Here is a 283,769-nt window from a genome sequence, read left to right on the forward strand (position 1 = left end):
ACCCCACCTAGGATCTGAGTATGATAATTGGAAGGGGTATTTCTCTATGGTTCTCCAGGCGCTTGTGGATCACCGTGGGCATTTCATTGACATTAACACAGGCTGGCCTGGAAAGGTGCATGATGCACGCATCTTTCGGAACACTTGGCTGTTCAGGAAGATGCAGGCCGGGACTTTTTTCCCAGAGCGGAAGATCACGGTAGGGGAAGTTGAAATGCCCATTGTGATCCTTGGAGATCCCGCTTACCCGTTAATGCCGTGGCTCAAGAAACCCTAAACAGGGAGCCTTGACAGCAGCAAGGAACGGTTCAACTACAGGCTGAGCCGGTGCCGAATGACTGTGGAGTGTGCCTTTGGCCATTTAAAGGGCCGCTGGCAATCTCTGTATGGGAAGCTGGACTTGGCCGAAAACAGCATCCCCGCGGTTATATCCACATGCTGTGCCCTCCATAATATTTGTGAAGGGAAGGGTGAAAGCTTCACTCAGGCATGGACCTCCGAGGTTGAACACCTGGAGGCTAAATTTGCACAGCCAGAGAGCAGGGCTATTACAGGGGCCCAGCCCAGGGCTGCAAGGATTAGGGATGCCTTGAGGGAGCAATTTGAGGCTGAAAACCAGCAGTGATATCTGGTGCCCTGCACGGGAGTGAAGTGCAGTAGTTCCAATCTTTAGGAATCAGTGTTTGCTAAGCAGACAAGCAGACTTGCAGTGCCTGTTTATTTCCTGGGCTAAGGAGTCTTTTACTTTATGCAATAATAAAGAATGTTTTCAAAGCCAAAAAATCCATTTATTGAAAAGAAACAAGGGGGTGGAGTGGGGAACAGAACAATCACAGATTCGCGTATGTCCTGTCTGGTGTGCTGTGCAGTGAGTGCTGCACTTCAGGATAACTATACTGCATGGTGATGGGGGTTGAGTGCAGAGGGTAAGGGTCGTGGTTTTCAGGGCAGGGTGGTGAAGATACTGGTGTTGGAGGCAGCTGGTGGTGTGAAGAACACGGAAGTTGGGGAAAGTGGGTTGGAAGTGACAGTGGGGCACAATGGAAAGAGTTTTGAGACAAGGGCTGTAGGGGAGGGTGGCGTTTGCACTTGCGGTACTGCTCCTCTTTCTGCATGGCTACCAGCTCCTGGATAGCGTCTGCTTGGCGCTCCTTGAGCCGATCCGTGCTTTGCTGCCGGTGCTCCGTGCTTTGCCGCCGGTGCGCTGCGTTTTCCTGGCGGATCCTGCTTTCTCTCTGCCTCCAGTTCTGTGCTTTCTCATTCTCTTTAATAGATTGCCGCATCACTTCTTGCAGCATGTCACGGGGAGGGATAGCTCAGTGGTTTGAGCATTGGCCTACTAAACCCAGGGTTGTGAGCTCAATCCTTGAGGGAGCCATTTAGGGATCTGGGGCAAAAATCTGTCTGGGGATTGGTCCTGCTTTGAGCAGGGGGTTGGACTAGATGACCTCCTGAGGTCCCTTCCAATCCTGATATTCTATGATTCTTTGCTTTTTCACGGTCTCTTCCTGAGTCTTTGCAGTATCGGAGCACGCAATAAGAGGGACGGCTGAGGTCTCAAGGTTGATGCAGCTGTATAGGCAAAATGCAACATTTAACAGAGGCAGCATTGTTTATAACAGACAGAGTAATGATTCCCCCCGCACTTAAGGAGTAGAAAACACACAGGGTCTACACAATAGCATAATTTTCCCATCCGAAACAGAGCACACATATCCCACAGGAGCCTCAAAATGGTGAGTAAGGGGGACTGATTGTTTCAGGGCTGCACTGTCCTCTGGGTTTCTGTGCCTTGGGGAGAGTCAACAGCTTCAGGGGGCACCTACACTGAACACTGTCCCAACATTTTCCACAGGAGTTCGTCCTGGACGATATCTCGCTGCTGAGGGTGACCTGGGAAGCAAGGGAGGTCTTCTATTGCAATGCGGCTTCCGCTCTGGCCCATATGCAGCTTGTCTGTGTGCAGCAATGGTCCCCCCGCCCCTCGCGGCACAGTGGCGTGGACACGTTAGCCTGGCTGGGACAAGGACCACGGTGGCTCTCCCGATAAACCTGCGCAAGCGCATTGCACATTCTGGATGAGACATTTGAGGAGATTACCGAGGCCGATTACCGCGATGTGATAAACTACATCAATGCACTATTCCGTATCTAGGCATGCATGCCTAACCCTCCTCTCCCAAAGAGCCCGCACCGAAAAAATTCCTTCCTGAAAAAAAACCCACTTACCGGGAACCTGCTCTTCTGTTTGTCCTCCACCAAGTACCGGCCGCTGCGACTGGCTACCTTCCTCCTGGCTCGAGAAGAGCTCCTGGCTGCATGGCTCCAGGGATTCCGGGGTGTCTCCATCCAGCCCACCACCCTCACTCCTGTTTTCCTTCTCCTCTTCCCCCCCCCCCCCCCCGCACCAGCTCTGAAGTGTCCATGGTGGTGCTCGGAGTGAAGGTGGGGTTAACTCCAAGTATCGCATCCAGCTCTTTGTAGAATCGGCAAGTCGTGGGGGGAGCACCCGAGCGGCCGTTTGCATCGCGGGCTTTGCGGTAGGCATTCCGCAGCAACTTCACTTTAATCCTGCACTGCAGGGCGTCCCGGTCATGGCCCCTTTCCATCATGTCCTTTGATACCTTCCCAAAGGTATCGGAATTCCTACGGCTGGAGCGCAGCTGGGACTGGACAGCTTCCTCCCCCCAAACACTGATGAGGTCCAGCAACTCGCCATTGCTCCATGCTGGGGCTCACTTGGCGCGTGGAGGCATGGTCACCTGGAAAGATTCACTCATAGCACTTCACGCCACACCAGGCTGAGCAAACAGGAAGGGGATTTTTAAAATTCCCGGGGAATGTAAAGGGTGGGTCACATGGTGGGTTACCTGAGGCCAGGGCAGTAGAGTATGAACTGATGACCAGAGTGGCTAGAACAGGCATTGTGGGATACTGCCAAATAATTCTGGAGGCCAGTCACAGCGCATTGGGCGGCCACACTGGCGCCGCAGCGCTGCAGCGGCAGCGCAATACACGCTATTCCTCTCAGAGACGTGGAGTACGTGCAGCGCTGCAATCACGGAGATACAGCGCTGCAAATGCCTTGCCAGTGTGGACGGGGAGCGAGTTACAGCGCTGGGGCGGCTTTACAGCGCTGCAACTCGCAAGTGTAGCCAAGGCCTAAATCTCACCCTGCCTAGTTAATCCGGAATAATTTTCCTATGTAGACAAGTCCTTAGCCAGCTCTGGAGGGAGGATGGGAGGGAAACCATACTCCACAACTGATAGTTTTGATTACCTGAATTTTATTGTCAATGCACAAGAAGATATTCTCTTTCTTGATCCATAAAAACTGCAGTAGAAAGTAGCATAAATAAGCTGCTAAAGGAGAAAATACATTCTTTGCAAATCAGAGTAACTCCAAGCTTGTCTTGAGGTTTGTAGAAAATAATGGATCAAGTGTCTACTATCTGCTTCATGCCCTCTGTGAGTTGGACTGTCTGCACCATGATTAAAGCACAACTGGAAACCAAAGATGAGATAATGGAAACTTTAGACAAAACAATCAAGGTATTTGTGCATGCCCCATTCCCAGAATTGGCAAAAGTCTCTGCCAAGTGAGCTGAAGTGATTCTGCTTTCAGGAATTTTTTTGTTTTTGTTGTTGATAAAAGCAGAGAAAGAACCAAAGGAAATCTCAGAAACTACTGTGATGGATATAAACAGACTCTCCACAGAGTATAAAAAGGGGCAATGAACATTTAACATTAATTGTATATTTCTCAATTGGCCTGAGAATTTAAAAGGCAAGGTCTTTTAAAAAAGACATTTCAGTGGAGTAACACATCAGACAACTTAAGCCTTCTTGCAGAGAGCTGAAGAAAAGATGATGAAGGACCTTATCATTTACGTGAATTTTTCCACTGCCTGTTTGAGAGGCAAAAAGTGGAATTTATGAAGACAATAATACAATTCCAAGAAATAAATATCTGCCAAGGTTATATCAGTCTTGGCCTGCACAGTGCTAGCCTTCAGTTTGCAGTAAAGTACAAGTCACCTGATCCAGCATACAGCTGTCTAAAATCCCATCATATGCAAACCTTAGCATGGGGAATACAAAACCAAACATTATCTGATGACATGGAATAAGTCTCTATGAGATCCTTCTCTCATATACTTCTATCTTTCTCTAAGGTAAATGACAGGGCCATGGCCCCTGTGTGTTTCCTACCTCACCAAAACCTAATCTGCTTCTGGCCTAATGTTAAGGCCCAGCATGCTGCAAGGTTCTTGTGTTACCAGATTTGCCCATTACTTTGGGGTGTGCTCATTTATTCGGGTTACTCTTCTGGGGAAGGGGATTCTGTAATTCTATCAATGTACTGCTTGTGTCACTTGTGTTTTCATATGGAGCTCTACTTCTCCCTTCTGCAAGTCCCCTCCCAGTAGAGCTATCCTGCAGGACCTAGGTTCCCTAGGGCTGGGTTTCTCCAGCCCCAAAACCGGATGAACACCCACACACCCACATACATTAACAGAGCAAGTCTGAGCGGACCGGGTCAATCAGCACTGTCAAGCTGACCCCTTATATGTCTCTGGACTCACTGGGCTGGATGAAGCAGCACTTTCAAGCTGACTCTCCTTCTATACCCCTGGGCTCCATGAACTGGGTCAAGCTGTTATCCTTATGCGTCCCAGATTCAGCACGTCCCTATCCCCACTCTCACATCACAATTGTACTGGCAGTAACCTACTTGATGTGCAAACCCCACAGTATTTTGGGCGCTGCAGGGATCTTTAGTTTAGGTAAAAGAAGTGTTGCTGTAGAGTGAATGGGGGAAGCTAAAAACACAGAAGAGTAAAGTTCAGCAAGAGTGAGAGAAGCAACCAACTTAACCATAAAAGTTATTTATTGAATAATAGTGATAACTACACAAGGAGGGCTAAACCAACATAACATACATTATTAAAGGTTAATACCTAAGGTAGAAAGGAAAACAGAGAGAGAGAAAGAGGGGGGATCTCACCCACTCCATGAGGCTTGAACTGGTTGGGGTTCCCAGGTGATGGTGGTAGCGGACAGGGCCGGCTTTAGGAAGGGCGGGGCCCAATTCAAACATTTTTGGCGGGGCCCCGGCAGGGATGACTAACAAAAAAAATAATGTAAAAAAAAGCCTTTCATTTCTTCCATGTATTATTTACTTTCCATAACTATATAAATAATAAAATTATATATTATGTACATTGCATCATATATGCTATTGATCGGTTATTAATGAGCTCCGTTTCACGTGTGTGGGGTCCCCGCCACTCCCTGGGGGTGTGCTAGGGTGACCAGCTGTCCTGATTTTTATAGGGACAGTCCCGATTTTTGGGTCTTTTTCTTATAGGATCCTATTATCCCCCACCCCCTGTCCCGATTTTTCACACTTGCTGTCTGGTCACCCTAGTGGTGTGCACATGTGTGGGTCCCAGCTGCTCCCTGCCCCCCTCATTGAAGCAGGTGTGCAGGGTTACTGCCCTGGGAACTGCAGGGCACCAGTGGACATGGGGCTGGCTGGAGGCAGGGCAGGGGGCTCACTGGAGGTAGGGTCTGGCTGCAGGCAGGGCAAGGGGTGCGGGGCTGGCTGGAGACAGGGGTGTGTGGGGCTGGCTGGCTTTGGGCAGGGCCGCAGGGGGGTGCGGCAGGGGTTGCCTGGAGACAGGGCAGGGGGTGCGGCAGAGGCTGGCTGTGGGCAGGGGGTGCAGGGCTGGCTGCAGGCAGGGCAGGGGGGCGGGGCTGGTGCGGGCAGAATAGGGGGGGCGGGACTGGTGGTAGGGCAGGGGTGCAGCAGGGGCTGGCTGCGGACAGGGGGTGCAGGGCTGGCTGGAGACGGGGCTGGCTGCGGGCAGGGCAGGGGGTGCGGGGCTGGTGCGGGGACGGGGTGCAGCAGAGGCAGCTGGAGCCCCAGCCCTTTAAATAGCCGTGGGAGCCCTGGGGAAGCAGCGGGGCTCCAGTGGTTTATTTAAAGGGGCCGGGGCGGTAGAGGCAGCGGGAGCCCCGGACTTTTTAAATAGCCCCCAGAGCCCCGCAGCCCTACCCCAGGGCTCCAGCAGTGGGGGTCTGGTGGCAATTTAAAGGGCCTGGGGCTCCGGCCCCTGCTGGGAGCCCTAGGTCCCTTCAAATTGCCCCCTGGGGAAGCCGGGCCACCCTGGTACTGCGCACCAGCTCTTGCCGGTACACCGTACCGGGGCTTGGGCCCGGGGGCCCGATTCCGGGGAATTGGTTGAATTGGCCTAAAGCCAGCCCTGGTGGGGGGATGTCCACAGAGCCGCAGGGAGGGGAACCCTGAGGTGTGGGGGCTGGGTGGGTACTGGGAGTTCCTCCTGAAGGGACGGGGGTTGGCCAAGGTCACTCAGCCCCGGGGTGTGGGAGGGGGACTGGCTGAGGGCACTCAGAGCCCCAGGAAGTGGGGGGGGGCTGAGGGGAGGGACTGGCCAGGGGCACTCAGAGCTCGGGGGGGGGGAGGGGCTGTCCGGGGGGCACTCACAGCCCCAGGAGGTGGGTGGGGGAGGGGCACACAGGATTTCAGGAATTCCCTGGCAGTGAAGAGCTGCTGGCGGCAGGGAGGAGCCAGCCGTGACAATCCCCACTTGGGATCCCTGGCTGGGCTAGTGGCTATGGGGGCCCGTGGCCAAGCTGCAGCGGAAGGTGACCTGAAGGAAATGCCTCGGCCTCCGGCTAGGAAGAGCCTGGGCCAGACAATGACCCACCGCGCAGTGTCCCAGCTCCCTGCCCCACACCTGCGGGGCACGGCCCCTCCTCTGTAGGGAGGTTGGCATGTACCTTAGTGCTGCTTCCTCCATCCCCAAAGGCCTCTCCCAGCCAGTCCTCTGGCAACCCCTGCCATTCAATACGCACATTACCCTGCTGTGACATACCGGGAGGGGGGAACCCCTCGGGGATGGGGGGGCTGTCACACAGCTGGGCAATTTAACCCGGCTGGGAGTACCTGGGAGCCTGCCTGGGTCGGGCGGGTCTGGTACAGCCTCCCCCAGATAAGGCTCTTCCCTGGACCTGCCACCCATTGGAATCTGGAACGATTCCCTCCGAGGTAACACCCGGGGCAGCCAGGGCAGGGCAGGGCACGGCCTGCTCCCCTGGAGCGTTAGGGCTTTCAGGAGTCAGAGGTGCCAGCAGAGCAGGTTGTACGTTAAAGCAGCGAAGGCAGTTGGGGGGCAGAGGAATTGGGTGCTTTGCCATTGCACTTGATCAGCTCAATTTGAAAATTCTTTCAAAGGAAATCCAGATGTATACATCTGACTGGGGTACGTGTACACACATACACACGCACACTCACATGTGCACACACTCATGTGCACATACACGTACACACATACATACACACATGTACACATACACATATGTACAGACGTACACATACACGCACACACGCTGTCCCTGGAGCGCCCCAGGATTCGACTGACAGGGTGGCTGGCTATTATGGAGGCACAAAGGGGTTGGGAGAAAATAATCAAGAAAAACTTTTGCTGAAAATGCAAACCTAAGCTGGAAGAAATCTGTGCAGGGGCTGGGCTCAGCGAAAATGATCTTTTTAGCTGTTCTTATTAACCGTGGTCTTTACTTCCTGGTTTGCGTCGGACCCAGGCAGGAGACTGGGCTGCTCTCAGCTGTAGAAGCCATTGGAATGGAGCCAGGTCGGAATGAGCCAGGCCCTCAGAGCCTTCTGCCACCAATCGCCCCAGCAGTCACTGATCCACACCAAACCACGTCCTTCCAGTCAGGCAGTTTCATATGCACACGTCAAACCCTTGGTTTGCCACTCAGACACCACGGTGATGGGCACAGTAAGGACCTAGAGAAGTTAAACAGGCAGACAGACAAGGAAATAGTGGCCCTGGCTACAGGTATGTGTGTGGTGCAAACGGATGAACACCAATTGCTGGCTGAAGGCACAACCTTAATTCCCGCATCTCCTGTCTGTCAGCTATCGTTCGCTTGGCAGCCTGAGCTCCGATTTCTAACGCAGCGTTTTGCTCTGGCCTATTGTGGTTCTCATGTCCACGGGTGCCTTGGCCCCTGGTATCAGGAGCGGTGCTAAGGAGGCTGCTTTTCAAAGGTCCTTAAGTAGGGTTGTCAACTTTCTACGTGCACAAAACCAAATGCCCTTGACCCAACCCCTTTCATGCCCTTCCCCAAGGCCCCACCCCCACTCACTGCAGCCCAGCCCACCTTCCTCAGTCGCTCGCTCTCACACCCTCACTCACTTTCACTGGGCTGGAGCTGGGGGGTTGGAGTGCAGGGAGGGGGGTGAGGGCTCTGGTGGGGATGCGGGCTCTGGGATTGGGCTGGAGATTAGGGGTTTGGGGTGCCAGAGGGGGATCCGGGCTGGGGCAGAGGGTTGGGGTGCGGACTCTGGGAGGGAGTTTGGGTGCGGGAGGGGGCTCAGGGCTAGGGTAGGGGATTGGGGTGTGGGTGGGGGTGTGGGGTCTGGGAGGGATTAGGGTACAGGAGGGGGTTCCGACCTGGGGCAGGGGTTTGGGGTGCCGGGTGTGAGGTCTGGGAGGGAATTTGGGTGTGGGAGGGGATTCCGACCTGGGGCAGGGTTTCTGGGTGCGAGCTCCGGTCAGGCGGCGCTTACCTCAGCCGGCTCCTGGTCAACGGCACACCGGCGCTAAGGCAGGCTCCCTGCCTGCCCTGGCCTCCGCAGGGCTCCCAGAAGCAGCCAGCACGTCCCTGCAGCCCCTAGGAGGAGGCATGGCCAGGCAGCATTGTGTGCTGCCTGCGCCCACAGGCGCTGCAGCTCCCATTGGCCATGGTTCCCGGCCAATGGGAGCTGCAGAGCCGGCACTCGGGATGAGGCCATCGCGTGGAGCTTCCTGATTGCCCCTGCGCCTAGGGGCTCCAGGGACGTGCCGGCCACTTCCGGGAGCCCCGCAGAGCCAGGTCAGGAAGGGAGCCTGCCTTAGCCCCGCTGTGCTGCCGAACAACCAGACTTTTAATGGCCCGGTGGGCGGTGCTGACCGGAGCTGCCAGGGTCCCTTTTCGAGCAGGCGTTCTGGTCGAAAACCCGACACCTGCCAACCCTGTGTCGAAGGCCCTGATTTGTGAGTGAGCTAAACCTCCAGCCTCCTGCACTGAATGAGCTCCCTTAACCTTTTCCTGCACCCCATCCCGACCCCACCCCCTTTACCTGCTTCATCTGCCCGGTGTGGAGTGTTGTGACCCTAGAGCGTGAGTTCCCTGCCACAGGGCCTGTCCTCTCGTCCCTGGGGGTGCAGTGTCCAGTCCTAGGCACCCTGCCTCCAGACTGGGTGTGACGAAGTGGGAATGGTCTTATGTTTTCTCTGAATAATGTGGGTGCCTCAGTTTCCCCTGTGCATTTCTTAAGTATCTCGGTGATGGATAAAGCTGTGATTGTTGCAGAGCCCGAGAGTGCAGGGATGTGCAGGGGTCTCCACAGAGAATGGCTGACACCCTCTCTCCTGGCAACTGATGGCCTGGGCCCCTCCCCTGCAATGCCAACTGAAGGTGTTGGAGAACAAAGAGATCAGGTGACCTCCTGGCCCAGGAAAGAGACAAAGGCTGGAGGGTTTCAGTTTGAAGCTGGCTGGGGAAACGGAGGGAGGCCCAGCACCGGGGTCTGGGCCACCTACCCCCAAGATGGACCTGACTGAGGGGTCCTGTTCTCTGTACCTACAAGCTCTGTTTTGGACTGTGTTCCTATCATCTAATAAACCGTCTGTTTTACTGGCTGGCTGAGAGTCCCGGTGAATTGCAGGAAGTCGGGGGTGCAGGGCCCTCACTCCCCATCCTCCGTGACAACTGGGGCCTCCGGGTAACGCTGCAGTAGGAAGATGTCACGGGTTGCTGTTATTACTGTCTGAGTCGTGTTATCATTATCTGTCCTCCGGCTTTGGGGTGGTCCATGCTGCGGATTTGCTTGTGTCCCACAGTGTCTAATGGGGTTGGAATCCCGCAGGTTTGTTATCCTGGGGGAGCTCAGCGTCCGTGTGACCAGTGCCAGGGACACATGCGTGTGTGATCTCCTGGCACATGGAGCCCACCCGGGCCGCCCTGTTCTGGGCACACCCTGGATCTGACTGTCAGCCAAGGGCCGAGCACTGGGCATATAACCAATGTTCTGACTTGACCCCAGCCTCATGGCCCGGCGATCCTGGCCTGTCCTCCCCCCCCACAGGGGACAGACCCCCACAAAGATGGTTGGCCTGGAGGGGGTTTGGCTCCTGTCAGTTTTCAGGAGATGCTGGCAGGGCCGGACCCCAAACCACAGGCCAAGGGGCCACTGAGCACAATCACACGGTGACCACAGCCACAAGCTACTCCCCATCCCTGCTGGATGAATGTCGGGTGAGACACAGAGACAGCGCTTGGGAGCCACAAACGCTCTGCCAGCTGGGCAAAGCTGGGAATGTGACAACAAGATAACACACCTGCCTTCAGGTGCTTTGAGTGGATGTTCCTGATTGCATGGGTGGGTCCTTTTAAGATGTTCAGGTTGTGTATTTCCAGGGTGAGAACTGGGGCTGACAGGGCCAGCAGGCCGGTGAGGAGCAGGAGACGAGGGCACCGGGCAGCTGCAAAAGGGAAGAGCCGGTGAGAAGCTGGGAACACAAACCCGTCCTTCAGGAGCCGCGACTTCCAGTTCCCTCTGCCAGGACAGTGCCCCTGGAGCAGCCAGCTAAGAGCACGCTCCGCTGCTCCGCGCTCACAGCAGCCCAGAGGGGAGGGGAGCTGGGGAGCCAGGCGGGGCGATTGGGAACGTGGGGGCAAGGTGGTGACCGGGATAAGGGGAATTATGGGAGAGAAGAGCATTGGGGGAGGAGTGTCTGGAGGACTGGACCAGGGTTGTGGGGGAACCTCTGGTTCTGGGGAGCCCCCTGCATGGTTGCTTGAAGCTGCAGCCTCTGTTCCCTGGCACAGCCCTATGGGAAGCCCTAGTTGCCTTGCTGTGGAGACAGTCACTGTTGCCCAGCCCAGATTCCCAGCTCAGGCCAGTCCCACAGTCAGGCTCCCCCGTCCATCCCCCTACGCACAGACATCCTCCCCACAGATTTCCAGAGCCCTGCTTAGCCCTGCCTGCCCCCACCCCTGCTCCTCCCATGGCCTGTCTCCCAGGGCCCAGCCCACGCCCCGTGCTGCCCAGCCAGCCTTCCTGGCTCACTGTGGCTCTGCAGGGCGCAGTGGGATCAGCCAAAGCTGCTGAAGAGGGAAGATGAACATGCCCCTTTTCTGTTGGCAGCTTGCGTGTAACCTCACGGCCTGGGAATGGGACTGGCATCAGTGCCAGGTGCGGCTCAGGAACAAAGAACAGGGATTTCGCTGGCCAGACCACTGTCTAACGTCCCAGGTCCCCATCCCCCCGTGTGCTCTGAGGGGAGTGTGAGAACCTGCCCGTGGCGACAGGCAGGGGCCGGCCAGGAGCCCCGGATTGGGAGGGAGCCGGGAGATTTCAAAGCATTTTCAAATGTTTCCTATGAAAGGATTGATCGGCACAAGCTGAATGATGGTGTCACACGGAGCAGCTCCACGGTGATGCCGAGGGAGGGGGCACTGATCCCTTCAGAGAACTGGGCCCTGCTGACTGCAGGGGCAGGACGGATGTAGAGATGAAGAGCCAGGCCCTGTGCCAGGTGGCATGGGAGCACCAGGGGCCTCTTTCCTCCCCTCCCCCTGTCTGTGCAGGAGTGGTGCAGGATTCCTACCTTGGGCCCAGACAGCACTAGGGAAAGGGACCAGTCCTTGCACCAGGCCTGCGGGCCACCATAGGGGCACTATCCTCTGCCAAGGGTGCGGCCAGACTCCTAACTAACTAGTGTGCAAGCTGCCATGGGAGCATGTGCTAGCTGGGAAAACAGGCTGCATCTTACCACACAAGCAGTGGGATGCATCCGCCCAGTGGTCTGGGGCCTCCCCACCCGGTCCCTGCTAGCACATGGCTCCAGCCAGCAGGGTCCTACCCCACGAAGATGCCTTCGGCCCCAGCCCCTGGGCACCATTCTTTAATTTAAACGAAGTGCTGCAGAATCCAGGGACCTGGCCGCAGCATTTAGGCCAGCGTGATACCCCATAGATGGGGGCTGCCACAGGATGCCCTGGTATGAGGCACTGCGCTCCTGCTCCAGGAGTCTGCACGTGGCCAGGCAGAGCTGCGGGCAGAGCCTTCAGTCTCAGGCGAGGAGCGGCTCCGCCTGCAGTGGGAGTGGGATGGATGCTATGTCTGCCCTACAGGCTCTCTGGATGTGGTCCGGAGGGCAGGGGGCCCAAGGACTCCTCTCTCCCAGCACTAAGGGCCCAAGTCTCTCCTCCCGCTCACATCCCCTCTTTCTCCTCCCCCAGAAAATCCCTCTGGCCCCAGTCTCTCCTCCCCCCGACCCCAAACGGAAGGGCTGGTGGCCTGGAGATTTACTCTGGCAGGGAGCAAAGGGCCCATCCCAGCAGCCCCGCATGCCCTGCCTGTGAACCTGGTAACGCCAGGCATGTTCTCCAGCAGCGTGGTGCCCATGGGAGCACCCGGAAAGAGAGTGACAGCAGGGCACAGAGTTACGAGCTGCAGACCTCACTGCTTAGAAGTGTGTGTTTATTCCAAACCTGGATCCCAAGGCAGGGCCATGCAGAGGGTGTTTGAGAAGCTCCCGCCATGCTTGGGATTTCACCTTTCCAGTGACCTCTAGGCCTGCTCATCGCATCGCCGAGCTAAAATGACGCGGAAGAGTCACTCCAGCCGAACGCTGGTGCACGGGAGTCAGCCCAGCGCAGAAAGGCCCAGGGGAGAAAAGCTCGGAAAATCTGCAGGGAGGGAGAGGAGAAGGAAAGTGGCCCCGTTTCCTGGGTAACCCTGATACTTCCCCCAGCAAGGCCTGTGAGAGCGGGCGGGAGGTTTGGCCATGACACACTCTGACCCTTTTCCCTCCCTTCGTGGAGCAGGGGTTGGCCTCACTGCAGACAGGAGGGTGGGGAAGGGGTGACTAACAGTAGGACGCTGGTTTGATGAGGATGGCGGAGGCTTGGCAGTTCCCACTACAGAAACTACCCCAAGTGATGCTCCCTTTGACGTTCAGTTGAACAGAATAACAAGCCGAGTACCACCAGCCCCCACCAGAGCTAGACGCACAGTTCCCACTGGAAGTGTCCTGATCCAGGTCTTTAGCAGAGAACTTCATGTTGTCATGCACGGTGCTAGGATTGTTTGAAGTCATGGCGTCCCCTGCAGTCCCAGTGTAAGAGCCCAGCCTCAGCCTGTAGCCTTTGAACTCGTCTTCCAGACTGAAGAGGTTGTAGTCTGCGTATTTCATGGTGCCGGATGAATCGTGGATGACAAACCTGACCTGGTAGACCTTCTGCTTGGCGATCCGATAGATGTACTCCGTCCCCAGCCAGTAGTCATCCTGCACGTTGCCAAAGCCGTACTTGTAGGTGCTCCAGGACTCAGCCCAGGTGATCTGTGTGTCGTGCCGGTTCCGCTGGAGGACCGTCCAGCCCTCACTGGTGCTGTTCAGCTCACAGTGGACCTCGAATTGATGGAGTCCTGTGGGCTGGATGACGAAGACGCCACTGACCCTGTTCCAGGTTATCTCGCTGCAGTCCTTGGGCCAGGCTGTGGGCAAAACGAAACAAGTTGTCAAGAACAAAACCTCATGGAACAAAACCCCGCTCAGAGTTACGATCACAGTGGAGTTTCCATAAAATCTTTCCTTGGCCTCCTTCCCAACTCCTCCACTGAGGAATAGCAGCTGCATCTTGGCCAGATCAGGCTGCGCTGAGGAGTCCTGGAGGTGAGCTCTGGTCTCTAGCCTCGCGCCAGACTGATGTCCCCATAGCTGTGCCGGAGGGAATTCTCACTGCTGGCACTCTGCTCCCAGATCTCTGCAGTGTGTATGTGTGTGTGTGTGTCACCCCTGTGAGGGGTGACAATGCAAGCGGGACACACTTACCACTTACCCTGGGCTACCCGCATGTCACTGGCTCTGCTGCGCCGGAGGCTCCCTTTCCCCTGATCTGTGTGGGGAGGAGAGAGCCGAGTGACGTGAGGGCTTTACAGAGGATATTCCCAGCTCCACAGCTGGGCGTATTCTCAGCACATTCGCCTCCCTGTCCCTCCGCTGGCCCAGCTGTAGGCCTCAGTTATCCGCTGGGCACTGGGGCGCCTCTCCCTGCTGGATTGCTCCAAACTCTGACACCCGTGGGGAGGCAGGAATTCACCCAGAATCCCTCCAGAGCAGAGACCCACCCTGGTACCCTCCTCAGCTTGGCCACAGCCCCGCGTCGCTACCAAGAACCATCAGCAGGAGGGGGCCGGAGGCCTGATAGGCTCTACCTGCATCGAGCACCAACAGGCTCCTTCCCTCTGGGCCAGGACCCGTTCGCACATGCGCAGGGCAGCTCCCTGGGCCCAGCTCCCAGCCCTGAGCTCAGGCTCCCCTGGGCCCTGCTGTGTCCCTGCAGGGGCAGCACATGTCTCTCCGACAGCCCCTTCTCGAAGGGTGGGAGAAGGGCTGGCAGCAGGCAGGAGAGGCAGGATTTCCTGCCAGCTCTCCAGCCAGCCAGGGCTCTGAGGGACGGGGCGGGAGGTCAGCTTCTCCTGTGTGCCCATCCCCAGCCAATCAGGGCTATGGAGGCAGGGCCAGTCCTCAAAGCACTGCTCCTCATCCATCCAGTGCGGGTGTCATGACTTCGACTAACCCAGACTCCCCTTAGCTGCTCTACCTGGCTCCTGGCCGCTCCCCTCCAGTCTGGCCCAAATGCAGCCACCAACCTCACCGCCCGCTCCCATGGCTCTGCCCACACCACCCAGAGGCCGATTAAGGATTATTGGGGTGCTGGGTACAAAGAACATTTGGTCTCCCCAGCTCCCCTCACCATGGGGTCCTGCCCCTTTGTCCTCCTCTTCCCCCCAAGGCTCCACTCCCAGGCCTGGCTTGAAGCTGGCCTGTGGTAAGAGCTGTCCAGGGACCCAAGTCAGAGTGGGGAGGCCCGGACTCTCCACCTACCCTGGGCGGCATTCCCTGGGGGTGGGGATACAGACTGTGGGCTGCTCTCGGGCTCCCTGGCCCCCCACCCTGGGCAGGTGGAGGGTCCAGGGCTCCCCACAACTGGCCCCGGCTCCCTGGGCGCCTCTTACCACAGCCAGGCTCCAGCTTCCAGCCTGGCAGGGGACAGAGCCACAGGGGAAGAGGACAAGCCGGGTCACAGTTCTGGAGCCAGTGGCACCCTCACTTCTGCACAGGTTCCGGCGCTCCTGCAGGGGCCCCCAAATTGGCTGGCGCCCCTGGGCACGGGCCCTGTGGGCCTGTGCATTAATCTCCCATTGGTTCTGCCACCCTTTACTCATACGGATAATAGCACTTCAGCACCCCTGCACTCAACACTATCGTGAACTGTACCCAACAGCACCCAAAACGGATCCCTTTGGCAAAACAGCTCCATCGGCTCATTACCTAGGCACAGTAGGCGTGTCTGTGCAAATACGGCCTGTTCCTGAACTCTCCCCCCCAGCTCACGGCTAGATGTTACGGGAGAGCTCATTCACCCCCTGCTTACGTAGCCGACAAGGGGCTTTAATAACACCTAAAGACGGTTAAGCCAGGGATTTCCCCTTCCAAAAAGACCCTTTAAGCCAAAAGAAGGAAAAGTGACCTGGAGCGGGGCAGTAACCCTGCTCCGAGGAGAAGAGGTTAAAGGCAGTTGAGGTCGGCTGCTTGAAGAGGCAGCCACAGCTTTGGCCCTGCTAGAAGGGCTAAGGGAGGAGCTGGCTCAGTCTCACTCCAGCTGGGAGTGGGAAGGGCCTGGCTGCCGGGGAGCACAGGGGACCTGAAGCAGAGCAGGGCTGGGGATGGGCAAGAGGAGCTGGGGAGCTCCAGCTTGGCAATTCCCCAGGCTGAGGCTTGGTAAGGCCCAGGGTGGTACTGGGGCTGCAGAGGTGCCGCCTGGGCATAGGCAGAAGTGGCTGATCCAACCCCCTTGCCAGTGATGAGTGGCCATGACAGATGCAGTCTTAGGGTTACCATATTTAAAAAATAAAAAAAGAGGACACTCCACGGGCCCTAGCCCCGCCCCTTTCCCACCCCGGCCCTGCCCCTTTCCCACCCCTGGCCCTGCCGCAACTCCGCCCCTTCCCCAAAGTCCCCGCCCTAACTCCCATTCCTCCCTCCCAGCCACGCGAAAAGGGCTGCCCGAGCGCTACCGGCTTTACGGTTTGCCGGGCAGCCTCCAGACCCTGCGCCCCCGGCCGGCGCTTCCCCAGCGCAGCTGGAGCCCAGGAGGGGAAGCGCCCAGCCGGGGGCGCAGGGTCTAGAGGCTGCCCGGCCAACCATGAAGCCGGTAGCGCTCAGGCTTTGGGCAGCCCCTATGCCTCCGGACCCTGCGCCCCCGGCCGGGCACTTCTCCTCCCGGGCTCCAGCTGCTCTGCTCCTCCCCGGACTCAGACTTTGGCTCTGTTTAAGAGCCAAGCTGCCCGAGCCAGCGCTACCGGCTTCGGGCAGCCCCATGCCTCTGGACCCCGAGCCGCCGGCTGGGCACTTCTCCTCCCCGGCTCCAGCTGCTCTGCTCCAGCGGCGCAGGGTCCAGAGGCAAGGGGGCTGCCCGAAGCCGGTAGCGCTGGCTCGGGCAGCTTGGCTCTTAAACAGAGCCGAAGTCTGAGTCCGGGGAGGAGCAGAGCAGCCGCGGGAGGGGAAGTGCCCGGCCGGTATTTTTCCTGGACATGTTCGGCTTTTTGGCAATTCCCCCCGGATGGGGGTTTGATTGCCAAAAAGCCGGACATGTCCGGGAAAAAACGGATGTATGGTAACCCTATGCAGTCTGCCCCAGAGAAAGGGGGCTAGATGACGACTGGCAGTACTGATGACCACTGAGGCAAGGTGGGCATAGGGGGAGGGGGTTCCCCTGGGAAGGGAGACCCAGAGTGCGGGGGCACTGCTTTGGGACAGCACCCCAAGGTAAGGGGCACTGGGGTCTGTGAGGGACATGGGGGCCTGAAGCAGGAGAGACACCGGCCAGCAGGAGGCGCTCCTAGTGCTGGAATTGAACTAATTCCTGGATGACCAGCAGGAGGCGCCGCGCCAGTGAGTCAGCGATCTGCTACATGGCCAAATAAACTAGTTCCTTTGAAGCAGTAAAACAAGAGTTCTGTGATTAAACCCCTCAGCCCCTTAGAAAGGCACAGCGGGGCGGGAGCCTGGAGGGACGAGGGGAGGGTAGTGCACGGAAGGAGGGGTCGTGTGGGCATCAATGCAGAACGGTCTAGTTAACGGCCCCTAAATGCACGTTCTGCACAGAACTACTGCAGCTTCCCAAGCCCCAAACTGTACAAAGTCTGGAAACAGACAATTCAGGGATTCAGCCAGTTCCCCCCGGTCACATCACCGGGGTCACTCCACAGGCTTAGCCTGGCTGCTCTGCCCCCTGGCCAGGCTGCCCTTTGGTCTGTGAACAGCCCTGGAAACGGGGTGGGATGCACGGCTGGACAAGGGACGCTTTTAGGAAGCTCTGCAGTGCAGGTTGCAGAGCAATGGGAGTTGAGGCAAGGAAACTAGTTGGACGTGTTGTCAGTTTCAGGGGATAAAGTTGAGTGGCCAGAGTCAGACGGTTGGAGTGGAAGGTCCTAGACCAGTGGGGCGGTGCTGGGTTCCTTTCATTGTCCGTCTCCAGACTTCCTGACGTTCGGTGTCCAAAGGCCTCATTGTTTTGTCCAGAAAATGTAGTCATTGCTTTGGACGGTAGATGGCCCCACTGACACACGTTCAGCATTAACTCTTCTTACGGGTTGTGGGGAGGGATTGCTGAACAGTTTGCATTCCCTTCTCTAGAGAACAAACAAAGCAATTCCCAGCCCGGAGCAGAGCAGATCCATTCTCCTGTATTTCTCTCTTGTGCTGTGTGTACACGAGCAAACGGCCTGTTCATCTCTCATGCTGCCCCCTCTCCTGCCGTATTTGCCATTTCAACAAAGTTGACTTTTTCCCACAGAAAATTTTGCTTTCCCCAAAACCACATAGGAATATTGGCTGTATACTTGCTTGATTTTAACTAGCCTAGTAGAGCATTTGGTCAGCTTCCTGAGAAAAGTGCAAATTAGGTGCCCAATCAAAAACCACTTCAGCCAACAATGAACTTGAAGATGCCAATCCACATCAGAGCCTTCCCAGGATTGTGGCTTGGCTAGTAAAAACTGACTCATGCATGGACATGTGACTTGCCCATGTGACTCCAGAACTCCATCTTGGAGCTGGACTTTGCATAGGAGAGAGGAGGGGGTCTCCACCCACAAGAGAAAGTTTATTTAACCCCCTGGGAGGCCCCTCCATTTTGTCTTCAGCTGGCTAAAGGGATAGCCTCTCCACCCCCAAGAATACCTGAAAGAGACTGGAACAAAGGACAGTAACTACAGGGAGTGTGAGTGATTGCTGGACCCAGACTACAAGGAGACTAGTCTGTAAAAAGGAGCATTCTGGAACTGGGGAGGTTTTTATCTGTACCCAGTTGTATTACTGTATTAGACTCAGACATGCGTGTTTTATTTTATTTTACTTGGTAATTCACTTTGTTCTGTCTGTTACTACGTGGAACCACTTCAATCCTACTTTCTGTATTTAATAAAATCACTTTTTCCTTATTAATTAACCCAGAGTATGTATTGATACCTGCGGGGGAGGGGGGGGGGCAAACAGCTGTGCATATCTCTCTATCAGTGTTATAGAGGGCAAACAATTTCTGAGTTTACCCTGTATAAGCAGGGGTGTGGAGAGGGGTCGAGGCAGGCAGGGACAGGGAGCGGGGTGGTTAGATGGGTCGGGGGTTCTGGGGGAGCTGTCAGGGGGGCAGGGGTGTGGAGAGGGGTCAAGGAGGCAGGGAGCAGAGGGGGTTGGATGGGTCAGGAGTTCTGGGGGTCCTGTCAGGGAGCAAGGAGCAGTTGGATAGGGCATGGGAGTCCCGGGGGTCTATCTGGGGGTAGGGGTGTGAATATGGGGTGGGGGTGTGGATAAGGGTCAGGGCAGTCAGGGGACAGGTACGGTCCTAGGGGGGCAGTTAGGGTGGGGAGTACTCAGGAGGGGACAGTCAGGGGACAAGAAGCAGGGAGGCTAGATGGCGGTGGGATCCTAGGGGGCAGTTAGTGGCAGGGGTCCCAGGATGGTGCAGTCAGGGGACAAGGAGTGGGGGGGTTGGGCGTTCTGAGCGGGGCAGTCAGGGGGTGGGAAGTGGGAGGGAGTGGATTGGGGCGGGGCAGGGCGGGGGCAGGGCTAGAGCGGGGCTCCCACCCGTCCTCTTTTTTGATTGTGGAAATATGGTAACCCTAGCAGACAGGCCCCAGGGTGTGGGGGGGATGAGCTCCCTATAGGGTCAGTGAGAAAGGGCCCGTCCAGTGTGCCACAGACAGCAGTGTCTGCACTGACACCCCGCATGCTTTGCCAGCCCATTGTCAAACAGGCTTCAACAATGGATGCAGACACTGAGCCCGAATCTGCTGGCACAGCCCTGGCATTAGGTCCTGTCACCCACTCCTGGGCAGTTTGTTCTCTAACTAGCTACTTTGCACGTGCACACGTAGGTTTCCCAGAAGACAAACAGGCCCCTGTTCATACTCTGCAGGGGTTTTCGGGGACGTGTTTAACACGGCAGACACGATGCGTGGGACACTGCAAGCTAACAGCACCGTGTGTCCTGTGGGGTGACTGTATCTTACAGCAGCGGGTTCTGCACCCCCTCAGCTCTCAGCAAACTCCTGTGCCAAGGGCTCTGCAACAGGGCGTGTGGAGTGCAGGGAGGGGGTGAGGGCTCCAGTGGGGATGCGGGCTCTGGGATTGGGCTGGAGATTAGGGGTTTGGAGTGCCAGAGGGGGATCCGGGCTGGGGCAGAGGGTTGGGGTGCGGACTCTGGGAGGGAGTTTGGGTGTGGGAGGGGGCTCAGGGCTGGGGTAGGGGATTGGGGTGCGGGTGGGGGCGTGGGGTCTGGGAGGGATTAGGGTACAGGAGGGGGTTCCGACCTGGGGCAGGAGGTTGGGGTGCCGGGTGTGAGGTCTGGGAGGGAATTTGGGTGTGGGAGGGGGTTCCGACCTGGGGCAGGGTTTCTGGGTGCGAGCTCCGGACAGGCGGCGCTTACCTCAGCCAGCTCCTGGTCAATGGCACACTGGTGCTAAGGCAGGCTCCTGACCCCTGGTCTCCCTCCGCTGGCAGGCTCTGAGCAAGGCCTGCCCAGAGAACATGGATGACGAGCTCTCGATCCTGCTGACAGCACCCCCCAGCACAGACAAACTCTAGCACATCTTGGAGGTGAGCAGAATGGGGAGGGGCAGCAGGGGTTTTACCTTAGCCCTGGGGACTCCTAGAAAGAAGAGACTGGAAAATCCATGTTTCTATTGGATCCTTCTGAGTATGCATTTGTGATATAAACTCACTGGGTGACCTTGGGGTAACTCACTTCCCCCTTACGGCATCAGTCTTCTCCACTATCAAATCTACACTGGGGAAGAAGGAGAGAAGCCCCGACAATCACCTTCACCTCTGGGTGTCTGGTCCTGGGAGCCAAAACCAACTGGACTATCTGCCCCATCTCCTAAACTGCCCTGTCTTTCCCTCCTAGGGCCTTGTCCTTAGTGCTCAGCCTGGCCCCTTCCCAGCTTGTCCCTGACCTTTAAAGGACTCTCCAAGCCCTTCCCATGCCTGCGTCCCTTGGGGTCTCTCTCCTGGCTGAGCACAGGCTGCCCTTCTATCTCTCAGCAGGCCTGGGTCCTAGTCACAGGCTGCGTCTTGTCACGTGACCCCCCACACTTATTCCCTTCACCCTAGGGAGCTGCATCACCTGGGCCAGGTGCAGTTGAGCTCCAACCCCTTTCCTGGCCATCTCACCCTGGGACAGGTTGAAACTGGTAACCTGTGGGTAACAGTAACTGGTTACTCGCAAAGGTGCTGAAGACACAATGGAAGAGGAAATCCTTTGGCCTGGATTGAAATTATTCCGACTGAAAGTGAATGAGAGAAAATAGGTTCAGAGTTCTCTTCCTAGCAGCAGAAAATGTAGCGATTGATAGAAGTTCAGGTCAGAAAGGACCATTCTGTGCATCTAGTCGCCCCTCCTGTATAACTCAGGGCCTAGAATGTGACCAAGTGGTTCCTTCAGCCAACCATAGCATGGGACTAAGCCAGAGCATGTCTTTTGGAACGACGTCCACATGCAGGAGAGCCAGCTGGCTACCAGAAAATCTCTCTTCTGCAGTGACGTGGGGTTAAGGGACACGGGGGAAAAGACATGGAGGCTGTGACTAAACTTAGAGCAGCAAGGCCAGGAAAACCAGGGTTAGGTCCCAGGCCTGGCTTTCAGATCTGCTGTTTTCTATTCCTGGCTTTGGGACCATGAGCGAGTCTCTGCACCGCTGGGTGCCTCGGTTTCCCCAGCTATCAAATGGAGCTAATCAAGGTTTTGTTTGTTCTCCCCATTTTACAGGGTGGGAAACCGAGACACAGTTGGGACCTGTCTACACTACAGGTCTGTCGTGCGTTTGTAATCTGCTGACCCCCACATGTTGTTCAGAGCCTATGGACAACACAGCTCCTAAAGGTATGTTTGTTCTGTGCTTATCCCCTATGTACCAGCAGGGCTGGACGGCATTTCTCACTGTGCTGTGGGGCGCAGGTCCTGGGTACTAAGGGTCTGAAGAAGCTCTCAAGGACTAATTTTTTAAAATAATTGTTATCAATGAATTGGGAGAAAACATACAATCACTGCGGATAAGATTGGGGGGTGACAAAATACAGGCAGAGTGGTAATTCCTGATGGGGAGAGGGCAGTGATACAGAGCGATCAGGCTCATTCGGCCAGCTGGACCCATTCTAAGAAAACAAGTTTGAGCAGAGCCCAATGCAAGGTCCTATACGTGGCAACAAGGCACGCCGGCCACACCTCCACAATGGGGCCGTGTATCCAGGAAAGCAGTGACTCTGAAAAGGATTTAGGGCCCAGAGTGGAGAAGCCACTCAACATGAGCTCCCAGTGTGATGCTGTGGTGAACAGGGCTAAAGCCATCATTAGTCGAAGGAGCAGAGCCGTGAGTAGGATAGGGAGGTGACACAGCAGCAGTGAGACTGCTATTGGAATACTGCCTCCAGTGTTGGTTTCCTCCTTTGAAAAAGATGGTCCTAGAAATTGGAGCTGGGGCAGCAAAGAGCCACCAAATGTTCTGAGGGCTGGAGAAAAATGCCTTCTAGTGAGCTATTGAAAGAGCTCAACCTGTTTAGCTTATCAAAAGAAGATTGAAGGGGACTTCACTGAAGTGTTGAAGTGCCTTAATGGAGAGAAAATACTGGGTATTAAAGGGCTCTCTAGTCTAGCAGAGAAAGGCAGAACAAGACCCAATGGCTGGAAGGTGAAAAGAGACAAATTCCTATGACAAATAAGGCACAAATATTCAACAGCGAGGATGATTGAACACAGGAAGAAGCTACCAAGGAAAGTGGTGGATTCTCCATCTCCTGATGTCATTAATAAAGACTAGATGCCTTTCCAGAATGTGTTTGCCCCAAAAGTAGCTATTGTGGTAGACAGGAGGCCTGTGATATGCAGGGGGTCAGATTAGATGCTTAACTGTCTCTTCTGCCCATAAAGTCTACTCATTTCTGAGAAACCGAGTGTAGCATTGGGAGCAGCTTGTGATGTTTTACTGTCTAGCCGCCTTGCTTCCTAGAATGAACACTCATTGAGCGGGGTGATCCACAGGGAGTAGCTCAAACCTCCAAAGTGTCTGGCCTGCGGCAGGACATTAACACTGCAGTGGAGGGGTGGGTGTGGCAGTGACATCACAAAGGCCTTTTGCAGGAACTCAGCCTATTGGCCAAAGGTGCAGGGGAGGTGGTGACCTCACAGAGGGATGCTGACATCAGCAAGGCAGGACAGGGGCGCAGGGCCAGGGAAACCTCAGAGACCCCTGTGGCTTTGCTTCAGCAAGTCTCCTTCTCGAGATCTCTCTTTGAGGTCTGAGAGAGTATTTGGGTTCATGTATGTGAGCACCAGGAGGAACCTCTTTTGAGTTTTCTCCTTTCTTTTTCCTGATTTCACTAGAAAACTGATGTCCCTGTTAAGAAGGTAAGAGGCTCCGAGAGGTTTGGAACCTGTTCAGTCTGATGCATCTGGCGCCAGCTGAATTTTAGGCATGGAAAACACTAGCTTAAGGTGGCCAAATTTTATTCCCCACCTGGGATTTTGTCCCTTAGAATCTCTGGGGACATTAAGGTTTGTCCTTTTTCTTTTACCTTTTCCTCCATCCCTCCCTCCTTTCTTTTCATCTCTTACTTCTTTTGTCCTTTCCCTGTTCCCCTCCCACCACCAGGAGGGGTGTGTGTGTGTCGTGGGGGGTGCTCTACAACTCCCATTGTGGGAGGTCCACCGAAAAATGTGGGGCTGAAATAGTGCTCAGACAGTGATCCCCAGCGGTGACCTGGGCCATCCTTTGGGCTCTCTGGTGAGAACCCTCATCCTCCCGTCCCTCGGTCTCTACCCTGATTGGCTGAGCAGGGGGTTATTGACAGGGAGGAGACTCAGGTCCCTGTTGTTTTCTTTTAAGACCAAGTAAATAGTCATAACCAGTCATATGTTCGACAAATGTTGCTGCTTCTCTGCAGTTCATTATTTTCTCTACCATTCCAGTTCTCCTAAAATACTTGCTGAATAATTACTATGAACTCTTGCTGGTCTGGAACTCACTTGAGAGCACTTTATTCAGTTCTTTTATATCAGGCAAGGAGTTCATAGCGCATCTGAAGTTTGCCTTCCATGTCTTTGGATCAGGTTTATCTACTCCTGGTTGAAATTTTCCTGTGTGAATTGCCCAGTTTCTAAATAAAGGAGCATCTTTTTCAACATCCCACCCATGTCGTGCAGCGTGCATCCAGGGAATCTGAAAAATCTTCTTCTCCTTATTTAGCCATTTTAAGCCTGGTATTGTGTTTGAATTTATTTGGTCTTCCAGCCATGGACGCATCCGCATTCTTTCCACAGGCATCGTTACCCCGGCTTCCCTGCCAGCAGCATCGAGCCCCGAACCGAGCGGGATCCCCCGCGGCTGGGGGGCGCTGATCACCTGCAGGAAATTTCCGCAGCCCCCCCACCCCCGCTCAGCTCCGCCACTCCATTAACTTTCCGTGTGCCGCAGTTACGGGGGGTCAGGCTCGCGCCGCGGGGGTGGAAGTTGCTGCTGGACTGCCGGGGGCTGCGGAAATTTCCTGCAGGTGATCAGCGCCCCCCGGCCGCGGGGGGATCCCGCTCGGTTCGGGGCTCGATGCTGCTGGCAGGGAAGCCGGGGTAACGATGCCAGTGGAAAGAATGCGGATGCGTCCATGGCTGGAAGACCAAATAAATTCAAACACAATACCAGGCTTAAAATGGCTAAATAAGGAGAAGAAGATTTTTCAGATTCCCTGGATGCACGCTGCACGACATGGGTGGGATGTTGAAAAAGATGCTCCTTTATTTAGAAACTGGGCAATTCACACAGGAAAATTTCAACCAGGAGTAGATAAACCTGATCCAAAGACATGGAAGGCAAACTTCAGATGCACTTTATTCAGGTCATTCAATGTCTGAAATTCAAGATCCGATGGTTAGTTTGAAAATCAGGGCTCTTGGGTCCTATTCCCAACTCTGCCACGGACTGGCTGTGTGACCTAAGACAAGTCAATTCTCCTTTCTCAGCCTTAGCTTCTCCCTCTTTCAAGTAGGGATAACAATCCGCTCCTACCTACCTCCCGGTGGGTGGAGGATGGGGATCTATTGGAGAGTGTCACTAGGAGCAGTGCATAAGATGAGGTGTCCTATCATGTTTACTCAGATCAGATTATGACATAATAGAATGGCTGAAATAGTCTATTTTATTTGTATTTTATTATGTTGCAATTGTTAAGAGCAGCAACTACTTAGCTCAGACTGAAACATCTCACCTAATTTTTGAGATCTAAGTATCTCCTCTTTGTGTAGCTCAAACCTCCAAAGTGTCTGCCCTGTGGCAGGACATTAGCACTGCAGGGGAGGGGTGGGTGTGGCAGTGACATCACAAAGGCCTTTTGCAGGACCTCAGCCTATTGGTCAAAGGTGCTGGGGAGGTGGTGACCTCACAGAGAGATGCTGACATCAGCCAGGCAGGACAGGGGCGCAGGGCCAGGGAAACCTCAGAGACCCCTGTAGCTTTCCTTCAGCAAGTCTCCTTCTCGAGGTCTCTCTTTGAGGACTGAGAGAGTATTTAGGTTCACGTACATGAGCGCCAGGAGGAACCTCTTTTGAGTTTTCTCTTTTCTTTTTCCTGATTTAACTAGAAAACAGACATCCCTGTTTAGAAGGTAAGAGCCTCCGAGAGGTTTGGAACCTGTTCAGTCTGATGCATCTGGCGTCAGCTGAATTCTAGGCATGGAAAACACTAGCTTAAGGTGGTCGAATTTTATTCCCCACCTGGGATTTTGTCCCTTAGAATCACTGGGGACATTAGGGTTTGTCCTTTTTGTTTTACCTTTTCCTCCATCCCTCCCTCCTTTCTCTTCATCTCTTACGTCTTCTGTCCTTTCTTCTGTTCCCCTCCCACCACCAGGAGGACTCTGTGTGTGTGTCGTGGGGGGTGCTCTGCAGTGGGAACAGGGACAATTCTCCAACTTTGGGCAGTTGAGAGCCTGGGTGAGATAAGGGGCGTTAAAGCCCTTTGTGAAGGAGAAAGGGGAGTTTCACGGTGTTGAGCACCAAGGAATTCTAAACTTTGCTAAAACATCTAGTCTGCAGAAAACAGAAATGGTTGGGGCCACATTGTAACCATTGTCTTTTTTAAAGCCCATTGAGGGATGTGAGTCCCATCCTTTTAGGTATCTGGGGTGCTGGGAGAAGAGAAGAGGTGCCTGTCTCCATTTTATGGCCTCAACAAACTAAGTGCTGTGCCCCAGTTCTCGTCAGAGATCCCTGAAAAAGAACGTCTTCCCATCCATTAACATACCTGGAAAGATACTGGAACTCCTTATTAAACAATCAGTTTGTCAGCACCTACAGGACAGTTTGGTTCTTAGGACTAGTGAGCATGGACTTGTCAAGAACAAATCATTCCAAACCAATCCTAGCTCCTTCTTTGGCAGGGTTACGGGCCTAGTGGAGGTGGGTAAACAGTAGATGTGATCCATCTTGGTGTTAATAAGGACATTCTCACAAACAAACTAGGGAGATGTGGTCTAGATGCAATTAGTATAATATGTGTGCACAGATGGTTGCAAGCCCGTACTCCAACAGCCCAGAACCAAACACTCCTTCTCCTGGGCAGTGCGCTCCGACCTCTAATGGTCAGATGCTGCTTAGCACTGTCAGAGCAGCTTTTGCTGGGGGATTCTCCCAGCACTTTCCAATAGTGGGAAAGTATGAAATCCCCATTTGACTGCTGGGGACAGAGCCTAGAGCGGGGAGCAACTTACCCCAAATCCCACAGGTCAATAGGAAACCAGCAATGGAACCCAGGAGTCCTGACTCCCAGTTTCCTGCTCCAATCACTCCAGCGGAGCACACTCCCTCTCAAAGCAGGGGGACCGGACATGAGGGCCTGGTTGTAATTGCCAGCTGTGGGAGGGAGTGTGCAGCAGTGGTTAGTGAAGGGGCCTGGAAATAAGGACTGCTGGGTCCAATCCCTGGCTCTGACACTTGGTGTGACCCTGAGCCAGTAGCTTCCCCGCCCCAGGCCTGGTTCTCATCAGTGGGGTTGGGGTTGCAGCCCCTACAGCCCAGGGGGGTTGGGAGGCTCCAGGAAGGTGTGTAAAGTGCCGGGATGTCAGGATCCCAGAGGCGCTGTCACCCCCGCACTAGGCCAGTGTTCTGCACCCCCTGCTGCTGGCCGAGTTTCTCTGTCCCTTGGCAATAAGACAGACTCTTGTTTTCACAGCCAGTCGATCACCCAGTGCTATCACATTGCCTGCTGGCTGGGCAGGGTAACTCCTCAGGTCACCACCACCCTCTCCAGCCTGCCTTGGCTTTGAGGAGTGAGGAGAAGGGCGAGGGATGACACTGAACATCCTCCATCCATCGCTCCGTCAGCAGAGCAAGTGAGTGGCATTAGGGTTCCCCGTTGGCGTCCCCTGTCTGTCTGGGGAGAGGCAGAAAAAGGGGGAAAGAATCTCTCCCAAAGGAGATTGGATTTGCAAACCGCCCCCAGGAACCCCTCGCTCTCAGACCGGGGAGGGGCTTCTCCAGAGCTGTCTCCAGTGTGTTTGGAAAGGTCCCAGCAATGGGGCTCCCAACCCTTCCCTTGTGGGAGACCGTTCCCCAGGCTGAGCGTCTCTGAGCTGGGCCAGACCCTGTGAGCTGCTGAGCATGTAAATCAAAGGGAAAGGCAGGGGTCCTGGCCTTGCTCTGCTTCGGGACTTTGACGTGGGGAATGGTTTCCCAGGAGAAGTCCAGACTCCTGGGTTCTGTTCCTTCTCTAGCCTGGGGGGGGAGTGTGGCCTGGGACGGCAGGAGGGAGCTGCTTGTCCAAAGTGACTGAATCCAGTGTTCGAAAAGGAGGAGACTCCCCGGGCATTGCAGCCCTAGGGGTGACGAGGGGGAACGCTGGGAGCAGATCATGCAATGAACTCCTGCCAGTGCGTGTAGATTGCATTACATGCACCCCTGTGCGGGAGGAGGAGCTGCTCTGGCTGGGGCAGGGATGGGGAGGGACCAAACAGGCTGGTTAGTGAGAGGCTGCCTTGACCCCAGACTCACGCCCGCTCCCCGCTCGGTTCCAGGATGGCCAGGCTCCTGAGGAGGTTCAGGAAGAAGGCTCTGCAGGTGGCTCCAGAGCCTGAGGGAAGCAGCTGCCATCTTCCCCCGGAGCAGAGCGGCTCCTCCGTCCCCACTGGCGGGGAAGGAGCTCCCGGCCAGGCCAGGAGGTGGAAGTGCCCAGCCTTCTGGCGGAGAAAACCCGCTCCCAGCGCAGGCGCCGAGGTGGGAGAGGTCAGGTCGAAATGGAGCTGGGCCAGGCTGCGGCTGGGCAGGCAGGACCCAGCGCAGGAGGGGAGCCGGGCAGGGTGACTCTGGGGCATGTTGTGTGGGCAACAGCGGCCCCAGGAGCCCAGCCCTGATTCCCAGCAGGAGGCATCGCCCTGCCCGGTCACTGAGGACCTTCCAGTCTCCCCAGGGCAGGAGGTGGAGGATCCCTGTCCCACCACCAGCAGCTCGGCCCACTCCCCAGGGGACAGCAGCAGTGCCTGGGACTCGGGCAGCAGCGAGGCCGATGGACGCCGCAGCTTTGTTCCAGGTGAGGAGTCAGGCTGGGCTCAGGGAGAGGTGAGGGCGGGACTGTGAACACCCTGGGCCCAGGCCCTCGATCAGTGCTATGGGGGCGGGTCCCCAGCCCAGGGGTCTGGCCTGAGCCACATGAACCCCACTGACACTAGATGCTGCCACTTTGGTCCTTGGTGCTCCAGTTGGGGGGAGGCACCTCTCAGGGAGTCCAAGACAGTCTGGGGGGGTCTCTTTGCTATGGGCTCCTGAAGGAGTTGGCTTTGGGGAGAGGCTCACTCCCAGGATCAGATACAGGAGGGGCAGCAGGGTCCAGGGAACAGGTGCTATTCCTGCCCTGCCACTGTCTGTCTGAGAAACCTTGGCCTTGTCATTCCGTGGCTCAGTGCCTCAGTTTCCCTTCTTGCCAGCCTGTGCCTATTTCCCTGCAGTTTCACCTGTGTGTTGGTACCAGTCCCATCCCCGTACTGCACAGTCTAATACCGGCTCCTCTCTCTTGCCAGCACCATGACACCTGCCGTGGAGCCAGAGCTGGAGACCCACCTCCTCCGAGCTGCCCTGCACGCCGTCTTCACCCTGGGCATGGAGAAGGACACCACCCAAGTGCAGGTAGATCATGCTAAAGTCATGGATTGAAGAGCCAGCTGTCATCCTGCCATGAATCCTTGCTAATTGCCTGCAGTGGGATGTGAATGAGAGAGGCCAGGATATGTGTTTGGGGGTCTCACCAGTGCTTCCCAGAGACCCCACTTCCCATCCTGTGGCAAGTTTAGCCCCAGTTTCCCTAACTCTGACCCATGGCTCTCCCTTGCTTTCAGGATCTGCCTAGGGTCTTGCCAGACCTCCTGGACGCCATGCTGGGGAACCTGCTGGCAGAGTCCCCAGACACCGACAGGCTCCAGTACATCTTGGAGGTGAACCTGACGAGAGGGGTGGGGGCAATTTTACCTTCACTCTTAGATCCATTTTCCAGTCAGTCCTCCTAGCCGGGCCCCCAGTGGGCATCCTTGGTCAGGGCAGTCAGTGCAATGCCTCCTTTCCCCACAGCAAATTAACTACTGGATTGTGTCCAGGGTGCCGCGAGAGAGAGCCAGGGCCGTTAAGAGCAGCATGGCCCTGCTCAGATCCACCATCACCCTCCCTGAGTTTGACGTAAGTGCCCTCTGACCCCAGCTTCCTGACTCCAGGGGTAGGTGGGCTGGCTCCGACGGGCTGTAGGATCTGCTGCTGCAGGGGCTGTGGGTTAGGAGTGTTCCTCTTGGGGAGGCAGAGTCAGAGCAGAGCGTGAGCCTGGCTTGAGTCAAGTTCTTCTTGTCCTAGTTAAGTGGTGACTCTGGGCTTTTAAGGGGACTGTGCTCCAGGTTCATGCCTCCCTGTCATCCTGGAGCAGCTGGGAGCTGACAGGAAAATGCTGATGGAGTCCCCTCTCCCTCTCCCGTCCATTAGAACTCAGCCGAATTCCCCAGGATGGGTCACCACATGGCACAGCTGGCTCTGTCCGTCAGTGACCCAGCCAAGGACATCAGCCGGCAGGCCAGGGAGGGGGTTTACCGGCTCTACCAGCTGCTGCTGCACCAGAGGGGTAAGGAACCCAGCTGGGAAATGGCACCCGCTAGAAGAGTGAGACTGGGACCCCAGCCAATTTCTCTCAGACTGACCCCGACTGGAGGATGAGTCTCTCTATCTCTTTCTGTGTTCCACACCACGCCCTGCAATTCTGTTGGGCCGGGCACGCAGCAAGGACTCTGCCCACTGTGCAGCCACCAATGGGATTGGAAGGACACAAGCCCTGCAACCAGAAGGACAAATGTGTGTGTGTCTCTCTCCCTGTTACCTACTCCCTCCTGGGGGAAACCCAACAGCTGATGGGGGACAAGGTGAGCAGCTGCATTAGACTCAGGAGATTGGGGCGGGGCCCAGGCCTCATTCCCATCCTGTGGCCATTCGCTGGCCTGGCACAAGGAGCCTGGTGGGGAATGAAAGGGAGAGCAGGTGCTCCTGGGAAGGGAGATGAATTCACCTCCATGAGCAGGAGCGAGCCAGCTTGTCCCCGGAGCAGCTCCACCCAGCTCTTTAGCCAGGCTAATTAATGACAAGCTTTGCCTCATCCCAGACTTATGTTCTCAGGACACGGTGCTATTGCTCTTGGGAAGGGCAGGAGAGTCCCCCAAGTGCCCTCTGCGAGACTCTCCTGTCCCACAGGGCCGCACCCAATTCCTAGTGGTCTGGTGTCTGTGTCACCCGAGCCACCACCCAGAGTTGCTCCCATCACTGGCAGCCTGGGAGGCCAAGGACTGACGGGTGATGGCGTCTGACCAGGCAGGGCTGAGGCACATGGGCAGGGGACGCTTGTCCTGCTGCTGGCAAGGCTGGACCCGTTCTGGAGAGAACAGGAGGATTCAGTCAGCAGTAGGGTTACCATGTCTAATAAATAAAAAAAGAGGACCCTACACGGGCCCTGGCCCCGCCCATTTCCCCACCCCTAGCCTCGCCCCAATTCCACCCCTTCCCCCGCCCTAACTCCGCCCCCTCCTCCCTCCCACTCCCAGCCATGGGGAAAGGGCTGCCCCAGCGCTACCGGCTTCACGGTTTGCCGGGCAGCCCCCAGACCCTGCACCCCCAGCCGGCGCTTCCCCCGAGCCGCCGGAGCAGAGCAGCTGGAACCGGGAAGGGAAGTGCCTGGCCCGTGGCTCGGGGTCCGGAGGCAATGGGGGCTGCCCAAAGCCAGTAGCGCTGGCTCGGGCAGCTCGGCTCTTAAAGTCTGAGAGGGGAGGAGCGGAGCAGAGCAGCCGCGGGAGGGGAAGTGCCCGGCCGGCATTTTCCCGGACATGTTTGGCTTTTCGGCAATTCCCCCCGGACGGAGGTTTGATTGCCGAAAAGCAGGACATGTCCGGGAAAAAACGGACGTATGGTAACCCTAGACAGCAGGGGCTGCCGATCCGTCCCATTCACCAGGGCTGCCATCCTGCGGGTTCAGCATTAGTGGCTGGGGTGACTTGGGGAAAGGTCTCAACCTCCCCACATCCCACTTCACTGCTGCCAGAATCCTTCCTGCCCCCCGGCTACAGTCCCCTCCCTACCCAACCTGGGTGGGGCTGGAGGAGAGGGGTCTGAGAACTTGAGCTGTGGATTGGAGGTGGAACAGCTGTGAGGGGCACTGACGGGGAAGTGGCAGGAGCTCCCTGTACAAGGAGGGGGGTTGCCACTGGAGGTCACTAGGAAGGACAACAAGACTCCATCCTGGGGGTCAGGAGGGGAAATCCATCCCTCAGAGGTGGGCAGGGGCTGGGTGGAAATGCTGCTGGTTCCAGGGGCCGTTAATCCCCCGATTCCTCGGAGGCGTCTGAGTCTCAGACAGGTTCTCCTTCACTTGCAGCAGGAAGACGTCACGGCCAATGTGATGCGCCAGCTCTGTATCATGCGGCACTTGCGCCAGGTGCCCGAGGCGCTGCAGGGCCTGTGCCTCTGAGGCCACCAGCAACTCCCGCTCTCTGCTGCAGGTACTGCTCTGGCTCTCTGTAAATGGGGAGCTAGTGGAAGGGGAAATGGAGCGCCCTGGCACTCACAGAAACCCTCTCCCCTCTCTGTGGAGCAGGGTCCTTTCCTCTGCCCCCAAATTCCTTCATCTGGGACAGGAGCTCTTTCCCTCACACCCATTCCCCTCCCACCTTTCCTTGATCTACCCCCATCCCATTCCCCCTGCGCCCAGGCAGAGCTCTGCCTGCCCCATATGGTGCAGAAAGGCCTGTGATATGCAGGGGGTCAGATTAGATGCTCTAACTGTCTCTTCTGCCCATAAAGTCTACTCATTTATGAGAAACCGAGTGTAGCATTGGGAGCAGCCTCTGCTGTTTTACTGTCTAGCCAGCTTGCTTCCTAGAATGAACACTCATTGAGCGGGGTGATCCACAGGGAGTAGCTCAAACCTCCAAATGGTCTGGCATGCGGCAGGACATTAGCACTGCAGGGGAGGGGTGGGTGTGACAGTGACATCACAAAGGCCTTTTGCAGGACCTCAGCCTATTGGTCAAAGGTGCTGGGGAGGTGGTGACCTCACAGAGAGATGCTGACATCAGCCAGGCAGGACAGGGGCACAGGGCCAGGGAAACCTCTGAGTCCCCTGTAGCTTTCCTTCAGCAAGTCTCCTTCTCGAGGTCTCTCTTTGAGGACTGAGAGAGTATTAGGGGTCACGTATGTGAGCGCCAGGAGGAACCTCTTTTGAGTTTTCTCCTTTCTTTTTCCTGATTTTACTAGAAAACAGACGTCCCTGTTTAGAAGGTAAGAGCCTTCGAGAGGTTTGGAACCTGTTCAGTCTGATCCATCTGTTCCACAAGTCCTTCAGTCCAATCCACTTCCCTAACTAATTTCCTTAATTTTTTAAAGTTAGCCCTTTTGAAAAAAAAAAAACCTAGTCACAGATCTATTTTTGTTTACCCTTCCATTTAGTTTAAACTGAATTAGCTCACGGTCGCTCAAACCAAGGCTGTCCCCTACAACCATTTCTTCTAAGAGATCCTCACTACTCACCAAAACCAAATCTAAAATGGCATCCCCTCTTGTTGGTTCAGCAACTACTTGGTGAAGGAATCCATCAGCTATCACATCTAGGAAAATCTGAGCCCCTATTATATTAATAGCACTTGTCCTCCAGTCTATATCTGGGAAGTTAAAGTCTCCCATGATCACACAATTCCCATTAGTATTTACTTCATTAAAAACATTGAAGAGGTCTCTATCCCTATTCAAATCAGACTCCTGTTCTAACAGACAGCAACCCCCCCCCCCACCCCCCCCGCCGAAAGGCAGAGATAGAGCCCAGGAATCGAGGTGGTGGGGAAATTTCATTGAAACCGTTTCTGACTGAAAATCCTATTCAAACTAAACCAGTTTGTTTCTTGAAATCATAACAAGTGGCAATGAAAATTCTTTGTCACAATGTGTTAAATTGTCTCATGGCACTCAAAGAGGAGACACTTAGATCTCAAAAATTAGATAAGATGCTTCAGTCTGAGCTAAGTAGTTGCTGCTCTTAACAATTGCAAAATAATACAATACAAATAAAATAAACTATTTCAGCCATTCTATTATGTCCTAATCTGATCTGAGTAAACATGATAGGACACCTCATCTTATGCACTGCTCCTAGTGACACTCTCCAATAGACCCAGCAGTCCTTATTTCCAGGCCCCTTCACTAACCACTGCTGCACACTCCCTCCCACAGCTGGCAATTACAACCAGGCCCTCATGTCCGGTCCCCCTGCTTTGAGAGGGAGTGTGCTCCGCTGGAGTGATTGGAGCAGGGAACTGGGAGTCAGGACTCCTGGGTTCCATTGCTGGTTTCCTATTGACCTGTGGGATTTGGGGTAAGTTGCTGCCCCCTCTAGGCTCTGTCCCCAGCAGTCAAATGGGGATTTCATACTTTCCCACTATTGGAAAGTGCTGGGAGAATCCCCCAGCAAAAGCTGCTCTGACAGTGCTAAGCAGCATCTGTTTGCTTGTGAGAATGTCCTATGGGACTGTGTCAAAAGCCTTATTAACACCAAGATAGATCACATCTACTGTTTACCCACCTCCACTAGGCCCCTAATCCTGCCAAAGAAGGAGCTAGGATTGGTCTGGAATGATTTGTTCTTGACAAGTCCATGCTCACTAGTCCTAAGAACCAAATAGTCCTGCAGGTGCTGACAAACTGATTGTTTAATAAACAGAGGCTGCTCCCAATGCTACACTCGGTTTCTCAGAAATGAGTAGACTTTATGGGCAGCAGAGACCGTTAGAGCATCTAATCTGACCCCCTGCATATCACAGGCCTCCTGTCTACCACAATAGCTACTTTTGGGGCAAACACATTCCGGAAAGGCATCTAGTCTTTATTAAATGACATCAAGAGATGGAGAATCCACCACTTTCCATGGTAGCTTCTTCCTGTGGTCAATCATCCTCGCTGTTGAATATTTGTGCCTTATTTGTCATAGGAATTTCTCTCTTTTCCCCTTCCAGCCATTGGGTCTTGCTCTGCCTTTCTCTGCTCGATTAAAGAGCCCTTTAATACCCAATATTTTCTCTCCATTAAGGCATTTCAACACTTCAGTGAAGTCACCTTTCAATCTTCTTTTGATAAGCTAAAGAGGTCGAGCTCTTTCAATAGTTCACTAGAAGGCATTTTTGTCCAGCCCTCAGAACATTTGGTGGCTCTTTGCTGCCCCAGCTCCAATTTCTAGGACCATCTTTTTCAAAGGAGGACACCAACACTGGAGGCAGTATTCCAATAGCAGTCTCACTGCTGCTGTGTCACCTCCCTATCCTACTCACGGCTCTGCTCCTTCGTCTAATGATGGCTTTAGCCCTGTTCACCACAGCATCACACTGGGAGCTCATGTTGAGTGGCTTCTCCACTCTGGGCCCTAAATCCTTTTCAGAGTCACTGCTTTCCTGGATACACGTCCCCATTCTGGAGGTGTGGCCAGCGTGCCTTGTGGCTACGTATAGGACCTTGCATTGGGCTCTGCTCAAACTTGTTTTCTTTGAATGGGTCCAGCTGGCCGAATGAGCCAGATCGCTCTGTATCACTGCCCTCTCCCCATCAGGAATTACCACTCTGCCTGTATTTTGTCACCCCCCAATCTTATCCGCAGTGATTGTATGTTTTCTCCCAATTCATTGATAACAATTATTTTAAAAAATTAGTCCTTGAGAGCTTCTTCAGACCCTTAGTACCCAGGACCTGCTCCCCACAGCACAGTGAGAAATGCCGTCCAGCCCTGCTGGTACATAGGGGATAAGCACAGAACAAACGTACCTTTAGGAGCTGTGTTGTCCATAGGCTCTGAACAACATGTGGGGGTCAGCAGATTACAAACGCACGACAGACCTGTAGTGTAGACAGGTCCCAACTGTGTCTCGGTTTCCCACCCTGTAAAATGGGGAGAACAAACAAAACCTTGATTAGCTCCATTTGATAGCTGGGGAAACCGAGGCACCCAGCGGTGCAGAGATTCACTCATGGTCCCAAAGCCAGGAATAGAGAACAGCAGATCTGATAGCCAGGCCTGGGACCTAACCCTGGTTTTCCTGGCCTTGCTGCTCTAAGTTTAGTCACAGCCTCTATGTCTTTTCCCCCGTGTCCCTTAACCCCACGTCACTGCAGAAGAGAGATTTTCTGGTAGCCAGCTGGCTCTCCTGCATGTGGATGTCGTTCCAAAAGACGTGCTCTGGCTCAGTCCCATGCTATGGTTGGCTGAAGGAACCACTTGGTCACATTCTAGGCCCTGAGTTATACAGGAGGGGCGACTAGATGCACATAATGGTCCTTTCTGACCTGAACCTCTATCAATCGCTACATTTTCTGCTGCTAGGAAGAGAACTCTGAACCTATTTTCTCTCATTCACTTTCAGTCGGAATAATTTCAATCCAGGCCAAAGGATTTCCTCTTCCATTGTGTCTTCAGCACCTTTGCGAGCAACCAGTTACTGTTACCCACAGGTTACCAGATTCAACCTGTCCCAGGGTGAGATGGCCAGGAAAGGGGTTGGAGCTCAACTGCACCTGGCCCAGGTGATGCAGCTCCCTAGGGTGAAGGGAATAAGTGTGGGGGTCACGTGACAAGACGCAGTCTGTGACTAGGACCCAGGCCTGCTGAGAGATAGAAGGGCAGCCTGTGCTCAGCCAGGAGAGAGACCCCAAGGGACGCAGGCATGGGAGGGGCTTGGAGCGTCCTTTAAAGGTCAGGGACAAGCTGGGAAGGGGCCAGGCTGAGCACTAAGGACAAGGCCCTAGGAGGGAAAGACAGGGCAGTTTAGGAGATGGGGCAGATAGTCCAGTTGGTTTCGGCTCCCAGGACCAGACACCCAGAGGTGAAGGTGGTTGTCGGGGCTTCTGTCCTTCTTCCCCAGTGTAGATTTGATAGTGGAGAAGACTGATGCCGTAAGGGGGAAGTGAGTTACCCCAAGGTCACCCAGTGAGTTTATATCACGAATGCATACTCGGAAGGATCCAATAGAAACATGGACTTTCCAGTCTCTTCTTTCTAGGAGTCCCCAGGGCTAAGGTAAAACCCCTGCTGCCCCTCCCCATTCTGCTCACCTCCAAGATGTGCTGGAGTTTGTCTGTGCTGGGGGGTGCTGTCAGCAGGATCGAGAGCTCGTCATCCATGTTCTCTGGGCAGGCCTTGCTCAGAGCCTGCCAGCAAAGGGAGACCAGGGGTCAGGATTATGGAACCTGGGGTGACACCTGCCAGAATGACAGCAGGCTCTGTAGTCCTTGCCCAGAGCAGCTCTCTGCAGAGGGCCTGGTGCACAGCAGGGTAGGGAACAGCCAAGCTGCTAGGGATGGGAGCTGGGCTTCCTGGCAGAGTCCAGCACCCAAAGCCCAGCATCTGCAAGGAAGGGATTCCCCACAGAGGGGCAACATCATCTCCCACACACAGGGAGTCTCCCCCTGACACTTGATTCATCCTATGGCCTGTTCCCATCTCTGCCCACCACACTCCCAACTCAGAAGCTCCAGCTACCGAAGGGATCACGAACCAGAGGCCTTCCTTCTCCTGGGACAGAGGAGTAGGTTGATGATCTACCTGGATGTGAGCGTTGGCCTTCCCCATGCCCAGGGTCTAGACTCCATTCAGGGCAGCGCACAGGAACTGTGATTCCTATTCTGGATCTAGTGGCAGCTTCAGTTTGCTGACAGGAGACTGTACATGAGACCTTGTAGTTGCGGGGGTGACACAGGCACTATCATGTGCATGGGAGTTTGAGCAACAGGGCAGAGGCCTGTGTGGGGCAAGGAGGGCAGGGATTTGGGAAGCAAGAGCAGAGGATCAAACCCTTTCTTAATGTGGGTCGGGATGAGCCCCATTTCAAAGACAGAGAAAGTGAGCCACCAGGTGGGAGAGTGACCTGGCCAGGATCACGTTACCGCTCAGTGGCAGGACTGCAAACAACCCGTTCCCTGATCTCCTCACTGGACCCTGCTGCCCCTCCTGTATGACCCCTCCAGCCATCCTCGCCCACAGGCCATCCCCACCACTCTCCAATACCAGGCTGTTTCCACAATGGAAGCAGCCTTGTAACAAAGTTCACTCACCAATAGGTGCCCATTCCTTCAAGGCCTGGGGTCACAGATTTCTTGGGCTAGCACGCCCGCCAGCAGGTTTTTGGTTGGGAACTCAGCCCTTCTGCCAGGCGACCATCTTTTAGTCCCACTCCTTCCTGGGTCGTGCTCATCCCAAACGAAAAGTCAAAAAATGTCTTTAACTGAAACAAGATCCTCTGTCCCTTGGGGGCTTTTCCTCAGCCTGACTTTGGCTCGGCCTGCCCTTGCTGGCCTTGGTAGCCCTTTCTATGGCCCTGTACATCCCCTTCCTTAGAGACCGTGGCAGAACCAGTCCTACCCTGGATTCTAGGTTCTGCCCCAAGGCCCTGTACCCAACAGCTAGGTCTGCTCCTGTACCTTTGTTGCGGTTTCCCCTGGTTTCCCCTCAGCTGGAGCTCACTCTGTAATCCATTTGGCCTAGCTCCAGGCTTTATAGCCCACAGGCCAAGCCCCCCGTTATATACCCTCCTCCTTAGAACCTGGCCCACGCGGGGGCAAGTTCTATTCTTCTCCAAGCTTCATCCCTCCTCATCTCATCGCTGTCACCGGCTGCGCGCTTGTACAGCCTGTGCGCAGTGTCTGCAGCTCCACTGCCAGCTCGCTCGGGGCAAACCTTCTCTTCTGCAGTATCCCGACGCTCTTCCTGCAGCCACTCAGTCTCATGAACAGCTGCTTGCAGAGCCTCTTCTGAAGCCTTTAGCGTCTTCTGTTGCCTTTTTGCTACTGCCGCTGCATATGCCAAAACCTTTTCGGTCAGGGTCTGAGAACCCACCATGGACTGCTCCACCCTTGTGTTTGTCCCTCCTCCAGTCTGCTTCATCTCTGGGCCAATCATTTCGTCCTTCATCTCCCTGCAGCACCCGACAGGGTGTGTTGGTGGAGGGTCTGCAAGGTCCATGGCCACCCCAGCCACCTCCACCTTGCCTGCCTCATGGGGGTTTGTGTCAGAGGACACCTTCTCCTTTCTTTCTAACTTCTTAGGGCCCTGGCCCCTTGTTCAGCCACTCAGCAATTTCCTAAGCAGGCCGTGTCTTTAGATATGGCCTGCTTCTCTGCCCCCAAAACAAAGAACTCTTGCTCCCATCTTGGCATTAGGCCACGCTTGTACCCTTTCTCATGCCCTTCTCCCTGGGCTAACCTTCTCAGCACTGCCCAGGCATGCTCTCCTTCTCTGCTCTTTTTGTCCATGGGCATAGCAGACCCTGGGTTGATTTCCCTTTGCAGGATCTCTCACAGTTATTGCTGCTGCTGCATCTGTAGCTCCACCTGCACTTCCTTCTGCGTCTGTTGGTTTTCTAGGAGCTGCTGGAGAGACCCCTAGATCTGCTTTGGCTGCTTAGCCAGTCCCTGGAACTGAAGTGGGAAATCCAGCGACCAGCTTGGTCCCTTGATACACCTGCTTGGGGGAGGGATAGCTCAGTGGTTTGAGCATTGGCCTGCTAAACCCGGGGTTGTGAGCTCAATCCTTGAGGGGGCCATTTAGAGATCAGGGCAAAAAACTGTCTGGGGATTGGTCCTGCTTTGAGCAGGGGGTTGGACTAGATGACCTCCGGAGGTCCCTTCCAACCCTGATATTCTATGATTCCTTCAGCAACCAAGACTTCCCTCACGGATCACAGGGGGAACTCAATCCTTCCAGCTATGCCAATCATAAATGAATCTACTCATCATTAGGTGCCCCCCGGCGGTCAGGCATGGCATCACAGCCCTCTCGCTGGGCTAGCGTCCCCCATCCATGGTCGCTCCAGCACCACGGCAGTTTCTCTGCCTGGTAACTCCGGCCAGGTCACCACCTTTAGTCCACCCTTCTGGGGCCCAGCTTGCCTCACACTAAAAGTCCAAAGAGGTCTTTCCACAGGCAGAAGTCCTTCTGCCATCGCTGGGGCACTTGCTCAGCCTGTAGCCCCCTTGCTGGGCTTGGGAACCCTCTCCAGGTGCATGTACGCCGCCTCCTCTGGGGCCGGTAGAGGAACCCAGTCCCACCCTGACTAGGGTTACCATATTTTGTGCCTCCAAATGGAGGACACTCCACAGCCCACGGCCCCGCCCCCAGCCCCGCCCAACCCCGCCCCCTCCCCAAAGTCTCCGCCCCCTCCCCTGCTTCCCGCGAATATTTGATTCGCGGGAAGCCTGAAGCAGGTAAGGAGGGTGTGGGGGGAGGAGGCGCGGCCCAGGCTGGCCCCCCGGCGTTTCCAGCCTGGGTCAGCTCGGGCCCTGGGGTGCCGGCCCCGGCCGACCACCCCCGGCCCGCCCAGCACTGCCGGCCCCCGGCGGCCCGGCGCACCCCCCGGCTCCCGGCCCCGCGGGCCCAGCTCCCCGCCGGCCCGGCTCCCCGCGGGCCCGGCTGACCTGGCTCCCCGCGGGCCCGGCTGACCCGGCTCCCCGCCGGCCCGGCTCCCCGCGGGCCCGGCTGACCCGGCTCCCCGCGGGCGGCTCCCCGCGGGCCCGGCTGACCCGGCTCCCCGCGGGCCCGGCTGACCAGCTCCCCGCGGGCCCGGCTGACCCGGCTCCCCGCCGGCCCGGCTGACCTGGCTCCCCGCCGACCCGGCTCCCCGCGGGCCCGGCTGACCCGGCTCCCCGCTGGCCCGGCTCCCCGCAGGCCCGGCTGACCTCCCGATTTTCCCGGACATGCCCGGCTTTTGGGGATTTCCCCCCGGACGGGGATTTGAGCCCCCAAAAGCCGGACATGTCCGGGAAAATCCGGACGTATGGTAACCCTAACCCTGACATTGATAGCAGCTCAGGGCCCTGGACCCAACAGCTAGGTCTGCACCTTTCTCTTTGCTGCACTTTTCCAACCTCTCTTCTCAAGTTCCCCTCCAGGCTTTCCTTGCTGCTCTGAACTTACTACTTCGTTCTCAATCCTGTTGCTACCCCAGCTGGGGTGTATCACCACTGAAGTCTGGCTCTTTACGGGGGCGGATATGGTGCCTCTCAGTTCGGGCTCATACTGTAATCAGCTTTCTGTGAGTGCCAGGGGGCTCCATTTCCCCTTCCACTAGCTCCCCATTTACAGAGAGCCAGAGCAGTACCTGCAGCAGGGAGCGGGAGTTGCTGGTGGCCTCAGAGGCACAGGCCCTGCAGCGCCTCGGACACCTGGCGCAAGTGCCGCATGATACGGAGCTGGCGCATCACATTGGCCGTGACGTCCTCCTGCTGCAAGTGAAGGAGAACCTGTCTGAGACTCAGACGCCTCCGAGGAATCAGGGGGGATTAACGGCCCCTGGAACCAGCAGCATTTCCACCCAGCCCCTGCCCACCTCTGAGGGATGGATTCCCCCTCCTGACCCCCAGGATGGAGTCTTGTTGTCCTTCCTAGTGACCTCCAGTGGCAACCCCCCTCCTTGTACGGGGAGCTCCTGCCACTTCCCCCTCAGTGCCCCTGACAGCTGGTCCACCTCCAATCCACAGCTCAAGTTCTCAGACCCCTCTCCTCCAGCCCCACCCAGTTTGGGTAGGGAGCGGACTGTAGCGGGGGGGCAGGAGGGATTCTGGCAGCAGTGAAGTGGGATGTGGGCAGGTTGAGACCTTTCCCCAAGTCACCCCAGCCACTAATGCTGAAGCCGCAGGATGGCAGCCCTGGTGAATGGGACGGATCGGCAGCCCCTGCTGACTGAATCCTCCTGTTCTCTCCAGTGCAGGGCCGGCTTTAGGAAGGGCGGGGCCCAATTCGAACATTTTTGGCGGGGCCCCGGCAGGGATGACTAACAAAAAAAAAATGTAAAAAAAAGCCTTTCATTTCTTCCATGTATTATTTACTTTCCATAACTATATAAATAATAAAATTATGTATTATGTACATTGCATCATATATGCTGTTGATCGGTTATTAATGAGCTCCATTTCACGTGTGTGGGTCCCCGCCACTCCCTGGGGGTGTGCTAGGGTGACCAGATGTCCTGATTTTATAGGGACAGTCCCGATTTTGGAGTCTTTTTCTTATAGGATCCTATTATCCCCCACCCCCTGTCCCGATTTTTCACACTTGCTGTCTGGTCACCCTAGTGGTGTGCACATGTGTGGGTCCCAGCTGCTCCCTGCCCCCCTCATTGGGGGGGGCTAAGGGGAGGGACTGGCTAGGGGCACTCAGAGCTCGGGGGAGGGGCTGTCCAGGGGGCACTCACAACCCAAGGAGGTGGGTGGGGGAGGGGCACACAGGATTTCAGGAATTCCCTGGCAGTGAAGAGCTGCTGGCGGCAGGGAGGAGCCAGCCGTGACAATCCCCACTTGGGATCCCTGGCTGGGCTAGTGGCTATGGGGGCCCGTGGCCAAGCTGCAGCGGAAGGTGACCTGAAGGAAATGCCTCGGCCTCGGCCTCCGGCTAGAAAGGGCCTGGGCCAGACAATGACCCACCGCGCAGTGTTCCAGCTCCCTGCCCCACACCTGCGGGGCACGGCCCCTCCTCTGTAGGGAGGTTGGCATGTACCTTAGTGCTGCTTCCTCCATCCCCAAAGGCCTCTCCCAGCCAGTCTCTGGCAACCCCTGCCGTTCAGTACGCACATTACCCTGCTGTGACATACCGGGGGGGGGACCCCTCGGGGATGGGGGGGCTGTCACACAGCTGGGCAATTTAACCCGGCTGGTCCGGGGTGACTGTCCCCCTGGAGCTGGGGTCTCAGCCCAGGTGTCTCTCTGCCCTTCCCCCCAGTCGCCCCCAGGCGAGGTGGGAGCGCCCCACGTTGCGTTCCAGCCCCACATTCGCACCCACAAGTGCTGGTGGGTTCCAATCCCAGCTGAACACGCCCACCCAGCCCTAGTGCGGAGCAGAAGGGCCCAGCGCTGCCCCACAGACCCTCTGGCTCTCCGAGCCCGCTCTTACCCATCACCGCAGCACGTATGGCCCAGGCTGAACGCTGCTGCTCTGTGCAGAGAGGCTGGCACTTCTCGCTCCTGCCATACGAGGGGCAGGTGCTGCTACGACTGCTCCCCCTAACCCCGCCCTGCTGCGCTCTGGGGATGCTGCCCTGCTGTGGAGCTCTCAGGTGTCTTGAACTGGAATATGTTTGGAGAGAAACTGCTAAGAAGCCTTATCAGCCCCGAGCAGAGAGTACCTGGGAGCCTGTCTGGGTCGGGCAGGTCTGGTACAGCCTCCCCCAGATAAGGCTCTTCCCTGGACCTGCCACCGATTGGAATCTGGAACGATTCCCTCCGAGGTAACACCCGGGGCAGCCAGGGCAGGGCAGGGCACGGCCTGCTCCCCTGGAGCGTTAGGGCTTTCAGGAGTCAGAGGTGTCAGCAGAGCAGGTTGTACGTTAAAGCAGCGAAGGCAGTTGGGGGGCAGAGGAATTGGGTGCTTTGCCATTGCACTTGATCAGCTCAATTTGAAAATTCTTTCAAAGGAAATCCAGATGTATACATCTGACTGGGGTACATGTACACACATACTCACGTGCACACACTCATGTGCACATACACGTACACACATACATGTACATATACACATATATACAGACGTACACATACACGCACACACGCTGTCCCTGGAGGGCCCCAGGATTCGACTGACAGGGTGGCTGGCTATTATGGAGGCACAAATGGGCTGGGAGAAAATAATCAAGAAGAACTTTTGCTGAAAATGCAAACCTAAGCTGGAAATCTGTGCAGGGCTGGGCTCAGCAAAAATGATCTTTTTAGTTGTTCTTATTAGCCGTGGTCTTTACTTCCTGGTTTGCGTCGGACCCAGGCAGGAGACTGGGCTGCTCTCAGCTGTAAAGCCATTGGAATGAGCCAGGTTGGAATGAGCCAGGCCCTCAGAGCCTTCTGCCACCAATCGCCCCAGCAGTCACTGATCCACACCAAACCACGTCCTTCCAGTCAGGCAGTTTCATATGCACACGTCAAACCCTTGGTTTGCCACTCAGACACCACGGTGATGGGCACAGTAAGGACCGAGAGACGCTAAACAGGCAGACAGACAAGGAAATAGTGGCCCTGCCTACAGGTGTGTGTGTGGTGCAAACGGATGAACACCAATTGCTGGCTGAAGGCACAACCTTAATTCCCGCATCTCCTGTCTGTCAGCTATCGTTCGCTTGGCAGCCTGAGCTCCGATTTCTAACGCAGCGTTTTGCTCTGGCCTATTGTGGTTCTCATGTCCGGGGGCGCCTTGGCCCCTGGTATCAGGAGCGGTGCTAAGGAGGCTGCTTTTCAAAGGTCCTTAAGTAGAGTTGCCAACTTTCTACTTGAACAAAACCAAACGCCCTTGACCCAACCCCTTTCATGCCCTTCCCCAAGGCCCCACCCCCACTCACTCCAGCCCAGCCCACCTTCCTCAGTCGCTCGCTCTCACACCCTCACTCACTTTCACTGGGTTGGAGCTGGGGGTTGGAGTGCAGGGAGGGGGTGAGGGCTCCGGTGGGGATGCGGGCTCTGGGATTGGGCTGGAGATTAGGGGTTTGGGGTGCCAGAGGGGGATCCGGGCTGGGGCAGAGGGTTGGGGTGCGGACTCTGGGAGGGAGTTTGGGTGCGGGAGGGGGCTCAGGGCTAGGGTAGGGGATTGGGGTGCGGGTGGGGGTGTGGGGTCTGGGAGGGATTAGGGTACAGGAGGGGGTTCCGACCTGGGGCAGGGGTTTGGGGTGCCGGGTGTGAGGTCTGGGAGGGAATTTGGGTGTGGGAGGGGGTTCCGACCTGGGGCAGGGTTTCTGGGTGCGAGCTCCGGTCAAGCGGCGCTTACCTCAGCCGGCTCCTGGTTAACGGCACACCGGTGCTAATGCAGGCTCCCTGCCTGCCCTGGCTCCGCAGGACTCCCAGAAGCGGCCAGCACGTCCCTGCAGCCCCTAGGAGGAGGCATGGCCAGGCAGCATTGTGTGCTGCCTGCGCCCACAGGCCCCGCAGCTCCCATTGGCTATGGTTCCCGGCCAATGGGAGCTGCAGAGCCGGCACTCGGGATGAGGCCATCTCCTGGAGCTTCCTGCTCGCCCCTGCGCCTAGGGGCTGCAGGGACGTGCTGGCCACTTCCGGGAGCCCCGCAGAGCCAGGGCAGAAAGGGAGCCTGCCTTAGCCCCGCTGTGCTGCCGACCAACCAGACTTTTAATGGCCCGGTGGGCAGTGCTGACTGGAGCTGCCAGGGTCCCTTTTCGAGCAGGCGTTCTGGTCGAAAACCCGACACCTGCCAACCCTGTGTCGAAGGCCCTGATTTGCGAGTGAGCTAAGCCTTCTGTGCTAAATGAGATCCCTTAACCTTTTCCTACACCCCATCCCCACCCCACCCCCTTTACCTGCTTCATCTGCCCGGTGTGGGGTGTTGTGACCCTAGAGCATGAGTTCCCTGCCACAGGGCCTGTCCTCTTGTCCCTGGGGGTGCAGTGTCCAGTCCCAGGCACCCTGCCTACAGACTGGGTGTGACAAAGTGGGAATGGTCTTAATGTTTTCTCTGAATACTGTGGGTGCCTCAGTTTCCCCTATGCATTTCTTAAGTATCTAGGTGATGGGATAAGGGTGTGATTGTTGCAGAGCCCGAGAGGGCAGGGGTGTGCAGGGGTCTCCACAGAGAATGGCCAACACCCTGTCTCCTGGCAACTGATGGCCTGGGCCCCTCCCCTGCAAGGTGCCAACTGAAGGTGTTGGAGAACAAAGAGATCAGGTGACCTCCTGGCCCAGGAAAGAGACAAAGGCTGGAGGGTTTCAGTTTGGAACTGGCTGGGGAAACGGAGGGAGGCCCAGCACCGGGGTCTGGGCTCCTTACCCCCAAGATGGACCTGACTGAGGGGTCCTGTTCTCTGTACCTACAAGCTCTGTTTTGGACTGTGTTCCTATCATCTAATAAACCGTCTGTTTTACTGGCTGGCTGAGAGTCCCGGTGAATTGCAGGAAGTGGGGGGTGCAGGGCCCTGATTCCCCCATTCTCCGTGACAACTGGGGCCTCCGGGTAACGCTGGAGTAGGAAGATGTCACGGGTTGCTGTTATTACTGTCTGAGTTGTGTTATCATTATCTGTCCTCCGGCTTTGGGTGGGTCCATGCTGCAGATTTGCTTGTGTCCCACAGTGTCTAATGGGGTTGGAATCCCGCAGGTTTGTTATCCTGGGGGAGCTCAGCGTCCGTGTGACCAGTGCCAGGGACACATGCGTGTGTGATCTCCTGGCCACATGGAGCCCACCCGGGCCGCCCTGTTCTGGGCACACCCTGGATCTGACTGTCAGCCGAGGGCCGAGCACTGGGCATATAACCAATGTTCTGACTTGACCCCAGCCTCATGGCCTGGCGATCCTGGTCTGTCATCCCCCCCCACAGGGGACAGACCCCCACAAAGATGGTTGGCCTGGAGGGGGTTTGGCTCCTGTCAGTTTTCAGGAGATGCTGGCAGGGCCGGACCCCACACCACAGGCCAAGGGGCCACTGAGCACAATCACACGGTGACCACAGCCACAAGCTACTCCCCATCCCTGCTGGATGAATGTCGGGTGAGACACAGAGACAGCGCTTGGGAGCCACAAACGCTCTGCCAGTTGGGCAAAGCTGGGAATGTGACAACAAGATAACACACCTGCCTTCAGGTGCTTTGAGTGGATGTTCCTGATTGCATGGGTGGGTCCCTTTAAGATGTTCAGGTTGTGTATTTCCAGGGTGAGAACTGGGGCTGACAGGGCCAGCAGGCCGGTGAGGAGCAGGAGACGAGGGCACCGGGCAGCTGCAAAAGGGAAGAGCCGGTGAGAAGCTGGGAACACAAACCCGTCCTTCAGGAGCCGCGACTCCCAGTTCCCTCTGCCAGGACAGTGCCCCTGGAGCAGCCAGCTAAGAGCACGCTCCGCTGCTCCGCGCTCACAGCAGCCCAGAGGGGAGGGGAGCTGGGGAGCCAGGCGGGGCGATTGGGAACGTGGGGGCAAGGTGGTGACCGGGATAAGGGGAATTATGGGAGAGAAGAGCATTGGGGGAGGAGTGTCTGGAGGACTGGACCAGGGTTGTGGGGGAACCTGTGGTTCTGGGGAGCCCCCTGCATGGTTGCTTGAAGCTGCAGCCTCTGTTCCCTGGCACAGCCCTATGGGAAGCCCTAGTTGCCTTGCTGTGGAGACAGTCACTGTTGCCCAGCCCAGATTCCCAGCTCAGGCCAGTCCCACAGTCAGGCTCCCCCGTCCATCCCCCTACGCACAGACATCCTCCCCACAGATTTCCAGAGCCCTGCTTAGCCCTGCCTGCCCCCACCCCTGCTCCTCCCATGGCCTGTCTCCCAGGGCCCAGCCCACGCCCCGTGCTGCCCAGCCAGCCTTCCTGGCTCACTGTGGCTCTGCAGGGCGCAGTGGGATCAGCCAATGACAATCTGGTGGAATCCTGTGGGCTGGATGACAAAGACGCCACTGACCCTGTTCCAGGTTATCTCGCTGCAGTCCTTGGGCCAGACTGTGCACAAGAGAGAGATCGCTTTCACTAAACCACGTGGAACAGAACCCTGCTCAGCTCTTCCCACCCTGGGTGAGTGAGAAAGGGCCCCTCCGGTGTGCCACAGACAGCAGTGTCTGCACTGACACCCCGCATGCTTTGCCAGCCCATTGTCAAAGAGGCTTCAACAATGGATGCAGACACTGAGCCTGAACCTGCTGGCACAGCCCTGGCATTAGGTCCTGTCACCCACTCCTGGGCAGTTTATTCTCTAACTAGCTACTTTGCACGTGCACACGTAGGTTTCCCAGAAGACAAACAGGCCCCTGTTCATACTCTGCAGGGGTTTTCGGGGAGGTGTTTAACACGGCAGACACGATGCGTGGGACACTGCGAGCTAACAGCACCGTGTGTCCTGTGGGGTGACTGTATCTTACAGCAGCGGGTTCTGCACCCCCTCAGCTCTCAGCAAACTCCTGTGCCAAGGGCTCTGCAACAGAGCGTGTGTGCTGAGGCCACCGATACCAGCTGCCAGGGAAAGGAGGAGTCTGTGGAGTCAAAGGATCTTGCCACTCATCCCAAATTTTGGCTGCAAACTCCCCACACCTGCAGTAGTGAGGGACACGGCCCAGTGGGTCACAGCCCTGGGTCCTGGATCCCACACAGTCTATCAGTGGTGCCACTTTCCCTGCAGAAAGATCATGACCCAAAGCTTCTCCTCTGCAGGACACGTTACAGTCTGTGTGTATCAAGCCCTTTCCCCCACACCCTCCCACCCTCTGCCATCAGAGTTCCTGCTCCCAGGGGCCTGTATAATCCCTGGGGATTCCCCTCTGGCTCAGTCAGACAATGCATCCCAATGCCTTGTTCTGCCCTGCAGGGAGAAGCTGTGTGAATAACTCTTGTTGTTCTTCATATCCGAGGGGTAGCCGTGTTAGTCTGAATCTGTAAAAAGCAACAGAGGGTCCTGTGGCACCTTTAAGACTAACAGAAGTATTGGAGCATAAGTTTTCGTGGGTGAATGCCTTGCGTCTGATGAAGTGGGCATTCACCCACGAAAGCTTATGCTCCAATACTTCTGTTAGTCTTAAAGGTGGCACAGGACTCTCTGTTCCTTCTTGTTGTTCTTGCATCTCATTTCTGCAGGGTGTGGATAGGTGAAGCGTGGGATACTCTTACCGTGGGCCTCTGGTAACTGCGGATCACTGGCTCTGCTGTGCCGCAGGCTCCCTTTCCCCTGATCTGTAGGGACAGGAATTGGGAGATCCGCGTGATATGAGGGGTTGGCAGAGACTGTCTCCCAAGCACCAGAGAGTGTTAGCAGTGCATTCGCCTCTCCTTCTCCGTGTCCCTGAAACCCTCATCCAGGACAAACCGTTCTTCTGCCCACACTTCTGCAAACCCCCCTCACTGCTCTACCTGGATTCCGTCTGCTCCCGTCCAGTCTGGCCCAAATGCAGCCACCAAACTCACCGCCCGCTCCCGTGGCTCTGCCCACACCACCTTGTGCCTTCCAGTCCCTTCCCTGGCTCTGCAGCTCCTCCTGCAGCAGCTTCCAGCCCCCGCGCCTCCCCTCGAGCTCTGCACAGCCCTGCCCTGCCTAGCTCGAGCTCTGTGTTAATTCTGCACCAGTCGCCCTGCTGCCTGCGCACCCCCATCTCATCCCGTCTGCCCCTGCCTGGCTCGGGCCCAGGCTGCACCAGTTCACTCCTCCACGCCCCCTCTGCTGCCCAAGGCAACCAGCACCTCCTGGCTTTGTCCCATGCTGCTCCCTGCACTGCAATGGGCCAGCCCCTGTGCCCCCCCGAACCTCCCTCCCTCCCTCCCCTCCCTCAAATCGCCAAAGAGCTCAGCGTGGTTTGAATAGAGAGCTACAGTTGGATTGTAATTTCTCCCAGTGGCTTCAGGCCTCCATAATCCCCAGGCAGCCAGTGAGTGACGTCCTGGGGCCCCAGGGCTGGCAGGGACCCCTAGGGCCAGAGGGGAGGGCTATAGAAGCAGACACATGACACACCTGCCTTCAGGTGCTTTGGGTGGATGTTCCTGATTGCATGGGTGGGTCCCTTTAAGATGTTCAGGTTGTGTATTTCCAGGGTGAGAACTGGGGCTGACAGGGCCAGCAGGCCGGTGAGGAGCAGGAGACGAGGGCACCGGGCAACTGCAAAAGGGAAGAGCCGGTGAGAAGCTGGGAACACAAACCCGCCCTTCAGGAGCCGCGACTCCCAGTTCCCTGTGCCCGGAAATGGCACAACCGAGAGCTGGGACTGCTGGACCCTCCCCCCTCGCCCAGCACAGCCTGGCACTGCTGTTAATCGGTTATTAATGAGCTCCGTTTCACGTGTGTGGGTCCCCGCCACTTCCTGGGGGTGTGCTAGGGTGACCAGATGTCCTGATTTTATAGGGACAGTCCCGATTTTTGGGTCTTTTTCTTATAGGATCCTATTACCCCCCACCCCGTCCCGATTTTTCACACTTGCTGTCTGGTCACCCTAGTGGTGTGCACATGTGTGGGTCCCAGCTGCTCCCTGCCCCCCTCATTGAAGCAGGTGTGCAGGGTTACTGCCCTGGGAACTGCAGGGCAGGGGCTCACTGGAGGTAGGGTCTGGCTGCAGGAAGGACAAGGGGTGCGGGGCTGGCTGGAGACAGGGGTGTGTGGGGCGGGCTGGCTGGCTTCAGGCACGGGGATGCCGCAGGGGTTGGCTGCAGGCAGGGCCGGCTTTAGGCCGATTCAGCCGATTCGGCTGAATTGGGCCCCGCGCCAACAGGGCCCCGCGCTGCAGCTATCAACCCCGCCCCGCCCCCAGCTCACTTCCCCGGCCCCTCCTCCCCTCCCCTGAACGATTCGCCGGAAGTCTGAGACGAAGCAGGGGCGGGCCAGCAGCACGAGGTAAGCTGGGGTGGGGGCGGGAGAAGGGCTCCGGGGAGGCGCGCCCATCCCGCAGGCCCCAGCGGCTCTGGCCCGGCTTGGCTCCAGCCCGGCCCAGTCCCCGCGGCTCGGGGCCCCCCGTCCCCCCTGCGGCGCGGCCCGGGTCTTCCCCCCCCCCCCGTGCGGCTTCCGCGGCGCGGCTGGGATTCCCCCCGGCGCGGCTCCCGTGGCGCGGCTCAGGTCCCCCCGTCCCCGGCCCCCCGGTGGCGTGGCTCGGGGCCCCCCGCCCCCCCCGCGGCGCGGCGCGGCTCGGGTCCCCCCCCAGCGCGGCTTCCGCGGCGCGGCTGGGATCCCCCCCACCCCGGCGCGGCTTCCGCGGCTGGGATTCCCCCCGGCGCGGCTCCCGCGGCGCGGCTCGGGTCCCCCCGTCCCCGGCCCCCCGGTGGCGCGGCTCGGGTCCCCCCGGCCTCCCGGCGGCGCGGTGCGGCTCGGGCCCCCCCCACCCCCGGCGCGGCCCCCGCGGCGCGGCTCGGGTCCCCCCGGCGCGGCCCCCGCGGCGCGGCTTGGGTCCCCCCCCCCGGCGCGGCTTCCGCGGCGCGGCTGGGATTCCCCCCAGCATGGCTCCTGGGGCACGGCTCGGGTCCCCCCAGCCCCGGCCCCCCGGCGGCACGGCGCGGCTCGGGTCCCCCCGGCCCCCCGGCGGCGCAGCGCGGCTCGGCCCCCCCCCACACCCCCGGCGCGGCTTCTGCGGCGCGGCTGGGACCCCCACCCCACCCCCGGTGCGGCTTCTGCGGCGCGGCTGGGACCCCCCCCACCCCCACCCCCGGCGCGGCTTCTGCGGCGCGGCTGGGACCCCCCCCACCCCCGGCGCGGCCCCCGCGGCGCGGCTCGGGTCCCCCTGGCGGCGCGGCTCGGGTCCTTGCAGCAAGCCCCGCCCCCAGGAATCGGGCCCCGCTCTTGGTAAAGCCGGCCCTGGCTGCAGGAGGTGCGGGGCTTGATGCAGGGAGGGCACGGGGTGCGGTGCTGGTGTGGGTAGGGGGGTGCAGGGCTGGTGCGGGCAGGGGTGTGTGTGGGGCTGGCTGGCTTTGGGCAGGGTTGCAGGGGGGTGCGGCAGGGGTTGGCTGGAGACAGGGCAGGGGGGTGCGGCAGGGGCTGGCTGGAGACAGGGCAGGGGGGTGCGGCAGGAGCTGGCTGTGGGCAGGGGGTGCAGGACTGGCTGCAGGCAGGGCAGGGGGGCGGGGCTGGTGCGGGCAGAACAGGGGGGGCGGGGCTGGAGGTAGGGCAGGGGTGCAGCAGGGGCTGGCTGCGGACAGGGGGTGCAGGGCTGGCTGGAGACGGGGCTGGCTGCGGGCAGGGCAGGGGGTGCGGGGCTGGTGCGGGGACAGGGTGCAGCAGAGGCAGCTGGAGCCCCAGCCCTTTAAATAGCCCCCGAGTCCCCCGCTATCCCAGGGCTCTGGTGGCTATTTAAAGGGCCCAGGGCTCCCCTGCTTTTACCGCCCCAGCCCTTTAAATAGCCGCGGGAGCCCTGGGGAAGCAGCGGGGCTCCAGTGGCTATTTAAAGGGCCGGGGCGGTAGAGGCAGCGGGAGCCCCGGACTTTTTAAATAGCCCCCAGAGCCCCGCAGCCCTACCCCAGGGCTCCAGCAGTGGGGGGCTGGTAGCAATTTAAAGGGCCTGGGGCTCCGGCCCCTGCTGGGAGCCCTAGGCCCTTTAAATTGCCCCCTGGGGAAGCCGGGCCACCCAGGTACAGCGCACCGGCTCTTGCCGGTACACCGTACCGGGGCTTGGGCCCGGGGCCCGATTCAGGGGAATTGGTTGAATTGGCCTAAAGCCGGCCCTGGTGGGGGGATGGCCACAGAGCCGCAGGGAGGGGAACCCTGAGGTGTGGGGGCTGGGTGGGTACTGGGAGTTCCTCCTGAAGGGACGGGGGTTGGCCAAGGTCACTCAGCCCCGGGGTGTGGGAGGGGGACTGGCTGAGGTCACTCAGAGCCCCAGGAAGTCGGGGGGGCTGAGGGGAGGGACTGGCCAGGGGCACTCAGAGCTCGGGGGAGGGGCTGTCCGGGGGGGGGCACTCACAGCCCAAGGAGGTGGGTGGGAGGGTGGGGGAGGGGCACACAGGATTTCAGGAATTCCCTGGCACTGAAGAGCTGCTGGTGGCAGGGAGGAGCCAGCCGTGACAATCCCCACTTGGGATCCCTGGCTGGGCTAGTGGCTATGGGGGCCCGTGGCCAAGCTGCAGCGGAAGGTGACCTGAAGGAAATGCCTCGGCCTCGGCCTCCGGCTAGGAAGGGCCTGGGCCAGACAATGACCCACTGCGCAGTGTCCCAGCTCCCTGCCCCACACCTGCGGGGCACGGCCCCTCCTCTGTAGGGAGGTTGGCATGTACCTTAGTGCTGCTTCCTCCATCCCCAAAGGCCTCTCCCAGCCAGTCTCTGGCAACCCCTGCCATTCAGTACGCACATTACCCTGCTGTGACATACTGGGGGGGTAAACCCCTCAGGGATGGGGGGGGTGTCACACAGCTGGGCAATTTAACCCGGCTGGGCCGGGGTGACTGTCTCCCTGGAGCTGGGGTCTCAGCCCAGGTGTCTCTCTGCCCTTCCCCCCAGTCGCCCCCGGGCGAGGTGGGAGCGCCCCACGTTGCGTTCCAGCCCCACATTCGCACCCACAAGTGCTGGTGGGTTCCAATCCCAGCTGAACACGCCCACCCGGCCCTAGTGCGGAGCAGAAGGGCCCAGCGCTGCCCCACAGACCCTCTGGCTCTCCGAGCCCGCTCTTACCCATCACTGCAGCACGTCTGGCCCAGGCTAAACACTGCTGCTCTGTGCAGAGAGGCTGGCACTTCTCGCTCCTGACGTACGAGGGGCAGGTGCTGCTACCGACTGCTCCCCCTAACCCCCGCCCTGCTGCGCTCTGGGGATGCTGCCCTGCTGTGGAGCTCTCAGGTGTCTTGAACTGGAATTTGTTTGGAGAGAAACTGCTAAGGAGCCTTATCAGCCCCGAGCAGAGAGTACCTGGGAGCCTGCCTGGGTCGGGCGGGTCTGGTACAGCCTCCCCCGAGATAAGGCTCTTCCCTGGACCTGCCACTCATTGGAATCCAGAACGATTCTCTCCGAGGTAACACCCGGGGCAGCCAGGGCAGGGCAGGGCACGGCCTGCTGCCCGGGAGCGTTAGGGCTTTCAGGAGTCAGAGGTGTCAGCGGAGCAGGTTGTACGTTAAAGCAGCGAAGGCAGTTGGGGGGCAGAGGAATTGGGTGCTTTGCCATTCCACTTGATCAGCTCAATTTGAAAATTCTTTCAAAGGAAATCCAGATGTATACATCTGACTGGGGTACATGTACACACATACACACGCACACTCACGTGCACACACTCATGTGCACATACACGTACACACATACATACACACATGTACGCATACACATATATACAGACGTACACATACACGCACACACGCTGTCCCTGGAGTGCCCCAGGATGCGACTGACGGGGTGGCTGGCTATTATGGAGGCACAAAGGGGTTGGGAGAAAATAATCAAGAAAAACTTTTGCTGAAAATGCAAACCTAAGCTGGAAATCTGTGCAGGGCTGGGCTCAGCGAAAATGATCTTTTGAGCTGCTCTTTTTAACCGTGGTCCTGTACTTCCTGGTTTGCGTCGGACCCAGGCAGGAGACTGGGCTGCTGTCAGCTGTAGAAGCCATTGTAATGAGCCAGGTCGGAATGAGCCAGGCCCTCAGAGCCTTCTGCCACCAATCGCCCCAGCAGTCACTGATCCACACCAAACCACGTCCTTCCAGTCAGGCAGTTTCATATGCACACGTCAAACCCTTGGTTTGCCACTCAGACACCACGGTGATGGGCACAGTAAGGACCGAGAGACGCTAAACAGGCAGGGAAGGAAATAGTGGCCCTGCCTACAGGTGTGTGTGTGGTGCAAACGGATGAACACCAGTTGCTGGCTGAAGGCACAACCTTAATTCCCGCATCTCCTGTCTGTCAGCTATCGTTCGCTTGGCAGCCTGAGCTCCGATTTCTAATGCAGCGTTTTGCTCTGGCCTATTGTGGTTCTCATGTCCAGGGGCGCCTTGGCCCCTGGTATCAGGAACGGTGCTAAGGAGGCTGCTTTTCAAAGGTCCTTAAGTAGAGTTGCCAACTTTCTACTTGCACAAAACCAAACGCCCTTGACCCAACCCCTTTCATGCCCCTTCCCCAAGGCCCCACCCCCACTCACTCCAGCCCAGCCCACTTCCCTCAGTGGCTCGCTCTCACACCCTCACTCACTTTCACTGGGCTGGAGCTGGGGGTTGGAGTGCAGGGAGGGGTGAGGGCTCCGGTGGGGATGCGGGCTCTGGGATTGGGCTGGAGATTAGGGATTAGGGTACAGGAGGGGGTTCCGACCTGGGGCAGGGGGTTGGGGTGCCAGGTGTGAGGTCTGGGAGGGAATTTGGGTGTGGGAGGGGGTTCCGACCTGGGGTAGGGTTTCTGGGTGCGAGCTCCGGCCAGGCGGCGCTTACCTCAGCCGGCTCCTGGTCATAGAATCATAGAATCATAGAATATCAGAGTTGGAAGGACCTCAAGAGGTCATCTAGTCCAACCCCCTGCTCAAAGCAGGACCAATTCCCAGCTAAATCATCCCAGCCAGGGCTTTGTCAAGCCGGGCCTTAAAAACCTCCAAGGAAGGAGACTCCACCACCTCCCTAGGTAACGCATTCCAGTGTTTCACCACCCTCCTAGTGAAATAGTTTTTCCTGATATCCAACCTGGACCTCCCCCACTGCAACTTGAGACCATTGCTCCTTGTTCTGTCATCCGTCACCACTGAGAACAGCCGAACTCCATCCTCTTTGGAATCCCCCTTCAGGTAGTTGAAGGCTGCTATCAAATCCCCCCTCATTCTTCTCTTCTGGAGACTAAACAATCCCAGTTCCCTCAGCCTCTCCTCATAAGTCATGTGCTCCAGACCCCTAATCATTTTTGTTGCCCTCCGCTGAACTCTTTGCAATTTTTCCACATCCTTCTTGTAGTGTGGGGCCCAAAACTGGACACAGTATTCCAGATGAGGCCTCACCAATGTCGAATAAAGGGGAACGATCACGTCCCTCGATCTGCTGGCAATGCCCCTACTTATACAGCCCAAAATGCCGTTAGCCTTCTTGGCAACAAGAGCACACTGTTGACTCATATCCAGCTTCTCGTCCACTGTGACCCCTAGGTCCTTTTCTGCAGAACTGCTACCTAGCCATTCGGACCCTAGTCTGTAGCAGTGCATGGGATTCTTCTGTCCTAAGTGCAGGACTCTGCACTTGTCCTTGTTGAACCTCATCAGGTTTTTTTTGGCCCAATCCTCTAATTTGTCTAGGTCCCTCTGTATCTGATCCCTACCCTCTAGTGTATCTACCACGCCTCCTAGTTTAGTGTCATCTGCAAACTTGCTGAGAGTGCAGTCCACACCATCCTCCAGATCATTAATAAAGATATTAAACAAAACTGGCCCCAGGACTGACCCTTGGGGCACTCCGCTTGAAACCGGCTGCCAACTAGACATGGAGCCATTGATCACTACCCGTTGAGCCCGACGATCTAGCAAGCTTTCTATCCACCTTACAGTCCATTCATCCAGCCCATACTTCTTTAACTTGGCGGCAAGAATACTGTGGGAGACCGTATCAAAAGCTTTGCTAAAGTCAAGGAATAACACATCCACTGCTTTCCCCTCATCCACAGAGCCAGTTATCTCATCATAGAAGGCAATTAGGTTAGTCAGGCACGACTTCCCCTTCGTGAATCCACGCTGACTGTTCCTGATCACTTTCCTCTCCTCTAAATGTTTCATAATTGATTCCTTGAGGACCTGCTCCATGATTTTTCCAGGGACTGAGGTGAGGCTGACTGGCCTGTAGTTCCCCGGATCCTCCTTCTCCCCTTTTTTAAAGATGGGTACTACATTAGCCTTTTTCCATTCATCCGGGACCTCCCCCGATCGCCATGAGTTTTCAAAAATAATGGCTAATGGCTCTGCAATCTCACCCGCCAACTCCTTTAGCACCCTCGGATGCAGCGCATCCGGCCCCATGGACTTGTGCACGTCCAGTTTTTCTAAATAGTCCCGAACCACTTCTTTCTCCACAGAGGGCTGGTCACCTTCTCCCCATGCTGTACTGCCCAGTGCAGCAGTCTGGGAGCTCACCTTGTGCGTGAAGACAGAGGCAAAAAAATCATTGAGTACATTAGCTTTTTCCACATCCTCGGTCACTAGGTTGCCTCCCTCATTCAGTAAGGGGCCCAAACTTTCCTTGACTTTCTTCTTCTTGCTAACATACCTGAAGAAACCCTTCTTGTTACTCTTAACATCTCTTGCTATCTGCAACTCCAAGTGTGATTTGGCCTTCCTGATTTCACTCCTGCATGCCTGAGCAATATTTTTATACTCCTCCCTGGTCATTTGTCCAATCTTCCACTTCTTCTAAGCTTCTTTTTTGCGTTTAAGATCGGCAAGGATTTCACTGTTTAGCCAAGCTGGTCGCCTGCCATATTTACTATTCTTTCTACGCATCGGGATGGTTTGTTCCTGCAACCTCAATAAGGATTCTTTAAAATACAGCCAGCTCTCCTGGACCCCTTTGCCCTTCATGTTATTCTCCCAGGGGATCCTGCCCATCTGTTCCCTGAGGGAGTCAAAGTCTGCTTTTCTGAAGTCCAGGGTCCGTATTCTGCTGATCTCCTTTCTTCCTTGTGTCAGGATCCTGAACTCGACCATCTCATGGTCACTGCCTCCCAGGTTCCCATCCACTTTTGCTCCCCCTACTAATTCTTCCCTGTTTGTGAGCAGCAGATCAAGAAAAGCTCTGCCCCTAGTTGATTCCTCCAGCACTTGCACCAGGAAATTGTCCCCTACACCTTCCAAAAATTTCCTAGATTGTCTGTGTACCGCTGTATTGCTCTCCCAGCAGATATCAGGGTGATTAAAGTCTCCCATGAGAACCAGGGCCTGCGATCTAGCAACTTCTGCTAGTTGCCAGAAGAAAGCCTCGTCCACCTCATCCCCCTGGTCTGGTGGTCTATAGCAGACTCCAACCACGACATCACCCTTGTTGCTCACACTTCTCAACTTTATCCAGAGACTCTCAGGTTTTTCTGCAGTTTCATACCGGAGCTCTGAGCAGTCATACTCCTCTCTTACATACAGCGCAACTCCCCCACCTTTTCTGCCCTGCCTGTCCTTCCTGAACAGTTTATATCCATCCATGACAGTACTCCAGTCATGTGAGTTATCCCACCAAGTCTCTGTTATTCCAATCACATCATAGTTCCCTGACTGTGCCAGGACTTCCAGTTCTCCCTGCTTGTTTCCCAGGCTTCTTGCATTTGTGTATAGGCACTTAAGATAACTCATCAATCGTCCCTCTTTCTCAGCATGAGACAGGAGTCCTCCCCCCTTGCGCTCTCCTGCTTGTGCTTCCTCCCAGGATCCCATTTCCCCACTTACCTCAGGGCTTTGGTCTCCTTCCCCCGGTGAACCTAGTTTAAAGCCCTCCTCACTAGGTTAGCCAGCCTGCTGGCGAAGATGCTCTTCCCTCTCTTCGTTAGGTGGAGCCCGTCTCTGCCTAGCACTCCTCCTTCTTGGAACACCATCCCATGGTCGAAGAATCCAAAGCCTTCTCTCCGACACCACCTGCGTAGCCACTCGTTGACTTCCACGATTCGACGGTCTCTACCCCGGCCTTTTCCTTGCACAGGGAGGATGGACGAGAACACCACTTGCGCCTCAAACTCCTTTATCCTTCTTCCCAGAGCCACGTAGTCTGCAGTGATCTGCTCAAGGTCATTCTTGGCAGTATCATTGGTGCCCACATGGAGAAGCAGGAAGGGGTAGCGATCCGAGGGCTTGATGAGTCTCGGCAGTCTCTCCGTCACATCGTGTATCCTAGCTCCTGGCAAGCAGCAGACCTCTCGGTTTTCCCGGTCAGGGCGGCAGATAGATGACTCAGTCCCCCTGAGGAGGGAGTCCCCGACCACCACCACCCTCCTCCTCCTCTTGGGAGTGGTGGTCGTGGAACCCCCATCCCTAGGACAGTGCATCTTTTGCCTTCCAATTGGTGGAGTCTCCTTCTGCTCCCTTCCCTCAGATGGGTCATCTAGTCCACTCTCCGCATTAGTACCTGTAGAGAGAACATGGAAACGATTGCTCACCTGTATCTCCATTGCTGGTGCATGGACGCTCCTCTTTCTCCTTCTGGAGGTCACATGCTGCCAAACCTCTTCACAATCCTTCTGTCCCTGCTGCGCCTGCTCTGAATCTTCAGAACATTGTGGCCGTAGAAGCATCTCCTGACGTCTGTCCAGGAAATCTTCATTTTCCCTTATGCAACGCAGAGTCGATACTCGTTTCTCCAGGCCTCGAACCTTCTCTTCCAATATGGAGACCAGCTTGCACTTTGTACAGACAAACTCGTTTCTGTCCTGTGGAAGAAAGACAAACATGGCACAACCTGTGCAGGTTACAACAGCTGATCGCTCACCTTCCATATCACCGTCCTCTTAAGAACTTCCTCAACTGTTGCAGGACCTACTCAGAGAAACCTGCAGATGAAAGCCTCAGTGCGCTCTCCCCACGCGAACTCCCAGGCAAACTCCCGCTGTTAGCCTCAATGGCACACCGGTGCTAATGCAGGCTCCTGACCCCTGGTCTCCCTCCGCTGGCAGGCTCTGAGCAAGGCCTGCCCAGAGAACATGGATGACGAGCTCTTGATCCTGCTGACAGCACCCCCCAGCACAGACAAACTCCAGCACATCTTGGAGGTGAGCAGAATGGGGAGGGGCAGCAGGGGTTTTACCTTAGCCCTGAGGACTCCTAGAAAGAAGAAACTGGAAAATCCATGTTTCTATTGGATCCTTCCGAGTATGCATTTGTGATATAAACTCACTAGGTGATGTGGAAGCAGAGAAAGAACTGACAGGAAGGGGATGCAATACATGACAGTTCGTTAGCAAGAGTCAGGCTAACTGTAACCCTGATAACGCGAGATTTGTAGAAGCGAGGATTGTGTGAGGCGGGTGAGAAAGAACTGTGTAAGAAGTCATTATGACCTGGTATAGATAAGGTGTAGAAGACCTTGTGTAGATAAGGTATAGAAAATATTGTATGTTGGCAAGAGTCAAAACAAGTGAGGAAATGAGATATCAAGATGGCCTATGTATAAACAAAATGCAACTGTTGCTCATTATTGTCTGTAACAAAAGGTATAAATGCTTGCTGTAATTGTTTACCTGTTGAGAGACCTGCTTAGCTCTCTCCCTCTGCGCAATTGTGAGAGTTAATAAAGCATCTGACTTGCTATACCTAAACAAATAGTGAGAACTCTGTTTTTCTCCGACAGTGACCTTGGGGTAACTCACTTCCCCCTTACGGCATCAGTCTTCTCCACTATCAAATCTACACTGGGGAAGAAGGACAGAATCCCCGACAATCACCTTCACCTCTGGGTGTCTGGTCCTGGGAGCCGAAACCAACTGGACTATCTGCCCCATCTCCTAAACTGCCCTGTCTTTCCTTCCTAGGGCCTTGTCCTTAGTGCTCAGCCTGGCCCCTTCCCAGCTTGTCCCTGACCTTTAAAGGACTCTCCAAGCCCCTCCCATGCCTGCTTCCCTTGGGGTCTCTCTCCTGGCTGAGCACAGGCTGCCCTTCTATCTCTCAGCAGGCCTGGGTCCTAGTCACAGGCTGGGTCTTGTCACGTGACCCCCACACTTATTCCCTTCACCCTAGGGAGCTGCATCACCTGGGCCAGGTGCAGTTGAGCTCCAACCCCTTTCCTGGCCATCTCACCCTGGGACAGGTTGAAACTGGTAACCTGTGGGTAACAGTAACTCTTTGCTCGCAAAGGTGCTGAAGACAGAATGGAAGAGGAAATCCTTTGGCCTGGATTGAAATTATTCCGACTGAAAGTGAATGAGAGAAAATAGGTTCAGAGTTCTCTTCCTAGCAGCAGAAAATGTAGCGATAGATAGAGGTTCAGGTCAGAAAGGACCATTATGTGCATCTAGTCGCCCCTCCTGTATAACTCAGGGCCTAGAATGTGACCAAGTGGTTCCTTCAGCCAACCATAGCATGGGACTGAGCCAGAGCACGTCTTTTGGAACGACATCCACATGCAGGAGAGCCAGCTGGCTACCAGAAAATCTCTCTTCTGCAGTGACGTGGGGTTAAGGGACACGGGGGAAAAGACATGGAGGCTGTGACTAAACTTAGAGCAGCAAGGCCAGGAAAACCAGGGTTAGGTCCCAGGCCTGGTTATCAGATCTGCTGTTTTCTATTACTGGCTTTGGGACCATGAGCGAGTCTCTGCACCGCTGGGTGCCTCGGTTTCCCCAGCTATCAAATGGAGCTAATCAAGGTTTTGTTTGTTCTCCCCATTTTACAGGGTGGGAAACCGAGACACAGTTGGGACCTGTCTACACTACAGGTCTGTCGTGCGTTTGTAATCTGCTGACCCCCACATGTTGTTCAGAGCCTATGGACAACACAGCTCCTAAAGGTACGTTTGTTCTGTGCTTATCCCCTATGTACCAGCAGGGCTGGACAGCATTTCTCACTGTGATGTGGGGATCAGGTCCTGCGTACTAAGGGTCTGAAGAAGCTCTCAAGGACTAATTTTTTAAAATAATTGTTATCAATGAATTGGGAGAAAACATACAATCACTGCGGATAAGATTGGGGGGGTGACAAAATACAGGCAGAGTGGTAATTCCTGATGGGGAGAGGGCAGTGATACAGAGCGATCTGGCTCATTCGGCCAGCTGGACCCATTCTAAGAAAACAAGTTTGAGCAGAGCCCAATGCAAGGTCCTATGCGTGGCAACAAGGCACGCCGGCCACACCTCCAGAATGGGGACGTGTATCCAGGAAAGCAGTGACTCTGAAAAGGATTTAGGGGCCATAGTGGAGAAGCCACTCAACATGAGCTCCCAGTGTGATGCTGTGGTGAACAGGGCTAAAGCCATCATTAGACGTAGGAGCAGAGCCGTGAGTAGGATAGGGAGGTGACACAGCAGCAGTGAGACTGCTATTGGAATACTGCCTCCAGTGTTGGTGTCCTCCTTTGAAAAAGATGGTCCTAGAAATTGGAGCTGGGGCAGCAAAGAGCCACCAAATGTTCTGAGGGCTGGAGAAAAATGCCTTCTAGTGAGCTATTGAAAGAGCTCAACTTGTTTAGCTTATCAAAAGAAGATTGAAGGGGACTTCATTGAAGTGTTGAAGTGCCTTAATGGAGAGAAAATACTGGGTATTAAAGGGCTCTCTAGTCTAGCAGAGAAAGGCAGAACAAGACCCAATGGCTGGAAGGGGAAAAGAGACAAATTCCTATGACAAATAAGGCACAAATATTCAACAGCGAGGATGATTGAACACAGGAAGAAGCTACCAAGGAAAGTGGTGGATTCTCCAGCTCTTGATGTCATTAATAAAGACTAGATGCTTTTCCGGAATGTGTTTGCCCCAAAACTAGCTATTGTGGTAGACAGGAGGCCTGTGATATGCAGGGGGTCAGATTAGATGCTCTAACTGTCTCTTCTGGCCATAAAATCTACTCATTTCTGAGAAACCGAGTGTAGCATTGGGAGCAGCTTGTGATGTTTTACTGTCTAGCCAGCTTGCTTCCTAGAATGAACACTCATTGAGCGGGGTGATCCACAGGGAGTAGCTCAAACCTCCAACGTGTCTGCCCTGTGGCAGGACATTAACACTGCAGGGGAGGGGTGGGTGTGGCAGTGACATCACAAAGGCGTTTTGCAGGACCTCAGCCTATTGGCCAAAGGTGCAGGGGAGGTGGTGACCTCACAGAGGGATGCTGACATCAGCAAGGCAGGACAGGGGCGCAGGGCCAGGGAAACCTCAGAGACCCCTGTGGCTTTGCTTCAGCAAGTCTCCTTCTCGAGATCTATCTTTGAGGTCTGAGAGAGTATTTGAGTTCATGTATGTGAGCACCAGGAGGAACCTCTTTTGAGTTTTCTCCTTTCTTTTTCCTGATTTCACTAGAAAACTGACGTCCCTGTTTTGAAGGTAAGAGCCTCCGAGAGGTTTGGAACCTGTTGAGTCTGATGCATCTGGCGCCAGCTGAATTCTAGGCATGGAAAACACTAGCTAAGGTGGCCAAATTTTATTCCCCACCTGGGATTTTGTCCCTTAGAATCTCTGGGGACATTAAGGGTTGTCCTTTTTCTTTTACCTTTTCCTCCATCCCTCCCTCCTTTCTTTTCATCTCTTACTTCTTTTGTCCTTTCCCCTCTTCCCCTCCCACCACCAGGAGGGGTGTGTGTGTGTCGTGGGGGGTGCTCTACAACTCCCACTGTGGGAGGTCCACTGAAAAATGTGGGGCTGAAATAGTGCTCAGACAGTGATCCCCAGCAGTGACCTGGGCCATCCTTTGGGCTCTCTGGTGAGAACCCTCATCCTCCCGCCCCTTGGTCTCTACCCTGATTGGCTGAGCAGGGGGTTATTGATCGATGAGTTATCTTAAGTGCCTATACACAAATGCAAGAAGCCTGGGAAACAAGCAGGGAGAACTGGAAGTCCTGGCACAGTCAGGGAACTATGATGTGATTGGAATAACAGAGACTTGGTGGGATAACTCACATGACTGGAGTACTGTCATGGATGGATATAAACTGTTCAGGAAGGACAGGCAGGGCAGAAAAGGTGGGGGAGTTGCATTGTATGTAAGAGAGGAGTATGACTGCTCAGAGCTCCGGTATGAAACTGCAGAAAAACCTGAGAGTCTCTGGATAAAGTTGAGAAGTGTGAGCAACAAGGGTGATGTCGTGGTTGGAGTCTGCTATAGACCACCAGACCAGGGGGATGAGGTGGACGAGGCTTTCTTCTGGCAACTAGCAGAAGTTGCTAGATCGCAGGCCCTGGTTCTCATGGGAGACTTTAATCACCCTGATATCTGCTGGGAGAGCAATACAGCGGTGCACAGGCAATCCAGGAAATTTTTGGATAGTGTAGGGGACAATTTCCTGGTGCAAGTGCTGGAGGAACCAACTAGGGGCAAAGCTTTTCTTGACCTGCTACTCACAAACAGAGAAGAACTAGTAGGGGAAGCAAAAGTGGATGGGAACCTGGGAGGCAGTGACCATGAGATGGTCGAGTTCAGGATCCTGACACAAGGAAGAAAGGAGATCAGCAGAATACGGACCCTGGACTTCAGAAAAGCAGACTTTGACTCCCTCAGGGAACAGATGGGCAGGATCCCCTGGGAGAATAACATGAAGGGCAAAGGGGTCCAGGAGAGCTGGCTGTATTTTAAAGAATCCTTATTGAGGTTGCAGGAACAAACCATCCCGATGTGTAGAAAGAATAGTAAATATGGCAGGCGACCAGCTTGGCTAAACAGTGAAATCCTTGCTGATCTTAAACGCAAAAAAGAAGCTTAGAAGAAGTGGAAGATTGGACAAATGACCAGGGAGGAGTATAAAAATATTGCTCAGGCGTGCAGGAGTGAAATCAGGAAGGCCAAATCACACTTGGAGTTGCAGATAGCAAGAGATGTTAAGAGTAACAAGAAGGGTTTCTTCAGGTATGTTAGCAACAAGAAGAAAATCAAGGAAAGTGTGGGCCCCTTACTGAATGAGGGAGGCAACCTAGTGACCGAGGATGTGGAAAAAGCTAAGGTACTCAATGATTTTTTTGCCTCTGTCTTCACGAACAAAGTCAGCTCCCAGACTGCTGCACTGGGCAGTACAGCATGGGGAGAAGGTGACCAACCCTCTGTGGAGAAAGAAGTGGTTCGGGACTATTTAGAAAAACTGGACGTGCACAAGTCCATGGGGCCGGATGCGCTGCATCCGAGGGTGCTAAAGGAGTTGGCGGGTGAGATTGCAAAGCCATTAGCCATTATTTTTGAAAACTCATGGCGATCGGGGGAGGTCCCAGATGACTGGAAAAAGGCTAATGTAGTGCCCATATTTAAAAAAGGGAAGAAGGAGGATCTGGGGAACTACAGGCCAGTCAGCCTCACCTCAGTCCCTGGAAAAATCATGGAGCAGGTCCTCAAGGAATCAATTATGAAACATTTAGAGGAGAGGAAAGTGATCAGGAACAGTCAGCATGGATTCACGAAGGGGAAGTCGTGCCTGACTAACCTAATTGCCTTCTATGATGAGATAACTGGCTCTGTGGATGAGGGGAAAGCAGTGGATGTGTTATTCCTTGACTTTAGCAAAGCTTTTGATACGGTCTCCCACAGTATTCTTGCCGCCAAGTTAAAGAAGTATGGGCTGGATTAATGGACTGTAAGGTGGATAGAAAGCTGGCTAGATCGTCGGGCTCAACGGGTAGTGATCAATGGCTCCATGTCTAGTTGGCAGCCGGTTTCAAGCGGAGTGCCCCAAGGGTCGGTCCTGGGGCCGGTTTTGTTTAATATCTTTATTAATGATCTGGAGGATGGTGTGGACTGCACTCTCAGCAAGTTTGCAGATGACACTAAACTAGGAGGCGTGGTAGATACACTAGAGGGTAGGGATCAGATACAGAGGGACCTAGACAAATTAGAAGATTGGGCCGAAAAAAACCTGATGAGGTTCAACAAGGACAAGTGCAGAGTCCTGCACTTAGGACGGAAGAATCCCATGCCCTGCTACAGACTAGGGACCGAATGGCTAGGTAGCAGTTCTGCAGAAAAGGACCTAGGGGTCACAGTGGACGAGAAGCTGGATATGAGTCAACAGTGTGCTCTTGTTGCCAAGAAGGCTAACGGCATTTTGGGCTGTATAAGTAGGGGCATTGCCAGCAGATCGAGGGACGTGATCGTTCCCCTTTATTCGACATTGGTGAGGCCTCATCTGGAATACTGTGTCCAGTTTTGGGCCCCACACTACAAGAAGGATGTGGAAAAATTGGAAAGAGTTCAGCGGAGGGCAACAAAAATGATTAGGGGTCTGGAGCACATGACTTATGAGGAGAGGCTGAGGGAACTGGGATTGTTTAGTCTCCAGAAGAGAAGAATGAGGGGGGATTTGATAGCAGCCTTCAACTACCTGAAGGGGGATTCCAAAGAGGATGGAGTTCGGCTGTTCTCAGTGGTGACAGACGACAGAACAAGGAGCAATGGTCTCAAGTTGCAGTGGGGGAGGTCCAGGTTGGATATCAGGAAAAACTATTTCACTAGGAGGGTGGTGAAACACTGGAATGCATTACCTAGGGAGGTGGTGGAGTCTCCTTCCTTGGAGGTTTTTAAGGCCCGGCTTGACAAAGCCCTGGCTGGGATGATTTAGCTGGGAATTGGTCCTGCTTTGAGCAGGGGGTTGGACTAGATGACCTCTTGAGCTCCCTTCCAACTCTGATATTCTATGATTCTATGATTCTATAATTGACAGGGAGGAGACTCAGGTTCCCTGTTGTTTTCTTTTAAGACCAAGTAAATAGTCATAACCAGTCATATGTTCGACAAATTTTGCTGCTTCTCTGCAGTTCATTATTTTCTCTACCATTCCAGTTGTCCTAAAATACTTACTGAATAATTACTATGAACTCTTGCTGGTCTGGAACTCACTTGAGAGCACTTTATTCAGGTCATTCAATGTCTGAAATTCAAGATCCGATGGTTAGTTTGAAAATCGGGGCTCTTGGGTCCTATTCCCAACTCTGCCATGGACTGGCTGTGTGACCTAAGACAAGTCAATTCTCCTTTCTCAGCCTTAGCTTCTCCCTCTTTCAAGTAGGGATAACAATCCGCTCCTACCTACCTCCCGGTGGGTGGAGGATGGGGATCTATTGGAGAGTGTCACTAGGAGCAGTGCATAAGATGAGGTGTCCTATCATGTTTACTCAGATCAGATTATGACATAATAGAATGGCTGAAATAGTCTATTTTATTTGTATTTTATTATGTTGCAATTGTTAAGAGCAGCAACTACTTAGCTCAGACTGAAACATCTCATCTAATTTTTGAGATCTAAGTGTCTCCTCTTTGTGTAGCTCAAACCTCCAAAGTGTCTGCCCTGTGGCAGGACATTAACACTGCAGGGGAGGGGTGGGCGTGGCAGTGACATCACAAAGGCCTTTTGCAGGAACTCAGCCTATTGGTCAAAGGTGCTGGGGAGGTGGTGACCTCACAGAGAGATGCTGACATCAGCCAGGCAGGACAGGGGCTCAGGGCCAGGGAAACCTCAGAGTCCCCTGTAGCTTTGCTTCAGCAAGTCTCCTTCTCGAGGTCTCTCTTTGAGGTCTGAGAGAGTGTTTAGGTTCACGTACATGAGCGCCAGGAGGAACCTCTTTCGAGTTTTCTCTTTTCTTTTTCCTGATTTAACTAGAAAACAGACGTCCCTGTTTAGAAGGTAAGAGCCTCTGAGAGGTTTGGAACCTGTTCAGTCTGATGCATCTGGCGCCAGCTGAATTCTAGGCATGGAAAACACTAGCTTAAGGTGGCCAAATTTTATTCCCCACCTGGGATTTTGTCCCTTAGAATCACTGGGGACATTAAGGTTTGTCCTTTTTGTTTTACCTTTTCCTCCATCCCTCCCTCCTTTCTCTTCAGCTCTTACGTCTTCTGTCCTTTCCTCTGTTCCCCTCCCACAACCAGGAGAACTCTGTGTGTGTGTCGTGGGGGGTGCTCTGCAGTGGGAACAGGGACAATTCTCCAACTTTGGGCAGTCGAGAGCCTGGGTGAGATAAGGGGCGTTAAAGCCCTTTGTGAAGGAGAAAGAGGAGTTTCACGGTGTTGAGCACCAAGGAATTCTAAACTTTGCTAAAACATCTAGTCTGCAGAAAACAGAAATGGTTGGGGCCACATTGTAACCATTGTCTTTTTTAAAGCCCATTGAGGGATGTGAGTCCCATCCTTTTAGGTATCTGGGGTGCTGGGAGAAGAGAAGAGGTGCCTGTCTCCATTTTATGGCCTCAACAAACTAAGTGCTGTGCCCCAGTTCTCGTCAGAGATCCCTGAAAAAAAACGTCTTCCCATCCATTAACATACCTGGAAAGATACTGGAACTCCTTATTAAACAATCAGTTTGTCAGCACCTACAGGACAATTTGGTTCTTAGGACTAGTGAGCATGGACTTGTCAAGAACAAATCATTCCAAACCAATCCTAGCTCCTTCTTTGGCAGGGTTACGGGCCTAGTGGAGGTGGGTAAACAGTAGATGTGATCCATCTTGGTGTTAATAAGGATATTCTCACAAACAAACTAGGGAGATGTGGTCTAGATGCAATTAGTATAATATGTGTGCACAGATGGTTGCAAGCCCGTACTCCAACAGCCCAGAACCAAACATTCCTCCTCCTGGGCAGTGCGCTCCGACCTCTAATGGTCAGATGCTGCTTAGCACTGTCAGAGCAGCTTTTGCTGGGGGATTCTCCCAGCACTTTCCAATAGTGGGAATGTATGAAATCCCCATTTGACTGCTGGGGACAGAGCCTAGAGGGGGCAGCAACTTACCCCAAGTCCCACAGGTCAATAGGAAACCAGCAATGGAACCCAGGAGTCCTGACTCCCAGTTCCCTGCTCCAATCACTCCAGCGGAGTACACTCCCACTCAAAGCTGGGGGACCGGACATGAGGGCCTGGTTGTAATTGCCAGCTGTGGGAGGGAGTGTGCAGCAGTGGTTAGTGAAGGGGCCTGGAAATAAGGACTGCTGGGTCCAATCCCTGGCTCTGACACTTGGTGTGACCCTGAGCCAGTAGCTTCCCCGCCCCAGGCCTGGTTCTCATCAGTGGGGTTGGGGTCGCAGCCCCTACAGCCCAGGGGGGTTGGGAGGCTCCAGGAAGTGTGTAAAGTGCTGGTATGGGAGGAGCTGGGAGGCGATGTCACCCCCGCACTAGGCCAGTGTTCTGCACCCCCTGCTGCTGGCCGAGTTTCTCTGTCCCTTGGCAATAAGACAGACTCTTGTTTTCACAGCCAGTCGATCGCCCAGTGCTATCACCCTGCCTGCTGGCTGGGCAGGGTAACTCCTCAGGTCACCACCACCCTCTCCAGCCTGCCTTGGCTTTGGGGAGTGAGGAGAAGGGCGAGGAATGACACTGAACATCCTCCATCCATCGCTCCGTCAGCAGAGCAAGTGAGTGGCATTAGGGTTCCCCGTTGGCGTCCCCTGTCTGTCTGGGGAGAGGCAGAAAGAGGGGGAAAGAATCTCTCCCAAAGGAGATTGGATTTGCAAACTGCCCCCAGGAGCCCCTCGCTCTCAGACCGGGGAGGGGCTTCTCCAGAGCCGTCTCCAGTGTGTTTGGAAAGGTCCCAGCAATGGGGCTCCCAACCCTTCCCTTGTGGGAGACCGTTCCCCAGGCTGAGCGTCTCTGAGCTGGGCCAGACCCTGTGAGCTGCTGAGCGTGGAAATCAATGGGAAAGGCAGGGGTCCTGGCCTTGCTCTGCCTCGGGACTTTGACGTGGGGAATGGTTTCCCAGGAGAAGTCCAGACTCCTGGGTTCTGTTCCTTCTCTAGCGTGGGGGGGAGTGTGGCCTGGGATGGCAGGAGGGAGCTGCTTGTCCAAAGTGACTGAATCCAGTGTTCGAAAAGGAGACTCCCCGGGGCATTGCAGCCCTAGGGGTGACGAGGGGGAACGCTGGGAGCAGATCATGCAATGAACTCCTGCCAGTGCATGTAGATTGCATTACATGCACCCCTGTGGGGGAGGAGGAGCTGCTCTGGCTGGGGCAGGGATGGGAGGGACCAAACAGGTTGGTTAGTGAGAGGCTGCCTTGACCCCAGACTCACGTCCGCTCCCCGCTGGGTTCCAGGATGGCCAGGCTCCTGAGGATGTTCAGGAAGAAGGCTCTGCAGGTGGCCCCAGAGCCTGAGGGAAGCAGCTGCCATCTTCCCCCGGAGCAGAGCGGCTCCTCCGTCCCCACTGGCGGGGAAGGAGCTCCCGGCCAGGCCAGGAGGTGGAAGTGCCCAGCCTTCTGGCGGAGAAAACCCGTTCCCAGCGCAGGCGCCGAGGTGGGAGAGGCCAGCTCGAAATGGAGCTGGGCCAGGCTGCGGCTGGGCAGGCAGGACCCACTGCAGGAGGGGAGCCGGGCAGGGTGACTCTGGGGCATGTTGTGTGGGCAGCAGCGGCCCCAGGAGCCCAGCCCTGATTCCCAGCAGGAGGCATCGCCCTGCCCGGTCAGTGAGGACCTTCCAGCCTCCCCAGGGCAGGAGGTGGAGGATCCCTGTCCCACCACCAGCAGCTCGGCCCGCTCCCCATGGGACAGCAGCAGTGCCTGGGACTCAGGCAGCAGCGAGGCCGATGGGCGCCGCAGCTTTGTTCCAGGTGAGGAGCCAGGCTGGGCTCAGGGAGGGGTGAGGAGGGGGCTGTGAACACCCTGGGCCCAGGCCCTCGATCAGTGCTATGGGGGCGGGTCCCCAGCCCAGGGGTCTGGCTTGAGCCACATGAACCCCACTGACACTAGATGCTGCCACTTTGGTCCTTGGTGCTCCAGTTGGGGGGAGGCACCTCTCAGGGAGTCCAGGACAGCGTGGGGGGGTCTCTTTGCTATGGGCTCCTGAAGGAGTTGGGGGCTGAAGGCATCACTGAGAGGGGGGAGTGTGGGGCCCGATCTGCCCTGGGTCCCGGAGGTGGGAAGGGGACACATTGCCCCACCGTGCCCCTGTCCTTCCCCCGAGTGGCAGCAGGCGTCACCCTGTCCCCTTCTCTCCCTGGTGCAGGGACCGCCAGGGACTCAGGGGATGAGGAGGAGGAATGGGTGGACGTGGCCACAGAGGAGGCTGCTCTCAATAACAGCCGAGAGCAGCTCCAAGGCGGAGAAAAGGTTCAAACGTACCCCAGCTGTGCTGGAACCGAGACTGTCCTGCCCCTTCCCAGCACCTGACCCCCTGCAGAGGGTCTTGTCCCTGATGATCCACCAGCCCTAATGGGGACCTTTCTCCTCCATGATCTGGGACCCCAGAGGTGGGGGTGTCTGTCACACACCAGCCGGGTCTCCTCCCCCCACAGGCACTGTCCCAGTTCCTGACCCTGCTTGTGGTGGAGTGGTGGGTGATTTGGACAATGGGCGGGTCCCCACTATTCCCCATTCAGGACTGAGTCCTGCAGCTGCTGTGTGGGGGCAGGGAGGTCCCTGGCTAACTGGCTCTCTCTCCCCTAACCCCACTCCTGGTGGGTGCAGGAGGAGGCCCAGCAGCTCGTGTTCCTGCACGCCATCCACCCCGCGTCTCGCTGCACAGCAGAGAGGGCAGGACACACTGGAGCCGCACTGCTGCAAGGCGGCTGTGGCGGAGAGGATTGTGGTGAGCGAGACACGGTGCCCAGCAGCTGGAGGAAAGACAGAGACATGGGAGGGGCAGGGGTCTCCCCAGGCCAATGGATGGGGGATTGTTGGTGCTGGAGGGGCAGCTGAGGGCAGGGATTGCTGGGGCTGAAGACTGGGGAGAAGAGACGGGAGAAATTCAGAGAGTGGTCACTATTGGGCAGGAATCGGAGGAGCGGGAGGTAGGTGGGGGGATCCTGCTGGCTGTGTGGGGCCCTGGCTGTGTAATCTCCTCACTGAGAAGTGTCAGTGAGGCCCGAATCTCACACGCTCCGTTGTCTCCTTTGGGTCTCACAGAAGCTCATTGAGGAGCTGCCTGATAACTCTCCACCCGGCGCCGTCCTCGCTAACTCCCTGATTGCTGTGGGCAACCTCAGGTACCGAGACCCTCCGGCCCGGTTCCCCTAACCCCAGTGCTGCTCAGGCCCAGGGCTGGGAGTCACTGCCCCTCCCACTCCCAGGTCACCGCCCAAGGGTGGTTCCTCTGGCAGAGGTGCGGGGAAGGTTCACTCTCTCCTGGCTGAGCTGTTCTTTTCACTCCAGTCTTTCACTCCAGTAACATTGCAACGGCTTTGGGGAGAGGCTCACACCCAGGATCAGATACAGGAGGGGCAGCAGGGTCCAGGGAACAGGGGCTATTCCTGCCCTGCCACTGTCTGTCTGAGAAACCTTGGCCTTATCATTCCCATGCTCGGTGCCTCAGTTTCCATTCTTGCCAGCCTGTGCCTATTTCGCTGCAGTTTCACCTGCGTGTTGGTGCCAGTCCCATCCCCATACTGCACAGTCTAATACCGGCTCCTCTCTCTTGCCAGCACCATGACACCTGCCCTGGAGCCAGCGCTGGAGACCCATAGACTCATAGACTCATAGACTTTAAGGTCAGAAGGGACCATTATGATCATCCTCCGAGCTGCCCTGCACGCCGTCTTCACCCTGGGCATGGAGAAGGACACCACCCAAGTGCAGGTAGATCATGCTAAAGTCATGGATTGAGGAGCCAGCTGTCATCCTGCCATGAATCCTGGCTAATTGCCTGCAGTGGGATGTGAATGAGAGAGGCCAGGATATGTGTTTGGGGTCTCACCAGTGCTTCCCAGAGACCCCTCTTCCCATCCTGTGGCAGGTGTAGCTCCAGTTTCCCTAACTCTGACCCATGGCTCTCCCTTGCTTTCAGGATCTGCCTAGGGTCTTGCCAGACCTCCTGGACGCCATGCTGGGGAACCTGCTGGCAGAGTCCCCAGACACCGACAGGCTCCAGTACATCTTGGAGGTGAGCCCGACGAGAGGGGTGGGGGCAATTTTACCTTCACTCTTAGATCCATTTTCCAGTCTGTCCTCCTAGCCGGGCCCCCCAGTGGGAATCCTTGGTCAGGGCAGTCAGTGCAATGCCTCCTTTCCCCACAGAACATTAACTACTGGATTGTGTCCAGGGTGCCGCGAGACAGAGCCAGGGCCGTTAAGAGCAGCACGGCCCTGCTCAGATCCACCATCACCCTCCCTGAGTTTGACGTAAGTGACCTCTGACCCCAGCTTCCTGACTCCAGGGGTAGGTGGGCTGGCTCCGACGGGCTGTAGGATCTGCTGCTGCAGGGGCTGTGGGTTAGGAGTGTTCCTCTTGGGGAGGCAGAGTCAGAGCAGAGAGTGAGCCTGGCTTGAGTCAAGTTCTTCTTGTCCTAGTTAAGTGGTGACTCTGGGCTTTTAAGGGGACTGTGCTCCAGGTTCATGCCTCCCTGTCATCCTGGAGCAGCTGGGGAAGCAAGTCCTCATGGAGGGCCCTGCCACAGCCCTGTGCTCCAGGCTTCCTCGGGGGCAGAGGAAATTAAGGGTCTGGCTCTAGCTCCTATCCTCTAGCATCTCCTGCAGAGGGGCTGAGGGGAAGGAGAGTCCTGGCCCAGGGGGGACTGGGAGCTGACAGGAAAATGCTGATAGAGTCCCCTCTCCCTCTCCCTTCCATTAGAACTCAGCCGAATTCCCCAGGATGGGTCACCACATGGCACAGCTGGCTCTGTCCGTCAGTGACCCAGCCAAGGACATCAGCCAGCTGGCTAGGGAGGAGGTTTACCGGCTCTACCAGCTGCTGCTGCACCAGAGGGGTAAGGAACCCAGCTGGGAAATGGCACCCGCTAGAAGAGTGAGACTGGGACCCCAGCCAATTTCTCTCAGACTGACCCCGGCTGGAGGATGAGTCTCTCTATCTCTTTCTGTGTTCCACACCACGCCCTGCAATTCTGTTGGGCCGGGCACGCAGCGAGGACTCTGCCCACTGTGCAGCCACCAATGGGATTGGAAGGACACAAGCCCTGCAACCAGAAGGACAAATGTGTGTGTGTCTCTCTCCCTGTCACCTACTCCCTCCTGGGGAAACCCAGCAGCTGATGGGGGACAAGGTGAGCAGCTGCATTAGACTCAGGAGATTGGGGCGGGGCCCAGGCCTCATTCCCATCCTGTGGCCATTCGCTGGCCTGGCACAAGGAGCCTGGTGGGGAATGAAAGGGAGAGCAGGTGCTCCTGGGAAGGGAGATGAATTCACCTCCATGAGCAGGAGCGAGCCAGCTTGTCCCCGGAGCAGCTCCACCCAGCTCTTTAGCCAGGCTAATTAATGACAAGCTTTGCCTCATCCCAGACTTATGTTCTCAGGACACGGTGCTATTGCTCTTGGGAAGGGCAGGAGAGTCCCCCAAGTGCCCTCTGCGAGACTCTCCTGTCCCACATTCCCAATTCCTAGTGGTCTAGTGTCTGTGTCACCCGAGCCACCACCCAGAGTTGCTCCCATCACTGGCAGCCTGGGAGGCCAAGGACTGACGGGTGATGGCGTCTGACCAGGCAGGGCTGAGGCACATGGGCAGGGGACGCTTGTCCTGCTGCTGGCAAGGCTGGACCCGTTCTGGAGAGAACAGGAGGATTCAGTCAGCAGTAGGGTTACCATGTCTAATAAATAAAAAAAGAGGACCCTCCACGGGCCCTGGCCCCGCCCATTTCCCCACCCCTAGCCCCGCCCCAACTCCGCTCCTTCCCCACCCTAACTCCGCCCCCTCCTCCCTCCCACTCCCAGCCATGGGTAAAGGGCTACCCCAGCGCTACCAGCTTCACGGTTTGCCGGGCAGCCCCCAGACCCTGCGCCCCCAGCCGGCACTTTCCCAGCGCAGCTGGAGCCTTAAAGTCTGAGAGGGGAGGAGCGTAGCAGCTCAGCTGGAGCCCGGGAAGGGAAGTGCCTGGCCCGTGGCTCGGGGTCCAGAGGCAAGGGGGGCTGCCCAAAGCCAGTAGCGCTGGTTCGGGCAGCTCGGCTCTTAAAGTCTGAGAGGGGCGGAGCGGAGCAGCTCAGCTGGAGCCCGGGAAGGGAAGTGCCTGGCCCGTGGCTCGGGGTCCGGAGGCAAGGGAGGCTGCCCAAAGCCAGTAGCGCTGGCTCGGGCAGCTCGGCTCTTAAAGTCTGAGAGGGGAGGAGCGGAGCAGAGCAGCCGCGGGAGGGGAAGTGCCCGGCCGGCATTTTCCCGGACATGTTTGGCTTTTCGGCAATTCCCCCCGGACGGGGGTTTGATTGCCGAAAAGCAGGACATGTCCGGGAAAAAACGGACGTATGGTAACCCTAGTCAGCAGGGGCTGCCGATCCGTCCCATTCACCAGGGCTGCCATCCTGCGGGTTCAGCATTAGTGGCTGGGGTGACTTGGGGAAAGGTCTCAACCTCCCCACATCCCACTTCACTGCTGCCAGAATTCCTCCTGCCCACCCCCCGCTACAGTCTCCTCCCTACCCAACCTGGGTGGGGCTGGAGGAGAGGGGTCTGAGAACTTGAGCTGTGGATTGGAGGTGGAACAGCAGTGAGGGGCACTGAGGGGGAAGTGGCAGGAGCTCCCCATACAAGGAGGGGGGTTGCCACTGGAGGTCACTAGGAAGGACAACAAGACTCCATCCTGGGGGTCAGGAGGGGGAATCCATCCCTCAGAGATGGCAGGGGCTGGGTGGAAATGCTGCTGGTTCCAGGGGCCGTTAACCCCCCCTGATTCCTCGGAGGCATCTGAGTCTCAGACAGGTTCTCGTTCCCTTGCAGCAGGAGGACGTCACGGCCAATGTGATGCGCCAGCTCTGTATCATGCGGCACTTGCGCCAGGTGCCCGAGGCACTGCAGGGCCTGTGCCTCTGAGGCCACCAGCAACTCCCGCTCCCTGCTGCAGGTACTGCTCTGGCTCTCTGTAAATGGGGAGCTAGTGGAAGGGGAAATGGAGCGCCCTGGTACTCACAGAAACCCTCTCCCCTCTCTGTGGAGCAGGGTCCTTTCCTCTGCTCCCAAATTCCTTCATCTGGGACAGGAGCTCTTTCCCTCTCACCCATTCCCCTTGATCTACCCCCATCCCATTCCCCCTGCGCCCAGGCAGAGCTCTGCCTGCCGCATATGGTGCAGAAAGGCCTGTGATATGCAGGGGGTCAGATTAGATGCTCTAACGGTCTCTTCTGCCCATAAAGTCTACTCATTTCTGAGAAACCGAGTGTAGCATTGGGAGCAGCATCTGCTGTTTTACTGTCTAGCCGGCTTGCTTCCTAGAATGAACACTCATTGAGCGGGGTGATCCACAGGGAGTAGCTCAAACCTCCAAAGGGTCTGGCCTGCGGCAGAACATTAGCACTGCAGGGGAGGGGTGGGTGTGGCAGTGACATCACAAAGGCCTTTTGCAGGACCTCAGCCTATTGGTCAAAGGTGCAGGGGAGGTGGTGACCTCACAGAGAGATGCTGACATTAGCCAGGCAGGACAGGGGCCCAGGGCCAGGGGAACCTCTGAGTCCCCTGTAGCTTTCCTTCAGCAAGTCTCCTTCTCGAGGTCTCTCTTTGAGGACTGAGAGAGTATTAGGGGTCACGTACGTGAGCGCCAGGAGGAACCTCTTTTGAGTTTTCTCCTTTCTTTTTCCTGATTTTACTAGAAAACAGACGTCCCTGTTTAGAAGGTAAGAGCCTCCGAGAGGTTTGGAACCTGTTCAGTCTGATCCATCTGTTCCACAAGTCCTTCAGTCCAATCCACTTCCCTAACTAATTTCCTTAATTTTTTAAAGTTAGCCCTTTTGAAAAAAAAAAACTCTAGTCACAGATCTATTTTTGTTTACCCTTCCATTTAGTTTAAACTGAATTAGCTCATGATCGCTCAAACCAAGGCTGTCCCCTACAACCATTTCTTCTAAGAGATCCTCACTACTCACCAAAACCAAATCTAAAATGGCATCCCCTCTTGTTGGTTCAGCAACTACTTGGTGAAGGAATCCATCAGCTATCACATCTAGGAAAATCTGAGCCCCTATTATATTAATAGCACTTGTCCTCCAGTCTATATCTGGGAAGTTAAAGTCTCCCATGATCACACAATTCCCATTAGTATTTACTTCATTAAAAGCATTGAAGAGGTCTCTATCCCTATCCAAATCAGACTCCTGTTCTAACAGACAGCAACCCCCCCCAGAAAGGCAGAGATAGAGCCCAGGAATCGAGATGGTGGGGAAATTTCATTGAAACCGTTTCTGACCGAAAATCCTATTCAAACTAAACCAGTTTGTTTCTTGAAATCATGACAAGTGGCAATGAAAATTCTTTGTCACAATGTGTTAAATTGTCTCGTGGCACTCAAAGAGGAGACACTTAGATCTCAAAAATTAGATAAGATGCTTCAGTCTGAGCTAAGTAGTTGCTGCTCTTAACAATTGCAAAATAATACAATACAAATAAAATAAACTATTTCAGCCATTCTATTATGTCCTAATCTGATCTGAGTAAACATGAAAGGACACCTCATCTTATGCACTGCTCCTAGTGACACTCTCCAATAGACCCAGCAGACCTTATTTTCAGGCCCCTTCACTAACCACTGCTGCACACTCCCTCCCACACTGGCAATTACAACCAGGCCCTCATGTCCGGTCCCCCTGCTTTGAGAGGGAGTGTGCTCCGTTGGAGTGATTGGAGCAGGGAACTGGGAGTCAGGACTCCTGGGTTCCATTGCTGGTTTCCTATTGACCTGTGGGACTTGGGGTAAGTTGCTGCCCCCTCTAGGCTCTGTCCCCAGCAGTCAAATGGGGATTTCATACTTTCCCGCTATTGGAAAGTGCTGGGAGAATCCCCCAGCAAAAGCTGCTCTGACAGTGCTAAGCAGCATCTGTTTGCTTGTGAGAATGTCCTATGGCCTTATTAACACCAAGATAGATCACATCTACTGTTTACCCACCTCCACTAGGCCCCTAACCCTGCCAAAGAAGGAGCTAGGATTGGTCTGGAATGATTTGTTTTTGACAAGTCCATGCTCACTAGTCCTAAGAACCAAATTGTCCTGCAGGTGCTGACAAACTGATTGTTTAATAAGCAGAGGCTGCTCCCAATGCTACACTCGGTTTCTCAGAAATGAGTAGACTTTATGGGCAGCAGAGACCGTTAGAGCATCTAATCTGACCCCCTGCATATCACAGGCCTCCTGTCTACCACAATAGCTATTTTTGGGGCAAACACATTCCGGAAAGGCATCTAGTCTTTATTAATGACATCAAGAGATGGAGAATCCAGCACTTTCCATGGTAGCTTCTTCCTGTGGTCAATCATCCTCGCTGTTGAATATTTGTGCCTTATTTGTCATAGGAATTTGTCTCTTTTCACCTTCCAGCCATTGGGTCTTGTTCTGCCTTTCTCTGCTCGATTAAAGAGCCCTTTAACACCCAATATTTTCTCTCCATTAAGGCATTTCAACACTTCAGTGAAGTCACCTTTCAATCTTCTTTTGATAAGCTAAACAGGTTGAGCTCTTTCAATAGTTCACAAGAAGGCATTTTTCTCCAGCCCTCAGAACATTTGGTGGCTCTTTGCTGCCCCAGCTCCAATTTCTAGGACCATCTTTTCCAAAGGAGGACACCAACACTGGAGGCAGTATTCCAATAGCAGTCTCACTGCTGCTGTGTCACCTCCCTATCCTACTCACGGCTCTGCTCCTACGTCTAATGATGGCTTTAGCCCTGTTCACCACAGCATCACACTGGGAGCTCATGTTGAGTGGCTTCTCCACTCTGGCCCCTAAATCCTTTTCAGAGTCACTGCTTTCCTGGATACACGTCCCCATTCTGGAGGTGTGGCCGGCGTGCCTTGTAGCTACGTATAGGACCTTGCATTGGGCTCTGCTCAAACTTGTTTTCTTTGAATGGGTCCAGCTGGCCGAATGAGCCACATCGCTGTATATCACTGCCCTCTCGCCATCAGGAATTACCACTCTGCCTGTATTTTGTCACCCCCCAATCTTATCCACAGTGATTGTATGTTTTCTCCCAATTCATTGATAACAATTATTTTAAAAAATTAGTCCTTGAGAGCTTCTTCAGACCCTTAGTACCCAGGACCTGCTCCCCACAGCACAGTGAGAAAGGCCGTCCAGCCCTGCTGGTACATACAGGATAAGCACAGAACAAACGTACCTTTAGGAGCTGTGTTGTCCATAGGCTCTGAACAACATGTGGGGGTCAGCAGATTACAAATGCACGACAGACCTGTAGTGTAGACAGGTCCCAACTGTGTCTCGGTTTCCCACCCTGCTCTAAGTTTAGTCACAGCCTCCATGTCTTTTCCCCCGTGTCCCTTAACCCCACGTCACTGCAGAAGAGAGATTTTCTGGTAGCCAGCTGGCTCTCCTGCATGTGGAAGTCGTTCCAAAAGACGTGCTCTGGCTCAGTCCCATGCTATGGTTAGCTGAAGGAACCACTTGGTCACATTCTAGGCCCTGAGTTATACAGGAGGGGCGACTAGATGCACATAATGGTCCTTTCTGACCTGAACCTCTATCTATCGCTACATTTTCTGCTGCTAGGAAGAGAACTCTGGACCTATTTTCTCTCATTCACTTTAAGTCGGAATAATTTCAATCCAGGCCAAAGGATTTCCTCTTCCATTCTGTCTTCAGCACCTTTGCGAGCAACCAGTTACTGTTACCCACAGGTTACCAGATTCAACCTGTCCCAGGGTGAGATGGCCAGGAAAGGGGTTGGAGCTCAACTGCCCCTGGCCCAGGTGATGCAGCTCCCGAGGGTGAAAGGAATAAGTGCGGGGGTCACGTGACAAGACGCAGCCTGTGACTAGGACCCAGGCCTGCTGAGAGATAGAAGGGCAGCCTGTGCTCAGCCAGGAGAGAGACCCCAAGGGAAGCAGGCATGGGAGGGGCTTGGAGAGTCCTTTAAAGGTCAGGGACAAGCTGGGAAGGGGCCAGGCTGAGCACTAAGGACAAGGCCCTAGGAAGGAAAGACAGGGCAGTTTAGGAGATGGGGCAGATAGTCCAGTTGGTTTCGGCTCCCAGGACCAGACACCCAGAGGTGAAGGTGGTTGTCGGGGCTTCTCTCCTTCTTCCCCAGTGTAGATTTGATAGTGGAGAAGACTGATGCCGTAAGGGGGAAGTGAGTTACCCCAAGGTCACCCAGTGAGTTTATATCACGAATGCATACTCGGAAGGATCCAATAGAAACATGGATTTTCCAGTCTCTTCTTTCTAGGAGTCCCCAGGGCTAAGGTAAAACCACTTCAGTCCCTCCCCATTCTGCTCACCTCCAAGATGTGCTGGAGTTTGTCTGTGCTGGGGGGTGCTGTCAGCAGGATCGACAGCTCGTCATCCATGTTCTCTGGGCAGGCCTTGCTCAGAGCCTGCCAGCGGAGGGAGACCAGGGGTCAGGATTATGGAACCTGGGGTGACACCTGCCAGGATGACAGCAGGCTCCGTAGTCCTTGCCCAGAGCAGCTCTCTGCAGAGGGCCTGGTGCACAGCCGTGTAGGGAACAGCCAAGCTGCTAGGGATGGGAGCTGGGCTTCCTGGCAGAGTCCAGCACCCAAAGCCCAGCATCTGCAAGGAAGGGATTCCCCACAGAGGGGCAACATCATCTCCCACACACAGGGAGTCTCCCCCTGACACTTGATTCATCCTATGGCCTGTTCCCATCTCTGCCCACCACACTCCCAACTCAGCAGCTCCAGCTACCGAAGGGAGCATGAACCAGAGGCCTTCCTGCTCCTGGGACAGAGGAGTAGGTTGATGATCTACCTGGATGTGAGCGTTGGCCTTCCCCATGCCCAGGGTCTAGACTCCATTCAGGGCAGCGCACAGGAACTGTGATTCCTATTCTGGATCTAGTGGCAGCTTCAGTTTGCTGGCAGGAGACTGTACATGAGACCTTGCAGTTGCGGGGGTGACACAGGCACTAACATGTGCATGGGAGTTTGAGCAACAGGGCAGAGGCCTGTGTGGGGCAAGGAGGGCAGGGATTTGGGAAGCAAGAGCAGAGGATCAAACCCTTTCTTAATGTGGGTCGGGATGATCCCCATTTCAAAGATAGAGAAAGTGAGGCACCAGGTGGGAGAGTGACCTGGCCAGGATCACGTTACCGCTCAGTGGCAGGACTGCAAACAACCCGTTCCCTGATCTCCTCACTGGACGCTGCTGCCCCTCCTGTATGACCCCTCCAGCCATCCTCGCCCACAGGCCATCCCCACCACTCTCCAATACCAGGCTGTTTCCACAATGGAAGCAGGCTTGTAACAGAGTTCACTCACCGATAGGTGCCCCTTCCTTCAAGGCCTGGGGTCACAGATTTCTTGGGCTAGCACGCCCGCCAGCAGGTTTTTGGCTGGGAACTCAGCCCTTCTGCCAGGCGACCATCTTTTAGTCCCACTCCTTCCTGGGTCGTGCTCATCCCAAACGAAAAGTCAAAAAATGTCTTTAACTGAAACAAGATCCTCTGTCCCTTGGGGGCTTTTCCTCAGCCTGACTTTGGCTCGGCCTGCCCTTGCTGGCCTTGGTAGCCCTTTCTATGGCCCTGTACATCCCCTTCCTTAGAGACCGTGGGAGAACCAGTCCTACCCTGGATTCTATGTTCTGCCCCAAGGCCCTGTACCCAACAGCTAGGTCTGCTCCTGTACCTTTGTTGCGGTTTCCCCTGGTTTCCCCTCAGCTGGAGCTCACTCTGTAATCCATTTGGCCTAGCTCCAGGCTTTATAGCCCACAGGCCAAGCCCCCCGTTATATACCCTCCTCCTTAGAACCTGGCCCACGCGGGGGTAAGTTCTATTCTTCTCCAAGCTTCATCCCTCCTCATCTCATCGCTGTCACCGGCTGCGTGCTTGTACAGCCTGTGCGCAGTGTCTGCAGCTCCACTGCCAGCTCGCTCGGGGCAAACCTTCTCTTCTGCAGTATCCCGACGCTCTTCCTGCAGCCACTCAGTCTCATGAACAGCTGCTTGCAGAGCCTCTTCTGAAGCCTTTAGCGTCTTCTGTTGCCTTTTTGCTACTGCCGCTGCATATGCCAAAACCTTTTCGGTCAGGGTCTGAGAACCCACCATGGACTGCTCCACCCTTGTGTTTGTCCCTCCTCCAGTCTGCTTCATCTCTGGGCCAATCATTTCGTCCTTCATCTCCCTGCAGCACCCGACAGGGTGTGTTGGTGGAGGGTCTGCAAGGTCCATGGCCACCCCAGCCACCTCCACCTTGCCTGCCTCATGGGGGTTTGTGTCAGAGGACACCTTCTCCTTTCTTTCTAACTTCTTAGGGCCCTGGCCCCTCGTTCAGCCACTCAGCAATTTCCTAAGCAGGCCGTGTCTTTAGATATGGCCTGCTTCTCTGCCCCCAAAACAAAGAACTCTTGCTCCCATCTTGGCATTAGGCCATGCTTGTACCCTTTCTCATGCCCTTCTCCCTGGGCTAACCTTCTCAGCACAGCCCAGGCATGCTCTCCTTCTCTGCTCTTTTTGTCCATGGGCATAGCAGACCCTGGGTTGATTTCCCTTTGCAGGATCTCTCACAGGTATTGCTGCTGCTGCGTCTGTAGCTCCACCTGCACTTCCTTCTGCGTCTGTTGGTTTTCTAGGAGCTGCTGGAGAAACCCCTAGATCTGCTTAGCCAGTCCCTGGAACTGAAGTGGGAAATCCAGCGACCAGCTTGGTCCCTTGATACACCTGCTTGGGGGAGGGATAGCTCAGTGGTTTGAGCATTGGCCTGCTAAACCCGGGGTTGTGAGCTCAATCCTTGAGGGGGCCATTTAGGGATCAGGGCAAAAAACTGTCTGGGGATTGGTCCTGCTTTGAGCAGGGCGTTGGACTAGATGATCTCCGGAGGTCCCTTCCAACCCTGATATTCTATGATTCCTTCAGCAACCAAGACTTCCCTCACGGATCACAGGGGGAACTCAATCCTGCCAACTATGCCAATCATAAATGAATCTACTCATCGTTAGGTTCCCCCCTGCGGCCAGGCATGGCATCACAGCACTCTCGCTGGGCTAGCGTCCCCCATCCATGGTCGCTCCAGCACCACGGCAGTTTCTCTGCCTGGTAACTCCGGCCAGGTCACCACCTTTAGTCCACCCTTCTGGGGCCCAGCTTGCCTCACACTAAAAGTCCAAAGAGGTCTTTCCACAGGCAGAAGTCCTTCTGCCATCGCTGGGGCACTTGCTCAGCCTGTAGCCCCCTTGCTGGGCTTGGGAACCCTCTCCAGGTGCGTGTACGCCGCCTCCTCTGGGGCCGGTAGGGGAACCCAGTCCCACCCTGACATTGATAGCAGCTCAGGGCCCTGGACCCAACAGCTAGGTCTGCTCCTTTCTCTTTGCTGCACTTTTCCAATCTCTCTTCTCAAGTTCCCCTCCAGGCTTTCCTTGCTGCTCTGAACTTCCTACCTCGTTCTCAATCCTGTTGCTACCCCAGCTGGGGTGTATCACCACTGAAGTCTGGCTCTTTACGGGGGCGGATATGGTGCCTCTCAGTTCGGGCTCATACTGTAATCAGCTTTCTGTGAGTGCCAGGGGGCTCCATTTCCCCTTCCAGTAGCTCCCCATTTACAGAGAGCCAGAGCAGTACCTGCAGCAGGGAGCGGGAGTTGCTGGTGGCCTCAGAGGCACAGGCCCTGCAGTGCCTCGGGCACCTGGCGCAAGTGCCGCATGATACGGAGCTGGCGCATCACATTGGCCGTGACGTCCTCCTGCTGCAAGGGAACGAGAACCTGTCTGAGACTCAGACGCCTCCGAGGAATCAGGGGGGATTAACGGCCCCTGGAAGCAGCAGCATTTCCACCCAGCCCCTGCCCACCTCTGAGGGATGGATTCCCCCTCCTGACCCCCAGGATGGAGTCTTGTTGTCCTTCCTAGTGACCTCCAGTGGCAACCCCCCTCCTTGTACGGGAAGCTCCTGCCACTTCCCCCTCAGTGCCCCTGACAGCTGTTCCACCTCCAATCCACAGCTCAAGTTCTCAGACCCCTCTCCTCCAGCCCCACCCAGGTTGGGTAGGGAGGGGACTGTAGCGGGGGGGCAGGAGGGATTCTGGCAGCAGTGAAGTGGGATGTGGGGAGGTTGAGACCTTTCCCCAAGTCACCCCAGCCACTAATGGTGAAGCCGCAGGATGGCAGCCCTGGTGAATGGGACGGATCGGCAGCCCCTGCTGACTGAATCCTCCTGTTCTCTCCAGTGCAGGGCCGGCTTTAGGAAGGGCGGGGCCCAATTCGAACATTTTTGGCGGGGCCCCGGCAGGGATGACTAACAAAAAAAATAATGTAAAAAAAAGCCTTTCATTTCTTCCATGTATTATTTACTTTCCATAACTATATAAATAATAAAATTATATATTATGTACATTGCATCATATATGCTGTTGATCGGTTATTAATGAGCTCCGTTTCATGTGTGTGGGTCCCCGCCACTCCCTGGGGGTGTGCTAGGGTGACCAGCTGTCCTGATTTTATAGGGACAGTCCCGATTTTTGGGTCTTTTTCTTATAGGATCCTATTATCCCCCACCCCCTGTCCCGATTTTTCACACTTGCTGTCTGGTCACCCTAGTGGTGTGCACATGTGTGGGTCCCAGCTGCTCCCTGCCCCCCTCATTGAAGCAGGTGTGCAGGGTTACTGCCCTGGGAACTGCAGGGCACCAGTGGACATGGGGCTGGCTGGAGGCAGGGCAGGGGCTCACTGGAGGTAGGGTCTGGCTGCAGGCAGGGCAAGGGGTGCGGGGCTGGCTGGAGACAGGGGTGTGTGGGGCTGGCTGGCTTTGGGCAGGGCCGCAGGGGGGTGCAGCAGGGGTTGCCTGGAGACAGGGCAGGGGGTGCGGCAGAGGCTGGCTGTGGGCAGGGGGTGCAGGGCTGGCTGCAGGCAGTGCAGGGGGGCGGGGCTGGTGCGGGGACAGGGTGCAGCAGAGGCAGCTGGAGCCCCTGCCCTTTAAATAGCCCCCGAGTCCCCCGCTATCCCAGGGCTCTGGGGGCTATTTAAAGGGCCCAGGGCTCCCTTGTTTCTACCGCCCCGGCCCTTTAAATAGCCGCGGGAGCTCTGGGGAAGCAGCGGGGCTCCAGTGGCTATTTAAAGGGCCGGGGCCGTAGAGGCAGCGGGAGCCCCGGACTTTTTAAATAGCCCCCAGAGCCCCGCAGCCCTACCCCAGGGCTCCAGCAGTGGGGGTCTGGTGGCAATTTAAAGGGCCTGGGGCTCCGGCCCCTGCTGGGAGCCCTAGGTCCTTTAAATTGCCCCCTGGGGAAGCCGGGCCACCCTGGTACTGCACACCGGCTCTTGCCGGTACACCGTACCTGGGCTTTGGCCCGGGGCCCGATTCATGGGAATTGGTTGAATTGGCCTAAAGCCGGCCCTGGTGGGGGGATGGCCACAGAGCCGCAGGGAGGGGAACCCTGAGTTGTGGGGGCTGGGTGGGTACTGGGAGTTCCTCCTGAAGGGACGGGGGTTGGCCAAGGTCACTCAGCCCCAGGGTTTGGGGGGGGACGACTGGCTGAGGGCACTCAGAGCCCCAGGAAGTGGGGGGGGCTGAGGGGAGGGACTGGCCAGGGGCACTCAGAGCTCGGGGGGGGGGGGGAGGGGGTGTCCGGGGGGGGCACTCACAGCCCCAGGAGGTGGGTGGGGGAGGGGCACACAGGATTTCAGGAATTCCCTGGCAGTGAAGAGCTGCTGGCGGCAGGGAGGAGCCAGCCGTGACAATCCCCACTTGGGATCCCTGGCTGGGCTAGTGGCTATGGGGGCCCGTGGCCAAGCTGCAGCGGAAGGTGACCTGAAGGAAATGCCTCGGCCTCCGGCTAGGAAGGGCCTGGGCCAGACAATGACCCACCGCGCAGTGTCCCAGCTTCCTGCCCCACACCTGCGGGGCACGGCCCCTCCTCTGTAGGGAGGTTGGCATGTACCTTAGTGCTGCTTCCTCCATCCCCAAAGGCTTCTCCCAGCCAGTCTCTGGCAACCCCTGCCGTTCAATACGCACATTACCCTGCTGTGACATACCGGGGGGGGGATCCCTCGGGGATGGGGGCGCTGTCAGACAGCTGGGCAATTTAACCCGGCTGGGCCGGGGTGACTGTCTCCCTGGAGCTGGGGTCTCAGCCCAGGTGTCTCTCTGCCCTTCCCCCCACTCACCCCCGGGCGAGGTGGGAGCGCCCCACGTTGCGTTCCAGCCCCACATTCGCACCCACAAGTGCTGGTGGGTTCCAATCCTAGGGTTACCATCTTTTTAAAAAGGAGGACACTCCATGGGGACCCAGCCCCGCCCCAACCCCGCCCCTTCCCCACCCTCAGCCCCGCCCCAACTCTGCCCCCTCCCCTGAACGCTCCGCCCCCTGCTCCTCTCCCTCCCCTGCTTCCCGCGAATCTATGTTCGCGGGAAGCCTGAAACAGGGAGGCTGCAGGTAGGCTGGGGCGGGGTGCGGCACGGCTCAGTCCGGCCCTCCTGGCCGAGCGTCTCCCTTCGGTCGCTGGCCTGCCCAGGCCAAGAGGCTCTGGCCCCAGCGTCTCCCGCCCGGCTTGGCTTGGGCCCTGGGGCACTGGCTCCTGGTCCGGCCCCGTGACCCCGGCCCCCGGCCCAGCATTGCGACCCCAGCGCGGCCCCGCGCCCCCGGCCCCACGGGCCCGCCCCCGCCACCCCGGCTCCTGGCCCGGTACTGCGACCCCGGTCCCTGGCCCAGCACTGCGACCCCGGCCCGGCCCCGCGCCCCCGGCTCCCGGCCCGGCCCTGCGCCCCCGGCTCCGCGGGCCCGCGATCCCGGCTCCCGGCCCCACGGGCCCAGCCCCGCGACCCCAGCTCCCGGCCCGGTACTGTGACCCTGGCCCCCGGCCCGGCCCAGCTCGGCACCGCGCCCCCGGCCCCGCGGACCCGGCTCCTGGCCCGGCACCGCGCACCCCGGCCTGGCTCCCGGCCCGGCCCCGCGACCCCAGCCCGGCACCGCACCGGCCCCGGCCCCGCACCCCCGGCTCCAGCGGAGCACCGCCAGCCCCGGCCCGGCCCCGCACCGCCGACCCCAGCCCCAGAGGCCCCGGCCGAGCACCGCCGAGCCCTCCGTCCCTCCCTCCCTCCCGATTTTCCTGGACATGTCCGGCTTTTGGGGATTTCCCCCCGGACGGGGATTTGAGCCCCCAAAAGCCGGACATGTCCGGGAAAATCCGGATGTATGGTAACCCTATCCAATCCCAGCTGAACACGCCCACCCGGCCCTAGTGTGGAGCAGAAGGGCCCAGCGCTGCCCCACAGACCCTCTGGCTCTCCGAGCCCACTCTTACCCATCACCGCAGCACGTCTGGCCCAGGCTGAACGCTGCTGCTCTGTGCAGAGAGGCTGGCACTTCTCGCTCCTGCCGTACGAGGGGCAGGTGCTGCTACCGACTGCTCCCCCTAACTCCCGCCCTGCTGCGCTCTGGGGATGCTGCCCTGCTGTGGAGCTCTCAGGTGTCTTGAACTGGAATTTGTTTGGAGAGAAACTTCTAAGGAGCCTTATCAGCCCCGAGCAGAGAGTACCTGGGAACCTGCCTGGGTCGGGCGGGTCTGGTACAGCCTCCCCCAGATAAGGCTCTTCCCTGGACCTGCCACCCATTGGAGTCTGGAACGATTCCCTCCGAGGTAACACCCGGGGCAGCCAGGGCAGGGCAGGGCAGGGCACAGCCTGCTCCCCTGGAGCATTAGGGCTTTCAGGAATCAGAGGTCTCAGCGGAGCAGGTTGTGGTTGTACGTTAAAGCAGTGAAGAAAGTTGGGGGGGCAGAGGAATTGGGTGCTGTGGCCCCCCCATGCCTGGGGCCTATTTGAAAGGCAGCTGTCACACTGTCCCCTTTATCGGGAGTGCCCACTACACCCATCTCATGTAGTCCTCGGCACGGGGAGGGGGAGCATGTTCCCAGCTGAACAGTGTTCGTCCAGGACTCACCGACCCCTATTCCAGGATGGGGGAGTGAGTTGGGAGAGAGGTCACCATGTAGCCTGCAATTATCAGTGGCTTCTGGATTCCTCTGGGAAAGGGTTAACCAGGGGCTTAGTTTAGTCCACACTTGGCTTTCTCAGCAGTGCTGGACTCTGGTGGCAGGGAGGGGTCCAGCTCGCACCCTTTCACCTGGCAGGGAGAGTGACCTAAAGGTTAGGATGTTCTCACAGGCTATCGTAGTTACTGGGACCTTGGCAGGGAGGATTGGTGGCTTGTGGGGCATCGGATACCTCCCTTCCTCCTAGAGCTGTGCAGTAACCAGAACATTACCCCTGCGAGGAGAGGGTTTCGGGGACCCTGGGATCTTGGGAGCCAGGGCTTCTCTCAGCAGCCTGGAAGCCCAGGCCCCCCATCAGCCTGTCAAGCAGGTGGGCAGGCGGGCGAGCTGGCAGGGAGCCAAGCAGCTTTCCGTGCGAAACCTGCCTGCTTTCTGTCTGAAGGTTTGTCCACATCGACGTGTTCCCACAAAACGTTTGGATTTTGACAAGCTGGCAATTTCTGATGGAAAAACAGTTCCACTGGCAAATTCTGACCAGCGCCTCTCCTGACCGCACAGCTCCCTGCATCTCTGCTGAGCGTGGAATCAGAATGGACTTGACACAGGTGGTTGTGCCCTGGGATGCCATCTCAGGCCAGCTCCCCCAGTGCTCCGGCGCTCACATTCTCCTAGTGGTGACGTCTGACCCTGGGGAGATGAAAGGCCTCTGCAGGTTGTTTCCTGCAGTGTGAGCTTTGGCTGCAGGCTTCTGTCCCCAGCCATGGCATGAAGGAATCTGTCTAGCCAGTCTAGTCAAACCAAAGGACCATGACCACTGAATATTTAGCAAAGAGAGCTTTTCTCCCTACTGTGTGTTCGGCATTTGAGTGAAATGGGTGCCAACCAGAACAACCGACCTCCTCCCCATGCACCTGTTTCAAGCAGCCTGACCAAAACCCCCTTCCTTCCTCCCTTGATCACTCAGGTTTCATATCCTTGGTACTTGTGAGAAAGCTGTGCAAATCTGTGATCACACTGAGTGTACTGTGCACGTCTTAGTATACTTCTCTGTCACCCTGTTTGGACTGTAAGTTCTCTGGGGCACAGACTGTGGGTGATAGTTTTGCTTCTCTGGCACAGTAGGACGCTATAACAAGAGACAGGTTTCAGTGTGGTAGCCATGTTAGTCTGTATCAGCAAAAACAACGAGGAGTCCTTGTGGCACCTTAGAGATTAACAAATATATTTGGGCATAAGCTTTCGTGGGCTAGAACCCACTTCATCAGATGACTTCATTAGACTGACCTCCCACTTGGTAAGACAACTCCCATCTTTTCATGTGCTGTGTATATACCTGTTAGTCTCTAAGGTGCCACTAAGGACCATCCCAAACCGCCCCACCATCCGCTCCAATGCAAGGCATTTCTTTACAGCGCCTTCTCTGATATACACACACAGCAACGTGTGTGTGTGTATTATTAAAAAGCCCTCTTGATCGGGCACACTTCTCACCCTTGGGAGAGGACAAGGGAACAAATACGTGATGGGTGTTAGTCATGTAGCGTAATGCACCACTGGAAGGTGCTGTGATACTGTGGTGGTGAACGTGGTATAATGACCTGCACAGAACAGAATAGCACGGGAGTGACACTTGAGGTATGTCTGTACAGCCCCAGCAAAAGTAGGGCCCAGCTGATAATGGTCTTTCAGTACTACCACGAGAGAAATGTTAAATAATAATAAACCGACCTCGTCAACCCAGTAGTTCTGTCGTCACCCATAGAGCCAGCCACGAAAAAAGAAGGGTGGACAAGATCTGCATTTCTAATGTAAAAGCAAATCAAACCCCACAGGGCTTTAAAAACAACTACCCTTTATTCATCAGAAAGAAGCCAAAAGGAACGTGCCCTGTATTTGGTTCCGAGCACAGGTCCCCGTTTGAAGGATGTGCTGACCTCAGGATAGCCGTATAGGTTTGGTTGAGGGCACAGGCCTGGGTGTCAGGACACCTGGGTTCTATTCCTGACCTGCTCTTTAGCTTTGGTCACTTCATTTCTCCATGCCTCTGTTTCCCCACCCACTTTTTGTCTGTGTAGACTGTAGGCTCTCTGGGGTGGGGCCAATCTCTCATCATGTGTTTGGACAGCGCCTAGCACCAGGGGGCCCTGGTCTCGTTTGTGGCCCCTAAGCCCTACCGAAATGCATTACCTAGGGAGGTGGTGGAGTCTCCTTCCTTGGAGGTTTTTAAGTCCCGGCTTGACAAAGCCCTGGCTGGGATGATTTCGTTGGGAATTGGTCCTGCTTTGAGCAGGGGGTTGGACTAGATGACCTCCTGAGGTCCCTTCCAACCCTGATATTCTATGATTCTATGATTCTATGACTGTCCTCTGCGCACAAACCCTAGCCTCTCCCCTGCCCCCCACATCTCCCTGAGCCTCCCTCCTGCCTCCCTTAGCCTCCTTCCTGTCCCCATCCCCCTGTACCCCCCTCAGCCTCCCTCGGCTCCCCACACCCCGGCCCCCTTAACCTTCCCCCACATTCTTCTGCCCCCTGCCCCCACATGCCCTGCACCTCCCTCAGCCGCTCTTATATCCCACATGATCACCTCCAACCCCCTCAGCCTCCCCTCTGCCCCATCCCCATGCCCCCCTCAGCCTTCCCCCTGCCCCCCACACTCCCTGGCCCCCTCAGCCTTCTTCCTGCCCTCCACACCTACTACCCCTGTCAGCGTTCCCCCTGCACACTCTGTCTCCCTCATGCCCATATCCCTCTGTCCCCCTCAGCCTGCCCCCTATCCCTGCCCCCACACCCCCCTGCAACCCGCTCAGCCTTCCCCCCACATACCCTCACAGTCCCCATGCGCTGTCCAGGCCCTGAACCATGGCCTCAGACAGTCTGCCTGTGGGCTCGGCTTCAGCCTCCTGGAGCCCAGCGGGAGGTGGCAGCCAGCGTCAGGAGGGCAGCCTGCCTGCCACATGCAGACAGAGCGTGGGGACGGGGCGGCCCTCGCGCAGGCCTCAGCCCCGCTGGCAGCAGTGGGAGATGGCGCCATTTTGATGAAGGGACAATTGGCGCCTTTGGCCACGTTTCCATGGGACAGGTGAGAAGCCCCCACAATCCCGAGTCACAATCAGAGCGTGAGGGCGGCCGCGCTGCTGCCCCTGTTGTGCATGGGGTCGGCCCAGCACGCCCAGCTGATGGGGGTGATCCTGTCACGGAGTGTGGGGGGACTCAGGGCCCTGCACCCCCGGCTTCCTGCGATTCACCATGACTCTCAGCCAGCCAGTAAAGCAGAAGGTTTATTTAGACGACAGGGACACAGTTCAAGACAGGTCCCGCAGGCACAGAAAACAGGACCCCCTCAGTTAGGTCCATCTTGGGGTCCTCGGGCACCCCAGCCCCCTTGGGAGGTCAGAGCCCTGTCTGCCTCCCAGCCATTCCACCAGCCAGCTCCTGAAACTCTCCCTTCTGCGACCCCTCCCACAGCCTTTGTTCAGTTTCCCGGGCAAAGGTGTCACCTGGCCTCTAACCCCTTCCTGGGTTCTCATGTTACATGCTCAGGTATTCTCCGGTCAGTCTCCCATCCCCCAATGCAGACTATCCTAGCCATACTCCCCAGTCAGCATTCAAAGACCACAGTAAGAACAGTCCCAGTTCGTCACAGATGCGTAGCCAGAATCAGCCAGAATCCACTGGAAGCTGCTTTACCAGTTTGTTGGGGCAGCCAGACTTATGGGGCCGGCTGCAGCTGGCATTCGGGGTGTGCGGGTGGGGGGGAGGAGGCAGCATGAATTGCATGTGGGAGATTCATTCGTTGTTTGTGTGACAGCACAAACTCCCCCTCATCCCAAAACCTGGTCCCCAAATGAGCAGACTGGAGCACATCACACTAAGCAAACTGGTGCCACGTTCAACAAAATAAACAGGTCCCATCTCGTGTCCTTTGTTGCACATTTCGATGGCGTGTGCCAGGTGCTGGCAGCTTGCAGGGTCGAGAAGCGTGCATGCGGGTGAACCGCCTGGGTGCTCTTTTCCAGAACTATACGGACGTGGAGCTGTTCCCTCTAATGCACCAGTTCCTGCCCCCTGTATCCCAGCCAGAGAGCTGGGACACAGAGAGCAGCTGCCTTGACAGTCGCTGAATGAATCCAGTTTGATCCTCTTCCCTGTGGGACAGATGCAGCAGCAGCGCAGTCTCGCTCCAGCCCATCCCACTCAGGTATCTCCTCACCCGGCCATGACCTGTCGGGACAATGGCGGGAGCAGGGGTTCAGTCTCTGTAACCCCACGTGCTAAGCAAGGGTTAGTGATACCAAATGGAACTGAAAGTCCAAGGGGGGTGGGGAGAGGGGTTCCCACCGGGTGTGTGGGTTTGGTGAAAGGCGCCTACAAAACGTTGGGTCTGCCCAGTGCTTAAAGACAGAGCTGACTGGACTCAGCTGGAAGTCCTGGTTTCTTCTCAGTGATCCCTAGAGCTGAAAACACTGTGAAGCCGGTTTGCCTGGGCACCATAGAGCCGGTGCTGTGGTGAAAGACAGTACGGGGGGGAGCAGCAGCGAGGTTCCCCCTAGCCAGGGAAGTCACTAAGAGCTGGACTCACTCCGGGCTGGAGGCCCCTCAGAGCATGGCATCGCAGCTCCAGGCAGAGACGGCAGCATGGAGCAGCAGCGGTGCAGAGCAGAGGCAGAGGCATCCCTGGCCCACCCCTTCTCTCCCTGGGGCAGGAGGCCAACCCCCCTCCCCCTGAACACCCCCTGAACTCTCAAACTCTGCTGAGCTGGGCCCGTAAACCAGGTAAGGGGACAGCAGAGGGAAAATGGGAGGGGTGTGCCAAAGGGACATTCGTCCATTGGACTCTCTCATCGCAAGCTGGGAAACTGAGGCAAGGGGCTGCTGCCCAATGGATTGTAGAGCGGGCGTTTCACTCACAGTTCACATACTGCTGAGTCACTCTTGTGGTGGTTTCCCCAGTTCATACTGCGTTTCTTTTTCCTCTGAATAAAAGTTCTCGTGTGTTAGACACAGACTCAGTGCTCGCAACGGGGCAACAGCTGCCTGTTAGGGGCGTGCTGGTCAGTTTCCCAGATTTCTGGGAGGGACGCTCCAGCTGGTTCTGCTTTGCAATGCTAAGAGGAACCCCGAGATCCTGATTCTCATCCTTGTCACTGCCAATACCACCTGGCACAAGCGTTACACCCCCATCACGTTCTGCACAACCCCCGTTCCTGCCATCTCCTCTGGCTTGATCCTCTCCGTTTAGTGCGTCCTTCGTCTGGAAGGCCGATGGTACGGTAATGCAGCAGAGTCCCACTGAGAAATTAAATCCCTGGCTCACACCTGCCCGGCTTCAGAAACGTTGGCATTCTCGGGGAGAAGGGAGGGAGCCCAAGAAATCTGGTATCTGCGGTAAATAAAGGATGGGCAGACGTTCCGGACAGGCCAGGCTTGAGGCCAGCGGTTGAGAAAGCAAGATAAGCTGGGTGTGGAGTGGCGCTTTCCCCATAAAGGCATGGAGCCCCGGCTCTGGTTTCTGATGTGGAAGTGGGGGACGCTTCAGGGTGCTAACTCGCCCACTCAGCTGCAGCGTCGGGATGTGTGAGTTTTATTGAAATGCCCAGTATTTCACACAGCCTGGAGATGTAGGGCCAGAGCCTGGTGGTGGGCACCAGAGCGCCAGGCGGTGTGGGCACGTGGGGGAGGTGCAGTGGCAGGGCATGCTATGTGGCCCCTGTGGGACACCATGTGCCCTGAGTGCCCGGGCACAGGAAGGAACGTGCCCAGACAGACGCAGTAACTACCGCATAGAGAGGGGCAGCCTGCACTCCTCTCAGTGCCACCCCTCAGCCCGGGCAGGTGCACAAGGGGGAGGGGAGCCCTGGTGCATCCTCTGCTTTCCCGACCCTGCCTGGCACAAGGCACAAGGGCCGGGGGCGCAGTGAGGTACATGCTGCTTTTCCTTTGAAACGGAGCAGCATTCCCCCCAGCAAGTGCATGCAGCAGCATGAGCCTGGCTAGCTAGGAGTCTGGCAGTGCCTCCTGGTGGGTAAAGAGTGCCCCCGGGGCCATGGGGTACCAGGAGCCTGGCGGGGATCCCCTGCCCAGCGCTCTGCTGGACCCTAGGCAGGAATCCTCCCGCCCTGCCCCAGGTACCTTTGGGCATTGGGGCCAAAATACTTTAGAACACAAAGGAACTAGCATAAGCCATGTTTTAAAAATGGGGAAACTGAGGTATGGTGCAGTGTAATGAGTTTTCCAAGGTCACAGGTCGAACTCAGGCCCTCTGTGTCTTAGACTATTACAGTGTGTGAACGGCTGCTAGCTGGCAGCGTCCCCGCTCCTCTGGGGCATCAGGAGAAGGGGAGGCGTGTTTTCAAGGATGAGTGACTCCAGATTGGTATTTCAATTCAGTTCCAAACATTGTAGTTCTGGCTTGTCAGACTCACTGAAATCCTTCTCCTTTAAAGCGTTAACCCTTTGCCTGCCATGGGGTTATGCCTCTCTCCTCTCTCTCACAAGGATACCTGAGATTGCTGGCAGCGTGTCACAGTTACTTGGGCTGTGACATTGTCTGAAGAATTTGGGTCCAGGCAGCTCCAAAAAGAAGGTGTTTCCAATGAAATCTGTCTGGGGATCACGTCTGGGCAAAGTGTTTCCATTGCAGCAGTGTGTTTCGCTGTGTCGTTTACACGGTGTTCTCTCTCTCTCTCTCTAATTCATTTGCACGTTTGTATCACGGTCACTTTTGGGGTTAGTTGTGGACTTTCTAACTTTGCAACACCACATGAATACAATGATGGCTGACAGAAAGCACGGTGCCGGACTCCAGTGCGGCTTTAGCCTGTTCTGGTTTGACACACACACACACACACACACACACCCTGCCCAGCCCGCCCCACCCCGCCCCACAAAAAGCTGCCATTTTGCACCTGTCATGGGCCGGCAGCAGCTATAATCAAACTTGGGACCTCTGGAGCTTCACACGTGAGCCTCTGCTGTAGGGTTCTCAACCTATTTACCATTGGGGGCTGCATATGCCGTGCTCTGCGTTATGTGGGCTGTAGCTACACAAGATGTAATACCAGGGCCGGGATAGATATACTTGGGGGCGGAGGGGGGGGTGAATGAGCCGGTTTCTGTCCAAGAGTCTGGATTGCTCTGGGCTGCTGATCCCGGCAAGGTCATTGTGAATCCCTGTGCTGAGTGCTGAAGATGGCCTGGGAAAAGCATGTGTGGGGCGGGGGAGGGGTGTCTATGTTAATCCCGGCTGAAATAAATGGCCATGCCCTTGCTAGGGCAGCGCTTACAGTGCACCCCTCAGCGACCCGGCTCCATTTTGAACTCTTTTTGGCCAGGACTGTGGCCCCTGGCGACTCTGCCCACTTTAAGCCTGGCCTGAGCTGGGCCCACAGAACAGCTGCAGTGTCAGCAGCGTGTCCCCCTCTGGGCTGCTGGGCTGCAGTGCAGGGGGCAGCATGCCTGGTGTGGGGCACACAGCAGCTCTGCGCCCTGGGCCCCTCTCACCTGGCACTCATCTGAGGGGGGCAGAGCCCTGCCGGAGGCTGCCCAGCTGCTGTCTCTGTGTGGGTGAGCGGGCACTGCCCTCCGGCTGGTGGTAGTGACTGTGGACGGGGGGAGCTGGGACAGAGGGGGTTGCTCCGAGCAGCACTCCCCTTGCAGTGATGCAGCGCGGGGAGAGAGGAGGCAGCTCCTTCCCCACCACAGGGAGCGCTCCAGCCGGCCCTGACCCACCCGGGAGCCAGGACATCGGAGCCGCAATCTCTGAATGGTTTTTACCATGCAGCTGGGTCCCAGCTGTGTGCTAATCGGGCCGGCTGCAGAGACGGAGACAGTGGCCGGGCTGGGGGAGAGGTGAATGGTGGGCTTCACCCCGTCTCCAGAGACTTGGGCCAACCCCGCCCATGCTGAGCCCCTTTGAACATCCAGCCATGTCCTGCGGTGCCTACCTGGGAGCTGAGCTCTTCTGAAAATCTGGCCCAGTAGTTGAGCCCTCTGAAAACTCTGGCCTTAGCGTCTAAGGGTAACATTTTCAAGAGTGGCTAAGTCACTTAAGTGCCTAAATCCCAGTGAGTTCTAGTGGGATTTAGGCACTTGTGAAACTCTCTCCTGGTCTCATGTCCAGCGGTTTCTGTCCCCTGCAGGGTTCCAGTCCAGCTCTCTCCTGCTTCTGTCTGCGCTGTCCATGATGGCGCTCCTTTGCGTAGCCCCCGTGCAGGGCAACGGGGCCCTGGCCCACAAGAAGGTCGAGAGGGGTGAGTAGAGAACCCGTCGGAGAGCTTCTATCATCTGCCATATCCGAGATCAGGGCATCGTGGGCCTGATTCTTCTCCTCTCCCCCATGCCGGGGTCACCCCTAGATCCACTTATCCACTGAATGCACCTTCCCGCCCCCCCGCCAGCGCTGGGCCCAAAGAAACGCTGAGTTCTCCGAAGGGTTCGCAAGGCCGGCCTGCGCTAGTGAGCCCACTACTCCCATTCGCAGGCCTCCAGCGCCTGGGAATGGGCCAGCCAGGGTGGGGGAGGTGCTGCTCGACTGGCTGTTTGCTTTCCACAGCTTCGTTATCCCTTTCTCCGGTAACGGCTGCCAAGCCGCCGGCAGTGACTGAAGAGCGCTGGTGCCAACCGCAGGGCAGCGTGTGGGAACCAGGCACCCCCCCAAATTGGCTGGGAGTTCTACCCTTCCATCTCACCAACTCCTATACTAGGGCTAGCCCCGGCTAACAGCTGGGGATCTCTCGCTCATGCCTAGAAGCCTTGCCCCCAGAGTCCAGGCAGCAGGGAGAGCCAGTTCCTCATTGTCAGGGGTTTTCATTCCCTTCTCCCCACACCTCCAGCGGCTCTGGGAGCTGCTCAGGGGCTTGCCCAGGCAGGCCAGGGGCCGAGCCAGCTCCAGAGGTGGCCCTGAGCCCCTGCCCCCGCTGAGCTCAGCAGCTCCTCCCCCTTGGCTCAGCTATGGGGGAGGGGGGCAGAGCTGGTGGGGCACACAGGGGGATTGTCTGGGGGGTAGGGGAGCTGGGGGGCTCAGGCTCGAGGAAGGACCCTGGGGAGGGGAGGGGCAGTATAACCACAGTGCTCTCATTCTACCAGGATAGTTCGGGACAATTTCCGCCCCAAAGACAAGCCCCTCGATAGGATGTCTGGAATTTTCAAAGGCGCCACAGGGAGTTGGGTGCCTAAATCCCACTGAATTCCAATCACAGTCGGGTGTCAAACTCCCTTAGGCTCTTTGAAAAATCCCATTTAAATTGTCACTGATGGGTTTCATAATTAACATTCGCTGAGATGGATCTGGCAGCATCTCCCCCACCCTCGCCAAACGATTTCTTCAGCAGTACGGACTCAGGAAGGATACAGAGCCTTGGTTTACACTTGATTCATCTCCTCAAGGTTTCTTCAAAACCAGCAGAGCAAGAAACTATTCTTATTTTATTTTATTGATGTAAGCAGAGTCAGGATGAGCTCTACCCTGACATCTGGTGGTGAATTATGGCGAGTGTGGAAAAGAACTCCAGGGGCTGATCTGGTTTGCATAGGCACACCCACTCGCCTGGCATGAAACAACAGCAACTCAAAGTGGTTACTTTGGCTGGTGTGGGATCCCCAGTTTCTCTGTTATTAGGGCAGGAAGAATAAAGTTTTGTTACCCTGATTCTGTGAATCAAGGCCAGTGGAACTGTTGTATGACAGAAGGACTGAGTGAGTCCTTCACCATTACCTAAGTAGCACTTACTTGACAAGGGGCATGGGTTACAAAACCCAGTGAAGGGAGAGAGGATGTGAACAGGTATTTATATCTGATGGTATGGGCCCTCTTTGAGGGTTTGAAACACCAATTGCACTACCTCCTCTCTCCACTGTTGAATGTCAGAGCTAACTTTGATTCCATTAGGAGTCTAGTTACAGGCTGCTGAGCTGAATTCACTTTGGGCCAATGGTGCACTAGCACTGGGGCTCCCCTACTATGAGCTGAAATTGCTAAGAGCTGAAATCACAAAAGAGCTGAAGTTATTAAGAGCTGAGATCACTGAGACTGTGTTAACTAGTGGGGGAGCCTGAAGCTGTATTGCTAAGCGGCTGGCGGAGCTGCTAGCAGAGTGGAGCCTCATGGGATGGTTGGGGCTGAGTGACTCACAGGTCGGTGAGCAGGGCGGAGTGGCTGGAGAAGCAGCGAGCAGAGCGGAGCCTTGTGGGAGCGGCCCAAGGAACGGCTGAAGTGGAGCAGAGCTGAGCGGCTCACAGGTCGGTGAGCAGAGCGGAGCAGCTGCTAGAGCAGTTTGTGGACGGCGGGAGCGGCTCACGGGACAGCTGGTGGAATGGAGCGGCTCGTGGAGAAGGCTGCGGCGGAACCCCACGGAGAGGCAGCCGGTCGGCCTCGGATCACGTAAGGTGCCCCTTAACACCCTGCGTGCCTTCCCCCCCCCCCCGCTTGAACTCTGGGGCTGCACTGACCAGGGACAGAGACTTTGGGGGGTTGTCGAACTTTTGGGACTTTGGCGATCCTTGTGTTGCTGGACCCAAGAGACTTTGGGGTTGTTGGACTTTTGGGACTTTGGTGATTCTTGGGTTGCTGGTTTCAAGAACCAAAGGGAAAGGACACAGCCCAATTTGCTGGGGTGGGTTTTTTTGCTCATGAAGCCTGTTTGTGGTGTTTTTCCAATTTAATGCTGATGTTGTTTACCTCATGTTATTAAACATTTTCTGTTACACTCAGACTCCGTGCTTGCGAGAGGGGAAGTATTGCCTCTTAGAGGCACCCAGGGGGTGGTATGTAATTGTCCCATGTCACTGGGTGGGGGCTCGAGCTGGTTTTGCATTGTGTTATTGAAACGGAACCCCTAGATACAGAACCCGGCCCTTGTTGCTGCCAACTTAGATGGGCAGAAGGGTTACATTGGTAAAATGAAAGTGTAAGATCTGGAGCCGGATTCTGTGGCCAGGAATGGCCGGGGCGGATTCTGTGGCTGTAGTATTGTGAAATACACAGGACCTGCCTGTAAAAACCCAGGCTCCAGTTACCACAGGCTGATTTGAGAGAGCTAGCTAGCGCTCTCTCTCCCCCCCCCCACCTGCCCCCTTAACCTGATGTTCGTGGCATTTCAGGGTTCCCCAAAGACTGCAGCAACATCCCCAGGGACAGCCCCAGCGGGGTCCATGTCATCCAGCCGGCAGGCTCTCCCCCTCGAGTGGTGTGGTATGACATGGACACCGAAGGCAAAGGCTGGACCGTTGTCCAGAGAAATTCTTACAACACAGAGATCACCTGGAAGGAGTCCTGGAGCACCTACAAGTACGGCTTTGGGAACGTGCAGCAGGATTACTGGCTGGGCAACGAGTACCTGTCCCTGCTCACGCGGCAGAACATCTACAAGGTCCGTTTTGTCGTGGAGGACAAATCCAACAACACCCGCTACGCAGAGTACGACATCATCAGTGTCGAGGATGAGCCCAGTGGGTACCCTCTGAGACTGGGCAGGTACTCTGGGGACGGCGAGGACTATCTCACCACCTACCACTCCGGCCTGGGGGGCATACACGACAACATGAAGTTCAGCACAAGTGACAAGGATCAGGACCAGACCAGTGGGAATTGCGCAAGTAGCTATGGAGGCTGGTGGTACGACAAGTGTCAGAACGTCCTGCTCAATGGGAAAAGCTACATCTACTGGGCAGGGTTCTGTAAGAGTGGGGAGTGCAAGTCTTCCCTCATCCTGGTTAAGCCAACAGACATGTGCTGGGTCCGGCAGGAGGAGCCCATCCTCCTTGGGAGCCGGCGCCGCTGAGAAGGGGAGACCATATTAGATCAGACACTGAGCGCCATCCCCCACCTAATCAGTGCAGACCCTGCAATGCCTCCACTCTGCTCACCCCCTTCCCTGTTGGCTTCTGCACGGTAAATCCCCTGGAATAAACGCTGAGAGCTGACCCCGCCGGTGCGTTCGAATGACACGAAGAGTGTGATTGGTGTGTATAACTGGACCCCCACTTCCACTCTGCCTCGCTGGAAGCCATGTCACTCACTACGACTTTAGACCCACATTTACCTCTGCTTCTCCCAGCCCTGTCACTGCCCCTTGGCATTAGTGATCAATGAATCATGACACTGGATTTCTAGCAACTGTCATTGAGCATTTAAATGGGGGATGACTCAAAGCCAGGACTTTACATCTGAATCCTGCATGTATTAGCAGTGGTGAGTTTGGGTTCAAAAACCTGGCCTCTGTGTTTTTAATAAATATGGTTATTACATGAGAAAACATTGCAACAGTAATTAGTTGCTGATAAACCACTGAGATTAGATAGACGTGCAACGAAACCACACAATAAAGATATTGGTGTCCCTCTTCAACCCAAGGGGCTAGTCAAAGTTTGGGGCCCTGGGGATGTTCCAGTTGGGAGCAGAAATTGGCAGTGGAGTCTGGTAATTTTTTGATGTCTTGTTTATTGACAAGGAACATACAGAGTCCTGCTTCTCCAAACACAGCAGGAACCAACAGCAGGGATTAGCCTCCCTGCTCTCAGCTCCAAGCCTCTTTAGTCAGCACCTGGCCCAAAAGCTCTCTATGCTCCTCCCACGATCACACCATGCTGACAGGCTCTGCTCGACTTTCCTGCTCTGCCTCCGTGTCCTGGCTGCACTGCCCGGCTTGTCTCTTTCACACACGCACCAGCTCAGAACAATGCTCGGTGGCATCCTCTGCCCACCTGGGGCTAGTTTCTGTGCACACGCCATCATGGCTTGTTCTACACGAGGCCCCCTTACCTGTTGCTTCCAGCTGTCTTAAATGAAGAGTGCATCCTCACAGCTGTGTCAATGAGATTTTAACTCCACCCATAACATGGTATAATCCAGCTCCTAGCAGTGTATTTATCTGTCAGGCTGACGTCCTCTGAGCATCTCTGAGCATTTCCTGCCTGTTTGGCTTCAGTCTTCACTTCAATCAAAGTTCATTGTGACCAGATGCTGAACACCATTAATGCTAACAGCCAGGGGCAGGAGCACCCCGAACAGGGAAAGAACAGGCTAAAGAACAAGTCAGCTGGGCCTGATGAAGTTCACCCTCGAGCAGGGCTCCCAAATCGTGGGCTGTAGCCCAAAGATGGGCCATGACGTAGTCCTGGCTGGTCCACTGGCAGGGGTGAAGATGGGGGGGAATGTGAAGGGGCATTGCCCCCCCGCCCCAAACTGCATCTTTCCAGTCCCCTCCTGACCATGGCCCTTCAGTGCATCCCCAGGACACAAGGCCCTGTCTAATTGGCCTTCCTGACAGATCCTGCGTGGAGAGCGTGCGTAGGAGGGGGTTTGGGGGCAGGTTTGGAAAGAGGGATGTTTTCAGGGGGAGGGAAGCTGGGAGCCGCTGAGGTGCAGCTGGAAGGTTTCCTCCTCCCTCCTCAGCATCTGGGGTGCAGACAGGGGGGAGGGGGTTGCTATTTTGCAGTTGGGAGTATCAGGGACCCTGCCCCCCCGTGCACTAAGCTGTCCCCTCCATCTCGGTTGCTGGTGGTGAGGTGGGGGTGTGCTGTTTTGCAGTGGGGGAGTGGGGGATCCCCCTGCCCAGGGCACTGACCTCTCCCCTTCCCGCCTCCCATCTCCGCTGTTTGTGCTGGGAGCCACCCCCACCCCCCACTCTGCCCATTGCAGGCTGCGCTTGGTGCCCTCCCCAGCCAGCCATCCCTCGCCAGGCTGGAGCATGACGCTGCAAGCGGGACATCCTCAGCCTGTCCCGGGCAACCAGCTCGCTCAGCCGTTTTGCTGCCTGGGGGCTCCCTGCCAAACCCAGGGTTCCCCTGCACCATTCCCCCTACTTGGGGTCCCACCTACACCCCAGCTCCCCCCTGAACATGGCTACCCCTCCCCTTCCAAAACAACCTGAACTCTTCATACGCCACAGCTCACCCCCGCCCCTCCCCATAAGCCACCTGGCAGCAGTGCCCTGCATCGGACCAAACTGCTCTCCGTGTCGCCCTCCCACCCCCACCCCTCAGGGCCAGGCTGGCGCTCTCTGGGGCTGGACCCCGTCTGTGACTGGGGTTTCAGCACTCCTGCTTCACAGATGTATACAGAGCACTGTATAACCAGAGTTGTCATAACTATAAAGGGAAGGGTAACAGCTCTCCTGTGTACAGTACTATAAAATCCCTCCTGGCCAGAGACTCCAAAATCCTTTTACCTGTAAAGGGTTAAGAAGCTCGGATAACCTGGCTGACACCTGACCCAAAGGACCAAAAAGGGGACAAGATACTTTCAAATCTTGGTGGGGGGAAGGCTTTTGTTTGTGCTCTTTGTTTGGGAAGTCATTCGCTCTTGGGACTGAGAGGGACAAGACATCAATCCAGGTTCTCCACATCTTTCTGAACAAGTCTCTCCTATTTCAAACTTGTAAGTAAACAGCCAGGCAAGGCGTGTTAGTTTTTACTTTGTTTTCTCAACATGTAAATGTACCTTTTACTAGAGTGTTTACCTCTGTTTGCTGTACTTTGAATCCGATTTCTAACGCAGCGTTTTGCTCTGGCCTATTGCTCTTTAAGTTTGATTATCCTGTAAAGTTATTTTCCATCCTGATTTTACAGAGATGTTTTTTACCTTTTTTCTTTAATTAAAAGCCTTCTTTTTAAGAACCTGATTGATTTCTCCTTGTTTTAAGATCCAAGAGGTTTGGAACTTGATCCACCAGGAGTTGGTGGGAGGAAGGAGGGGGATGGTTAATTTCTCCTTGTTTTTAGATCCAAGGGGGTTGGATCTGTATTCACCAGGGAATTGGTGAAAGGTTTCTCGAGGCTTCCCAGGGAAGGGAATCCACTTGGGAATGGTGGCAGTGGACCAGATCTAAGCTGGTAGTTAAGCTTAGCAGTTTTCATGCAGGCCCCCACATTTGTACCCTAAAGTTCAGAATGGGGAAGCAGCCTTGACAAGAGTCTAGTGACTCTCTCACCCTGGGCTCTCCCCAGTATAGACTCTTGTTCACACTAGTCAAATGATGTTCAAATGCTGAGAAGGAGCAGGGAAGAGGCGCAGAAATGACTTGTGGCCTGGCCAGCACACCTTCGAGCAGGCAACCCGAGGGGCTGCAGCTAGTCAGCTTGACTAAGCAGTTCCGAGGTCTGTCATTAAGGTCTATAGTCACCCAGCAGGAGGAGGTAGCTGCATTTCAGGTTTTTGCTCTAGCAGACAAAGGTGTAAGGAGAGCTGGCAAAGCTGATGTTAGAAACATTGACATTGGAAATCCATGTAAGTGTAGAAGAGTGACGGAACCAATCGTGCGGGGACGTGGGAATTCACTCTCACCTGGCCTCTGGGGATGGAGGCAGCACGTGGCTGGCACTTCTCGCTCCTGCCGTACGAGGGGCAGGTGCTGCTACCGACTGCTCCCCCTAACCCCGCCCTGCTGCGCTCTGGGGATGCTGCCCTGCTGTGGAGCTCTCAGGTGTCTTGAACTGGAATTTGTTTGGAGAGAAACTGCTAAGAAGCCTTATCAGCCCCGAGCAGAGAGTACCTGGGAGCCTGCCTGGGTCGGGCGGGTCTGGTACAGCCTCCCCCCAGATAAGGCTCTTCCCTGGACCTGCCACCCATTGGAATCTGGAACGATTCCCTCCGAGGTAACACCCGGGGCAGCCAGGGCAGGGCAGGGCACGGCCTGCTCCCCTGGAGCGTTAGGGCTTTCAGGAGTCAGAGGTGCCAGCGGACCAGGTTGTACGTTAAAGCAGCGAAGGCAGTTGGGGGGCAGAGGAATTGGGTGCTTTGCCATTGCACTTGATCAGCTCAATTTGAAAATTCTTTCAAAGGAAATCCAGATGTATACATCTGACTGGGGTACATGTACACACATACACACGCACACTCACATGTGCACACACTCATGTGCACATACGCGTACACACATGTACACATACATATATATACAGACGTACACATACACGCACATACGCTGTCCCTGGAGCGCCCCAGGATTCGACTGACAGGGTGGCTGGCTATTATGGAGGCACAAAGGGGTTGGGAGAAAATAATCAAGAAGAACTTTTGCTGAAAATGCAAACCTAAGCTGGAAATCTGTGCAGGGCTGGGCTCAGCGAAAATGATCTTTTGAGCTGCTCTTATTAACCGTGGTCCTGAACTTCCTGGTTTGCGTCGGACCCAGGCAGGAGACTGGGCTGCTGTCAGCTGTAGAAGCCATTGGAATGAGCCAGGTCGGAATGAGCCAGGCCCTCAGAGCCTTCTGCCACCAATCGCCCCAGCAGTCACTGATCCACACCAAACCACGTCCTTCCAGTCAGGCAGTTTCATATGCATATGTCAAACCCTTGGTTTGCCACTCAGACACCACGGTGATGGGCACTGTAAGGACCGAGAGACGCTAAACAGGCAGACAGACAAGGAAATAGTGGCCCTGCCTACAGGTGTGTGTGTGGTGCAAACGGATGAACACCAGTTGCTGGCTGAAGGCACAACCTTAATTCCCGCATCTCCTGTCTGTCAGCTATTGTTCGCTTGGCAGCCTGAGCTCTGATTTCTAACGCAGCGTTTTGCTCTGGCCTATTGTGGTTCTCATGTCCGGGGGCGCCTTGGCCCCTGGCATCAGGAGCGGTGCTAAGGAGGCTGCTTTTCAAAGGTCCTTAAGTAGAGTTGTCAACTTTCTACTTGCACAAAACCAAACGCCCTTGACCCAACCCCTTTCATGCCCTTCCCCAAGGCCCCACCCCCACTCACTCCAGCCCAGCCCACCTCCCTCAGTCGCTCGTTCTCACACCCTCACTCACTTTCACTGGGCTTGAGCTGGGGGTTGGAGTGCAGGGAGGGGTGAAGGCTCCGGTGGGGATGCGGGCTCTGGGATTGGGCTGGAGATTAGGGGTTTGGGGTGCCAGAGGGGGATCCGGGCTGGGGCAGAGGGTTGGGGTGCGGACTCTGGGAGGGAGTTTGGGTGCGGGAGGGGGCTCAGGGCTAGGGTAGGGGATTGGGGTGCGGGTGGGGGTGTGGGTGTGGGGTCTGGGAGGGATTAGGGTATAGGAGGGGGTTCCGACCTGGGGCAGGAGGTTGGGGTGCCGGGTGTGAGGTCTGGGAGGGAATTTGGGTGTGGCGGGGGTTTCCGACCTGGGGCAGGGTTTCTGGGTGCAAGCTCCGGCCAGGCGGCACTTACCTCAGCCGGCTCATGGTCAATGGCACACCGGTGCTAATGCAGGCTCCCGACCCCTGGTCTCCCTCCGCTGGCAGGCTCTGAGCAAGGCCTGCCCAGAGAACATGGATGACGAGCTCTCGATCCTGCTGACAGCACCCCCCAGCACAGACAAACTCCAGCACATCTTGGAGGTGAGCAGAATGGGGAGGGGCAGCAGGGTTTTATCTTAGCCCTGGGGACTCCTAGAAAGAAGAGACTGGAAAATCCATGTTTCTATTGGATCCTTCCGAGTATGCATTTGTGATATAAACTCACTGGGTGACCTTGGGGTAACTCACTTCCCCCTTACGGCATCAGTCTTCTCCACTATCAAATCTACACTGGGGAAGAAGGACAGAAGCCCCGACAATCACCTTCACCTCTGTGTGTCTGGTCCTGGGAGCCGAAACCAACTAGACGATCTGCCCCATCTCCTAAACTGCCCTGTCTTTCCCTCCTAGGGCCTTGTCCTTAGTACTCAGCCTGGCCCCTTCCCAGCTTGTCCCTGACCTTTAAAGGACTCTCCAAGCCCCTCCCATGCCTGCTTCCCTTGGGGTCTCTCTCCTGGCTGAGCACAGGCTGCCCTTCTATCTCTCAGCAGGCCTGGGTCCTAGTCACAGGCTGGGTCTTGTCACGTGACCCCCACACTTATTCCCTTCACCCTAGGGAGCTGCATCACCTGGGCCAGGTGCAGTTGAGCTCCAACCCCTTTCCTGGCCATCTCACCCTGGGACAGGTTGAAACTGGTAACCTGTGGGTAACAGTAACTGGTTGCTCGCAAAGGTGCTGAAGACACAATGGAAGAGGAAATCCTTTGGCCTGGATTGAAATTATTCCGACTGAAAGTGAATGAGAGAAAATAGGTTCAGAGTTCTCTTCCTAGCAGCAGAAAATGTAGCGATTGATAGAGGTTCAGGTCAGAAAGGACCATTCTGTGCATCTAGTCGCCCCTCCTGTATAACTCAGGGCCTAGAATGTGACCAAGTGGTTCCTTCAGCCAACCATAGCATGGGACTAAGCCAGAGCATGTCTTTTGGAACGACATCCACATGCAGGAGAGCCAGCTGGCTACCAGAAAATCTCTCTTCTGCAGTGACGTGGGGTTAAGGGACACGGGGGAAAAGACATGGAGGCTGTGACTAAACTTAGAGCAGCAAGGCCAGGAAAACCAGGGTTAGGTCCCAGGCCTGGCTATCAGATCTGCTGTTTTCTATTCCTGGCTTTGGGACCATGAGCGAGTCTCTGCACCGCTGGGTGCCTCGGTTTCCCCAGCTATCAAATGGAGCTAATCAAGGTTTTGTTTGTTCTCCCCATTTTACAGGGTGGGAAACCGAGACACAGTAGGGACCTGTCTACACTACAGATCTGTCGTGCGTTTGTAATCTGCTGACCCCCACATGTTGTTCATGGACAACACAGCTCCTAAAGGTACGTTTGTTCTGTGCTTATCCCCTATGTACCAGCAGGGCTGGATGGCATTTCTCACTGTGATGTGGGGAGCAGGTCCTGGGTACTAAGGGTCTGAAGAAGCTCTCAAGGACTAATTTTTTAAAATAATTGTTATCAATGAATTGGGAGAAAACATACAATCACTGCGGATAAGATTGGGGGGTGACAAAATACAGGCAGAGTGGTAATTCCTGATGGCGAGAGGGCAGTTATACAGAGCGATCTGGCTCATTCGGCAAGCTGGACCCATTCAAAGAAAACAAGTTTGAGCAGAGCCCAGTGCAAGGTCCTATACGTAGCCACAAGGCACGCCGGCCACACCTCCAGAATGGGGACGTGTATCCAGGAAAGCAGTGACTCTGAAAAGGATTTAGGGGCCATAGTGGAGAAGCCACTCAACATGAGCTCCCAGTGTGATGCTGTGGTGAAGAGGGCTAAAGCCATCATTAGACGTAGGAGCAGAGCCGTGAGTAGGATAGGGAGGTGACACAGCAGCAGTGAGACTGCTATTGGAATACTGCCTCCAGTCTTGGTGTCCTCCTTTGAAAAAGATGGTCCTAGAAATTGGAGCTGGGGCAGCAAAGAGCCACCAAATGTTCTGAGGGCTGGAGAAAAATGCCTTCTAGTGAGCTATTGAAAGAGCTCAACTTGTTTAGCTTATCAAAAGAAGATTGAAGGGGACTTCATTGAAGTGTTGAAGTGCCTTAATGGAGAGAAAATACTGGGTATTAAAGGGCTCTCTAGTCTAGCAGAGAAAGGCAGAACAAGACCCAATGGCTGGAAGGGGAAAAGAGACAAATTCCTATGACAAATAAGGCACAAATATTCAACAGCGAGGATGATTGAACACAGGAAGAAGCTACCAAGGAAAGTGGTGGATTCTCCATCTCTTGATGTCATTAATAAAGACTAGATGCCTTTCCGGAATGTGTTTGCCCCAAAAGTAGCTATTGTGGTGGACAGGAGGCCTGTGATATGTAGGGAGTCAGATTAGATGCTCTAACTGTCTCTTCTGCCCATAAAGTTTACTCATTTCTGACAAACCGAGTGTAGCATTCGGAGCAGCTTCTGCTGTTTTACTGTCTAGACGGCTTGCTTCCTAGAATGAACACTCATTGAGCGGGGTGATCAACAGGGAGTAGCTCAAACCTCCAAAGTGTCTGCCCTGTGGCAGGACATTAGCACTGCAGGGGAGGGGTGGGTGTGGCAGTGACATCACAAAGGCCTTTTGCAGGACCTCAGCCTATTGGCCAAAGGTGCAGGGGAGGTGGTGACCTCACAGAGGGATGCTGACATCAGCCAGGCAGGACAGGGGCGCAGGGCCAGGGAAACCTCAGAGACCCCTGTGGCTTTGCTTCAGCAAGTCTCCTTCTCGAGATCTCTCTTGGAGGTCTGAGAGAGTATTTGGGTTCATGTATGTGAGCACCAGGAGGAACCTCCTTTGAGTTTTCTCCTTTCTTTTTCCTGATTTCACTAGAAAACTGACGTCCCTGTTTAGAAGGTAAGAGCCTCCGAGAGGTTTGGAACCTGTTCAGTCTGCTGCATCTGGCGCCAGCTGAATTTTAAGCATGGAAAACACTAGCTTAAGGTGGCCAAATTTTATTCCCCACCTGGGATTTTGTCCCTTAGAATCTCTGGGGACATTGTTTGTCCTTTTTCTTTTACCTTTTCCTCCATCCCTCCCTCCTTTCTTTTCATCTCTTACTTCTTTTGTCCTTTCCCTGTTCCCCTCCCACCACCAGGAGGGGTGTGTGTGTGTCGTGGGTGGTGCTCTACAATTCCCATTGTGGGAGGTCCACCGAAAAATGTGGGGCTGAAATAGTGCTCAGACAGTGATCCCCAGCGGTGACCTGGGCCATCCTTTGGGCTCTCTGGTGAGAACCCTCATCCTCCCGCCCCTCGGTCTCTATCCTGATTGGCTGAGCAGGGGGTTATTGACAGGGAGGAGACTTAGGTCCCTGTTGTTTTCTTTTAAGACCAAGTAAATAGTCATAACCAGTCATATGTTCGACAAATTTTGTTGCTTCTCTGCAGTTCATTATTTTCTCTACCATTCCAGTTCTCCTAAAATACTTGCTGAATAATTACTATGAACTCTTGCTGGTCTGGAACTCACTTGAGAGCACTTTATTCGGGTCATTCAATGTCTGAAATTCAAGATCCGATGGTTAGTTTGAAAATCAGGGCTCTTGGGTCCTATTCCCAACTCTGCCACGGACTGGCTGTGTGACCTAAGACAAGTCAATTCTCCTTTCTCAGCCTTAGCTTCTCCCTCTTTCAAGTAGGGATAACAATCCGCTCCTACCTACCTCCCGGCAGGTGGAGGATGGGGATCTATTGGAGAGTGTCACTAGGAACAGTGCATAAGATGAGGTGTCCTATCATGTTTACTCAGATCAGATTAGGACATAATAGAATGGCTGAAATAGTTTATTTTATTTGTATTTTATTATGTTGCAATTGTTAAGAGCAGCAACTACTTAGCTCAGACTGAAACATCTCATCTAATTTTTGAGATCTAAGTGTCTCCTCTTTGTGTAGCTCAAACCTCCAAAGTGTCTGGCTTGCGGCAGGACATTAACACTGCAGGGGAGGAGTGGGTGTGGCAGTGACATCACAAAGGCCTTTTGCAGGACCTCAGCCTATTGGTCAAAGGTGCTGGGGAGGTGGTGACCTCACAGAGAGATGCTGACATCAGCCAGGCAGGACAGGGGCGCAGGGCCAGGGAAACCTCAGAGTCCCCTGTAGCTTTGCTTCAGCAAGTCTCCTTCTCGAGGTCTCTCTTTGAGGTCTGAGAGAGTGTTTAGGTTCACGTACATGAGCGCCAGGAGGAACCTCTTTCGAGTTTTCTCTTTTCTTTTTCCTGATTTAACTAGAAAACAGACGTCCCTGTTTAGAAGGTAAGAGCCTCCGAGAGGTTTGGAACCTGTTCAGTCTGCTGCATCTGGCGCCAGCTGAATTCTAGGCATGGAAAACACTAGCTTAAGGTGGCCGAATTTTATTCCCCACCTGGGATTTTGTCCCTTAGAATCACTGGGGACATTAAGGTTTGTCCTTTTTGTTTTACCTTTTCCTCCATCCCTTCCTCCTTTCTCTTCATCTCTTACGTCTTCTGTCCTTTCCTCTGTTCCCCTCCCACCACCAGGAGGACTCTGTGTGTGTGTCGTGGGGGGTGCTCTGCAGTGGGAACAGGGACAATTCTCCAACTTTGGGCAGTCGAGAGCCTGGGTGAGATAAGGGGCGTTAAAGCCCTTTGTGAAGGAGAAAGGGGAGTTTCACGGTGTTGAGCACCAAGGAATTCTAAACTTTGCTTAAACATCCAGTCTGCAGAAACCAGAAATGGTTGGGGCCACATTGTAACCATTGTCTTTTTTAAAGCCCATTGAGGGATGTGAGTCCCACCCTTTTAGGTATCTGGGGTGCTGGGAGAAGAGAAGAGGTGCCTGTCTCCATTTTATGGCCTCAACAAACTAAGTGCTGTGCCCCAGTTCTCGTCAGAGATCCCTGAAAAAGAACGTCTTCCCATCCATTAACATACCTGGAAAGATACTGGAACTCCTTATTAAACAATCAGTTTGTCAGCACCTACAGGACAATTTGGTTCCTAGGACTAATGAGCATGGACTTGTCAAGAACAAATCATTCCAAACCAATCCTAGCTCCTTCTTTGGCAGGGTTACGGGCCTAGTGGAGGTGGGTAAACAGTAGATGTGATCCATCTTGGTGTTAATAAGGACATTCTCACAAACAAACTAGGGAGATGTGGTCTAGATGCAATTAGTATAATATGTGTGCACAGATGGTTGCAAGCCCGTACTCCAACAGCCCAGAACCAAACATTCCTTCTCCTGGGCAGTGCGCTCCGACCTCTAATGGTCAGCTGCCGCTTAGCACTGTCAGAGCAGCTTTTGCTGGGGGATTCTCCCAGCACTTTCCAATAGTGGGAAAGTATGAAATCCCCATTTGACTGCTGGGGACAGAGCCTAGAGCGGGGAGCAACTTACCCAAAGTCCCACAGGTCAATAGGAAACCAGCAATGGAACCCAGGAGTCCTGACTCCCAGTTCCCTGCTCCAATCACTCCAGTGGAGCACACTCCCTCCCAAAGCAGGGGGCCGGACATGAGGGCCTGGTTGTAATTGCCAGCTGTGGGAGGGAGTGTGCAGCAGTGGTTAGTGAAGGGGCCTGGAAATAAGGACTGCTGGGTCCCATCCCTGGCTCTGACACTTGGTGTGACCCTGAGCCAGTAGCTTCCCCGCCCCAGGCCTGGTTCTCATCAGTGGGGTTGGGGTCGCAGCCCCTACAGCCCAGGGGGGTTGGGAGGCTCCAGGAAGGTGTGTAAAGTGCTGGGATGGGAGGAGCTGGGAGGCGCTGTCACCCCCGTACTAGGCCAGTGTTCTGCACCCCCTGCTGCTGGCCGAGTTTCTCTGTCCCTTGGCAATAAGACAGACTCTTGTTTTCACAGCCAGTCGATCGCCCAGTGCTATCACCCTGCCTGCTGGCTGGGCAGGGTAACTCCTCAGGTCACCACCACCCTCTCCAGCCTGCCTTGGCTTTGGGGAGTGAGGAGAAGGGCGAGGAATGACACTGAACATCCTCCATCCATCGCTCCGTCAGCAGAGCAAGTGAGTGGCATTAGGGTTCCCCATTGGCGTCCCCTGTCTGTCTGGGGAGAGGCAGAAAGAGGGGGAAAGAATCTCTCCCAAAGGAGATTGGATTTGCAAACTGCCCCCAGGAGCCCCTCGCTCTCAGACCGGGGAGGGGCTTCTCCAGAGCCGTCTCCAGTGTGTTTGGAAAGGTCCCAGCAATGGGGCTCCCAACCCTTCCCTTGTGGGAGACCGTTCCCCAGGCTGAGCGTCTCTGAGCTGGGCCAGACCCTGTGAGCTGCTGAGCATGGAAATCAATGGGAAAGGCAGGGGTCCTGGCCTTGCTCTGCCTCGGGACTTTGACGTGGGGAATGGTTTCCCAGGAGAAGTCCAGACTCCTGGGTTCTGTTCCTTCTCTAGCCTGGGGGGGAGTGTGGCCTGGGACGGCAGGAGGGACTGAATCCAGTGTTCGAAAAGGAGGAGACTCCCTGGGCATTGCAGCCCCAGGGGTGACGAGGGGGAACGCTGGGAGCAGATCATGCAATGAACTCCTGCCAGTGCATGTAGATTGCATTACATGCACCCCTGTGGGGGAGGAGGAGCTGCTCTGGCTGGGGCAGGGATGGGGAGGGACCAAACAAGCTGGTTAGTGAGAGGCTGCCTTGACCCCAGACTCACGCCCGCTCCCCGCTCGGTTCCAGGATGGCCAGGCTCCTGAGGATGTTCAGGAAGAAGGCTCTGCAGGTGGCTCCAGAGCCTGAGGGAAGCAGCTGCCATCTTCCCCAGGAGCACAGCGGCTCCTCCGTCCCCACTAGCGGGGAAGGAGCTCCCGGCCAGGCCAGGAGGTGGAAGTGCCCAGCCTTCTGGCGGAGAAAACCCGCTCCTAGCGTAGGCGCCGAGGTGGGAGAGGCCAGGTCGAAATGGAGCTGGGCCAGGCTGTGGCTGGGCAGGCAGGACCCAGCGCAGGAGGGGAGCCGGGCAGGGTGACTCTGGGGCATGGTGTGTGGGCAGCAGCGGCCCCAGGAGCCCAGCCCTGATTCCCAGCAGGAGGCATCGCCCTGCCCGGTCAGTGAGGACCTTCCAGCCTCCCCAGGGCAGGAGGTGGAGGATCCCTGTCCCACCACCAGCAGCTCGGCCCGCTCCCCATGGGACAGCAGCAGTGCCTGGGACTCGGGCAGCAGCGAGGCCGATGGGCGCCTCTGCTTTGTTCCAGGTGAGGAGCCAGGCTGGGCTCAGAGAGAGGTGAGGGCGGGACTGTGAACACCCTGGGCCCAGGCCCTCGATCAGTGCTATGGGGGCGGGTCCCCAGCCCAGGGGTCTGGCCTGAGCCACATGAACCCCACTGACACTAGATGCTGCCACTTTGGTCCTTGGTGCTCCAGTTGCGGGGAGGCACCTCTCAGGGAGTCCAGGACAGCGTGGGGGGGTCTCTTTGCTATGGGCTCCTGAAGGAGTTGGGGGCTGAAGGCATCACTGAGAGGGGGGAGTGTGGGGCCCGATCTGCCCTGGGTCCCGGAGGTGGGAAGGGGACACATTGCCCCACCGTGCCCCTGTCCTTCCCCCGAGTGGCAGCAGGCGTCACCCTGTCCCCTTCTCTCCCTGGTGCAGGGACCGCCAGGGACTCAGGGGACGAGGAGGAGGAATGGGTGGACGTGGCCACAGAGGAGGCTGCTCTCAATAACAGCCGAGAGCAGCTCCAAGACGGAGAAAAGGTACAAACGTACGGCAGCTGTGCTGGAACCGAGACTGTCCTGCCCCTTCCCAGCACCTGACTCCCTGCAGAGGGTCTTGTCCCTGATGATCCACCAGCCTTAATGGGGACCTTTCTCCTCCATGATCTGGGACCCCAGAGGTGGGGGTGTCTGTCACATACCAGCCGGGTCTCCTCCCCGCACAGGCACTGTCCCAGTTCCTGACCCTGCTTGTGGTGGAGTGGTGGGTGATTTGGACAATGGGCGGGTCCCCACTATCCCCCATTGAGGCCTGAGTCCTGCAGCTGCTGTGTGGGGGCAGGGAGGTCCCTGGCTAACTGGCTCTCTCTCCCCTAACCCCACTCCTGGTGGGTGCAGGAGGAGGCCCAGCAGCTCGTGTTCCTGCACGCCATCCACCCCGCGTCTCGCTGCACAGCAGAGAGGGCAGGACACACTGGAGCCGCACTGCTGCAAGGCGGCTGTGGCGGAGAGGATTGTGGTGAGCGAGACACGGTGCCCAGCAGCTGGAGGAAAGACAGAGACATGGGAGGGGCAGGGGTCTCCCCAGGCCAATGGATGGGGGATGGCTGGTGCTGGAGGGGCAGCTGAGGGCAGGGATTGCTGGGGCTGAAGACTGGGGAGAAGAGACGGGAGAAATTCGGAGTGGTCACTATTGGGCAGGAATCGGAGGAGCGGGAGGTAGGTGGGGGGATCCTGCTGGCTGTGTGGGGCCCTGGCTGTGTAATCTCCTCACTGAGAAGTGTCAGCGTGGCCCGAATCTCACACGCTCCTTTGTCTCTTTTTGGGTCTCACAGGAGCTCATTGAGGAGCTGCCTGATAACTCTCCACCCGGCGCCATCCTCGCTAACTCCCTGATTGTTGTGGGCAACCTCAGGTACCGAGACCCTCCGGCCCGGTTCCCCTAACCCCAGTGCTGCTCAGGCCCAGGGCTGGGAGTCACTGCCCCTCCCACTCCCAGGTCACCGCCCAAGGGTGGCTCCTCTGGCAGAGGTGCGGGGAAGGTTCACTCTCTCCTGGCTGGGCTGTTCTTTTCACTCCAGTAACATTGCAACGGCTTTGGGGAGAGGCTCACACCCAGGATCAGATACAGGAGGGGCAGCAGGGTCCAGGAAACAGGGGCTATTCCTGCCCTGCCACTGTCTGTCTGAGAAACCTTGGCCTTATCATTCCCTGGCTCGGTGCCTCAGTTTCCCTTCTTGCCAGCCTGTGCCTATTTCGCTGCAGTTTCACCTGCGTGTTGGTGCCAGTCCCATCCCCGCATTGCACAGTCTAATATCGGCTCCTCTCTCTTGCCAGCACCATGACGCCTGCCCTGGAGCCAGAGCTGGAGACCCACCTCCTCCGAGCTGCCCTGCACGCCATCTTCACCCTGGGCATGGAGAAGGACACCACCCAAGTGCAGGTAGATCATGCTAAAGTCATGGATTGAATGAAGAGCCAGCTGTCATCCTGCCATGAATCCTTGCTAATTGCCTGCAGTGGGATATGAATGAGAGAGGCCAGGATATGTGTTTGGGGTCTCACCAGTGCTTCCCAGAGACCCGTCTTCCCATCCTGTGGCAGGTGTAGCTCCAGTTTCCCTAACTCTGACCCATGGCTCTCCCTTGCTTTCAGGATCTGCCTAGGGTCTTGCCAGACCTCCTGGACGCCATGCTGGGGAACCTGCTGGCAGAGTCCCCAGACACCGACAGGCTCCAGTACATCTTGGAGGTGAGCCCGACGAGAGGGGTGGGGGCAATTTTACCTTCACTCTTAGATCCATTTTCCAGTCTGTCCTCCTAGCCGGGCCCCCAGTGGGCATCCTTGGTCAGGGCAGTCAGTGCAATGCCTCCTTTCCCCACAGCACATTAACTACTGGATCGTGTCCAGGGTGCCGCGAGAGAGAGCCAGGGCCGTTAAGAGCAGCACGGCCCTGCTCAGATCCACCATCACCCTCCCTGAGTTTGACGTAAGTGACCTCTGACTCCAGCTTCCTGACTCCAGGGGTAGGTGGGCTGGCTCCGACGGGCTGTAGGATCTGCTGCTGCAGGGGCTGTGGGTTAGGAGTGTTCCTCTTGGGGAGGCAGAGTCAGAGCAGAGAGTGAGCCTGGCTTGAGTCAAGTTCTTCTTGTCCTAGTTAAGTGGTGACTCTGGGCTTTTAAGGGGACTGTGCTCCAGGTTCATGCCTTCCTGTCATCCTGGAGCATCTGGGGAAGCAAGTCCTCATGGAGGGCCCTGCCCACAGCCCTGTGCTCCAGGCTTCCTTGGGGGCAGAGGAAATTAAGGGTCTGGCTCTAGCTCCTATCCTCTAGCATCTCCTGCAGAGGGGCTGAGGGGAAGGAGAGTCCTGGCCCGGGGGGGACTGGGAGCTGACAGGAAAATGCTGATGGAGTCCCCTCTCCCTCTCCCGTCCATTAGAACTCAGTGGAATTCCCCAGGATGGGTCACCACATGGCACAGCTAGCTCTGTCCGTCAGTGACCCAGCCAAGGACATCAGCCGGCAGGCCAGGGAGGGGGTTTACCGGCTCTACCAGCTGCTGCTGCACCAGAGGGGTAAGGAACCCAGCTGGGAAATGGCACCCGCTAGAAGAGTGAGACTGGGACCCCAGCCAATTTCTCTCAGACTGACCCCGGCTGGAGGATGAGTCTCTCCATCTCTTTCTGTGTTCCACACCACGCCCTGCAATTCTGTTGGGCCGGGCACGCAGCGAGGACTCTGCCCACTGTGCAGCCACCAATGGGATTGGAAGGACACAAGCCCTGCAACCAGAAGGACAAATGTGTGTGTGTCTCTCTCCCTGTCACCTACTCCCTCCTGGGGGAAACCCAGCAGCTGATGGGGGACAAGGTGAGCAGCTGCATTAGACTCAGGAGATTGGGGCGGGGCCCAGGCCTCATTCCCATCCTGTGGCCATTCGCTGGCCTGGCACAAGGAGCCTGGTGGGGAATGAAAGGGAGAGCAGGTGCTCCTGGGAAGGGAGATGAATTCACCTCCATGAGCAGGAGCGAGCCAGCTTGTCCCCGGAGCAGCTCCACCCAGCTCTTTAGCCAGGCTAATTAATGACAAGCTTTGCCTCATCCCAGACTTACGTTTTCAGGACAGGGTGCTATCGCTCTTGGGAAGGGCAGGAGAGTCCCCCAAGTGCCCTCTGCGAGACTCTCCTGTCCCACAGGGCCGCACCCAATTCTTAGTGGTCTGGTGTCTGTGTCACCCAAGCCACCACCCAGAGTTGCTCCCATCACTGGCAGCCTGGGAGGCCAAGGACTGACGGGTGATGGCGTCTGACCAGGCAGGGCTGAGGCACATGGGCAGGGGACGCTTGTCCTGCTGCTGGCAAGGCTGGACCCGTTCTGGAGAGAACAGGGGGATTCAGTCAGCAGTAGGGTTACCATGTCTAATAAATAAAAAAAGAGGACCCTCCACGGGCCCTGGCCCCGCCCATTTCCCCACCCCTAGCCCCGCCCCAACTCCGCTCCTTCCCCGCCATAACTCCGCCCTCTCCTCCCTCCCACTCCCAGCCATGGGGAAAGGGCTGCCCCAGCGCTACCGGCTTCACGGTTTGCCGGGCCCGGGCAGCCCCCAGACCCTGCGCCCCCGGCCGGCGCTTCCCCAGCACAGCTGGAGCCTTAAGGTCTGAGAGGGGAGGAGCAGAGCAGCTCAGCTGGAGCCCGGGAAGGGAAGTGCCTGGCCGGCGGCGCGGGGTCCGGAGGCGGGGGGGGGGGGCTGCCCGAAGCCAGTAGCGCTGGCTCGGGCAGCTCGGCTCTTAAAGTCTGAGAGGGGAGGAGCGGAGCAGCTCAGCTGGAGCCCGGGAAGGGAAGTGCCTGGCCCGTGGCTCGGGGTCCGGAGGCAAGGGGGGCTGCCCAAAGCCAGTAGCGCTGGCTCGGGCAGCTCGGCTCTTAAAGTCTGAGAGGGGAGGAGCGGAGCAGAGCAGCCGCGGGAGGGGAAGTGCCCGGCCGGCATTTTCCCGGACATGTTTGGCTTTTCGGCAATTCCCCCCGGACTGGGGTTTGATTGCCGAAAAGCAGGACATGTCCGGGAAAAACCGGACGTATGGTAACCCTAGTCAGCAGGGGCTGCCGATCCGTCCCATTCACCAGGGTTGCCATCCTGCGGCTTCAGCATTAGTGGCTGGGGTGACTTGGGGAAAGGTCTCAACCTCCCCACATCCCACTTCACTGCTGCCAGAATCCCTCCTGCACACACACACCCCCCGCTACAGTCCCCTCCCTACCCAACCTGGGTGGGGCTGGAGGAGAGGGGTCTGAGAACTTGAGCTGTGGATTGGAGGTGGAACAGCTGTGAGGGGCACTGAGGGGGAAGTGGCAGGAGCTCCCCGTACAAGGAGGGGGGTTGCCACTGGAGGTCACTAGGAAGGACAACAAGACTCCATCCTGGGGGTCAGGAGTGGGAATCCATCCCTCAGAGGTGGGCAGGGGCTGGGTGGAAATGCTGCTGGTTCCAGGGGCCGTTAATCCCCCCTGATTCCTCGGAGGCGTCTGAGTCTCAGACAGGTTCTTGTTCCCTTGCAGCAGGAGGACGTCACGGCCAATGTGATGCGCCAGCTCCGTATCATGCGTCACTTGCGCCAGGTGCCCGAGGCGCTGCAGGGCCTGTGCCTCTGAGGCCACCAGCAACTCCCGCTCCCTGCTGCAGGTACTGCTCTGGCTCTCTGTAAATGGGGAGCTAGTGGAAGGGGAAATGGAGCCCCCTGGCACTCACAGAAACCCTCTCCCCTATCTGTGGAGCAGGGTCCTTTCCTCTGCCCCCAAATTCCTTCATCTGGGACAGGAGCTCTTTCCCTCACACCCATTCCCCTCCCCCCTTTCCTTGATCTACCCCCATCCCATTCCCCCTGCGCCCAGGCAGAGCTCTGCCTGCCGCATATGGTGCAGAAAGGCCTGTGATATGCAGGGGGTCAGATTAGATGCTCTAACTGTCTCTTCTGCCTATAAAGTCTACTCATTTCTGAGAAACCGAGTGTAGCATTGGGAGCAGCCTCTGCTGTTTTACTGTCTAGCCGGCTTGCTTCCTAGAATGAACACTCATTGAGCGGGGTGATCCACAGAGAGTAGCTCAAACCTCCAAAGTGTCTGCCCTGTGGCAGGACATTAGCACTGCAGGGGAGGGGTGGGTGTGACAGTGACATCACAAAGGCCTTTTGCAGAACCTCAGCCTATTGGTCAAAGGTGCAGGGGAGGTGGTGACCTCACAGAGAGATGCTGACATCAGCCAGGCAGGACCGGGGCTCAGGGCCAGGGAAACCTCTGAGTCCCCTGTAGCTTTCCTTCAGCAAGTCTCCTTCTCGAGGTCTCTCTTTGAGGACTGAGAGAGTATTAGGGGTCACGTACGTGAGCACCAGGAGGAACCCCTTTTGAGTTTTCTCCTTTCCTTTTCCTGATTTTACTAGAAAACAGACATCCCTGTTTAGAAGGTAAGAGCCTCCGAGAGATTTGGAACCTGTTCAGTCTGATCCATCTGTTCCACAAGTCCTTCAGTCCAATCCACTTCCCTAACTAATTTCCTTAATTTTTTAAAGTTAGCCCTTTTGAAAAAAAAACCCCTAGTCACAGATCTAATTTTGTTTACCCTTCCATTTAGTTTAAACTGAATTAGCTCATGATCGCTCAAACCAAGGCTGTCCCCTACAACCATTTCTTCTAAGAGATCCTCACTACTCACTAAATCCAAATCTAAAATGGCATCCCCTCTTGTTGCTTCAGCTATCACATCTAGGAAAATCTGAGCCCTATTATATTACTAGCACTTGTCCTCCGGTCTATATCTGGGAAGTTAAAGTCTCCCATGATCACACAATTCCCATTAGTATTTACTTCATTAAAAACATTGAAGAGGTCTCTATCCCTATCCAAATCAGACTCTTGTTCTAACAGACAGCAACCCCGCCCCCCCCCCTCCCGAAAGGCAGAGATAGAGCCCAGGAATCGAGATGGTGGGGAAATTTCATTGAAACCGTTTCTAAACCAGTTTGTTTCTTGAAATCATAACAAGTGGCAATGAAAATTCTTTGTCACAATGTGTTAAATTGTCTCGCGGCACTCAAAGAGGAGACACTTAGATCTCAACAATTAGATAAGATGCTTCAGTCTGAGCTAAGTAGTTGCTGCTCTTAACAATTGCAAAATAATACAATACAAATAAAATAAACTATTTCAGCCATTCTATTATGTCCTAATCTGATCTGAGTAAACATGATAGGACACCTCATCTTATGCACTGCTCCTAGTGCATAAGATGAGGTGTCCTATCATGTTTACTCAGATCAGACACTCTCCAATAGACCCAGTGTCCTATCATGTTTACTCAGATCAGACACTCTCCAATAGACCCAGCAGTCCTTATTTCCAGGCCCCTTCACTAACCACTGCTGCACACTCCCTCCCACAGCTGGCAATTACAACCAGGCCCTCATGTCCGGTCCCCCTGCTTTGAGAGGGAGTGTGCTCCGCTGGAGTGATTGGAGCAGGGAACTGGGAGTCAGGACTCCTGGGTTCCATTGCTGGTTTCCTATTGACCTGTGGGACTTGGGGTAAGTTGCTCCCCGCTCTAGGCTCTGTCCCCAGCAGTCAAATGGGGATTTCATACTTTCCCACTATTGGAAAGTGCTGGGAGAATCCCCCAGCAAAAGCTGCTCTGACAGTGCTAAGCAGCATCTGTTTGCTTGTGAGAATGTCCTATGGGACTGTGTCAAAAGCCTTATTAACACCAAGATAGATCACATCTACTGTTTACCCACCTCCACTAGGCCCCTAACCCTGCCAAAGAAGGAGCTAGGATTGGTCTGGAATGATTTGTTCTTGACAAGTCCATGCTCACTAGTCCTAAGAACCAAATAGTCCTGCAGGTGCTGACAAACTGATTGTTTAATAAACAGAGGCTGCTCCCAATGCTACACTCGGTTTCTCAGAAATGAGTAGACTTTATGGGTAGCAGAGACGGTTAGAGCATCTAATCTGACCCCCTGCATATGACAGGCCTCCTGTCTACCACAATAGCTACTTTTGGGGCAAACACATTCCGGAAAGGCATCTAGTCTTTCTTAAATGACATCAAGAGATGAAGAATCCAAGACTTTCCATGGTAGCTTCTTCCTGTTGTCAATCATCCTCGCTGTTGAATATTTGTGCCTTATTTGTCATAGGAATTTGTCTCTTTTCACCTTCCAACCATTGGGTCTTGCTCTGCCTTTCTCTGCTCGATTAAAGAGCCCTTTAATACCCAATATTTTCTCTCCATTAAGGCATTTCAACACTTCAGTGAAGTCACCTTTCAATCTTCTTCTGATAAGCTAAACAGGTTGAGCTCTTTCAATAGCTCACTAGAAGGCATTTTTCTCCAGCCCTCAGAACATTTGGTGGCTCTTTGCTGCCCCAGCTCCAATTTCTAGGACCATCTTTTTCAAAGGAGGACACCAACACTGGAGGCAGTATTCCAATAGCAGTCTCACTGCTGCTGTGTCACCTCCCTATCCTACTCACGGCTCTGCTCCTACGTCTAATGATGGCTTTAGCCCTGTTCACCACAGCATCACACTGGGAGCTCATGTTGAGTGGCTTCTCCACTATGGCCCCTAAATCCTTTTCAGAGTCACTGCTTTCCTGGATACACGTCCCCATTCTGGAGGTGTGGCCGGCGTGCCTTGTTGCCACGTATAGGACCTTGCATTGGGAGAAATGCCGTCCAGCCCTGCTGGTACATAGGGGATAAGCACAGAACAAACGTACCTTTAGGAGCTGTGTTGTCCATAGCCTCTGAACAACATGTGGGGGTCAGCAGATTACAAATGCACGACAGACCTGTAGTGTAGACAGGTCCCAACTGCGTCTCCGTTTCCCACCCTGCTCTAAGTTTAGTCACAGCCGCCATGTCTTTTCCGCCATGTCCCTTAACCCCACGTCACTGCAGAAGAGAGATTTTCTGGTAGCCAGCTGGCTCTCCTGCATGTGGATGTCGTTCCAAAAGACGTGCTCTGGCTCAGTCCCATGCTATGGTTGGCTGAAGGAACCACTTGGTGACATTCTAGGCCCTGAGTTATACAGGAGGGGAGACTAAATGCACATAATGGTCCTTTCTGACGTGAACCTCTATCAATCGCTACATTTTCTGCTGCTAGGAAGAGAACTCTGGACCTATTTTCTCTCATTCACTTTCAGTCGGAATAATTTCAATCCAGGCCAAAGGATTTCCTCTTCCATTGTGTCTTCAGCACCTTTGTGAGCAACCAGTTACCCACAGGTTACCAGTTTCAACCTGTCCCAGGGTGAGATGGCCAGGAAAGGGGTTGGAGCTCAACTGCACCTGGCCCAGGTGATGCAGCTCCCTAGGGTGAAGGGAATAAGGGCGGGGGTCACGTAACAAGACGCAGCCTGTGACTAGGACCCAGGCCTGCTGAGAGATAGAAGGGCAGCCTGTGCTCAGCCAGGAGAGAGACCCCAAGGGAAGAAGGCATGGGAGGGGCTTGGAGAGTCCTTTAAAGGTCAGGGACAAGCTGGGAAGGGGCCAGGCTGAGCACTAAGGACCAGGCCCTAGGAGGGAAAGACAGGGCAGTTTAGGAGATGGGGCAGATAGTCCAGTTGGTTTCGGCTCCCAGGACCAGACACCCAGAGGTGAAGGTGGTTGTCGGGGCTTCTGTCCTTCTTCCCCAGTGTAGATTTGATAGTGGAGAAGACTGATGCCATAAGGGGGAGGTGAATTACCCCAAGGTCACCCAGTGAGTTTATATCACGAATGCATACTCGGAAGGATCCAATAGAAACATGGATTTTCCAGTCTCTTCTTTCTAGGAGTCCCCAGGGCTAAGGTAAAACCACTTCGGCCCCTCCCCATTCTGCTCACCTCCAAGATGTGCTGGAGTTTGTCTGTGCTGGGGAGTGCTGTCAGCAGGATCGAGAGCTCATCATCCATGTTCTCTGGGCAGGCCTTGCTCAGAGCCTGCCAGCGGAGGGAGACTAGGGGTCAGGATTATGGAACCTGGGTGACACCTGCCAGGATGACAGCAGGCTCTCTAGTCCTTGCCCAGAGCAGCTCTCTGCAGAGGGCCTGGTGCACAGCAGTGTAGGGAACAGCCAAGCTGCTAGGGATGAGAGCTGGGCTTCCTGGCAGAGTCCAGCACCCAAAGCCCAGCATCTGCATGCCCAGGGTCTAGACTCCATTCAGGGCAGCGCACAGGAACTGCGATTCCTATTCTGGATCTAGTGGCAGCTTCAGTTTGCTGGCAGGAGACTGTACATGAGACCTTGCAGTTGCGGGGGTGACACAGGCCCTAACATGTGCATGGGAGTTTGAGCAACAGGGCAGAGGCCTGTGTGGGGCAAGGAGGGCAGGGATTTGGGAAGCAAGAGCAGAGGATCAAACCCTTTCTTAATGTGGGTCGGGATGAGCCCCATTTCAAAGACAGAGAAAGTGAGGCACCAGGTGGGAGAGTGACCTGGCCAGGATCACGTTACCGCTCAGTGGCAGGACTGCAGACAACCCGTTCCCTGATCTCACTGGACGCTGCTGCCCCTCCTGTATGACCCCTCCAGCCATCCTAGCCCACAGGCCATCCCCACCACTCTCCAATACCAGGCTGTTTCCACAATGGAAGCAGGCTTGTAACAGAGTTCACTCACCGATAGGTGCCCCTTCCTTCAAGGCCTGGGGTCACAGATTTCTTGGGCTAGCACGCCCGCCAGCAGGTTTTTGGCTGGGAACTCAGCCCTTCGGCCAGGCGACCATCTTTTAGTCCACTCCTTCCTGGGTCGCGCTCATTCCAAACGAAAAGTCAAAAAATGTCTTTAACTGAAACAAGATCCTCTGTCCCTTGGGGGCTTTTCCTCAGCCTGACTTTGGCTCGGCCTGCCCTTGCTGGCCTTGGTAGCCCTTTCTATGGCCCTGTACGTCCCCTTCCTTAGAGATCGTGGGAGAACCAGTCCTACCCTGGATTCTAGGTTCTGCCCCAAGGCCCTGTACCGAACAGCTAGGCCTGCTCCTGTACCTTTGTTGCGGTTTCCCCTGGTTTCCCCTCAGCTGGAGCTCACTCTGTAATCCATTTGGCCTAGCTCCAGGCTTTATAGCCCATAGGCCAAGCCCCCCATTATATACCCTCCTCCTTAGAACCTGGCCCACGCGGGGGCAAGTTCTATTCTTCTCCAAGCTTCATCCCTCCTCATCTCATCGCTGTCACCGGCTGCGCGCTTGTACAGCCTGTGCGCAGTGTCTGCAGCTCCACTGCCAGCTCGCTCGGGGCAAACCTTCTCTTCTGCAGTATCCCGACGCTCTTCCTGCAGCCACTCAGTCTCATGAACAGCTGCTTGCAGAGCCTCTTCTGAAGCCTTTAGCGTCTTTTGTTGCCTTTTTGCTACTGCCGCTGCATATGCCAAAACCTTTTCGGTCAGGGTCTGAGAACCCACCATGGACTGCTCCACCCTTGTGTTTGTCCCTCCTCCAGTCTGCTTCATCTCTGGGCCAATCATTTCGTCCTTCATCTCCCTGCAGCACCCGACAGGGTGTGTTGGTGGAGGGTCTGAAAGGTCCAAGGCCACCCCAGCCACCTCCACCTTGCCTGCCTCATGGGGGTTTGTGTCATAGGACACCTTCTCCTTTCTTTCTAACTTCTTAGGGCCCTGGCCCCTCGTTCAGCCACTCAGCAATTTCCTAAGCAGGCCGTGTCTTTAGATATGGCCTGCTTCTCTGCCCCCAAAACAAAGAACTCTTGCTCCCATCTTGGCATTAGGCCATGCTTGTACACTTTCTCATGCCCTTCCCCCTGGGCTAACCTTCTTAGCACAGCCCAGGCATGCTCTCCTTCTCTGCTCTTTTTGTCCATGGGCATAGCAGACCCTGGGTTGATTTCCCTTTGCAGGATCTCTCACAGGTATTGCTGCTGCTGCGTCTGTAGCTGCACCTGCACTTCCTTCTGCGTCTGTTGGTTTTCTAGGAGCTGCTGGAGAAACCCCTAGATCTGCTTAGCCAGTCCCTGGAACTGAAGTGGGAAATCCAGCGACCAGCTTGGTCCCTTGATACACCTGCTTGGGGGAGGGATAGCTCAGTGGTTTGAGCATTGGCCTGCTAAACCTGGGGTTGTGAGCTCAATCCTTGAGGGGGCCATTTAGGGATCAGGGCAAAAAAACTGTCTGGGGATTGGTCCTGCTTTGAGCAGGGGGTTGGACTAGATGACCTCCGGAGGTCCCTTCCAACCCTGATATTCTATGATTCCTTCAGCAACCAAGACTTCCCTCACGGATCACAGGGGGAACTCAATCCTGCCAACTATGCCAATCATAAATGAATCTACTCATCGTTAGGTGCCCCCCGGCGGCCAGGCATGGCATCACAGCCCTCTCGCTGGGCTAGCATCCCCCCATCCATGGTCGCTCCAGCACCATGGCAGTTTCTCTGCCTGGTAATGCCGGCCAGGTCACCACCTTTAGTCCACCCTTCTGGGGCCCAGCTTGCCTCACACTAAAAGTCCAAAGAGGTCTTTCCACAGGCAGAAGTCCTTCTGCCATCGCTGGGGCACTTGCTCAGCCTGTAGCCCCCTTGCTGGGCTTGGGAACCCTCTCCAGGTGCGTGTACGCCGCCTCCTCTGGGGCCGGTAGGGGAACCCAGTCCACCCTGACATTGATAGCAGCTCAGGGCCCTGGACCCAACAGCTAGGTCTGCACCTTTCTCTTTGCTGCACTTTTCCAACCTCTCTTCTCAAGTTCCCCTCCAGGCTTTCCTTGCTTCTCTGAACTTCCTAGACTCATAGACTCATAGACTTTAAGGTCAGAAGGGACCATTATGATCATCTGGTCTGACCCCCTGCATGCTGCAGGCCATAAAACCGTCCCTACCCCTTCCCTGGACTCTGCTACTGAAGTCCCCAATCCTGTTACTAGTGACTTCAATCGGCAGAGACCCTCCTGCTAGAGATCCCTGCCCCATGCTGCGGAGGAAGGCGAAAAACCTCCAGAGGCTCAGCCAATCTGCCCTGGAGGAAAATTCCTTCCCGACCCCAAATATGGCAATTAGTAAGACCCCGAGCATATAGGCAAGAGTCTCCATCCTGATCCCTGTTAGCCATTATGCTATTTACCTACCATTGCTTGGTTTTCTTTACTACTATGTTTTACCATTAAACCATTCCCTCCATAAACTTATCTAACTTAATCTTAAAACCAGACAGGTCCCTCGCCCCCACCGTTTCTCTCGGAAGGCCATTCCAATATTTCACCCCTCTGACGGTCAGAAACCTTCGTCTAATTTCAAGCCTGAACTTCCCCACAGCCAGTTTATATCCATTCGTTCTTGTATCCACGTTAGTACTAAGCTGGAATAATTCTTCTCCCTCCCTTGTATTAATCCCTCTAATATATTTAAAGATAGCAATCATATCCCCTCTCAGCCTTCGCTTTGTCAGACTAAACAACCCAAGCTCCTCTAGTCTCCTTTCATACGACAGGTTTTCCATTCCTCTGATCATCCTAGTGGCCCTTCTCTGCACCCGTTCCAGTTTGAGTTCGTCTTTTTTAAACATGGGAGACCAGAACTGCACACAGTACTCCAAATGAGGTCTCACCAGAGCCTTGTACAACGGAAGCAAGACCTCCTTATCCCTACTAGATATACCTCGCCTAATGCATCCCAAGACAGCATTGGCTTTTTTCACCGCCACGTCACATTGTCGACTCATAGTCATCCTGCGGTCTACAAGGACCCCTAGGTCCTTCTCCTCTTCCGTTACTTCTAACCAATGCGTCCCCATCTTGTAACTAAAATTGTTATTAGTCATCCCCAAATGCATCACCTTACACTTTTCACTATTAAATTTCATCCTATTTCTGATACTCCAATTCACAAGCTCATTCAAGTCTCCCTGCAGGATATCCCTATCCTCTTCCGAATTTACAACGCCTCCCACCTTCGTATCATCCGCAAACTTTATCAGCCCACTCCTGCAATCGGTTCCGAGGTCAGTTATAAATAGATTAAATAAGATGGGTCCCAAAACCGAACCTTGAGGCACTCCACTAGTAACCTCCCTCCAACCTGACAGTTCACCTTTTAATACGACCCGCTGCATTCTCCCCATTAACCAATTCCTTATCCACCTCTGGATTTTCATATCGATCCCCATGTTTTTCAGTTTAACCAATAATTCCTCATGGGGTACAGTATCAAACGCTTTACTGAAATCCAGGTATATTAGGTCCACCGCATTTCCCTTATCTAATAAATCCGTTACTTTCTCAAAGAAGGAGATCAGATTCATTTGGCACGATCTGCCCTTCGTAAAACCATGTTGTAATTTATCGCAATTGCCACTAATCTCCAGGTCCTCAACTAGTTTCTCTTTCAGAATTTTCTCTAACACCTTGCACACTACAGATGTTAAACTAACAGGCCTGTAGTTACCCGGATCACTTTTTTTCCCTTTCTTGAAAATAGGAACCACATTAGCTATTCTCCAGTCTAACGGGACCACCCCCGAGTTTACAGATTCATTAAATATTATCGCTAACGGGCCTGCTATTTCCCGCGCCAATTCCTTCAATATTCTCGGATGAAGATCATCCGGTCCTCCCGACTTAGCCTCATTAAGGCGTTCAAGTTTTGTTTCTACCTCGGATACGGTAATCCCCCATCCTGAACGCCCCTCTGTAGTGGTGCTAGTATCCCTAATCCCTTCATTGGCCTCATTAAACACCGATGCAAAATATTCATTGAGATATTGCGCCATGCCTAGATTGTCTTTAATCTCCCCTCCGGCAATAGTCTTCAGCGGTCCCACTTCTTCCTTCTTTGCTTTCTTCCTATTTATGTGGCTGTAAAACCTCTTACTATTGCTTTTAATTCCCCTCGCTAGGTCCAACTCTACACGGCCTTTGGCCTTTCTCACTCTATCTCTACATTCTCTGACTTCACTTAGGTACATTTCCTTACTGATCCCTCCCCTCTTCCACTCTTTGTACGCTTTCTGTTTTTTCCTAATCGCCCCTTTGAGTCGGTCGCTCATCCAGCTCGGTCTAAATCTCTTGCTTAGTAATCTTTTTCCCTTTTTTGGAATACAGGCCTCCGACAGCTCATGCATCTTTAACTTAAAGTAATCCCAGGCTTCTTCTGCCTTTAAATTCATTAATACGTTTGCCCAATCCACTTCCCTTACCAGTCCCCTTAATTTGTTAAAATTGGCCTTTTTAAAATTATAAACCCTAATCTTTGACTTAATTCTGTTACTCCTTCCATGTATTTTAAACCGAATTAGCTCATGATCACTGGAGCCCAAATTGTCCCCTACTACCACTTCCTCAACGAGGTCCTCACTACTTACCAGAATCAAATCTAAAATGGCCTCCCCCCTCGTCGGTTCAGCTACCACTTGATGGAGGAATTGATCAGCAAGCACATCTAGGAACATCTGAGCCCTATTATTGCTACTAGCGTTTGTTCCCCAATCTATATCCGGGAAGTTAAAGTCCCCCATAATTACACAGTTTCTATTAGTAATTACTTCTCTAAACACATTAAATAGTTCCTTATCCATATCCTGGGTCGATCCCGGCGGTCTATAGCACACTCCAAGCACTATCCCCGGAGAGGCTCTAGTAGTCCTATTACCCAGTGTGAGTATTGCCCAGATGGACTCAGTATTGTCTAATCCATCAACTATTATTTCTTTACAGCTTATTTCACTATTGACATACAATGCCACCCCCCCACCTTTACCTTTGTTCCGGTCTTTCCTAAACAGCGCATACCCCTCCATACCTGTGTTCCAGTCGTGACTGCCATTCCACCACGTTTCTGTTATTCCTACGATATCTGGTTTCAGCTCTTGGACCAAGAGCTCCAATTCCTCCATTTTATTACCTAGGCTTCTGGCATTGGTGTATAGACACCCTAATGTATGTCGTTTAGCCTGTCTCCCATTAGTAGCACTATATGTTGCGGGCCTCCTTGTGTCCGTCCCCCCTGTCCTTCCTATGTCCAATCTCATCTCCCCGGCTATGTCTCCTCTCATTTTACTCACCTTCTCCATACTGGAATCTGGCGTGGAGATTAACTGTGCATCTCCCAACCGTCTCCCCAAACTTCCTAGTTTAAAGCTCTTTTGATAAGATGAGCCAGCCTCCCTCCCAGAAGTCTATTTCCTTCCCTACTTAGGTGAAGCCCATCCCGCGAGAACAGGTGTCTGTCCCCGAAAGCCTCCCAGTGGCCATACATCCCAAAGCCCTCCTTATAGCACCACTCCCTTAGCCAACTATTTATTCTCACAATCCTATCAGCCCTTTGCTGCCCTTCCCTGGGAACGGGCAGAATCCCACTAAAGATAATCTGAGCCTCTATCTCCTTGAGCGTCTTCCCCAGCCTGGCATAATCTCCCTTGATCCTCTCTAACGAGAACCTAGCCGTGTCATTTGTTCCTACATGAAGGATTATCAAGGGGTTCTTACCTGCTCCTTTTAGAATCCTTTTCAACCGCAGGTCCACATAGCGTATCTTTGCGCCCGGTAGACAGCACACCCTTCTGTTCTCCGGGTCCGCCCTGGTCACAGGCCTGTCCAATCTCCTCAGTAAAGAGTCTCCAATTACATACACCTGCCGTTGCCTGGCAACAGTGCGATCTAGTAATCTAGTCTCTGATCCCTCTAGTCCTGACCTGTGCCTGTTCCTATCTTCCCTTATGCTCCCCCTTATGCCTTCCTGAATCCTACCTTGTTCTCAATCCTGTTGCTATCACCCCTGAAGTCTGGCTCTTTATGGGGGCGGATATGGTGCCTCTCAGTTCGGGCTCATTCTGTAATCAGCTTTCTGTGAGTGCCAGGGGGCTCCATTTCCCCTTCCACTAGCTCCCCATTTACAGAGAGCCAGAGCAGTACCTGCAGCAGGGAGCGGGAGTTGCTGGTGGCCTCAGAGGCACAGGCCCTGCAGCGCCTCGGGCACCTGACGCAAGTGCCGCATGATACGGAGCTGGCGCATCACATTGGCCGTGACGTCCTCCTGCTGCAAGGGAACGAGAACCTGTCTGAGACTCAGACGCCTCCGAGGAATCAGGGGGGATTAACGGCCCCTGGAACCAGCAGCATTTCCACCCAGCCCCTGCCCACCTCTGAGGGATGGATTCCCACTCCTGACCCCCAGGATGGAGTCTTGTTGTCCTTCCTAGTGACCTCCAGTGGCAACCCCCCTCCTTGTACGGGGAGCTCCTGCCACCTCCCCGTCAGTGCCCCTGACAGCTGGTCCACTTCCAATCCACAGCTCAAGTTCTCAGACCCCTCTCCTCCAGCCCCACCCAGGTTGGGTAGGGAGGGGACTGTAGCGGGGGGGGGGGCAGGAGGGATTCTGGCAGCAGTGAAGTGGGATGTGGGGAGGTTGAGACCTTTCCCCAAGTCACCCCAGCCACTAATGGTGAAGCCGCAGGATGGCAGCCCTGGTGAATGGGACGGATCGGCAGCCCCTGCTGACTGAATCCTCCTGTTCTCTCCAGTGCAGGGCCGGCTTTAGGAAGGGCGGGGCCCAATTCGAACATTTTTGGCGGGGCCCCGGCAGGGATGACTAACAAAAAAAATAATGTAAAAAAAAGCCTTTCATTTCCTCCATGTATTTACTTTCCATAACTATATAAATAATAAAATTATATATTATGTACATTGCATCATATATGCTGTTGATCGGTTATTAATGAGCTCCGTTTCACGTGTGTGGGTCCCCGCCACTCCCTGGGAGTGTGCTAGGGTGACCAGATGTCCTGATTTTATAGGGACAGTCCCGATTTTTGGGTCTTTTTCTTATAGGATCCTATTATCCCCCACCCCCTGTCCCGATTTTTCACACTTGCTGTCTGGTCACCCTAGTGGTGTGCACATGTGTGGGTCCCAGCTGCTCCCTGCCCCCCTCATTGAAGCAGGTGTGCAGGGTTACTGCCCTGGGAACTGCAGGGCACCAGTGGACATGGGGCTGGCTGGAGGCAGGGCAGGGGCTCACTGGAGGTAGGGTCTGGCTGCAGGCAGGGCAAGGGGTGCGGGGCTGGCTGGAGACAGGGGTGTGTGGGGCTGGCTGGCTTTGGGCAGGGCCGCAGGGGGGTGCGGTTGCCTGGAGACAGGGCAGGGGGTGCGGCAGAGGCTGGCTGTGGGCAGGGGGTGCAGGGCTGGCGGCAGGCAGGGCAGGGGGGCGGGGCTGGTGCGGGCAGAACAGGGGGGGCGGGGCTGGAGGTAGGGCAGGGGTGCAGCAGGGGCTGGCTGCGGACAGGGGGTGCGGGGCTGGCTGGAGACGGGGCTGGCTGCGGGCAGGGCAGGGGGTGTGGGGCTGGTGCGAGGACGGGGTGCAGCAGAGGCAGCTTTAAATAGCCCCCGAGTCCCCCGCTATCCCAGGGCTCTGGGGGCTATTTAAAGGGCCCAGGGCTCCCCTGCTTCTACCGCCCCGGCCCTTTAAATAGCCGCGGGAGCCCTGGGGAAGCAGCGGGGCTCCAGTGGCTATTTAAAGGGCCGGGGCGGTAGAGGCAGCGGGAGCCCCGGACTTTTTAAATAGCCCCCAGAGCCCCGCAGCCCTACCCCAGGGCTCCAGCAGTGGGGGGCTGGTAGCAATTTAAAGGGCTTGGGGCTCCGGCCCCTGCTGGGAGCCCTAGGTCCTTTAAATTGCCCCCTGGGGAAGCCGGGCCACCCTGGTACAGCGCACCGGCTCTTGCCGATACACCGCACCGGGGCTTGGGCCCGGGGCCCGATTCAGAGCCGCAGGGAGGGGAACCCTGAGGTGTGGGGGCTGGGTGGGTACTGGGAGTTCCTCCTGAAGGGACGGGGGTTGGCCAATGTCACTCAGCCCCGGGGTGTGGGAGGGGGACTGGCTGAGGTCACTCAGAGCCCCAGGAAGTCGGGGGGGCTGAGGGGAGGGACTGGCCAGGGGCACTCAGAGCTCGGGGGAGGGGCTGTCCGGGGGGGCACTCAGAGCCCCAGGAGGTGGGTGGGGGAGGGGCACACAGGATTTCAGGAATTCCCTGTCAGTGAAGAGCTGCTGGCGGCAGGGAGGAGCCAGCCGTGACAATCCCCACTTGGGATCCCTGGCTGGGCTAGTGGCTATGGGGGCCCGTGGCCAAGCTGCAGCGGAAGGTGACCTGAAGGAAATGCCTCGGCCTCGGCCTCCTGTTAGGAAGGGCCTGGGCCAGACAATGACCCACTGCGCAGTGTCCCAGCTCCCTGCCCCACACCTGCGGGGCACGGCCCCTCCTCTGTAGGGAGGTTGGCATGTACCTTAGTGCTGCTTCCTCCATCCCCAAAGGCCTCTCCCAGCCAGTCTCTGGCAACCCCTGCCGTTCAATACGCACATTACCCTGCTGTGACATACCGGGGGGGCGACCCCTTGGGGATGGGGGGGCTGTCAGACAGCTGGGCAATTTAACCCGGCTGGGCCGGGGTGACTGTCTCCCTGGAGCTGGGGTCTCAGCCCAGGTGTCTCTCTGCCCTTCCCCCCATTTGCCCCCGGGCGAGGTGGGAGCGCCCCACTTTGCGTTCCAGCCCCACATTCGCACCCACAAGTGCTGGTGGGTTCCAATCCCAGCTGAACACGCCCACCCGGCCCTAGTGCGGAGCAGAAGGGCCCAGCGCTGCCCCACAGTCAGACCCTCTGGCTCTCCGAGCCTGCTCTTACCCATCACCGCAGCACGTCTGGCCCAGGCTGAACGCTGCTGCTCTGTGCAGAGAGGCTGGCACTTCTCGCTCCTGCCGTACGAGGGGCAGGTGCTGCTACCGACTGCTCCCCCTAACCCCCGCCCTGCTGCGCTCTGGGGATGCTGCCCTGCTGTGGAGCTCTCAGGGGTCTTGAACTGGAATTTGTTTGGAGAGAAACTGCTAAGGAGCCTTATCAGCCCCGAGCAGAGAGTACCTGGGAGCCTGCCTGGGTCGGGCGGGTCTGGTACAGCCTCCCCCAGATAAGGCTCTTCCCTGGACCTGCCACCCATTGGAATCTGGAACGATTCCCTCCGAGGTAACACCCGGGGCAGCCAGGGCAGGGCAGGGCACGGCCTGCTTCCCTGGAGCGTTAGGGCTTTCAGGAGTCAGAGGTGTCAGCGGAGCAGGTTGTACGTTAAAGCAGCGAAGGCAGTTGGGGGGGCAGAGGAATTGGGTGCTTTGCCATTGCACTTGATCAGCTCAATTTGAAAATTCTTTCAAAGGAAATCCAGATGTATACATCTGACTGGGGTACATGTACACACATACACACGCACACTCACGTGCACACACTCATGTGCACATACACGTACACACATACATACACACATGTACACATACACATATATACAGACGTACACATACACGCACACACGCTGTCCCTGGAGCGCCCCAGGATGCGACTGACGGGGTGCCGGGTGTGAGGTCTGGGAGGGAATTTGGGTGTGGGAGGGGGTTCCGACCTGGGGCAGGGTTTCTGGGTGCGAGCTCCGGCCAGGCGGCGCTCAGCCGGCTCCTGGTTAATGGCACACCGGTGCTAAGGAAGGCTCCCTGCCTGCCCTGGCTCCGCAGGGCTCCCAGAAGCGGCCAGCACGTCCCTGCAGCCCCTAGGAGGAGGCATGGCCAGCAGGGCCGGCTTTAGGAAGTGCGGGGCCCGATTCGAACAGTAAAAAAAAAAAAAACCACGTAAAAAACCACGTGGGGCTTGTACTCACCGGGCGGCGCTCCTAGTCTTCGGGTCTTTCACTCGCTCTGGGTCTTCAGCAGCACTGAAGGACCTGCTGCCGAAGTGCTGCCGCAGACCCGGAGCGAGTGAAGGACCCGCTGCCGAAGTGCCGCCGAAGACCCGGAGTGCCACCGGGTGAGTAAAAATTAAAAAGGAGCCTCTAGCCAGGGAAGGGATTCTCGGCCACTTCTTTCTCCCCTCCCCTCCGGCGGCCCTGCCACTGGGCGCGGGGCCCTCTTAGGCGCAGGGCCCGATTCAGGGGAATTGGTGGAATTGGCCTAAAGCCGGCCCTGGTAGCGGAGGGTCCTGAGAGCAGGAGACAGAGCCCCCAGCACGATCAGTCAGGAGAAGATGGAGTTCCAGTGGAACTGATGCATAGTTTGGATCTAAGCATCAGAACCCTGACTAGAGGGCGAGTAGGGATTTTTGTAGAGAAAATACAATTGTTCAAGGGAGAACAATAGATTTGTTTATAGGTAAGCTGATGACTCAAGGGTTTTCTTTAAACTAGACAATAGGAGCTGATCACTCTTGGCTATGGGTTGTGTTTTCTTCCAGGGAGCTCACAATGCAACTAGAGTGCTTCAGTATTTGGATATCAATTAAGGATTCATTACTAGAATTGGTCTGATAATTGCTGAGCTGGGTGTGTGCAGACATAGGTTCATTAGCATCTGGAGCAGAGATTCCCATGATGCAGTGCTTCCCTGCTTTTTCTGGTCCCAGAATTCAGTGTGGTTCTCTGTTCTCCATTCTGTATGTAAATTGAGATGTCTTCCTGTCCCATCTTTCATGCAGATGAGGCTAGGGGAGTTGTCTCTGCTCTCCATTCTGTATGCTAAAGGAGATGTCTTAATCTTGTCACCCTTGTCAGGAGGGATCTAGGTGTGTCTCCCAATGCCCTTCACTGCTCTCTGCATTTTTTTCCCCCTCTGATGGGTTTTGGTTTAAGCAGAAGCTGGGGTGGGGAGGGGGGTGTCTTTCATCAGTCAGGCTGGATACTGCACCCTGGTTCCCCAAGAACACAGAGGTGTCTGGTATCACTTGACACATCCACCAGTACCCTTGTCCTATTGGGCTGATGTCAGTGCACAGGCCTCTGTGAGGTCCCGGCCTCACCAGCATTGTCTTGCAGAGCTGATATGAGTTCACACAATTATGTGAGGTCATTTTCTTACCTGCCTGTACCTTGCTACAGGGCTGAGAGCAAGACCTAGGCATGAGTGAGATCCCTGCTTGACCCATCTCTCCCTTTCTGTTGGTATGTTCATAGGACTTTTTAGGGCCTGGTTGTTGTGATGGGTTGCCCCCCCCAGGTGCCACCTGATGTACTGGGGAACCACTGATCCCCCCACCAGTCTGGGTTCCCTTACATTGCCCTGCTGAGCCAAGCCCTCAAGCCTCTGCTAGCACGCACGCTGGTAGGGCTACACCCAGCTGCAGAAAGACACAGACATGGAGATCAGCTCTGCATGGGAAGACTCAGCTTCTTAAGTGTACACTTGCCCAGCACTTAAGTGTACACCCCTTCTGGAGTATAAACCCAAAATCGAATTATCTTGCGCTGCACAGAAAACTGTACAGCGTAAGCTCATGAAATTCGCTCCCTTCCTCAATGTGGAGGAAGATATGCACAGCTTTTTGCCCCCCAGTTATGAAAACAAAAACAAGTTTATTAACTACAAAGGATAGATTATAAGGGATAGCAAACAGATCAAAGTAGATTACTGAGTAAATAAAGCAAACACACACATACGCGCCAACTCTGTGAGTGCTCCTGGGCCTTAACATTAGGCTCCACAGCTGGAGCACCCACGGGGAAAAATTAGCAGATGCTGTGCACCTACCGGCAGCCAAGCTTCCCTCCCCCCGAGCGCACCATGTCCCCCCTCCTCCCACCCTCTCTCAGCACTTCCTGCCCTCCCACCATCTAACAGCTGTTTGGCAGCGCTTAGGACTTTCCGGGAGGATGGGGGAGGAGTGGGGATGTGGCGCGCTCAGGGGAGGAAGTGGAGAAGAGGCAGGGCAGGGGCGGGGACTTGGGGGAAGGGGGTGAAATGGGGGTAGGAAGGGGGTGGGGCTGGGGTGGAAAAAGACAGGGTGGGGCGGGGACTTTGGGGAAGGGGTGGAATGGGGGTGGGGTGAGGGCGGTGCAGGGGCGGGGCCAACTCGCCCCTTGCCCCGCCGCATCCCTGCCTGAAAAAAAGCAGCACGCCTCTCCCGTGCCTGCTTGTGCTGCTGGTGTAGCACATTTCTATGCGGAGTGGTATCCTACACTACACCAGCTCCCGCCATCAACTGCTGTCTGCTGCCCCAGAGCCCTAGTGTCCCCTAACTGCTAATGGCGGGGCAGGCTGCCCTTACCCTGCCCTTCCGCCCTAGCCCTGAACCTCTCCAATGCCCCAAACTCCTCAACCCCAGCCCCAGCCAGAGCCCTCATCCCCCCGCACCCTAATCCTCTGCCCCAGCAGATCCCCCTCCTGCATCATGAACCCCTCATCCTCAGCCCTCACCCCACACCCCAACCATCTGCCCTAGCCCTGAGCCCCCTCCCACACCCCAAACCCCTCATCCTCAGTCCCACATCCCTCACCCCTGCACCCCATCCCCAAACTTCCTCCCAGAGTGTGCACCCCCTCCCCCTTTGCACACACCCCCTCCCACCCCCAAGCTCCCTCCCAAAGCCTGCAACCCTCATCCCCTCCTACGCCCCCACCCCCAGCCCAGAGCCTACACCCAAACTCCATCCCAGAGCCTGTACCCCACACCCCCTCCTGCACACCCACCCCATGCCCCAGCCCGGAGCCTGCACCCAGTACCCAAACTCCATCCCAGAGCCTGCACCCCAGACCTTCTCCCCCACCCAAACTTCATCCCAGAGCCTGCACCCCTCCTGCACCCTAATCTCCAGGCCAGGACCTGCACCCCAGACCTCCTCCCCTCACCCAAACTCCCTCCCAGAGCCTTAGGCAGGTGGGGGGCCAAGTTTTGGGGGGGCGGGTTCTGGGCACCACCAAAATTTCTACAAACCTGCCACCCATGGAAGTCATGGATATACAATGCAGCTAAAGAAGCCTCCAGTTGCAACAGTCTGTGCCACTGGGCCAACCTTCAGCAGCTGAGAGAATGGGATTGTTCAGTGCAATGACTCTCCCATTTTAATCAACCTCATGCCCACATCATTCCCGCACATCTCTTTTCAAAAGTCCTGTGGTGATGGGGGAGTGGCAAAGCAACAGGTGAAGATGATTACTGGCAGTCATAGCCACAAGGATGCACGCAGGCAGCCTGGGACATTGGTCGCCAATCCCTGACCCAAAGGCAGTGGGGAAGCTTGGCAACACCCCAGGTGACAGAGCAGCCCTTTTTAGGATTGCACTACTCTCCCTTTGTAAGGGAAGGGGCTGCAAGAGAAAAGCATTATACCACTGCTATAACTACCAAGATACTCACCAATGACTTTGTCTGCCCAATCTGCTCACGAGCATGCATGTCACGCTTTGGTTTCAGAGTCACTCCAGAATCCACAAAAAGAGAGAGCATGAAAACGTCCTTGTCGAACCGACGGATTACACAATGATGAATTGGATGATATCCTGGCCACAGTGAAGTCAATGGCAAAACTCCCACTGACATGAGCAGGCAAGATTTCACCCACTGTGCCTAGGATATTTGCATCTTTTACATTCTGACAGAGCTAGTAAAGCAAGTGTGTATTGCTCCAAGTGTGTGCAATATAGCTCTTGCCACTTGTGGTACATGGTACCTGATGGAAGAGGTGACCGGTGTGACAGCATTACAGCCACACCTGGAAGTAGAGGGATTGGGTATGCTATTCTGTCATCTTTAACTCATTTCATATTGCAAGCCTCAAAGAATCATTTAGGCCAGAATTATTATAACAATCCTGTCTCCCTCACTGGTACCCTGCTGGGCTGGTACCTACATCTCTGATCCCATCTGAGACGTCAATACATACTTGGGGCAGGTAGCTCCTCCAGCCACTTGTAGTGCCTTGGCTAAACATCTATTTTTAGCATGCTGAATCAGAGCTAGTGCAGGTGTTGTACTTAAAGTACTGCACAGGATCTTTTCAGGGGGAATAAGACAAAACGCCACATTTATTAGTAATACATGTATTCATTAACACTGTATTATATGCATATAATATATATTACACTTACACTCACACACACACACAAATCCACTCCGTCTTGTTGTTACCAATTAGTTGCTCCCCTTAACTTCACTGGCCAGGTGAGTTAGATGGGGGAGGGGGTGGAGCCGGGCTTCTGCCGATCCGGATCGATGCTCCCATGTTGACAAGACGAGACCCGGGGTCCTCTGCAAGGCACCTCACTTTTATAGCAGCTTTCCTCTTATGCAAATCTAGACCAGATTCAAACTCTGTGTCTGTGTCCATTGGTCCTTTGTGCTGCTTTCTTTTGAGTGTTGTCCCAATGCTGCAAAGAGGGTGTTTCCAAAAGAAGGTGCTTGCTTCTAACCCCCGAGGCCGTCAGTATGTCTGCTTGTCTTTAATGAGCCCACTTGACACGTTTTATTGTCCTTGAGTCTGGCTCCCAGCCCCTCTCCAACAGTTGAGGCTGTCTGGAGGTGCTGCCTTCCATGCCTTGCTCATCCACACCTCATTCATTCAACAGGGCAATTGATTAAGAGTGGGGGGGGGGGGGGAGAGAGCTCTTGTTCTACTGCTAGCAAAAAGAAATTTTTCTTCTATCTTATTCTATCTTTAGGGGCTATAATATTATACCAAGGGCAATGTAAAGTTTCTAAATGAGGTTTTGATACAAAGTCCCATGAAAACAGAGGTCACACGTGGGTAGACCCACCACAAGGTTATATGAAGAGGCACAATGTAAAGTCATATGAAAATTATCAGAGATTTATCTACACAGGTATGTCTTTCAGTTGGAAATTACACCTCCAGCTCCAGTGTAGATATAGCCTTGCACTAAAGGAAGGAATCCTGCAGCATTTAAAATTTTCTGAAATAACAATATTTGTGTGCCCCTTGTTGTGACACTTCCTGAGGGTTCCCAGGGCGGAGAAGCACCTCACTACCATCTGCCCTTAGTGCGAGGAAGACTTGGCTTTGCCTGCCAGAGGTCAGCTCCCTGACTACACCAGTGTCATGGAGTGTGGGGGGACACAAGGCCCTGCACCCCCAGCTTCCTGTGATTCACCATGACTCTCAGCCAGCCAGTAATGCAGGTTTATTTAGATGACAGGAATACAGTCCAAGACAGGTCTTGCAGGCACAGACAACAGGATCCCCTCCCCCCCCTCGGTTAGGTCCATCTTGGGCTCCCAGGTCGCCCCAGTCTGCCTCCCAGCCATCTCCCCAAGTCAGCTCCTGAAACTCTGCTTTCAGCAACCCCTCCCACAACCTTTTTTCAGTTTCCCGGGTAAAGGTGTCACCTGGCCTCTAACCCCTTCCTGGGTTCTCATGTTACATGCTCAGGTATTCTCCATCGGTCAGTCTCCCATTCCCCAATGCAGACTATCCTAGCCACACTCCCCTGTCAGCATTCAAAGACCACAGTAAGAACAGTCCCAGTTCATCACAACCAGCTACAGGCAACACAAGCACTCCCCTCTCAGCATACTCAGACTCTGCTGTCCCTCTGCAGGTAAGCAATAGGCACACGCCAATCCCCAAATACTCCAAGTGTCCCTGTGGAGTGTCCAGCCCCTATTCTACTGGACATTCACAGAATTGACAAATCTTTTATTCCCAAAGGAGCAGTATGGCACAGCTTACCAGTTATACCTCAGATCACCACTCTGTTTAACACGGAGCAATTAGATAAGTTTATAGTGATAACAAGTAAAAGTTTATTTAACAAAATATAGAGATATTGGAAAGAGGGTTACATATAAAATAGATCATAACACACATTCTAGAACCTAGATTTATTTAACTAGATATTTTTTTGTCTTATGGAGCAATGCTCAGCCGAATACCTTCTAGCATCTTACAGCCAGACTTGGCTGTCATCTTCCCTTCATGAGACGCACATTGTCAGCTTGCCTCCCAATTGAAAGATGCAGAGTGTCTCTTGGTATCCATATATCAGGACAGTCCTTTGTTCTTTTTCATAAGCAGGACACTCACTGCTGATTATTATTTTTTTTTTTCCCTGTAGCCTTCCTCTCTGTTGATTTTTGCAGTTTTTCAGTCAGCATCTGGCTCTGTATGCAAGTAGCCTTACATTGTGAAACATACAACACACAATGACCAAACGGGGATAAGTGTCTGCTACCTCCTGCTTGAAAGAAACCTGTTTAAGATAAGTTACCTCTTGGTTATCTGCCTTAACGCCAAGGTTTTGAGAACATAATTTTCTGTAAAAACAACAAGGAGTCCGGTGGCACCTTAAAGACTAACAGATTTATTTGGGCATAAACTTTCGTGGGTAAAAAATCTCACTTCTTCAGATGCATTGAGTGAAAGTTACAGATGCAGGCATTATATAATGACACATGAAGAGAAGGGAGTTACCTCACAAGTGTAGAACCAGTGTTGACAAGGCCAATTTGATCAGGGTGGATGTAGACGACTCCCAATAATAGATGAGGAGGGTACATTCACTCCCTTCTCTTCATGTGTTCCCCACCCCTGTACTATAGTGTAGACACTCACTACAGCAATAGGAAGGGTTCTCCCATCATTGTAGTTAATCCACCTCCCTGACAGGCAGTAGGTAGATCAATGGAAGAATTCTTCAGTCAACTTAGCACTGCTTACATCAGGGGTTAGGTCGGCTTAACTGTGTCACTCAGCTGGAATGACCTAACATTTAGTATAGACCCGGCCTCAGAAATGATTATGACGATCAGTGGGCTACTGGCTCTTGATAGAGACCTTACCTGACATCCTTTGGTGAACTATTATACATATATCTGACCCAGGTGATTCCTAAAAAACTCTGTGAATCCCCTGTGCCCTCTGCCAGTTGGCATCAATAGGTTCCTGGGCCACACTCATTTAGGTTCTTTTGTCATACGTCTCTCACATTTGGGCCTTGGCAAACTGAGAGTTACAGATGTTGGGGGGCGTGTCTGTGAGGGTCATTGGTGTCTCTGTGGGCTCCAAGTGACAGGGGCATTGATATCTCTGTGTGTTTCAGTGTCTGTGTGGGCATCATATTGGGGGTGTCAGTGTCCCTGGGGGCATCAACGTCTGCAGGGAGTTGAAGTCCCTGAAAGCATGCATCAGGGGTGTTGGTTTTGCAGTGACAGTGTCTGTGAGGATGTCAGGAGTCTCAATATCTGTGTATGTGTCAGTGTCTCAGTATCTGTGTATGTGTCAGTGTCCCTCAGGGCACTAAAGGTGTCACTGTGGACATGTTAGTGTCAGTAGGGGGCTAGGGTTGCCAACAATCCATATTATAAAGGGCGTTCCTTACATAAATAAAAAATTGCCTGTCCTGTACTAAATCCATATGGGATGCTTTTTATCCTATATTTCAACCAGGGATGAGGATGCTGCTCCTAGAGCGATCTGAAACATCTCTCCAGCATCTGAAATCCAAAAGGGAGCAGTGTGCTGGCACTTTGACAACTTGACCTGGCCATGGGGTCACAATGCCACTCAAATATGGCCCTGATGCCCTGCTGAAAGTTGCCCCTCCCACTGAAATCTGAAATGGCGCCCCTGCTGGTTGCAGTGATGCCTCCTCCAGCTGCTGCCTCCCTTCAGTGCACACCCCTTCTAACAGCCCCAACCCCTGGTGGCCCACAGTGCTGCAGCCGGCAGAGACCAGCAACTGCAGCCTCTGACTCCGATCCCCGCATCTGCATGGCACCTGAACAGTAGTCGCAGCGGCTGCCTGGCCCAGAGCCTGAGGTCCTGGTTTCCCTGCAGCACTCAGAACCGGAGAGAGAAAACCCCTAGGAAGGACAGGGGAGGAAAAAGGACTTACCCCCAGAGCCTTAATACAAGACTAGGAACATGTGATGTTTGTGCCATATTTTTGAAATACAATAATGGCAACCCTTGTGGGAGCATAAGGGTGTCAGTGCCTGTGGGGACTGGGGTGTCAGTGTTGGTATGGTGCCTTGCATTTTGTGGGGCTGGAGCTGAGTGTGTCGGTGGCAATATCAGTGACTATGTGATGTCATTTGGGGCGATTGCTGACTGGGGGGTGCTGGTTATTGAGGGGTGTCCTCAGGGCCGGCTTTAGCAAGTGCGGGGCACGATTCCTGGGGCTGCACTTCCGATTGCCGGCTGGGGGAAGGGGAGCCACGGGGCTTGCCGCGCTCCGGCTGGCGCTCCTGCTGTGGTCGCGGGGCTGTGGGGCTGCCGCGGTCTGGCTGGGAGGGCGGGGCTGCTGCGCTCCGGCCGGAGGTCCGGCCGGGGTCGTGGGGCTGCGGGGCTGCTGCGCTCCGCCGGAGCTCCAGCTGGGGTCACGGGGCCATGGGGCTGCCACGCTCCGGCCGGAGCTCCAGCTGGGAAGGCTGCAAAGCACATGTGCCTTCTCCCCTCTGCCCCCCTCCTGACCTGCAACAGCCCTCGCTGCCTCTGCCTCAGCCCTAGCCCTCTGCCGGCCAGCGTCTCTGGTTGCCTAGCAGCAACAGCTGCTGCTTCCGGGAGAGCTTCAGGCAGGGACGCTGCCTGAGCTGCGCGGGGACCTCTTAGGCGCGGGGACCAATTCGGGGAAATCCGTGGAAATCCTAAAGCTGGCCCTGCAGGGGTTGGCAGGGCTGGAGACAGAGGAGTGCACAACTGGCTGGCTTCAGGCAGGGGGGTGCGACATGGGTTGGCTGGACAGGGCAGGGGGTGCAGGGCTGGTACGGGCAGGGCAGGGGTGCAGGGCTGGTGCGGGCAGGGGTGTGTGTGGGGCTGGCTGGCTTCAGACACAGCCGCAGGGTGTGCAGCAGGGGTTGGCTGGAGGCAGGACAGAGGGTGCAGCAAGGGTTGACTGTGGGCAGGGGGTGCGGGGCTGGTGCGGGCAAGACAGGGGGTGTGGGGCTGTTGCGGGCAGGACAGAGGGTACAGGGCTGGTGTGGGCAGGGGGTGCATCAGGGGCAGGCTGCGGGTAGAGGGTGCAGCAGAGGCAGCTGGAGCCCCAGCCCTTTAAATAGCCCCTGAGCCCCTGCTATCCCAGGGCTCCCTTGCTTCTACCGCCCCGGCCCTTTAAATAGCCACGGGAGCCCTAGGGAAACGGTGGGGCTCTGGTGGCAATTTAAAGGGCCTGGGGCTCCAGCCCCTGCTGGGAGCCCCAGGCCCTTTAAATTGCCCCCTGTGGAAGCCGGGCCACGCAGGTACGCTGTACCGGGGCTTGGGCACGGGGCCTGATTCAGGGTGTTGCCGGCACAGAGTGCCCGAGGACAGCAACAGCGGGATCCGTTGCCCGGTGTGCGTCACGCCAATAAACACACCAGGGTGGAGAAGCAATCAAAGTTTATTTGAGATCTCAAAGTGGTGCAAGGAGACAGGCACGTCTCAAATCAAGCACACCAACATAAGTGGCCTTTATCTTTTATACATTTTGCAGCTAACCCTTTCCCTTCTTTCCCCGCCCTTTCTCACCCCCCCTCCTCCATTCCCACCTTTCCCCCTTTCTCCCTCTGGCTACATTACACGACCTTGGCTGTGCAGCTTGTTCTCACTGTTTCTTTCTGCAAGTAATCTTGTCCTTCAGCTAGAAGCATGTAGGTTTCCCTTATCACTACTGCTTCCCAGCTGCTGGCCTGTGAGGTTAGTAAAGTTTAACATTCAGGGGCTTTGATTCACTTTGGCCTAGAGTGGGGGGTCTTCATCGACTCTCGGGTCTTCCAACCCCCCGAGTTACCTAGGGTGATGCCTAGTGACACCAACAAGGGGACAAGTATCAAGTATCAAAAACAACAAGGAGTCTGGTGGCACCTTAAAGACTAACAGATTTATTTGGGCGTAAGCTTTCGTGAGTAAAAACCTCACTTCTTCGGATGCAACAAGGGGAATTGGTTGAATTGGTCTAAAGCTGGCCCTGCTGAGGAGCGTGAGGCAGGGTGGCCGGGGAGTGTTAGGAGGGGGGTGTCGGTGACTGACAGGTGAAGGGGGTGTGAGTGACCGAGGGTGTCAGTGACTGAACGGGTTGGGTGTCGTTGACGTGGGGACTGTCGGTGACGTGGGGGTGTCGGTCGCTGCGACGGCGAACGAGGCGGAGTCGAGCACAGCGCGCCCTCACGCCCCCCATTCCGAACGGTCCCGGCCGTGCTGGCGGCCTTGCCCCTCCCCCGGGCGGGGACAGGCGGAAGTCGCGACAATAGGCTGGGCCCGCCTGTCGGTCCTGGTGAGCGCGAGCGAGCGCGCCTTGCGCGCCTGCGCGGGGGTAGGCGGGCTGGAGCCGGCGGCTGTGGCGATGAGCCGGAGCGGGGCAGCAGTGGCCGGAGGCGTCGCCAAGCGTGGTCGGCCCGCCAGCCCTCCCGATGGGTTCTGCACCCCCAAGAAGCGGGTCTGCGCCGGGTGGGCCATGGGCCCAGAGGGGCCCCACCCGCGGCACTGGGGCACCGAGCAGGTCTGCGACTTCCTCTGCCGCAACGGCTTTAGCGAGCCCGGCCTGCTGCGCTGCTTCCGAGGTACCGCCCGGGGCGGCTGGCCCCGTGGGAGGTCTGGGGGGGCCGCTCGGCTGGTGTTGCGGGCGGAGGGACGCTGTGGGCGCGGGGAGTCGGGCGGGCGCGGGGAGACGCCAGCCCAGCTGGGCGGAGTGCGGCGCTGGGTGGAGCTCGCCGCCGCGCCGTGTCTCCGCCTGAGCCCTTCGATTAGAAACCAGACAGCGCCGGCCGCGCTCCGTTCCCACCCGGGCAACGTTTCCCTCAGTGCTCCAAGCCTGTGTCCGGCCCTAGCTGACTTGTTACTTCTTACTGTGCTGGAGCCACAGGGAAACCCCCCAGAGAAAACAACCCGTACCAGATCTTCGCAAGCGCCGGGCTTTCGTTGCATATTGCTGTTACACACTCTATATATAGAGAGAGAGAGAGAGGGCTTGATGTTAGCCAGGAGTGGGCACGCTGATGGAGCTATACTGGGCTCCATTAGTTTCTGTGTGATTTAAACTGACGTTTACAGTTGTCTAGGGCAAGTCTATAGTCCACCTAAGTGATGTCGATGTCCAGCCACCACAGTAATTAAATGACTTTTGCATGCCCACACTGTGCTTCTTGTCTCGCTAATTCTTGTCCTCACCAGGAGTGCTTGCACTAATTTAATGGTCAGTGTAAGGCATTGTGGGAAGGCTTCTGAAAGGCAGCAACAGTGGATCTCAGCAATGCAGTATCTACAGTGACACTGACCGATCTAAGAAAAACCCAAGGAGTCCTTGTGGCACCTTAGAGACTAACACATTTCTTTGGGCATAAGCTTTCGTGGGCTAGAACCCACTTCATCAGACTCCAACGAGAGACTGCTGAATTGGAATTGATTTGCAAATTGGACACCATTGAATTAGGCTTGAATAAAGGCTGGGAGTGGATGGGTCATTACACAAAGTAAAACTATTTCCCCATGTTTATTCTTCCCCCCTACTGTTTGTTCTTCGCACCTTCTTGTCAATTGCTGGAAATGGGCCATTTTGGTTACCGCTACAAAAAGTTGTTTTTTTTTCTTCTCTCCCCTGCTGGTAATAGCTCACCTTAACTGATCACTCTAGTGTGTATGGTAACACCCATTGTTTCATGTTCTGTGTGTGTATGTGTGTGTGTGTGTATATATATATATCTCCTCCTACTGTATTTTCCACAGCGTGCATCCAATGAAGTGGGTTTTAGCCCCCGAAAGCTTATGCTCAAATAAATTTGTTAGTCTCTAAGATGCCACAATTACTCCCGTTGTTTTTGCGGATACAGATTAACACAACTGCTACTATGAAACACTTCATCAGATGTATGAAGTAAAAGATACAGGAGCAGGTATAAATACATGAAAGGATGTGGGTTGCTTTACCAAGTGTTAAGTCAGTCTAACAAGATAAATCAATGAACAGCAGGATACCAAAGGAGGAGAAATAACTTTTGAAGTGGTAAGAGAGTGGCCCATTACAGACAGTTGACAAGAAGATGTGAGTAACAGTAGGGAGAAATTAGTATTGGGGAAATTAAGTTTAGGTTTTGTAATGACCCAACCACTCCTATTCTTTATTCAGGCCTAGTCTGATGGTATCTAGTCTGCAAATTAATTCCTGTTCTGCTGCTTCACATTGGAGTCTGTTTTTGAAGTTTTTTTGTTGAAGAATTGCCACTTTGAGGTCTGTTATTGAGTGACCAGAGAGATTGAATGTTCTCCTACTGGTTTTTGAATGTTAGGATTCCTGATATCAGATTTGTGTCCGTTTATTCTTTTGCGTAGAGACTGTCCGGTTTGGCCAATGTACGCCATCATGTGCCAGCAATGCTCTTCTGCCTCTTGCAGAGATGGAGTTATTAAGTCAGCATTGTGGGTGAGTTACGTTGGTGGGAGCCACATTTTAGTGTAGATGCTTACAGAGTTAGGTCGATGTAAACTGCCTTATGTTGACCTAACTCTGTAGTGTAGATCAGGCCTTAGTAAAATCTTCCAAATGCAGCTAAAGAATTGTTTTCCTTCTGAGTCTGTAGGCAGCCTGAGGCAATAGCCTTGAGAAATGTGAACTCCTCCATTTTTTTTGTGGGGGTATTAAGCCCAATATCAATTTAAATAACTAACATTGATTTTTTTTTTTTACACTTAAAAGGCTACACAGGCGCAGCTGTGCCACTTTAGTGCTTCAGTGTAGAGACTACACATGCCGATGGGAGGGGTTCTGTTGGTGGCATAGGTAATCCGTCTCCCTGAGAAACAGTAGCTAGGTCAGCAGAAGAATTATTCGGACAACCAAGTGCTGTCTGACATGGATTTGTCAGCTTAACTATGTCATTCATGGGTGCGGGTTTTTCACACCCCTGAGTGACATGGTTATGACCTAATTTTCTAGGGTAGACCAGACCTTTTACTGATGATAACTTTAAGAGAAATATCCAGTTACCCTGAGTTTGTAGTTTGAGTATCTGCATTTTCTTTCTAAATTGAAGCTCTCTCTTCACTAGTTTCAGAGTAGCAGCCGTGTTAGTCTGTATCTGCAAAAAGAACAGGAGTACTTGCGGCACCTTAGAGACTAACAAATTTATTAGAGCATAAGCTTTCGTGGACTACAGCCCACTTCATCCGAAGAAGTGGGCTGTAGTCCACGAAAGCTTATGCTCTAATAAATTTGTTAGTCTCTAAGGTGCCACAAGTACTCCTGTTCTCTTCACTAGAAATGCTGCAGCCACAAAGCTGTAGCACTTCAGTGTAGACACTTACTACAGCAGTGGGTCTCAAACTTTTTTACTGGCGACCCCTTTCACATCGCAAGCCTAATAAGTTAAACACCCTTTTTAATATATTTAACACCATTATAAATGCTGGAGGCAAGCGGGGTTTGGGGTGGAGGTTGACAGCTCACGACCCCCCCTTGTAATGACGTCGCAACTCCCTGATGTGTCCCGACCCCCAGTTTGAGAACCCCTGTACTACAGCAAGGGGCACTGTAATTAATCTCCCTTCTCAAGAAGTGGTAACGCGGTCGATGGAAGAATTCGTCCATCGACCTACCCCCGTCTACACTAGGATTTAAATCAGTTTAACTACATCACTTGGAGGTGGATTTTTCTCTCTCCTGAGCGATGTAGCTGAGTTGATCTAAATTTCTGGCCTGAGGCAATGTCTACACTAGGAAGTTGTACCACTTTAACTTCACTGTTATAGTTAAAGTTGTACCCCTTCCATCCCCCCAGTCTTGGTACAGATATATTGATGGTAAAGTATTTTATCCCAATATAGTTATTCCAATACAGGAAGATGAATAAGTTATACCAGTATAACAGCGTCCGCACTAAGGGCTTGTCTACACTGGCAAGTTTTGTCCCCCAAAACTGCCTTTTGGCAACAAAACAGCAAGAGCGTACACACTACAATGGTGTCAAGTATCAGGGGGTAGCCGTGTTAGTCTGTATCTACAAAAACAACAAGGAGTCTGGTGGCACCTTAAAGACTAACAGATTTATTTGGGCATAAGCTTTCGTGAGTAAAAACCTCACTTCTTCGGATGCATCCGAAGAAGTGAGGTTTTTACTCACGAAAGCTTATGCCCAAATAAATCTGTTAGTCTTTAAGGTGCCACCAGACTCCTTGTTGTTTTTGTACACTACAATGGGACTTTTGTTGCAAAAAACCACCCAGTTTTGGCAACAAAAAACTTCCACCCCTATGAGAGACTTTTTTCTTTTCTTTTCCCTTTTTATTGTTGACAAAGAGCCAGTGTAGATACTACTGATTGTTTTGTGGACAGAACTGGCTTCCGCCAGTATCCCACAATGCCTGCCCTGATTGCTCTGCTCAATGTTTTGATCTCTGCTGTCCTGCAGGCGTGCATCCCTCCCTTTTAAAAGCTCAAGGAAGTATCTGTGTGCTGCTCCCTTTGGGGAACAAACCAAGAGCAAATCATTGGAATGCTCCTGTTCTGCCCGGCACTAGGAACACACCAACAGGCAGACTGCTGCTGCAGGGGGAGGGGGACAGACTGCTATGCTGCTTTGCCATTCCTCAGCACTGAGCACTCACAGAGCTACTCATGGTGCTGCTTTTGGCAGCTGAGGGGGCTGTGGGAGAACTCGGAGAGAATCCCAAGATGCTCAGGGATCAGCTCTTCTTTCCCACAACACTGCTCTGTGGGATACATACCTATGGTGCATTGCTTACCCTGTCGATGACGGTGTCCCCAGTGTGGACATGGTCTGTTGACAGAGGGAGCAAGTGTGAACACCCTTTGGCAATTTTTGTTTTGTCGACTCTTCGGTTTTGACATAAGTTTTGTCAACAAAACTTGGTAGTGTAGACAAGCCCTATGGGTTGTGCCAGTATTAATCAGTAAAAAATCATACCCCCTAACTGATGTCATTATACTGGCACAAACTCAGTTTGCAGACTAGGCCTAACCCTTGATGTTTGTGCTGATTTCACCTTCACTGCTTTTTGCTCTGATCACATCAACCTCTTTGAATACCTTACCAAAAGCTTGTCTCTTTCACTAACAGAATTTGGTCCAATAAAAAAATATTACCTTGTCTCTCTGACAGCCTGGAACCAACACAGCTACATCAACATGCCAACACATCTACATCAACATGCAAACACAATACTCTTCCATTATGTTAAAGTCAAGCTTCTTGCCCTAACTTTCAAGGCCCTTCATAGCTTTATTCTTACTGTTCTGTTTTAGGGTTTTATATGGTGATCCTTAAACATAGTGTTGAAGAGTTTATGTAATCCTCCCATTGTACTGAACTCCACTCTACCAGTTTTCCCAGCCTGGACCATCTACTTGTCTGTTCTTCCATAAGCATCTCTGTGCTTTCTTTGACATCACCTCTTTTACTTGGAATGCCACCTTCCAGGCTAGTCTATGGAGTTACTGCCATCCGATGGTCCAAGGACATCTACATCGAGCACATCACCAGCCACCGACAGTACCAGGAGGCCAGAGTGACGACATTCTCCCACTACGAGAAAGGGACCAAGTGACCTTCTCCGTTGGATTATATGAACTGGAACCATAAACTCCCTAAACATTAAATCTCACCAAATGAGGGTCAATCCATCCTCATCGTCATATCCACTCATTATACTCCACACCCGAACATAGCCACTTTATGAACTACATACCCTCATATCTCAATATCTGTACTTTGACCCATCAACCTTTTACCCCCAATCGGGGATATTGCAGATTATGTATTCCTCATGCCACTTTATCTTAAATCAAATTTTGCACCCTTGATAATCTGTATGTTATTCCCTGATAACCAGAAGCTTCTATGCTCAAACTCTGTTCACTATTTTTTTTTTTAAACATCATCTTAATAAAATTTTTAAATTCATTCTCTTCTTTTCCCTTCTCTTCTCAGGATCTACTTTTACTACAAGAAATATGTTGCAATAAAACAGCCAATATACGATGGCTAATCTGAGGGGCAATTGAGGAAAGTTGATAGTTAATTACATATTTATGCAAAGCAAAACCAGATGTATGTAAAAAAAGTTGTTTCTTTGTCTGCCTTTGTATGTTGCTTGTCCACTTAAATTATAAGGTTTTGGGGACTGGAATCTACCTCTGTGTGTTCAGGGCCAACAAGGCCCTGATCCCAAATAGCCTCTGGACACTACCATAATGTAAACATTATGGAAATGTGTAATACTTAATAATTCAACAATACAGACTCTAGCTCTTTTGATTTTTCTGTTAATCTAAAGCTCCCACGACTTCCATTGTTGATGTTGGTCAAAATACTCCTTGCTGCTGATTAATTTGTATGTGAATTTAGGCTCTAACATTGAGGGCCAAATGTTTTGCTAAGTGAATTTTTAAAATAAAGTAACAAATGGGTGAAAAGGGTATTGTGTGCGGCATTATAAATGGGGAACTTTTAGAAAATGTCATAACTATATTAGAAAATACTTTACAAATCTTATAATTTTGACCTTATCTGGAGTTTTGATTTGACCAAGGCTGGACACTATCATTGTTGCTTAACTGCATATGAATATGATTTTTTTTTCCCCTCAAGAACTTAGAGCTTTAGTAAAATTGAAGTGGAGGCACTTGTTTCAGATGTCAAGATCTGAAATCTCATCCTACATGTGGTTCATAAATGAGATCTGGATATTTTAGGAGGATCCTATTATAAAGTGGATTATTTAGCTAAATTAAAGTAAATGTTAGACAGCAATGCGTAAATAATTCCATTGTAAAGTATTCCAGAAGCTTAAATACTTATGCGAAAGCCTAGAAGTAACAGTTGTTCCTTTAACTCTTCAGAAAATCAAATCACCGGGGCAGTGCTGCCTTACCTCACTAAATCTGAACTTAAAGACCTAGGAGTTGGGTAAGAACAACTTTTACTGATATAGTAACATGAGCTACGTGAATTTTTTAGAACGTTTCCTGTCTGAGAAATTTTGGTCATTTAATAACTCTGGGATCTTTATTTCTCCTCATTGGCTTTGTTTAACTGTCCTAAGTTTTGTCTATGCCTTAAACAAAAACGATGGCGGTGGTATAAAGGATCTGTTGGTGCTGATCTTCACTGAAACTAACCAAGGTTTAATACTACATCTTGGGGAAGAAAAGTCATCAGGTGATTGCAAATGTTGTCCTTTTGATTCCTGTGGTGTGATATTTCAGTATCTTGTCTTGGTTAGCTCACGTCTTATTTGCTATTGTGTAATTTCAGGTATTCATGTCAAGGCTGTCAGCCTGTTAGCATATCAAGGTGTTTCATTTCTTGGAGTGATGTGTAAAAGTGTGTACATTTTATAAAATACTTGATCAAAAATAGGGGTTGTAATTATTTGAAAAGAGGTATATGAGCCAATTGTTAAACAGAGCTAAAAACTGATTGAGGATGTCATTTTATGTGCAGCTGGCTTTGTTCTGCGACTGTTATGTTATTTGGGGGTAATATTGTGCCCTATGGCAGAACGTATAACTATCACAACTATTATAAAAGAGATGTGAAAAACATTTGCAAGAAGAACAGGTTAAAGATGCATACGGAGATAACTGGAACATAATTTGGGTTATTCGTTTGTAGACCTCTACCCCAATATAATGCAACCTGATATAACACAAATTCAGATATAATGCAGTAAAGCAGCGCTCTGGGGGCGGGGGGGCTGCACGCTCCGGCGGGTCAGTGTGTCTGGCTCCAATACGGTCCTCTGAGCGGCATGTTAAGGGTGCCGGGCCGGGGCCGAGGGATTGGATAAGGGGCAGAGGGTCTCGGAGTGCGGTCAGGGGACAGGGAGCAGGGGGGTTTGGATGGTTCAGAGGTTCTGGGGGTGGGGCGGTCAGGAGACGGGGAACGGGGGCATTGGATAGGGTGTGGGAGTCCCGGGGGGCCTGTCAGGGGGCAGGGGTGTGGATAGGGATTGGAGCAGGGGGGTTGGGTGGGGTCCTGGGGGTGATTAGGGATGGGGGGTGTCTCTGGAGGGGGCGGTCAGAGGACAAGGAGCAGGGGGGCTTAGATAGGGGGTGGGGTCTCTGGAGGGGGTAGTCAGGGGACCAGGAGCGGGGGGGTTGGATGGGTCGGGAAGTTGGTGAGGGGTTGGATAGGGGGCGGGGCCAGGCTGTTTGGGGAGGCACAGCCTTCCCTACCCAGCTTGATTTGCTGACTACTAATAACGGAAATGCTCGAGGCCAAAGCAAGATCGATATAACGCGGTTTCACCTATAACACTGTAAGATTTTTTTTGGCTCTTGAGGACCGCATTATATCTGGGTAGAGGTATAGTTGTATGTATATTATCAAGTGTGGGGATGCTGGTATATTCCATGTGTATGGCTCAGCGGAGAGGGTGAAAACTTTAGGAGGCATGTTTAAATGGGGTGGCTAGTGGACAGCATTAATTAAACAAATTAGAATTTTACACTCGATTAAATACAAAACTGACTTTAAAGTTATTTGTGCATCCGAACAACACCTTGATATACACTGATTGTACTTTGCATTAATATAACACCTTTGTAATTCCAGGATCTCAAAGCACTTTATGAACTGAGAATCTTTAGTTACATGATCACATATTTTTTTCCCCATAGGATCCCTGCTCATTCAGTGAACAGGCAGGATCTGTTCTGGGGATGAATCAGGTTTATACTGTAAAGGAGGCTGTTGTCTGTAAGACTCCTACTTCATTTCTTACTGAAGTTGGAAAGTGTGTAATGAATGAGGCTGAGGATTACAGCAATGAGATGGTCTCAAAGTTAGTCAGTTGAATGCTTCTCTGGAGAATGGGATTCTATCTGTCCCTCTGCCACAGAGTTCTTGTGTGGTGCTGGGCAAGTGACTTATACCAAACGGTTCACAGGTGCTCACTGTGTGATCCTCATCTGGTGCCTGATTTGAGACCCTTGCGTCTGATTTGCAGAAGTGCTGAGCACTCACACCTGAAATTGCAGTCACTGGGAGTTAGGTGTTGAACACACTAATTCCTAGTTCTCTGAAAAATCAGGTCTTGGGTAACTCAAATTAGGCACCCAAAATTAGTGGACAGTTTTGACCTTAATCTCTCTGCCCCATCTATAAAATGGGGGATAATACCAACTCTTCACCTCAGAAGAGTGTTGTGAAAATCAATTAATATTTGTGCAGGACTCAGATACTGTAGTGATAAGCACCAGAGAAAAGTCCATGAGGAAATTAATAATGCTATCTTCAGAGTAAGATTTGAAGAGTGTGCATTAAATAAAGCCTGAAGCCATGCACTGAACAACAAGGAGAAAACCCAGGAAAAGAGGAAGGCCTTCAGAAAATGAGTGCACTGAGTGACCACCTGTAAAAGTGGTCTTGATTAGCATCACAGAGGAACTCTGTGGCAGAGGCAGGGATAGAATCCAGTTCTCCAGGGCAACATGTAACTGCCTTACCAGTGAACACTTTCCATTTTTTGCATGGAATGAGGTAGGAGTCCTATGGAAAAAGTAGTATGTGATCATGTCATTATAATGGTTCTGTAGTTCAAGAAAGGTGAATTTGGTTGCATTAGCACCCTAATTCTGGCATTTCCTAACTTGAGTGCCTAACTTGCAAATTTAACACTGTTTTTCTCACAGGTTTTGTGTTTTCCAAAAAAAATGACAAAAACCTGGTTAAACTTTACTGTGTAGACAAGTCCTTAATCTTATCTAGGAAGGGGAATAGGCTGTACCAATATAAGCCACCTTATATCAGTATAACTACCTCCACAGTATGGCTTGTATTGGTATAAGTATTTCCATAAAAAAATCACCTTCTTAAACAAAAAAAGTTATACCTCTACAAAAGCGATGTGTAGATCAGGCCCCAGTCTCCAATTCAGTGTCTAGGAGAAATGAATGCTATATTATATAGTTTTATAAGAAGTCCTTTCCTGCTAGGGCACATTGTCCTTATACTTCTTCTTTGTGACTCATGTTTTCTTTTGTTATCAGAAACAAGTCTTAGTAAAAAGACTTAAAAGCAGATTTAAATTCTTTCACCTTGGCTTTTGGTGATTAGCTGCCACATCACCTTATTGATAATAATTGGTTAAAAAAAAAACTACATTACTGTAGGTAAGGTTGGCTGGTGATAGCTTGTGCCCTCCCAAAATGTCAAATTCAGCAAAAATCAAACTTGTGAAAACCAAGAAATACATGCTCATGCAACCGTAACTCTGCATCCCCTTGGTTGGCAACACACACTGGTAGTTAGGTGTATGCTCTCCAGCTGCATTTACTTACTGTTTTGGGGGTAGCTGTATTGAATGGTGGAGGAAAGCTTTTTTTCTGTTTGCTTTTACATTATAAACTCTGGTCTTTAGCCCCAAACACTCTACATGAGTGATCTATGCTCTCAGATTTAGTGTGTTTCCGCAGAGAGGCAGTAGTACTGCTGCTCTGACTAGTACAGACAAGGTTCAGATGTTTCGAGATGCTTCTATAAAACAAGGGAAGACTAATTTTGACATTTCTGAATGTTTTTTTTTTTTTTTTGTAAAGGACAAAATAAGCAAATGGGCCAGGGGGCAAGAAACAAACCACACTCTCCTTCCTCAATTCACTTTCACATCCCTGATGCTATCAGGTTTCTTCCCTCCTGTTCTCTCTCTCTCTCCTCTTCATGGATTTTCTGCTGCTGGATTAACACATTCTTCAGACTCTCTCATTGTCACAGAACCTTTTGATGCCAATATTCTGTTCCCTTTCGAGAGAATCTCCTTCACTGGAGGTTTTCCAAAAGAGGCTGGGTAGCCGTCTGTTTTGGATGGTTTAGACACAACAAATCCTGCATCTTGGCTCTTTTAACCCTATGATTCTAAAGGGACCTGCAGCTTGTTAAATGGTAGTAGGGGTGGGAAAGCATCCTTCCATGTGTGCTTCATTGCACAAGGACCAATTAATATATCAGTGTGAGGCTAAAATTGAAAACTGCCCCCATCTTCAGTTTCCACAGGCATGCAGAAGAAATGGGTAACTAAAGACACCCAGCCAATCACTTCACTGAACTCTTCTTCGGGCTCTGCTCACCCAGTTGTGCCCATGCTGCACTTTGGGAAGGGTGCAAGTTACTAGTTCTGGATGCTCTTTCTGTAGTGCAGTAGAGGCACAGCTGCCTTTCATTGGCATTTAAAAGAAAATCAAGTTCAGAAACCAGCTTTCATTTCCAGTTTTGGGCTGCCTCTGCTGACCAGGCAGTATTTCTAGGATATTTGAATGTGGGTCAGGTCAGATCAGCAGCTTCTCCTGGAAGGAGGGAGCCTATAATTTTTTGTTTGTTTTTAAATTCACTTGAGATCCAAGTTGTCCTTGCTCAGACTCTGCTTGCGGGGGAGGCTAGCCTGTACTGCATGTATGCTGTGAGAAGGGGAAATTCCTGTTCACACTGTAGCATAAATTCCAGTTACCACAGTGCAAGCACAGCCATATCTGAGCATAGTCCTCATGCTCAGCTCTTCCAGAACTTTGTTAGTGAGTTGTTTTGAACATGTTTTTATCTAGCAAATTTTTTTTGCGCTACTATGGACAGGGCTTGTGAATAGTTGTATTTAACTATTGTATGGTATAGAATGAACCCACAGAATTGCTGTGTTCGTCTCCGCCATCTGGCTGACGTGTTCAGTATTTTTAAATAAATGGAGGAAAAATGTTTCAGGCATTTTTTGCTTCATTGTGTTGTAAAGGAACACCAAAGGGTATCCTGCCCCACCCTTTATCTCCTCTTCAGCACAGGATTCTCTGAGGCAGACTATTGGACCTGAAGGTTCTATAACCATTGGCAAATCTTAGTTGATAAAATAATAGGTTTGAAACCTTCAGCATCTTTGATCATCCCTATCAAGGAGCCATTAATTTGTTGACATTGTAACTTTATATCTGTGCCTGATTTTATTTTCTGAAGCAGCCAATGCAGTCATGGCACTTCTGACTTTGCTCACTGAACTGGAATATTACTTTCTGTATCAGTTGACTGAGCCTGATGGAAATCATTGGAGCTGGACTGGGATTGGTAGATAGATATTCTAGTCCTCCCTGGATATTGTGATGGGATCCTGAACTATCCCTGGCAAGTATCAAGTCTCAGCTTTGGGTATTTCTTGTGGTAACTCCACTACTTTCCTTGGTACACTTGGTGATGTGAGACAAGCTTTCTTAAATTGTACTTAACTTTTCTTTGCTTTAGGTTTAAGCCCATAACTGTTATTTCAGGTCTCATTTACAAATCAGATTCTTTAGTTCCTGTCCTCTTTATAGCTGCTTTTTTCTGTTGATAGTTACCATGTCTTGTCACTGCTATTTTCTCCAGATTAACCATGCCCAACTCTTAACTTTTTCTCATATAGGCTTATTTTTCCAGTCAATTTTAGCATTCCCTGAATTTTCATGTCATTTTTGACATACCTTAAACTGAACATGGTACACCTCTAACCATTACTAGATACAGCATGTTAATGTTTCACTCAGGATAGTCTGAGTTTATACACAGTGTTTTAAAAAATAGTGTTGGATAACTCCTTTTCATTCCATTGCCTTGTATAACCCCCAAGGTCCTTCTCAATGACACTATTGTCTAAGCAGAATTACTCTCTCTAAGATGGTGTCAGTGTACTTTTTTGCATTGTTCAAAACTCTTCTTATATCCATTATTATAGCTTTGCTATAGTTAGATTAAGACCAGTTTTCTTTTTAAAGCTTGATCCTTCTAAGGGCTTGTCTACACTTAAAACACTACAGTTGCACCACTGTAATGTTTCAGTGTAGACACTGCCTAGGCTGACGGGAAGGGTTCTGAAGGTAGTCTCTTCACTGAAGAGCTACAGTGGTGCAGCTGCAATGCTGAAGGGTTTTAAGTGTAGACAACGCCACAGATTTCCTTGAAACTTGGTGCCCCTCCTAGGGGCATGGAATTCTATTTTAGCGATTCAGATTTGGGACCATTCACCATGGGGCTCCGGAGATACAGCACCTGAAAATAAACAACCCAGCTTTTCTTAAAAGTTGAGAGATTCCGGAAACCTTTCTTTGGTCACAAGTAGAGATCAAACTAGGGCTGAGATCATTATACCAGGCTTCTAGCAGTTGTAGGTTACTCATGTCATGACATTATCCTTGTTTTTCCTTTTATCTTTACCCCAAGACTTTCAACAGGTCTGCCTCTCACTTCTATCTCAACCTCAATGCAAGTGTATAAATCTTTGATGTACAAGGCAACACTTCCTCCCTTTTTTCCTGCCTCTCCTTCCTGTACTCTTCTATACCAATATTATTCTCCAGTCAAGTGAATTATCCCCCCCTGCAAGTCTCTGTGATGCCACTTATGTCATAATTTTGAGCAGGGCCGGCTCCAGGCACCACTGCAGGAAGCAGGTGCTTGGGGCGGCCAATGGAAAGGTGCGGCACGTCCGGGTCTTCAGCGGCGGGTCCCTCAGTCCCTCAGAGGGAAGGACTGGCCGCCGAATTGCCACCGAAGAATGAAGTGGCACGGTAGAGCTGCCACCGAAGTGCCGCCGATCGTGGCTTTCTTTTTTTTTTCTCTCTCCCCCTCCCCCCCCCCCCTTCGCTGCTTGGGGCGGCAAAAAAGCTGGAGCCGGCCTTGATTTTGAGTATTCACTAATATTTCTAGCTCTTTCTGTTTATTCCCCATACTTCTTGTATCAGTATAGAGATATCTAAGATGTTCATTAGATTTCCCCTCTATTTCTTTGACTCTTCTTTGCCCCTGCTATGATTGCCCCCGCAGATTCCAGTCCTTCACCTATGTGTCCATGTTCTGGACTTATCTGTGGGCTTTTGTCTGCTATCCAACAAACCTACTTTAAAGCCCACCTCACTAGGTTAGCCAGTCTGTATCCGAAGATTCTCTTCCCTTCCTTGGTAGGTGGAACCCCATGTGTTCTCAGCAGTTCTTCTTCCTGGAACAGCATTCCATCGTCGAGGAAGCTGAAGCCCTGTGCAACTCATGAGAAAGATTGTTATAAGTTTGTAGTGCCCTTTAAATACCAGCATTATCTTATTTAAGGTTTGGGTTGAGCAATAGAAATAAAAGAAATATGGTTAACTGAGTACCAGGTGCACTAAATAATTGATTATATATGTTTGCTTAGAAATAAATGTTTAGTTCAGTAGCTAGGGAAAAATATAGCAAAGTGAGAAAAGGAAAAAAACCTTGAAGAGAGCAGAGTGTAGCCCTAAACTGCCTCAACTGTCTTTGCTGGTTATTGGACGTTAGTCAATGACATCACGCGTATTACAGTGTATAAAAAGCAAGGTTTTTCTAGGGGTTTCTTTGTCAAAGTTTTCCTTACCCATCTGGAGTTACACAATGAATGTACCTCCCAGGCCTGATCCTGTTGTAAGTATGTTGGACAATGCTTATATTATTGCTAGGATATAGAATATAATATTGATATTTTGGTTGTAACCATCACCAAGTGACCAATGAACTAATAAAGAAGTGCTGGTGTGGAAACTGAGTCTTGATAAACATTAATAAATTTTTAAATTAATAAATTAATGGAGATACCCCATCTCCTAGAACTGGAAGGGACCTTGAAAGGTCATCAAGTCCAGCCCCCTGCCTTCACTAGCAGGACCAAGTACTGATTTTGCCCCAGATCCCTACGTGGCCTCCTCAAGGACTGAACTCACAACCCTGGGTTTAGCAGGCCAATGCTCAAACCCTTACTATGAAAATTATTTCAACAGGGATAAATGGGAATGGGTGACAGGGAAGAGAAGAAGAGTTGGGGGCTTGGGTAAGGGTATTTTAGAGCTATACCTACCTATTTCATAGAACTGGAAGGGAAAGGAGGTAGGAACTGGTGGAGAAGGAGGGAAGAAGACTGAAGGGGTCGGCGAATGTGAGGGATAGCAGAAGCTAGCTGGGGGCTTAGGATAGGGGGACCTGTCAACCCTGAATTCTCCCCTTCCCTGTATTTGCTGGGATCTGGGGAAGCTCTACGCGCTGTTCAGGGGTTTGAGTCAATCTCCCTTCTTGCTGTGTGTTCTGGAATCTTGGGGTGTCTGAGCTCCTTCCCTTGCCACTCCATAAGAGCTGGGGCCTGGGGTGGAGGAACCAAAGGTAATGCACATTTAAAAATATGAATTCCAGAAAATGAATAGTTAGGATACGTCTCACCCAGTGTGAGGAAAGAGGGGCTCGCCAGAGTGCGGGGGAAGGACCCAGTTTGGAGGAGGGGCGGACTGCATGGCCCTGTGGGATATGGCTGTGGAAGCCTGGCTGAAGCAGGGGAAGGAGTCCCAGCTGGAGGTAGGTTAGCAGGAATGAAGGGCCCAGCTTGAGCTACATAACTGGTAGAGTGTGGCCCTCCAGTAAGCTGTTGCCTGTTATGTGTATAGAGCAGCATAGGACAGGAGACAGCAAAGAGCAGCTTCTTATAAGCTAATGGTTTCTATGGTGCCAACTAATGGTTTGGTGGGAAGGGGTGGGGGAACTTAATGTTGGAGTGGCATGGGAAGGGGCCTACATCATTGGTTCTCAACCCGGAGTACACGCATCCCTGAGGGTACTCAGAGGTGTTCCAGGGGATACATCAAATCATCTAGAGCAGTGGTCTCCAAAGTGGGGTGCGCACAAGAGGATCCTTCGGGGTGGGCAGCAGGAGGAGCGCCGCCAGAGCAGCACCGCCCCCCCCCCTTAGGCAATTCGGCTGGGAGTCCGAGCGGCTTCTCCCCCCCCTCCCCCCCTCGGCAGTTTGGCTACATTTGGACTACATTTCTGCAGTGCTGACAATTTATTGCCACATCATGCAGTATATTTAGATTCAAACCCCATAAAGGAAATACCTGAGAAAGGAACACAGCTTCTAAGAATACAGTTCTACTTGATAGTATAAAATGGTGAATTTCAGAAGTGAACTATTCATCATAAATCTGTTCTGTTGTCCTTTTATTAATGATACGGTTAAAACAAAAGCTAGTATGTCCTAATTTTGACACCCTCACTCATGTTGCGTATCACCTTACTCTAAGAACAGTCCCATTGCAATCAGTGATGGTACAAAACAGAAGAGCTGAGTAAGGGGATCAGTATCTAATCCTCCAATAAACATCAGTATGATAGTTTTGTATTCAATTTTAATCAAAACTAATTAGATAAATTTAGGAAATTACAAAACACCACCATAAAATCTTAAGATTTTTCTGGCTTTTTTAAACTAAACAAGAGGATCCTTCGGGGTGTCCGGCGGGAGCAGCGCTGCTTTCTTCCCCCCCCCCCCCTCCCCCCCCCCCCCGGTAGTTCGGCCGGGAGTCTGAGCGGCTTTTTTTTTTATTTTTATTTTTTTTGCTTTGGCAGTTCGGGCGGGAGCAGGGGGTGTGTGCTCAAAAATTTTTTTTACTGATGGGGTGCACGATCAAAGAAGTTTGGAGACCACTGATCTAGAGATTTGCCTAATTTTACAACAGGCTACAGAAAAAACACTAGCGAAGTCAGTACAAACTAAAATTTCATACAGACTTGTTTATACTGCTCTGTACATTGAAATGTAAATACAATATTTATATTCCAGTCAATTGATTTTATAATTATATGGTAAAAATGAGGAAGTAAGCAATTTTTCAGTAATAGTGCGCTGGGACACCTTTGTATTTTTAGGTCCAATTTTGTAAGCAAGTCGTTTTTAAGTGAGGTGCAGCTTGGGGGTTTGCAAGACAAATCAGACTCCTGAAAGGGGTACAGTAATCTGGAAAGGTTGAGAGTCACTGACCTATGTGTTGTGGGGCAGAGGTGGAGAGTAAGAGAAACACCAGTCATCTCTCACGTGTAATGTTACTGTGACAACTATGGTTAGGGCCCTACCAAATTCACGGCCACGAAAAACACGTCACGGACTGTGAAATGTGGTGGTTCCCCGTGAAATCTGGTGTTTTGTGTGCTTTTACCCTATAATATACAGATTTCATAGGGGAGACCTCAAATTGGGGGTCCTGAGCCAAAAGGGAGTTGCAGAGGGGTGACAATTATTTTAGGGGGGTTGCGGTGTTGCCACTCTTATTTCTGCGCTGCCTTCAGGAGTGGGTGGCTGGAGAGCAGCCGCTATTGGCCGGGCACCCAGCTCTGAAGGCAGTGCCCCGCCATACCATGTCACCCTTACTTAAGTGCTGCTGCCTTCAGAGCTGGTTGGCCGGAGAGTGGCAGCTGCTGACTTAAGGCCCAGCTCTGTAGGCAGCAGCGCAGAAGAGTGGCAATACCATACCAGTCCATCCTTTCTTCTGTAGTGCTACTGGCAGTGGCTCTGCCTTCAGAGCTCGGCTCCCAGTCAGCAGCCGCTGCTCTCCAGCTGCCCGGCTCTGAAGGCAGCGCCACAGCCGGCAGCAGCAGCACAGAAGTAAAGATAGCAGTACTGCAACCCCCCCCGCAACACTAACCTTGTGACCCCTCCCCCCACAACTGCTTTTTGGGTCAGGACCCCTACAATTACAACACTGTGGAATTTCAGATTTAATTAGCTGAAATAATGAAATTTACAATTTTTAAAATCCCATGATTGTGAAATTGACCAATATCGATGTGCCTTTGGTAGGGCCCTAACTATTTCACAGTATGACCATTATCACCATTCCTCTGTATCAAAAGCATACAGGAGTGGGGAGGAGCACTGAGGAATCGCATCACAACTGTGTGGCCTAGTGGAAAGACCACTAGACTGGAACTATTCGTAGCTCTGTCACTGGCCAGCTGGGTGACCTTGGGCAAGCCACTTCAGCTCCATGCCTCAGTTTCCCAGCTGTAAAATGAGGATAATGATGTAAAGTTCTTTGAGATCTACTGATGGAAATCACTGCATAAAAGTTAGGTCTTTTGATTATTGCTTGGCCACAGTAGCATATCAGCTGCAAACCTACATGAGGCCTACAACTGTCTAAATGACCATTAACTCCTGCCAACAAACATTTTTCTTTCTGTTTAAAAAAACACCTAGGAAATGAAATGGCAAAACAATTAGTTAATGCAGAGGTAAGGTCGCCTGGTGATGGCTTGTGCACTTCCAGAACATAAAGGTCAGCAAAACTTAGACTTCTGAAAACCAGGAATTATAGTTAATATGTAAACGCCTAGACAACCTTAACTCTGCCCTCTTTGAATGATGCCCCAAAACAGCCATAACACATGTACTTGCACTCTCCATTTTCACTGTAATGGACAGGCACCACCTACTCTTGCCTTATCCTCAAACACTGAGCCTCTTCCCCCAGCAGAATACTACACTGTATTTACAACTGTAAAATTTAACAGCTCCTTCATACCCTTTTAGAACCCCTTCACTCTTGCAGTATCCTGTGCGCAAAACCTATGCTTTCCCTTACCCATCAGTAAATCCACAGACTGCTAGACAATCCTACTTCATGACTGACAATATCCATGGCAAGAAGACCCCAGTGCCCTGCTACTGATACAACCTGTACAATTCTGTATTGAAAAGAAGCAGACTGAAACCCCAAGGTATATGTGGAACTCTTTCCTTTGGTAACACAAATGAGAGGAACTCAGACCCAGATCTCATATCACAATCACAATTCTTCCATGTTGCTGCAACTAATTCCTCCACCATTCAGTACAGCTACACGAAACATGGTGAATGCAGTTGGAACGCATGCAGATAATTCTCAGTGGCAATTGCCAGTTCCAAGGGGTCAGAATTAAGTTTGCTTGGGCATTTACCTTAACACTACTTCCTGGTTTTCAGAAATCTGAGGTTTTGCTGACCTCCATATTCTGGAGCTATTACCAGGCAACCTTAGCTCTGCATTAACAAAGTGTTTTTTTTTTTCCAATACAAATTATAGTATATGTGTGGTGTCAATTGGATTGTACTCCACTGGACACATCTGTTTGTATCTGTCATAGTATAGCTGTTCATCACGTACACAGGTAAAGTTGGAATGGCAACTATTTTTGGGGGGGTTCTGGATCTAGGTTAGAGGTTTTCTCTTCGTCTTCACCTACCCCGACCTTAGCTTTGTTAAAAATGTATATCTTGAGGTTGAATACTGACTAATTCGAAATAAAATTAATGTAGATTGCTGCAAGAATTCTCTCTTGTACTACATCCTGTGGCTACTTCCACTCTGGGATGTGTTCCCTGTGGGTAGGGGCAGAAGAACTTGTTTAGGCCATGTCAGCAGTGCAAACTTTGGTTGATGCAACTTTCAAGTGGCACAAAGCCCCCACAGTTAACATGTGGCTCGGACACGTGTATGCTTGGCCACTTATATCAGCACTTTGTATCAACAAGCACTCCTGGTAAGTATGCAAAGTGCAGTGCATCATGGATAGATACCCCAGTGTACTATGTACCACCTGTTGGTGCAGTGCCTTTTGAGAGATTTTCACAATATTTTGTGGAGTAGAAATGAGTCACTTTGGGAGCTAGGGGTCAAGTTCTCATAATGCCATCCCTATCTCATAACTTTCATTAAAAAAAAAAAAATCCCACGAACCTGTGTGGCGCTTGTCGCTGTCTATCTGTGGCAGAAACATGGAGCTCACACAGCTCTGCACTGTTGTCATGAACATTGCAAACAAAGGATGCATGATCTTCTGGTGTTTTCAGAACCACAGGAAGTACCCCAACAACAGACATGACAATTTCTTAAGCACAGGTTTTTAAGGGCCACAGCAAAAAACAATTCCATTGTTGGCATTTGCAGAGCAGCTGTAGATGGTGGAGCACCACTTTTGGGCCTGAGAAATGAGCACTGACTGGTGGATTGCATTGTAATGCATGTTTGGGATGACGAGCAGTGGCTGCAGAACTTTCAAATAGGAAAGGTCATGTTCCTGAAATTGTGTGCAGAACTTGCACCAGCCCTCCAATGCATGGCACCAGCATGAGAGCTGCATTGCCTGCTGAAAAGCAAGTGGTGCAATGCTGGATTGCCACAGGTCAATGGGAAATCATTTTGGAGTTGGAAAATCCACAGTGGGGGCTGTTTTCATGCAAATGTATAGGGTACTAATCATCTGCTGTGCAGGACTCTGGCTCTCAGCAATGTGTGGGACATCATAGATCTGCAGCTCTGAGGCTTCTATACTGTGATGGGGTGATAGATGACACATGCATCCGTATTTAGGCCCCAGCCCATCTTGCCACAAAGTACATCAATAGAAAACAAGGGCTGCTTTTCAATGGTTATGCAAGTGCTAATGGATCACTGGGGATGCTTCACTGTTACCAGTGGGGGCTGGTCAAGGAAGATGAATGATGCTTGGGTTTTTAAAAACAGAAAGCTGCAAGCAGAGACAGTTTTTCCTGACTGCCAATGGTAATCTGCCAATGTTGAACTGCCGATAGTGATCCGGCTCATGAAGCCGTACACCGGCCACCTCAACAGTACTAAGAAAGGATTCAGCTACCAGCTCAGCTAGTGCAGAATGACAGTGTTTACGCACGTATTTTTCTCACTAAAATCTAATTATCCCAATGGCTATAGCTGCCTATCTTGCATAATATTTGAGAAGCAGAGGGGGGAAAGTTGCTCTCAAGGTGGAGTGGCTGTCTGCTGAGTTTGAACAGCTATACACTAGGGCAGTTAGAAGAGCTGAACACAAAGCTGTTCAGCTGATGGAGTCCTTGAAAGAGCACTTTAATGATCAGGTACATTAATGTGCTGTACCTCCCCAGAAGTTTTGGGGAGTGTTAGGAATTTGAATGTACATTACTGAATATCACAGAGTCTTTCAATGAGCCTATGTATTATGTGGTACTTACAGTGTGTGTATAATTACTATGTATTTTCCACTGAACTTATGAGTTCTGTGGTCCTGTTCAATTACAATGAATGTGCGCTTTTGGTAGCGCTATGATTTTAGCTGATTTTTTTCACTTCTGAGGGTAACAAAGGCACAGAGCACAGCTGCTACTGATGTCCTGAAGCTGTAGGGGCCCATATGCCACTAGCCCAGTAGTGCCAGCCAAAGTCACTGTGGAGCAGCGTGGGAAAGTGTCCTACCATGAAGGAAGAAATAAGGCAGCCATCCCTAGAAATCTTCAGGAGAGGATTGCAGAGTAACTTCATGAAAGTTTCATGGAGATCTCAGGAGGACCCAAGGGACATCCCTCTGTACATGAACTACTCCACATGCCCCACCCCCCGCCCAACCCTACAGGGAAATGACAAGCAGATAACGCTACCTCTGTTTGCTGGCATTTCCAATCTTGGCTGCAATATATAAATGAAAAGTTAGGCATGCACCACCGTTATCTTCAACATGCAGTTCAGACTCTGCACCAGTACCAGCACGGCCCCAAAGGGATGAGACATCTACTCTGACCAGGGAAGCACCACTGGTTCATCCTGCACTCTAGAGCAGTCTGAGACCTACATCTCCCCAGAGACGTTTTTGCTTTCCTTTGTCCTCAATCTCATTTCAAATCTGACTTTAGAGAGAGACATTGTTACATCAGAAGAAGATGCCACCTTGAGGACATGGGTCTGCTCTCCTCTTCCATCTGCAAACCAGAGTACCCATCCATTGGTACCAATGGTTCAGCTGGTCGACCGAGAACCAACCTTCTCATATGGTAAGTTGGAGGACCCAGATGAGACTTCAACCCTACATAGGGAAGTGAGTCTGGACAGAAGCTTGAGGTTCCATTCTCCACCCAGATATGATTTTCTAAGGGATGAGTGTTCCCAGTGCCCTGGGTTCCACCCCAACTGGTTGACCCCTTAGACTGGCATTACTGGGGTCTTGGCATTCCGGTTCCATGTGTGCACCTTATCTACCCTTTCCAAGCCAACACCAACCAGGTTTCTTGGACTGTGAGGAAGTGGAGCCGGATCCAGCGGATAAGACAGATCTAGCAGCTATTTCATTGTTTTCCTTGAATGAGGTAGTCACCCCATCTTTGTATCCACCGGATGATCACAAGTAATATGAGGAGCTCTTACAAAGAGTGGTGTCCAAGCTCCAGATCCAGCTCTAAGAGGTTCAAGAATCTGAACGTGAACTGTTGTAGTTCATTGCAATGCTCTGGTCCCAGCCAAGCGGCCTTCCTGGTCAACAAGGTTATTATAGACCCAGCCAAGGTAACATTCCCGCCTCCTGCAGTCCCACCCCAAAAAAAGGCTGAGAGGTGCTGTTTCAATCCACCTGTAGGAGTAGAGTTTTTGTTCACACCCAGTAACTCTGGTGGTGGTTCAAGGAGCTACTGAGAGATGCAGGCTGCAACACCCCAAGATGACACTTTTGGACAGTATGCTAAATGCCTTGACCTCATAGGGAGAAAAGTTTTCTCCATGACATGCTCCGATTCAGAACTGCTAACCACTAGATCCTATTTGCATAATTGGTGAAATAGTATTTTGCTACGTTGTTGAACTTCAAAGACCCATTCTCTCAGGAGAATAGAGCCCAATTCCAGAATTTAATTGATAAGGGTGGAATAACTGAACAAGAAGACAAAGATCCCCAGAGTGATTCTGGGTAACCGTGAAAAGACTTCTGGGAAACTGGCAGATCACTACATCTCTGCTATCATTTTAGATTTACGAACTTTGACTCACCTGTTAATATATTTTACCTGCTTTAATCCATCAATAACTCATATTTCTTTTCTTAGCTAATACATCTTTAGTTAGTTTTACTAGAGAATTGGTTGCCAGCATTGTCTTTCATGTGAGATCTAGAGTACCAAATTGATCTGGGGTAAGTGACTGTTTGGGATTGGGAGTAATCTAATGTGATATGATTTTTGGTTTTAATAACCTTTTATCACAAAGTTCAGTTTGTCTGGGTGGCAAGATAGGCTGTAGGGTCTAAGGGGACTGTCTGTGACTCCATGATAAGACTGGTATAGTGATCCAGGAGTTCACATTTGTTACTGGAATGGTGAAATCTAATGATAGAATATACCAGCAGTTTGGGATGTCTCCCCTTATTTTTTGACTGTCTGCCCTGAGATGGGCACTCTCAGTTGTGAGCCACTCCAGACAGCGTGACAGTGGGTATGAACTGTTGAGGTTCTCCTGTGCTCCCATCCCATCCCTAAGGGCTCATTCAGCTGCCCTGGACTGGATTTATGAATCTGACAGGCTAAGAACTGATGCCAGGTTCGGAGAATCTCATGGGATGGGAGGGTACTATACCCATCTCAGTTCTGTTGATTTTGAAATTCATGGATCTGAAGACTTCTTTGCTACACAGCCTCTGTAGGAGATATGGTGTCACAGGATCCATCTGATGCTCCAATAAGGACCATCTATAGACCCTTGAATGCAAAGACAACAGGATACCTGGAATCCTTCAGAGAATTAAAAGGCGCATTGCAGAGAAGATACAAAGTGCTGTATGTCCTATTTCAGATTTAGAGCTTGATATGACAGGCTATGAGAACCACTTTGATATTCCTTGAATCAGACATCATAAACATGCCAATGGATCTGTGCCTCTGATCTCTCATAGGAGGAAATTTTGTTAGCATATTATTGGTCTCTGGGTTACCTACCATCAGTTATAATTAGTTTGTGGTTCTAAGCCAGGAAGGAGACTTTCCAGGTGTGCTTCTGGCTCCACTATGGAAGACAAAGTGTCTGGGTTTGGGTAGTGTCTTTGGTAGTCCCTTTTATGTGTAGTAGAAACACAGAGGGGCACTCATCCTTAGCTTTACTAAGCCTTCTTTGGAACCAAGGACCACATGGGTTCAATGGAGCATTTGGCCCAGCATCTCATAAGGTCTCAGTATACATAGCTTTGATTTCTTCAGTCTTGGCAGGAACAGTTGCTCCTAATGATTGAGACAGCCATCATCTACACTTAATGGTGTATGTGGTTTGTTTCCTGGCCACAATGTGAATGAGATTTGCTACCTATCATATAATGTGGACAGTGAGGTTCATTGTATTTGGCTCTGGGTTCCAGAGACAGAGCGCTTTCTGAAAATTAGAAATGTAAGAGTCCCCTTCTGTACTTTAGTCACGTTTGTCTCTTTACACATACCTGTGGAGTCAGAGCTGACCTCTGTCAATAAAACTAAACTGTACCTTACCCCTTGGTCTTTCTATGGCAGCAGGTGTTCCATTAAATTCCTGACTGTCATAATTATTCTTCCTGAATGGTTGGGTGTCTCTTTGTGTGTAGATCTGAACCTCAATAGAGTGTCCACATAGTTCTCCCTAATAATTTGCATAAACAAGGCTATTTTCGTACTATTTAGAAGACGTGGTCACTGAAGCCTTGATATATTCCAGACCTCCAAACTTTCCTAAAATGCACACTTTCCTTACTGGTGCAGTTACATGATAGCTCTAATACCAGGCTATATCTGTGGCCTCAGCATGGCTCTTCATTACTTTACCAGTTTTTATTGACATTAGGAACACCTGAGCCACAATGTCTCAGTACATTTCAGATGCTTTATTTCGTAAGATGGGGGAGAACATGTCCTCCAGGGAGTTCCCTTCTTTTCCTGCCACATACAGTAATAGTCCTAGAAGGTATAAGGGATTATTCACCTTGATTTCCATCCACTCCAAGGTTTTTGATCTCAATGGGAGATGTGGCTCCACATAAAGGTACCAGAGCTGAGAGCTGTTTCTCTGACTTGCATGGCTTTTCTCCCCTCATAAAATCTGAATCTGTTTTAATTCTGATGGACAACAGTGTGGGAATGTATTACACAGACCACCAAAGAGGGGTTTGCTTTAGTCCAGCTGTTCTCAAACTGTGGGTCCAGGACCCCAAAGTGGGTTGCGACCCCGTTTTAATGAGGTTGCCAGGGCTGGCATTAGACTTGCTGGGGCCTGGGGCTGAAGCCCAAGCCCACTGCAATGAAGTTTGAGAACCTCTGCTCTAGTCAGTTGTATCCAGGAAATTTCCTGTTCATACAGTTCAGTGTCGTCATTGAATGTCTCCAATATCTCATCTACCAAGGAAAAATGATGTATTGATAGCATATTTGAAAAGAGGTTTTCACTCAATAGTACAAGTGCAAGGGGTCTATTGTATATGATCTTGTTCTACAGGTGGGGTAAATATCCCTGGGAAAAGGTTTGAGGTACTCTGCTTGTGTATGGTTCTGATCCAAAGACAAGCAAGTCGTAACATCAATATTGCACTTTCTTCCTACACCAAGAGCAGGAACTTGTTACGAGGTTTTTTGAATATTGGTCCAATTGGTACCAAGTTGATGTCATTAGCTATGATTCGAGATGGGCAATTTTGTCATCAGTATCATGGTGTATGCTATTAATATCCATAAAGTCCTGTTTTCCAAACAGCTGGGTCTACTGCCTGTGAGATAAGGCAGGAATCTTCACCGAGGTTCATAGTTTCTCTGGTCAGCACCTTGACTCTAGATTGCTTGGTTTCTTGATTGATTTATGCTGAGGTCTAACAGAAAAACAAGAGTTTGTGATCAGTCAAACCTGCTGTGTCTTGAAAGAGATCTCTCATCTGGGCAGTGGACCTGATTAAGTCCTTGGTGGTGGTTTTAGACTGTTTAAATGAAGATGCCATTCTTGATAGCTTAGCCATTAGGCATGTATCTCAGTAACTATCTCTTTCAAGTTGCATTTTTACTGAACAAGTGGTCCTGCTCACATCTCTGTCCCAACAGTCTTAAAGTGTCTGAGATTTCCATCTCTCTCAGACCTCTGGAGTGTCTGTATGTTCCCGGGCCTCCTTACCTGTCTCCCTGAACATAATCATACATTTGCATATTCAGATCTTATCTACAAGTTTCTCCCATTACTTGGCGAAATGGAGCTTAACTGAGGAGCCAATCGATCAAGGTCCAAAGATTGTCCATTTATCACACTGTCAGTCACAGCTAACGTGACCTGACAGGGCTTTATCTTCCTGGAATTCAGTCCTCATCCAGGACAAAGGCAGCATCCATGGCATGCTGTCATGTTGTCTTAATCACATCATGTTGAATGACTGATACTGCAGATATGTGTGTGTTGGGAAATTTTTTCCTTCATTAAGACTTCTTTTGGGAGAGCAAGATCAGTCGCTTCTATTCACTCTTGACCTGGCATCCAGAGCTGATTTTTCTTTGACAGTGCTGCTGTGCTTTTTTACCTAAAACTCCTCAGCCCACCTTCCTGAGGGTTGTACTACTTGCTGAATCCCCACAAGTGGGAATATACACAGGCCACTTGAGGAAATGAAGGTTACATACCCTGTAATCAGAGTTCTTTCAGATGAGCCTCTGCCTATTAACAGTCCCTGCCCACCTTCTGTACTTCTTCAGAATTCCTGAATTAGTGGAAGGAACTGACTGGTGGTTGGAGCCACTCACCCTTTTGTACACTCAGAACCTTTCAGTTTGCAAGGGAGCAGGAGGGGGTGAGTGGGCCCCAATGGTGACTGCTTTTGAGAAGGTTCTGGAAGCTCATGGCATTGGTGCCATGATCCCAGAAGTGAATGTGAAGAGGCTGATCTCGAAGAACTCTGTTTACAGGTAAGTAACCTTCATTTTCCTTGTGTTCATGGTTTTGAGTTGTAGAACAAGTGGATTTAGCAACCTTCACTGTTTGCAAACCATTTTTTTATGGGTATACATGTGGTTTATTTTCCTTGCCTATCTTAACCTCGGTGAGGTGCTAGCTTTTATAAATGAATGTTTTTAAAACTGTTTGAGATGCTTTTCTGAAAGCCATAGTAGAAGTGCATATTGCTATTTCGTATTACTACAGCAAATGTGGTAAAAATAATGAATTTATATAAGCAGCTTCGTAAGTAGTTAAATTAGTGTTAGTTATTTTGCTTTTCAATTTATAGTAATTTTCAAATCTTCTTGATATTTCCAGACCCTTGGACTTGAGATTGAAATTGATTGTTTGCCTGCAAAAACTAGATCAAAATCATGCTGATATAATGAAGGTAAGTGTAATGTCATGTTGATCTGGAACCAGGATCTAAACTCTCAGGATTTTATTCCTACTTTGAAGATGGGACTTGAATTCCCCCCCCAGTGTCATTTGAGGAACTGTTTTAATTTTATTTACATAAAGAATATCAAGGTAATATGCTGTTGGAATAATTATATTTACGTGATATAAAAGTAAGCAGAGGAAGATAAAAATAGAATCTCTGCTTAACATATCTGGGCATGTTTCTGTACTTGCAATGGTGTTGTGCAGCTGAGTCCTTTCCAATCAGTGAAATAGCTTCTTGCAGCTCCCCATTTAGTATTATGTGACAAAGTGGCCGATGTTGGTATGGTGCGTTCCACGCTTTTCTTGGCAGGGAGCTAAGATGCCACCTCTTGCCTCTGTTCCTGGGGCGCTGAGGGCCCTGCTAGTGGCCCGGGAAGATGGCGGGGAAGGGGTCTGGGTTTGCGCCTCACTCTGAGCCCCAGCCCCTCTCAACCCCTGCAGGTTTCTTACTCTCTTCCCCCTTGGGTAGGGCTACCCTGGGTCCTTGATCCTGGGGGAGGGAGTCTGCCTGCCCTGTTGGGGCAGGGTCTCCCTTTCTCTTGTTCTCTGGTCTTTCAATTGTCAGCAACACACCTCCAAACTTGAGTCCTCTCTCCTTCCTCGCACACCCTGACTGCCTGAAGCAGGGGGTTTTATTAGGTTCCTGACAGGGTCTTAATTGACTACAGGTGCTCCAATTAACCTGTAGCAACCCTCCCTAGTCTATGGAAAACCCTGCCTTAATTAGCCTAGGGTTTATATATTTCCCCTCTACCACTCTCCCACTGTTCCCTGGCCCTGCTGTATCATAATTATCATAGAAGGCACATCTAGAGAAAGAGCATTAATATTAAAAGGATGGTTGTACAGAGATACTGAAATTAAATAGTAATCCTTTTTGTTGCCTCAGTCTGCTTTACTTAAATATTCATAATTAAGTCTTTACCTTTTGCTTTGGAAGAATGAATGTGCAGATTTATAAAGTATTTAAATTTTGTATCTTTTGTAGTTCGTTACCCAAATGTTTCTAAAATGTATAATTTTACTTAAAGGTGATCTACAAAAAACTTAACAAGTTGGAGTTGCATTTTTTTGCTGCTTTTGCCTGGATAATTATTCTCTGCTTGCTGTCTTTCCTAACCCTGTGGACTCTGTTTGTATTTCTAAAAGCAAGCAATGCCAAGTCTGCTCGTTCCTGGTATGTTGCTGGTGGACTCTTGTCTGAGAAATGTAGTGTGGGCTCTTACTTTAATTGACAGAGTAGGTACATTGACTCTACAATAATACATACTTTTCCCCCATCTGTTAGGAATTTGAGTTAAATAGGAATCAACAAGGTTTTAAACTGGCTGGCTGGAAATCCCTTACCCTCTGTTATTTAGCTGTAACTCTTTTAATGTCATAACTTCACTATTCTCCAGTACTATGGCATTTTCCAGGATAGACAAGAACTGAATTTTAATGTTGTTGGTTTTTTTTGTTTTTAAGTTTTGACAACTTTTCAGACTTCCTTTATCATAGAGAGGCGAGCCCATTCCCTTTTTTGTAGGTCATATTTTTAAACCTTAGTTTCAATGGTGTTTGAAATTTTCTAGGTTTTTAATGATCCTATTCACGGCCATATTGAAATACATCCTCTCCTCGTTCGAATCATTGACACTCCTCAGTTTCAACGCCTGCGATATATAAAACAGCTGGGAGGCACTTACTATGTTTTCCCAGGAGCATCGCACAACCGCTTTGAACACTCCTTGGGGTAAGGCAATATTCTCATGCATATAAATCTCCTCCATTTTGATTTCTCTGCCAAGGTTCTCTTCCTTTCCACCAATCTGGAGTGACTGTAAGGCTGGTCTGGCGTATTGTGTCTAGTTGGAACTTAAAACTAGCATTTTAGACAATGAGTATACACTGTCTGAATTGTTACTTGAGGTTTATTTCTAGAGGTGGGCAACAAAAATTACTATAGGCTTTGAGAAACTTCTGTCTGAGAGTGAAAAGATGGTGGTACTTCAGTTTAGAGATGAGAGGATATGATAGAGGTAATAATATGTAGAGAAGGTAGATCATGCATTAATCCTTCCCTTTTTTCATAACAAGAATAAGGGGTCATTCAATGAGATTGAATGACAAATGTAAAGTTGATAAAAAGAAATATTCTTCTATAATGCATAATAAACCTATGAAACTCATTGCCGCAATATATAATTAGAGCCAAGAGGTCAGAAGAATTAAAAAATGGTTAGGTATTCCTGTGGATAATGAGAACGTCTACAGTTGCATAAAATAGGATTCAAAATAAGGGATATAAACTCATGCTCCAGGGCATAAGCCAGTCAATAACTGATTTGTGTTAGGAAGGAACTTCCATAATCAGGTTATTCCCTAGTTGGTCCACAGTGATGATTTTTGCATCCTCTGAGGCATCTGGTTATTGGCCATCGTCCGGGTACTGGATTGGATGGACTGGTGTAAACAATTCCAATGTCTCTGTGGAGGTTGGAGGAGTTGAAGGAAATAAGGGCAGCGATCTAAGCAGGAGCAAGCTTGTGCAGGGACTTGAAAATGAGAAAAAGGACTTTGACTTTGTGGTAGGCGACGGAAGCCATTGAAAGGGTTTGAGTTGGAGTTACAAGAGGAAGATGACTTTGGTAGCAGCAATTTTGACTGACTAAAGTGGGAAGAGGGGAGAATAAAGTCCAAAGAGAAGATTACTGTAATCAAAGTGTATTCTTATGAGGTCGGGATGGAATTCTTGAGGTGAGGACTCCTTGGATGTGAAATCTGTTGCTTGTTTCCTTCAAATATTTTTTTTTCCATGGTGTAGGTTTTACAAAAGGAAGTAGCTAGCTTCCATAACTGGACTGAAGTTTAGGTTTTGAGCATCTGTTGCTGCTCTCTACTGCACTAGAGCTATGGTTTACAATAGCTAAGGCAGAGCTGAATTGGCAATTTCTCTTGTTTCTTTACTAAACCTCAAATTATTAACTTTTCTCATATTTTCTGCCTGGAACAGGGTAGGCTATCTGGCAGGATGTCTGGTCCGGGCATTACACGAAAGACAGCCAGAGTTGGAAATAAACCAGCGAGATATTCTCTGTGTTCAGATTGCTGGACTTTGTCACGATTTGGGTAAGCAGCTCTTTAGAACAATTGTTTGGTAGCTTAAGTGGTTGCTGGGTGTGACTGAATGCACCCATGTATTCATCCCCTACATGCTATATCTTCGTACAAGGTATGTGGGTATGATTTAAAAACTCATAATTTGCCTCTCAGTATTGTCCTAATAAAATGGGTGGCAATGCTGTATGTGAAGTTATAAGATTCACCTGTATGATGATGTTAAGACCTGTTCCAAACCACACAGCCCTGTCCAAGCAGAAGTTGGTAAATAGGTCTGTCCTAAACAAAGGAATGTGTGCTTGCCTTAATTTGCATTTAAGCAGTAAACAGAGGCTCCAAGCCCGAAGGGAAAACAAAGAAAGCTCAAACAGGTGGGGGAAAAAAAAGAGCAGGGATCATCATTCCACATAGACATTTTGTCTCTTGGTTCTCAGCTGGAAATGTTTTTCAAGAGGGTAATTGCAACAAAAAGCAAGGGAAAACACCCCAAGGTACCCTCCCTCTGTCTGTCTCTGGCATCACACCTAAGAAGACAAAGGAAAATAGCCGTTGGACTCAGGGAAGGGGAGAGGTCCTGACCTGAAGAGTTTGGTCAGTAACCTTGCTGGAACACGTGATGAGAAGTTTTGCTTGAATCTAATATAGTTTGTTAGGCACTAGTAAGCATTTTGTCTTTATTTTTCTTTTAACCATTTCTGGTTAATCATTACTTACTTAAAATCTCTCTTTGTAGTTAATACACTTTTTTATTGTTTTATATAATCAGTGTTTAAGTTGAAGTGTCTGGGTAACTCTATTTAAAGTAATAAACTGGCATATTATTCCCTTAAAAGAGTAACAAACTTAATATATTTGTACTGCCCAGGAGAGGGCTGGGCAGTACAACCATACATGTCTGGGTAAAAATCTGGGCCTGGGAGAGTGTTGGGGTCACCGTGCAGTATAAACAAAGCTGGTGAGAGCCAGGGTTTAACTGGGAAGCTGAAGTTATACACAGACACTGAGGGTGTTTCTGGAAGGCTGTTTGAGAGTTGTCTAGGTGGGAGCTACTACCAATAAGGTATTGTAAGGCACCCAAGGTTGCAGGGCAGAGGTGACACAGCTCCCCACTGGTTTGAATTGTACCCTGGTATGTCACACTGGGTCACTGTCCACCCCTTCAAATTATTATTGAAATTTGGTATGTGTGATTCTTCCATGGATGGTCTGAATGTCTCTATCCCTTCAGAGAGACACGGTGGTGAGGTAATATCTTTTATTTGATCAACTTCTGTTGATAAGCGATACAAACTATTGAGCTTTCACAGAGCTCTGAAGTGACCTGAAGAAGAGCTATGCATAAGCTCAAAAGCTTGTGTCTCTCAGAAGTTGGTCCAATAAAAGATATTACCTTACTCACCTTGTCTGTCTTAATATTCTGGGATCAACATAGCTACAACATTCTATATTCCTTCTGACTTATCTAGTAACATTTCAAAGTGAAAGTGTTAATAATAATAATAATAATAATAAATTAATTAATAGGTATATCTCCATATATTATTAGCTCCTAGAACTGGAAGGGACCTTGAAAGTCCAGCCCCCTGCCTTCACTAGCAGGACCAAGTACTGATTTTGCCCCAGATCCCTAAGTGGCCCCCTCAAGGATTGAACTCTCAACCCTGGGTTTAGCAGGCCAATGCTCAAACCACTGAGCTATCCCTTCACCGAAAAGTAATAACTATTAATTGCTTTCCAGATGTTTAATACATCTTTAAATTTTACGCTGCTCATCCACTGCATTGCTGACACAGAGCACCTCCTGTGTGCTCAGCAGTACTGGAGCTCATTTGCAACACTGGATATTAGCTCTGGGTTTATTGAGTTGAAGCAGTGATTAGCCAGAACACTGCAGTTTTTCTGATGCTTCTTGGAAGGTGTGCTAGGATCTTTGATTTCCACTTGGACAGAAGGGAGAGAGGATGAAGATGGACAGAGGACCTTTAGTTTAATCTCCTATCTGAAGAACAGTCCCTGTAAAGTTGCTGTATCTATTCTTACTCCGTCTGCGTTTGTATAGTATCAGAGGGGTAGCCGTGTTAGTCTGAATCTGTAAAAAGCAACAGAGGGTCCTGTGGCACCTTTGAGACTAACAGAAGTATTGGGAGCATAAGCTTTCGTGTGTAAGAACCTCACTTCTTCAGATGCAAGTGGAAGTGAGGTTCTTACCCACGAAAGCTTATGCTCCCAATACTTCTGTTAGTCTCAAAGGTGCCACAAGACCCTCTGTTGCGTTTGTATAGTGTACTTACTGCATTTGAATCTTATTCTCCCATTCTGTGAAGAGCAGTACAATGAAATGAGAGAATACAAATTCACACAGTTCCTACTTACATTTTTGCTGACAAACATGTTTCAGATTAAGCCTGTACACTCTTATTTTTAAGGTCATGGACCATTTTCACACATGTTTGATGGAAGATTTATTCCACTTGCTCGCCCAGGTCTGAAATGGAAGGCAAGTATTTTACACCGAGAACAATATGCAAGTGAAATATGCCACTTAAATATTTTTTGAAAGGAAAAGGTAATTCACCTTTAAATATATGAGCAGTCAATAGTGCCTGCTTTTGTGAGCAGACAGTGGTGTTCTAATCTGAGTGACAAGCATATTTACCTTGATTAAATTTCAAAAAAGCTTTCTCTCTCCCAATCATGGTGATACCCTTGGTGTTTTTATTCTGTCTCATAATATCCAAGCTGGGGAGGAGCAGAAGGAATTTTCCTTTTCTTTGCACATACTCCTGACCGGTCTTTCTTCACGTGAGCCTGGGGCAAGAGGGACTGAGAGGAGCATTGGGGGTAGTTCCAAGTTGGCATAGTCCCTTAATGTATATGGGGTAGCTTTGCCCACATCCCAGATTTTATAGGCATAAAATATTAACTGTAGACAGAAATCTAATCTAAAAAGGTAAAAGTATGTTCAAAATTTAATTTCAATTTTTTAAAATTGAAAGGTTTTCTAGTATTCTTTGGAATTTTTTTTAAATGTAACAAAAATGTTTCCCTATATTCTCTGCAACCCTCATTGTGCTAATACATGAGAAATGGAAAATTAAGCTAACGGAAAATGAAGATGGTCAATATCAAAATTACCTTTCTTAGTATAGTAACTTTCCCAGCATTGAACCTCCTGGATATTAAAATACATGCTTAACAGCCCAATAGTCAAAATTTGACATACATGCACTGTGGACAAGTTGATATTAGTATGAGAACCTTAACTTTTTGCATTTCTTGAAGACAGCCTGGTCCAGTGGCTAGAACAGGTACTTGAAGTTACTCTATTCCCAGCTCAGACATTTGACTTTGGCTAAGTCTGATAGCAGCTTGTGTGTGTGGATAAAGTAACATTTATACATACTTTCTGCAGCATGAAACTGCTTCTGTTCAGATGTTTGAACACCTGATTACTTCCAATGGACTAGAAAAAGTCATGGAAGATTATGGTTTTGTCCTGAAAGAAGATATGGACTTCATCAAAGAACAAATAGGAGGACCCCTAGATAAAACCCCATGTCGGGGTTTGGTAAGTCAGTTTGCTGCTTCTGTGGAAGTTATTTTAAATGCTCTTCAATTTAAGTGAAATAAAAATATCATTTTCGCTGCTATTCTCATTTTAAGCTCTATCTGTGTAGTTTCTGGGACACTTCCAGACACTAAAGTTAGGAGATCAGTGTGAAAAGTTGTCATAACGTTACTTTGAGCATGTTCCATCCAAGCATCTCAAAGTGCAGAGTGCATTGTTGTTTGTGGATTGTTAGCGGTTGGTGGATTCACTGACATGCTAGGCACTCAAACCTTCAAGAAGTACAGTCCCTGCTCCAAGAAGCTCAAAATCTAAGACCAGATTGATATGCAGACAGCTACAGGGAAAGGAAATGAGACAATTTTTGTATACAAGTCAACTTGTTCATGGTAAACAACTTTGTTGAATTGGATCTTTAATGGGAACTTACATGTGGACAAGGTAGGGGCCTTGATGAGCTTGGAGTTTTGTCATGCATAGGGAGCCACGAGGTGATTCAGCAAGAGGCTGACAAACAGGTGAACAAGGCTGGAAGTACTGAAGCAGAGGACGCTTGACCAGAGCAAGGGGCAGAATTGTGTAAAATCTTGAATGTGGTGACCATTTCCTTGATGAAATGGTGATTGGGGAGCCAGTGGAGGGATTCAGAGAAGGGAGTGATGTGATCGAATTAGGCAAGGAAGGAGAGTTTACAATTATTAATCTTCATAGCCCAGTGAAACAGCCAAGTCTTATCCTGTTATGCAGATGAAGACACAGAAGTACAGCTGTTGAGTGACTTGCCCAAAGTTATACATTCAATTATTGGCAGAGCTGAAACTAGAATCTAAACATCCTACCAGCATGCTTCTCTGATGATCAGACTGTTCCTTTAAAGGGAAACTGTTCTAGTAGGGGAGATTCCAATCACTGCAGCAAATTACAAAGGCTTACACAAAAAACATATACGATAAATGGAAAGCCTCTATCTTGACAGATTGATACAAAATAGAATTCAAAGATTCAGCTTTGTCATGACAAACATTGGCGTTTACAGATAATTATTTGTATTACAGTAATTCTTAGAGGCCACCATCAAGATCAGGATTCCCTTGGTAATAGGCAGTATACAGACACTGGTGCCTGCCCCACAGAGCTTATGTTCTAAATAGAAAAAACAGATTGATAAATAGACAACATAAAAGCAAAACATTTTTTAGTTGCATTTCCTTTTTTCAGGATCTTTTTACGGAATTTTAAAGTTGCCATGAAGGATAGTATTTGGTTAAACTCACAAGAAATACTAATACACATGAACCGTGCATCTTACAATAACTGACGTTCTCTGATTTTTTTTTTTTCCCCAGTGCTTGCTAATGGCTGACTTCTTGAGTGCATCTGGCCCTAGACTGAAGGGTGCAAATTTTCCAAAATAGTCATCCCTGGCATTTGAACAGTAGAGAGAATCTCTCTTCTCTTCTTATGGTTGGCAGCTTGTGTCAGAGCTTGGAGGAGCCAGCGGGGACACAAACTGTCATCACTATAAACTTCTACCAAGTGGCTTAAAGCTGCAGATTTTCCTTAATTCCAGTATAACTTGCAAATTAAGCATTCTTGTACCCATTTAATCATGTTAGGGGAGTTTGCTGCTTAAACACCAGCTCTAGATACTAATGTCACAAGCTCGGTTTCTGAAAGTTAGTTATTTCTTTTTGTCAGATTTTCTTCATCAAAACTACTGATTTAATGTATTTATCCATACTGTCATGTGCAAAATCAAAATGTATTTCTGACATCTATAAACGCATTCTGAAATTGCTGCTGACCATGAGTTAACCTATTCTGAATAAGCTGTTCTGATTTTCCAGTGGCCATACCGTGGTCGACCAGAAGAGAAAAGCTTCCTTTATGAGATAGTGGCTAACAAAAGAAATGGCATTGATGTTGACAAATGGGATTACTTTGCCAGGTACAAATCTTCCTGATTTTACTTTTATTATAATCCTAAAAAAAAAAATTGCCCAATGCTGATGCTTTTACTGTAAGTAAAATTTCATTATTGAATGCTTTTAATTCATTCTCTCTGGAATACTTTTAGGGATTGCCATCACTTAGGAATCCAGAATAATTTTGATTATAAGCGCTTCCTTAAATTCGCTCGGGTCTGTGAAGTGAAAAACAAGAAGCATATCTGTACCCGTGACAAGGTAAACTGCATGGGGGAGAACAGAGGATGTTAACTTGTGAAGTATTATACCCTTGTAGCAGCAGATTGAAAAGCATAACCTGTAATAAAATGAACAGGGGGTCAGTGCTGCTCAGCTAATGGAATGCAGCCCTGAAGAGGGTTGCATGCGGGAGCTGGGTGGGTTTGCTAGCGTACTTGTGGAGAAAGGAAAGCAGCAAGAATCCCTGGGTTGATGGGAGCCTGAGGAAGCTGGGCAAGGAATTGAAGAAGCAGCTCATTCCCTCCCCTTTCTCTTGTTGCTTCCAACATTTCCTTCAGAGCCTTTTGTAGTAAAGTGAGTGCACAGACCTGGAGCTGAGCACAATGCAGGGACGGGGGGAGGTGCCTCTAGCATTAGCACCCCACCCCATGCCCCTGGGGGGGGACACACAAAGTGATGCCACAGTGTGAATTTTTTGGCTGCTTTGTGTCATGAACCAAAAATGGATAAACTGCTGTCTTAGGTAGGGTGCTTAGCAGGAATGGGAGCTGGGAGGAAGTAGTCACTGCCCCAGGAGATGCTGTCAAAAGTAACACAAGGTGGGAGGGGTAGGAGCAGCTCCCGCTGCCACCCTTCTCGTGGGGGGAAAGGGCTGGATGCATAGCAGTACTTTAAAGAGGTCTGACTGAGAAGCTGGAGCCCTTGGGGTGGTCTGTCCATCTCACACTGCCTGCCAGCCAGCCAGTCACCCTTATATCTAGTACCATGGAAAGCAGTTGGTGAGTTGGCTTTTGGGTGGGATTAAAATCATAGCCAGCCAGTCTTGAAGATAGAGGGTAGGTTGGAAGCCATCCACCAGTTGCTACTTTTCTTGTCTCTTTCCCAGCATTGCTACAAGTAGCACAGCTTTGTGAACAAGAGTAGCTGGGAAACAGACATCCCCTTTCCTGCCAAATTATGCCTTGTCTGAGGGGGTGGTATTTCTCCTTGACTTTCTAGGTTCAGGGATGCAGCAAGGTTTCCAACCACTCTCAGCAATTCCTTTCAACTAATTATTCTCAGGGCCATATGTATTCTACCATGCTCGAGCTGTGTAACTTGCGAAATCTACTTGTGTTGGGGAACTTCTTGAATCTAAGATTTCACTTTTAGAAATACAAGTTTTGATTGTTCATGGCTGAGAAAAGAACTAGTAGTTCAAGCCCTTCCCTCCCCAAATACAGTCATTTCCACCTTTGCCCACATGATGAATTCCTTACTAATGTCAAAAGCCTCAGCCAGTTCCCTAGTGCCAAAACCCAGCACCCACACATTCCTGGGTGCCCAAAGCACTCCCAGTACCGACAGCACCAGCACCGACGATGCCAAAAAGCATAGAGCTCCTTAAACATTCGAGCTCTGCCGCAAATGCTAAGGGGAAAGTTAAACCCCACGTCTGGGCACCTACAGTAGCCAGTAAACCCTCGGCACTGAGCATTTCAGCGCTCATGCTGCCACCTATTGTCGGCATTATGAATTTCAGCCAGACAGCTGTGAGTACAATCCAGCATACGGTACCATGTTCCCCGTCACACCGGTACCGACCCTGCCTCATCACAGCAACTCCCGCACCACAGAGACTTACCTATCTCATCGGTACCTCAGTCCCCCCTCCTCAGTACCGATGGCGCCTTGATACACAGGGCTCTTTCCCAGCCCAGCTCTCCACAGTTGTCTACACACTGCTATAGTGGGGAGGACGAAGGAGAAGAGGATATGATAGGCTCGCCTCAACATTCATTTCCTGTAATTTAATCCTGCCACACCGGCACCACCAGCCACTGGCTTCCCTGCAAACTTTGCAAACCAACCCTGGTTCAGCCAGCCTTGGATGCCTCCTATGCCATTCCAACCACAACGGCCATTCTGGCAACCGTGGGAACCATACCAACAACAGCAGCAGTGAATACCCAACACTCTGCTCACAACTGGTGCACACCAACCACCTATGCTGCCTTCACGTGCACCTCCTAGTGTCCCTGAACAGGGGATCGAAGAACAGGAGGAATTTTCGGACCCAGATGTCATAGCTGACACTCATTTTTCCTCTTTCTCGCCGGGTGACACAATTATGCCTCCTACCACAACGGAGGATTTCAGGCAGTTTCAGGATCTCTACAAGAGAGTGGTGGTTTCCCTTGACATTTCTCTGGAAGAGGTCCAGGAATTGCGCCACAAGTTAGTGGACATACTACATACGTCCACTTCATCCAGAATCGCCCTCCCTGTGAATGAGGTGATTATGGATCCTGTCAAATTACTCTGGCAAACCCCAGCAGCGATTCCACCTACCTGTAAAAGATCTGATAAGAAATATTATGTAACAGCCAAAGGCACTGAATTTCTCTTCTCACATCCATTACCAAATTCGTTGGTTATAGATGCAGTAAATGAAAGGGGCAAGCAACAACACTATAGGAATACCCCATACGATAAAGACTGGAAACTACTTGATCGGTCGCAAAGCATACTCGGCTGCAATGTTACAATTGAGAATTGCCAATTATGAGGCCCCGTTGGCAAAATACGATCGCAATAACTACGCCAGCCTTTCTGAATTTACAAACTTTATTCCTGAAGACAAAAGAGAGCCGTACAAAGCCATCCTTATGGAGGGTCACCTCATCACTAGAACAGCGCTTCAAGCCGCCCTCGACTCTGCTGATTCCACAGTAAGATGCATAGCCATAGCGGTCGTTATGAGGGGAGTTTCCTGGCTTCACCTGTCTGGCTTTCCAAAGCCAGTACAGTCCATTGTAGAGGTCTTACTGTTTGACGGTGCCAAGCTCTTCACAGACAAGATGGACGAGTCATTACGCACACTGAAAGACTCCAGGGCCGCTTTACGATCTCTAGGTATCCACACACCTAGGAACAAGAGGAGACAAACCAATTACCAAACTCGGCAGCGATTCCGAACCCCTTCATACATTCAGCACAACAGGTTCTACGATCAGCAGAGCCGTAGACAGAAAACACCCAGGAGAAGGCAGTCTGCCTCCTCGACTACTGCTTCCCAGCCATCAACCTCCAGACAGCAGATTTGAAATCTTGGTCGAGGGCTCGAGAACCCCATCGCTCTCAATGCTGGCACCATCTCCCAATGGCAAAATCTTTGGAAATCTCCTAATCCCATTTTACCCCATCTAGAATTCCATCACCAAGGACAGACGGGTATTGGAAATCATCAAAACTGGTTACTCCATCCCCCTTACCTCCAAACCCCCTACCCATCCCCCTTCCATCTTATATCCCTGGGAGCTGTGGAATCCGTACCAGCCGAGTACAGAAGGAAAGGATTCTATTCTTACTACTGCCTCATGCAGAAAAAGACAGGAGGTTGGAGACCTATTCTAGACTTAAGGCGCCTCAAACAAATTTATAAAAATACAAAGATTCAAAATGTTCACGCTAAGTACCATAATCCCAGCATTAGAGAGGAAGGATTGCTTCTCAGCCCTTGACCTCCAGGACATGTATTTTCACACATCCATTCACCCATCGCATCGGAAATTTTTGCGATTTACAATAGCACAGGACTATTTTCAGTACAAAGTCCTACCCTTTGGCCTTTCCACTGCGCCGACGGTATTTTTCAAAGTACTCACCATAGTAGCGGCCCACCTACGCAGAGAGGGCATAATGATATTCCCGTACTTGGATGACTGCCTGCTGAAAGCACTAACACTGCAGATAGCCATACAGACCACCCAACTTACGATCCATCTCTTTACCTCCTTAGGTCTTCAAATAAACTTTCAAAAGTCAACTCTAACATCAGTGCAGCGCCCGAGATTGATTGGGGCGGACCTTCACTCCCTCAAAGCAACTTCTTCCCTTCTGTAGCTGGGTGGTCACCCACTCCTGCCTTAAAAGGCTTAAAACAGCCTGGGGAGAGGGCTGTGGCAGGGAAGGAAAAGCGGGGCTGATTCGGGGAAGCAGTCTCGGCTGGGGGCCACGCCCCAATCAGGCCACGGCTGGCTTAATGAGGGCCCAAGTGGCCCTTATAAGAGGGCTGGGGCCAGAAGCCAGAGACAGTCTCTCTCTAGCTTCTTGAAGGAGAAGGGCCTGGTTGCCTGGGAGTGACAAAAGATACCTAGAGTGGAGCAGCGTGGGGGAGTTCCAGCCTGGAAAACCCCCAGGCTGCAGGCCTTGTTAAAGGCCAAAGAAGTGTCCTGGGGTTGCAGAGGGCAGCCCAAGGGTAGGCAGAGGCAGCAGGTCCAAACCCCCTTTGCCGGTGATGAGTGGCACTTACGCTGCAGTCTGCCCCAGGGAATGGGGGGTAGTGATGACTGGTAGTGGCTATAGACTGAGGTGAGGTGGGGATAGAGAGTGGGGGTTCCCCGGAGAGGGGCAGCACCAGGGGACAGCACCCCGGCATGAGAGGGGCACCGGGGTCCAAGAGGGACTCGAGCCTAGCGGCAAGCGGGACACCGGCCTGCAGAGGGCACTCCTTGGTCGAAGAGCCAATTCCCAGGACATCCGACAGGCGGCGCCGCACCAGTGAGTCCAGCCCTGAGACACCTTCCAATAAAATGCTTTCAGATTCTAGCTACCTTAGTCTCAGCAGCACGGAACAGACCGCAGGTTTCTGCCAGGACGTGCTTACAGCTTCTAGGCCACATGGCCGCTCCAACCTGTGTCGTCCATCATGCAAGGTTACACATGCACTATCTTCAAGCCTGGCTACGGACACAGTACGTCCCTCACAGGCACAGCATGCACAAACTCCTCACCATGCCCAATGCTGTCAAGGATTCCCTGTTATGGTGGACCAACCCAAACAACATCTGCACTGGAATGCCCTTCATACAGAATCCGCCTGCCATTACCATTACTACGGACATGTCCCTCCTAGGCTGGGGGGCACACCTACAGACGCATTCTGTACAGGCCTGCTGGTCTACAGCGGAGTCCCAACTTCATATCAATCTGCTGGAACTTTGCGTGGTTCACAGTGCCTGCTCACACTTCCTGCCATTGATCTGAAACAAAATGATACAGATCCTCATGGACAATGTCACCAGTATGTTCTACATAAACAGACAAGGGGGAGCACGATCACATTCCCTATGCATGGAAGCCATGCACCTCTGGGAATGGTGCATCTCAAACAACGTCCACGTGATAGCATCGTACTTACCTGGCTGCCAAAACAACATGGCAGATGCTCTGAGCAGGAGGTTCTATCAAGACCACGAATGGGAGCTGAACACGTGGGCCATCCAAGAAATCTTCCAATTGTGGGAGCTCCCAATGATAGACCTCTTTGCAGCCTCACGAAACTCCAAATGCCCCCGATTCTGCTCCAGGGCAGGACTTGGCCATCACTCTCTCGGCGATGCCTTCTTCATCAAGTGGAATGCCTCCATCCTCCTCATATCCCGAGTACTCTACAAGATAAAACAGGACGGGGACAGAGTGATTCTAGTAGCCCCCACATGGACACACAAAATGTGGTATCCATACTGTATCCACATGGCAGTCTGTCCACCGCACAAGCTCCCGCCTCTGCCTTGACTTCTGTCACAGGCCGCATCCTACATCTGGATCCCCACAAACTTCAACTCAAAGCATGGTTACTCCATGCTCTTAGGATCTGAAATGACGTTCTACAGAATTACAGAGCCTATTGTTAAACAGCCATAGGAAAACTACCCGGCGCGCACACACACAAGTGGAAACGTTTCGAATCATGGTGCCAATGTAAACTTGTGTCGGCCTCTTTATCCCTTATTCTAGACTACCTACTGGAATTCAAACTAACTGGAATTTCTATACCCTCAGTCCGCGTCCACTTGTCAGCCGTAGTTTGCTCACCCCTGATTTAGAGGAAGCAGCAGAGCAGAAAAGAATAAGTTCTTCGAGTGCTTGCTCCTATCGATTCCAATTAGGTGTGCGCGCCGCGTGCACGATCGTCAGAAGATTTTTACCGTAGCAACTCTCGATGGGTCAGCTGAGGTGCTCCTTGGAGTGGCGCCCTCATGGCGCTGGATGTATGCCCCTGCCGACCCAGCGCCCCCTCAGTTCCTTCTTACCACCCGTGACGGTCATTGGAACTATGGAGAGCGGCATAGCTGACCTCCACATCCCTAGCTTACTCGTTGTGTTATAGATAGTTCTTTAGTATAGTTTAACAGTTTTAGCAGTTTTAGAGTAGTTCTTAGTAAGTTTTGTGTATATAAGTTGAGGAAACGGGGTTTATCCCCGTTCCACCGCCCCGGTACCAGGGCTCATGCCCAAGTCTCCGGGTTTCAAGCCTTGCTCGGCCTGTCTCAAGCCGATGCCCATTGGAGACCCCCACGACTCCTGTTTTGAAGTGCCTGAGGGAAGCTCATCAGCCTGTCAAGTGCCGCATTTGCAAGGCTTTCAAGCCTGGCACAAAAAAGGAGCGGGACTTCCGTCTAAAACAGCTCCTGATGGAAGCAGCACTTAGCCCGGTGCCCTCGGTACTGCACGCAGACCAGGCGTTCCGAAGCTCGCCTCCGGCACCGGAGCAACCCAGCACCAGCAAGGTCCCTTGGCACCGGACGTCTCTGGCACCGGTACAGACGCAGCACCGCTCGCTGTCTCTGCGGCCCAAGAAGCAGCACAAACCACCTGCTGCTCCTTCCCAATTACAAGCGCCGCCCGCGGCCTTAGGGAACAGCAACCCGTGCTGGATCACAACACGAAGGCGCCAACTCCGGCACGGTCAATTCCGGTGCCGCAAGCGCCGTTGAGTCCGGTGCATATAAGCTCCTCGGTGGCACACCGTGGTTGAGCTGGGCCTACCATCCACTCCGGAGACCTTCTTCACCGCTCGAGACCTGATTGCGCTGACTGAGCGTGGACAGTCTCAGCCTCCTGCACCACCTGTGCGGACTGTCCCATCCATAGGGAAGCCCACTTTCATGCGACCTCCATCACAGAGCAAGACAGCTCGGCACCGCTCTCGATCCTAGTCCTGGTCCCGCAGATGGTCCTGGTCTCAGCACCGCTCGCAGTCCAGGCACCGATCTCCATCTCTGCGCCGGTCGCACTCGTGGCGCCGCTCCACCTCCCGAAGGTCCCCCTCCCGGTACGATCGGTACCGATCCTGCTCCCGGCACCGATCGCGGCACCGATCATTGCGCAGCAGATCGTGGCACCGCCCGCACCGTCGGTCTTCGTCCAGATCCAGATTGGCCTCCCGGCACCGTTATGACCGTCGGTCCCGGTCCCAATCACAGTACCGCTCCGGGCCCCGGCACCGGTCCCCAGCTCCCAGGCGTGCACCGGTAGACCGTGACGGTACAACGCAGCAAGCGTGTTCGGCACCGCCTTGGCTTTCTCGTCCTAATTCGACGTCATCCCAAGTGGCGAGTAGCTATAACGTCCAGGGCCAGGATGTGGATGGCACTAGCCAGGGGCCAGATGAAGGACAGGATCCCGACCATGGTCCTCCACAGTGGTCATTCTGGACCCCTTGAGCATACCACCAAGCCCAAGGTGTCCCCTCAGGCACTTCTCGCTCGGCTCATTCGGAGCCTAGAGTACCTGAGGCCACTGTTAGCCATCCTCCCCTGATAGCTTCGGAGGCGACCGCCCTGCCGCCTGAATAGGCTGATGTCCCTACTGACGTGGACCAAGGACAACCGGACCCTCCTCAACCTGACCTTCCCCAGAAACCGCTAGTCCAGGGATTGTCTTCCTCGTCCTCGCCTGATGAAGCCGTGGCAGGCACGTTCTTCTCTGGCCCTCCACCTATAGATCTTCGTGTGCACCAGGACCTGCTGCGTAGGGTAGCACAGGACATGAACCTGCAGGTGGAGGAGGTGACGGAAGTTGAGGACCCTGTGGTGGACATTTTGTCAGCTGATGCCCCCACGCGGGTAGCTTTACCCTTCATTAGGACCATTCAGGCTAATGCCAATACTATCTGGCAGTCCCCGGCGTCCATCCCTCCCACAGCCAGAGGGGTGGAGAGGAAATACATGGTGCCCTCTAAAGATTGAGTATTTGTATGTGCACCCCCCAACCTTGCTCCCTCATTGTACAGTCTGTAAACGAGAGGGAGAGGCATGGCCAACAAGCGCCCGCCCCTAAGTCCAAGGACACTAGGCACCTGGATCTGTTTGGGCGCAAGATTTATTCAACTGGTGGCCTACAGCTCAGGGTAGCTAACCAGCAGGCCCTCCTGAGCTGTTATAACTATAACACCTGGAACTCGATGGGGAAGTTCAAGGAGTTGGTTCCCCAGGAGTCCAGGGAAGAGTTTGAGGCCTTGCTGGAAGAGGGCAAGAAGGTGGGCAAGGACATCCCTGCAGGCGTCTTTAGATGCAGCTGACTTGGCAGCTAGAACCCTACCCTCGGGAGTAGCTATGCACCGGATTTCATGGCTACGGGCGTCCGGCCTTCCACTGGAACTGCAGCAGACTATACAGGACCTGCCCTTTGGGAGCCAAGGTCTCTTTTCAGATAAAACTGATCCCAGACTGCCAAGTCTGAAGGATAACCGGGCCACCATGTGCTCATTGGGCATACATACCCCAGTGACGCAACGCAGGCCCTTCCGGCCCCAGCCGCAGCACACTTACCCTAACCCTCAATCGCGGCAAGACTTCTCTAGAAGGCGTGGTCGTGGCAATAGGAGGTGACAATCTGGTTCGCAAGCAGGCCAGAACCAGGTCCCCCCTAGGCCATCAGCAGGGCCCAGACAAAACTTTTGAAGCTGCGCTCAAGGACGGAGCACCAGTCTCCTCCCAGGATCCTTCCCTACCTTTCTCCAACCGCCTCTCCTGTTTCCTCCCTGCGTGGTCCCGCATAACATCAGACCACTGGGTTCTACGCATGGTAGAAACTGGATACCATCTTCAGTTTGTTTCGGCCCCCCCACTTCCCACCCTCCCTCCTCGTCCCTCTTCAGGGACTCTTCTCACGAGCATCTCCTCTTACAGGAGTTACAAGCGTTCCTGTCTGTTGGAGCGGTGGAAGAGGTACCGAAGGACTTGAGGGGCAGAGGTTTTTACTCCCGCTACTTCCTAATCCCCAAGGCAAAGGGGGGACTTCGGCCCATCCTGGACCTACGCGGACTCAACAAATCATGCTAAAGTTGAAGTTCCGCATGATTACCCTGGGAACCATTATCCCTTCCCTGAATCCTGGAGACTGGTACGCTGCCCTCGACATGAAGGACGTGTACTTCCATATAGCGATTTACCCAGCGCACAGGCAGTTCCTTCGCTTTGTGGTCGGACAGCAGCATTTCCAATTTACGGTCCTCCCCTTCGGCCTGTCCACAGCACCAAGGGTCTTCACAAAATGTATGGCTGTCGTAGCAGTCTGGCTCCGCAGACATCAGATCCAAGTGTTTCCGTACCTCGACGACTGGCTTATTCGGGGTTGGTCACAGCTACAGTCTCATGTTCAGTTCGTCATGACCTGCTTCAGGCAACTGGGCCTGCTGCTCAACACCGAAAAGTCCACTTTGGAGCCAACCCAAAGAATAGACTTCATTGGGGCAGTCCTGGACTCAAATCTCGCCAGGGCGTGCCTACCGCAGGCCCACTTCCAGTCCATGATGACCATTATCCACGGCCTCCAAAGCTTCCCGACCTCGACAGCACGCACGTGTCTCGGTCTTCTGGGCCACATGGTCTCGTGCACCTTCGTGACCAGACATGCCGCACTACGCCTCCGCCCGCTTCAGACCTGGCTCTCTTCAGTGTACCATCCAGGCCGGGACAGTTTGGACACAGTACTCACGGTGCCGATGGAGGTCTTATCCTCTCTGGGTTGGTGGCTAAACCCCAGCCTTGTTTGCGGGGGGATGCCATTCCATGCCTCACAGCCTTCTCTAGCCCTCACCACGGACGCGTCATCTCTGGGCTGGGGCACTCACCTCGCGGACCTTCGCACACAAGGTCTTTGGTCTGCACAAGAAATAACCCTGCACATCAATGTCAGGGAACTGAGAGCAGTACGCCTGGTGTGTCAGTTATTCCGCGAATCTTCACAGACAACACAATGGCCATGTTTTACATCAACAAGCAAGGCGGAGCGCGGTCGTCCCTCCTCTGTCAGGAAGCCATACATCTCTGGGAATTCTGCATAGCCCACTCAATCGACCTGGTGGCGTCTTTTTTCTCCCAGGAGTCCAGAACACCTTAGCAGATCGCCTCAGCAGGTCCTTCCTGGCTCACGAGTGGTCGATATGTCTGGATGTTATTCATTCTGTTTTCCGGAGGTGGGGATTTCCCCACATAGACCTTTTCGCCTCTCGCGAGAATCGGAAGTGCCAGGTGTTCTGCTCCCTCCAGGGACGTTCCCCGGGCTCCCTGTCAGACACCTTCCTGATGCCATGGAAAGACCACCTGCTCTATGCCTTCCCTCCGTTTCCGTTCGTCCACAAGGTCCTTCTGAAGTTACGCAGAGACAAGGCCCGCTTAATCTTGGTCACTCCAGCGTGGCCCAGACAACACTGGTACACCACACTCCTCGATCTGTTGGTGACCAAACCAATCACTCTACCATTGTGGCCGGCCCTGATCACTCAGGAATACGGCAGGTTATGTCATCCAGACCTGCAGTCCCTCCACCTGACTGCTTGGATGCTGCATGGCTGACTCAATCCGAGCTGTGTTGCTCCACTTCGGTGCAGCAAGTGCTCTTGGGGAGCAGAAAGCCCTCCACTAGGTCCACATACCTGGCGAAATGGAAGCGCTTCTCCTGCTGGTGTGCCCTAAACAACACTGTCCCTATGGGGGCGACAGTACCTACCATCCTAGACTATCTCTGGTCCTTGAAACAGCAAGGCCTAGCTGTCTCATCTATCAGAGTCTACCTAGCAGCGATTTCTGCCTTCCATCCGGGCGAGAACGGGCGCTCAGTCTTCTCCAGTCCCATGGAAAGCAGGTTCCTCAAGGGCTTAGGACGCTTGTACCCACAAATTCGTCAGCCGGCCCCTACGTGGGACCTCAATCTGGTCCTATCTAGACTCATGAGTGCCCCCTTCTAGCTGATGGCCACCTGCTCGCTTCTGTACCTGTCCTGGAAAACAGCTTTCCTCATCGCTGTCACATCGGCGAGATGAGTCTCAGAACTTAGGGCCCTCACATCGGACCCACCGTATACGGTGTTCCGTAAGGACAAGGTACAGCTGCAACCACACCCTGCCTTCCTCCCTAAGGTGGTGTCTGCCTTCCATGTCAACCAAGACATCTTCCTCCCGGTGGTCTTCCTGAAGCCGCATGCTTCGCGAAGGGAACGGCAGCTACATTCCGTGGACGTTCACAGGACTCTTGCCTTTTACATCGAACGTACGAAGCCGTTCAGAAACATGTCCCAACTGTTAGTAGCAGTGGCAGACCGGATGAAAGGCCTTCCGGTCTCTTCGCAGCGAATCTCGTCTTGGATTACATCATGCATCTGTGCATGTTACGACCTGGCTGGTGTCCCAGCTCCATGACTCACTGCCCATTCCACTCGGGCTCAAGCTTCGTCCTCTGCCTTTCTGGCTCATGTGCCCATACAGGAGATCTGTAGGGCAGCAACTTGGTCATCTGTGCACACTTTCGCTTCCCGCTATGCCATAGTACAGTAGTCCAGGGAGGATGCGGCATTTGGTTCAGCTGTCCTTCACTCCATGACATCTAAATCCGACCCCACGGCCTAGGTAAGGCTTGGGAGTCACCTAATTGGAATCGATATGAGCAAGCACTCGAAGAAGAAAAGACGGTACTCACCTTTGTAACTGTTGTTGTTCAAGATGTGTTGCTCATATCCATTCCAAACCCGCCCTCCTTCCCCACTGTCGGAGTAGCCGGCAAGAAGGAACTGAGGGGGCACTGGGTCGGCAGGGGCATATATCTGGCACCATGAGGGCGCCACTCCAGGGGGCCCCTCAGCCGACCCACCGAGTGCTGCTAGGGTAAAAATCTTCCGACGATCGTGCACGCGCCGCGCACACACCTAATTGGAATGGATATGAGCAACACATCTCAAAGAACAACAGTTACAAAGGTGAGTAACCGTCTTATTCTACGATGTTGATCCTTTTTGTTGAAAATTGTATAGAACAGAAACAGAGTTACACCTAATAAAACCATAACATCAAAAATAAATAAAACATTTTAAAAGCACAAAACTTACTTCCCTCACTTCTCCAGTTACTTATGCATAGGGCCCTACCAATTCATGGCCATGAAAAATGCGTCATGGACTGTGAAATCTGGTCTTCTGTGTGCTTTTACCTTATACTATACAGATTTCATGGGGAAGACCAGCGTTTCTCAAATTAGGGGTCCTGAGCTAAAAGGGAGTTGCGGGGAGGGGGGGGGGGGGAGAGGGGTCACAAGGTTATTTTAGGGGGGTTGCAGTATTGCCACCCTTACTTCTGCACTGGCTTCAGAGCTAGGTGGTTGGAGACTGGTGGCTGTTGCCCGGGAGCCCAGGTCTGAAGGCATAGCCGCCGCCAGCACCAGCGCAGAAGTAAGGATGGCAATACCATACCATGCCATCCTTACTTCTGCGCTGCTGCTGGTGGCAGCCGGCCAGCCACTCCACTCTCCAGCTGCTCAGCTCTGAAGGCACCGCTGCTGCCAGCAGCTGCGCAGAAGTAAGGGTAGCAATACTGCAATACCCCCCACAATAACCTTGCAACCTCCCCACAATTCCTTTTTGGGTCAGGGCCCCTACAATTATACCATCGTGAAATTTCAGATTTAAATAGCTGAAATCCTGAATTTTCAGATTTTTAAAATCTTATGACTATGAAATTGACCATGAATTTGGTAGGGCCTTACTTATGCAACATAGAACCTGCAAGGCCTGGGTGTATGCTCACAGGACCGAGTAGAATCTAGTGGGACTTCTGAGAAAACAATATATCTCAGCAAGATGGGTAGTGGGAAGCTGATGCACTTATAGGTATGTGGATAACTTTATCATGTGCCTCTGCAAGTTACCACATGGCTGTTTCCTCCATGTATGAGGTTTGTGTGTACGTATAGTGTATTATAACGTGTATGTGTGTATGCCATCAGATATTGCAGCATGCCTCTCAATACTAAAGTGGTAGCCAAGGATTGCAGAAGAGTGTTCAGAGTTATAAGTCAGTTTGAATAATAAATTAATCTCCTTTAGTTGAGAGGTTATTTTCTTTTCTGTTGCATTGTTTAGAATGTAGTATTTGATACCTTCAAAATTATTTTCAAAATGTATCCTCTTTGTTGATCAGTCACCTTACAATCTCTTTAATCGCAACTACAGAAGCTAGAGTGGAAAAAGCACAGTAAAAATGGGACTGTACTCACATTATTACAAATCCAGGTGTAGACGCTGTTCCTGACTTCAGAATGGTGAAAATCACCCATTCCGTTGTACAGTGGAAACTGAACTGTGACAGTTATTTTCTTTGAATCCTCAGTGCAGTATCCAGTTGACTTGAGTCAATATACAAATGAAAGGTAACTTCATCTTTTGTTGCAGGAGGTTGGAAATCTGTATGACATGTTCCATACACGGAATTGTTTGCACCGCAGAGCTTACCAGCACAAGGTTGGCAACATCATTGAAACAATGTAAGTGTCCATTGTGTATTTTGATTGAAAATCATAGCCTTAACCATGAACAGTCTGTGGTGGCTGGGAACTGCAGGGTCCCTGCAGTGGCCAGGAGCTGCTGGGTACCCCTAGGGGCCCCCCGGAGTTCTGAGCCACTGCAGGTGCTGGGGGTACCATGGGTGGTGGGGGCCCCTAGGAGCTCTGAGCCACCAATGGTGGCAGGGGGACCATGGAGCTCTGAGCTGTCGATGGTGGCCCCCGCAGCTGCCCAGCCACTGTGGGCGGTATGGGGACTCCACAGCTCCCCTTTTTGTCATGGATATTTTTAGTAAAAGTCAGGGACAGGTCAAGGGCTTCCATGAATTTTTTTTTTATTGCCCGTGACCTGTCCATGACTTTTACTAAAAATGTCTGGGAGAAAATCTTAGCTTTATTGATGTTGAGTTGCTGAGATGAATGAAAACCTGTAGAGTTAGGATTTCTGTGAAACCAAGCACGTCCTTGTGCCTCTGTAAAAGGCACAAATGAAATTTTGAATATGTAGTTTTACAGGACCCTATCTGTACCCTAATCTGTGAGCATGCCTTGGTCATTCATCACACCAAGGAAATTTGGCTATATAGCCTTCTGCCTTTTTTGGTTCTAGATTGTCTATATAAAGAAAAAAAAATCAATCTGAACCCAATAGATTTCCAATTACTAGAAATAGCTTCTCTCCTCTGAACTTTACTAGTCTTAAAATGTTATGTTAAATCCATTTTGGAATATGTAAATAATCAATAAGGTATGAAGTGGTGTAAAATCCAGCTGATTTCCATTGAGTTACTCAAGACTTAATTTTAAAATAAGCATTTAAAGTTCTGCAGTATGGTGGTGGTTGTGCTTTTGTTCATACATATAAATAAAAAAAAATGAAGGAAATAAGAACTCTCCCCCACCACACTGATAACCAGTTGACAGCAGATTGATCAAGCCTAGTAATAAAGCAGATGTCCTTTTCATACTGTCTTTTTGTCCTTAGATACTGGAAATCTTTAAACTGTTAAAATTTAGGAAGAGCCTGACTATTTTAGAAAAACTGTATTTTTAAATAACGTTTTGCCACATGCAGTGGGTGAATAGCTCTGACAGACTGATGCACTAATACTTAGAACTTACCTGGCAGCTTACCTCAAAAAATGCTTTACAAACATTCATCCAACTTAGTTATTAATTCATGGAGCTATTTAGTCACCACGAAGTGTGTTCTGCTGTGCAGTACTTCTACATTATAACAGTCTGAGCGTCGGCCACTGACTTCCATACTCCTACAGTCAACCAAACAGTAATGTCAAACATGCAGTCGGAAACACTGCATAATGGCAGATTTCTAGTTCATCAGAATTATGAGGGTTTTAAGTGAAAGCACTCTATTAACTAGTCGAAAGCTCAGTTATTTATTTACTGTCTGGTTGCTTCAGCTTTTGCATTGACTCACCCAGTTACGAGCCCGGTTTAGGCAACAGGAGATGTGAAATGTTACAGTATAACTGACTTCTTTTGGCTTCGTGCTTGGAATGCTTATTAGCTAATGGTCACTTTATTTGGAAACTTTGTGGCTTTTCATTTTCTCTTTTAAAAACACTAAATCCATATCCTATGTCTCAAAACAGGATTACAGATGCCTTCCTAAAAGCAGATCCCTATATTAAAATAGAGGGCACTGGTGGAAAACACTACAAGATTTCTACAGCAATGGAGGATATGGAAGCTTACACTAAGCTAACAGGTAAGCTTTCCCTGATGGTGACATGTTCGTGCCAGCTTACATGGGGTATCTATGTTTATAAGTAGGCGAGGCAGAATTTGATTTTTTTTTTTTAATTTGGGCAGGTAGATTTTTATCTATTTAAATTTTCACAGTTCACAATTATGGGTGGTGGAGTGTACATTTACTGACAGAAGATTCGTAGACTTTAGGGCCAGTAGGGACCATCGTGATGATCTATCTGTCTGATCTCCTGCGCATTGCAGGCTACAGAACCTCACCCACCCACTCGTGATATAGGCCTATAACCTCTGGGTGAGTTACTGAAGTCCTCAGATCTTGATTTAAAGACTTCAAGTTACAGAGAATCCACCATTTACTCTAATTCAGGCCAGCAAGTGACCTGTGCCCCATGTTGCAAAGGAAGGTGAAAAACCTGCAGGGTTTCTTCCAGCCTGGCCTGAAGAAAAATTCCTTCCTGACCCCAAATATGGTGCTCATTTAGGCCTGGAGCATGTGGGCAAGACCCACCCACTGGGCACCTGATGGAGAAGTCTTTGTAGTAACTCAGAGGCCTCTCCATCTAGTGTCCCATCTCTGGTCTTTGGAGATATTTGATAGTAGTCACAGATAGGGCGTATGCCATTGAAAGCAGCCTCATCATACCCATCCCCTCCTTAAACTTATCAAGCTCAGCCTTGAAGCCAATTAGGTTTTTGCTCCCAATACTCTCCTTGGAAAGCTGTTCTAGAACTTCACTCCTCTGATTGTTAGAAACCTTTGTCAAAATCCAAGCCTACATTTGTTGGTCAGTTTATATCCATTTGTTCTTGTGCCAGCATTGGCCCTTAACTTAAATAGCTCCTCTCCTCTCCCTCCCTATTTATAGTAGAGCTGTCAATTAATCGCAGTTAACGTAAGCGATTAACATAAAACAAATTAACTAGATTAAAAAAGTCACGACTAATCGCAGTTTTAATTGCACTGCTAAGAAGAGAATACCAATTTTAATTTATTAGAAATATTTTTGGTTGTTCAACATTTCAAAATATATTGATTTCAATTACAACACAATACAAATTGTATAGTGCTCACTTTATATTTTTTAATTACAAGTATCTTTTTACAGTGCAAATAAAACAAGAATATTTTTCACTTCACCTCATTTAAGTACTGTAGTGCAGTCTCTTTATCATGAAAGTGTAACTTACAAATGTAGAATTTGTGTTGTTTTTAAGTGCTATGTTTAAAAAAAAAAGTAAAACTTTAGAGCCTACAAGTCCATTCAGTCCTATTTCTTGTTCAGCCAATTGCTAAGACAGACAAGTTTGTTTACATTCACGGGAGATAATGCGGTCCGCCTCTTAATTACAAAGTCACCTGAAAGTGAGAACAGGCATTCGCATGGCACTGTTGTAGCCAGTGTTGCAAGGTATTTACGTATGCATTGGCAGCCAAGCTCCCCCCTCCTCGCTTCTTTCCCTCCCCACCCCCCAGCACTTTCAACCCCCACCCTCCGCAGCCAAACAGTTATTTGGTGGCGTTTAGGACTTTCCAGGAGGGAGAGGGAGGAGCTGGGACACGGCACGCTCAGGGGAGGCCTCCATTGGAAGGGGCAGGGGTGGGGACTCAGGGGAAGGTGGATGACGGGGATTTTGGGGAAGGGTGGAATGGAGGCGGGGCCAGGGGTGGGGAGGGGGTCGAGCACCCACCGGGCAGAGAGGAAGTCGGCGCCTATGGTGCCAGGTATATTAAACGTTCACATGCCCCTTCATGCTTCGACCACAATTCTAGAGGACATGCTTCCATGCTGAATTTAAACTGGTATTCTATTATTGTTTAAGAGTGCAATTAAAATTGTGATTGATTATGACTGTTTTTGTAATCTCACAATTAATTGTGATAATTATTTTTAATTGTTTGACAGCCCTAATTTATAGAGTTCAATTGTATCTCCTCTGAGCCTTCATTTTGTTAGGCTAAACAAGTCAAGCGGCTCTCATAAGGTAGGTACTCCATTCCTCTCATCCTAGTAGTCCTTCTCTGCACCTGTCTCAGTTTGAATTCATCTTTCTTAAACATGGTTGCACACAGTATTCCAGATGAGATCTCACCGGTGCCTTGTATAAAGGTAATAACACTTCCCTCTTGTGACATAGTGCACTCACTTCTTGTGAGTGCCTCCTCCTGTCCGCTGGGTGCTATCCTGCACTCTTTCCTTTCTCTGCTCCCAGCTGCCCCTGTTGGCTGTTAACCTCGTCAGGCAGGTCTTTGGTAGCTCAGCTCTCCGGCCAATTTTCACAGAGTCAAAACGCATGAATGAACCCCTTCTGTGGTAACAAAGTCCAACAAATGGTTGGCCTTCTCTGGGGTCTTCAACCGTGTCTCAGGGACTGTTTAAATTCTAGCCCCTTTTTTGGATTTTTAGTACAGTGTCTTATCCCCTTCTTGGGGCTTAGGCCACTTCCTCAGCAGCCCTTGGGCCCGCCACTACTCCGGGTCCCAACCCAGGGACTGTATAAACCACAGTTACATACTGCTTCCCTTTAATAGTTGCTTCTGCTGCTGCATTCCCTGTGTTCAATCCCACTTGGTCCCATCACCTTCTGGGATCTCTGCCTATTCCCTGTTTGAGCAGGGTCTCTCCCAGTCCTCCTTGTCTGGACAGTTTCTCAGTCTCTGTCCTGATTTCTAAGGGTTTTCTCTCAGGCTTCTTTGCTCGGAGAGCTTCACAGTCCTATCTCTGCTTGAGCAGGGCCTCTCCATGGCCTCCTTGCTGATCCATCTTCTTCCATTCCTTGTAGGCTTTCTGCTTTCTTTTAATAACCTGTTTGAGATGCTTGTTCATCCAGTTTGGTCTACAGCCCTTCCCTATGAATTTATTCCCCCTTGGGATGCAGGCTCCATGTTTCTGTTATCCCTATAATATCTAGTTTTACTTCTCACACGAGTAGTTCTAGTTCCTCCATTTTGTTATACAGGCTTCTTGCATTGGCATACAGACATGCTGACTTTAGTTGTTTCTGCTTGGCTTCGCCCAGATTCCTCACCCAATTGGATACGGTCATTCTACTGCCAGTATCACCTATCTGCCTGTTAATGTAATTGATATTGACACTCTTTCATCATCTTGTCCGCTTTCCTACCCTCTATTGTTTCTTTCTCCATTGCAGTATCGTTTTTTACTGGATTTCCTCCTCCTTATAATCAGGCATGGAGATTACATAGGTCTCTCCCAACCTTCTCCCCTGAATTTCTGGTTTTAAAGCTTTTTTAATCAGTTGTTCCAATCTCCATCCAGAAGGCTATTTCCCTCCCTTCTCATGTGGAGTCCATCCCATGAGAACAGTCCTCTGTCCATGAATGCCTCCATGAATGTGGTCAAACATTCCAAAGCCCTCCTTATAGCACCATTGCCTGAGCCATCTATTTATCATAGTCTTATCTCGCTTTCACTCTCGTCCTCTAGGGACAGATATAATCCCACTCAAGATCACCGGAGCCTCCATTTCTTTAAGCGTCTTCTCCAGCCTGGCAGTGTTCCTTGATTCACCCCAGTGAGAATCCAGCAGTATAATTTGTCTCCATGTGAAGGACAATCAGTGGATTCTTTCCTGTTCCTATTAGGATTGTATTACACCCTCAGGTCCACATCCTGTGTCTTCGCTTCCGGCAGACAGCGCACCCTTCTGTTATCCAGATCAGCACTGGTGACAGGCCTGTCTGTTCTTTTTACCAGGGAATCTCCTGTCATGTAGGCCTGTCGGTTCCTGGTTTCGGTGCGATTCTCTGGCCTTCCCCCTTCTGTTCTTTCTAGCTACAAGTCATCTTGTCTTCTGTTCTCACTTGCAGTCTTCTGTGAGTCATTCTCTATCTTCCTGTGGCTCCAAACTCTGGCTATGTCCATTATCTCAGCCCCTTTTCTTGTAGGACTAGCCACTCTTCTCTTGTTCCTTGCTGTCCCATTTTCTGTTGTTGCCTGCTTCTCCCATTCACTTTCCAACTTAACAAACCTGTTCCTCAGTTCTATTTCTCTTTTGCCAGCCGATCTTTGCCTCTGCCTCATTCTTGTAGTCACATGCTTCCACTGGCCACTTTCCTCATCTAGCAGTCTACCCTCACAGTTCTCTGGTCCAGCTTGCATCTGCAAATCTTGAGGTTTCCCTTTAGCCTCCTCTCTCATTCCCTCCATCATCCGTTCAAATCCCTTTCAAAATTCAGTCATCGTTTCTAGCTGTAGCTCCAAACCTTGGATCTTCTCTTCTGTCAGATCTGTCAGGCAGCACTTCATACAAATGGAGCACCTTTCAGGTACCTGCTCCAGAATAATGTACATGCCGCAGCTTCCTCATTCAGTTAACTTTGTTGTCTCTCCCATTATTCAGGTCACTATCACTGCTGTTTCTGTAGATGTCCTAGCCTCCCCTCCTAAGCTCCTGTCAAGAAATATCAGTGGGGGAAGAAACATACGGGCATCCTCTCCCAAACTGCCCTGTTTTCAGCTCTGATTTGCTGGCTCTTGTGCCTCTGGCTAGTTGGCTGGCAGCCTTTATGGGCCTGCTATTTAGGGAAGCCCCCCATTAAGATTGATCTGTGATCAATGGCTCAGATTCTCTCACAAGACACTACCCCCACCAAACTATGCAAACTGAAATCCAACTGAAACTAACATTGGGATTCAAAAAGTTAAAGCTTTATAAACTCTTAAAACACAAATTATCAACATCATATGTCAAAATATACCAAGTAAATATCCTTAAATCAATAATTCACACCTGTTTTACAATTTGCTTGCTAGTCCATTTGTCACAAGCTTATTGGCTGGTCTGTACTGAAAAGTTACATGGGCATAGCTACATATCTCGGGTATGAAAAATCCAAACCCCTGAGAGACTTAGATAAGACCACCTAGCCCCTGGTGTAGGCAGTGTTAGGTTGACAGAAGAATCTTCCATTGACCTAGGTAGTTCAAGGCCCAGGAAGGGGTTCCTCAGGTCACCATGCCCCCATACTGGCTCTCTTAGAACACCATATATCACCTTGTATTGATAGCATGAAGGCCCCAGTACCAATATTTTCATAGATTCTAGGACTGGAAGGGACCTCGAGAGGTCATCGAGTCCAGTCCCCTGCCCTCATGGCAGGACCAAATACTGTCTAGACCATCCCTGAATTTCAGTAGGACCACTGTGGTACGGACTCCTGCAAGCGCCGACAGTCTTGGTATTGAATTTTTCACAGTGTTAACACTTTCTGTAGAACCAGAATTACTGCTGTTGTCAGTGGTTAAACTTTCATCTGTGTTACCAACTGCTGCTACTTGGGTACTGAGCAAACCTGCGGTACCAAGTAGACAGCATGCTGAGGATTTGCTTAAAACCCCAAATATAATTGCTCCTCTTTTGGTTCAGACAATAGCAGGGAGGTGTTTCCATCTCCTTCCTGGGAGATGGTGTCATCTCATTCCCTGGGGTCTAGGTTCTTTGACCCTGACACATCAAAAAGGGGTTCTTGAGCACACTGCTATTATCCAAGGCTTAAGAATTCTAGGAGATACTACTACTTGGTATTAACGGCCATGGTCCCCTGGACTGTATCCTTACCCAACAACTTTGGCCATACTGGACATCATGGGGATTACAACCTGCCAGGAAGCCAGCTTCTACCGCCCAGTGTAGGGCTAGGTTTCCCTCTCCACCATTCATTGGGGAGCATCAGGCACCAGTTCCAGGAGCAGGGCTCTGGGGAGGACTTCCAAACTGATGATCGGACCAATCATTTCCATCTCCTGATGAGGCTGTGCTGCCTTCAACATCCAGTATTCATCAATAAGACCTTTCAGGGTGGAGGAGATAGTAGAGATTCCAGTGGAAGTTGTCCAGGACAAGTCTTGCAAGCTCCTGGATATTTTACATACCTCCATGCCAGGGCACCTTGTAGTTCCCATCAGTGAGGGCTTTTTGGAGCCAGCCAATCTGCTTTGGCAAATGTCTGCTTTCTTGGTGCCGACACCAAACAGGCAAATTGGTGTTGACGGGTGCTCCTAACAGCCTTTGAGCAATTCTGTACTCGGTGTCTGGCTCACTGATTGGAGCAGCAAGTCCATAAGAGGACAAAGCATCAAGGTCTGCCGAAATCAACAACCTGAGACAAGGATCCCAAAACATTAGATTTATTCAGATGCAAAAATTACTAATCAACCAGCCTGCAGATGAAGATTGCCAGTTATCAGTCTTTACTGATGAAGTGGCTAACTAAATTGGGACTCTTATCTCCCAATTTTCTGACATGATCCCTCTTGACCTCAGAGGAATTAAAATCTTGGTGGCGCAGCTTCTGATATGTACTGATCTTCAAGCATTCCACACAGCACCCAGATCTATGGGCACCTCAGTTGCAATGAGAAGGGTCCTCTTGGTTCCAATCTGGCGTCCCAAAAGAGGTGCAAACAGTAGAAGATCTGCTGTGTGGTGGATGCACCTTCTTAACCCAAGGACTGATCATCCTCTGAAAGACTCTAGAGTAACCCTCAGGTCTCTGGAATACTTGCTTCAAAAAGGAAGCAAATCAGGCCTCAGCCATACTCCAGGCAACCCTACTTTGCACAGCTCAGACCATCTGCATCAGCTGTTTCAAAGGAGGAATTCATCTGTTTCGACTGCATCATCTTCCCATCTTGCAACAACTTGGAGGCAGCAAATTTGTCTCCTTGGTCAAGAGCGACATACAACCCCTGCTGGATCTTTATTTTATGTCCGTACAGTTAAGGAACTATTTGCTTTGTTTTCATGGGGTCTGGAACACCATCATTATGGACCGCTGGGTCCTAGAAATCATAGAGATGAGATATGCCATCTAATTCCAGACTCTCCCCATCACTCACCCACCTTCCTTATCCCTTTTCAGGGATCCCTCTCAGACAGTATGCTGCATCAAGAAGTGCAGTCGCTTCTAAATCTCTGCGCAGTAGAAGTAGTAGCTGAAGAGTACAAGGGGAAGAATTTTTATTCCCATTACTTTATCTAAGGAAAAAAGGGGGATGTTGCCCTATTCTGGACTTGAGACAGCTGAACACCTTCATTCAGATTCAAGCTCAGGATGGTTACCCTGGCCTCTATAATTCCCTCTCTTGATCCACAGGACTGGTACACAGCTCTTGACCTCCTGAATACTGACTTTCATATAGCAATCCACCTGACCACAGGAAATAACTAAGGTTCCAGGTGGGCAATTCGTGCTACTAGTACAGAATCCTGCTACGTGGTCTATCCACAGTGCCCAGGGTATTTATCAAACACTTTTTGACAGTGGTACCTTACCTGATGAATTGAGAAGTCCAGGTTTGCCCCTGTCTAGACAACTGGCTTACTTGGGGAAAGTCTCTGCAAGAGGTGACCAACTCCATACAGCCGACTCTGTCTTTTTGCCTCCTGAGGGGACAGTGTCAGCAAGAAGTCAGTGTTAATTTCTGCTCGAAAGATAGAATTTATAGGTGTAGTTCTGAACTCTATTACAGCAATGATCTGTCTGCCCTAGGGCAGACTCTAAGCCATAATAAATCTGGTCAACCACCTACAAGTACCTCAGACGTGTGTAAGAACGTCTCAGACTTCTGGGGCACATGGTTTCCTTCATCTACATAACTCAGCATGCCACACTTCACCTTTGCTGCATATAAGGGTGGTTGACAGACACCTAAAGATGAAAGGTTCAGGTCCTTCCAGAAGTTCTGTCATTGAACTGGTGGAAGGATCCTCTAAAAGTATGAAAGGGAGTGTCCTTCTCTGCACCATTGCCATAGAAGACTCTGGTAACAGATGCCTCCAGGCTGGATGGGGAGCCACCTATGCATTCTTCTGACACCAGGTTAATGATCTCAGGAAGCCTAGTTACATATAAACATCCTAGTGCTAAGGGCTGTTCATCGAGCTTGTACAGCATTCCTACCAGCTCTGAGAGGTTTAACTTTTCTGATCATGACTGACAACACTACAGCAGTGTTTCATATCAGTAGGCAAGGGGGAGCAGGATTCACCCCTCTTTGTCGAGAAGCAAATTACCTTTGGAATTGATGCCTGTGACATGAGATTACTCCCATAGTGCTTTTAGCAGGCTGGCAGGATGTTCTGGCAGATCACCTCAGCAGACAGTTTTCAAGCAACCATGAATGGTCATTGTAGCATATGATCATTCAGGACACATTCACCAGGTGAGGTCTACCTGCTTATAGATCTATATGCAACAGACCAAAAAAATGTCACCAGTTCTGCTCCAGAGGAGGCCAGGATCAGGGATCTCTGTCGGATGCTCTGGATCTAATGTATGCATACCCTTCAATTCCACTAATCCCAGGAGTCATTGGGAAACTGAGACAGGATTCCACCAAGATGACCATGCTGGCATCTGGCTTGAAGCAGTTCTGTTTCTCAGACTTCGTGAATCTCTCCATTTGACCTCCAGTCCAGTTACCTCTTCAGCCATAAGTGATATTGCAAAGGGAGGGGCAGATCCTCCATCTGGATCAAACTTCCCTGTACCTTACAGCATGGATGCTGGTTGGCTAATAGCACTAGAGAGGAGCTGCTCATCAGAAGTACAACATATTCTTAACCACAGCAGAGAAGACTCAACGAGGCATGCTTACTCAGCCAAATGGAAGCTGTAGTAGAAAGAGAGCCTGGAACACGGGGCCTGGTGCAAGAACCACAATCAGCAAGAGTCAGGCCCTGTTACAAAGCAAATGCCTGCTTAAAAGTTTTCTGTCCAGTACATGAACTTTGCAAGAATATGGCTGGCGTTGCTAAAACACAGGCATTCCTAAGAAGTACTGGGCACTAGGTATTCACATAAATACATCCCAGAAGGCTAATACAAGCACATCCCGATATAAAGTTGTGGTATAAACACATTCCCCGAAGATGGTCCACACTGACCCCTCCTAAAGATAAGGTCAGGATGACAGGGTAATGAATAGGAGTACTTGTGGCACCTTAGAGACTAACAAATTTATTTGAGCTACAGCCCACTTCATCGGATGCATAGAATGGAACATATAGTAAGGAGATCTATATACACATACAGAGAACATGAAAAGGTGGGAGTTGATCTACCAACTCTAAGAGGCTAATTAATTAAGAGAAAAAGCTTTTGTAGTGATAATCAAGATAGCCCATTACAGTTAGTTTGACAAGAGGTGTGAGAATATTTAACATGAATAATGAATGGAGATGTTTTGTTTGAACCAACAGGTACAAAGTGTAGGGTGGTAACTAACCACATCAGAAGAGTAATACGTAACTTGTTTGTATCAGTGTATAAAAGAGAAATCATAGGAGGGGCGTCTTTGTCTGGCCTAGGGTGCAGTGGAAAGTCCCGTTGCTGACTGAGCTGAGTCCTTGCCACTGGGCACTCATGTGTTAGTGTCCCCGTAGAGTCTGCCAGGTGCTAGTATTGTGTCTTGAGGGCAATAAACCTGCCTGAGCTCCTTGATCACCGAACTGAGTGTCTGTGGTCTTAGAAGTGCTGTCGAGGTCTGCTGGGCCAGCTGTCTGTGCAGGGTTGGTACAGCATAGGGAGAGAGCACACACACGCAGGCCAACTGACAACAGAAGCCAAGCTTCACTGTTGGACTCATCAACATCAGTTACCTTCATCTCAAGCTCAGATACCTGATATACTGGAATACCTCCTGTCCTTGAGGAATTCAGGATTGTCTAGAAGTTCCCTTAAGATCCACATAGCAGCCATTTTAGCTTCCCGTCCTCCCATGCAGGGTCACTCAACATTCTCACACCCCGCAGTAGCTAGGCACTTATGTGCATATATTCCACTATTCAGGAAGTCTCCCCCTCCTTGGGATCTCAACCTACCGATGGGTTTAATGCATCCTTTGAGCCCCTGGCTGTGTTTCCTCTTCCACTTGTCACTAGCCTTCCTAGTGGCAGTAACATCATCTGGAAGGGTGGGAGATTACAAGCACTCATGGTGGGCCCCCCATACACAATATTTCTTAAGGACAGGGGGACCTTAAGGGCTCACCCAACATTTTTACCAAAAGTTGTCTCTGACTGCCATCTGAATCAACTAATACACCTGCCTGTGTTCTTTCCTCAAGCCACATTCCAACAAGGGAAAAGCTAAACTTCATACCTTAAGTAGGATAGCACCCACAATACATCTTGATAGGCCTAAGCCATTCGTGGCTTCACCTTGGTTAATTGTAGCTTTTGCACATCAGGCTATATATATTCAGAGTTGACGGAATTGGATTTTTACTTGCATTAAATTATGCTATGGAATAGCTCCTTTAGACCCCCCCATTGAGGACAACAGTCCACTCCACCAGGGCTTAAGCAGCTTCTTTGAGAAGTGTTCTGGTGGTGGAATTCTGTGCATACACTTATGCAACATTACTCCATAGTAGAATCATCAAGATCTGATGCTCACTTTGCTACAGCTGTATTACAGATAGACTCCTAGCATCCACATCCTGTGATCTGGGTCACTGCTTGTGAATCAAAGAGTAGAATCTGTGTGGACAAGCACTTGAAGAAGAAATAGTTACTTACCTTACAGCAATTGTGGTTTTTTGAGATGTATTGTCCATATATTACACGACCTACCCTCCTTTTCCTGATACTGTACTTCCTGTTGGGTAGGAACAGGATTTTGTATTAGCAAAGGAATTGAGGGGATTGTTGGGGTCACCCACCCTTTAGGATTCTCAGGGTACAGGCACAGCCCCTCGCAGACACTGCTACCTGAAAGAATCCAAGCACAAGTCTGCGGGACGCATTCTTACCAACAGTGTGTGGGGGGGGAAATATGTTATACATATAGACAATGCATATCAAAGAACCAGTTATTCCCCTGCTGTTTGGAAAGCATGTCTCAGGTAAAAATGTATCCGGCACTGTTTGCACTAGTGTGCAGTTTGCTGTTTGGGGGGTTAGAAATGGAGTTTGGTTGCCAGCATCCATGGTCAGAAACATTGTATCTGTGTATATAATAAAACTACCGTATATACTCGATCATAAGCCAGTTGGTTTATAAGCCGACCCCCCCCCCCCCCCCCCCCGCAAGATGGATAAGTAAAAATAGAAATTTTTTATGACCCGTTCATAAGCCAACCCTATAATTCAGAGTTCAGCAAACTTTGGCTCACGGGCCATGAGGATAAGCCGCTGGCGGGCTGAGATGGTTTGTTTACCTCGAGCGTCCGCAGGCACGGAGGTAAACCTAAGTAAATAAAGTGTCCCATCCCGCCAGCTGCTTACCCTGACAGGCCGGGACACCAACTGGTGAGGAAATTTTTTTGGGGGGAGAAGCTGGGGAGGGCCAGGGGAGGATGTGTCTGGCCTGGCTGGAGCTGCTCCGGCAGGTTGGGCAGCGCGGCTGCAGCCTGTTCCCGCAGGCCAGACCAGGCAGCGTGGCTGCAGCATGTTCCAGTGGGCTGGGCCAGGCGGCATGGCCGCAGCATGCTCCGGCACCTGGGTGGCGGCCTTCTCTGGCGGGCGGGGCCGAGCAGCACGGCTGCAGCCTGCCAGCCCCGGAGTTGCAGCTGCTTCGGAGGCTGGGGGAGAGCAGCGTAGCCAGAAGCGGAGAGACTCTGGCCCCGCCTCTTCCCTTCTGGCTGTGCTGCCTCTCCTTGCCCCCTCTGTTGGGGGGAGGGGCTGTGTCCCACCTGTTCATCTCTACACCCGTTCATCTCTATACCCGTTCATAAGGTTGTTAACACTGAAGCTGTTAAACTTTCCGTCCTGGGGTTGGGAAGTCAGGAAACCTCTTCTTTCAATCTGATGCTAATAGTATTGTGAAAAGCCTGTGGCAGCCCACACTATTCTGAAAGTAACTGAAATTGTTAGGTTAGTGTGTTGGGTAACTCTTTGAAAATAGTGTTTTCATTTCTTGGCACATGGGTTAGGCTTTCTATATAGATATATGTATATAGATGCACAGCTTCTCTCTGCTGTAACAATTGGATACATGGCTATGTAAATGAAATGTATTTAACTTTGACAGATAACATCTTTCTGGAGATTCTGTACTCTAGTAATAAAGAGCTGGCTGAGGCACGAGAAATTTTGCATAAAATAGAGCTTCGCGATCTATATAAGTATTTGGGAGAGACTCGTACTGAATCAGGAAAAGAAATTACAGAGGTAAACGGCATTCTCAATCCAATCTCTATTGATAGAGGGCTCCAAATTCTGCTGCCTCTTTTAAATATGCACTTCTGACTATTCTGCTGATTTGTCTCTATTCTACTATCATTCCTAAAACTGCCTTGGCCAATGGTAAATTGCCTGTCTTCTTCAAAACTCAGCCAGTAAGTATGGGAACGGTTGTTACATGGAAGAAACCAGGGGAAGGATAAGAGATTTGGATAAAAAAGATCAGCTGCTGAGCTGAAGACTATTTCAGGATATTTTTATTTGAAATAACGTGTGTTCTGCAAAAATATAGGGAATTGTATGTCAAAAAGCATCACTTGGGCCAAAAAACCATGAGAACATTTGAACACAAGGAAACAGTAAAACCATTCAGCAGAGTAATGAGACTCTGGTGCAATTTTGGCTCCAAGTTGTTGTCAGAGTGGCTTTAGTGGTATGGCTGAGTTTACATTCATGCGAGATATAACTTCTGAATTTCTTGACTTTCAGGGGTGTAAATTCTCAACCTTAGTCACTATCTACTTCTCAAGCTCAGCATAGCTGTTTATTTCAAAAACAGTCAGTATCAATTTAATATAGTACACTGAAATATTCTAGACTGAGCTGGTAGTGCTGCCGATATTTAAAGTTGCCCTGTATGTCCCATTATAAAAACACTATTTTCATTGGTTTATAACTTTGCCAAACTTAAACTGTTTGGGCTGAAATTTTGCATGCTGGGCATCTGCCACTGTCTGAACTAATTTCGGCAAAAATGATGTGGTTGTTTCAGAGAATAAGAGTAGATGAAAATGTTTTGCCCAGCTTTTTTATTTTAAAAACCCTTCAGCTACTTTATTGATTAGGGTTACCATATTTAACAAATAAAAAAAGAGGACCTTCCACGGGGCCCTGGCCCCGCCCATTTCCCCACCCCGGCCCCACCCCAACTCCGCCCCTTCCCCGCCCTAACTCCGCCCCCTCCTCCCTCCCACTCCCAGCCATGCGAAAAGGGCTGCCTGAGCGCTACGGGCTTCACGGTTTGCCGGGCAGCCCCCCGACCCTGCGCCCCCGGCCGGCGCTTCCCCAGCGCAGCTGGAGCCCGGGAGGGGAGGCGCCCAGCCGGGGGCGCAGGGTCTGGAGGCTGCCCGGCAAACCGTGAAGCCAGTAACGCTTGGGCTTCGGGCAGCCCCTATGCCTCCGGACCCTGCGCCCCCGGCCGGGCACTTCCCCTCCCGGGCTCCGGCGGCGCAGGGTCCGGAGGCATGGGGGCTGCCCGAAGCCCGTAGCGCTCGGCTCTTAAACAGAGCTGAAGAGTCAGGGGAGGAGCAGAGCCGCCGCGGCCGGAGGCTCTGCTCCTCCCCTGACTCTTCGGCTCTGTTTAAGAGCCGGGCTGCCCGAGCGCTACCGGCTTCGGGCAGCCCCCATGCCTCCGGACCCTGCGCCGCCGGAGCCCGGGAGGGGAAGTCCCCGGCCGGCGGCTGGGGTCCGGAGGCAAGGGGGCTGCCTGAAGCCCATAGCGCTCGGGCAGCTTGGCTCTTAAACAGAGCCAAAGAGTCAGGGGAGGAGCAGAGCAGCCGCGGGAGGGGAAGTGCCTGGACGGCATTTTCCCGGACATGTTCGGCTTTTTGGCAATTCCCCCCGGATGGGGGTTTGATTGCCGAAAAGCCGGACATGTCTGGGAAAAACCGGATGTAGGGTAACCCTATTATTGATAAGCTCTGTTGCACGCATGCTTTGGTGCAGGGATTTGAAAATTGGCAAGGGAGATTCCCTGGAGAAAAACTGCCCAAATGGGTCAACTTAAAAACCTTTGAAAAATCTTGACTCTCACGTGCTCAGTAGAGACTTGATTACTTAGAGCACAAATTTGTCCAAAGGTTCTGCCTCTTCTGAGCATACTCCAGCCCATGACTGTAGGGGCTGAGCAGGACTTCGCGTGCAATGGCTGCTGCCAGGGGCCTCTGAGCACCGGAACTGAGAGCAGGGAGACTGTCCTGTGCTCTAAGTACTCCTTTTTCTGTCTCCCAAGTAGCATGGAGAAGGAAACAGTCTGACCCAAATTCAGCTGAGGGACAAGAGCCAGTCCTGGGGAACAGAGAAGAGAGTAGTTTGGAATAAGGAGCCTGTGGGGATGAGGGGGGAGACTGACTGAAATTTTGGGGGGAGGGGGGAGACACTGAGAGCCAGTGGCTTGGGGAGAAGAATGAAGAGGAGCCTGAGGTTAGGAGACAGGATGGGGACAAGGATAGGTTAGAGGGGACAGAGTAGAAGGGGTAATGCTTGCAGCCGGAGGGGTTGGACAATAGTTTGTGACCATTAAAGCACACTCCTACAAAACCTGGACTTGGACCCAAAATTCCAGAGATTCTTCATTTGTCTGCTGTCAGCAAAATCTGTGAAGCCCACTGGCAAAATATCTCATCGCCCTAGTGCTTGTCGACATAGAGAATGACAACCTACTACTGCTATCATTAGGTCAAGTGGCAGAGGTCTGTGTGGTAGATCTAAAAGTTTAAAGCTGATGAAATGTCTGGCTATCAATGTGATGCTACATGATGACATTTCTTTTACACTTTGCTTTTTTAAAAGCCTAGGAAATTACACATACATTAAATTAAAAGTTAAGGTTGCAAAGTCAATCAATCATGTTAGAAATTACTCTTTCTGTGTATGTGTTATGTATGATACAGTCTTTTGTTACATGGTCAAATACTATTTTTTCCATGGGATCCCTCCCTCATTCAGTGCATGGACGATGCTCACTAAATGAGACATTATTTAACATTTTGTTTTCTCATCCATCCGTGTGTGGTTTCCAGGCCTTATTTATTGCACACCATTCAAACCTTGCCATGAAGACAGAATTACTAATTTCCACCCCTCAGCTGCTTGTCCCAGTTTTCTTGCCTACCCAGTCCCAGTCTCCTTGTCTGCCCCTACAACTTTGCCAGCTCCCAGTACCAGTAAACCCCCTCCATTGCCATGCCCAGGTCAATGCTTTGTCTTTTCTGCATTCCAGTCAGGCAGTTTCTACCTCCTCACTGCCTGGGTGCCAGCAATGGAAGCATTGAGAGCACAGGGGAGAGATTCTCAGCTCTTAGTTCTGATGCCTGGCCCCACAACAGTCCCCAGCAACTGGCAGTAGCAACTGCAAACAAGTCTTGCTTAGCCTCTGCAACCCTGATCTGGAGCATGCTCAGTACAGACAGAATCTTCATATAATTAGGTTCTAAACTCTAACCAGTCTCTACTAAGCACAGGCAAAGAGATTTTTCAGAGGTTTATAACTTGATCAAATTGTGGTCAGTTTGTGGTCAGGAACAGCAAAAGGCCTATCCTTGACACCAGAGTCGTCACCCCTTCCTCCCCCCCGGTCCCCTCTCCACCCACCCACCTTTTCCAATTTCACGCTCTTCCTTCAAAGGCTGGAGGTGCAAGAGCTTCTCAAACACAACGGTTATACAGTTTTTAACTGGGCAAGGGGAGGGCGTAGGGGGAATGACATTTTTCCCTAGTCTCAGTAACAGCTGAACCCTTTTTGCTGAAACCTTCCAAACAAATTCAGTCTGAGGGAGACACGCGGCAGGGAGAATTTCAGCCCAAATGGTTAGTTTGGCAAAGTTTTATAAACTCCTGAGAACAGTGTCTTATAGTGGGATGTGTTGGGCAATTTTAATCATAGGCATTCCTATCAACTCCACCTATAATAGTTCATAAGTCAGAATTTATCTGGTTGGAAAGAAATTCAAATTCCAAACCATTGTCTTTTACTTTTAAAGGCTGGCTTTCATCCTAGAGATGCTTGTTTAAAAAGTGTTATAGGTAACTACATCTAACAGTTCTTGTATTAAATTAAGTTTGTTTGGGAGTAAGAGCTCTCTCTTCAACAGCTCTTGCCTTCATTGTGTGATGATGCCCTGATAGCAGCAGAAACAGGCAGATTCCCAGCAGTTATGTAATACATACTTGTATCCATTGTCAATATTGCAAACAAACTCTGTAAGAAATATTGTGTGTCTGTTTTCCTGTGTAGAATGAGGAGTTGAGGAAATTGACGCGTTTAATAGGAACATGGATAATGTGCTTAAAGGCACATGTTCAGGGCACTGTAAACGCCCCCCCCTCCCCCGAGTCAACTTCTTTCTATTTGATAGCTAGTAGATTGCCCTAGGCACTAAAGATTTTTGTGGCTCTCTAAGGGCCCATCTAAAACCACCAACATAGTAGATTGGATCTCTGGCTAAAGGTCCCACAGTTATCATGGAAAACATACATACCTCAAAGTTATAGACTTTCATGCAGGTTTTATTCCCTCTGCTGAGGCACTTTCTGTATAGCTTCACCTGGTCACGTGACCAATCTTCAGCTGTAGTCCTGGTCGATTAATGCAGGTGAAAATCTTCACTTGAACTTTTCTTTTGAAAGGTGAATTGTTTACATTAAAAATGCTGGTATTTTAAGTAGTAAAGTAATCTAGCCTTATCTCAACCAGCCTGGTTGTATGACAGCGTTCTCTCCAGATATATGGGTTCAGTTGCCCAAGTCTGGAACTGGAAGTGCTTGAATAGAATTAAATGTTCGCTCTTTCTCAGGATCAGTATGACGTGCTGCCAGCTCACATTGTTGCTTCCAGACCAAAGAATGCACCTCAGGATGTTGAATTGAATGCTGAAGACTTTATAGTTGACGTAAGTGTGTCCTTTCATAGCAAACTTAGTGTAAAACATACTGTCTTCATTTCTGTATCACAAAGGGCCAAGTGTACCATGCAAAAGTTTGCACGTAAAGCTGAGTACACTTTATATTCAAAATAAGAAAGCAGTGTGTCCAATTCAGGGACATTATAAGGCATAAGGTAACCCTCAGTGCATTCCCATCCCTGCGTGGAGTATGCAGTTGGTATCTGGTGCCTAGCAGTTTCCCTGTATGTGTTAATCCTGAAGCCTATAGATCAAGGGTTCTCCATTTTTTTTCATAATGTGGATCAGGTGTTAAAAGATTATCTCGTGGACACCTCTCTTCCCAGGGATTGCATGGACCATTTCACTCTTCAGTTTGTCATCATGTAACATCCCTGTGGCAATGGAAAAGTAATGTTAGGAAAACATTTAGTTACTTTTTTTAGCTGTTCCATTGCTGGCTCTGCTCCTGTGGTGGTAGACTTGCACTTTGGTGGGTGGGTGGGTGTGGGGGGGGGGGGGGGGGGGGGAAGGGGATGGGATAGTTTCCTCCTGGAATATTTAGACCTTGAAAATGGATAGCTACCAAAGACTGAAACAAAGACAATGTAACTGAAGTATTACATCTGCAAGTAGAAAGAGACTGAAGCATTCCTTATCCCTTGGGTTGTGCAATGTCCAGACACATCTTTGTGACTGGAATATGTCTTCCTATAAGCCATTATTCCTGCAGACAGGCAGTGTGACCTTGGTCAAGACTCTTTCAGAGCAGCTCTACTTGGAAAAGTTAACTTTGCTTAAAAAAAAAAAATTAGGGTTTAACATTTGTTTTTCCATATCCTATTTACTGCGTTTGCACGTAAAATGTGTCATGTAACGGCCAGTCCTGCAACCAGAGGTCTTCCTGCTCTATGCATTTCCACCAGTACTAAAGGTTCTGCAAGCCAGTTGCTGCCCTCCAGCACACTGATGTAATCCCATTGTCCTCAAATTGTCTTAAATTTACATCTGAGTCATTGGAAAAAGGGAAATGCTTCTCTGCGAGTATTTCACTGCTGAAATTGATTTGGTCTCTCCTCTCGCCTTCTGTGCCTATTCCTCTCCACCCTAAAAATTCTGTTTTCTTAATTCAGATATTCTGGAAAGCAAACAGGAAAATTATATGTACTGGATGGAGGAAGCACTGGTGTGTTAAAATTGTCTTGGTTCAACTGCCAAAAATATTCTAGTGGCAGCACTGTCAAGTTATCAAGGCAAAATTAAAATTTAAGGGCTACCAGTACATATAGACAGATCTGAAGCATGTCTGAAATGTAACTTGTAAATCACTTTAGATTTCTCTCAACTCTGTTTGCTGGACGCCTCTCTGATTGCAGGTCACTTTTAAGGTGATACAAATTTCTTGAAGCTCATCACATCGGTGAAACTAATTTCATGAAACAATTGAGACAAATTTTAGTTTTTTCATAAAGATTAACTATTGTAGTTAACTCCAATTATTTTAGAATAATCCTTGCTATTTTCTAACTACTAATAATTATAGTGTCTGTTCTGTTAGAATCTTGGTAATCTCAAGTCTAGAAAGCTACCCAAAAATATGTTGTATTCTTTGAGTGCTTGCTCATGTCGATTCCATTCTAGGTGTGCACGTGCCCATCTGCACGGTCGCTGAAGATTTTTGCCTTAGCAGTATCTGTATGATCGGCTGTGGCACCCCCTTGAGTGCCATGTTCATGCGTCGGTATGTCAGGTGCGGGCATCCCTACGCCCTCTCAGTTCCTTGTGACCACCCATGATGGTTAGTTGGGGTGCCTTTCCTTGCATAGCAAGGGCTAGCGATTTTGTCTCTTCTGACTTCGAGCTGTAGGGCCTTGTAAATAGTTTGTTTATAGTAGTTAGTGTTAAGTAGTTGTTAAGTGTAGTTAGAATTTAGAGTCCCAGCAGGGACTTCACCCCAGGCGGGGCGTGTCCCAGTCTCTGGAGCTTAAGCCCTGTGTGGACTATAACAGGCCTATTCCTATAAGTGACCCCCACAGCAGCTGCCTCAAGTGCTTGGGCGAATCACATGTGAAGGACAAGTGTCGTATTTGTAAAAATTTTCTACCCAGGACTCAGAGCAGTATATTTGTTTGCAGGCTCTCCTCATGGAGGCTGCTCTCCACCTGGCTTCTGAGCCTTCCTGCCAAGACTCACCTAATACCTCGGCCTCAGTGCACAGTGCACCCCCAGCACTGGTGCCCAAAAAGAAAAAAAGAAGGAATGGCTCCCTGGCACTGGGCAAGAAGGGCCATGGGACATCGGGCAAAGGACCCACTTCTGGCCACCCGGCAACTCTGGAGCCACATGTATGTGCCTCCCTGGTTGGGCCCTTAGCCGCTTAAAAGTTCCACCACCAACTCCTGGGAGTGATAGGGGACCCAAACTCCTGACAGCATCAATGCCTTCCCAAGCTCCCCTGGCGCCAAGAGAGCAGAGACGTCCGCCCATGCCACCAGCACCGCATGTGCTGGAGGAAACAGCGAAGGCTCCCTATAAAGGCAAGCCAGCCGCTAAGACCCCTCAGGGGGCAGTGGAGCGCCACCAATTCCCCGAGAAAAGGCAGCGCTCTCCTCCTCTCGCCCCAGATCTCTGGAGTTGTAGCCAAGCTCCTCTGAGGCTCGCCCTCAGTCACCGCAATCGCAGTCTCCGCCGTCTCAATGCAGATTGCCTAAGGGGAGGTGCAAGTCCCCTTACTACTGGCACCGTTCGCCCTCCCCTGGTTGTCCTCTCGCTGCCGATCTTGGTTGCCTGTCCCTTGGGAGCGCTCCCTGTCACAACTCCGGTCCCCTCGATATCGGCACCGATCCCCTTACTCCAGGCACCGGTCTCTGGTGGCAACAGTCAGCAGGCAGATGCAGGCATCAATGGTTCCACCATGGTCACCGGAAGAGGATTCCTCTGGCACGGAAGGGCAGTTCAGCCCCTCACCCAGACTCCACCAGCGCGATTGGGCACGAGAGGCCATGTCGACATCGGCACCACATTGGCAGTATAGCCAGTGGCCAGCACAACAGTGGCCTTATTGGAGTGCATGGGGCGTGCCAGTCATGACGATGCCCCTTTCGCACTGCTCATCTGCTGCTACCTCGGAGCAACAGTTTGCAGCACCGACCAGGATGTGACAGGGTCCTCAAAATTGCCAAGGCCTCTGGCAAACCCCGTCTTCTAGCTCTCCCAACTCCAAAAGGGTTGAAAAGAAGTACTTTGTCCCAGCCAAAGGGTTTGAGTACCTTTATACCCACCCTCCTCCAGGCTCGCTGGTGGTCTCTGTGGCCAACGAAAAAGATAAGCAGGGGCACACCAGCTCAACTACCAAAAATAGAGGCCAAAAGACTGGACCTTTTTTGGAGAAAAATGTATTCCACTGCAAGGCTGCAATTCCGGGTGGCAAACCATCAGGCCCTCTTGGGCAGATACAATTTTAACTTATGGGACTCCCTCTGTAAGTTCAAGGAGTCCCTCCTGCAGGGTTTGGCTCAAGATTCAGAACCCTGGTACAGGAGGGCATGGCGGCAGCTATGTGCTCCCTCCAAATGGTGTGGGATGCAGCAGACTCAGCAGTTAGGGTGGTCGTGGCGGCAGTGGTTATGAGGTGCAGCTTCTGGCTTCAAACCGCCAGTCTTTCCCTAGAGATGCAGCCCACGATTTAGGTCCTTCCGTTCGCTGGGAACGGTCTCTTCTCCAAATAGACGCATGCAAGGCTGCATGGGTTAAAGGACACTCGGGCCATCCTTCCCTCACTGGTCATACATATGCCGCAGTCTTCACAGAAGCAGTTCCAGCTGCCCCTGCCACCAAGACCTTGGCAGCCTTGATGGGTCTGCAAGGAGAAGGGATAGAGACACAAGTTTTAGTCCTCGCTGCCCTTCCTCCTTCTATCGCGCAGCCCGGCCTGGCAAAGCAGCACAGGGGGTCAGAAGCGCTCGTTTTGAAGGAGCTCTTGAGAGTGATGCCTTGGTCAGTTTTCCAGATCCACCTTGTTCTTTCCTCCACCATCTTTGTCCCTACCATTCGGTCTTGTCGTGAGTCACCTCGGACCGCTGGGTGCAGGACATAGTATCTCGGGGCTATACCCTGCAATTTTTGGCTGCCCCTCCCTCCCACCCCCACTCTTCCCCCAACTCTCTTCAGGGACCCTTCCCACGAGCAACTCCTTGTTCAAGAGGTTGAGAACCTCCTGCGCCTGGGGCGGTGGAGGAGGTCTCTCAGGACATGAAAGGAAAAGGGTTTTACTCCCGCTACTTATTAATCCCCAAGGCAAAAGGGGGCCTCAGATCCATCTTGGACCTGCGTCGCCTCAACAAGTCTCTCAAAAAGCTGAAGTTTCATATGGTCTCCCTGGCCTCCATCATCCCCTCCGCGGATCTGGGAGACTGGTATGCTGCCCTCGATTTAAAGGACGCTTATTTCCATATTCCCAGGTCACAGGCGCCTCCTCAGTTTCATAGTGGGCGGACGCCATTTTCAATTCACAGTACTAGCCTTTGGCCTCTGATCGGCCCCAAGGGTGTTCACAAAACATATGGTGCCAGTGGCTGCTTACCTGAGATGTCGAGGGGTCCAGGTCTTCCTATGTCTCAACCACTGGTTCATCAAGGGCCCATCTCGTGAGCAAGTGCAGAGGAGCCTTAATCTGGTGCGTTCCACCTGCCGCGACCTGGGCCTGTTAATAAACAAGAAAAAAATCCATCTTAACGCCCGTCCAGCGAGTAGAGTTCATTGGGGTGGTTCTCAACTCCATGCGAGCCAGAGCCTGCCTTCCAGGAGCGCGTTTTCAGGCCATGTCAGATAGACCTGATCTCCCATGTAAAGAACCACCTGCTCACCATGGTTCATACCTTCCTGCGGCTGTTGGGCCACATGGCCGCATGTACATACATGGTCAGCCATGCTCGACTTCATCTTCGGCCCCTGCAAGTGTGGCTGGCATCCGTCTACATTCCCAACAGGCACAACCTGAACTGGATAGTCTGGGTGCCGAACCACATCAGGTCGTCCCTGAATTGGTGGTTGGACCTCAGGTTGGTGTTGGGAGTCCCCTTTGCGACCCCGTCTCTGATGCTTCAGACCTGGGTTGGGGAGCCCACCTGGGCGAGCTGAGCTCCCAGGGCCACTGGTTGTGGTATGATCTGGCCCTCCATATCAACATTAGGGAACTCAGAGCGGTTTGCCTGGCCTGCCAGGCTTTCTTGCCTCACCTGAGGAGCAAGATGATGCATGCAGGTCCTGATGGACAATACCGCCGCAATGTATTACATCAACAGGCAGGGCAGTGCCAGGTCTTCGGCCCTTTGTCAAGAAGCTCTCTGCTCTTGGGACTTTTATGTGTGGCATGCCATTCATCCGGTAGCCGCGCACCTGCCTGGAACCAGGAACGTCCTGGGGGATCACCTCAGCAGGACTTTCTCATCTCGCCACAAGTGGTCACTTCATCCGGAGGTGGTCAGCATAATCTTCCAGAGGTGGGGGACTCCCCAGGCGCACTTGCTCGTGTCCAGGCAGAACAGAAAATGACACGTGTTCTGTTCGATCCGGGGAATGGAAAGGGGCTCCCTGTCGGATGCCTTTCTCATCCCATGGTTGGGGGCGCTGATGTATGCCTTCCTGCCAGTGCCATTGAGTCACAGGGTCCTTATGAAGATCAAGCAAGGCAGGGCGAGAATTATCCTAATAGCCCTCACGTGGCCTCTCCAGCACTGGTTCGGCATGCTGCTGAACCTTTCAGTAGCCGTCCCTCTGGCCGGATCTGCTGTCACAGAACCACAGTAGCCTTTTGCAGCCGAACCTGGCGGCACTACACTTGACGGCTTGGCTGCTGCATGGCTAAGCATGAACGAACAGCCATGCTTGGGCTGTGTCCAGGAGGTCTTGCTGGGTAGCAGGAAACCCTCCACCAGAGCGACTTATCTGGCCAAATGGAAAAGATTCATATGCTGGGTCTCGGAATGGCATATTTGGGCCGAGCAGGACCCGCTGCAGGAGATACTGGATTATCTGCTGCACCTCAAACTCCAAGGCTTGTCCCTGTCATCGATTAAGGTCCACCTAGCTGATATCTCGGCTTTCCATCCTCTGTTCCAAGGCTCACAACATGACGGCATGGTCCCTCACCCAGAACCCAAATCTCATGCTGTTGAGGCTCATGGGGTCTCTCTTTCAGGCTCCGGCTCCCTGCTTCTCTCGTGGAAGGTCTTGTTCCTGGTTGCCATAACGTCAGCCCACAGGGTGTGCGAGATCAGGGCACTTATTTTGGAGCCGCCCTATACGGCCTTCTACAAGGATACGGTCCAGCTGTGACTGCACCCAGTGTTTCTGCCCAAGGTCGTTTCCCAGTTTCATACTGGCCAGGACATGTATTTACCTGTCTTCATTCCAAAGCCTCATATGTCTGATGAGGAGCGCAGGCTACACACCCTGGACATCAGAAGGATGCTGGCCTTCAACATAGATAGAACAAAGCTGTTCCGTAAGTCAATGCAGTTGTTCGTTGCGGTGGCGGACAGAATGAAGGGTTGCCCAGCGTCTGCTCAGAGGTTTTCGTCCTGGATCATGGCCAGCATCCGCTACTGTTACGAGCTGGCGAATGTGCCTGCGATCGTAGCGCCACACTCGACTAGGGCACAGGTGTCATCAGTGGCCTTCCTGGTGCAGGTACCAATCCAAGAGATGTGTAGAACCGCTACCTGGTCGTCTGTCCACGTGCTCACGTCTCATACGCTTACCCAGCAAGCTCGAGACATCGCTGGCTTTGGCAGAGCAATGCTGCAACCTGCAAGACCGTGAACTCTGAGCCCACTTCCATTGATACTGCTTGTGAGTCACCTAGAATGGAATCGACATGAGCAAGCACTCGAAACAAAAGAGGTGGGCACCATTTTTTCTTCCAGTGTTTTTTTCGAGATGTGTTGCTCATGTCCATTCCATTCCCCGCCCTCCTGCCCCTCTGTCAGAGTTGCTGGCAAGAAGGAACTGAGAGGACATAAGGCCAACGGCTCCTGATATACTGATGCATGAGCGCAGCACTCAAGGGGGCACCACAGCTGGCGCTACGGATACTGCTATGGCAAAAATCTCTGACCGCGCATATGGGTGCACGCACACCTAGAATGGAATGGAGCAACATCTCGAAGAACCACAGTTACAAAAAAGGTGGGTAACCATTTTTTTGTTCATCTGTATCCATTTCTGAATTGTCTCCATCAAGGTTATCAATATGGACTATGGAATGAAAGAACAGAACCCTATCGATAAAGTTCGTTTCTATTGCAAGTCTGACCCGAGCCAGGCAGTCAAGATTTCGAAAGAACAGGTAGCTATCGCTTTGCCAAAGGCCTTACCAAACATGCTTCTGAAGGAAATTTTCATATAACAGGTTGTGGAAGCACTTCTGTGCAATAACGTGGTGGTGGGGTACAGTTTTACCAGAATTCAGAATCTTAGTATTTAACACAGTCCATCCAAAATCCATTCCTCATTATCTTCAGATTGACTAATTTTTCCAGTCAAACTCCCTAACTTTGTGGTACGCATTATGCTTTATAATGAGAAGTTACATTTTTCTACCTGTATTTGGAAATATTTTGAAGTTCATTGATGGGTTGGCTCTAGATTCCAAGAAACACAGTACAATTTCTTTTCCTCTATTCAAAAGGTTTCCAGGCTTCTGCCAGAGACATTTGCAGAGCAGCTGATCCGGGTTTATTGCAAGAAAAAGGATGAGAAGAGTTTAGATGCTGCAACAAAGTGTTTTATTCAGTGGTGTATGAACATGGATTTTACAAAACCACAGGTACGTCCTACCTAATAAATACCCTACACACAGATTCATCCATTCCCAGGCCAAAAGGGACCATTGTGATCATCTAGTCTGACCTCCTGTACAACACAGGCCAGAGAACTTGCCCCCAAAAGTCCCTACTCCTGGAGCGTCTCACCTTGGCACATGGATTTGGGACCTTCAAAATCTGTGCATTGTTAGGGATTTTTACTTGTAAGGCCATGTCTACACAGGAATGCTGCATGTTCTAACCAAAGCAGTGAGCTTAAACCAATGCAAACCCGTGTGGACACTCTTAATTCAGTTTAAGGGTAGCTTTTATCATAAGCTGATTGGGAACAGGTTTAAACTGAACTGAAGTGAGACACTTTTATCCTGAAATAAGCGCATCCACCCAAGGGGTTTGCATCGGTTTTGGTAACTGGTGCAAGTTTTGTTTGTAGACCAGCCCTAAACCACCACGGTGGGGCTCAATGGCATCTCTTTAAGGAATCCCTCAGACCAGTTCCTCCTGCTTGTCCCAGGCCTCTAAAGCTTCCTGTTTCCCCAGGAGAATTTAATTTGTGGGGGTTTTTTGATGATCTTTTATAGACTCCTGTTCAGGAGCCCCAATCTCCTGGGGAAACAAGGCAACATGAACAGGAAGAGGGTAGAGACCCTCCAAACATTCCTGGTTTCGAAGGTTCCCTGCTGCTGTATGTGGGTAGAGCCTGTTGCCCCTGCTGCCTGTCAGACCCCAGAGCATAGATACCACAGGGCATGATGGGGATGGAACCCACTGTAGCTCCTTTATGGAATTTTGGCTTTTGCAATGGGGACAGGGTCAGAGCCACCTCTGTGGTCCCAGCTCTTGGGGATGTTCAGCCAATTGGTCAAAAACAGTCCCTGAGAGAGACGGAACGTGATCCTGAAGGAAATAGGAACCTCGGACTCCTGCTGGGGCGGCACCTGTAATATCAATAGAGCTAAATTGGCATTTCTGTGGTATGGCTGAGACAGCATCGCTGCCCCTGGCCTACCCCTCCTCTATCATTTCTCCCACTAAACTTGTTTCTTTGAGCTGATATAATTATTTATGTCCATCACTATAGCAGAGCAGTTAATATGATGGAAGCAAATGAGATTTTTGCCATTATAAATAAAATGAGAATGTAAATTAGGTATTTCACATTTATTAAATATACAAATCGTTGCATTGAACCTCTAGTTTTCTGGAGTAAGCCTTAGTAGGTGTGACTTGTCCATCAAGTTGGGTGCGGACAGTGTGATAAGATGTCTTTTTTCCAGCAATTAAAGGTTTTCTCTTAGCAGTTGGTTTTGAATGCTAATAATTCATCTGTATTTAGTATTAAACTGCCCCTCTTTCTGTATCTGCTCTTTCAGGTCTAGATGTTTTCTCAGATACCTTTCCCTGCATGAAATGTAGTCTGGAGGAGCTCTGAGAGAAACGTGCTCACATCACAAATCAGTTTCATGTCCTTTAATAAAAAATGTAGAGCTTTAAATCCCTTCAGTGTGACCAAGCATAATACCTTGTATTGCGCATTTTTAAAACTAGTGTGCTAGGCCCCAGGGCTTGTTTTCCAGGGGTGCTGAGTACCCACAGCTAATCTCGGCGGTCGCTCAATACCTCCAGAAATCCAACCACTGCAGTATGGTTTCCACAGGCATGATCTGCAACCATGGGCATGTGAGTCACCTTAGGGCTCATCCTTTTGTAACAGTTCTGGGTTCTGAGAGCAAAACAGAGTTAATTTCTCCAGTGTGCTTTGCACGTGAGATTGATAAAAAGCTTTCCCTGTTTCTATTAACATCCCTATGTAATATCAATTTCATCATGCAACCAGCTTTACAACCACCACACCAGTTCATTTCACCATAGTAATGTGTCTTAACAGGTGAAACATGGCCAAGTCTGTAAAACTGAATGTGGGTAATCCATGCCACAGGTATGCCACGGGTCCTCAGCACTTCGTTGTGGCAGTGTTGGACAGTTGAATTTCAGATGGACAGTGGGATGGTTACTGGGCTCACTCTTCAGAGTGGTAACCGTGTTAGTCTGTATCAACAAAAAGAACGAGGAGAACTTGTGGCACCTTAGAGACTAACAAATTTATTTGGGTTTTAGCCCACGAAAGCTTATGCCCAAATAAATTTGTTAGGCTAGGTCTACACTAGGGAGGGGGGGGTCAACCTAAGATATGCAACTTCAGCTACGCGAATAGCGTAGCTGACATCGGCGTATCTTAGGTCGATTTACCTTGCCGTGAGGACGGCGGCTAGTCGACCGCTGCCACTCCCCCGTCGACTCTGCTTCCGCCTCTCGTTGTGGTGGAGTTCCGGAGTTGACAGCAGAGCAATCGGGGATCGATTTTGTTGCGTCTGCTCTAGACACGATAAATCGATCCCCGATAGATTGATCACTACCCGCCAATCTGGCGGGTAGTGTACATGTACCCTTAGTCTCTAAGGTGCCACAAGTGTTAGCCTCTTTGGGCTCACTTTGTGTGATAATACACTAAGTATTTTCTGGCTCACCTACTTCCTGGATTTTTGGTGACTAAGCTTTGGGAACCAGCTGAACAACTTGGGTACGTTTGTACAGAGTTCTTACCTACAAAGTTTTCAGTCATTGATAATGACCCTTTTATGGCTCAGTTCTCATCCTTTCTATTCATAAGCCTAAAATTGAGCTGCTTGTTTTGTTCTGGTTCCTACAGTAAGACAAATAAAGTAAGAATATGCTTGTAAAACTCGGCAACTTTTTCTCAACTTCCTTTCAATGACTTTCTAGGATGGTGATGTGGTCGCCCCTGAACTAACTCCAATGAAAGCAAGCTGGAATGACCCTGATGAGGATGAACTGCAAAGTCCAAATGATCGCAGGGAAGCTTCAAAATCCAGAACTAGACTCTTTCAATAACCGATTTGTTAAATGGAGTTTATTTGCCATATTTAAAGTCTTTCCAGTAACAGTTTTGCGCTGTCCCTTCTATCCCTTTAAAAGATACTTGAAAGGGAACAGCACATTGTATAAAACCTACTTGAAGAGCTTTACAGAACAAGTTTACAAGAATGCATTTTTTTAGGTTGCTGTATGTTTCCTGTACGTAACATAGTGATTTAAAAGCCCTGCGAGCATTGACATTCAAAGGGGAATTTTATATGTGATCAGTGATTACTTGCAGCAGAGCAAACACTGTGTTTGACTTGAATGTATGGGGGCTGTGTAGCAAGAGTTCCTTTAAAAATGAAGGCTTTTGAAATACCCCAAACTTCCATAAAATTCCCAAAGGAAATCAATATTTTGCCGTTGTTGTAGTGTAGCTAGCATTGCACTTCAGCACAATTTTGACTTTTTCCTAAAATCAGAGAAGTGTGAGCAGCAAGTGCCCAGCTCCCTTTACTGGGACAAATGACATAGATAAAAGAGTACAGATCTTTCCCATTTTTTTTTCCTGTGTCCCCTATTTCAGATCCCTTTCTTTTAAGATAATCATGATGTCACATGTTCTGACAGAGCAAAGCCTATAGCTCAGATTTCTTAAGCCTTACTGAAGTGAAAAGTGTGTCAGTGAGGGGTGGCTTTTTTTTTTTTTTAACACTGTTTTTTAGATTGTGTTTTTGTGGCTTTACAATCAGTTTTTCCTGCCATTTAAATGTTCTTTCCCCTGGTTCTTTTCATACAGCACAAATGGGGTGGGAACCAGATTTGACTACTGACAAATGGCCTTCCAATACAAAGGGCAAACAAACTAGGCAGATTTTTCCTCCAAACAAATTAAGTAAAAAAAATCTTCATACAGAAATGGGATTTTTAAGTTGCTTGTGTCCTTTTTTTAAAGTAGTACCTGAAACATGAAGAAAACAAACATGACCTCTTTTTCTGAATCTTTGACTTTAGAAGTCAGATGTTAGTCACTAGTGGGTCTGAATACAAAATCAGTGCCATAAGAAGTCTTCATTGAGAGTCCAGTTTTGTTACCTGAGATTAATTAAACTGTCCCTTCTAGAGATGGCATCTGATAATCACCAGATGGAGGCAAGGGAATTGATCATGCCATAATTCTTCTGGTCTGCTGTTCTCTTAATATGCACAAGCCCATGCATTCACCAGAGGGGGGTGTTATACAAACCCCCTTTTCAGTGCAGTACCAGTGATTCAGATCTACAGGTGTATGAAATGGCTGTTGTCAGAAATCTTCACTGACTTGGGAAGCATATCTCTAACAGTTCTGGAATAAGCCTTTTGTACTTGACTTCATCAAACTGAAAGAGTGAAACAATTGTGTTAAAATCCTGTGATTCAAAGCAACTTGAAACATTACATACAGAATAATGTATTCATTTCACAGCTGTCACTTCAACGTATTTGCTTATTTGAAACTATTTTAAAAGGTGTTCTGTAGAAAATCTTTTGCTTGAGAGAACCGTGCTCTTTGCTTTTGAAAGGTGAAACTTTATCTGTGAACTGGATCTAACAGTTCAAATTGACTGAGCCTGAGTTGACTGAAAAAGAATGTATACAAATATTTTAATACAACTTTTTAATGGAATTGCAGCGTGGATTGTTTGTATTAAAATCAATACTACAGTTAATGCACAGTTAAAATGAAAATTGCCAAATGCATTCTTAAAAGGACAGAGTTCATAGCTAAAGCAAGTCTGTTAGATAAGGGAGCCCAATTTTGAATGACTTTTTCCATCAATTTGCTGTGAGGCCCCTTTAGCTTTGGAAGATCTTCATGCTGGACGAGAGGCATTGGCTCTATTCCCAGTCCCTATAATAGAGCAGGAATAATTTTGGATTGGAGTCAAATTCAGGTTTAAGGCACCATGAAGGGTAAATAAGGATTCAGGCTAAGCAGAAGGCCAAGGAAGCAGTGTCATGTGCTGAGACATGTGGCAGGTTCCCAGAGCAGCCAGGTGGCAGACCGGTGCCTAGCATGATGTTACTGAAATGCTGTCACAATGTCATGATGGCTGAAAGTGACATCAAATTCTCAGCTATTGTAAGGCAGTAATAAGTAAAGATATAAATGCAGAGGAGATAACCAGCAACACTTTACCATCATATGCTACTGGTAGAGAACATTGTTTGACCTATAGACATGAAGATTGCATTTGAAGACTGGAGGGGAAGGGATGCTAATAGGCAGATAAGAAAGGGACTGGGAATCTGCCAAGGGGTTTTACATAAGTACCAAAGCTCCTTTCGAGAGTGTTGAATGTATCCAGTAATGGGGCCTCATCGCATTCCCTAGGTGTTGCATTTCATTGCCCAGTAAACCTCTCTGTGCTTCCCTTGCTCTGATCCCAGAGGGTTTGATTTGGATTCTTCTGCCTATTTCTTCAAGTTTTAAAAGCAACTCTGGTGTTTGAATATGTGGAGCCACACAGTCCTTGATAGACTACATCCATGACAGCCACCAACTCCTCATCTCTTGGGGTTCAGCTTGCTGTGAGGGGATCCAAATACTGAATCCCATGTGCTTTATGCCTCCAGAGTCTGTACAGAGTTCACAGCTGGGAGACAGCTGGCTGGAATCAGTGCTGCGGTTTCCAGCTAGCTCCAAGTCACCCTGGCTGTGGTGAGAAGCCTGATGCCATATCAAGCCAACAGCTCATCAGTGCTGCAGGTTCTCTGGGTCCACAGTGGCAGTCTCTGGGCATTGATGCCAGCCTTTAGGCTGGGTCTGAGCCACCATGCTCTGCTCAGGCCCTGCACTGCCCCATGACTTCATGGGAGGAGGATGCGGGAGGGATTTTGCTGTGGGATTTGTTTTGCCCTGTTACAGGGACAGGAGGCAGTGGCAGAGTTTGGACCTGAGCTCTCCTGCAACTTGGGGTGCTGGGATTGGGGCTTTGATTCAGGCCCATCTCCTTACAAGCAACAGAAAAACGTGTGTTCCTTGTGCCCCTTTTGTGTAGCTTTTCAGGCACCACCGATACTGGTCTTGGCCTAACTTCAATAAGCTTCTCTGAGAGCAGGGACGGGGAGGGGCCCTGGCCCTGGCCGTCACATCTCATGGAGCTCTAAATGCTGGCAGTGCCCAGCAAGCCCATGTCAATACCCTCATGCTGCCCCTGTTCTCTCTGCCTTGAAGGGGGAGTTGCCTCATTCACTGAACAACGGCTGAGCTCTCTTCCCAAGCTCATGGCACTGACTGGCAGAGCATGTCCCAGCAGGCAGCTCCCCTGCTGCTAACACTCAGTCGCTTCACATGGGAATTTTATTTTTAAATTGCCCAGTTGCCTGTGAGATTCCGTTTGCATTGAAATCCAGCGCTTGTGGGAGCCATCCACTGGGGCTGCTCTGATCCCCCACGGCAAGCGCACTGACGGGAAAATGGGTGGGAACGTCCCTGCTGCCCTTGCTGGAGCGTGAGTGTGGGCTGGGGAGGGGAGAGGAGCACAGGCTGGCAAAGCCCTGTGCGTAAGGGGAAGAGGGGCCGAGCTCCACCCTCTGGAAGGGTGCCAGGAACAGCTGCCAGGCCCAGCCAGAGTCCATTCGAAAGCAGTCAGTTCCCACGGGCCCCGGTGTGGTGGGCTCAGGTCAAGGCCCAAACCTCCAGGTCCCGAATGAAGAATTGCTCCTGGGGCGACAGGATTTCGTTGTCAAATGTCTCACATCGGTGACTTCCCCCATGGTACAGGTCCCCGTCCAGCCACAGGCCGAATTTGCCACTGAAAATAAAGGGAAGACCCAGCTGAGTATCAGACAAGGGCTCCAGTCTGGGGCCAAGACAGGCAGGGCAGGGGCCTCTCTGACTGTGAGCTAAGGAGGGTTCCCTGCCTCTGTCCCCATGTGGAAGGACAGCTAGTGGGCCTGATCCTGCCAAGCACAAGGCACCCCTGCTCTCAGTGACTTCAGGGTGCTCAACACCTCCCAGGATTGGGCCCAGCATGAACGCTGCCCTTTTACCATGCTTTGCACTAGGCTCTTGATGAGCATTAGAGATGCCTCTCTGAGCACCCAGCCCAGCTGCTCCCAATTGTGCAGCCCCGTGCCGGGTAAGGAGATGCACTGAGGGAGCTGCTGGAGGCTAATGGGCTGCACAGGGGCCCTGTGCTTCTGACTTGCCCTGCAGCACCTGTGTTACGAGCGAGGCTGCAGAAGGGGGAAGAGCCCTGCCTGGCTCTCAGACCCTGGGGCAGGATGCAGGGCTGGTGGAAGAAACCGCTTCTTCCTTCACATGATACAGAATCATTCAGAGCCCCACAACACCCCTTGTTACAGCCGCTTCTCAGGGCAGAGTGGCTTTTTAATGGGCTTGTTTCACAGCTGGGTGAATAGAACAGAGAGACTGCGTAACCCGCAGGGACCTGGAGCCAGAGCCACGCTCTCGCCAAGGCTTCCTGCAGCCATCGCTGTGCTCCTTGGGCATGACCAGGAAAGATGAACACCAGGGCAGGAGAGGCAGGGCCATGCACACTGGGAACACTGGAGGGAGCAGGGTGTGGGGCTGCTGAGCGCTTTTGCTTTGAGTTCACTTCTGTGGGTTTTTCTAGGCTAGGGAAGGCAGGTGGGGTGGGGTGTCAGCGTGAGCTAACATGCTGGCTAGCCCCAGTCCTCTTCCTAGTGCACATGCAGGTTTTGCCTCGATTTAGCTGGTCAAGGTTAACTCCAGGGGAGCCCTGGTGCCAACTGGTTCTGTCAGGTACATCACTGTTATTACTGGCTGGATGACAGCGGCAGGTAGGGGACACGGCAACTCGCAAAGCGCTGGGTTGTGGCAGAAGGGAAGGGCCCAGCATCTCCCAAAGTGCTGTGGCCACGACCAGGCTGGGCATGTGTGCCCTACACGGGGGTTCAGTGCTGGCAGAGGGGTTTGCAGTCAGTCTGTCGGGATGCACAGCTTCATGGTCTGTGCTCCCTATCTCCTCATCTTGGACTGGGGGGAGGGGCTGTTCAGCCTCCCCAAGACCCCCTTCCTGTTAGTACTGAATGTCTCCGCTCCTGTTGGAATGGCCTTGTCTCCCCTACACTTCTAGTGTTAGTGTATCAGCTCCATCACAGCTAGCCCAGGGATGTCTCCTCAAGCTGGAAATTACACCTCCTGCTCCAAGTGTAGACATACCCTGAGAACAGAGCAACCAGTGCAAACACTTCTGCCACCCTTCACTCACGTCTGAGCATGGACGTTGCAGAAGCGAAATCAGCCAGATCCATTCACTGGTAGGAATCATGCACTTGACTCCCCTGGAGCCTCCTTCCTTATACTGGGCTGGGTTGAAGGAGCGCTAGATGAGCAAAGTCATTTACACTTCCCAAGGCTACCCGGAGGGCAGCGTGTGTGAGTGGATACATCCACACAGACCCCTGTGGCTGGATGCAGGACTCCGCTCACCTGCTCTGGCTGCTGGCTCAGGACGGGATGTGCTGTGCTTGACTCGGAGTACTGCAGCCCCTGCCTTCCCCTACGCTGTGAGGGCAGAAGGGTCTCGAGGAGCATCGAGGCAGAACAGGCCCCAGAACTCTAGCCAGTGAAAGGCAGCTCCACCCAGTCAGCTACATACCTGCCCCCGCCAATCACTAGCAAATCTGCATCTCCTTTCAGGAAGAAAGTGTTGCTGCCTGTCCACTTAAACACCTGCAAGGAGAAGCAACCATTAGCAATCAGAGCAGTGGTGTAGGGACAGCTAATTACACCCCTTGAGTATCACCTGGCAGTGGCTTGCCATGACTGCTAGGGTCACCGGAGCAACCCCGCTCACCAGGAGCTACTTGGCCCAAAGTACTGACCAAGACTCAGCCTAGCGCGTCACTGATCCTCTCTGCACTGCGTTCACCAGCTCCCCAACCCTGACCAGCTCACCGTAAGACCTGGTGTGATGCTCTGTACTGCAAAGCAACATCCTGGCACCCCCACATTTACCATGGTGATTTAATTGTGATGTATCTTGTACAAAATATGTCATGTGAGGTGTCTAGGGAAAAGTTATGGTTTGCTGAGTATGGTTATCCTATTTGCATGCATGTTTTCATTTTTGTATATGAATATTGACTATGTATCTATTTCAAATGTGTTTTCTACTGGGTAACTCCCACAAGGTAGTTTACAACCAGTCTAACCAGCAGATTGTGAATGAACTATTCAAATTGATGGGTCATCAATGAACACAATGGGCCATAGAAGAAGCTTATCCCCACCTGATGGACCGTCCTGTGAACGTTCTAGCCAGAATATGGGTAATGGCCCCTGCTCTGACTCGAAGCATGCAAGGACATGTGACAGTGGACTCCATCTTGTGCCTGTACTTTTCCACTAACTTTGCTGGGGGCTTTGTTTGGAAAAATGAAGTTCCCTCCACATGGGAGAAGCTATAAAAGGGGGACGTGACATCATCGCTTAGCCTCTCCCCCCCTCACAACTCAACACCAGGAAACACCTCAGGGACAGAGACTGGACTGGGGAGGTGGTCCCAGGTGGGAAAGGAGGAATCCCAGCCTGTGTATAGAAGATTGATGAACTGTTTGTACCATCAGGATGAGCCGCTGCTTGATTCAAATCCTGGCTAGTTTATAGAACTTAGATTGCAATTTTGTTTTATTTCTTAGCTAATCTACATTGATCTGTAGACTTATTACTTATAATCACTTAAAAGCTATCTTTCTGTAGTTAATATATCTTTTTTTATATTTTAACCTAAAAACTGTGTGTTGTTTGAAGTGCAAAGGGAAATCTGCTTAGGAACAGAGGCTGGTGCATTGTCCTCTCCACATTGAGGGAGGGGCGACCTGGGTAATAACATACACTGGTCAGGCTTCTGACCAGGGCAGGATGGTACAGCTCTGGGGTCCTTGGCTCGAAAGCTGGGAGGAACTGGCTGAAGCCTCTCTATTGTTGGTTCATGGGTGGTTGGTGAAAGCATTCCTGTAACTCAGCTGGGTGTGTCCCTGACTGTGAATGTTTGTGTAAGGATAGGACCAGGATGGGTCTGCAGCTTGTCACAGCATCACAGTGAGAGAGGGAGCCCAGGCTGGTGAGACAGAAGGCTCAGCGGTACCCCAGTTCCAGGTTGCACCCCAGGGAAGTACGTCACACTTGGGGCGGAATCTTTTCTAGCTCTTCCAGCGTCCTGGTTAGCAAAATGTAGGCACGGGCAATAGTAAGGCTCCCCCTCCACTCTGTGTGGCTAGGGCAAGCAGCACCCCACAGTGCCCCTCCTCCCTGGCTGGAGTGGTAGAGCTCCTCCCCCCTGTTCAAGCTACTTTATTCTGCCTGCAGGGGGTGTTCTCCGGGACATTGCAGTCACCGCTGGGGCTGTGCAAAGCCACTACCCACAGCAGGCAGGCAGCGCTTTGGGGGAGCTGTGCCAGCCGATATCCTTGTTCCCAATGCGTCCCACCGCCTGTGAGTCAGCATTAGCCGTACTGCCATTGCACACAATTTTATAGTGACTCGTGATGTTTGATTTCTTCAAGCCCCAGCTCCTGGAGTCACTTCAGCAGCACATCAGCCTCTCAGCTCTCCTTAAAAATATGTCAGCTTTTGGCTGGGGAAAGCTGGTGACTGTGACCGGAATGCGCCCTCAGGCTCAGAAACCGGGGGGCAAAGAATAAGAACTGGCATTTGTTATTTTTCAGACTCTCATGATTCCCTGGGGGCTGACTCATGCCTTTGGGTCCCTGGGGCTGGCGATGTGTCAGGATGATGAATGCTACTGCTGGGGAGGAAAAGGGAGAGCCCCATTGGACTGCACCTTTGGCCAGTCACAAGTGTGTCAGCAGTGCTGGCCAGAGAACAGGTTCTCACACAACCACCTCATGTTCCAGTCCTGGTGACACTTCGTGCCAGGAGCCAGTATTTCCTGTGCCTTGCTTAGCAGAGGGTGCGCCAGGCCTATAAGGGGTTAAATGAGTAACTGCCCAGGGCTCTTCTTGGTGTGGACAATTCCCCTAAATGTTGGGGTGGAGCTGAACTCCACAGGGAGGGAATGGGGGCAGGACATGAGGCTGATAAGGTGCAGGGTTTGAATTAGCTGTGCTGGGGGCTGATAATTCAGTTCAGTGCTGCTGGTCAAAATGGCTTGTGGGAGGTGATGTGCACCGAGTTCCCCAGCCCCAGAAAAGGAGAAAGACAGAGCGAACTGGGAGGAGGAAAGTGGCCCTAGTGCAAGGAGAGGCTTCTCCTGAAATTTGGCCTGCATTAGCCACACCACCCAGCACTCAGCCCACATGTGATACAGCAGCCCCACCCCTGACCCAACACAGCCGTAGCCGCCGTACAGGATCACAAACAAAAACTCTCTTTGCTTCTGTGTTTGGCTTTCCCAGCGTGCGGCCTTAGGAAAAGGAGCTGATTTTGAAGTAAAAGGAAGATCTGGCCCCCACATGCAGGCAAGACTGGACTCCAAGGGGGAATTCACCCCTGTGCCAGAGCTGCGTGCTGGATTGTTCCCCACGGGGGCCTTGCTGCGGCTTATGGCACCTTCACGCTGGCTCTGCTGGCATAACGCTGCTGTAATGCAATGGGAATCTCACCAACAGAACAGTCTGCGCCGCAGTCGAGACGGGACTCTGTTTGACAGCCCTGTTCCCGGCTGCTTCCGGGTGAGGCAGCAACTGGGCTTGGTCGTTCCCATGTGTTATTACCCCCACGAGCCCAGCAAGCGTCCAAGTGAGACAAGCTGAGGGCCAAGGGCCTGAGCAGGTTGGGGAGCAGGAGATACCTGAATTCTGGACCAACACACCTTCATCCTACTGCGTTTTGTCTATGCTGCCTTGTTAGATCATTATGAAAACCAAGGACTTCCCAGTCGCTGTTTCCCCCTGCCCCAGCAACATCTGACGTACCACGTATTTGGGCACATTCCCCCAAACAAAACACTTGGTTTGCTGAGAATGAGGGTTTCTCCAGATCCCAGCAACACACTCACTAAAACACTAGGAAATACCCAGGTACATTCTTCCTGTTCCTGCCTGGGACACACTGCTCCTCCTTCACCCATCTTTCCAGCCCCTGTAGCATACAGCCCCCATGTCCCACACCAACAAATGTGCAGCCTGGAGGCCAAGCTCAGCAATCCAACATGGCAGCCCCCTGGAATGCGACTGCCTAACACAACACAAAACCTGTTTCACAGATGTTTTTACTAGGGCTGCTCAAAAATGTCCCATCAAAACTGTTTTTGATAGAAAATTGGATTTTCAAGCAAATGAAGTGTCTGCCTCTGTGGAAAATCTCAATATTTTGTTAGCAAAAAGAGGCGAAAATCCAAAATACCCTGGTTCAAAATACCACCACAGTGTCTCATGGGAGTAATAGTTCAGGTGCCCTATGCTCCCACCCTCTTCCATGGATAGGGCTCTCTGGCTAGACTACATCATGCATGATGCACCACTGCCAGGGACTTCTATGCACCTCCTCCCATCACCAAGCAGGGAGAAAGTAGTGCATTATGGGAGATGTAGTCCAGTCAGAAAACCCTGCCCATAGACTAGAATGTGAGCATTAGGCAACTGAACTGCAACGCCCATGAGGCACTGCGGCTCCAGTCAGAGTAGAAATTTTCAGTTTTCAGACAACATTTTTCACCAGAACGTTGAAATTTTCAGTGGGGGGAAAAAGTCTATTTTCTAAGCAGCTCTAACTATCACCTTCATGCACCAAACAGTTCCTAAAATCTTCCTAGTGGTTTCACAGAGCCACGTCGGTACTTAACCTGCTCCTAATCTCCCAACACAAAGCCAGAGTCCAACATAGTATGACAACAACAATCCAGCCCAAACTACTTTCCGCCTGCCCCAGAGCTACCACCCATGCCAGGCAATGCCAGCAGCATGCTCAGCATGGCACAGGCTAAGGTGTGTGTATGCTGGATGGTGAGGTGCTAGGGACAGAGACGGGCGCATGTACAGTGGGAAAGGGTGAGGAGGAACGTACTTGAGGGTATTTTAGCAGGCACTGCAGTAGGATTTGCACCTGGACAACCTTAGCTCTAAAGCACCAAAGGTGTTTTATTTGTGGGAGTGGCTTTCCCAGTTCTTAGTATGTACATAACAACAAGTATTCCCGTCCCTCAGCACGCACTGGCTACTGCTGTGTCCAGCCATCCTATGACTGGAAAGGAGAAATATTCACCAAACCGCAGGTTACAGGCAAGCAAGGGGCAAACCTCAGCTCTGATGTTGGTGGGTGCAGCTTACACCAGGGCTGAAGCTGGCTGCAGCTTCTGATTTGATCAATCACCAAACTGGCATCCCAGGCTGGGGCTCTGCAGCAGTATCTGCTGGGGCTTGGGCAGCGAGTGTTGTGGGGGGAGTGGCGCATGCCTGTCTGGGTGACACCTACCTGGGAGGATTTGTCAGGACCTGAGAAAAGCATTATGGACTATTGGGATTTCTTAGGGCCTGGCCCTGCCCTCCCAGAAGTCAGGCGGAAACACCGCTGAAGCCAGCCAGGCCACAAGCCCTAGGGATTTGTAGGGGCCCAAGGAGGAGGTTTCCGCCCAGTTCTTCGGAGACACAGCTTCCAGAGGAGTTGTGCCTCGCAAGCAACGCCTGATTGCGCCCTCAGGAGCGTGGGTTAGTCTGACTCTGCCAGTCACTAGCAGGAAAGTCAAGTGATTGTCCATAATCAGAGCCTGAATTATTCAGTTACTTAATTCTGTTGTTACAATTAAGTCACTATTTAATGACTAAGGAGCGGAATTACTTCCTGGTAATTATTCCTATTAATTAAACGCTCCTACTAGGTAAAGGAGCCCTGAGGCTGGGACTGGCTTGGGGATGGGGTTACTCAGCCGTTTCCAGAGGCAGTGAGGAAGGAATGGCTGTGCCCTGCTGAGCTCAGGCGGTGCCTGCAGGTTGGGAAGGAAGCTGTCTCTGAGATGCTTTGCAAGGTCTGACTCATGCTGCTTCAATCAGCCACATGCCATGGACTTTGGGCCCGCCAGGCCTCCTCTCACCTAGGCTCCCAGGAGTGTCCTGGTTGAGCAGCCTGCTTGGTTGCAGCAGTGGGCACTGACGGGCATAGCAGGGCGGTCTAGGGCCTGCAGGTTTGTGTGATGTGCAGCAGGTTGCAAAAAGCAGCTGTGTGCATTGCAGGGGGCTCGGCCAAAGCCAAGCCCAAAGCCCCTGTATGAGGCGAGAGCGCAGGATGTGAAGGGGATGGGTGGAGCATGGATGTCAGAGGAGACATGCAGCTAACGATGGGCAATGCCCATTGTGCTAAAGAGGGGCTTAGTGACGTGCTCCCTTCCTCACAGCAGCAGCCTCTCGATCCCTCCACGCTCCCGCCTGCTCAGCACTGAGCAAGAGAAGTACTAAGGACTCATTTGGATGCCAGGCGGGCACTCCAGGAGGCACGGGACCCAGCACAGGCCCAGGGTTCCCAGGAGTGCAGAATGCTCTCCCCAGCGCTGGCTCAGCTCCCAGCATGGCTACCGGTGACACTCTTTGGGGAAGGAAGGTGGGAGCAGCTGACCAGCACTATGGGGCCTTTAGGGTGGAAGTGGAGGGGAAGTCCAAATCCCCCCCCAGCCCATGTCCACAGAGCGGCTAAGTGACCCAGAGCTCCTGCTGGGGGTGGGGTGGGGGCAGAGCCACAAGGGCACACTGCTGGCAGGGAAGAGGAAGCAGAAAGGCTGTGGACTTGTCCTCCCCGCACATGATTGCACCCCCACATGCCCCTGGGCCTGCGCCGCACTTGGGCCTTGGCCAGCAAAAGCCCCCGTCTCCGCTCCTGGGAGAGAGTGTCACAGGCTGATTCCAAAGCCCCCCCACCGAGAACGTGAGCGTCGCTGTTACCTTTAGCTCCGGGGAGAAGGAGAAGAGAAAAGTCTCCCCTGTCCCATAAAAGCAGCTGCTGAGTCGGATGGTGGTGGAGGAGAAGGCTCCAAACGTCTGGAATGGAAGCAGAGGAGAGAAGATCACAGCACTGCCAGCGCTCGTGGTTTTAGCACAAGTTTCGCTGTAATTGGGGTTTCCTTAAAGTCCCAGCTCCCCAAGCCCTGGGATTCCAGGAGAAGCTCAGCTTGCATTAGATACAAAACAAAGCCGGAAGGCAAAGAATCCAACATTTAAAAAAATCTCCTGATTTGTAAACCAATTGCATGAGTGATTTCTGGAGGCCTCACTCGTGATGTGCGACTGCTGGGGCTGTCAATTCTGCAGTTACCTGCAGCAGCAAGTAACCGGGGCAGGCCTGTTCACTGTCTTTACCTCTCCCAGCCATTGCAGCTCTCAGGGCAGGCTGTGTGTGCCCCAGCTCCCTTCCCAAATGCAGGATATCTAGGACCCTGAGGCTGCTGGAATGTGCACCCAGGCTTTTAGGCACCATTATGAACAGTTACCCCACAGTCACTACCCAGGCCAATCCATGGCACCACTGCCCCCTCCACGTCTCCACATCCCATGCTGGAGGTCCTGTGGGGAGGACCAGTGGCTCCAGGTTGTTTCACTCAGTGAGGAGGTTCTGTAGCCTGTAACCGGGGTCCAGCCAAGCTGGAAAGGGGCTGAGCAGACAGGACAAAGCCATCACTATCAAGTCTGAAAGGTGCCTCGCCCCTTGGATTCTCCCTCCAGCCAGTGCTGGGCTAATCCCTGACACTGGCAGGTGCTCCCTGAGGCCAGGTGTCTGCGTGCTACTCAGGGGCTGTGGCTACATGTACACGCATGCTCCGCCCACAGACCATTGCTGCTGGCAGGGCTGACACGTGGGACCTTGATTACCAGCAGCACAGGCTCTGACTGTGTGAGGAGGAGTGGCTCCATCGGCTGTGAGCAGCCGGCTGTACAGTTACCAGACAGCCACTGCAGGGAGACACAATCACACCCCAACGCCCGCCATGGGCAGGGGACCTGGGGATGGGTCCAGAACAGACCCAGCCCCTTCCAAGGAGCGTTTTGGGGGCCAGACACAGGATGCAAAAACCGTGGGGAACTGCGAGTGGATCTGATCCCCTCCAACAGCTCAGCCTGGCCCAGGTGCACTGCAGGAGTTACTGGCTGTAGGTGAACTACAGAGAGCAGACGTTACCTTAGCACTTCCCCACGCCTGTACCCCACAGGCCCACAGCCTAAGCACTGCCCCTAGGATTGCTGGCCTCCTACCCCCTATGTCCCCAGCACAACAGGGTGCTACCCCACCACTACCAGCATGGGGGGAAGTCTGGTGAAGGGGTGTGCTGCGGAGGGAGGGGGGACAGCCGCAGGGTGCGTGTGTGCTGTAGCTGTGGGTGCGATATGGTGAGTGGGGGCGCACAGGGGATGAGCTCTCAGGGGTTAACTCCGTTTTCTCGCTGGGTTGGGGCTGAGCCAGGTGTGCGGAGTACAGAGCTGCCCATGGCACTACACAGTGGAGGGTTGGTATATTAACCAGCATGCACTCCAGCTCTGCATGGCCCCTCACTCCCTACCTGGGTGGCACTGCTCCTTGGCTTGTGGGTACCGAGGCGTAGGGAAGATTTATGCCAGGTTTGGCTATCCAGGGCTAGATGAGTGCCATGTGCAGTCACCCCAGACCTGCCACCTGTGCGCGCCAGAGATGCTGGGTTAATTCCTCCACTTGTTTAACATTCCGGTCACCTCTGCCCTCCCTGGTTCAGCTGGGACAGGAAGTGGCGGTGCGGAAAAGGCTGGCATCTGGGGGTTCTCTCTAGTCTGGCCCAGTCAAGGAGGTGCTGGAAGGCCTGGCTGAGCCCTGAGCCAGCTGGGGGCATGTTTCCCCTTCACTGATTGGCTAAGTTCACTGTGCACTGGGCAGACCCGGGGAAAGGAGCATCTGGGGGCAGGGGACATGCCTAGGGGCAGGGCAAGGCTCCTCCAGCAAGGTGTGGGAGAAGACTAGGAGGAGAGGTGGGTCAGGGAGCAACACACGCCTAGGGGGCCTGGGAGGGATGTAGGAGGGGTCAGGTGGTGAGGGGAGACCAAGGACGGTGGAGATGGGCCAAACCAGCAGGGAAGCACTCTAGGGTCACAATGGATGTGGGAAGGGATGCTGGGGGAACTAGCAGGTGGAACATGGCGTGCTGGATGGCTCTGGGGATGGGGGGGCGGCAGGAGGTGCACAGACACCAGGACGCTATCGCTGGTAGCTAAGAGGCCCACCCTGCGATCCCTGGGACTATGGGAACTGCTTGCCACCCGCCTCTTCCCGGCGTGGCACTAGCTCCCTGGTGCCTGGAGCTGGCTGCAGGATCCTGCTGCAGTGTCTCTCCAAGTGCGACTGGTGCCCATTGCTGTGCAGCCTGGCAGCTAGCCTAGGCCCTGGAGCAGGACATTGCTGCTCATTCGCTGGTCGGCTTCTTTGTCCTTTTTCTTCTAATAAAAATCCAGACAAGGTGGTGCCGTCCGAGACGGACCAGAGGACGGGGGGCTGCTGGGTGCTCACTAGTGCCTGGCAGGAGAGCCCTGCTGGGAATGCCTGATTGCAAACAGCCCATGTGCTCCCCAGCAGTCGGCCAGCACCTCCCACTCCCCAGGACTCCGAATGCATCCCACAAGCCCCTTGGGCTGGCAGGCTGGAGCCCTGGGGCTGCCACGGACCCTACAGAGTGGGGAGAGCCTGGGGCTTGAGCATGCAAGTGAAGTTAGTGGCCCAGAAGTTCAGGAGGTTTCACTCGCACCCTGGGCCAAGGTCGGAGTTTACAGAGAGACAGCAAAGGCCACAAGAAACCCTGGCAGAGCTCAGCTACACCACCCCGCTCTCCTCAGCTGTGCCCTGCCTGCCCCTGGCCTGCTTCCAGCATCCCAGCCCCCTTCTCTGCAGGCCCTAGCCCAGCACTCCCCACCCCGCTACTGAAAGGCCCCTCTGTTCCTACCAATGTATTGGCGTGGCTGGGTTTCTCCCCCCAGACCAAGGAGAGTGCTACCCAGGGGGCCCTGCCAACCAGCCTCCTGCTCTCATCTCTGCTCCTGAGGGAGCTCTCTCAGCTTTTACCTGTTTATGGAGAGTTTCCTACCAACTCTCTCCCTCACTGACTCAGCACCATGCCTTTCATTGCAGCCTTTGCCATGGCCCATGGATGCTTCCTGTGCAGTGCTGGGGAATTAGTATGTTTGTACAGATGGGTTGCCAGTGCTTTGTACTGGAGCCACCAAAAAGCTCTCCAGATGGCCCGGTGTGTTTGAACAGGACAGTTCTGCCTGCCACAGTCAGCAGCATCTGTACTCCCGCCGGTGTTTGCTCAGCAGCAGGCTGACAGTCAAATCCCATGTGATTCTGCAGCTGCCGGGTTACTCTTCAAGGCCAGCACAGAGCACACAGCCAGTTCAAAACAATGACAAGCGCCACTGTAAGGCCCCAGGTTGTGTGCCAGGCTGCACCAAGCATACTCTGCATTTCGGATCTCCAGTCTGGGTACTGGAATTCCTTAACAAACCCTTCTCGTTCCAGACCTGCCACTGCTCTGCTTAGTAGGGACAGCCCGGAACTGGAACTAACGGACGTTCCTTTCCGTTTCAGATCCAGAGGGGATCCGTGGGCTACAGCAGCATCTCTCAGGCTGTTCAGATTGGTGACCCCTTATTCAAAGTCAAAAACCTTCACAACCCACCCCTTTACATTAACTATAAAAGTAGGAGTACAAAGTGGACCAATGAGAACGTGCTAAGAATTTCCTGGGCCTGGGGCAGGTTGTTTCCAGGGGTTGGCAGAGGATACTTCCCCTGGAAGGGTCAGGGTGTGCGGGGACTGAGATTTTGTTGCTTTACCTTACAGTAAAATTTTCAAGCATCTCGTGCTTTGATTGCCTCGTGGCCCCAAATCGCATGTAATGACATTTTCTTTTCACAATTTCTCATGAAAAGTAATTCCCCCAGTCCGTGCCTCCCTGCCCCAACCCGGAACCAGGGCCAGGAGTGGGGCCACCAGGGGGGTATGCAGACAGGGGTAAGGGGGCTGAGGCAGGGCCGCAGCTGAGGGTGGGTCTGGGGCCAGGGGCCAAGGCTGGAGCGGGAGCAGAGCCGCAGCTGGGCCGTGGTGGAGGCTGGCAGCCATGCCTGTGGCTGGGTGCACCTCCTCCCCCACCCCCAGCCTCCGCCCCGGGCTGAGGGCTGGCAGATGGGCCCCAAGCCGGGTGCAGAGCCACTACAGGGCTGGGACGGGGTCCGGTGCAGGGCCGGGAGCTGGCGCCAAAGTTGGGGGCAGGGCCAGAGCAGACGTGGAGCCAGGGCTGGGTAGCGCTCCCTCCCCACCCCGCTGGGGCCCACGTCCCACAGTTTGGGGACCTCTGTTGTAGGGGTTTCTTTAACTCTCTACTCCTGGGGGAGTCTTTTTTGTTGTCTGTATTGCTGACAGGAAATAAATTACCAAAATAATTGAAACTGCCATGATTCTATGGTGTTATGGGGCCAGGCCAGCGCACTCGGCCGGAACCGGGGCTAGCGCCCCGGGGTCCGAGCCGAGCCGGGCCGGAGCCGCTGGGGCCAGGGCCGGAGCCGGGGGTGCTTGGCCGGCACCGCTTGGCCGGGATCGGGCCGGCATGCTCGGCCGGAACCGGGGCCGTTGCCCCGGGGCCCGAGCTGAGCCGGGCCAGAGCCGCTGGGGCCGGCCGGGGCCGGAGCCGCTTGGCCAGGGCCGGAGGGAGCTGCTCGGCCAGGGCCGGACTGGGCCGCGCCGCGCCTCCCCGGAGCCCTCCTCCTCGCATCCCCCCCGCCCCGCCCCAGCTTACCTGCTGCTGCCCGCCTGCCCCTGCTTGTTTTCAGACTTCCCGTGAACATCTGATTCGCGAGAAGCAGGGGAGGTGGAGGAGCAGGGGGGCAGAGCGTTCAGGAGAGGGGAGGAGGGGGAAGTGAGCTGGGGGAGGGGTGGACAGCTGCCGGGCCAGGAGGCGTGCTAAGGCTGCAGGGGATGGGGGGAGCCGGGAAAGGGCTTTGGTCTATAAATAGCCGACCGGTGGGAAATCCCGGACATTTTTAGATTTTTAGAAATTCCCCCCCGGACGGCTATTTAAAGAACGAAAAGCCGGACATGTCCAGGAAAATCTGGACATATGGTAGCCCTAGGGGGGTATGCCTGGGCCCAGAAGGGGGCTTACAGCCAGGAAGGGGAGCCAGGCTCCTGGGCCATACCCTGCAGGATGGCCCTACTGTGCAGGGACCAGAGTTGAGCTGGCCTGTAGCAGCTGGATGTTTCTCTCGCATGGGAACCCCAGCCCAGCGCAATGTACGATTCCATTTCCCTGGCCTCACCTGCCCGTCGGTATCTCGGATGACCAGCAGAACAGGAGAGCTCAGCTTGTTCATACTCCTGTACATGCTCTTCAGGCTAAAGCCATCCCTGGCGGTGCAGTAGAGCAGGTTCCAAGGGTACCCGGTCACTCTTGGCGGGAGGTGGGGAGCCAGCTGGGAACAGAGCCACAGGAATCAGTTCCCACCAGGGTCCCTGTCTGCTCCCTGACCTCTGGCAGGAGCCTTTCCCATCGGTCACTTCCACACCTCCCTCACCCAACTGCTCCCTGCTGTCTTCTCCTGGGTGTCTGGCTTTGGGCTGGATGGCACCCTGGGGGCTGCACGCACAGAGCCCTCCCCACAAACTTCACCTTGCCCATGTGTCAGCTCCAGGGCTCTGTCTCCCCCCTCATGTTCCCTGGGGGCTCTGCATGGAAGGGGCTCTGCTAGGGCTGGAGGGGTAGGCCGTAGGAGGGGAGAAGCAGGGCACAGGCTGGCTCATGGCATCATCTCCTACAGACCACCTCCACCCTCCCACCCCAGGACTTGTTAGTACCCCTGAGAGCTTTCCAGCTCAGCTGGGTCCCCTCCCAGCCTGGAGGGCCCCACCAGTGGTAGCACGGCCTTGCAGGCAGAGCAGCATGGGGGTAGAGGAGCGGGCTCCCCCCGTTGTGGCTCATTAGGGGTGGCCCAGCCAGGCCTTTCCCACACACATGCTCCAGGAAGACCAGACCCTACCCCCAAGGGGACAACTTCCAGGGGCCTCAGTGAAAGGGATCTGCAGGGGTCATCTCCCCCTCGCCTGTCCCAGCCAGGGCTTCTCCAGAGGAAAGTGATCTGCACAGAGAGCCCAGCCCAAACGGCTCCTGGCATCAGGGTGAAGAACCCATGCAGCTCCAGGGCAGCAGAGATGTTGGGGTAATGTTTGCCAGAGCGTTCGCAGTGTGGGGACGTGGAACAATCCCACTGACCCAATCCCAGAAGGGGGAACCCCCAGAACGGGGTTTGCCCGGGACATCACCCCTCTCGGTGAACACGCCCTGTGGTCCAGGCCTGCCCTGGAGCTGGTGGAAGGCTATTCACTGAAGGGAGGAATGAGGGGTAATGGTCAGGTCGGGCGAATGATTTATTAGATGCATTTATTGCTCATTATTATTATCGTTTGGCAACGGGGCTCAGCTCTGCGGGGTGCCTGGATACGTGGCTCTGTGGACTCCACATTTGCTGTCTCTCAGTGCGTCCGTATCAGGTCTTTGCCTCCTTTCACAAGTACCAAGATGTACTCTCCAGCTGCCAGGCGGCAAACCCCTGGGCCCTGAGCCAGATGGGGCTGGTCCCTGCTCACCCACCCTCACCAGTGACACACTGTCTCTGGGGCAAATGGTCCCCTGAGGCACAGGGCAGACCTCTGGAGACAGTGGCGTTAGAAGCGTCGCACTGGGATCCCCAAGGTCCGAGCTGGCCCAGTGCTGGTGCACGAAATGCCCTTGCAGGCCCTGTGCGGTGAGCCGATCCAAGGCTATGAACCAGGGAAATGACAGCAGGAGCCCACGGCAGCACTGCCCAGCCTGTTTCCAAGCTGCGGGGGCCAGGCTGGCAGGGGAACGAGTTCCATGCCCTGGAGTGCCCACCGGAATGGCTCAATCCCACTGAGGAGCTGTCCAGAGGACGGGGTGGAGGGGCCAGCACCAGGCCAGAGGAGGTTCTAGAACTGCCAAGCACCTGGCCACAGCCTGACCCAGTGAGGTTACCTAGCCCTGCAATGGGGTGAGCCCGCAGCCTGCGCTGAGCTCACCTGCTGGACCTGCCCTGCATGCAGGACGTTGCTCTCTCCATTCAGCACCGGCTGGTAGGGCTCCTCTGGGAGTGATGCTGTCACCCCCGCGCCTGCCCGGCCTGGCTCCTCCTGCTCAGCAGTCTCGACACACTGCAGGGGCTGAGCTTCCTCCAGGCAGCCAGTCTGGGGGGAGATGCCCACGCCATGTGGGGAAGAGATAAGGGACCCCAGCACAAAGAGCAGCACTTCCCCCTTGGGCCCAGCCACGGCCCTCCTGGCCATCCCATCCGGAGAGTGCTGGTGCACAGAGAATGGGCTGGCATCACCCACGCCCTGCCTGGTGAGCCCTTCAGTAGAAGGGGGCATTTTAAGCCCACTGGGCAGGGTCCAGCCTGTGCCTCTCAAGGGCCCAGTGTGTGGTTCAGACCCTAGGCAGAGGGGGCAAAGGTGGCTTTTAGCTTCCCTAGGTCTGAGGAGATCCGGGACACAGCACTGCCTTTGGAGTGATAGAGAGGAACCCCAGGGCTGCTCCACAGCCCAGAATAGCTGAAACACAAGTGCCCGCCTCCCAGCCCAGCCCCGCCCCGCCCCGCCCCACCCCACCCTCTTATCACTGCCCTACACTGGGAACTGTGGGAGTGAGGGGCATATAGGGCTGTGTGTTGGGCCAGTGCTCTCCCTTTGTATGGTCCCTTTCTGTTCCTGGCACAGAATAAAGAGGCTGCCAGACCCGCCCCTCAGTCTAGGACTGGCTGCCATGTCCCAACTCCTGGACTTGCCCCACTAACCATGCTCTGTTTCACTGTGTGCATGGATCCCGAGGGCTCAACGCCAACTCTGTCCAGTGCAACAGCTTCAACAGGAGACCTTGAGGGAGCCCCACATGAGAATACCCCATAGCCCTTCTTGCCCTCAGCCAGCACAGGAGTCTCCCACACTCCAGGTGAGTGCCCTAACCACTAGGCTAAAAGCCATGCTGGAGGCCTGCGCCCCAGCTTCTTGCTAACAGCATGGGCACCTACTGCCAAGTGAGGGTTTGCAGCTGAGAATTGCAAGCAGAGAGAGGGGCGGGGCTTAGCACACACCCTTCTTGTTGGCCTCTCCCATTGGATAGTTTAGGTGGCTTCTCGCCTCCCCTGTTGGCTTTTGTGAATTGCATTGTGAGACACCTTTGTCTCCCCATTCATCACATAGGGAGCCAGGTGCATAATTCTCACTCTGGGAATCTCAGCATTGTTCCTGTGATTTTGTTACACTTGCTGGCACCCTGCACACAATGCTTAGCTGACTGCTGCCCTCTGAGAACGTGACACCTGCCCTCACCCTCACGCCCCCAGGCTTCGATAAGGGGCTTGCTGCCAGCATTCACCAGGCTTTGTATTGCCACTGGGCAAACTGCCCACTGCTGCTCAGGTGCTTCTGAGTACAACTCAAATGCAGGATGCGGACACCCAGGGGACCCATGGGCAATCTTGATCCTGGCATTTTCTGGCTTTTGAGTGCCTGACTTGGCAACTTTAACAGTCTTTTAACATGGTTTTGGGGGCATAATTTCCTAATTTTTTGAAGACAACCCCCCCCCCCCAAAAAAACAGAAATTCCCTCATATTGACCCCCAGTTTGGGTCAGCAGCAGGGCTTAGGTCTTTTGCTCCACAGCACAGACCTCTGATACTTGAGCTACCAGAGGAACCGGTAACAGCAGCAGTAGGCTGTTAACCTCTGTGTGGACCAGAGGAGGACAAGTGAGTTTCACAGCTATTTGCTGACAGAAGAGGAAGGCTGAGACTCCTGGGTTCTATTCCAGGATCTGTAGGGGACTGTGATCTCGTGGTTGTAGATCCCTCTACTGCTGTTTCCCTAGCCTGTCTCTGCTCCTCCCTCCTCCCCTTGTGCTCCTATCCACCGCTCCTGCCCCTCCCCCTCTGCTCCTGTCCCCCAGCCACCTGCTCCCATCCCCTGGCTTCTGCTCTCTCTGCACCTATAGAGCTCTTAGCCCCATGACTTTTCCCTACACTCCACTCTGCTCCTATCCCACCTGCCCCACCCTCTTCACCCTCAGCATCTATATACTCCCCGTTTCCCTCCCACTCTGCTCCTCCCACACCCCTGGGTCCTGCTCCTGGCCTCCCCTCACCCCATTCAAATGTGGCTGGTTCCTCCTGCCCACCATGCTGCCTGGGCACTGGCAGAGGGAGCATTGAGAGCACCGGAGACACTGGCTCCCAGCTCAAAGTTCCAGCACTCAGCACCATGGTGGCCTTAGCAGCTGTAGGGGAACAATTGCAGGGAAAGCCCACCTCAACGTCTGCAGTCCTGGGATGGCGCCTGCTCAGTCATGCTGGAGATGGCGCCTGTGTAGTTGGCACTTAGGCACTTTGAGGGAATGGAACATGCTCAGTGTAGACAGAATCCTTAGAGAATTTAGCTGCCAAACTCTAACAAGTCTCTAATGAGCATATGCAAACTGAGATTTTTTCATAGTTTTATAACTTGACCTAATTTGGGCAAATACTCAGAACAACAACAAAAGGCACATACCTGTCACCAAGGTAACAACCCCATCAAATACACACCAGATTTCAAGGCCATGCTCTAACTCATGGAGGCCCCAGAGAGTCTCAGTTAAACAATTGCAAGAATATTTTTAGCATGGAAATTTCCCCCCCTCAATCTTATTCTTGGACATGGCTGGACCATTTTAGCTGAAAGGTTTTTTTTGTTTTTAAATCAGCCTGAAGCAGAGACCTGAGAACAGTGAAAGTGTTGAACAGCCTTTACTACAGGTGGCACTAGCAGCTGCGCCTATTAAACATTTATATGACACTATATGACCGGCTGTGACAAGTACTTGGACATTGCATAATTGTCAGGCATCTGCAGAGTCTGGAAGGGCCAGTTATGAAGGGAGTGTTTCCTCTTTGGTATAGTTTTCCTGCTCAATATTACACAAGAGATTTCAGCCCTAACAGATCTAAGGCCTCTTCACAGCACTTGTGCCACATGAGTTAGGCAGAAATCACTGCCCAGCGCTGTTTTCCCCCAGCTGGGATAGTTGGTCAGAAACTCACCTTCACTCCCTGACTCAGGGGAGTTCCCATCCCCATAGAAAAGGCAAACAAATAAACAAGGGAAAAATTGCAGGACGCATAGATCAGATCTCCTAGAGTCACTAATACCTGCCCAAGTGAAGACTCAGGGCCCAGCTGGACTATGCTAAAGCCTGAAAGCAGAGTCAGTTGCTTTCCTGACTCATCTTTTCTCCTTGCCTCAGCATTTCCTTCTTGGGCTACTTGCAAAGCAACTCTCTTTCTGCACTATATTAATGAGAACCTGCCTCCCCAGGCACAGCTCTCTCCCCTTGCCTTTGCACGCATACTAGGAGAAAACACAGTGAAGGATGGACAGAAAATCCCACGGGCACCAGGAACAGAAAACAATTAGCAAGCAGCAGCATTTTGCACCTCGGCTGGGCTGCTGAAATCACATTTTGTTCCAGGCAGAGGCCCGAGCCCTGGAGCAGTCAGGCCCTGTGCCTGTCACAGTGAGAAGCCAGCACCCCTGGCTCTGGGACCCTGTTGATTCACATGCAGGTCAGAACCAGTGCTGATGTTTGGTAAACAGAGCTGGAGCTTGTCAGAGCCACATTGTCCCTGTTTGTTTTGATTGGCCTTGCCTGGCACCCAAGAATCACAATTTAAAAGAAAACGGATCAGATTACATTGGGCAGCCGGCTGTGACTAAAAAAGCAGGTGGCTGCTGCAGGCTGGGCCCTTGGCCAGGGGAGCTGGGCCCTGTCCGCATTAGAGACACGGCACAGCTGAAGTGATACTGATAGTGCAAACCCCTAATATAGACACATGACATGGATGTGAAGTGGGGATCAGCCCAGTGCAGGTGAATCTGGTAAATTACCAGGGTCTATCACACCATCGTCCCCCTTTCCATTGAGGCTACATCTACACTGAGGCTTGCACCAGATGCAGTGAGAGCAGGACAGATCTCTGTAACTAACAAGCACCCTTCACTTTCCATATTAAAGGGGAGGAAGAACAACCCAAACATTTATACCCTGTGTTGGCTGTCAGCCAGGGCACTCTGCCTGTATGTTGTATTGCTTTCTCCCCTTTGTCTGTTCTTTTCCGTCTGCAGTTTCCGCGAGACAGCGAGAGTGTCTCTCATGTGTTTGTGCAGCACCCAGCCTGCCGCCAGTGCTGCTGTCATATCAGTAATGGAGAGTTGCAGGTTTGCAGGTGCACAGTTCAAAGCCAGCACCGGGATTTAGAGATGGGCCCAACCCTCTAACTCAAGCTCTGGATCTCAGCTCCTGTAGCCCAGGGGTGTTTGGAGCTAGATTGAGTTGACTGGATCTGGTTCCCCCAAATCTGGGGACACTTGGATCCAGGGTTTTGGGTCAGGACTTTCTCCAGTAGGAGTAACACCAATCTGAAGGGTAACAGCCTGTGCACACTGGACAAGGTCCCCTTGTTAAAATCAATGCGATCTAGCTGGTAACCGATGCCCCAGCAGCAGTAAATCTGAGCTAGCGTCATTGCACCATCTTACAGCTGGACCTGATCAGCCTGTTTCAGAAAGGAAAGAAGCAAGTTACGGAGCACAGCTGCCTGCAGTTTGGTCTGAGTTTCAGCCCCCATCTGTCTCCCCTGGGCACACGCGGTGCGGTACATACCAGGAGAGTGTAGCCGCCGCGGAGAGCTTTCATGGTGTGTGGGCGAGTCCTGCAGCAGGTGCATGGAGCTGTGCTCACTGCTGAGAGCTGCCCAGGGGAGGGGAAAGCAGGTGCCTGCCAATGGCCTGTTGAGAACACTCCCATCTAAACAACACAGACTTTACTGCTTCCCTCTATCTGGGCTCTCCCACCTCCTGGTACAGCAGTTAGCTCATCAACCGTGGGTAGCCTCTGCTGGTCAGGGCCCCATTGGATAGCATGTGCCTGCAGAGGGTTTACAAGATAGATCAAACCCCTCCTCTCCAATTGGAAAAAGGAGTTTAAAGGGCTTTGAACTCTTTGTAACTGTACATGAATGTCTTCCTGATGGTGGTCTCAAAGAGCTCTTCACAAAACTGCAGCAAAATTGGGTTCCTAATCACAATGCTTGTTCCCTCTATTGCATGCAGCTGGCTCTGTTATTGTAGGGTCTCACATGGGTACTGACCTGAGCACCCTGCTTTGGTATTGGAGGACTGGTTACATGTACTTTCTTACTCAGGTTGCTTATGAATGCTGAAGGTGGGTTTACTTTTTTAAGGAGAAAGAAGTGGTTGAAACACTGGGGTTTGGTTTAGTTCTGTTTTTTAAAGGCATAAGAAATACAGCAAGTCTGCAAACGGAATTAGAAAGTGAACCTGGGCAAATAGACGCTAAGGTGATTAGGAGCAAAGTCCCCACCCCGGAGGGCTGTTCTGACAGCAGTATAAATATTGTAAGCATCAGCAAGAGTTGCTGACAACTTTCGAGAAAGCTTCAACCTGGAGACTATTTGAGACAACAGAAACACACACCAGTGCTCACGGAATACAGTCAGCCCCACAAAGAGACCCAGGAAACGGCAGAGCTTCCCAGATTTGTCTGTATAGTGCCCCGCTGCTCCTTAGAGAGATGATCTCACATACAGCTCCTCTTCCACTCCACACTCACTGGCCTGATCTTCCCTTCCATTCCCCAGCAGCTGGCCCCCACTTTCATTCCTGTTCTCTCTCAATCAGACCCCCTCCCTTTCTGCATGGCCCAGCCCACCCCTCATTTTGCATTCCCCGCCAACTGGCACACTTCCCCATGGCCCCATTCCCCCTGCCTGGCCCCCACCTCTCATCCAGTTCCCCATTGCCCATCCCATCCCCCCTCCTATTCTTAATCACACAACATCCCTAGAGCAAGGGCCTCACTGGAGCCTCTAGGACAGTAATACTAGAGCTGTGTGAGCGCAACTAGAAGAAGCCCTCTATCTCCTGTTCCTCTTCCTTTCTCCTCCCCATCCCTGTGATAAATGAAGGGGTGGGAGGTAGCTCCCTTTTATGGATACCCACCCAGCCAGAAGCTATAAAATCCCTCTTAGTAGCTGTTCTCTGATTGCTCTACCTGTAAAGGGTTAAAAAGTCTCACTGCTATGCATAGGTAAAAGGAAGTGAGTGGGCACCTGGCCAAAAGAGCCAATGGGAAGGCTAGAACTTTTTAAAATTGAAAAAAGACTTCCCTTTTGTTGGTCTGTTGTTCTCCCAGGGAGAGGCAGATAGGGCAGCAGCTATGCTGTAAGAAGCTTGGCCCAGGTATGAAAAAATCATCAGTATCATACCTAGAAACTACTCATGTGAAACCCCAGCTATGTAAGTAGATCAGGATAATGGCTAGGAAGACGCAATTAGGTTTATCCCTTTTATTTCATTATGGCTTGTGGATCTCTCCGTGCTAACCCCAAGTGCTTTTGTTTTGCTTGTAACCTTTAAGCTGGACCTCAAGAAAGCTATTCTTGGTGCTTAATCCTTGTACTTGCTCTTTTAAAATCTAGCAATAGTCTGAGTTCCCAGATGTATTCTTTTTTTTTAATTAATAAAATGTATCTTTTTTAAGAACAGAATTGGATTTGTGTGTCTTACGAGGTTTGTGCATGTTGTTTAATTAGCTGGTGGCAACAGCTGATTTCCTTTCCCAGCTCTTCCCTGGAGTGGGGGTGAAAGGGCTTGAGGGTACCCCACAGGAAGGAATTCCCAAGTATACCTTCCTGGGCTCTCAAAGAGGTTCTGTACTTGGGTGGTTGCAGCATCTACCAATCCAAGGTCAGAGAAAAGCTGTAACCTTGGGAGTTTGATACAAGCCTGGAGTGGCCAGTATTAATGTGTAGAATCCTTGCAGGCCCCACCTTCTGCACTCAAAGTGCCTGAGTGGGGAATTAGCCTTGACAGTCCCTGTCTCTTTTGTGGCTTGAGCTGGAAAGGAAGCGAGGCAGCACCACAGACCTTCCAGCTCTTCCAACCACCAGCAGGAGCTCCGCAGGGCCATGGTGTGGGGAGCTCAGCTTAGAGCACTGCCCCTGCCCATGTGTACAAGGGAGATCCTGAAGGGACAGCTCCTCTCTCCTGTCCCAGGAAGCAGTTCTTGGAACCTGCAGTTCTTCAGCTTCCAGGATTTGTTTCTTCATCTGAGTGAATTCTGTGCTGGTCTATCTGAGCTTCCCGGTGCCCTCAGAGCAGGTACAACACGGGCAGCAGCACTGCCAGCTCCCCACACACCACCCTGCCAATGTGCTTCACACATCACCTGGAGGGGCCCCAGCTCCATTGCCCAGCAGATGCCCAGATGCCCTCATGAGGCAGCCAGCAAAGGGACAAATTATTGAACTGCTAGTTCTGTGATACAGACAGTTGGCTGGTCATTGGATGGAGACCCCCCCCAACTCATTTCATATAGGGACTGATGAACCTCTATCAGATGCCATTGGCTTTGGTCACTACGGGTCAGATTTTTAGAGGTGGTGAGCATTCCCAGCTCTCCCTTAGTCAGTGGGAGCTTAGCACCTCCAAACCCTTGACTACATTGCGTTAGACCGGAGTGCTATGGACTCCGCAGCAACAGAGAGCTCTATAGTCCGTCACTAGTGCCCTGAGCTAGCCAGGCCTCTGAGCTGCTGTCTATGGTAGCCAACTAAATCTGTTGATGGAGCCAGCTCATGTCTTGTCAGAGTGGGGCTCATGCTAGTTCACCAAGGCCCTTTAGGGTCTAGGGGACTTGGCTGCCAGAGCTAAAGGTATGTTCATGTGATGCTCGGCTCTAGCAGGAGTACGCTCGTTGCTGATCACAAGTCCAGTATTTTCTGCCAATATTCAATATCCAACATTCCAATTCCACAAATCCAGTATTTGCTGCCATCTCTGATCTATGTGGGAGGGAGAGTTGTTGTTATTATAATGTGATAGCGTCCACAGGAGTGCACTTACCAGAGAGCATACAGCTGGCAGGACCTGCCCTCCAGAGAGTAAAGTCGAAGTCCTCCATCCTGCAAAGGCTTATGTCTGGCTTTACACATGCATACCGTTAAACACATGCACAAATGATGGCCCTGCCAGACCAGTGAGGTGGGAATGTGTGCAAATTATTCCCTCTTGCCACAGAGGGCAGGACAAGAGGCAATGGGTTCAATCGACAGCACAGCAGATTTATATTAAATCTCAGGGAAAACTTCCTTCTGTAAGAACACTAGGACAATGGAACAGACGCCTCGGGAGGTTGTGGAAGCTTCTTCACTGGAGGTTTTCCAAAGGAGGCTGGAGAGCATGTCTTGGATGATTTAGACACAACAAATCCTGCATCTTGTCAGGGGGTTAGACTAGATGACCCTTGCGGTCCCCTCTACCCATCTGGTTCTATGATTCTAAGCAGGGGAGGGGCAGGAAAGACACAGGGACAGCAGGACACTTCAGGAGTCTGATGTCTCAGGGCACCACTCCTCTGCAGAGGCTGTATTATCTTTACTTCATGGTAATATTTGTAAATTATCACTAGATAGTTCGGAGTTAATCCATCGCTAAGGATACAAATCAGTCATGGGGGTCACAGCAATCATAGATTCTGTGACTTTACCGGACCTCTGTGACTTCTTCGACTTCAGCTGTCAGCTCCAGGGCTAGAGCTTGGTCTGTGCCCTGCCCCTTCCACCGGGGCTGGACCCAGGCTGTGTGCCCCTGCCCCAGGGCCGGGGTGGAGCCGGGACTGTGTGCCCCTGCCCCACAACTGTGGCTGGAGTACTGAGTCCTGCAAGGGGAGGCCGGGTCTGGCGGAGCAGCTGGGTTGCTGGAAGTGCACAGCTCCATGGGATAGCGTAGGACTCCCTGCAGGATCTGACAGGAGGGATCAGCTCTTCAGCAGAAAACACCAACCCCAACGGCACATTAACCCTCCCCACCATGGGGGTTCCAAATGTCAGGATCCAACTGCCATTTCCCCTCTTGTCTGTCCTCCCTGTGTCCCTGATGCCAAGGGCTGTCCTAGGGGACTTCAGGGGGTTGTCTACGGTGGGGTCTGTGTGAGGGGGGAATGGCAGGAGGCCATAGAGCAGGGGTCGGCAACCTTTCAGAAGTGGTGTGCCGAGTCTTCATTTATTCACTCTAATTTAAGGTTTCGCGTGCCAGTAATACATTTTAACTTTTTAGAAGGTCTCTTTCTATAAGTCTGTAATATATAACTAAACTATTGTTGTATGTAAAGTAAATAAGGTTTTAAAAATGTTTAAGAAGCTTCATTTAAAATGAAATTAAAATGCAGAGCCCCCCTGGACCGGTGGCCAGGACCCAGGCAGTGTGAGTGCCACTGAAAATCAGCGCGCGTGCTGCCTTTGGCACACGTGCCATAGGTTGCCTACCCCTGCCATAGAGTCTGTGTGAGGGGAGAACGGGAGGGGGCCGTGGGGTCTGTCTGAGGGGGAATTGGGAGGGGACCGCGGTCAGCGTGAGGGGGGAAGGGAGGGAACCGTGTCGTCTGTGTGAGGGGGAATGGGAGGGGACCGTGGAACCTGTGCAAGGGGGGAACGGGAGGGGCCGTGGGGTCTGTGCAAGGGGGGGAATGGGTAGGGGTCTCCTGGGTGTATGGGAGGGGAGAATGGGAGGGGGCTCTGGGGTCTGTGCGAGAGGGGAATGGGAGGGGCTGTGGGGTCTATGTGAGGAGGTTATGGGAGGGGCCATAGGGTCTTGTGAGGAGGGAATGAGAGGGGGCTGTGGGGCCTGTGCGGGGGGGGGGAGAAAGGGAGGGGGCTGTGTGAGGAGGGAACGGGAGGGGCCGTGGGGTCTGTGTGAGGGGGAACGGGAGGGGCCATGGGGGTCTGTGCGAGGGGGGAACCGGAGGGAGCCATGGGCTCTGTGTGAGGGGGAATGGGAGAGGGCCATGGGCTCTGTGTGAGGGGGGAACAAGACGGGGCTCTGGGGTCTGTGCAAGGGGGGAACGGGAAGGGGATGCTGGGTCTGTGCAAGGAGGGAATGGGAGGGGCCGTGGGGTCTAAGCGAGGGGGTAACAGGGGGGCCATAGGGTCTTGTGAGGAGGGAATGGGAGGGGGTTGTGGGGCCTGTGTGAGGGGGGAATAGAAGTGGGTTTGTGTGTGTGCAAGGGGGGAATGGGAAGGGGCCACTGGGTCTGTGCGAGGGGGGAACAGGAAGGGGGTTTTGGGGTGTGTGCGGGGGGTGGGGAAATAGGAGGGGTCTGTGGGATCTGTGTGAGCCTGAACTCTGCCTGTTATTGGCAGGCTGCGGGGGAATCAGTTGAGCTGCCCCCTTCTCAGGGAAGCGTTTCGCTTCTTACGTTAATATTTCTCCACCCAGGCTTCCCCGGGGCCTCTTCTTCAGAGCTGGCCAGTGTGGGTCCATACAGTGCAGCAGAGCTCAGACTTCTTTGGCTGCTCCAGGAGCTGGGAGAGCACCACGAGCTAGTGTCCCTAGGCTCTGAGGAGGGGAAGGTCACTAGGTGGTTCTAGAGCCCAGACAGGGTGAGCTCATGTGTAGCCTCATCTGAGGATCCAGCCCCAGCCTGCCCACGCTGAGTACCCCTTGGGCGATGGGCTGGAGGAGGCTGGCTGGGGTGGGGTGGCCCAGGGGTGCAGTAGCGCAGGCTTGCTGCAGGCTGTTGTTTTGGGATCAACAGGAAGGTCTGTGTAAGTGTTGCTGTTTGTAACACTGCTGTAGCAATGCTTGTATTAGCTGTAAACCTTTCTGCAGCCCCAGCCAACCCCGGTACCTGTGAGAAAGTGGCTGCAGCCAGTTGCTGTGTCTCTTGTTTGCTGTGTCTCCTGCAGGGCTCTGCTGCCTTCCTGCAATGAATCACAGCAACAAGCACCAGGGCAGGGGGTTGTAAAGAATAAAACCTGCCAGACCAACTGTATCTTTGCAGAGAGGGGGAATGATGGCACGAAAATATTTATTAAAATTACAGATTAAAAGCCGCAGCCCCTTTTCAACTGACCTTGAGCTGCACCATCCCCTTTCCTCTGCCTTTGCATCCTAGTGGAGCTATCAGTCTACCTTGTCCCCCATTCAGCCCAGGGCCAGTGTGCCCGTCTCCAGATGTATATTGTCTCTGCTGCTCTCAGAGGCTCACTCCTCTCCCAGGGGCCTGTCAGCTCCTTCGCTGGAGATTTTCAAAAGGAGGCTGGATAGCCATCTGCCTTGAATGGTTTAGACCAGGGGTCAGCAATCTTTCAGAAGTGGTGTGCCAAGTTCACTGTAATTTAAGGTTTCGCATGCCAGTAATACATTTTAACGTTTGTAGAAGGTCTCTCTCTCTCTCTATGTCTATATTATATAAATAAACTATTGTTATATTTAAAGTAAATAAGGTTTTTAAACTATTTAAGAAGCTTCATTTAAAATAAAATTAAAATGCAGATCTTATCAATTTAGTGTGATCCTTGCCTGGGATCCTTGTCTGAGGTTCCAGCCACCAGCCCCGCTCAGCCCGTTGCCGGTCTGGGGTCCCGGCCACCAGCCCCGCTCAGCCCGCTGCCAGCTGAGTGAATGGAAGCCCAGACAAGCAGCGGTCTGAGCGGGGCTGGTGGCTGGAACCCCAGATAAGAATCCCAGGCCCTGCTCAGCCGGCTGCCAGTTTGGGCTGAGCAGGATGAGCGGAGCCGGTGGCCGGGACCCCAGACCGGCAGCAGACTGAGCCACTCAGCCCCCCGCCGGCCCCGCTCAGCCCGCCACCACTCTGGGGTTCCGGCCGCCGGCTCCTGCCAGCCAGGGTCTCAGCCGCTGGCCTGCTCAGCCCGCTGCCATCCTGGGGTTCCCTGGGGGTCCCCAGGCCGGCAGCGGGCACTGAGTGGGGCTGGTGGCCGGGCCCCTGGCAACGGGGCAGCAGCTGGAACCCCAGGGCGGCGGTGGGCTGAGCCGCTCAGCCCGCCGCCACGTGCCATCAAAAATCGGCTCGCATGCCATCTTTGGCACGCATGCCATAGGTTGCCGACCCCTGGTTTAGACACAACAGATCCTGCATCTTGGCAGGGGATCAGACTTGATGACCCTTGCAGTCCCTTCTGACCCGATGGTTCTATGATTCTCTCACACGCACATAGAACCAGCGGTGAGACATTCCTAGGGTGACACATGGCGACATACCAAGAGGCATTTCTGATTAGCCAAGGAGCCTGCAACAACACTCCCCATCTCCTTGCATCCAGAATTATATAAATATATGTTACATCCCAAATGACATTAGAGGACCATTGTCCAGGTTGTAAAGGCAAGCCCTCAATAGTTAGGAAATGCCAGAATTAAGGTTCCCTGTGAAATTTTAATTTGCCCCCCCCTTGTCCATATGTATTATGATACAGTTTTTAATCACATTAACACATTCTGTTTCCACAGAGGACCCTGCCTCATTCAGTGCACAGGTTGGACAGTGCTCACTGAATGCGCAGCTAGTCAATATTTTTTTTATGCTCATTGTTCAATGTGTGTGGTCTGCTCTACTGGGCTCCACCAAACCTGTCCCCTGCAGTTGAGGGGTACGTCAGGGCTGCCCGCTGTCCAGCCAGCTTGATGTCATTGCTATTGAGCCCTTCATCTGTCTCTTCATCAGGAGGAGGATGGGTTTGTGCTGTGGGAGCTGGACTGGCGGGTGGTCCTGTTGGCATTTGCTGATGAGGTGTTTCTCCTGGCCCAGGACCCGGGAGACCTGGCATGGGTGGAGACTTCCCAAGCCATCTATGCATCGGCCTCCTCCACCTGGGTCAGCTGGGTCAAGATCTCAGGTCTGATAATCAGGGATGAGTGGCAGGTGGGCTCCCTCCCATCCACGCTCCACGCCATCTGGCGGGGCATGGGTCCACTGCTTGGGACTGTCACCAGATGTGCTGAAATTACCTCTGAGCCCGTTTTCCCTGCCAGCTTGGGACTCCAGAACTCTGCCTTGTTGAGCCAGACTCACTAGCGTGTTGCAACACAGACCCGGGGTCAGGTCCATGCCCCCAAAACTGCAGAGTTTAACCAAAAACAGCTCAGCAGGTTACCTCTCCCAATGGGATCCAAACCCCAAATAAATCCTTTTTACTCTGTATAAAGCTTATACAGGGTAAACTCATAAATTGTCCGCCCTCTAGAACACTGATAGAGAGAGATATGCACAGCTGTTTACTCCCCAGGTATTAATCAATGGCAGTTTGCTCAGAGATCAAGGGGATCCAGCATTTATGGAGTACATAAATGCTTGGATATTTATTGTTTGTTCCATAGGCGTGCTCACAGGGCTTTGGATCCGGCCCGCGGGATTTGCCCCCTGTGGTGCCGCACGCCCAGCGCTGTCTCAGAAGCGGCTGGCACGGCACCACATCCCTGGGGCCCGAGGGTGGGGTAGAGGGCTCTGAGCGTTGCTCCAGGCACTGCCCCCCCGCAGCTCCCATTGGCCGGGAACAGAGAACCGCGGCCAATAGGAGCTTTGGGGGAGATACCTGGAGGTGTGGCAAGGGCAGCGCACGGAGCCCTGTGTCCCCTCCTCCCCCCGGGGCCGCGCAGGGACATGGTGAGTGGCGCAGTGTGGGGCCAGGGCAGGCAGGCAGGGAGCGCGCGGCTGCAAGTAAGTGGTGCTGGGCTGGAGCCCAAACCCCTCCTGCACTCCGCCGCCCAACTCCCTGCCCTGAGCCCCCTGCCTGCACCCCGTACCCCTCCTGCACCCCAACTCCCTGCCCTGAGCCCCCTGCCTGCACCTCGCACCCCAACCCCCTGCCCTAAGCCCCCTCCTGCTCCCTGTCCTGAGGCCCCTGCTGCACCCTGCACCCCCATGCACCCCAACTCCCTGCCCTGAGTCCCCTGCCACACCCTGCACCCCTCCTTCACCCCAACCCCCTGCCCTGAGCCCCCTCCTGCACTCCGCACCCCTCCTGCACCCCAACCCCCTGCCCTGAGCCCCCTCCTGCACTCCGCACCCCTCCTGAACCCCAATACCCTTCCCTGAGCCCCCTCATACACCCTGCACCCCTCCTCTGCCCCAATCCCTTGCCCTGAGCCCCTTCCTGCACACCGCACCCCCTCCCACACCCCGCACTCCCTCCCACACCCCAACCTTTATGATGTTCGCCTTTAAAAAAAAAAAAAATCCCTGGGTGCACACCCTAATGAAATGTGCTGCGCACGCCTATGGTTTGTTCAATGCCTCATTGTTACGTTCATCACTCAGTGGGCTCTCTCTGTGGGCCACCGCTAATCCTTCCCCTCTCACTTCCTCTGTTTCCCTCCCACTGCTCTGTCTGTGTGAGTCTTCTCTAGTCTTCCCTCTGCATTTCCTTTGCTGTAGCAACTCCCAGTTCTCTTCTCTCCAAACCCCTGCCCCTTCATCAGCTAAAAATGTTCAGCAATGAAACAGTTAATGATGACACTGAAGTGTCATCACTGGGCTTCAGAGCTGAAATTCCAATCACGCTAACAGAGGGGTGAACTCCCCCAACTCCCAAGTCACGGTTCCCTGCTGGCTGCAGACTGAGGCAGCCCACCCTGCACTGGTTTAACGTGTTTATTATTTGGGTGTAGGATAGAGAGCAAACTGATCAAATTTGCAGATGACACAAAGCTGGGGGGTTGCCAACACTTTGGAGGATGGAGCTAAAATTCAGAGGGATCTTGATAAATTGGAGAACTGGGCTACTGAAAACAAAATGAAATTCAACAAAGACAAATGTAAGGTGCGACACTTAGGGAAGAAAAACCAAACACACAAATACAAAGGCCTTGGCTACACTCAGGACTTCACTCCGAGGGGAGTAGTTTGCAGCGCTGCGAGCGAGCGTGCAGCGCTGCAGGCTCTGATTCCACTGGCGCTTTACAGCGCTGCACTCGCTGCGCTCAGGGGGGTCTTTTTTCACACCCCTGAGCACAGCAAGTTGCAGCGCTGTACAGTGCCAGTGTAGCCAAGGCCAGAATGGGGGCTAACTGGCTTGGCAGCAGCACTGCTGAGAAGGATCTGGGAGCTGTGGTGGATCACAACCTCTACGTGAGTCAGCAATGTGATGCTGCTGCAAAAAACAAAACAAACAGATGCAATGTTATGTTGCAGTAACAGAGGCATAGCATGTGTAAGCGGGGGAATGGTCCCGCTATTGTGGGGAACTTTCCTGGCTTCTGCACTACCCCGGTGAAGTGGGCTAGCGAAAGGATCCGAGTCCTCGCTCCCACTTCCTTTACCCAGAGGCCTCCCTGCCCTTGAGGACTCCCCTTCCACTCTCCTGTCTGGCAGAGTCCTCATAAACCCCGACAAGGCTGGGCCCAGGATTCCTGGGGGGCTCGACCCCCAACCCTGCGGTGGTCACCCAGGACAGGGGCTAGGGTGTCCCCACTCCGGGGTACTCTCTCTGCACTGGGCACCTCCCTGACCCACTGATCATTTCATACAATTTAAAGCAAATACAAGTTGTTTAATTAACAATTAATTTTAAAAAAGAATAAGGAAAAATGGGAAAGGTTAAAGGAAAACACATCACCCCGCTCTGTGGCAGGGAACATTACAAACAGTGTCTCTGGAACGTCAGGGCAGTTCAGTCTGTTCCTTGTAGGTCCCAGGCCTGCTTCTCAGGCCCTGTCTGTGCTGCAGGGACGCTGTGGGTTGGACACTTGCTCCGGTGGTGGCCACACGCTCTCAGGCTCTAGGTGGCAGGACCCTTCTTCCCAGCGTCGCCCCCGCCCGGTCGGGGTTATGATCCCCCTGCAAGTCTGGCTTGCAAGGCCTCTTGGCTGAGGCGTCTCCCTGTGCTGGGCCCACTGCCCAGGGTCCCCCTCACTCTCCCCAGCTGCTCACCGCACTCGGACTGCACACGGCTCCGGACTGCCCCAGCCCCAGCTCCGGACTGCTCCAGCCTCGGCTCCAGCTCCACTCTGCCTCAGCACGGCTGCTGCTGCTGCTCTGCCTTCAGCTCCCTGGGCTGCTTCTCTGGCCCCTCTGGCGCTGGTTGCTGCAGCTCTGCCCCCAGCACAGCTCTGCTCTGCAGGCTGCTTCTGTGACTCTGCTCCCAGCTCTGACCTGCTCCCTGGCTGCTTGTCTGGCCCCTCTGGCTCTGCTTGCTACAGCTCTGCTCCCAGGGCAGCTCTGCTCTCTCTGGGCCGTGCTCTGGCTTTGGGGCTGCAGCTCTGCTTCTAGCAGCTTAGCTCGGGCCCCTGCTCTCTCCTTAGCTCGGCCCCACTCTGTCTGACTCAGGCCATTCCAGTTCACACGGAGGACGGGACCCCCTCTGGCCTCCTGACTCTCTGATTAGCCTGCCCGCCCTGTCAATCAGGCTGATCTGGAGCATTGGCCTCTCCCCATTGCCCCTGGGGACTGTCAGTCTCAGGCTCCTGATTTGCCATCGACCCTTCCCCTTTTAGTGCTGGGAGCTAGCAACCAAAACACCCCACTGGATGTTAGTAAGGGGGCAACAGTCCCCTTACACATGCAAGTCACGGGAGGTGATAGTGCCGCTTTACTCAGTGCTGGTTAGGCCTCAGCTGGAGTACTGGGTCCAATTTTGGTCACCAATGTATAGAAAGGATGTAGCGAAACTGGAAAGGATCCAGAGGTGAGTGACAAAGATGATCAAGGGGATGGAATACAGCCATCTGAGCATAGGCTGAAGGAACTGGGTCTGTTTAATTTGGAAAGGAGGAGATTAAAGAGCGACATGACAGCAGTCTCCAAATACTTGAAAGGCTGCCATAAAAAAGATGGAGAAAAGTTGTTCTCTCTTGCCACAGAGGGCAGGACAAGAGGCAATGGGTTCAAATTACAGCAGAGCAGATTTAGATTAAACCTCAGGGAAAACTTCCTGACTGTAAAAACAGTAGGACAATGGAATAGACTGTCTAGGGTGGTTGTGGAAGCTCATTCACTGGAGGTTTTCAAAAAGGAGGCTGGAGAGCACATAGACTTTTATTTTCCGGGTTAGTGCTCCACCCCGCACTCCGCCCTGAGACCCCACCCCCACTGTGCTCTTTCCCTCAAGGCCCCACCCTTGCTCTGCCTCTTCCCACCCCACTCTGCCCCTTCCCCGAGGCCCTGCCCTCATTCCACCTCTTCCCGCCCTCACTCCAACCCCTCTCCATGCCTCCCTCCACCTGCTGAACAGCTCATCTGCAGGGCCAGCTGCACAACTGATCGGTGGGGCTGGCGCAACAGCTGTGGCTAGTGGGTGCCTATGCTGGATACCCATCTGTCTTGGATGGTTTAGACACACACAACAAATCCTGCACTGTGGCAGGGGTTAGACTAGGTGAACTTTGCAGTCCCTTTTAACCCTACGGCTCTATGATTCTAGGGTTACACTCACTCCACTTTTGGAAGGATGTCTGCAGCCACCAGGGTCAGAAACTTTTATTTAAGCAAATAAATAAATAAATAGTAAGCTGAGATTGTGCACAGCCAGGATATGTCATATGGGCCACACGAACACACCTTGGGGACAGACTCTGGCCTGCGGGGCTGTTTTCTTGACAGCAATATTCAGCGGCTCCCAGGGAAGTTGGAAATCCATCACCATCAGAAATAATGAGGCTGCTACAGAACTGGAAAGAGCTTTAGGAAACAGCTTTGACTCAAACATGGCCCCACTCACAGAAATATTCTCAGCCACTTGGTTCAAGTCCGATCTGAGGGGCCCCAGAACAGCTTGAATCCCTGGTAGGCTTAAGGCCCCACATCACTCCCCACACCGCTGAGGTAAAAGCTGAAAGCAAAGAAACAGGACCAGGCAGTCCCTGCAGTACACAGGCTCAGGTAAGTGGGGAGAGAGATGAATTTAGACAAAGCCATCAAGTGCGCTGTGATATGAGGCCAAGCAGAGCCGGTTGGTTGCACTGCAGGCACACAAGCAGACAGGCCTCTGGCTCTGAAATGGAGAAGGCTGCTTCTGAAGCAGGTGTTTGCAAACAAACCTGCATTGATTTCTCAGCTTCCCACAGTGAGGCTGGCAAAACAGAACAAGGGACACATGGCCAGTATCCGTCCCTGCGGACTTGACACCTGGGACTGTCTGCAGTGGGAAAATGCATCATGTTAGGAAATAAATTCACTAATGTGTCTAATTAACACAGATTAGCACTTAGTGCAGACAAGGACTGGTCATGTTTATAAAGGTGGGTAAATGAGTCCCTCCAGAGTTAGTCCCCACGAGCTACCATGTTTTTTAAATACAATCTGCCCTATGTACATAAAATGCCAAGTCATGTTCAACATGTTATGTGAACATGTGAGTTAACCCATTTTCTAACATTATCATTTTCCCAGGACAGACTGGGCCTGTAGGGGAAGTGAACTCCACTGGATCTAGGTTCCTGAGGGCCCAGGCACAAAAACAGCCACTATTAACATCTAAATCTGTAAGACCTCCTTCAGGGACACTGCATAGGAGTTCCCTGCCTTTTAGGTAGGTACATCTTGGGGTCTGAGCAGGTGACAGTGTCCCATGACCCAGATATCACTCCTCACTCCCATATCAATCCCAAAGAAATCAGCATCAAACACACGCTGTCTACTGAGGACTGTTGCACCAGCCAGAGTGACCACGTTGATGGCGTCACACCAGGCATCGTACAGTGAAGTTCCCAAATCTGGCTCAATCCTGCAAATCCATGAATCTCTGGGGTGTCCCTAAGGGTGGCGCCAGGTAGGATGAGGACTGAGAGGTCTGCTGTGGAGTGATCGTTTTGTGAAAAGTGTTTGCCCCTGGGTGATAGGGTTTTTTGTCTTTCATCATTTTCCTGCATGAGATCATTTGAGAGTGTTGTGATTGTCTGGTTTCACCCACACGGTTGTTGCTGGGGCATTTAGTGCACTGGATGTCGTATACTTCAATTGTGCGGGTATTCATAGAATCATAGAATATCAGGGTTAGAAGGGACCTCAGGAGGTCATCTAGTCCAACCCCCTGCTCAAAGCAGGACCAATTCCCAACTAAATCATGCCAGCCAGGGCTTTGTCAAGCCGGGCCTTAAAAACCTCCAAGGAAGGAGACTCCACCACCTCCCTAGGTAACGCATTCCAGTGCTTCACCACCCTCCTAGTGAAATAGTGTTTCCTAATATCCAACCTAGACCTCCCCCACTGCAACTTGAGACCATTGCTCCTTGTTCTGTCATCTGCCACCACTGAGAACAGCCGAGCTCCATCCTCTTTGGAACCCCCCTTAAGGTAGTTGAAGGCTGCTATCAAATCCCCCCTCATTCTTCTCTTCTGGAGACTAAACAATCCCAGTTCCCTCAGCCTCTCCTCATAAGTCATGTGCTCCAAATCCCTAATCATTTTTGTTGCCCTCTGCTGGACTCTTTCCAATTTTTCCACATCCTTCTTGTAGTGTGGACCCAAAACTGGACACAGTATTCCAGATGAGGCCTCACCAATGTCGATTAAAGGGGATCGATCACATTCCTCGATCTGCTGGCAATGCCCCTACTTATACAGCCCAAAATGCCGTTAGCCTTCTTGGCAACAAGAGCACACTGTTGACTCATATCCAGCTTCTCGTCCACTGTGACCCCTAGGTCTTTTTCTGCAGAACTGCTACCTAGCCATTCGGTCCCTAGTCTGTAGCAGTGCATGGGATTCTTCCATCCTAAGTGCAGGACTCTGCACTTGTCCTTGTTGAACCTCATCAGGTTTTTTTTTGGCCCAATCCTCTAATTTGTCTAGGTCCCTCTGTAGCCGATCCCTACCCTCTAGTGTATCTACCACGCCTCCTAGTTTAGTGTCATCTGCAAACTTGCTGAAAGTGCAGTCCACACCATCCTCCAGATCATTAATAAAGATATTAAACAAAACCGGCCCCAGGACCAACCCTTGGGGCACTCCGCTTGAAACCGGCTGCCAACTAGACATGGAGCCATTGATCACTGCCTGTTGAGCCCGACGATCTAGCCAGCTTTCTATCCACCTTACAGTCCACTCATCCAGCCCATACTTCTTTAACTTGGCGGCAAGAATACTGTGGGAGACCATATCAAAAGCTTTGCTAAAGTCAAGGAATAACACATCCACTGCTTTCCCCTCATCTACAGAGCCAGTTATCTCACCATAGAAGGCAATTAGGTTAGTCAGGCACGACTTCCCCTTGGTGAATCCATGCTGACTGTTCCTGATCACTTTCCTCTCCTCTAAATGTTTCATAATTGATTCCTTGAGGACCTGCTCCATGTATTGATCATCATAGCAGTGGAAAATGTCATGTAGAGAACCTGCTTCAATAGGGACACACACAAAAAACCCCTGTATCACAAACCCCTAGTTGTCACCTACCACCCCACACTGGAATCCATACAGGGTATCAAACAATTACAACCCGTATTTGACAGGGACCACATTCTGAAGGAAATCTTTCTTGAACCCCCTCTTCTGGGCTTCAAACAACCCCACAACCTCTCCAAGCTCATCATCAGAAGCAAGATCTCCATAAAACAGGACACAACTGAAAGCAGCGATCATAGACCAGACCCAATTATAACATCAGATGCAAAACCTGCAGATATATCTCCACTGCTCCGATGATCAACACCCCCACAAAACATCTTTCAAGTTCTATGGTCCTACACATGCCTGTTACAACATGTGGTGTACCTCATCCAGTGCACTAAATGCCCAATAACAACTGTGTAAGTTAAACCAGACAATCACTCTGCTCTCGAATGAACTCACACAGAGAAGAGACAAAAGACAAAATCACGCATCGGTGAACACTTTTCACAAAATGATCACTCCATATCTGACCTCTCCGTCCTCATCCTCAAAGGATAACAACACAACACCGTCAGAAGACAAGCCTGGGAGCTTAAATTCATAACTCTGCTAGACACTAAAAATCATGGACTTAATAAAGACACTGGATTTATGGCTTATTACAACAATCTCTAACCCTTTTTTGTCCTATGACTGCTGTAGGGGTGTTAACTGGCCACTTCATCTTGAATGGTCTCTCACAATATGTGTTAACTACTGATGCTAAACCATCTGTTCCACCTTATATTTAGCTGTGCCACCTTTCCCAGACCTGAAGAAGAGCTCTGTGTAAGCTCGAAAGCTTGTCCCAACACAAGTTGCTCCTGTAAAATACATTACCTCACCCATCTTCTCTCTCTAATACCTTAAACTGTCACTAGATGGTGGTGTAGCTAGTCCTTTTATACCATTGCATTCTTACAGAATAGGAATGTCTCCAGCCAAAAGGTTACTCTCAAAAAGGGAAACAGTACATACACAGAGATGCTATTTGTGTGTTAAATTGCAGAGCAGTGTGATCAGTAATTGTATCCTTCACCTTTGATCATTTCCTCTGCCATCTACTCACTAACTGTCCACTTGGGACTTAATCTAACCAGACTCCTAAGCAGCTTCCAACAGCTGCCTAAAAACAAAAAAACAACCATCTAGGAAAATAATCCCCTGCCTCCAAATCACTCCTGCCTGTCAAGAGTCAGTCCTGGAGCAGGATTTGCTCTTCTGTACATAAACGTGTCCTGATCTCTCATGGACCTACAGAGCTAGAAACAGGCATTTTATCTCATTGGAATAGGAAGCTTCCCAAATTCCCAGCACTCCGTCCCAGCCCCGGAAGTGACAGAGATAACAAGACTGGAAAATCTGATGTGCAGAAAAACTCTTTTAGGATTGTTTCAGAAGTTGTGCAGGGCTCCCTGGCTGTTTAAAGGCAGTGGGATGTGAGGAATAGTCCCAAGCATTTTTCTTAAACTTTCTAAAACTTTCGTAAACCATTTCTCTGTAACACAAGCGGTGCCCGCAGAGTACGTGATGGTGGCCATGTGCCCTATGGATCCATAGGACACAGTTTTATCTGCACTCAGGTGAGATGGCCTAGAATGGTGGATCTGCCACCCAGCAGTAATGGGGGTATACTCAAACCTCTATGCCACAAACACCATATATATGTGCTCTCAGTACTGCAATGATGAGATCCCAATATAAATATCTGGCTAGATAGACAGATGTGTTATGGATTTTGTGTAACCGAAACAAACTTCAGTTAAGGCTTAAATCCAGGCCAACTCTTTCACCGGACACTGTTGTTCAACAACTGAAGCCCAACAGCATGAGCTGTGGCCAGAACATATAAATGTGCATCCTCTCTGTGATGTTTAACAGCCCTCAGGAGCCAGCATGGTCAGGAGGGAATGCACAATGGCATTTTTATGAACTGCATGAACAGCCAGCTCAGACTGAGACTTTGGGAGTGCATCGCATTCACACGGACTGTGCTGAGGGACCTAACGGTGATCTGCAAGGGGAAAGAGACATTGAGCCTCATGAGTCTGTGCTCTTGTGGCTTCTTTCTAATGCCCAATGAAGGGACCAGTTTTTTTATTTCTTTGTTTGTTAAAAAGGTGTTTTTGTTTTTTTTGGCTCATTTTTGACATTTAAAATGTAGGTTTCAATAATTCAGTAATAATGCCTGGCATTTCTAGAGCATCTAGATGCTAATACATACAGAGTCTCCAGGTGTTATGTTTTCTATACACAAAGAACAATCATCGTTAATCAGTCAAAAGCTACTTTTATTTTAGATTCAGGAAACCAGCAAAAAGAATAAACAAGAATCCAGTCTGCAGGAGAGAACACAGTGTGTAAGTCTCCTCTGCAACAGGCTGCAGCAGTTCTGAGAACAAAATGGCTGCTGCCAGTGCAGAGACAGAATTCTTAGATGTCTATAAAGAGTTTCAGGATACAGGAAATCAAAGTATAACAGCTTCAAGCTACATAACTCACATGCAATTTCTCTATATGTGTGAAATGTATAATCATTTCTCCACCACTGAAATGAGGAGGGAATGCAGACAATCAGAATAGAATTATTTGAATAGGAATTTGGCTAGGACTGCAGGGTTAACATCCTAACAAATTCTTGCACAAAGTGCCCTGGGATTTATCATGATCACAGGTGCTTAAAACTATACCTGCAATGTTCTTTGTTTATTTGCAACTCAAAAAATCAGTTTCTCAAACTAGTGAGCAAAGACACTTGTGTCAGCAGGTGGCCTTGAATGTGCAGCCCTCACTCAGGGGAGAATATTTATTGCTGATGATATGTAGTCCCTGAAAATTGGGGTTCCTATGGGGAGCCCTGACAGACTCTTCTCCACAGCGATGCGTGCAGGGCTGCTAAAGTAGCACAGCAAAATGGAAATGAGCGTCACTGAAGTACTGCGTTGGCTGAAATACACAGCTGGATTTAAAAAATAAAAGTGTGCTACTGCTCTTGTCTAAAAGCCCCGACTTTGAAAATAATGTTTTGCATATAAGTAAATGACAGTAAAAAGTGACCGGATTCCTAATTGTTCGTCATGGCAGAGCTACAAAGAGGGGAGGATGGTTGGTAGGCAGGGAAATTATAGAGACAGTCGAAATCAAGCCTTGATCTGAAAGCACACAAATGGAGTAGGTGTGAGGAATAACTCAGTTACCCAGCATAGGCTGCTCACGGCCGGAGGGCAGCCACAGCTGGTGACTCAGGTGGCAGACTCCAGCTGGTGCACAGCACAGGAAGTACCCATCTTGCCAAAGGAAAAAGTGAGAGCAGGGTCAGACAAGGGCTGTGCATGAAGGGTAAAAACAGGCTGAGGTTTGCAAAGCAGTCTAGGGGATTCAGACACCTTAAAATCAAAGGCAGATATATGTTTAAAACCCTCAAAGTGCTTTGAGACGCTCCACCACAGTGTCATATTTGGAGGGATTCTGGTTGTTGGGTCTCTAGATGGTTCATTCTATGTCTAGGCACTATGGTAATATAAATAATAACAATAGGACATAGTGCTAGGCACTATGTAAATCCTACCGTCTGGACAGCAACTCAAGAGTATCTGGGCTTGTTTCCCACCTCTGCCATAGACTTCCTATGAGACCTTGGGCAAGGCAAGTGACCTCTGCTTTTGGGTTCCCAATTTAGGCCATACAAGGCCTGGTTTTCAGAGCTGTTATGTACCCACAACTCCAGCTGAAATCACTGGGATCTGCAGGTTCTCAGCACCTCTGAAAAATCAGCTCATGGTATTTCAAGTTGGGCATCAATAATCAGAAGTTTTGAATTATGTGTCTTGCCCAAACTCCAACCTCAGGGGCATGTCCAACTCTAGATCTTTCACAGAGTTCCCCAGAATCCTCAAGGGGGCAGGACAAATCCAGTGTTTTGATCTGTCGGATACCAACTATCTATCATCAGGTCTTACAAGTCATTGGCTGTGTGATCTGCCTGTTGCATGGATTGTTTGTGCAAATGCATCACCACTAGGGGAGTGTGCTGAGCAGCTTACACTGCTGCGTGCAGAGAACATCTAATGCACACTGCTGGCATTAATGATTTTATTTATTTTTAATTTGCAGGATGAACCCAGGACACTGATCTTATGGGCTGCCATTTCCAGGGGCATCACCTCAGAAATGAGCTAGGGACCAGGTGTATGTGTGTGGGGTGTGTGTGTGTGTGTTTGTTTTCCATAACCGATCTGTGATAAATTATTTATTTATTATAACAGGATTAGGCACCCAGACAATTTAGCTCTTTCCTGCTTCCTATGACTCCCAGGGCAAGAAATGGAGACTTTAATACCTAAACGCAAAACTCAGCTATAGCTTTGAGTGACGGGAGAAGATAGATCTTAAGAGACTCTACCAACTTCTTGACAAAAAAACATGCTGTGATGAGTTACATGGGGATTAAAAATAAACTGAACAATCCTCTGCCAGCCTTTCCCCAGTATTTGCAGATTAGACATAACCTAGCTCCCAGTTCTAAAAAGGAGCACACAAAAGCTGAGCTCTAAGACACGGCAATGATAGGACACAGAAAGCTGATTTCAAATATATCTCCAGGTTAGTATACAACAGGCCCTGCAGACACATGTTCTTTCATGAAAAAATGGGCAAGTGATGCACAAAGTGGGAGAACACAGGAGGACTGGCAGACAATACAGCTACAAGCCGTGACACTTCCATTTGTCTTGTACAAGAAAATGACATGGGGATCAGGGGGCGGGGCCTCTTGCACCAGAAGATCTATGTAATACACTGCTCTATCCTGCAGAGGGGTGGCAGAGAGGCAGCTTGCTTTGTATTTGGTTTAGTGATATTAGCTTAACACTAGGGAAGAGATTCAGCAGATAACAGAATGCATGCCATTCAGTGTTCTGGTATTGCACAGCTGGGTTCACCCAGCACCCTTGGTGCAGCCAGAATGCTGGGAACAAACAACCAGGGAAAAATACTTCTCCCCACTTGGGGAATAGTGGAAAACCTGACTCACCTAATACAAAGTGAACAAGAGGGGCTGATGCCAAATATCCCCCCCCTCCTGCCGCCAGACCCTTTCCTCACCCACCACGAGATCCCCTCCCCCAACTGCTGTGCAGCTGGCTTGCCGCTCGCCTCCTCACATAAGAACATAACATAAGAACCTAAGAAAGGCCATACTGGGTCAGACCAGAACAGGTAATCATCAATTGATCCATCCCCTGTCGCCCATTCCCAACTTCTGGCAAACAGAGGCTAGGGACACCATCCCTGCCCATCCTGCTAATAGCCATTGATGGACCTATCCTCCATAAACTTATCTAGTTCTTTTTTGAACGCTGTTATAGTCTTGCTCTTCACAACATCCTCTGGCAGAGAATTCCACAGCCTGATTGTGCATTGTGTGAAAAAAATATTTCCTTTTGTTTGTTTTAAACCAGCTGCCTATTAATTTCATTTGGTGACCCCTAGTTCTTGGGTTATGAAAAGGAGTAAATAACACTTCCTTATTTACTTTTTCCACACCAGTCATGATTTTATAGACCTCAATCATATCCCCCTTATTCATCTCTTTTCCAAGCTGAAAAGTCCCAGTCTTATTAATCTCTCCTCATATGGAAGCCGTTCCATACCCGTCATACAGAAGCAGTTCCATACCCCTAATCATTTTTGTTTCCCTTTTCTGAACCTTTTCCAATTCGAATATATATTTTTTGAGATGGGGCGACCACATCTGCATGCAGTATTCAAGATGTGCGCATACCATGGATTAATATGGGGCAATATGATCTTTCCTGTTTTATTATCTATCCCTTTCTTAATGATTCCCAACATTCTGGTCGCTTTTTTGAGTGCCACTGCACATTGAGTGGATGTTTTCAGAGAACTATCCACAATCACTCCAAGATCTCTTTCTTGATTGGTAACAGTTAATTTAAACCCCAACATTTTATATGTATAGTAGGGATTATGTTTTCCAATGTGCATTACTTTGCATTTATCAACATTGTATTTCATCTGCCGTTTTGTTGCCCAGTCACCCAGCTTTGAGAGATCTGTTTGTAGCTCTTCGCAGTCTGCCTGGGACTTAACTATCTTGAGAAGTTTTGTATCATCTGCAAATTTTGCCATCTCACTGTTTACCCCTTTTTCCAGATCATTTATGGTCCCAGTACAGACCCCTGGGGGACACTACTATTTACCTCTCTCCATTCTGAAAACTGACCATTTACTCCTACCCTTTGTTTCCTGTCTTTTAACCAGTCACTAATCCATGAGAGGACCTTCTCTCTTATCCCATGACAGCTTACTTTGCTTAAGAGCCTTTGGTGAGGGACCGTGTCAAAGGCTTTCTGAAAATCTAAGTACACTATATCCACTGGATCCCCCTTGTCCACATGCTTGTTGATCCACTCAGAGAATTCTAGTAGATTGGTGAGGCATTATTTCCCTTTACAAAAACCATGTTGACTCTTCCCCAACAAATTATGTTCATCTATATGTCTGACAATTTTGTTCTTTACTGTAGTTTCAACCAATTTGCCTGATACTGATGTCAGGCTTACTGGCCTGTAACTACTGGGAACACCTCTGGAGCCCTTTTTAAAAATTGGCATCACATTACATCACATCCAGTCATTTGGTACAGAAGCTGATTTAATGATAGGTTACAGACTATAGTTAGTAGTTCTGCAATTTCAAATTTGAGTTTCTTTAGAACTCCTGGGTCAATACCATCTGGTCCTGGTGACATATTACTGTTTAGTTTATCAATTTGTTCCATATCCAGGGCCGTCCTTAGCCATAGGCAGAACAGGCAACTGCCTAGGGCACCACGCTACCTGGGGGCACCGCTCTGCCTGGAGCCCGGACAGACGGGAAGCAGTGGAGCATTTAACAGCAGGGCTGCTGGGTCCTAGAGAGAGCCGAATGCAGCACAGTCTGAGGGAGGGGATTGGTTGCTGGGGTCTCTGGGAAGGGAAGGGGAGGGGTGGGGGAAGGAACTCACCTGTGAGTGTGACTCTTTCCCCCGGTGTGAGGTGAGGCAGGCTCGGCAGCTCTGGCACCAGTATCCTTTGTTGTCTCCAGGGCCGGCTCCAGGTTTTCTGCCGCCCCAAGTGGCAAAAAAAAAAAAAAAAAAAAAGTCGCGGCAGCACGATTGCACCATTCCACTCTTTGGTGGCAATTGGGTGGCAGGTCCTTCGCTCCGAGAGGGACTGAGGGACCCGCCACTGAATTACTGCGCTGCAGACCCAGACGTGCCGCCCCGATAGCGGCTGGAGTGCCGTCCTTTGGTATTGGCAGCCTCAAGAACCTGCTTCTTTAGCTGGTGCCTGGAGCTGGCCCTGTTTCCCACTTATTCTGTAGCTACATCTGTCATGCTTCCCCACTCCTTCACAATTCTGCAGTGCAATTTCCTTTGTTCCCCTTGCTTTTATCCATAATGGCTGTTCAGTAAAACCACTTTTCCCTAGCTGATGGAATTGATCTGCAAAGGGATTTATTAAATGCAGCATTTGTCAGAGCTGTTTTTTAAAAGATATTTAAACCCACTTGCTTTACTCAAAGGGAATATTTGTGCTTAGGCTTGTGCATCCAGTGTGCCTTCTTGGTGCTAGTAAGAGGTAATAAGATCACAATTATTCCTTTGAGGCATGGATTAGTCCAGGAAAGGAGAGATGAATTAGGTGGCCCATGCTAGGAGATTCCCTATGCATCTACCAGAGGGGGGAAAGAGAAGAGATGGAGGGCAGGGAATAAGTCAGTTCAGCCTACTTATGGAGCTACAGCAATAACTGCAGTTGTGTATCCAGTTGTGTATCCCCACTCTATCACTGAATTGTTTTCTTCCTAACCAGGAGTCAGATTCTATTCTATTCATGTTCTTAAAACAATGCCCATCCCTGACTTATGTGAGCCCTGGGGCCTTGACAATTTGTCCCTTATATGGACTAACCTCATTCCTTGGATTTAAGCAAGTTATGTTAAATGATCACATTAATTTACATTTTGATAAAACAGCCAAAGTTTTATGGGTAGGGTAAAACATAGGAGTACTGTTAACTTTCTATAGCACTTTATGCTCTAAAAGAAGTTGGTGCCTAACTTCCCTTAGGCTACCACTTTTTCACAGAGGCTTACAAACATGCTTTAGTTTATTTGGTTATGTTGACTGAACTGTAAAACCCAGCTCAGCCCTTTGGCCCCCACACCAGTCAGCTGACTCCTGGGACAAGGGACCAGGCTGGATCACAGGTGCTGGAACAATTTTTATAGTGGGGTGCTGAGAGTCAGTGAACCAATCTGTAAACATAGGATGGAAACCACTTCAAGCCAGGGGGTGCGCTTCAGCACCATGGGCTGGAATGGTGGTGGTGGAGGGTGGGTCTGGCTGGAGTCAGGGGACAAAGAGACTTGGCTGGGGCGGCGCATGACTACCATGATGGGGTGAGAGGCTGAAGATCCTCACTGGAGTGAGAGAAGATAGGAGCCCAAATGATTGGACAACAGTATACAATTCACATAAAATAGAATAAAAAATAGAAAAAATAATACATTTATAAAAAGTGCAAAATAAATTTAAAATAGTAATGAATAAAATACAAAAATATTAACAGACTTAAAAAAAGTAAAATAATAAAAACTGAAAAATAAAAGAATTGTAAAATACATAAAAACCATAAAAGGGGAAATAAAATTAAAAGAAACTTAATATATATATATATATATATATATATATATATATATATATATATATATATATATATAAACAATAAAATAAAAAAGGAAATACAAGTAAAATATATTAAAAAGGTAAAAATATAACTATTAAGAAAAAACACACACACAAAAAGAAAGAAAAAAGAAGTACAATTGTAAAACCGAGGGCGAGAGTCCATGGGGCTTGTGCTCCTATATTATAGGCGAGGAGCTCTGATTTGTGCCCCCGTGTCCCCCTCTCTGTCCCCCGTGTGGACAGGGCTAGACAGCAGTCTCACTCCGGCCATGCGGCCACCCCAGCCTGGGAGTGAGGGGCGGCGCCCTCCCGGGCTTCCAGACCCACAGACAAAGCCCGGGGGGAACCACTCCCATTTATACTTGCTGGACACAAGGCTCTTGCTCGTGTTGTACAGGAGGCTAAGTGACCCCCCTGTTATACACTGAGCAATGAGGGCTCCCTCCGTGTGGGGCAGAGGCGAGACCCTGCGCTCCAGGGACGAGGTAGCTGGTGGACAGACCCCGCCGGAGTGGGGAATGTCGGCAGGCGCCACTCTGCCTTGGACGGAGTCATCTCCACTTGAGCAAGCGAGACTCCCCGCAACTGCCAGGCACCTCTTCCGTCAGTGGACGGTGACCCTGACTCCGAGAGAGACCCCCGGGAGAGCGAGAGAGAGACGGGGTGTCCCTCGGCTGGGCCCCCTGGGGCGAGATTCAGCCCAGCCGCAGCGGGGTACACAAGGTACTAGGTGGAGAGGGGAAGGAGAGAGAGAGCCAGGCTGGAGGCCTCCGGGCTCTGCGCCCCTCTCTGCACCAGCCTGAGTCCCCCCACTCAGGGCTTTTCCCAGCGTGTACCCAGCTCACCCAATCTTGTGTCATGGGTCCGGGCCAAGCCTTCGGAATGAGGGGAGAGAAAAGGGCAAAGCTGCCTCTGCCCGGGCTGTGTAGGGAATCACCCCGCCCTTCTGGAACTACCTCTGGGGACCCAGCTGGGATTGTAGGTCATTGAGACTTCCAGAGCCTGGCCCCATTGCGGTCACTCCATGAGGTAGAACAGAAACACCTGCCTTTAAAATTCAACTGTATCTAGGGTGACCCCACCTGTATTTCAAGTTCCGTAATAGAGGACACTGCTGCGGGGGGAGGGGGTGAGCTCGAGGGGGTATTTTGGGGTGCTGGAGGGGTGTGTGTGTACTGGGAGATGGTATTTGGGAGGTGCTGGACAGAGTATTTGGGGTGTGTAAGAGCAGGGGTGCCTCTCGGAACCGGAGGACCTCCCACAGGCATGCTGCCGAAGGCAGCCTGACTGCCGCCCTAAGGGCGACCGGCAGGCAGCACCCCGTGGCTTGCCGCCCCAGGCAGGCGCTTGCTGCGCTGGTGCCTGGAGCCGCCCCTGGTTGTCCCCCATAACGTCCATTCTTCTCCCCCCCCACACCCCACGGAGCACCCTTCTCTCTCTTTCTCCTCCCCTCCGGCAGGGCTGGGTTGGGTGAAGTGTTGGGGGGGAGGGGGAGGCTAGCTGGCTGCCTGCTGAGGAATGAAAGTGAAAGTAACTCACTTCCTCGGTAGCTAGCCAGGATTGGAATGGTCACGTGTGGCTGGGCTGGGGATAGCCAGATAGCATGTGTGAAAAATCAGGACAGGGGGTTGGGATAGGGTGAGCAGATGTCCCACTTTTATAGGGACAGTCCCAATTTTTGAGTCTTTTTCTTATATAGGCTCCTATTAGCCCCCCACCCCCACCCCCTGTCCTGATTTTTCACACTTGCTGTCTGGTCACCCTAGGTGTGGGTAATTGGTGCCTATATAAGACAAAGCCCCAAATATCGGGACTGGCCCTATAAAATCAGGACATCTGGATCTGGTCACCCTAGCTGGGGAGCGCGTCTCTCCCCCGGGCTGGCAGCGATCCATCTCATCCGGGGGAGCTGCGCAGGGCAGGATGAGCTGCTGTGGCTCCCTGGGTGCCCCGTCCCTGAGATCAGATGCTGGGCTAACTTCACCATGGTCCTTGGGGCTGGCGGTGGTGCCCATTGGCGTGTGATCGGACCTGAGGGTTTGCTGCTGCTGTTGCCACTCTGCACCCCAAGAGGTGGATTTTGGGGTCCTGCAGTTTTCCACCTATCTCCTCCTCTACTGCAGCTGTTGGACCAGCAGGCTGGGGGGTGAGCCAAGCATGAAAGCAGTACTGTGTTGCCATTTAGATTGTCATTTAACAACTTTGTTTGCCAAAAATGCTTGCTAACAATCCCTGAATTCAATTTCAATATATTTTTTAAATCAATATCTTAGCCAAAAACAGAAAATTAAGTTGTTGACAATTATTTGTGACAAGTTTGGTATGGGGCAGGGAGTGGGCCAGTTTTCATCAGAGAAACAAAAAATGTTGACTGACTTTCCTATAGCCCTGTTACTGCTAAATAGAGCCCCCCGACAACTGTAATATGCTCATCCCCTTACTAGTGTATAGAGCAGGGGTCGGCAACCTACGGCACACGTGCCAAAGGTGGCACACAAGCTGATTTTTGATGGCACGCCGCGGCTGGCTGAGCAGCTCAGCCCACCGCCGCTCTGGGGTTCCGGCTGCTGCCCCATTGCCAGCCGGGGTCCCAGCCGCCGGTCCCACTCAGCGCCTGCTGCTGGCCTGGGGACCCCCAAGGAACCCCAGGCTGGCAACGGGCTGAGCAGGCCGGCAGCTGAGACCCCATCTGAGCCACTCAACCCGCTGCCGGCCTGGGGTTCCATTCACTCAGCCGGCAGCGGACTGAGCGGGGCCGGTGGGGGGCTGAGTGGGGCCGGCGGCAGGCTGAGCGGGGCCGGCGGCTGGGACCCCGACTGGCAAGGGGCCGGCAGCCGGAACCCCAGAGCAGCAGCAGGCTGAGTGCTGCCGGCACCCCAGACTGGCAACAGACTGAGCCACTCAGCCCCCGCGCCGGTCCCGCTCAGCCCGCCAGCGGCCCGCTCAGCCTGCTGCCGGCTGAGTGAATGGAATCCCAGACCGGCAGTGGGTTGAGTAGGGCCAGTAGCTGGACCCCAGACCGGCAGTGGGCTGAGCGGGACTGGTGGCTGGAACCCCAGACAAGGATCCCAGGCAAGGATCACACTAAATTGATAAGATCTGCATTTTAATTTGATTTTAAATGAAGCTTCTTAAATATTTTAAAAACCTTATTTACTTTAAATACAACAATAGTTTATTTATATAATATAGACATAGAGAGAGACCTTCTACAAATGTTAAAATGTATTACTGGCATGGGAAACCTTAAATTACAGTGAACTTGGCACACCACTTCTGAAAGGTTGCCGATCCCTGGTATAGAGTGACCATATGTTGTACTAAGATTCTCTTGCTTTTTTTCCCAGTGAGCAGGGCCGGCTCTAGCTTTTTTGCTGCCCCAAGCAGCAAAAAAAAGCGCCGCCCCCCCGAGGCCCCCAGCCGAGCGCCGCGCCGCCCCCCCGCCGAGCGCCGCCGGAAACCCCCCCCCAGAGCGCCGCCCTCCCGCACCGCCCCCCCACCGCGCACCGGAGCCCACCCCCGCCCCTGCGCTGAGCGCTGCCGGAACCCCACTCCAGCGCCGCGCCCGCGCCGCCCCCCCCCGCCGAGCGCCATGCGCCGGAGCCCGCCCCCCCCGTGCCGAGCGCCACCGGAACCCCCCCCCGAGCACCAAGCCCCGTGCTGCCCCCCCCCGCCGAGCGCCGCGCCGCCGGAACCCGTCCCCACCCCCCGCCGAGCGCCGCCGGAACCCCCGCCGAGCGCCGCCCCCCCGCCGAGCGCCACGCCACCGGAGCCCGCCACACCGCGCCGCCGGAGCGCCCCCCTCCCGCGGAATGCCGTGCCGCGCTCCCCCCGCCGCCCCTTACCAGGTGCCGCCCCAAGCATGTGCTTGGGTGCCTGGTGCCTGGAGCCGGCCGTGCCAGTGAGTCAGTATAGCTCAGCCAGCCCAGAGGTTGGGCAGCCAATGTCTTACATTTTCACGATGTTTTGTCCAACTTTCATAAAGTAAATACATGGTTAATATGAGTTAAAAAGGCCAGGGACACTTCCTTGTGAAGAATCTGTGTAGCAGATCATGCTAGAGCTGTGAAAATGTCAGTTTTTGATGGAACTTTAGAGGCAGTGATTTATCATGTATTTCTGGCAGTGCCCCAAATGTGCTGCTATTGCTAATGTCTTTCCAAACAAAAATGAGGCACAATAGGACTTCTGTAACATTTCTGTGCTACCTTAATCTAGATGAGATGATTCTGTGCTGACTTCATTTTGGTCACTTTGTGCTTTACCTAGGAGTAAAACTAGGGGTTATATTTCCCCACTGCTTGGAAACCCAGCTTATTAAACTGGATAATGCCATTGATCTATTTACAGTAGAAGGTTGATATAGAGTTGTAACTAACATTAAGACTGATGCCCACTATACATTTAAAACTAAAAAGTGGCTTTGTAAAAATGACATGGGTTTCCAACTCTATTGTGTCTCAGTCCGGGCGGAGCACCTTGTGAGGTGTCTTCACACTAGCTCAAGGTCACAGCGCAAGAACCTAGAGAGCCTCCTGAAGCACGGTGATAGTTTTGATTTAAATGGACTTAAACTGTACGAAGAATTGAGGACACTGTCACCAATGTTGCCACATGCAAAATCGGTGATGGACATTGTACAGTTTATTCATACCAGCAAACTTGTTGACATATATCCTAATGTGTACATTGCCACTCGTATTCTACCGACAATTCCTGTAACAGTAGCATCAGGAGAACGGAGTTTCTCAAAACTAAAGCTCATTAAAAACTATCTGTGTTCTACAATAAGTCAGGAATGCTTGACTGGTCTTGCTATTCCTGCAATCGAACAAGACATCACTTTGTCTTTGTCATACAATGACATTATTACTGCTTTTGCAGCCAAAAAAGCCAGAAAGATTGCTTTTGATTAAAAACAAATCCTTGTTTCAATACCTCTTCATATAAATTTCCAATAAAATGTTGACAAATTAAAAAAATTATATTATTTGCATCATTCTGTCAAATCAGAATTTTTTCTATAGCGCTACTTCTTTAGTGCTAGTCCATCAGCATTACAGTGTGCTTAATTAAGTTAAACTGGGTTTAATAACATGCAGGTGGCAAGTTTTCCAATACCGTAAGCTTATGTTTATGTTGTTAAGAGCAAGTCAGGCACAGGGGCACCAGTTTAATAATCCCGCCTAGGGCACCATAAATCCTAAGGACGGCCCTGTCCATATCCTCCTCTAATGACACCTCAGTCTGGGATAGTTCCTCAGATTTGTCAACCAAAAAGAATGACTCAGGTTTGGGAATCTCCCTCACATCCTCAACCGTGAAGACTGATGCAAAGAATTCATTTAGTTTCTCCTTGATAGCCTTATCATCCTTGAGTACTCCTTTAGCATCTCAATCGTCCAGTGGCCCCATTGGTTGTTTAGCAGGCTTCCTGCTTCTGATGTATTTTAAAAAAAATTGCTATTACTTTTTGAGTGTTTGGCTAGCTTTTTTCAAATTCTTTTTTGGCCTTCCTAATTATATTTTTACACTTTATTTGCCAGAGTTTATGCTCCTTTCTATTTTCCTCACTAGGATTTAACTTCCACTTTTTAAAGGATGCCTTTTTGCCTCTCACTGCTTCTTTTACTTTGTTGTTTAGCCATGGTCAGGGCTGGTGCTACCATTAAGGCAAACTAGGCGGTTGCCTAAGGCGCCAAGATTTGGGGGACGCCAAAAAGCGGTGCCCCCAATTTTTTTTACAGCATTCCTATGCCCCCTCCCTGAGCGCGCGGTTGCCGCTCCACTTCTCCCGCCTCCCGGGCTTGCGGCGCCAATCAGCTGTTTGGTGCCGCAAGCCTGGGAGGGGAGGAGAATTAAAGCGGGGGGCGGCGTGCTTGGGGAGGAGACGGACCAGAGGTGAGCTGGGGTGGGGAGCTGCCGCGGGGGGGGGGGCGCCTCAGGGCAGGGAGGTGCGGGGGGCTGCCACAGGGCTGTGGGGGGGTGCAAGGTGGAAGTTTCACCTAGGGCGCGAAACTTCTTTGCACCGGCCCTGGCCACGGTGGCACATTTTTGGTTCTTTTACTGTGTTTTTTAATTTGGGGTGTACATTTAAGTTGAGCCCTCTATTATGGTGTCTTAAAAAGTTTCCATGCAGCTTGCAGGGATTTCACTTTTTGTGCTGTACCTTTTAATTTCTGTATAACTAACTTCCTCATTTTTGTGCAGTCCCCCTTTCTGAAATTAAATGCTACAGTGTGGGGCTGCTGTGGTGTTTTCCCTGCCAGAGGGATGTTAAATTTAATTATATTACGGTCACTATTTCCAAGCAGTCCAGCTATGTTCACCTCTTGGACCAGATCCTGTGCTCCACTTAGGACTAAATCAAGAATTGCCTCTCCTCTTGTGGGTTCCAGGACTAGCTGCTCCAAGAAGCAGTCATTTAAGGTGTCAAGAAACTTTATCTCTGCAACCCGTCCTGAGGTGACATGTACCCAGTCAATATTGGGATAGTTGGAATCCCCCATTATAACTGTGGTTTTTATTTTAATAGCCTCTCTAATCTCCCTGAGAATTTCACACTATCACCATCCTGGTCAGGTGGTCGGTAATATACCCCTACTGCTATATTCTTGTTATTAGAGCAAGGAATTACTATCCATAGAGATTCTATGGTACAGTTTGGTTCATTTAAGATTTTTAAACTTCATTTGATTCTACGCTTTCTTTCACATATAGTGCCACTCCCCCACCAGCACGACCTGTTCTATTCTTCCAATATATTTTGTACCCTCGTATTACTTTGTCCCATTGATTATCCGCATTCCATCAAGTTTCTGTGATGCCTGTTATATCAATATCCTCATTTAATACGAGGCACTCTAGTTCACCCATCTTATTATTTAAAGTCTATGAGTCTATTTAGACTTCTAGCATCGGTATATTAAGCACTTTAAAAACTTGTCACTTTTTAGCTGTCTGCTATTACATGATGTAATTGAATGGGACTTTTTTTCATTTGACTGTTTCTCATCAGATCCTACCTGTATTTTATCATCTTCCATCCTCTCCTCCTTACTAGGACATAGAGAATCTCCATGAACAGATCCTCCCTAGGGGATGTCTTTGTCTGAACTACACGCTCCTCTGCACCTGTCGGCTTTCCCCCAGCCCTTAGTTTAAAAACTGCTCTACAACCTTTTTAATTTTGAGTGCCAGCAATCTGGTTCCATTTTGGTTTAGGTGGAGGGGGGAATCTTTGCAGAAGCAACAGTCCTTTGGGAGACAGACCCTAAACAGGGTTGCCAACTTTATAATAGCACAAATCCGAACACCCCTGTCCCGCCCCTTCCTCGAGGACCTGTCCCTGTCCTGCCCCTTTTCCAAGGCCTCGCCCCCGCTCGCTCCATCCTTCCTCCCTCCGTCACTCACTCTCTCCACCCATGCTCACTTTCACCAGGGTGGGCCAGGGGGTTGGAGTGTGGGAGGGGGGTGAGGGCTCTGTCTGGGAGTGCAGGCTCTGGGATGGGGCCGTGGATGAGGGGTTTGGGGTGTGGGAGAGGGCTCTGGGCTAGGGGTTTGGAGTGCAGGAGGGGGTGCAGGCTCCAGCTGGGGGTGCGGGCTCATGGGCGGTGGGTGAAACTTCCCCTGGGCGAGGCAAGCTCCTTGTCCTGCTTTTCCGCCCACAGCCCTTCCCACACTCCACCCTGCTCTGCCCCGCCCCCACCCACCACTGACTTGCCACTCACCTCTTCTCCCCCCCAAGATCCCCACCTCCGCTCACCTCCTCCCCTGCCCACCTTCTGCTCGCCTCCTCACTCCCCCCGCCAGACCCTTTCCCCGCCCACCATGAGACCCCCACCACTAGCACCTGCTGTGCAGCTGGCTTGCCGCTGGCCTCCTCACATAAGAACATAACATAAGAACCTAAGAATGGCCACACTGGGTCAGACCAAAGGTCCATCTAGCCCAGTAGCCTGTCTTCCAACAGTGGCCAATGCCAGGTGCCCCAGAGGGAATGAACAGAACAGGTAATCATCAAGTGATCCATCCCCTGTCGCCTATTCCCAGCTTCTGGCAAACAGAGGCTAGGGACACCATCCCTGCCCATCCTGCTAATAGCCATTGATGGACCTATCCTCCATGAATTTATCTAGTTCTTTTTTTAATCCTGTTATAGTCACTTACCCTGCTGCTGCCCCCGCCCCCCCCCCCCGTGACACCCTCTCCCCTTTTCACCTTAAGCACTAATAACATTCCCCAAGGGAACTGAACAGGCAACAGGTGTAGCTGAATTGCTAGATAGATTTTCCTCTGTGTGGCAGGGAGTTCTGTGTACGTTGTATAGAGAGACATAGAAAGCCAGGCTACCTGTGCCAACCTGAAGCCTAATCTCTCCTTTTGCAAAAGTGCTTGTCATTGACAGCCTGCATTAAGGCAGTAGTTTAATCACCTTTCTTACACAGAGTTCCCTGCCAGACTCGTTTACTTAAACTGGGTTTCAATAAAACGACTAGATCAACAAATAAACTCACTGGCTCTGTCAGCTCCTCCCTGAGCCAGGTCAGAAGTTACTTCTTCCGGTTACAGAAGGGTCATCATTTGAAACTGTTCCAATAACACATTTTCCTACAATAGAAAAGACAGCGAATGTGGCTGAAGGCTTCCTGGGCATTGGCATATGTCTGTTAATGGCTTCATTACCACTTTAATGGCTCTTTATCAGGTTCCATGATCTCTGCTACTAGGTTTTTCACTGTGTAAAGTTCGCCTCCTCCCCTGTCTGCCACTGACTCCCCGCTCGCTCGCATTCTCATACACACGCGGGGCCAGCAGCTGCGGGGACCTCCGAGGGGGGGAAGAAGGTGGGGTGGAGGAGAGGAGAGGAGGAAGACTCCAGGCAGAAGCAGTAAGCTGTGGGAGCCTTGGGGAAGGGTCAGAGCAAGGAGGGGAAGAGGCGGGGGGGGAGGAGGGGGCCACCACGGTCCAGGTTTCGGGTGGCAGGGACGGCTGTGCTAGGGGAGGCAATGCCTCCCCTTGCCTGTTATACCTGCTGCCCAAGTGCGGGCTCCTTGTGAGGCCAGAAATGAGGGGTTCAGGGTGTGGGAGAGAGCTCCGGCCTGGGGCAGGGGGTTGGGGTGCGGGAGGAGAGTGAGGACTCTGGCTGGGGTGCAGGCTCTGGGGTGGGGCTGGGGATGAGGGGTTTGGGATGCAGAAGGGGGCTCTGGGCTAGGGGTTCAGAGTGCAGGAGCGGGTATAGACTCCAGCTGAGGGTGTGGGCTCTGGGGTGGGGCCAGAGATGAGGAGTTTGGGGTGCAGGAGGCGGCTCAGGGCTGGGACAGGGTGTTGCAGTGTTGGGGGAGTGCGGGCTCCGCGAGGCAGTTTGGGTGCAGGAGGGGACTCCGGGCTGGGGCAGGGGATTGGGGTGTTAGGGGGGCAGGGTCCAAGCAGCACTTACTGTGGCTCCCAGGAAGCAGCCACTAGGTCCCTGCAGCCCCTAGGCGTATGGGTGGCCAAGGAGGCTCCGTGTACTGCCCTCATGTCTGCAGCCTCCGCCCCTGCAGCTCCCATTGGTCGTGGTTCCTGGCCAATAGGAGCTGCGGCACCGGCACTCAGGGCTGGAGCATGGAGCCTCCCTGGCCACCCATATGTCTAGGGGATGCAGGGACCAGGCGCCTGCTTTCGGGCGCCACATGGAGCTAGGGTAGGCAGGGAGCCTACCTTAGCCCTGGGCCCCTGCTGCACCACCAACCGGACTTTTAATGGTCGAAAACCGGATACCTGGCAACCCTAGCCCTAAACAAAGACTTATATCCTTAGAGTAATGTCCCAATTAGACTTGGACTTTCTAGCAAACAGATGGAGACATCCTTGGACTGAATGTGACCAACCCATGCTGCAAACATGACCCCTATGATGCATCACCAAGGGGAGTGGACACTTTTTGTACTTCTCCTTGGTTCTGGTTGTTCAGCTATATTGAAGGCCAGTCAATAACCAAGGGGGTCTCTTCTCCCTCGCATACAGCCAGTGGAAGCATCTCACTATGCACCGACTGATACATAGCCCCCAGGGACGGCTCTGGCTTTTTTGCCGCCCCAGGCAAAAAAGCCTCTGGACACCGCCCCCCGCCCCCGCGCGGCAGGGGAGGGCGGCCGGAGCCCCAGGGGGAGGGCAGCAAGCCCTGGCCGTGGCCCCGCTCTCCCCGGTGGCCGGAGCCGGAGCACCGCACCACGCCGCCCCCCTCCAGGTGCCGTCCCAAGCACAAGCTTGGTGGGCTGGTGCCTGGAGCCGGCCCTGATAGCCCCTCCCATCCCCTGCCAGCACCCTCAGCACCTGCAAACATGGGGATTGTCTCCACGGCACAGAGAATGCAGAGGGCCATCTGTGGCTGCTCAGCCTGTGCTTCCACCCCAGGCAGCGCCTAGCAGGGCATGATCCCAAAGGCCTTGTGCTGTCACCACTGGGGGTGGGTGCAGGAGAGCATGACAATGGTTGAGCCACCCCAGGACATTTCTACTGGGGCTCCTTCACTGCAGTGAGAAAGCTCAACATCCCAGACAAGCTGGGAAGCAGCTGCTCCGTTAGGAGAGGCCCCACGAGCAAACACGGAACCTGCAATCATGGGCGGATTCTAAAAGGGAAAAGGAAAAGGATGTCACAGCCCTTCTGGATTGGCGCTTCAGCCCTTGCATTCAGGCACTGTCACTCCCCTGTTGGGAAACCAGGCAGCTTTGTACCCAGACACTGATTAGCATCTCTGGCCTGGGTCCTCTGTGCAAGCAGCAGGCTCTGGGCCAGGGGAAGGATATGTGCACTGCCCTGCTTAATTATTGAGCGCAATCATCCTCTGGGAGAGGCCTGCTCTTTGGAGTATTTCATGGAGCTAATATCTCAGGGGACTATGAGGCTGGACTCTGGAGCAACCTTTAATCATCACTGTTTGGAATGAGGGCTCTTAATTTACCCTCTGCTGAATACAAGCTGACTTGGTACAGGGTTTCCCAACAGCCTGGAGGACAAGGATTGGCACAGCCCCCAAGAACTCAAAGGGGAGGGACAGGAGCCAAGGCAATTGGTCTCCTCTAGCTTTCCTCTGCCTTGCTCTCCCCTGCACTCTCTGAATGACAGCCCCCCCTCCCTTACTGGATCCCTTCCACCAGACTTCAACACTCAGACCTGGTGCGACGTGACACTAGAAATCAAAATGGGTGACAAATGGCTGCCATGTGACACACTTCGACTTCGCTGCGTGTCACACCATAACTGGCAAATTAGAACAGATTTTAACTGTTAAACCTCATTTGAAGGCTATTCTCTCCCTGGGTGAATGAAATAAACCTATTTAGTAATAATAATTTAAAAACCTGGACAAATTCCAGTACATACAGCCATAATGTCACTCCCCCTCCCTATTGTTAGATTAGAAACTTGGATTCTGTTCCCAATTCTCCCTGAAGTGCCCTTTCCTAACCTCTCTAACTAATGGAGGTGGGGGCTAATGCTTGGTGGCCTTTTAGGGTGGGGTTTGAGGACTTAGTGAAGTGTACAGAAATATTAACATAAATGAAAAAAGGGGTGGCTGTCTGGGTATTCTCTGTGGGGCTCCCGGGCTCTGGACCTTGCTCCCACCCCTGGTCTGAAATAGCCAGCATGTGGTGACGTTTGCAAGCACACAGTCAGGGGGACGGGGGAGGGAGGGGGATGGAGATGTGCTCCCTGTAATGATAAGGGGCAGAAATGACTCTCTGTAGGTGCATGGTTGGCCAAGTTCCAGATGAACAAATACTTTATTGCTGCTGAAATTGGTGCCTTCTTGGTTACTACTGAAATAGAAATAAATCAATAGATGGCAGTCAGGAGAGGTGAGGCTGGAACTCCTGGCTCCCAGATAAGCCCAGGTCACAGGGGATTGGATGGCGCGCTCACCTGCCATGGAATATTCCCCGAGCTGGCAATGCAGCAGAATGGGCTGATTCAGCTCCAATGTAGACCATTACCCTGGAGAATTTGTACAAAGTACGCCTTGTGAGGTATCATTAGAAAACTCATAATGCGCTGATCATTATTGTCCTGGTAAAATACATGTGACGACACTCTATGTAGAGTTATAAGATTCCACTGTGTGGAGTTACTAACACATGTTCCAAGTCTGGGGAGTGGCCAAACCAGTTCCTCAGAGACAAAGTGTAAGATGATGCCACAACCAGGTGTTAACAAGGTCAATGGGCCATTACCGGCTAAATGGCTATTCATTGAGAGGAAAAGGAGCATGGGCAGAAAATCTACATCTTAGCAAAGATGCAGCATGTGGTTCTCTTCCACACAGTCTGCTTGGCATCAGGCTCCAAGCTGGAAATGCTTCTCTAAGGCAGGACAGGACTATAAAAATAAGAGGCAGACACTCCAATGGACCATACCACCTCCTCCTTTCTCTCTCTCTCTCTCTCTCTCTCTCTCTCTCTCTCTCTCTCTCTCTCCATTGATTCACTGCACCAGAAGGAACAAAGGAAGCAGCCATCACACAGAAGACGGGGTCCTAAGAAGTTTGGCCAGTAAGACTGTTGAGAGCTTGTGGTGAGAAAAACTTTGCTTTGACTTGAACATAGTTTGTTAAGTTAGGCACTAGTTTCATTTTATCTTTATTGTTCTTGTAACCACTTCTGACTTTTATGCCTCATTACTTGTTTTATCTAATCCAGAGTATTTGAATTGAAATGTCTGGAAAACTCCATTTGGGGCAACAAGATTTGTGCATATCATTTCTATTAATAAAATGACGGACTGTATATGAGCTTGTATGGTCCAGGAGAGGGCAGGGCAGTACAAAACATATATTTCTGGGGAAAGTCTGGGACTGGGAGTGTGCTGGGGTCACCCTGTAATATAATCCAGGCTGGTAAAAGCTTGGGTGTGACCGGCAGGCTGCAAGTGCACACAGACATAGCTGGGAGTGATTTACATGCTGGAGGCTGTTTGTGAGCAGTCCAGGAGCGGGGGCAACAACAGCAAAGCGATGTAAACAGCACCCCAGGTTAGAGTGCAGGTGTGATCCAGCTCCTCACTAGTCTAGCTTGTACCCTGGGTATGTCACACTGCTTTAGCTCAACAGAAGTCATGGGCTTGATGCAGGAATTTACTGGGTGGGCTTCTCTCACCTGTGTGACATGGGAGATCAAGCTGCAGGATTACAGTAGCCCCTGCCAATCCTAACAGGTAGGAATCAATGAGTGAGCTGTGACTTGCCTTTGCAGAAGCCAGGCTCTTTAGTCTTTGTCATATCATGGCCTTCTAGAGGTTTCTATTTTTAATTGGTCACCAGTTTACCAAGTACAGGAATAAATCTCACAGGTCTGTGGTTCTACAGATCCCCACAGAGCCGTTTCTAAAAATAGACAGAACATTTGCTACCCTCCAGCCTACCCACTGGAGTGGGGCAATTGCAGATTTTCATGCAAGATTGATAGTTTTGTGAGCACCGCAGCCACTTCATTCATAAGATGTTTGGATACATCCCACCTGAGCCAGGTGACTTGCTGTTTAGTTTATCCAGGACCCTGGAGCTAACATCTCTATCGTTGTGGAGAACACATGGGAACTTTAATCTAATTGGAAGGCAGCACCATGCCTCTCAACACTATCAATTCAGTACTGACTCAGAGGAAGAGTGGCACCTGCTCACTCACTGACACCACTTCTTGGACCATCATAGGTTTGTGACAGGTATCGCTCATCCATGTTGTCATCCAACCCAAACTTGCTTAGCAAGCGAGAGCTGATAGGGTGGCTAGAGGAGGAATGGCTGCAGGCCAGGCTGTATTGGTGAAAACCACTCCCAAGAAAACAGTACATTCTGCCCCCCATCCCGAAATGTTATGTGTGCAGATGTTTAATGAGTTATAGTGACAGCTACTTTCATCCTATTCCATTTCCATGCCTGTGTAAATTTACCTCTCATGATTTTGGACATGGGCAGAATACTTTCAACCCAACTTCTTTATTTAAGGCAAGAGGCACACCTGGTTTTGATCTGGAGTCTCCAGAAAGCTAAATCTGCATGCCGCACTCATAGCCAGAGCCTCAGATCTGGCTGCTCATTGATCTAAGTACCATTTTCCCTTCTGTTGTAGAAGTGCGATCACTTGCAGGCTAGTTTGCTCTGCTGTCTGCCTCTTCCATAGGCAAGGCAGAGCGGCCTGTGCGCTCTGCAGCACGTGTCGTACACTGGCCTTGTGCATGCGAGCCTGAGGGGAGAAACCTGCCAGCCTTACCAGCCATGGGAGCACCGCTTTAGTGCAAGGGGAAGCTGTGCTTTTGGAGGCGTAAGGTCCTACACCCAGTACCCCTAGCGTGCAGCAATTACCTAGTGCCCGCATTCCTTCATCAGTGCTCTGGGCAAGTCTCCCAGCGAGAGTCTGAAGTGATGTAAAATGGAAAAATCATTCAAAGACTTGCCCCAGTGCCAGAGCCACTGAGAAACCGGAGAGAGCTCAGAGAACAGCAACCATAACAATGGGGGCTGGGAGGAGCGACTGAGGCAGGTCTGCCGGCTCCAGGTGTAACATCCCCCCTCCCTGTCACCTGTAGGGCCCATCATCACTTGTCCTGGCAGCACCAGTGGAAGAGATCCAAGGGAAGAGGAAGCCAAGACAGCACATCCTCCTCCCCACCCCCATCCTCCTCATACCCAGAACTGCGGAGCATGAGGACAGAGAGCCAAGCAGGGGAGGTGGGGGTGGGAGTTGGTGGGGGAGAAAGACCTAGGTCTGAGAGCTGGAGGGAGGTGGGCAAAGGACTCAGGGCTCAGGGAGGAGGTGATACAGGGATTGAGGGAAGGACAGAGGCCTTTGAAGTGGGAGGAGGATGGGGGGCTGGTGTCCCTGGACCAGGGCAGTGGGGGAAGCCTGGCAGGTGAGAAGGCCCAGAAGTGGTCAGGGGCTGTGTGACATCTGGAGTAAAGGGCAAGGGCCTGTGTGGCAGGAGGAGTGAGAGACCATAGCTCGGCTATGGGAAACAGGCAAGGTGACACTACTGGCTGAACAAAGGCACCAGGGCCAGTGAGCCGGGGAAAACAGAGGCAGAGGGATGCAGAGAAGAGCAAGGGCTGGTGCTTGGGGCAGGGGAGACGAGACAACATAGGATGCTGGAGCCTGGAGGTGAGGGTTGAAGAGGGGTGTGTGGGGAGCCAGATGAGACAGAAAGGAACATGTGCTATGGATAGAACCATCCAGCTAAGGAGCGGCGAACAGCAGAGGCTAACAGAGGGAGTTTGCCTGGGAGCTGTCCGAGAGGAGGTACGCTAAGTGCTGCATTAGGGGGGCTGTGTTGGTGAGTATCTGAGTGTCTGCTGCTGGGACAGTTGGTCAGTTTGACCGTGTGCTTGATTGCTTGCTTGTTTGTTTGAAAAGTGTGACTTGGGAGTGCTTTGTTCCAGGTGGGCCTTGAGTGGGCCTGACTGGTATATAAGGGCAGTCAGCAGCGAACCAGCTGAGCGGCGAACAGCAGAGGCTAACAGAGGGAGTTTGCCTGGGCGCTTGCCTGGGGAGAGCTCACTAAGGCTTTCATCTACAGGTTTCTCTGAGTAGTTCCTGCAACAGTTGAGGAAGCTCTTAAGAGGACGGTGATATGGAAGGTGAGCGATCAGCTGTTGTAACCTGCACAGGTTGTGCCATGTTTGTCTTTCTTCCACAGGACAGAAGCGACTTTGTCTGTACAAAGTGCAAGCTGGTCTCCATATTGGAAGAGAAGGTTCGAGGGCTGGAGAAACGAGTATCTACTCTGCGCTGCATAAGGTAAAATGAAGATTCCCTGGACAAACGTCAGGAGATGCTTCTATGGCCACAATGTTCTGAAGATTCAGAGCAGGTGCAGCAGGGACAGAAGGATTGTGAAGGGGTTTGGCAGCATGTGACCTCCAGAAGGAGAAAGAGGAGCGTCCATGCACCAGCAATGGAGATACAGGTGAACAATCGTTTCCATGTTCTTTCTACAGGTACTAATGCAGAGAGTGGACTAGATGACCCATCTGAGGGAAGGGAGCAGGAGGAGACTCCACCAATTGGAAGGCAAAAGATGCACTGTCCCAGGGATGGGGGTTCCACGACCACCACTCCCAAGAGGAGGAGGAGGGTGGTGGTGGTCGGGGACTCCCTCCTCAGGGGGACTGAGTCATCTATCTGCCACCCCGACCAGGAAAACCGAGAGGTCTGCTGCTTGCCAGGAGCTAGGATACACGATGTGACGGAGAGACTGCCGAGACTCATCAAGCCCTCGGATCGCTACCCCTTCCTGCTTCTCCACGTGGGCAGCAGTGATACTGCCAAGAATGACCTTGAGCAGATCACTGCAGACTACGTGGCTCTGGGAAGAAGGATAAAGGAGTTTGAGGTGCAAGTGGTGTTCTTGTCCATCCTCCCTGTGCAAGGAAAAGGCCTGGGTAGAGACCGTCGAATCGTGGAAGTCAATGAATGGCTACGCAGGTGGTGTCGGAGAGAAGGCTTTGGATTCTTTGACCATGGGATGGTGTTCCAAGAAGGAGGAGTGCTAGGCAGAGACGGGCTCCACCTAACGAAGAGAGGGAAGAGCATCTTCGCCAGCAGGCTGGCTAACCTAGAGAGGAGGGCTTTAAACTAGGTTCACCGGGGGAAGGAGACCAAAGCCCTGAGGTAAGTGGGGAAATGGGATCCTGGGAGGAAGCACAAGCAGGAGAGCG

At 52.0% G+C, this 283,769-nt stretch overlaps 4 protein-coding genes and 1 long non-coding RNA gene across 19 annotated transcripts; 3 read left to right on the plus strand and 2 right to left on the minus strand.

The window, feature by feature from the left end:
• Window positions 1-12,566: 12,566 nt before the first annotated feature.
• LOC135975299 (fibrinogen-like protein 1-like protein) lies at window positions 12,567-129,714 on the minus strand. 6 transcript variants are annotated; one of them, XM_065565673.1, is made up of 4 exons: window positions 52,273-54,490; window positions 48,643-48,786; window positions 47,808-47,870; window positions 12,567-13,600 (listed from the first exon to the last, which is right to left on the minus strand). In XM_065565673.1, the coding sequence occupies exons 1-4, from the start codon at window positions 52,274-52,276 to the stop codon at window positions 12,972-12,974; spliced, it is 840 nt and encodes a 279-aa protein (XP_065421745.1). In that variant the 5' UTR covers window positions 52,277-54,490; the 3' UTR covers window positions 12,567-12,971. The 6 variants fall into 6 exon arrangements, 3 of the variants coding, with proteins under 3 accessions (XP_065421745.1, XP_065421744.1, XP_065421746.1); XM_065565674.1 differs by lacking the exon at window positions 52,273-54,490 and adding an exon at window positions 85,245-85,402 and having other exon boundaries at window positions 12,575-13,600; XR_010592226.1 differs by lacking the exons at window positions 12,567-13,600; window positions 47,808-47,870; window positions 52,273-54,490 and adding exons at window positions 57,684-57,953; window positions 65,000-65,069; window positions 126,240-129,714 and having other exon boundaries at window positions 48,652-48,786.
• Window positions 57,951-70,693, plus strand: LOC135975301 (uncharacterized). Its single transcript, XR_010592229.1, has 4 exons — window positions 57,951-58,292; window positions 59,912-60,025; window positions 70,030-70,109; window positions 70,545-70,693. It is a non-coding gene; the product is annotated as an uncharacterized LOC135975301 (long non-coding RNA).
• LOC135975300 (fibrinogen-like protein 1-like protein) lies at window positions 93,844-98,185 on the plus strand. The gene is made up of 2 exons (XM_065565675.1): window positions 93,844-94,183; window positions 97,032-98,185. The coding sequence occupies exons 1-2, from the start codon at window positions 94,114-94,116 to the stop codon at window positions 97,709-97,711; spliced, it is 750 nt and encodes a 249-aa protein (XP_065421747.1). The 5' UTR covers window positions 93,844-94,113; the 3' UTR covers window positions 97,712-98,185.
• Window positions 129,715-140,752: 11,038 nt separating the features above from the next.
• SAMHD1 (SAM and HD domain containing deoxynucleoside triphosphate triphosphohydrolase 1) lies at window positions 140,753-220,770 on the plus strand. 9 transcript variants are annotated; one of them, XM_065565679.1, is made up of 19 exons: window positions 140,791-141,039; window positions 146,419-146,538; window positions 147,330-147,396; window positions 147,533-147,648; window positions 147,745-147,813; window positions 167,310-167,382; window positions 169,013-169,173; window positions 170,434-170,549; window positions 172,967-173,037; window positions 173,953-174,108; window positions 175,956-176,056; window positions 176,186-176,294; window positions 189,744-189,835; window positions 191,470-191,585; window positions 203,586-203,725; window positions 208,312-208,407; window positions 215,642-215,746; window positions 216,089-216,226; window positions 219,009-220,770. In XM_065565679.1, the coding sequence occupies exons 6-19, from the start codon at window positions 167,377-167,379 to the stop codon at window positions 219,135-219,137; spliced, it is 1,536 nt and encodes a 511-aa protein (XP_065421751.1). In that variant the 5' UTR covers window positions 140,791-141,039; window positions 146,419-146,538; window positions 147,330-147,396; window positions 147,533-147,648; window positions 147,745-147,813; window positions 167,310-167,376; the 3' UTR covers window positions 219,138-220,770. The 9 variants fall into 9 exon arrangements, with proteins under 9 accessions (XP_042710897.2, XP_005295484.2, XP_042710895.2 ...); XM_042854963.2 differs by lacking the exon at window positions 147,745-147,813 and having other exon boundaries at window positions 140,753-141,039; XM_042854962.2 differs by lacking the exons at window positions 147,533-147,648; window positions 147,745-147,813 and having other exon boundaries at window positions 140,777-141,039.
• TLDC2 (TBC/LysM-associated domain containing 2) lies at window positions 219,994-243,214 on the minus strand. 2 transcript variants are annotated; one of them, XM_005295471.3, is made up of 6 exons: window positions 242,800-243,201; window positions 238,129-238,293; window positions 236,355-236,507; window positions 230,970-231,065; window positions 224,735-224,808; window positions 219,994-222,901 (listed from the first exon to the last, which is right to left on the minus strand). In XM_005295471.3, the coding sequence occupies exons 1-6, from the start codon at window positions 242,941-242,943 to the stop codon at window positions 222,766-222,768; spliced, it is 768 nt and encodes a 255-aa protein (XP_005295528.3). In that variant the 5' UTR covers window positions 242,944-243,201; the 3' UTR covers window positions 219,994-222,765. The 2 variants fall into 2 exon arrangements, with proteins under 2 accessions (XP_005295528.3, XP_065421755.1); XM_065565683.1 differs by lacking the exon at window positions 224,735-224,808 and having other exon boundaries at window positions 242,800-243,214.
• Window positions 243,215-283,769: the final 40,555 nt, after the last annotated feature.

This window comes from Chrysemys picta, chromosome 13 (assembly GCF_011386835.1).
Source record: "Chrysemys picta bellii isolate R12L10 chromosome 13, ASM1138683v2, whole genome shotgun sequence".
Lineage (NCBI taxonomy): Eukaryota > Metazoa > Chordata > Testudines > Emydidae > Chrysemys > Chrysemys picta.

What these genes read in the sequence shown, in the direction of transcription:
- LOC135975299 (XM_065565672.1), bottom strand. Translation starts at nt 46,180, where the DNA reads ATGCTCTTCTCTCCCATAATTCCCCTTATCCCGGTCACCACCTTGCCC. An exon ending in CTCAAAGCACCTGAAGGCAG is followed by an intron (nt 14,002 to 45,798) that starts GTGTGTTATCTT and finishes CTCCCCACACAG; the next exon opens with ATCAGGGGAAAGGGAGCCTC. An exon ending in TGACATGCGGGTAGCCCAGG is followed by an intron (nt 13,601 to 13,944) that starts GTAAGTGGTAAG and finishes TTTTGCCCACAG; the next exon opens with CCTGGCCCAAGGACTGCAGC.
- LOC135975300 (XM_065565675.1), top strand. Translation starts at nt 94,114, where the DNA reads ATGATGGCGCTCCTTTGCGTAGCCCCCGTGCAGGGCAACGGGGCCCTG. An exon ending in CCACAAGAAGGTCGAGAGGG is followed by an intron (nt 94,184 to 97,031) that starts GTGAGTAGAGAA and finishes GTGGCATTTCAG; the next exon opens with GGTTCCCCAAAGACTGCAGC.
- SAMHD1 (XM_005295427.5), top strand. Translation starts at nt 140,823, where the DNA reads ATGAGCCGGAGCGGGGCAGCAGTGGCCGGAGGCGTCGCCAAGCGTGGT. An exon ending in CTTAAAGACCTAGGAGTTGG is followed by an intron (nt 147,397 to 167,309) that starts GTAAGAACAACT and finishes TGATATTTCCAG; the next exon opens with ACCCTTGGACTTGAGATTGA. An exon ending in AGCTTACACTAAGCTAACAG is followed by an intron (nt 191,586 to 203,585) that starts GTAAGCTTTCCC and finishes TAACTTTGACAG; the next exon opens with ATAACATCTTTCTGGAGATT.
- TLDC2 (XM_005295471.3), bottom strand. Translation starts at nt 242,943, where the DNA reads ATGGGAGTGTTCTCAACAGGCCATTGGCAGGCACCTGCTTTCCCCTCC. An exon ending in ATGCAGGGCAGGTCCAGCAG is followed by an intron (nt 236,508 to 238,128) that starts GTGAGCTCAGCG and finishes CTCTGTTCCCAG; the next exon opens with CTGGCTCCCCACCTCCCGCC. An exon ending in CTAGTGATTGGCGGGGGCAG is followed by an intron (nt 222,902 to 224,734) that starts GTATGTAGCTGA and finishes CTTTATTTTCAG; the next exon opens with TGGCAAATTCGGCCTGTGGC.